A 288,358-nucleotide genomic window follows, 5' to 3' on the forward strand; every position below is an offset into this window, starting at 1 on the left:
CGACCTCGTCCAGCTGGGACTTAGAAACCTCAAGGGATGGAGAATCCACCACCTCTCTAGGCAATGCATTCCAGTGCTTCACCATCCGCCTGGTGAAGTAGTTTTTCCTAATATCTAACTTACACCTTTCCCTCTTCAACTTCTGACCATTACTCCTTGTTCTGCCATCTGACACCACTGAGAACAATTTCTCACCCTCCTTTTTAGAGCTCCCCTTCAGGAAGTTGAAGGCTGCTATTAAATCACCTCTAAGTCTTCTCTTCTGTAAACTAAACAAGCCCAAATCCCTCACCTATCCTCATAGGTCTTGTGCTCCAGACCCTTAATCATTTTTGTTGCCCTTCGCTGAACCTGCTCCAGCAAGTCCACATCCTTTTTATACTGGGGGGCCCAAAACTGGACACAATATTCCAGATGTGGCCTCACCAGTGCCGAATAAAGAGGAATAACTACTTATCTAGATCTGCTTGAAATGCTCCTCCTAATGCACCCCAGTATGCCGTTAGTTTTCTTGGCTACAAGGGCACATTGTTTACTCATATCCAGCCTTTCATCCACCATAACCCCTAGGTCCCTTTCCATTGTACTGCTGCTGAGCCATTCGGTCCCCAGCCTGTAACAATGTTTGGGATTCTTCCGCCCCAGGTGCAGGACTCTACACTTCTCCTTGTTGAACCACATCAGATTTCTTTTGGCCCAGTCCTCCAATTTATCCAGGTCCCTCTGGATTCTCTCTCTATCCTCCAACGTATCTACCTCTCCCCTAGTTTTGTGTCATCTGCAAACTTGCTGAGGGTGCAACCCAGTCCCTCATCCAGGTCAGTAATAAAGATGTTGAATAACACCGGCCCCAGAACCGAGCTTTGTGGCACTCCGCTTGAAACAGACCGCCATCCAGATATTGAGCCATTGACCACTACCCGTTGGGCCCGACCATCAAGCCAGGTTTCTATCCATTTTATAATCCAAGGATCCAATCCATATTTCCTTAACTTATCAACAAGAAAGTTGTGGGAGACCGTATCAAAAGCCTTGCTGAAGTCAAGGTATATCACATCCACTGACTTCCCCAAGTCCACAGAGCTTGTTACCTCGTCATAGAAGCTAATCAGATTGGTCAGGCAAGACTTGCCCCTGGTGAATCCATGTTGGCTACTTTTGATCACTTTCCCCTCTTCCAAGTGCTTCAAAACAGACTCTGAGCAACCCTGTCTGCTGTGCTTCTGGTAGCTGTTTTGTCAAGACAGCAGCCAGGCAGTTGATCCACTTTAGTGTATGGCCACGCTCTGTTGACAGACTTTTTGTCAGAAAATCTGTTCTGACAGAAACATCTGTTGACAGATGCTTCTCATGTAGCTATAGTCTGTCTGTACAGATGTGCTATTTCAAAATAAGCTATTCTGGAAAATCTCTTCTGAAATAATGCAGCTGTGTAGACATAGCCTCAGGGGAAGAGGCAGGGTGGTTGTGGAGTCCTGTGGCTAGGAGCCAGGACTTGTCCCCACACCCAGAGCTTGAGTGCCTCCAGACCCTCTGGGAGAGCAGGGGAGGAATTGCTGGGCACAGAGCTCAACAATTCCCAAGGAACACCCACTAGGATGTTGGACCACAAATGTTGCCAGACTACAGAAGTACAGATCACAGAGGTCCAACCTATAGCAATTTAATGTCCAACACATAGATCTGGTTTGAAGATGGGTTTGAAGATTGCATCCATTGAAAATTTTAATGGAAAAACTGAAAACTTTTGGTTGAAAATCCTGTTTCTGATGAGAAAATCTAAACAGAATATTTTATTTTAAGTCAGGTGGACCTGAATCAAAAAGTTTCATTTTGGGTCAACTCACCTTTAAACAACATCTGAGTTGTAGTTTGGCCCAGAGCCTGAGCCAAAGGTCAATAGTGGGGCATGCTTCAACCAAACTACATGTACCATCATGCCTCTCCTCTTCTGAGCTGCTACAGTGTATCATGGGAGTTGCATGGCCAGAGTGCATCCTGGAAGATATAAACCAGACGGAGAGCCTGGGTTGGCAGTATTACATGTTCCAAGTTAAATCTAAATACGTTACTCTGAATATTGCAGTCACATTAATTTTTCCAGCTAAAGGTAATCAATAAGTTTTTAATGGTGATCTCAATATAATTAAAATTGATATAAATTTTAAAAGGTAAATATATGAATTTCAAGGGTTTTGTTTCCCTTGACAGTCTTCCAATGGATTCCCACAGCTTCCAGATCCCAGAAGCAGCTTTGATTTGACTTTGCCAAACACATTAATGCCTATTGCATTGCAACATTTCCTGTACCTGGTTAGATCCTGCCTTCTGGTCTCTTAAATTAACAGCTGGGAGATCTGTAATTTACAGTAAGACATGAGGTGTGTGACTGTCTCGGGGACAGGTCAAGAATTACTGCTGCAAGTCTCTGAAAATGAAGAGGTGTAACTCAATGGATTTGTCCCTTTCACTTCATTTTCTGTACTGCATTGAAATAACCATGGGTGTACCCTGATTAACCGGCTCGTGCATATGTGCACCGCTGCCCTAATATGCAGGGGAATCACTGGAAGGTTCCTCTATAGCTCAAGCAGTTGGGGAATGCTGCAGCTGTCGAAAAGGGAAACTTCATGTTTTCCCCTTGCTTTCCCCATGAAGTTGCTGGTTGGCTCTAGATTTCCCTTTTTCCTTTTTCTTTACAGTGCAGCCCCAACTACTGCTAGACTTTTTCTTTCTGAAACTGGGACCATTTCCCTTTGAAGAGTTCCTCCAGAACCCCCAGTTTATAGAATCTCCCATTCCTCAGAACAAGAGAGTATACTGGGAAAGAGTAACTGATGTTACAATGCGTTATCCTTTGCAAAGCTGCTCTACAACTAGAACGAACTTGTATTTTTCCATTGCCAAATATCCTGTTTCTGTATCCTGGGGCAGCTGTGGGCCCTGCAAAATTGGGTCAGAAACATAAAAGCTGTTTTCTTCAAGCTTTATTAATTTTCAAGTCATTTCCTGTTTTCCCATTACAGCCAAACCCACCCCTTTGGCAGGTAATGAATGATGAAAACCCCTGATTCACATCTGCGGCCGCTGAGTAAATGGCCTACTGGTTGTAAGAAGAAGAGACCCAAACTGACAGCTACGAAGTTTCATTATTCTGCTTCAAAATGGCAATTTTGCGTCAGTGTGAACAATTCTCTCAGGAAATCAAACCCACTCTACAAATGTGCCTGTCTGACTTCTTGAATCATTTCTGACACGGAACCTCTGCTCTAAATAGGGTGACCACATATGTCAATTTGTCTTCTGTGGGACTATTACCCAATTTTTCACACTTGCTCTCTAGTCACATTATCTTCAGCACCCTAGAAAACTTTTTGAAAGCTGAGAGGTTTCTTCCCTTGTGCTGAAGGCAGCATTTTTTGACAGTGGAAATAAAACCTGCATTCTATTCTTGGGGCTTGTATTTATTTACAGCATCTTCAGCATGTCTCACAACTTGCATCTCCTGGTGCTAGCAGAAGCACCTGTAATGAAGGTAAAAGTCATCCAGAGAGAAGGGAAGAGAGTGGTTCTGCTCTTAACAGCTCCTGAGATTTCTGCATAAAGAAACTGAAGCTACAACTGGAGCTCCATAGCAGCCGCCCCTTGAAGCTACTCAAGGAGGATCCTAAAGCAGCGTGTCTCATATATTCCTTTGCCAGGCCTTTTCTTGTGCTGGTAGGCCCTGCATCCCTGGTAGTGGAGATTATCATGGTTGGCATGCAGCAGAATCCTGTTCTTATGATAGATTTTGTGCCACTGGGGCCTGAATTCTTACAGCGGCTACAAATCGAGCCATTACTATCCAGCAAGGGATGATTTCATTCACCAGAGAAATACAGCCATCCCAGGGGTGATATGTGCCAGTTGTAACAGCACAAAAGCAGCCAATTAAACTTACAGGAGAATTTGCATACAAAGAAGGTACAGCAGGGCCAAATCATCTGTAGCAAGCCCCGTTAACATAGCCACAGATTCACTGGCCACACTCCTCCATGGCTGGGCGCAGGCAGCTCCCATGCCTCTGTGCTTCATGGATGACAGCCAGATTCCAGCTGCCTGAGCTGGCCCTCGTTACCATGCTCATCCCTTCCTGCACAGCAGACTCACACTGATTCATCGGGGGTCAAGCCCTTCCCCATCTGCCGAGCTGGAAGCACCTCACTGAAAAATATCATCGGATGCTCAGATTTTAACCCCTTTGAATCTTTCCTTTGGCTTCAGGGGTCTTTGGAGCAGGTCCATCTTGCAAACCCCCCCACAATTCAGAACTTTAAAAACAAATGATCCCAGTTCTCCTAATGCTTTTGTTGCTGAGACATTAAACTTTGCTGGATGATCTTCCTCCACCTCTCGCGTGGCTCACCCTCATCTCTCACTAAATCAGAGAGACAGCAGGCCCTCCCAGGCAGCTGTGTAAATGAGTGATGGGGTCAGAAGGAAAGAAGAGATAATTAAATGAAAACAAAAGCATTGCTTGTGTTCAAGGCCCTGTCTCCCTCCTCCCCTTAAGCAAGCTTCACAGAACATCTCTGTGCCAAACTAGGCAGTTTTAAAGGGTCATCCACCCACTTTCATTCCAGTCTGAAGACCCTAGCTGGTGAGACTGTAGATAAATCTTCTTAATAAGACTGATAGATGCAGGAAAACCTTGGCTTTGCAGAGATCCATTGCAATTCAGTGAGTTTATGCACTTGCCTAGGTTCACCCCGTTCAGCAAAGCACTGACCCACATGCTCACCTTTAACAATGTGCTTAGATCCTCTGAAATCAAGGAACATTAAATGGCTTGCTGAATGAGGTTGAACAGTTGGATCAGGACCAGAGTTCCTGCTAATATTTTCTGTCCATGGGTGGAATAAATTTTGCTGTTTGCACCCAGACATAGGCAGATGTGCACCACCATATAAACACATGCTCTCGGCTGTGGGTGGCAGTGGGCACTCTGTAAACCAGCTAGGCAGAAGCTGAACCTCTCCCATGCAGCTGCTCTAGTGCTCAGCTTAACAGGGAATGCTGATTAGGATATCATTAAATGGATAGGCACGGTTGCGGGGGGTGCTCTATCCTGATTGGGGTGAAGCAGCCTCTCCACCGTGGATAGAAGCTGCTCAAGCTGGGTTGGGAGAGCCCCTGCCCAGTGTTCCCAGGGCCGCCACAGATGGGGGCTGCTCAAACTTGGCTGGTGCGCCCCCCTTTTCACTGCCTGCTCCAGCCCCTACCAGTTAACCATAAGTGGTAAGTCTTATACCTGTAGGATGAAGCTTACCAGTTAACCATTCATATTCCTACCACTAACAAACATTATTTCTCTCCATTTTTAGAAACTACATTGACTAAGTTCATAGAACAACAATACGGGGGTGAAATATGTTTTCACAAAGAGCTCTGACTTTAGTGGAGTTATACCAGGGAGGAACTTAGCCACTTAGCTAGTATCAGACTGCTTATCCCTTCCCAGATGAAAGCCCATGCATAAGGAAATTCCCTTTTCACAGACTATTTTTAAAAACTGTGATTTGAATTGCAATGTTGGAGTTATTTGTTTTTTGCATCCCCAGGGTCCTAAAATGGCCCCAGAACCTAAATTCCTCAATTTGCATATTTCTTAGGCACCTCTCCTTTCATTATCTCCCTTGGATATGTACAGACAGTTTTCATAAACTTATGCAGGAGGGCCATGTGCAGACATCAAAGGAAAGAAAGTCTAGAGAAATAATTTAAACCCTAGCTAATGGCTGATTAGGTCTCACTAGCTGAAATGCAACCTGCATACTCCACCAATTAGCAGACAGATTTTAGTATTAAGAGATCTGGGTTCTAGTCCTCATTGTGCCACTGACTTGTTGCATTTTCTTAGGCATGTTCCTTTCCTTCTTTGGCTAAGGTTACACTACAGTGTTCTGTCGACAGAAATCACTGTCGGAAGAGATTTCCTGAAAAAAATTCTGTTGACGGAGTGTGGCCACACACAAAAGCTCATTGGGAGAGCGCTCCTCTCTGTCAACAGAGCAGCTGCTCCCCTTGACAAAACAGGCACCCAGAAGCACAGCAGACAGGGCTGCCCATTTTTCTGGATGCTCTGTCTGTCAAGAGACGGCCCCTCAGAACCTCCACACAGTTTTTTTGTCAACAGAATCTGTTGACAGCAGTGTTATACCTCATGGCTGAGAGGGTAGAACACTGCTGGTGAAAGTGCCAGGTTTTGTTGAGGTACTGTCAACAAAACCCATTGTGTGTGGACGCTCCATGAGTTTTGTCAACAAAACCAGGGTTTTGCCGCCAAAACTCACTAGTGTAACCATAGCCTCTCTGTTTGGAGGCTGTCTTCTTAAAAAGTCTTGATAGACAGGTAGATAGAATCCTCTAAAGCCTTTTTTCTGAAGAGGAATTGGCTGCAACTGAGTTAATGGTCAGAAGACATTGTTATATATCATAATAGGCTTAGAAAAATATGTTCAAAAGTAATCACTGATCTTTGGTAACTTTTATTTCTTGAAAGCCCAAGCAGAGACATTTTCTGATCTATCACATACCCAGTTAAATGAACTTTAAAGAAGGAAGTTATTTAATCCAGCAAACCACACACTCCTTCAAAAAGATTATCATTCTGAAGCCAACAGGAAACATGCACATCCATACATAGGAGGACAAATTTGACTCTAATGCAGAGTTCCCTGATCAAGGGGTGAAATGGAATTAATGTGCTGGAAAGCCCCTCTCAGTTTTCCTCATCACAATTTTGAAGGCCCAGAGTAGACAAAGCATCTTTGTAGAAATGGTCAAAATCCAGAATTTCTGTTCCGTAAAATAGACACATTTATATTTTGTTTGTTTTAAAACAGAACCAAACAAAAATATTTCAAAATCTTCTAGGTAACAAAATATTTTTGTCAGTCAATCAAAATATCTTGTTCTGATTTGGACTTTTTGAATAGTATATGATATTATATTTTGTACAATAATATAAAATAAAGGCCTAGACTATAAGTCATTTTGGAACAAAATAATCTAGCCGTTCTGTTCTGATATGGTCAAAATATATTGACTGTGTTTTTAAACCTGAAATTTCACCAGAACTGACACATTCTTATGGAAAGTTTCAATTCTTTTAGGAACTTTTTGACCCGCTCAGCCTCTGAAGAATCCCACTCCAGGTTTTATAGGAGACTCGGGACATGCTGAAACACAGTACATGGATATATTTGTTTACTTAATTCTAAGAAGACAATAATCCAGGCATTCTATCGCTAAGAAAAACAGTTAACTCTTAGACTACATTTTGCATTTGGAGAGAAAGATGATGTCTATACATCTGTCAACAGAAGTCACTGTCGGAAGAGATTTCCCAACAAAACTTCTGTTCACAGAGTATGGCCAAACAGAAAAGCCGATCGGAAGAGCGCTCAGCTCTGTCAAGCTCTCTAGAAAAACAGTCACCCAGCAGCACAGCTGATAGGGTTGCCCATTGTTCTGCATGCCCTGTAAGTCCACAGAAATCCCCTGAGGGTGTTTACACAGCTGTTTGATTGACAAATATCTGTTCATGAAAGCATTACGCTTCATGGCTTTCAGGCATAAGGCTGTCGGCGAATGTGCTGGTTTTGTAAATGCACTGGGAGTTTTGTTGACAAAATGAGGGTTTTGCTGGCAAGACATGCTAGTTTGACCATAGCCTCAAATTAACATTGAGCCTTAGGCTATGTCTACACTACAGAGCTATTTTGGGATACCAAAGTATCCCTAAATAGTCACTCCATGCCCATGTCTATGAAACACACTTGTTATTTCAAAATATTTTTCAAAATAATGAGTGGACTCTTTTGGCATCCCTGTATACTTTGTTGCAAGAGGAGTAAGGGATGCCTCCAAATAGTGCAGTATTTCAACATTTGCTGCTACGTAGACAGCACCAACTCCCAAAATAGCCTATTTTGAAATTAATTTGAAATAGGATATGCAATTTGCATAGCATAAATTGCATATCTTATTTTGAATTTAGGGCACAGTGTAAATGTAGCCTTAGTATTTAATTCTAATCTCCTAGTGATTTGAGCTTCAACAAGGAGTATGTGAACATAGACATCCAAGGGCATGTTTACACAGCACCCTTATTTCAAAATAAGCTATACCAGACCAGCTTATTTTGAAATAACACTGCACTTAGCTATTTCAAAATACAGCCACTGTACACACTATGGGTACATCTACATTAACATTCCTCTTTTGAAAGAGGCACGCAAATGAAAGAAAACAAAAATGCAAATGAAATGCATATTTACATATCTCGCACCTCATTTGTATGTTCTTCTTTCAAAAGAAGAAAAGCAGTGTAGGCACAGCTCTTTCTAAAATAATCCCATCTTGAAAGAACCTTTCTTCCTTTTTCTTTTTTGGAAGAAGTGTTCTTTTGAAGATGGGGATTACTTTTGAAAGAGCCATGTCTACACTGCTTTTCTTCTTTCGAAAAAAGTTCTTTTGAATGAATATGCAAATAAGGTGCCAGATATGTAAATATGTGCCTCATTTGCATTTCTGATTTTCTTCATTTGCATGCCTCTTTCGAGAGAGGAATGCTAATGTAGACATAGCCTATGGCTTATTTCAAAATAGGCTCTATTCCACACAGAAACAATTTTACCAATTCTGAAATGAGCCAAGAGCTATTTCAAAATTATTTCAAAGCAGCGGTTGCATTGTGTAGCTGCTAGGATAGTTATTTTGAAATAATGACTTATTTCTAAATAACTTTGCTGTATAGCCCTACCCTAATTACTGGTATAGCTAAACCTTTGGCACCGAATACAGAATTGCTGGAAAAAGATGTGTCATTTAAGGAAAAACCCAGTTATGAGTTCTGAGATATCAGGCCAAATTCATCTCTGGAACAAGAGGATCATCTCATTGAAGTCACTTGTGCCAATAATGAATCCAGCCTCTCACGTCTAGAAGTCTTGTCCTTTGGAAACAAATCCTAGGTAGCTTGTTACAGCCTGTTAGATCAATAACCAATAAGAGGGGAACCTTTCTGTTGATGGCCTCTAGTTAAAGATAGCCATCATGTTCTCCAAAACCAAATTAGTGCATGCAATGAATGAATGGCATGGAAATCAAGATATCAGTAATTTTTATGGATGGTATCAGACAACATTGTATATAATTTTCTGTAGAGTAAATGATTGGCAATACATTGTGCAGATCAACAACATTGATTAAGATGCCTGATGAGGGGGATGGAGAATATGTAAATCCATAAAATAGCACATAGGGACATTTCAATTAAATTGTAATCAAAATCTTTTAAGTAAAGAAGCTAAAAATTAAATAAGATCTGAGTGTACCAAAATATCATTAGATAAAAAAAACAGCTTCATTGTAAATCCAGTTTCCAGCTGAGATTTTTGTTCCCCTAGCAGGGGGAGCATCTCCCAGTGTCCTGTCCAAGACTGGCTGAAACTTCTGTGAAGCACATGGCCCTGGCCAACCAACCCACCAGCAACCCACAAAGGCAGTGTATTTGCTTGCAAAAACACCCAGAGAAATTCTGTTTATAGCACCTTTCATTTGCAGATCTTTTTATACATGTTCAAATTTAGTTTCAGTTTATGCATCTGTCCCTATTACTTATGGGGGTTGTGAGCCTTCGTTAACTCCTGTGTGTGCATGTGTAGTCTGTGGACTTCAAGAGTGCTGCTTCCAAATCCCCTGGGAAATACATGACCATTGGTATTGCCTAAGTCCACAGATTTATTGGGTAAGGGGATTTTGGCCCTGCCACTGAGACCCTGACCCCAGCGTCTGCATATCCCCAGCTTGCAATTAATCCTGCTCCCTCAGCAGTTCAGAACAATCAGTTCTGTCCCCTCTTCCCCCTCTTCCAGCCTTGGCTTCTGCTTCTCCTGGAGTTCTTCACACCACCAGGGGTGATTGGGAAGTGCTGGGAGGCCTGCAGAAGAATGTTGTTCTCCCACTTCAAGACTACAGGGAGTTGCTGCAAGGACTTGTCATTCCCCCACCCCCTTGATCTTTTTGCAGGCTGGGTATTCCAGCAAGGGTGAGAGAGTAGCCATCTCACAGGAGGACAGCGTGAAGCACAGAAACCATTAAAGGCTGGGGTCTTTCTGCTCCCCTCTCATTGGAATGGCATTGGGTTGCTGAAGGGAAGGGGAAAGAAAGATCTGTCCCTCCCAGCAGGGCTGAAATTCGCTTGGGGGCCAAAACACTTCACGTCATAGCCAGGCAGGCTCCAAAATTCTGTGGCACATGGAGGTAAAAAAAAGTCACAAGAGCCAGCCATGGCGTATCAGTAGAGCTGCAAAGCAGCAATGCCCGAGGCCCCCCGGACACTGCAAGCCAGGGCTCAGTCCTGATTGGGTTGCTGCCTTGCTGTCAGCTGCCCACACACAAATTCCAACCCCACTGTCCCCGTCCAGACTATGGTTTTCCTGCCAAACTTTCAGTTGTTGTTACAAGACTGGTTGGGGCACCTCTTGCATGTTCCCATCTCCTTCTTTCTGTTGACCCCTTTTCTTATCAGAGGAACGAATAGCCATTGATGGTTCTATGGAGTTTGCTTTACCGTCCCCAATTATGGGATATCCTAGTGGTCCTAGACTGTTAGGCCTTTGTACAGCCAGCCCGCAGGTCAAGGCATCAGTTTGTAGGAGTGCAGGGCACATTACACCTAGAGCAGGTGAGAGGAGCACAGATGGACTCCACTATCTTGAAGGATCAGGGTGCCCCAAGAATGGCCAGCTGGCCTCTCTGACTTAAGTATGCTTCACAGCACCCTTACGAAGGAGGTAAGCTGAGGCTTAAATTACACTACTTGTCCAAGATCTGAGAGCGGAGTGCTCTCAGTGCTTGCTAGTACATGGACATACCAACGCATAAATGCAAGTTGACATGAGGCTGTCACTTCATCACACACACACACACACACAAAAAACACAAAAAAAAAGACAGTTGACTAGGGCATTAAACCCTCCACTCCACAATTATTTCAGTATCCCTGTGTGCATGTGCGCGCACACACACACAGGATTACTGCAAAGTGAAGACAACATCAGTTTACTGCTGGAGAAACCCAGGAAAAATTATTGCTTTACCCTGGATCCTTAAATATTTTTGAAAGAGGAGTTTACAGAAAGGCGGGAACTCCCTGCTTTCTCCCTCCTCTCCTGGAATTCCCCTCCCCCCTCACTAAATATAACTGTCTCATGCATTTTCTAAAAATCCCATGCAGATCCTGTAACTTTAAACCTGAGCTGAGTTCATAATTTTAGTGCTGGCCAAACAGAGTGCAGAGGGCGGGCCTGGCTTTTTTTTTTTTTTTTTAAAGACCACCTTAGATAGCCTCCCAGCCCTGAGTTAAAAAAATGCTGACTCCATTCTCAGTTACTTTTCTTTAGCTGTATAGTTATCACTCTGGCAAAAGCTACCCTGCTAGCTACTGCAGTCAAAGGAATATTGGGCACCCCCAAGTTTTTCCATAGTGATTTCTGCTTGGGATTTCAAATTCCCCCACCTCCCATCCTGTCTGTAAAATAATTAGAATTTGGAATAGTTTGAGCCCAGGGCTGGAAACCTATTTTTTTTAAAACAGAACTATCAAAGATGTTTATTCAAATTCAACTCTTCATCTTCCTGATAGGCAGCCTGTCCACCAGGGCATTTGCTGAAGAAGGTAAGAAGAATGCTATGACAAAAATTATTTATCAATTGCTGTAATTAATGCAGTTTGTAGTGTTCTTATTCATTTGCAGCGGGACTGGTCCGTGCTGTTGAGTAACGTGTCCCATTTGAATTCTTAATGCCACTATTGAGTGTTTATGTTTTATATCAGGAGAGAGACGTGCCACAGTTTTCAAACCAGTGCAGTTTACTGAGTGTTCAAAACCAGTCTTTGTGCACGTTGCCATGTATTCAGGAATGCAAGGAAGTGGGAAATATTATAAGCATTTAATGAAATTATTACCTCAACAGACCTTGGAAATGTCTCGTTTTACCATGTTCTATGTGCAAGTGGATACCATAAGCAATAATTTAGTGTAACTGAAATTAAACAGTGGAATCTTTAATACCAAAGTCATTTTTATGCAAAGAACAAATTCTTAGTATGCAGATTACTTTTATAGTTCAGTGAACCGTAACAACAGAGGGTTTTTGCACTACTTTACATTCCAAGGACATTTGCTAAAGCTGTTTCACTAGAAGTATGTCTGTCTGTATTTCCACATCGATAAGCATTGTGACAGTTCGAGGACATTTATAAAATGGCAACAATTAAAACGGGTTCTAAGCAAATGTAACTAGACTCTGAAATGTGTTCTGTGCCTGCAAAATGTATTCCCCTGAGCAAACTATGTATCTTTTGAATGTTAGGTATTATAAGTATGAAATACTCTGCATTCTTAGGGTTCTTTAACTTTTTTTATCCAGCAAAAATGCATACAGGTACTACTACTGATTCACTTACAGTAAATAATACTTCTAATCCCTTTTGAGTCACGTTGAAACTGATGAAACCATTCATTGAGTAATGTGGTAGTCAATATAAATTAAGATAACCAGAATCTGGCCAATAGGTAATTAATAACAATTGGATTGCAGTAGTGTAATAAAGCAGGCTTTTGCCAAAAAATTTCTGCATATCACAGGATATTTTAATAAAAATGTGTAAATCAATGCCCCAAATTTTCAAAAGCAGAAAATTATTTTGCAAGCTTTTGCTTTTGAGAAGCGACTTAACACCTTGGACCAGGACCTCAAGCTAAATCAGCCCAGTTCTGATGGATTCTCTGGAGCTTTGTTAGTTTTCAATAAGTGAAGGACTTAGCTCAATGTCTGCCACTGGAACTGCAGGTGCTCAGCACCTCAGGTTTCATGTGTCTGAATTTTTCGGCTTCCAAATTTTACAGCATGCTAAAGTCAGTGAACATCTTTGCCTATTCCATTTCAGGTTCACCAATGTTAGCACATCTGGCTCAAATTTCTCTTACCCTGTACTACCTTCTGTAATCATTTACATCACTGCAAAGTGTCAAACAGTATTTTTCTGATTCGGCATCCATCACTTTACATTGGTTTGGTAAAAACAACAAGTCCTGTGGCACCTTATAGACTAACAAATATTTTGGAGCATAAGCTTTCGTGGGCAAAGACCCACTTGGTCAGATGCATTGTTGAGGCACTCACTGGGAACTGTGGCCGTGTTAGTCTGACGAAATGGGTTTTTGCTCACAAGAACTTATGCTCCAAAATAGCTGTGAGTGAGTCTATAAGGTGCCACAGGACTTCGTTGTTTTTTTGGAGATACAGACTAACATGGCTACCCCTCCGATATTGGTTTGGTACTTACTTTTCAGTGCTATCAATGACTAGACAAGCTGCAGATAAATGGTGAGTTTCCCCAAGGCTGCTATGCAATTTTAAATGAACGAGAATTTCCAGCTGTGAAAGATGAGGCAGGAGGATATGGAAGTCACATGTGTAATTATCGTGACCAGTTTTTTTTAAATGTCAGAACTGCTGCCAAAAGAGGTCTTTTTCAGCTGTTTAAAAATAAAACCACCCTACTTTCTCTGAACGGTGAAGTAAGGAGTGTGGTTATGATCGAGTGGGTGCTGCGCCCCTCTCCACCACAACAGTCACAAAATTACATCTCAAATGGGATTCACCTGAAACTTGTTTAAACACAACTTTTGCTGGCAAAGTGCCAAGACAGTTTTCCTGGGCAGCACAGCACTAGACCTGAGCTCTAGTGACTGCTGTTAGAAGCTGGTTTGTAGAATGGTGCTATAAACTGGGGATCACTTTAGACTAATCCGGCTATTTTGGATTAATGATTTTCCAGACAATTCCCAGTGGGTTCTGCAACAGTGTTAGGGCTGTAGTGCAAACAACAGTCACATGGGCATTTGTACCACTGTGTCATTTGACTTTGGCTTTCCCTACCATGCTTCATACTCGGAATGGATTGCCAACTCCTCCCAACATATGATTTAAAGATAGCAGCCTGTACAGACCAAGCAATGGGGAGTATTAACAAAGATATACTAGCATTGTGGGGAAAATCTGTGAATCTTATGTGAACAGACAATAATACAGAAAACTTCTCCATCCATGGACACTTAAGCAAGCCACAGACACTACAGCAATGAATACGGGTTGTGCAACCAGAACACATGGTGCATTTTAGCTGCACAGTGGCTTTGCTGCTTTCATTGTTTTTAGACTGAACCCCGGCAATGATTGCGGGATGAACCCTGACGGTTGCCAACGGCCGAGATGGATTTTTGCGGACAGCATTGAAAAAAGTTACAGACCACCGAACTTTTTCATCTTTCCTAGGATGAAAATGGCTCAAAAGGACAAAAGTGAATGATAGTTAATGTTGTTATTCAGACATTACAACAGCAGTGTTCCAAAGCCAGTTTAAAGTTTAACCTACTTACAAGCCACATCAGTATCCTCCCAGTCCTCCACTGTGTCTTTTGCCGGAGTAATGTGTCCAGGCCCATTTTTGGCAGTCAATGAGAAAAGGAGTGGACAGTTTATTATTTTTTTAAGTGACCACCTGGCTGTCACTTAGTGGCAGGCTGCTGTGCCTGGCTTGCTCTATCCCACGTGGGTCCCCAAAGGGTAGAGAGCCCAGCAGTGGTGCTTATGCCCCACCCCCCTGCAAAAGTCACTGCCATGCTGTTGCTAATGATGCCAAAGGAGAGTTCAAAGCTGGAGGCGGTGAAGAGCTGCCCCTGCCAGCCAGCAGCCAGTTGCAGGAAGCCCCCCCAGAAGAATTCCCCTCTCTGCCCCTGCCCCAGGAAACAAACTCCCTGGAGCTTCCCCATGATAAAGCTCATCGCAGGCCAAGCGGGAGGGACTCCTCAGCTCCATGGCAATGATTGGGGGGTTTTACCAGTAGCTAAACGTTTTTACAGATTTCACAGACAGGTCCAATATTAGCTCATTTTTACAGACTGTTTGTGAATTTACTGATGGTTGGCAACCCGGCAGGAGGCTGCTGTGCCCAGGTATCCCTTGCATCCCAGATCCAGGATGCAGCTAGACAGCATCTATAAGGCCCTCTGATGATGCTGTCTCACACACCTTCCCGCTCACACTGATTAAGGCACAAGCAGAGCTGACAGCTGTTTGGTGCCCAGCGTTTCTCACCAAGATGAAGGGTTGGGAAGAAAGCAGCTCGGGGAAGGGGGATGGAAAGGTCTCAACAAATGGAAACAAATGAGAAACCCAGTTACAAACGTTTACGCTTTATTTTGAACACGACTCCTCAGATGTCTGGCCAAGGGGCCTCAGAAGGTACAGCAGCAATGAAACCACACTCCTGCTTGTACTGATTTACACAGCCTTATGCTGTTTCATCTCACAAAAACCCAGAGAGCCTGCCTGTTGTGAGCAACCAGCGGAAATTACATCTGAAAGACTTTGATAGACAGAAGAGCCTATCCACCACTTCAGTCCCTCTTACATCCCCATAGGGCAATGCCAAACACGTCAGCCTTGTGCTAGCCCTCTGCAGGAGGTGTCCTTCATGCTGAATGCTTCACAGAAAAGGCTTTCCAGGGAGTGTGTGTGAGACTGAGCATACATGGATGTGTCTTGCTGACCACTTGGAAAGGAACGTAATGAACGGTAATAAATCTTTGTGAAAACCAAATTCAACTCCTGCTTTGAGCGTCCAGTGTCGCGCTTCTATTCTGAGAAACCAATAGAGAAGGACGTTTTGTTGCTGATACAGCAAAGCCCTTACTCCTGTGTTTAAAGTTAATCCCGTGTGTTTTTAAGGACTTTACTGAATCAGATACTTGGGAAAGAAGCAGTTCCAGGAAAGGGGTCTTTTATTGCAACGCCAATGTGTCTTTTCAGCCATTGTTTCCTGTTTATTCTGCTTGACATGTACATAGATTCGGTCTACCTTCTGCTCCAAGATGAGCAGTGTGCTGCATGCACTGTAAAGGAGACTGACCCACTGCCCGGATTGGTACTGTTTGCTCAGATACTTGTCAAAATCCAATGCCTGGGAATGCTTTAGCGCTGAACCCCTGCAGCACAGGGCTAAGCAGTGTGTTATTGTACTGAAGCTTCAGATGCCAGCTCCATATCCTTAATCATAGAACACTAGAATTATGAGGGACCTCGAGAGGTCATGGAATCCAGTCCCCTGCCCTCACAGCAGGACCAAGCACCGTCTAGAAGATCATCCCCAATAGACGTCTGTCTAACCTGCTCTTAAAAATCTCCAGTGATGGAGATTCCACAACTTCCCTAGGCAATTTATTCCAGTGTTTAGGAAAAACTTCCTAACTGTCAGGGTGGCTAATGTCTAATGTAAGCCTCCCTGGCTGCAGTTTAAGCCCTTTGCTCCTTGTCCTATCCTCAGAGGCCAAGGAGAACAATTTTTCTCCCTCTTCAAGGTACTTAAAAACTGCTATCATGTCCCCTCTAAGTCTTCTCTTGTCTAAACTAAACAAGCCCAGTTCTTCCAGTCTTCCCTTACAGACCATGTTCTCTAGACCTTTAATCATTGTTTAAGAGGCTGGATCCCGATATCTGCAGTCTTTGGGAACTGCTCAAGAGCCAGAGAGTGAGGATTCCTGGCTCCTCTGGAGGCTGAGCTATTCAAAGGAAAATAATACTTTGCCTCTAGAATCAACTAGGCTGATAGACGGGGCAGCTATTTGCAATCCTGGGACAGCAACAGTAGTAGCTTAGCTAAACGCAACTGCTGTGGGCATTGGTAGCTGCTAAGTCAGATGCTGCATTCATGGGAAGGAAGTACTGAAGATAGAGGCTTAGTGGACATATGTGGCAAACTCAGGAAACAGCGTGACTGAAGGCATAAAGCCCAGATGACACGAGAAGTCTTTTTCTATCTCTGACTCTGGGGCTACGTCTACACTAACATACTACTTCGAAGTAGCCTATTTAGAGGTAAGGACATCGAAATAGGCTACTTCGACGCATATTGCTGATATGTCCTCTGGGGCTGGTGCCATCAACGTTCAACGTCAAAGTAGCAATGGGGAACATCGAAAGGAGCTGCCCCGGAAGGAAATGCGGAGCGTCCACACACACAAGCACTCTCCATCGAAATAAGGGGCCAGCAAAGCCTGCAGATGGGGTCACAGGCTGGACTAGGCCTTCTAGGGCAAGAGCAAGCCGCTCCCTTAAAGGGCCCCTCCCAGACACACACAGCCTGCACAGCACAAGGTCCACAGAGCCAACAACCAGTTGAAGACCCTGTGCACACAGCATGGACCCCCAGCTGCAGCAGCAGCAGCAGCTAGAAGCCCTGGTCTAAGGGCTGCTGCACGTGGCCACCACAGAGCTCTGCAGGGGCTGGACAGAGCGTCTCTCAACCCCTCAGCTGATGGCTGCCATGGAGGACCCCGCTATTTCGATGTAGCGGGATGCGGATTGTCTACACACACCCTACTTCGATGTTGAACGTCGAAGGAGGGTGCTAGTTCCATCTCCGTATAGGAATAGCAATTTTGACGTCTCACCGCCTAACATTGATTTCAACATCGAAATAGCACATGGCATGTGTAGACATGACGCGTGCTATTTTGACGTCATGCCAGCTACTTTGAAATAGCTGGCTAGTGTAGACACACCCTGGAAGGAATATATCGTGAAGACCTCGCCTGCAATAGCAGATGATGGACTAGTCAATAATACCAGTCTTTCTCCTCGCATCTTTGGGTCTCTGGCTGGTTTGCGGCTACAAAATAAAAAAAGAAAAGCAGCAGAATGTACTTTCTGAATAGTAAGGAGTCACTCCCCACCCCCTACTGCTTCGCTTCCTATTTACGCTTACTGGACATTTATATGATATGGGTTGGACCTCCCTGGTCTGTCACTGTTGGGACCACACCAGTCCTGAATGAGAGAATTTGGCAGACCAAGGGAGGTCCCCTACTGCCAATCACTTGGACTGCCTGGCTCCAACTCTGGCTGGCCAGCACCCAGCCACTGGCCCCAGCCAGCCCTGGCCCCCAAGCCCTACTGTGGGCTACCACAGCCTCGGCCTCTCAGCCCTTCTGTGGCTGCTGCAGCCCTGGCTCCCACAGCAGAGGTGGGTTGCTGCTCCCCAGCCACAGGTCCCCATCTGGTTCTGGGCTTCTTTTCCTTGTTCTGAGCAGCTGTTCACTGACCAATGTGGGACTGCCTGTCCCCAGTCCCAGTGGTAGATCTCCCGTCACTCCCCAGCCCCACTGACAGCTCCTCTGCCACTGCTGGGCTGCTACTCCCCAGTCCAATGGTGATTCCCAAGCCCCAGCTGTGGATCTCTGGTCACGGCCAGACTGCCACTGCTAGCTGGCAGCAAATACTGGATTTCCAAGGTGCAACCAGTAGGACTTCTGCAGAACTCTGGTAATTTCCCTTGCATCTGCCCCAGTTAGAACATTGCTTAATTTTGCAGGTATCCTTTATGAGAGAAAGTTCAGTATTTCATTTCAGTATTTTAAAGCTCAGAGTACATGTGATTTATTTAGAAGCAGCTGTTTCTTTGCTAGCTGACCCTGAGATGACTGAAAGATGGAAAAGTGCTGGCCTGGTTCCTCTGTCTGGACTAGTCAAGGCAAGAGACACCATCTGCATCAGGATGCGGTGGCCCAACACACTAGAAACTTTTCTGATAGTTCAGCAAAATGTCACAGAGAATCAGTGGTGCTGTAGCAATTTTTAGGGCTGGGAGGTGCTGAGTTCTGCATCCTTCCCTCAACTTTACCCTGTCCACAACCCTCACTGCCCCAGGCTGGGACCACAGCTGGGGGCTTTCTGCAGACCCCTGGTATGGTTACACAGGCAGAGCCCCAGGGCTAGCAGCAGCAGAGCCCTGAGTGGCTGGGGCCCCAGGGCCAATAGCAGAGACTATGGGGCTGGTGGCTGGGACCCCCAGACACAGCAGGGCTGGTGGTTGGCCTGGGACCCCCTGGACCTACTGGTTGGGACTCCAGGCAACAACAGGGCTGTAGTTGGGACCCTGCTCAGGATGCAAAACCTGGGGGTGCTGTAGCACCCCTCAAATCCCTAATTCCCATACCTATATGCAGGGGTGAACCACACAGAGTGCCTGGGTGACAAAGCAAGTTGCAACATAAATCAGGCTCCAAGTGGATCCCACACTGTGCGTTAGGAGCTTGCTTTGAACAGGAAGGTGCTTTCTCAGGTTTAGCATATTGCTCCATTCACCTGTCTTCAGCGCCAAAAAAAAGTTCATTTGTCAGTACATGTATTGGGCACCAGCATCAGGCACCCCAGGGTTTAATCAACACAGACTGCATCTTCCTAAATAACGAAAGCAAAAATCACAGCAGTCCTTTTCACTGCCCGTTCACATGTCGCACCATGATTTGAGGTCGCAAAATACGAGTGATACTCCAAACACAGACAGGCACTGGCTCCAAATAGCCCACTAATGTATTTTATTGTGCATTTCATGATGTTTTCTTATTTTTATTAAAGCCTGAGCTGCTGTAGTCATTATGTAAGTTTCAGTTATATTTTTTAAAGTTATTTGCTAGCTGCAGAGAAAAAAAATGAAAATGTGTCCCCCCCAGCAGCTTAAAATACAGATGATAAGAAAGTCTCCAAGCGTATAATTTTTCAAAAGACCTGACTTTCAGGCTAATCTGCTAAGTATTCTGAGGCTTGGCCCATGTTTTTTCAGTGCTTGTGATTTGTAATAGCATGGAACCAGTCCAGTGGGGAGCATATTCTTAATACGTAAACGCTTAAGCCACTGTCATAATAGAAGAAACTAACACCCTACATATGTAGAGCAAGGTGAGAGGAGGTGGTGGGGTTTGGATCTTGCTCTGGATTAGGTTTAAACAGAGGCTGAAACCAAAGCATGGACAGAGACTTAATCTGATATTTAGAGAGCTGCTGCTGACATTTTGTTCTCAAATGTCAGAAACCTCATGAGATCAGATGCTTTTCTGAGATTTCCACCACTTTGAACTTAAGTCTCTCCAGAAGCATCCATATCGGAACAAGGCCCAGAAGATAGGCTCCTTGTAGAATCAGAATTCAAATAGCAGAGGGCAAAGGTGGGACTGTCTCCAGGGATTTGCATCTTAGATTCATAGGGGTTAGATCTGTGATAAGTACAGGACATATAGGGATCACTTTTCCTAATGCCAAATGGCAAAATCTCTGGAGTAGAATGAGTGAGCTGCATATTACACATTAACGCTATGCACACAAAAGTTTATGGCAAGAAGGGGAAAAACGTTGCCTCTAAAGGGGAATTTCAGCATGGAAAGTGTAGCTATTTGAAGCAGAATTTGGCTTGGACACTTGGGTTAATACATTCATTCCCACAAACCATGCCATGGGATCTTAAACAGCCACAGGTACTCTGATGATAGGGTTTTTACATCTCATCCAGTAAGCTCTCAATGACTGTTTACACTAGAGCAATCTGTCGATTGATGTTTCTGTCAGAAGAGATCTTCAGACAAAACTTCTGTTGATAGATTACAGCCAGACTGCCAAGTGGATTGAAAGAGCAATCCACTTTGTCAGAGAGTGGCCATACTGCCTGGCTGCTCTCTTGACAAAACAGACAACTGGAAGCATAGAAGACAGGGCTGCCCAGTGTCCTGGAAGCCTTGTCTGATGACAGAGGGCCCCCTGGAAGGTCAAGACTGGCTTTCTGTTGACAGAATCTATTGACAGAGGCATTCTGCCTCATGGAGGAGCGGCAGAATGCTATCAACAGAAGTGCTGTGCTCTGTCGAGTTACTGTTGACAGAGCACCTTGGGAATGTGGACACGCAATGGGTTTTGTTGACAAAACTCTAGTGTAGACACATGCTGAGGGTACTGCTTCAGTCAGTGCATTAAACAAAGGGAAGACTAAACAGTCAAAAATTGCACTTACTACAGTTTCTTGTTGCTCCTGAGACATCTCCCATCCATACTTACCTAACACTTCTTCTGAGGTTTGGATACGGTTAGTCAAATGCAACATTCAATTTTTTTGACATGAACTAAATCTGTGGTAGCATTCATAGACTGCAATGTCTGCAAAGTAGGCTACCACATTATATTTAATTATAACATGACATAATGGGGAATGGTTGCTTTGGCTCCAGTTAAAACACAAGTGTTCAGTCAGCCTATAATAGTGGGTATGGTATTTCCTGAGCTCTCTCAGTGGCCTATATGAAGATTCCACCAAGACGCCATTGGGGTATTAGACAAAAATAGATTTTCCTTGGTCTAACTTTCTGATCTCACATCACTGGTGGTGGCTTCTCTCAAACATCCATCTTTCATGCCTTCCAGACTTAGTTCTCTGGTAAAGGACATTTTAAGTAAGAAGGGACTTTGATCCTTAAATGTGAAAAGGAACCCCCTTTCAGCATCAAAATTGTCTGCTGGCATAATAGAGATAATTAAGCCATCAGAGAATCTGGCCCACTGGAACATGGCCAGCAATAAGTATATTGTGGAACAAATGCTGCTCTAGATTTTAAGTACACTCCAGTTCTTAAACAACTCTGTTAAGTGGAAAGGTGTTTCCTCTTCCTTAATACCATAGTTTTGATTCCACACAATGACACAGGCTAAGCTAAAACGAACATGTACATTCATGAAATTTAATACATCCTGTAATAACCATTTTAAAGCAGGAAGTGACAGGCCAGCTCTGCTCCTTTAAATTAATTCATAAAGCACTAAATTGAGTAGCAAGGCCTAACTCTGACCTTAGTTGTTATGTACGTACAAACAGCAGAAGGTGGCTCCAGACCTCTGGGCGTGCTATGCAAGCAACATTTTGGAGCACTGCATGGCAATTATGCTACTTCCCATCTTGGAATCATGAACAGGTTTCTTTGCTGCTATATTTGGCTGTCAACACCACATTCTGTAAGATTTTTTCAGAAGAAACTTTGTAGCCCACGAGGTCTTTCCTTTCAGGAGTAAAAACCAGGGTACATTAGTTTCAGCAACATATGACTCAACAACTAATGGGATAATCTGCCAGTTTTGCCACTTCCACTGCCTTCATAAATAGGATTTTTAGGATCTTAAAAGTCACAGTCTTTTGACTATGAATAAGAACTTTACATGCTGGGTGAAATTTGAGACCTTGGAAGTTGTGGGGCAGGTGGCCAGTTGGCATTCAGAGCTAAAGCTAGGGGTTGTGAAGAGCCACCTAAAGCAAAAATCAAAGAATCTGGAGAGTTTTGCACATCTTTAGTTTAAAATAATGTTCTTCAAAAGCTCCTACTTTCTCCTTGCTTGTTCCTAATCAATCTTTTACTAGTTTTGAATTACTTTAGCAGTGGAAAGAAGCCAGGTTCCCTCCAAGCTCAGGGTAACCTGTGTAGCTGGCATACTTTGGCTTTCATGAAAATCTGCATAGACTGTTAGACGCTGTCTGAGGTGCATATCTCCCTGTTTCCTGATGTGACATCAAAAAAAAAAAAGCAGTCACGTAGCTCTTTAAAGACTAACAAAATAATTCATTAGGTGATGGGCTTTCATGGGAAAGACCACCTAAAGCCCATGACCTAATAAATTATTTTATTAGTCTTTCTTAGAATCATAGAATGCTAGGAGTGGAAGGGACCTTGAGAGGTCATCGAGTCAAGCCCCCTGCCCTCATGGCAGGACCAAATACTGTCTAGACCATCCCTGCTAGACATTCATCTAACCTGTTCTTAAATATCTCCAGACATGGAGATTACACAACCTCCCTAGTTAATTTACTCCAGTGTTTGACCACCCTGACAGTTAGGAACTTTTTCCTAATGTCCAACCCAAACCTCCCTTGCTGTAGTTTAAGCCCATTGCTTCTTGTTCTTTCATCAGAGGCCAAGAACAACAACTTTTCTCCCTCCTCCTTTAAAATGCTACATGACTGCTTTATAGTTTTGATAGAATGCAGACTAAGGCTGTGTCTACATGTGCCCCAAACTTCGAAATGGCCATGCAAATGGCCATTTCGAAGTTTACTAATGAAGCGCTGAAATGCATATTCAGCGCTTCATTAGCATGCGGGCGGCAGCGGCGCTTCGAAATTGACGAGCCTTGCCGCCGCGCGGCGCGTCCAGACCGGGCTCCTTTTCGAAAGGGCCCCGCCTACTTCAAAGTCCCCTTATTCCAATGAGCTCATGGGAATAAGGGGATTTCGAAGAAGGTGGCGTCCTTTCGAAAAGGAGCCCCGTCTGGACGCGCCGCGCGGTGGCAAGGCTCGTCAATTTTGAAGCGCCGCTGCTGCCCGCATGCTAATGAAGCGCTGAATATGCATTTCAGCGCTTCATTAGTAAACTTCGAAATGGCCATTTGCATGGCCATTTCGAAGTTTGGGGCACGTGTAGACACAGCCTAACAGGGCTACCTCTCTGTTACTGATGTGACCTACTGTAGCTTGATAGGATGTTATGGTGGATGCATATTACTTTGAATTACAAATTAGAAGAGAGATAGAAATTATTCTTACACAGTCGATCAGTTCTCAGATACTAGATGAGGAAGAAGATTCCCACCAACAGAAATATTTAATAGGGTTTCCATAATTTATATCAATGCTTTAACTTCACAGACATAGATTTGGGACATCGCTCAAAATGGAGTGCATTAAAGGTCCTATAGATAGAAGTAATGTTGTCCTGATATGATACCTACCTCCCGTCTACTACCACTGTAATGGGAAAGGCTAGGCATGCTGTATATGAGACATCCCTAAGAATACACAGCTATGATCAGCGTCTAATTGAAGCATGGTAATTTGGTAACATCTTATAGCTGCTGCAATATCAATAGAAATTGTGTGTGGAAGTTGGTAAAATACTTCTGTAGTTATTTGTTGGTATCATGCTATTTATTCTGGTGGATAGAATAGCAAGTACATAATAAGACAAATATGTGCTTCTCGTATCTCCTACCAAAACTGAGTGAGATTCTGATCTGAAAAACAGCATTCATGGAAACACAAGTATTGGCCTTAGTCTGAAATTTCACAGTTCTGTGTGCATGTTAGCTACAGGTCCATATACAGACTCCATACAAGCTGGTGCAACTTGTATGGAAACCAAAGGAGTGGTACCTATTTCTGCTAGGTTTGAATTTGTCCCCAAGACTTTGAAACAATCCCCATTATCTGGGAGAATCCGTGTTAGCATTGGAGGCATGCTCACTAGTTCAATGACCAGAGGTGCGAAAAGCATCCAGAAAAGTTACTGAGTAAACGTACAGCTGCTTTGCAAAAAAATGTAATTAAGTAAAAGTCAAAAGTATCCTTCTGGAAACTTGGGTAAAAGTACAAAGGTTCCACATATTAAATTGTATTCAAGTATGCAGAAGTAAAAAGTATCGATTCTATGTAAATCTATGGTCAAGCATCTGAATTATCATAGGGCACCATTATTTTTCATATATAATGAAATATCATGCGGTAGCCTACTTTGCAGACACTGTAGTCTAATGTGTACAAAACGTTTATATATATATATATATGCCTATATACTTGTGTGTGAATGTATCATGTATGCGAAATCTTCAGACAGGCCAACAAAATAGCTCAGAAAGCATCACGCCCACTATTATGGGCTGACTGAACTCTTTTTGTTTTAATTGGAGCCAAAGCAACGTTTCCCCATTATGTCATGTTATAATTAAATATCATGTGGGAGCGCACTTTGCAGACACTGCAGTCTATTGTGCACATAATGCATATATACTTATGTTTGTGAATGCGTGTGTGTATTATATACAACTATGCATTTATATTTCAAATCTGGAATTTAATTGTAGTCATAGCCTTCATTTATAAAGCTAATGAGAGACCAAATTAAATACAGGAGTCAAATTACAGAAAAGACAAAAAGCTTAAAACATATTACACAAAGATACAAAAAAAATAAAGTGCGTTCCACCAAACCTTTTTATAAGCCAGAACAGCAGGGGTGAAACATTGCAGAGGGGATGGGGCAGAACCTATATTGCCACTGAGTTCCTCTGAGTTTAAGTGACTCATTGAAACTGCAAGTCACAACAATCGCATCTAATCCTCAGATTCTCACACCAGGAACCTCAGTGACTTCCAGAGCATGCAAAAGGTTTGCTGGTTAAGATGGGAGCAACAAAAAAATTCTTTATTTTTAATCTTGATGTAAGAGCAACACTGTGCTCAAAAATTTCTTAGGTCAGGGAGCTTTAACAAGGCATATTTCAGCATAGTGAGAACATAAACAAAACCTGAGGGCGTAGCTAGACCATGATGAATTGAATGAAAGGTAAATTTGCTGTCCAGCCAGACATCCTCCACAGTAAGTCATTTCCCTAGGAGACTCATGGGAGAGCTGATTTCAGCAACAGTTATCTCCTCTACACACACCCACCTGCCTCACCTTGTGGAAGCAGCAGCCACCTCCCCCCGCCACCCCACACACACAAAAAAAAAAGTGAGCAAAACTTCTAAGCCAGACAGAGAAGCAGGAAGACAGGACCAACTGCTGATAGGGGAAGGGCATGAGTGAAAGGTTTCCAGCTCAGCGACTCAAGCATCCATTCCCCATGCCCCAGATTGTAGCCTAGCCCTGTTCCTCCTCAGTTCCTGTGTGGGGCTCTTAAGAGGAAAGGGGGATGGGGTGGATCTACACCTGCTCGACACTAACACACACCTGCTCCGGATCTCAGCCAGCACACAAAAGGAAGCCACACATACACGCGTCCTCCAAACCCCAACCTGCCAGAAAACACACTCACTTCTTCAATCTCCACCAAACTCAGCTGCCCACCCTGACTCGGACTCTGTTCCGGCACAAACTGCCCCAGCCCCTTGCCATAGGGTTTCTACAGGGGCCCTGTGCCCCAGGGAGAATGGGGAGCCCCTGCACTGGGTACCCACCTTGCTGCTGCTCCCATCAGAGCAGAGGAGTTGCCCGAGAGAGTCGGGGTGACTGTCCTCCCTACCCTTGGCTGAGATGGTGGGCTGCCCCTCCTACCTAGCAAGCCGGCCGGAGGTGAAGTCACATGAGACCATCCATATGCCCCTGCCCTTAGTACATCACCCTAGGCAGCAGCCCTGGTCCACCAGTTCTGGGGCTGTACTGCCTGCATAGATACTGTTTTTGACTGAAAAGGTGTCAGTGCAGCTATTAAAAAGCTATTTTTGACTGAAAAGGTGTTGATGCAGCTATTAAAGGGTTCTTCTATGACAGGGTCATTGTGCTTTTTTTTTTTTTTTTTTTAAGTTGTCACTGCATGATGGTTAGACAATTGCACATGCAGCTGTGCTTTAGCAAATTGGAATACTGGCTTGCACAACTGTTAATGGGGTGATGAAAGTAGTGAGTAACTAAGCGCTTTTGGAAATGGTTGGTGAGTAAAAAGTACAATGTTTTCTGTAAAAATACTTGAGTAAAAGTACAAGTTTCATGGACAATAAGTTACTTGAGTAGAGTACAAATCCTGACAAAATGTACCTGGATCGTGTAACATACTGTTTCTACTTAGTTACTTTCCAACTCTGTCAATAACATTTACAATTCAAGTTACTGTGATCCTGACAAATGCTCAGGTATTTTCAAATCCAGTTTGTTAGTAAGTACTGATTATTCACATTCATTACTTGAAATTGACAAAGTAACTTGAACTCTAAGGTGCAGTGACTGTTCTGAGCAATCCAGGTAAATTGTTTCAAGGGAGTGTATTCTTTTAGAGATAGCTGGTCATATGCAGTCTTACATTCTATTACTTCAGCACATGATGGGTGTCTCTACACAGGAGCCCACCACTGAAAGAACAAAATCGAAATTCAAAAGAACATGACCACACAGCAAAGGTGGATCGTAGTTCCGACCCACTCTTTCGAAGATCCACTCCCATTATTTCGAAAGAGAGTGTCCACATGTGTATGAGTGCTCTTTCAAAAGAGGGGAGGCAGAGATGCCACGGACAGGATCGCATGGCCGCTAAGCCCTTCTGGGGCCCCCAGCCAGCTGCCGCCTTAAAGGGCCCCCCTTCATCTCCCCAGCCCTGCACTAGCTGAGGCCTGCCGAGCTGCCAGGAGCAACGCAGGACCCCAGCACAGCAGCACCATGGCCAACGCCACCCTGCTCCTCCCACTGGATGCAGACATCATGGGCACTGTTGCCCACATTGTCTGCATGGTCACCACAGTCTCCCCCTCCTCCTTGGGAGACAGAACAGCCCCCCTGAGGACATGGCGCATGCCCAGCCTGCCTCATGCCCCCTTGCACCCTGGCACCTGTGGAGCCACCCCAGCAGCACAGACTGGTGGGAGCGACTGGTTCTGGGGCAATGGGAGGATGTCACCTGGCTCCAGAACTTTTGCATGAGCCGGGACACCTTCCAGGAGCCGTGTCACTGGCTGGCACCTGCACTGAGGCATCAGGACACCACCATGAGGCCTGCGCTCCCCCTCGAGAAGCGAGTCACCATTGAGGTGTGGAAACTGGCCACCCCGGACTCCTACCGCTCAGTGGGTCACCAGTTTGGGGTGGGCAAGGCCACTGTCAGAGCAGTGCTCATGGAGGTAAGCTGGGCCCGGGGCACACTCCCACCATGGGGAGGGGGCCCATGGACACAGGGACACCTTGGGGGTCACCAGCCAGGGAGGGCTGAGAGGAGAGGTTGCTGGCTGGGGGGGCAGGAGAGGGTCGCCAGCTAGGAACACCCTGCCACACCCTCACAAGAGTGCACGGCCTCGTTCCCTGCAGGTTGTCCACATCCTGACCGCCATGCTTCTGCACCGGGTCGTCTGCGTCGGGCATCTGGAATCCATTGTCAAGGGTTTCTCTTCCCTGGGGCTCCTGGACTGCTTTGGTGCCCTGGACGGGATGCACATCCCCATCTGTGCCTCACCACACAGTGCCGGCTGCTATATCAACTGGAAGGGCTACCATTTGGTGGTCCTCCAGGCGCTGGTGGACCACAAAGGGCGGTTCATGGACATTTACGTGGGCTGGTCAGGGTGAACCCACGATGCCAGGGTCTTCTGCAATTCTGGCCTGTGCCAGCGTATGGAGGCCAGCACCTTCATCCCACAGTGGAAGATGCTAGTTGGGGACACCATCATGCCACTATGCATAGTTGCGGATGCAGCATGCCCCCTACTGCCGTGGCTGATGCGGCCCTACACTGGCCACCTCAACCCCAGCACGGAGGCCTTCAATGCCCACCTCAACCAGGCCCAGCACGGGGTCGAGAGGGCCTTTGGGCACCTCAAGGGGCGGTGGGGGTGCCTTCTTGCCTGCCTCAAGATGGGGATACGCAATGTCCCACAAGTGGTGGGCGCCTGCTGTGTCCTCCACAATGTTGTGGAGGCCAAGGGGGATGCCTACATCCAGGGGTGGGCAGTGAGGCCACCATAGGGTTCAAGCAGCCAGCTGCTGTCACCAGCCGCCAGGCGAACCACAATGGTGTCTGAATCTGGGAGGCCCTTCATGCAAGTCTTGCCCCAGGGCCACAGTGAGCACCTCCCCCCAATACATCCACCCCCCACCACATGCACTGCCACCACCACCACCACGTCATGCTTCCCTCCCATGGGACCACAGGACATGGGTAGTGGTGCACAACAAACCGTTATCAATAATAAACTGTAAAAAACTGGTGTAAAAGTTCAACAACTATGTACAATGTGTGTGGGGGGGGGTATAGGGCAGGGGCTAGAACTGGGAGAGGGGGCAGGGGGCCTGAACTCGGAAGGGGGTGGGGAGGGGTCTAGACTTGGGAGGGTCACTCGGGCAAGGGGGTTGTGGGCTGAGAGCCACGCTGGCCCCGAGAGCCCCTTCCCCACAGGAGCGGGGAGCACTGGAAGGTAAGGGCATGGTAGGACAGCAAGGGGGGCATCTGTGTGAGGTGGGATGGAGGACCCTGGGTGGGGGTGTGAGGTGGGCAGGGGACCGGGCAGCTGCGGGGGGGTGCAGAGGGCCAGGAGCCAGGCCACATTGCCCATGCACTTCTGTAAAGTCCAATAAATGGCGTCCAGGCAGGACATGAGCCTGTCCCAGGCCTCCCTCCGCCACACCAGGTCGGACTCCTCCAGCCAGAGCCAGCGCTCCATAAGCTCTGCCTGGCGGAGGTAGGTGGGGTCATCTACCGGGCGATGCTGTGACCTCCAGTTGCACACCCAGTATAACGCTGCTGCTGGGTGTGCCCAGCCTCTCTCCGATGCCTCCAGGGGGCTCTTGGGGACCACTGATGCTGATGGACTGCATGGGCCCTCACTTGCTGCACCTGCAAGGGGTGATGGGTAGCATGTCAGTCTCCAAGCAGGACCTTGTCCCCATTCCCCCTCCAAGCAGGACCCTGTCCCCCTGGGGCCCCCCCTCCCCCAACCCTCCCAGGGCCTGGCCATGATGGACATGGCACCCCTGTGGTGTCAAGTGCACACAGGTTTCTTCCCCGGGTGGAACCCTCCCCAGGTGTGGGCTGGCCCGCGGGCATCCCACTGGGCAACTAGGTGCCTGGAACTGTCCATGGGTCTGGGTGCTGCGTGGCGCTGGCAGGTGCAGAGGGTGTGTGGCCCTGGGCCTCCGGGCTTGTACCCAGGCCACTGTCAGGGGTGCCACCCTGCCCTGCCCACAGGTGTGCTGGCCCCACTGTGCACTTACTGGGGTGGGGGGGGACCTCAAGGATCTCTGGCTCCCTGGGGCCCAGCTGGACGACTGCAAGGTGACATCGATGACAAGGTTGCCCTACTTGCTGGACCAGTCCTGGGTGGTGTCTGCCCCCTGGCTTGGGCTGGTTGGTTCCGGCTCCTGCAGCTATTGCAGCTCAGGCTGGTCTGGTGAGCTGTCCAGAGCTGCTTTTGGTGGGGAGCTGTCCCAGAGCGCGAGGATGCTATGGAGCTCCCTATAGTAGGGACAGGTGGAGGGCCCTGCTCCTGAGTGCCTGGCCTTTTCCCGGACCTGGGCATAGCTCTGCTGGAGCTCTTTAACTTTGCTCCAGGGTCTGCTCTGAGTGGCCTTGGCTGGTCAGTCCCCGGGCAAGGTGGGCGAAGGCAGCGGCATTCCTCTGCTTTATACCCATCTCCCAGAGGCCCAGGTTGTCTCTCAGTTCACGGTCCGCCCAGGAGGGGGTTCTCTTCTTCTTTCTGGGGACAGAACCCTGGGAGCCCTGTGGGGGGACCCTGGGGGAGTGCCAGCCCTGTGCCTGTCGCTGTGGTTGGGTGCGGCTGAGAGGGTGTGCTGCCTGGAGCTCGTGCTTTCACAGCTTGCCCGCTCTCAGCTTCCTGCCGTGGGGTTTTTGGGTCCATGAGGCTTTAGAGCGGCTGGATGCGCGGGTCACAGAGCTCCGCTTGGTGGGGCAGGGTGTCTCTTTCAAAAAAGAGTGGGCCGTGGCGCGTCTACACATGCCTTCTTTCAATGTTGTGCCACCCATTGAAAAACTTTTCCCATGCGGGATCAGGGTCCAGCTTTCGATGTCTGGGCTGCGTTCCTTCGATTTCTCATTGAAAGAGTGCATGGTACGTGTAGATGCTCACTTCACTCTTTCGAAAGAGGGCCGGTCTTTTCGAAATACTGTGCACGTGTAGACATACCCAACGTGAATAAGTCCTTGTGAGACACACCCACCCACCCTCTCTGCCTTTACATTACACAATGTCTTTTTAGACTTTAAAATTCTATACTTTGACAAAGCAGAAAAAAGTGGGAAAGTCTTCCTTTTTTTTAAAAAAACAAAAGAAAACTGGATTCATTATTAAGTTTTATCTAAATATTCCCATTACTCACACAGAATGAAACTCACACTATGAAGGGCAGCCCAAAAAATCTAGTCATGATTTATATCCTATTTAAAACTTATTTTGAGGGCTGAGGTGGACATAGGCTGTGTACTGGATTTGCACTCAGATCTCCTCCACTTAAGCTGTAGGGAAGGTCAAAAGGGGGTTTTAGTATCTTCTGTCTTCAAAAGTTTCTTTGTTGTTCTTGGAGTTACCTGAGACACATGCTAACTGTCAGAGTCATGCAACTCTAGCTCATTCTGTTGACTGACACAAACAGGCCTACTTTGAAAGTAACCCATTAGAAGCTTTTCTTTTGGTTGTCATAAACAGTGAGCTCATCTTTTCATAAATAGGCCATGGGATGTCTAAGCATTCCAAGTATTTTCATAGCAATATTAGTTTTCAAAGACATTATGTCTTGTCTTGGTGCGAAGTTGCAACCTGATAGCAGCTGGGGTAAAGCGGTGAACTGGAGTGCGCCCAGTTAGAATTTGGCAATGCAAAATGAACAGATTAATCCATATCTGCATGAATCTACAACTGGAAAAACAATGACAAGAGATGGGACAATGGTGGGAGGGAGTCATGGTTCCAAAGGGGAATGCTTATGTTTGCAAACTGCTCAGATGGAAACATATTGAACTGAACTGCTGCTTTCTGCAGTGGTTTCCCTAAAATTTGTATTAGCTTGGATGAAGTTTACATCTGTACCCATGGGCAGTAATGCACCAACATCCCTGCTACACTTAAGTCCCTTTTAAAGCATGAAGTGATGCATGGGCTTTATGCTGAACACATGCATGAAATGAATTTCACTTACTGAGTAAAAGAATTATTCACATGACATTTTAAAATATGGAAAGCTTGAAGGCACAAGTTGGATTCCTTCTCCAAATACATTTTTCCTCTTGTGTTCCTCTTGCAATCAAAAGCTTGTTAGTGTCAGTCACATTTTGGTTTATTACTCTAAGAGCAGTTGGAAGCACAGGACTTCAACACTGCTTTTACTACTCATAAATACTGGACTGCACCAGTTATGTAAGTTTTCTCCAGTATGAATCTTGCAGTGAAATCCTAGCCCATTGAAGGCAATCTTGTTGACTTGAGTGGGGCTGGGATTCCAGTCTCTTTATACATCTCATAGAACTGGAAGGGACCTTGAAAGGTCATAATCTAGTTCTCTGCCCTCACAGGAAGGCCTATTGCTATTCTTGACAGATTTTTTTTTTTTTTTTAAAAGCTAACCTGCCCCAGACCCTTCAAGGCCCCCATCCAGGATTAAACTCACAATCTGGGGTTTACAAAGTCAATGTGCTAACTACTGAACTATCCTTCCCCTGACTCAGCTGCAGTACGTCCCTTGAGTACAATACTATGTATGCGAGAAATGCATTTAATTATATTGGTCACTGCATACTGAGAAGAAAGGTTGACTGTATGAAGTTTTGCTGTTTTTTGGAGGTCAGAGAACTAGTGAGAGTTTACAAGCCTATATTGCTTGTAACTGAAGTCCAAAAAACAAACAGATTTTAAGGCCAAAACAAGCCATTAGATCCAGTCTGATTCCTTTAAAACATAGGCCAGAGGATTTCACTCCATTTCTACTGAGCTCAGAGTTTGTCAGAAAATGCATCTATCCTTGATTTGAAGGCATAAGAATCCACCACCTCCCTTGGTAGCTTGTTTTTATGGCTAATAACACTCAATGTTATAAAATTATTCTTTTTCTCTAATTTAAATTAATCTGGCTTTGGAATTTGGGAGTTAGGTCTTTTCTTGTTCATATGCACTTTTTAGTGTAAAGAGTCTTTTAACCCATATCTTCTCTCTGTGAAGGTGCTTGTGCACCATGATTAAGTCACCTCTTTGTTTTTTAACTAACCAGTGGAAACAAAGATTTTCTCCACTACCTTTGGCATGTAAATTCAGATTATTTCCACTGCCCCACATGTCTTTTTGTTCAGGCTCATATAATGCTCTATTGTTTTGTGGCATTCTTTCCTTTAGGTGCCCATACTATCAAGTAATTCTCCAAGGCTGAAAGCCAGGCATTGCCATGGTGTAATTAGTTTCCGCTAATGGGGTTCTTGTTATGCATATGGTGAACTTCTTTCACTTTCGGTGTGGGGTTTTCCTCCATTCAGTGGTTGCTTCTTTATCTGTGCTGATTCTGTGACTAGTGAATCCAGGATGTTTTTTCAGTTGGGAATGGGATTATTTTAACTGATCCACACAATTTGTTTTGTTGAACTCTCAAGCAGATGTTTCTTGGTTTACACAAAGCATCATAATCTAAATATTGTAATTTAAAGGCATTACTTTGTAAAGCCAGAGAGAGCCAAACCACCTATAGTATTTTGTTCTGTAACTGCATTTAGACTGTGTTCAGTAACAATTGTTCTTTTTAAATATTTTATATACGTGGGAGACATTTCAGATCTGGAGATGCTTTTATTAAATATTTTATGGGTTAGAACTGCTCCAGGAAAGCTGTGTCAGTATTTGCTCTTTTATAACTTCAATAATGAAGAGACAATAAATCAACCACTTAATTTTTTTTAAATGATTTAGATATAAAAAGGATTTCACAGCCTTTTCTTGCACAAGACTTATTATAAAGTCCTTGGAGCAACTCTGTTATGTTAATGTAGTGCCTACTTCAATTGGGCCCTAATCTTGATTGGTGGAGCTGCTGTCACACTATGGCTACGTCTACACGTGCACACTACATCGAAAGAGCTTATTTCGATATAGCGACATCGAAATAGTCTATTTCGATGAATAACGTCTACACATCCTCCAGGGCTGGCAACGTCGATGTTCAACTTCGACGTTGGGCAGCACCACATCGAAATAGGCGCTGCGAGGGAATGTCTACACGCCAAAGTAGCACATGTCGAAATAAGGGTGCCAGGAACAGCTGCAGACAGGGTCACAGGGCAGACTCAACAGCAAGCCGCTCCCTTAAAGGGCCCCTCCCAGACACAGTTGCACTAAACAACACAAGATCCACAGAGCCGACAACTGGTTGCAGACCCTTTGCATGCAGCATGGATCCCCAGCTGCCGCAGCAGCAGCCAGAAGCCCTGGGCTAAGGGCTGCTGCACATGGTGACCACAGAGCCCCGCAGGGGCTGGAGAGAGAGCGTCTCTCAATCCCTCAGCTGATGGCTGCCATGGCAGACCCCGCTCTTTTGATGTTGCGGGACGCGGATCGTCTACATGTGCCCTACTTCAACGTTGAACGTCGAAGTAGGGCGCTATTCCCATCCCCTCATGGGGTTAGCGGCTTCGATGTCTCACCGCCTAACATCGATTTCAACTTCGAAATAGCGCTCGCCATGTGTAGCCGTGACGGGCACTATTTCGAAGTTAGTGCCGCTACTTCGAAGTAGCGTGCACGTGTAGACACGGCTTATAATATACTATGCTTCCTGATTTTTCTGGTGAGCTAAGTATGAAGCAGTCTTTCATTCATTCACAGCACAGACCTATGGAGGTAAACAATTCCTCCATTTAGAACAAAGGGGAAAGGATAATTTGGGGCAGATGGTGGGCTCTACAACCTCTTATTTACTATCCAAGTTCACATTCACTCTTATGACTGAAAACTGTTACCTTGATGGCTGACTGGGGTCCCTGAAATTACTTCAGTGATCAAGCCTCTTGCCAGTGGACGGCAATCCTCATAATGAGAAGCGACCCCAATTCATGCACTCATTAACTGTCTCAGCAGCATCAACACTGAAGTGTTCTTTCAGGTTCAGTTTCTCAGAAGTGGCTGGTGATTTTAATTGCCTCAGATTTTAGGGGTGCAAAATGAAACCTCAGAAAGGGGCCTGATTTTCAGTAGATGGGTACTCAGAACTTTCTGAAAAGCAGGGCCTTTAAATTGTCTCCCTGGCAGAAGTTTGCAATGGCTACTTCCCTGCTGTATAAATGCCTGAAGTAAGTACAGAAATTTAGGTCAAATCATTCAAAACTAGAATAGCTAATGGTAGGGTCCTAAATCCACATTCAGGAACCTAAATAGAATCTATGGATCTATAGTTGTTTCTGTTTAGATGCCTAACTATGTGCTTATATTTGGATTTAGAACCCTAACTTTAGATTCTCAAATTTCAGAAGCTTGGAATATATCCTTATGGTTGTCAACATACAGAATGAACCTCTCTGGGCCTCAGCCTGCCAGACCACAGATGTTGCTAGATGAGAGAGCCCCAAAGGTTGCCAGTGGCTGGGAGCTCATCGCATCTGGTGGCAGGGCATGAACACTGGCTAGGAGCAGAGCTCCCACTAGCCCTGGATGGAGAGCTCCAGTGGCTATGGTGCAGAACCACTGTGGGCTCAGGAGTCCCCCTGGCCAGGGGTACAGAGCCACCACTGACCGTTGGTGGAGAGACTTGGCAGCTGGAAAGCCCTGATGGAAAGGAGCTGCCATTGGCCTAAGGTGTGTAGCTGCAGTGTGCAAGAAGCCCATTGGCTTGAGCAGGGCAACCAGAGTGGTCTGACCTGCCCTGGTGTGGCAGACTCTCTCTCATCTGATGGCTCATGTCAGGAGGGTGCTGGACCAGGGAGGTCCGACTTGTACAAAGTAGTATTTACATTTAAATCAACTCTTAACCATTTCAAGGGACAGAGAAAGAAAGAAGCAATAACCCTGTAATGTCAGGCACACAAGAGATGAGGACACTACTAGATAATCCAGTCAGTGCAAATCAAAGTGTGTTCAATATTTAATAACTTAGCCTGCTTGTTTTACATTTTCTTTCCCTTAAATAAAATATTAAAACTATGTGGTAAGCCCTGCTTGCTAGTAGGGCCCTGAGAATGCTACCCTCCTTGTTCAGACACATTCACTGCACTGCACCATCGATGTATCACTTGTCACTGACTTCCAGGAACATGAAAGGTGCAGAATAAAACAATTATATTCAATATTTCAGGAATAGTGGAGAACAGAAGCTAGGCAATGAGGGAAGCAAAAAAACCCCAAAGACACAGGTTGAATCTCTTATCTGGAGCTCTCATCTGGCAACATCCGTAATCTGGCATGATTTTAATTAGTGGAACAGCCACTTATCATGGGTGGGTCCGAGTTTCCTGTTGTCCTGTGAAGTTTTAGAGCCACCAGTCCTGGCTCTCAGTGTTCTGTGCTGTTACTTAGCTGTAATTTACTCTAAATGTCTTCTAACAACCCAATAAGCAGTGGAGTGTTGGTAATGCGCTAAAAATACTGACTTCCTGTCATCTGGCAAATTCTCTTGTCTAGCACTAGTCAGGTCCTGAGGGTGCTGGATGAGGGAGGTTCAACCTGTATTAAGAACCCAGGGCAAGAGCTCAAATATTCTTTATTTACAAAGTTTGAAGTCTAGAGTTTTGGCCAGAGGTGCTGAGTCCATCAGGTATTGTGAGCCAAAGTTGTGGTGTGTACCTTTAAATTAGCAGCAGTATCTCTCTTTTTGGAGAAGTCCTGTATGCTAAAAAATACTCACTTTTCATAGCCTTATCAGCTGCTCATTATTACTTTAAGTCAGTGTGTACACTTCAGGGGTTTTTGGCATTACTAATTTTGATGTTTATAGCCTAAATAATGTTGGAAAAGTGCATTCACACAGCCACAGCACTGGGAAACAGAATACTTGTTTACAGCCACAGTCACAGCACTGCAAAAAGGAGCTTTCAGATGAGCCAATAGCCACACTTTGTTCATACTTTTTTTTTTTAAATCTGGAAAGGCAGAGGTTGGGGAGTAATTATTTCAAGGGGAAAAGCCATCTTATCTTGAATTATCCTGCTTGGCTGAGTGAACACTTTGAGGTTTTCTTCAATGAGAAAAAAGTGGGTTTTGCAACCCCCTGCCACTATCTCTGCCTGTCTAGACAAGCCCTTACTAAGATACTTAAGAATTTGCCAGACCATGGGAGATCAGTATTTTCTAGCACATTTATTGATACTTCCAGTGCTTTCTGGGTTCTTAGAAGACATTTAGTGGTAAATGACAGCTAAACAGCACAGAACACTATAAGCCAGGATCGGTGGCAGTAAAGCTTTGTCACACCCCTCATAAATGATCATCTAGCTAACTAAAATCATGCTGGATTATGGAGTTTGCCAGATGAGAGAGTTCTGGATTTGAGAGGTTGAACCTGTACATAGGAGCTAGTCTAAAGGTTAAACCAAAAAGTTTATTGCTAATATATAAATAGATATGTGCCAATATGTAGTTAGGCCAAAGGCCGTAAACTAGCTCATGTTGAATGTTCAGGCATAATAAGTGAGCATCAACTGAATCTAACTCATTTTCTGTCTGTGTTTTTTTTTTTTTTTTTTTTTTTAAAGCAAGCACAGTTCCACTGGAGGATGAGACATTATCAACTGATTTGAAAGACAGGAATAACTCAGAGTTTGAAGAGAGGCCAACTCTGGTGGGTGTCTTAGAATCAGGCTCTTTAGATCTCGCTGACATTGGTATTTCTTATGTGGTCTTCTTGCTTTTTCTTTTGAGAAAAATTCAAACTTGTTGCTTTAACCATCAAGTTATATGGTAATAAATGATGATCTGTTCCAAAAATAAAGGGTGGCTAAATACCAGTTTTGGGTGGAGAGAGATGAAGCTGAGAACAATTATAACAATTGTTGAATTGCACAGAATATTCAGGGCCTGCCATATGCTGGCTCACACCAGTTCTACTTTGGGATAAGAGGGAAGATCCTTTCATGGATTCAGAATTGGTAAAAAGACAGGAAACAAAGGGTAGGAACAAATGGTAAATTTTCAGAATGGAGAGGGGTAAATAGTAGCACTTCCCAAGAGTTGGTCCTAGGAACAATCTTATTCAATTTATTCATAAGTGATCTGGAGAAAAAAAAAGAGTAAACTCTGAGGTGGCAAAGTTTTCAGATGTTATTAGACTGCTCAAGATAGTTAAGACCAAAAACAAACTTGAGATCCTTCTGAAGTCCTTCACAAACTGAAGGATTGGGCAACAAAGTGGCAAATGAAGTTGAATATGGATAAAGTAAAGCACATTGGAAAAAAATAACCTCAACTATGCATACAATATGATGGGAGCTAATTAAGCTACAACTAATCAGGAAAGATCTTGAAGTCATTGTGGGTAGTTTTCTGAAAGCATCCACCCACTGTGCAGCAGCACTCAAAAAAGCAAACAGAATGTTAGGAATCATTAAAAAAGGGTAGAGAATAAGACTGAGAATCTCATATTGCCCTTAGATAAAATCATGGTATGCCCACATCTTGAGTACAGATGTGATCACTTCATCTCAAAAGAGATTAGCATTAGAAAAGGTTCTGAAAAGGCCAACTAAAATTATTAGGAGTTTGGAACAGGTCCCATATGAAGAGAGGTTAAAGAGACTAGGATTTTTCAGCCTAGAAAAGAGGAAACTAAGGGAGAATGATAAAGTTATATAAAATTATGAATGATGTGAAGAAAGTGAACATAGAAAATGTATTTATTGGTTCCCATAATGTAAGAACTAGGGACACCAAATGAAATTAACGGGCAGCAGCTTTAAAATAACTAGAAGTAAATTCTTCATACAGCACACTGTCAAACTATGGAACTCCTTGACAGACAAACATAGGGTTTGAGTCTCAGCTGATCCTAGAGGAAAAAAGGGACCTGATTGTGTCTTCCTAATCACACAGCTGCTTCTGCCCTAGTCCTGGGGTAGCTTAGAGCAGCCAAAGGATTGCAGGACTGCAGCATGGTCCCACTGCATCCTTGTATCAGAGTAGCAGTGTTTGTATCTGTAAAAAAACAGTAAGAAGTCTTGTGGTACCTTACAGACTAACCCATCTTGACAAACTCTGTCCTTGTCAAGCCCAATACACTGGAGAATCTGCAGCCAGTAGCAGAAGAGACTGCTATGCTTTGTGTGCCCTTAGGAGGCTCCTCCAAACTAGGGCTGTTCCTACTCTGAGAGGAGGTGGCTAGGCACCTTTTCACTACCTCTGTGCTGCAGCAGTAGAGCAAAAAAGCAGAGCTGGCCTCAGTCTGTATACTGGGCTTTATGAAGTAAAGGAAACTAAAGTTCTGCCTTTATATATAAATTCTAAGGATAAGGGCTCTTATTCTCTCTTTTGTGGGCAAAGACCTACATTGTAAGATGCTCCAATAAATCTGTTAGTCTACACAGTGCCACAGGACTTCATTGTTTGAGGATACAAACTAAGATGGCAACCCCTCAGATACTTATTCTTTGTCCCTTTTAACATTTATTCCTCCCAGTTGCCTACAAGACTGCACAATGTAACAGACCTGTTTCCCACAGAAGAGCTAATGACCACAGACAGTGCTAACGTGGCTAATGAAGACAGCGAAAACTCTACTGATCCAGATGTGGATAATTCTGAAGGTACAAGACTTTACTTGCAATTTTCAGTTTTAATAGACTAATTTACATCTGACTCTGATGTTGCCAGCATGTGCCAATGACACCCCCTTGCAAATCTGCCTACCCTGCTTGAACTGCTCTGAGTTGAGATTTCTAGGAGATTCACTATGCTTTAAAGCAGGGGGTCAGCAGATCCCAGCATGGATGCCAAGAGTGGCACATGAGCTGATTTTCATTAGCATGTGAGGCAGTATCTCAGCCCTGCCTCTCCTCCCCCATGCAGCTGGGCTCTTGTTAATCCGCAAGCTACCAGCTATGCTACCAACCACCTAAATGGTGAAGCTCTACATTGTAATTTACTAATTAATGAGGCTGTTGTAAATAGGACTATTAGTGAATTTAAAAATCACCTGCACTCGGACCATACATAGAGGTCAAATTTCAGCACTCTGCCTGGAAAGATTGCTGACCCTTGCTTTAAAGAGTAATTTAACATCCTAACTAAGTAATAAACTGTGTGCACTGACAGTGAGAAGTCCTGTAGCACCTGTGCAATTACATCTGACCAAGTGGGTCTTTGCCCACAAAAGCATGTGCTCCAAAATATGTCAGTCTATAAGGGGTCACAGGACTTCATTGTTTTTGCAGATTCAGAGGGGTAGCCATATTAGTCTGTTACTTGTGTGCACTGAGATGAGGAGCTTACCAGTAGATCACCCACCATACCATTATGTTACCAGTTTAAATCCAGCCCAGTCCAAGGGACAAAGACAGCCTCACTTTTCAAATGGTCTGTGTAAAATGAGCTTGGTAATCTACAGTCAGTTCCTAGTAGACAGCTGTACAGTTACCTAGTGGCCAGATTCTCCTCTGGTTTAACACAAGCATGTCATTCTTGATTTTTGTGGAATTACTTCCGATTTACTGCAGTGTAAGTGAAAGATGGATTAGACATATGCAGCAACATGTTCATGCAGCATCAGATGAAAGCTTAGTGGAATACACTATTGTTTGTGCAGCAGTACACAGCAATGGTGAACAAGCACCTCATCCTCCACTAGGGCATCTGAATTTAATACATATGATTTAGTTATTGTCAGAAGAGAAGCTAAATACCACTTTATGGGTTTCCACATTTACCTTGTCTCAATGGCTATTGGAGGTGCTTTGAAAAGCACAAAACCCAAAATGGTTAAGAACATAAGAACGGCCATACTGGGTCAGACCAAAGGTCCATCCAGCCCAGCATCCCATCTGCCGACGGTGGTCAATGCCAGGTGCCCCAGAGAAGGAGAACAGAAGACAGTGATCAAGTGATTTATCTCCTGCCATCCATCTCCTGCCCTTGTTCAGAAGGCTAGGGCACCATACTTTATCCCTGGCTAATAGCCATTTATGAACCTAACCTGCAAAAATTTATCAAGCTCTTTTTTAAACCCTAATAGAGTCCTGGCCTTCACAGCCTCCTCGGGCAAGGAGTTCCACAGGTTGACTGTGCGCTGTGTGAAGAAAAATTTCCTTTTATTAGTTTTGAACCTACTACCCATCAATTTCATTTGGTGTCCCCTAGTTCTTGTATTATGGGAAAAGGTAAATAATTTTTCTATATTCACTTTCTCCACACCATTCATGATTTTATATACCTCTATCATATCGCCCCTCAATCGCCTCTCTTCCAAACTGAAAAGTCCCAGTCTCTCTAGCCTCTCCCCATATGGGACCCGTTCCAAGCCCCTAATCATCTTAGTCGCCCTTTTCTGAACCTTTTCTAATGCCAATATATCTTTTTTGAGGTGAGGAGACCACATCTGCACGCAGTACTCAAGATGTGGGCGTACCATAGTTTTATATAGGGGAAGTATGATATCTTTTGTCTTATTATCGATCCCTTTTTTAATAATTCCTAACATCCTATTTGCCTTACTAACTGCTGCTGCACACTGCGTGGATATCTTCAGAGAACTATCCACTATAACTCCAAGATCCCTTTCCTGATCTGTCGTAGCTAAATTTGACCCCATCATGTAGTACGTGTAATTTGGGTTATTTTTTCCAACATGCATTACCTTACACTTACCCACATTAAATTTCATTTGCCATTTTGCTGCCCAATCACTCAGTTTGCTGAGATCTTTTTGTAGTTCTTCACAATCCCTTTTGGTTTTGACTGTTTTGGTTTTGGTTGTTCTGCATATGGAACTAGATGCCTGAATAGCTGATCTGTGTTCTCTGCTTTATGCAACACGGGCAGTCACCTACCAAAGACTCTGGAAGATGTTGGTATTGGGGTTGGTTAAAGCGCACAAGGCAGAGAAGAGAACTGTCATGTTCTCCATTTACACTGGATCTGCAAATGCCAATGTTAACAAGATCAGATGTAAGTTAGTTCCAGGAGTTGATGTAACCTAGAGACAGAGGTGGAATATTTAAGCCTACATCTCAGCTACACTCTTGGGGGGTGAGGGTGGGGATTATTTGCCTGCTTGTGTACACGTACTCACTCTAGTTCTCATCAGGCTAACATGATTAATAGCTATAGCCACAAAAGCACAGTCCATCAGTGGCTATTTGTCAGATGGGTAGGAATGGTTTCCCTAGCCTCTATTTGTCAGAAGCTGGGAGTCTGTGGCAGGGAATAGAGCAGCTGATCATTACTTTGTTCTGTTCATACTTTCTGGGGCATGTCATTGACCACTGTTGGGTGGCAGGACACTGAGCCAGATGGACCAGTGGTCTGACCCAGTATGGCTGTTCCTATGTTTTTAGTGGAGGCCCAGCTGAGCCATGCCAGGGTACATATCCACCAATTTCAGAAAGGTTTATGCAACACAGCTCAGCCATGCCTCCGCTGTCACAACTCACGTAAACCTCATGGCTATGTATGCATGTACATGAGCCAGGAAATCAGCCCTGAGCTCATAGTTTGACTAAGAATGTGTAGAGGAAAAACAGTGAATCCAACAATAAATTCAGCTGTTCAGCCATCCAAACCACCACTCTTCTGGACATAGATATTGCTAACTAGTCTTGTGACATGTTTGTCACAACACCTAAAATGGTGCAACACCTGACACTCCCCTGCTTTCAGGTTTCATTACACACACAACTCAGGCTCATGAACCTGAGAGCACTTTCAATAATTTGAATGACCTATCAGAGGCTTTGCATTGAAATACCACCAATTCCAGTGGCTGGGACCAAGTTGTTTTGGCCAAGGAGGAAATGGAAAAAAAATCAAAGCTGAACTGGGGTGGGATAGGTTTAGGCTCAGTATGATAGTTCTGCAGGACCCCCTGCGAAACTAATTTCATACAGGTGTCTGGAACAGCCTAGCCTTGGGCTCTGTTTTCCTAAGTACTTGTGTAACCACCCACAGGTTGACTCAAGCCAGGGACTTCTGGAACTTAATGCAAATGCTGGTTCAGTTTGAGCTAAAAGCCAGTTGGCTCTCAGCTAAAACTGAACAGGAGACATTTATCTGTGTAAGTGGTCTAGGTGCCACTCCATGGAACAGTGAGCCATGCCTCTAGGTGTGTGGGTTACACGTGCAACCCTCCACCTCCCAACCTCCTAGTACTCGTGTAAGCAGCTACGGGAGATGTCACTGCCCTGGGCCACTCCCTATTTTATCTGAATATTGAAAGTGTGTCTCTTGCTAAGTAAGGCATTTCATTAGAGTCTTCAAAATTTCTTTTGTTGCTGGTTTCTCCCTCTGCTTTTCTATGCTGCTGCAGTTCCATATCCCTGGATAGAAGATCAAACATGTTTGTTGAAAAAATGCTTATTCTTCTCTCTCCTTACCCGAGGGCTTCATCTCTGTTCCTAGTCTGAGCATCTCCTTACTTTGTTCATTATTAAACAGAAGCAGCAATAATCAACACTGAATTTTACAGAGGGAGTTTCAGACTCACTTTGTGAAGTATGTGAGAGAGTGATTTCAGACCAATTTTCTCTAGGAAAGAAAACAGCAGCTATGTTTCATCTAACTCTGGTTGCTACTCAAGTAAGGGTCAACAATATTGGTCAGAGAAAGACATTATACAGCCTCTGCACAAACTTCTCACCCAAAAGCTCTGGCAAGATATAGCTGTTCCAACCTGCAACACTTATTAGACCAGAATTGGTTTGTTATTAAGGCTGTCTACACCAGCCCAAGTCTTTGAAATGGCCATTTTGAAGATTAGTAATGAGGCGCTGAAATACATATTCAGCACCTCATTAGTATGCCAGGGCTGCAGCACTTCAAAATTGCCACAGCTCGCTGCTGCACGGCTCATCCAGACGGGGCTCCCTTTTGAAAGGGCCCCACCAGCTTTGAAATCCCCTTATTCCTATCTGCTGATTGTATCTGCTGATAGGAATAAGGGATTTCTAAGTTGCTGGGGTCCTTTCGAAAGGGAGCCCCTTCTGGGTGAATCACATGGCAGCGAGCTGCAGCAATTTTGAAGCACTGCAGCTGCTAGCATTCTAATGAGGCACTGAATACGTATTTCAGCACCTCATGAGTAGTCTTCGAAATGGCCATTTTGAATATTTGGGCTAGTGTAGACACAGCCTAAGTAGTATTAAACACTCATGCTAAATTGTAGCAGATTATGGGATGGATGCTGGAATTTGTATGTGGCAACCAGATTATCTGACCCCAGATTTATGAAGTTCCAAAGCAGATGCATTAGTTAAGCTACTGCAACAAATTCCTACATTTATACACAAAAGCACTTAATGAACAAGGAAAAAATTGGCAGACAAGTAACAGGAAAGTCTGCTAGTAAGGGCAAAGTACAAAACAGACTTTGTGCAGCCATGGAAGTGCACTATCATTTATGTCAGAACACCTTTTGTATCAAGAAATTTTCTAGTCTTCAAAAAAATTCTCTAATAGGCAACTGTACAGTGCACAGCAGTGCTCACTAAATACATGTATTTGAGGATTTAGCACTTAACATTAATGAAAACACAACACCCTATTGCAAGGTGGGTAGCATTAGTCCCATTAGATTGGCATAGAAACTGAGGCATTAAGAACTGTGACTTGCTCAGTGTCATGCAGGATATCAGGGGCAGAACCAGGAAAACAACCTACATCTCCTGAGTCCTCCAACCAATGCCTTGACCACAAACCATTCTTCCTCATAACAGCTGCAAGCTGTTTGCAGACAGAAGTCACATAAAAGTAGTATTCCTTAAATTAGAATTTTAGTATCCAAGAAACTTTTGTCAGATGCAGCCTGAGACAATTAACTTCAGCACCATGCCCTGATACAGCATTGTAACATTGTGTCAGCATTCCAAAATGCAGCATCTCAGACTCCATTTGATGGAGACACAGCCTCTTCACTTTCCCCTTTTTTCTTGTCTATTGAGAGATGGAGGGCAGTACATCTCCCATCTTAGCAGCTGAGAGAGACTGTGGGGCTGGGGTCTCTCTCCAAGCTGCTGGATGGAAGAGATTGTTTCTCTGCTTTTCCATACCACCCCTTTCTTAGCTCTGCTTGGAGGGGAGTGGGGTGGTTACATCCAGAAGTAAAAGTAAGCAGATACAACCTGGTGCACAGCTCTGTTAAGAGTTGGCTGACCCGGCAAAACCCAGCAGGGAGCTATTTAGAGAGCTAGCAGGAACCTGGCTTACAGCAGGACAGTACCCATCACTGTCATCCCTGGGTACATCCCATGGGGAAATGTAATTCCTGGCTGCACTCACACTGCCAGTGAGTTTGATCACTATTCCCCCACAGGGAGTTTACACATTTATAGTCAATGCACAAAAGGCTCCATGAAGATGGCATTGAACACTCACCAATGGGTTATCCCTGCTTCATGCTATTTTTATTGACACTTATGTAAGGGTAAGAGGAATGATAAAATGCTCAGGCATTAGAGAAGGAAAAGCTCATCCAGCAGTGTAAGAACTAGACAATATGATGGGCGTACTGAGCTGTCTTTGTCATCAGTGCCCAGTCTGGGCCAAAGAGCAAAGATACCTTCCCAGTTTCTTCCTTTCTGTCAAAAGGCAAAGGAAGCCATCCTTAAAACATTGACTTTGGTCCCAAAAGCCTCCTACTGCTGCATTGTCAAATTGCAAGCCATAACATGCTGTGCAGTACAAACACAAGGGAGGGTCTTGGCCCCATGGAGCACAGATACTGTAACAGTTACGTTCAGGTCAGACAAGCTCTTGGCATCTAAAACCAACTTGCCTTCATGGCTGGCTAGGCATAAATCTAAAACAAATAACAATTAATGTCTGTGGGTTCAAGGCTCAAATCAGTTTAAGTTGAGCTACCCCTCTTAGGGATTCAGTGTAGGAAACAAAATGACACAAGGATTAATATCTGGAACACTGATCACTTCCTTGCCCATTGTCCTGACTTTAACCCAGGTGGGTATCACTCTGCAGTTAGCTTATCTGAGACATGTATATTATTTATTATGCTAACAATTGCTAAGAGAACATTAAGGTTGCAAAGTCAAGCCTTCAAAAGTTAGGAAATGCCAGATTTAAGATTACCTGAAATCTAGTTTCTAGTGGTTTTACAGCAGTGTAGCTCAATTGACTTCAATGATATTGATTCTAATTCACACCAGTGAAAGATCAGGATTCACCCTTTACATCTCAGTTAGTCTTTGGGCTGGCCTAGGTTGAAAAGTTAAATTGATCCAGGGTGGAAAAAATCCACAGCTGAGATAAATTAAACTGACTTAATCCTGGTGTAGACTTAGAAGATTTCTGTCAGCATAATTACTGCCTCTGGCAGGAGGTGGATTAACTACAGCAATATGAGAACCCCCTTTGGTCACCGTGGGGAGTATTTACATTGAAGTGTTACAGCTGCAGCTGTGCTACTGTGGCATTTAAGTGTAGACATAAGCCTTTATTTCAACCTCAGACCTGTCACAACTGGTTTTATTCTACCTTCTCTATTTACACTCACTCCCCATTTAACACCCTATTAAACTACATGCACCTGTAATGGTTTCATTCTCAGACCATTGTGCTGTAGTTTTTATAACCTCTCCTATAGAGTGACATCATGGTAGGAAGCTATAACAGTCACCCTATTTAAAAAAAACAAACAAACAAACTTATTTTGATTCTCTCTTTCCAGATGAAGTGGGTGGTGAGCCAGAAACTACAGAGGAGAATGGTAAGTAAAGTTGGTTGTAAAAAGAAGTGGATGCACTTAAATCCCAGATGATACACAGCTGTGAGCTTTAAAAAAAGCTCAAAGCACATTGATGTAAATAGACACTCTGACTCCAGCAGGCCTACAGAAAATGAGCAAGAAAATTGCTAAACCTAAATATTTTCAGATTGTTTGTAGTATTGTTGTAGCTGTTAGTCCAAAGATAGTAGAGACAAGTTGGATGAGGTAAAAATCTTTTATGGGACCAACATCCATTGTTGAAAGAGACACGCTTTTGATCTATGAAGATCTGAAGAACTCTGTTGAAGCTCAAAAGTGTTTCTTTCACCAATTGGGGATTAATTTGTACTGTACCAGGTTTCAGGGCTCAAATAGTTGTTTTCATTTTCATAACTGATGGGCAAGCTGGGAGGTGCCAGGGCTCTGAACTACCAGGCCCAGAGATGCCAGGGCTCTGAACTGGCATAAATTAAACACTGTCACAAAAAAAGATACTGGACCTCTCATGCCTTTCTAAAAGATTCAGGGAAAATTTCCAAGGAATGAAATGTGGCAAAAATAATTCCATTTCATTACAGAGTGTCAGGGCCTGTCACTACCCAGCTCTATAGTGATACATGGATTAGGTTGGAAACCTGCTAACTACCCATAAATTTCCCTACTCAGATGGCCTGGCAACAGTTGCCCTGGTTGGAATAATTGTTGGAACCATAATAGCAGTGGGAATCATTGCTGGAATCATCATTGCTGTTGTGAGGAAAATGTCGGGCAGGTACTCGTAAGTAAATTGCTTGGCAGGTTTATGGTTAGTGGCTGTATATATCTGTTCTGACAAAGTCCCAGGGAATCTCTCATGGGGCCTGCACTTTGTGGTAGTAAAAGAAATGTCTCAGACTCACTGGGTCCCTTTTGCTCTGCTTCCTGCTTTCCCAGTGGCAGGGCCCAGCCTATCAAGCCAGTCTCATCACCGAGACAGTCAAAATGGGGGAAGACCCCCACATGGGTGTTGGGTCTCCTGCTGCTCCTTCTAAGTTGTCCTGGGGGGTGTGGAGCAGTTTGGGAAGAAGCTGGTCCCCTCCCACTTGTTCCAGGTTCAGGAACAGGAACCCTATGTAACTGCTGCTACAGGGGCTGTCTCCCTCAGCCCTAAATGCAGCCACTCCTTCCCCAGGCCACTTACCCCAGTACCTTCTCCAAGTAGCAGCAACAAGCCTTTTCCTTTGCAGGCCTTTCTTCCTTGCTGGTTCATTCCCTTTCAGCTATCCCCTTCCTTGCCTGAGGGAAGTCTAAGGCTTTAATCAGCTGCAGGTGCTGAATTAGCAACAGGTGCTGGATTAGCCTGCTGCTGCAGGCTGACCCCTGATAAGCCTCAGTCTCAAGGGAACATAAACACAGCTCCAACTGCCTGTATATTTGACCTCCATGAGGCTATTGCAGTCTGCTGTGGTCTAGCACACTGTATATAGCCTTATGCTTTCTCTCCAATCTCAGTGATGGACAAACTTTGTAAGGGGTTTGATTCAACATCTAGTGCAGACTTTCCATTGATTTTAAAGGGTGTGGGGGGAAAAAGGTTTGACCACTAGAGACATTCCAGATAAACTACATGAATGTTTGGCTGCTTACAACGTACCCCCAGAGACTGGAAATTTCACAGAAATGCTAATATTTCTTCTCCTCCCACTTATGGACACAGCCAAACATGGCTTGGGACTTTATCATGGCCTTTGGTGCTTCTCACTCCTGACTGGAAAACAGAAGTGAAGGGAAGAGAGGGGAGAAAAATAACTCAAGCTTTTTAAAAAAAAGTTTGAAAAGCATCCACTTCCAATTATTAAATCCTAGAATCATAGGGTTAGTAGGGATCAGGAGGATCTAGTCTAACTCCCTCCCAAGATGGAGGATTTGTTGTAGCTAAACAATCCAAGATGGATAGCTGTCCAGCTTCCTTTTGCAAACCACCAGCAAGGGAGTCTCCACCATCTCCCCAGGCATCTGTTCCATTTCCCTACAGTTCTCACGTCTACACGTGAAGCCTACATCGAAGTAGCTTATTTCGATGTAGCGACATCGAAATAGGCTATTTCGATGAATAACGTCTACACGTCCTCCAGGGCTGGCAACGTCGACGTTCAACATCGACGTTGCGCAGCACCACATCGAAATAGGCGCTGTGAGGGAACATCTACACGCCAAAGTAGCACACATCGAAATAAGGGTGCCAGGCACAGCTGCAGACAGGGTCACAGGGCGGACTCAACAGCAAGCCACTCCCTTAAAGGGCCCCTCCCAGACACAGTTGCACTAAACAACACAAGATCCACAGAGCCGACAACTGGTTGCAGACTCTGTGCATGCAGCATGGATCCCCAGCTGCAGCAGCAGCAGCCAGAAGCCCTGGGCTAAGGGCTGCAGCACACAGTGACCATAGAGCCCCGCAGGGGCTGGAGAGAGCGTCTCTCAACCCCTCAGCTGATCGCCACCATGGCGGACCCCGCTATTTCGATGTTGCGGGACGCGGATCGTCTACACGTGCCCTACTTCGACGTTCAACTTCGAAGTAGGGCGCTATTCCCATCCCCTCATGGGGTTAGCGGCTTTGACGTCTCGCCGCCTAATGTTGATGTTAACATCGAAATAGCGCCCAACACGTGTAGCCGTGACGGGCGCTATTTCGAAATTAGTGCCGCTACTTCGAAGTAGCGTGCACGTGTAGACACGGCTACTGTGAGGAAGTTTTTCTTGAGATTTAATTAAAAACTGCTATGCTGTAGTTTGAATAATTGATAGTTCTGAGGGAGGGTGTGTTAGTTTCTTTCATCCATTCCTCCAACTGGGTCATCTATAATCCTGAATAATTTATTTAATAGTGACACAGTTAGGCTGTGGGGGAACAAAGACATTCAGTCTCCTTCATTGACCTGCTTCTTGTGACATCTCAGTCCCAGGCCAAGGACCCTTGGGGAATGGTAAACTGATGCAGCCACAGCTGGAGGACCAGACACATGAGAGTTAAAATCAGATGGAGGCTTTCTTCTCTAAACTTCTGTTTAATATCGGTTCTGTGCAGGTTTCACTCAGTGCATCAACATGTGGCAGTCATCTGTCTCATGCTAGTATACACGCTGGAGCAGATTCTAGGCTGGGGTCAGTTGGCATAGCTCCAATTCATAGCAACTGAGGAGCTAGTTCTTTCTCTCCACTTCAATGTTTATGAGACCATCAGCATAAATCAAAGAAGACAGACCCAAAAGGCTGTCTCTATGTAGTCTATTTTTTTCAGTTTCATTACATTATGAGCTAAATTGAAGACCAATTTAAACTAATTTTAAAGGTATGCCTACTGCAAGAATTAGTGCTAAATCTAGTAGATTCTTGGCCAGTGAGCTGATGCATGGAATTATTATGGCTGCATATCCTAACCATGCAGGTGTTTGCACCTGCACCTATTTTGACGCACATGCTGACTAAGGCAATGGCATGTGTCATTGAAGCACATAGATGCACATAAACCCTTTGAAAACCTGGCTCTCATTTAAAAAAAAACCCAAACCAGCTTATTTTTGGTTTTGATTTTATGTGCCCTGTTATATGTGTGGAAAGCTTCCGAGTCCAGAAAATAATGGGATCATTCCTCTAACCTTCCCATATTTTGCTTGAGATTTTGATTCAAGTAAACCCAAAAGTCCAAGTAAACTTCAGCTAAACCCCACTAGTATTTACAAGGTTTTCATCCAAAGCCACAAACTGACCCAGACCTGTTGACAAGCAAGTCAAGGCTCATTGCAAGATTCAGGAAGCCAGTCTGAGAATTTTTTGTTCACTGGAAACCTGGCAAACTTAAATTTTAAGTATCAGATGAAGCATTTTAAGCATCTGATGAAGTGAGTCTTTGCTCATGAAAGCTCATGCTCAAAACTTTTCTGTTAGTCTATAAGGTGCCACAGGACCCTTTGTTGCTGTTACAGATTTTAAGTGTGATTCCAAAATGTTGATACAATATCAGTTTCTACCTTCACTGGAAGACTGTAAGTCTGTATGCTTTAAATTATAAAAGGCAGCACCATCCAACAGTTTGTGTAGCAGACTGAAAACAAGGATTGTAAGTCTGGCTCTGCCAATGATTCATTTTGTGTTCTGAGGTGCGCCACTTCCCCTCTAGGTGTATTACTAACTACACCTATTGCACTTAATCAACTGAAGGCAAATTTCCCTGTACAGGGTTGATTTTCTGGGGTTTGATTTTGCATGCCTAGTGGGGATGCGCAAAATCGGACTATCAGGGGTTGACAGTTGACCTTTGTCCCCCTCAATCTCACAAGGAGTAAGGGAGATCAACAGGAGAATTTCTCCTGTCGACTTCCCGCAGCGAGGACAGCCAGATAAGTCGATCATACATACATCAATTCCAGCTGCACAATTGCTGTAGCTGGAATTGCGTATTTAGGATTGACTTTAAAGTCTAGTGTAGACCTGTCATCATTGTGCTAAGCCTAAGAAAACAGGCTTGGCTTTGTCTGACCTTGTGGAGTTATGAAGCATTCTGCTGTGCACTGCATGGGGGGATTTTCACCTTAGAATATTAGGATGACTGATTCTGAAGCAGAGATACTGAGGAATACCACAAAGGCTGCCATCTGTATACTTCTGACATTCTTCAAATATATTCTAGTATTGACAAGATATACGAGCAGCAAGACCAGTGCATGAGTGCTTTGCAAAACTGCAGGAGATAAGAATGTATTGAACATTATATTTGGAGAATACACTTCACCTTGCTCTAGTAAATGGGCAGCAGAAGCAAGCTGTATTGGTGTTAGACAGGCACTGCAGAGAGGAAAATAGTAATTATGAAGGGGAGGAAAGAGGCAGTGGGAAAAGCAGGGAGGAAGTGGTGAGAGGCAACAAGAGCAAAGACAGACAATGAATATTTTTCTGACACCAGGAGTCAAACGAGTATAATGTCATCCCCATTTTTCCGTTTGTGTTTACAGGCCCTAAAAATAAATGAAGAAAGAAATCATGTCGTTGTAAACCAGAAAATAGAAGTGCTTCATATTATACAACTGCTAGAGACTTGGTCCTTATACAGCTGTGAGAAGATGATCCATGGAAGTCATGAATGCAGAATTCCACATCCATGGGGATCCCACACAGATTTTGAGAGGGATGTTTATCCGACTTGTCAGAATGCAACAGTTCATAGGACTTTGCTAATCAAAAATATTTCAGAGGAATTAAAAAAAAAACTGCTATAGAAAAGAAAAGCCATGTGCACCTGAAAGGTGCTTTTCTAGATAGTATAAACACAATTGTAGATAGGTATTAAACCATGCCAGGAAAAAGTAGTCATCTCACATTGCATCCTAGTCATTCTGAAAAGTTAAATCCAGACGTATTTCTGTTATACGTCCCCTAGGAAGTCAGAAAGCCTGGAGTTGTGGTTCAGTGCTATAGATGTTTTAAACCACAAGTCTTTGTAGGATGATGACCTACTGAATCTGTATTGTTGAACAAGGTAAGAAAGTAATTTCACCCAAACAATCAAGAATTGACTTCCAAGGGAGACAATTGTATTTAAATTATGCAGGCAAATTACATTCATGGTGTGGTATTTAAATCATTCTGGTAAGAATGCTACATTTCTATACAGCAAAGCCTGGTGGGCCCAGCTGGAACTGACCTACCAACTCATCTCACTGGCTGCTGTGCCAAGACCTCTTGTCTTTTCTGTTGCAAAGACGTGCAGGATTTGAGATACAGGCCCTAACTTAAGGGGCACTAGGGAATCCACTTTTGATGGGTCAGAACCTTACCCTACTATGCAACAAAAATTGGATATGATGCATAGATGATGTCTGAATCAGTAAACAGAATTCTGTTCCATCCCTTATCATTTTATTAACTGCAATGGCAGGCTGAGTTTGGCCATGCACTGTGCAAAATCCGATCAGTGTACACACTGACAAGGCGTGCCACTTCTCTGGAGACAGTATAGTTTTTACTATGGCATACATTACTCAACAGGACATGATGTGACTGAGAGTTTGAAGTAAAAGGCTGTAAGTGCCAAATGGCTGCAAAATACCATGTTTTGTGAGTGTCCATTCTCAAATGTTTAGAGGATATTTACTGGAATCCACTTCAGAGTGGACTAAACATGCCAGCTGGTCCAGATTTGCTCTTCCATTTCCTTTATCTGCCACGATCCATCATATAGAGCTGAACCTTGGAAATAAAAATAATGGTGCATCTTATGTCAGAATTTGCAACAGTTGGTCTTTATTTTCTTTTAGAGTATATACAAAATCACTTAAATTCTTACCTACCTGATTTTTATTTCCTTCTGTTACTGCCTCTGTCCTGGATTCTGTTAGTGTTTTACAGACTTTGGCATATTTCTTAAATTAAAAAATCAAGAATATTTAAAAATGTCTATGTTTCACACTTGTGAGGGGAAAAAAACAATTTAGAAACAATTTTGCTGTGCAAGGCTCGAATTTGTAAATCAGTGAATCTGGGTCTCTGGTGACTATTATGACACTAAGTATAGAGAGGCTATGAGATGAAAGGAATTTTAGAGATCAGCACATATTTTAATTTAGTGGACTTCAAGTTTAGGGCATTTTATTATGCAGCACCATGGTCTGCCCTTGGTTTCATCAACCTGAACTTATGCAAACTTTTCTTTGTGGAGAAGGGCTCAAATTGTGGGTAAGAAAATCAAATCTAGATCTGAAGATTGGGAAGTTTTGATACAGGCTTGTCCCCTGGCTCATTTATAAAATGGGAAGTCCAATTTGCAGACCTGGGATTTTAAAAAAACCTCAGAATTCAGCCATGCTTGGCTACAAGAGCCTTAGTTTGGCCTCACGTCTTTAAATCTGTTTGCTTCCATGGCCACTGACAGGACATCTGTAATGTCAATTTCCTCTTTATCACAAACTGATTATAGAGGATGAACTTCACACCTATACGGCAGGTCAGCTCATGGCTTACTGACGACCAGTTTCACTTAAGGCCTACCCTGAGGACTTAAATAGGACTTAAGTGATGCCTAGTGTTCATGCTGGCCCTCTTCACAGTGGGGCTGGGAGGTATTCCCTTCAAAACAGCTAATGTTATCAGAATATTGTTAATGTTTGAGGAACCTGCCTTAGAATTAAATGAAAACATGACTTCCTGGGTTGATTTTGGGCAACTACTTTCATAAAAATAAAATCTAGAGCTGTACATTTAAAGTAAGAGGTTTCTGTGATGGACAAGATAGTAGGTACAGTTGCCTGCCGAGGATGATGATAAGCAAAAAATTGAATTATTGCTGTTCATTTGCTTTTCATTAAGTTCTTGTGGTATGTAATATAACTCAAATATCAGCGTGTTAACAATTGCTATGTAAAAAGGTAATTTTTATAGCTATGGAATGCACACCAGTTTAACTAAAATAATTCCATTATAGTGAAGTTGGTCTGTAGACCAGGTCTCCTTTACACAGATACTCGTGCACTGGTCAGGCAGTGAGACTGAGGGTATGTCCTCAGTATGCAAAGGATCAACTCAGTGAGGGTCGATCTTCTGGGTTTCAATTTTATGTGCCTAGTAGGAACACACAAAATCGAGCTATCTGGGGTCAACTGTTGACCCCTGTACTCCTCAATATTGCAAAGAATAAGGGAGGTCAATGGGAGAGTTTCTCTGGTAGACCTCCCTCTGTGAGGACGGCCAGGTAAGTTGACTGTAGATAAGTCAATTCTAGCTATGCAATTGCGTAGCTAGAATTACATGTCTATAATTGACTTTAATGTCTACTGTAGACCTGGCCTAAGAGATTCAGCAATTCTTTTGAACAGTTCTGACAACTTAGCCTTTAATTTCTTTTTAAATATTAAGAGCCATTTATTCTTCTGAGTGAACACATTGGGAAACATGCAGTGGGATAAGTGAAAGTCACCCATGTGCATTGAAAAGAAAATATGTTGCAAGATAAGCATCTCTATAGAATTCCTGTTCCATGTTGCTCAGCTCAGATACAGGTTACTTTCTTAATAATTTAGACATAAGCTGTTTGTTTTTCATCATTTCCCATTAATATCCTTTGTTTTGTTTATTTCTCTGCATAGTTATATGTTGGACTTTTGAGCAAAGTAGCTTACTGTCAATAGCTTGAGGAGGGGGATCCATATTTATCACTGGCATTTTTAAAAGAAGATTATGTACCCATCTGTGACTCTCACATACATGAATTTTCTATTTGATACTGACCTATGTGACCCATGTGAAGTTCATGAAAATATGCATGAATCCCTGTGAAAGCAGCAAAGATATTGATTTTTCTTACTGTGGCATCATACAATTGCAAGAAGAGTAAATTATGTTACACTCTGAAAAATGTCTTATGTCTGTACTAGAAACCCCTGCCTGGTACACTTGATCTGTGACCAAATGGATGCCATCTGGAGTTATGAATTATTCAGCCATTACAAGGACTAGTACAGATTCCACCAGTTTCCTCTGCACCAGATCAATTTGCTGCTGCTGACTTGTACTCGCTAAAAATAATATAAATCCTTTCCCAGGCCTACTGCTCAACCTGAATTTAGATGGTGGTTAAGCCAGAAGTAAGAGTACATGCTCTCCAAAGACAGCATGGTAGGAGGTCAGGCAACTTTTATGGATTTTTCCCAGCGTTTTCCTCAATCATTGACAACATACCTACTCAATTATAAGAATTACCATCCTTCTAAATGTTCTGTTGTGTTCTGTTTGTTTGTTTTTCCAATAATTCAGAGATTCTCACCAAGGGCTATAAAATAACCTTATTCCATGCATGAAACTGACATAGGTATTGCCAACATAGGTGGGAATTCTTGACTTTGCCCATAGGACTGTTTGTTATTTGTCCATTATTGCACAGCAAGAAAGTCTTCAATTGTGAAAGGGTGGATTTTACTCTAAGCAGATGGCCAGCTCGAGGCCTGTGCACCATCAAAGTTCTGTTTTGAAGGTGTGAGAGTTGTATAAGCTTTATACTGGCTCTCTGGTCAGAAAGTTCACTATATAAAACATTGGATTCCTCTTTGTCAAGGTGTATCATTTACTGAGAGGCTTTAATTCAGTCTTGAGTGCCAGTAGTACAGCAGGCTGGATTCTGTTTTGTTTTAAGCACTGTGCTCACCCAAGTAACCAGCTACACTTTAATCAACAGGATCTCTATCAATGGCGTAGGTGTGAGCAGCTGAAAGACACTTTGTAGTAGAATTCAGTGAAAATTGTTAGATGAAATATAGATTCAGTGACACTGAAACATTTCATTAATTCATGGCGGTTTCTCTGAAATGTTTTGGTTAACAAACATTGAAACAATTTGAATTATTTCATTTCAACATTTTCTAAACAAACTGTTTTGATTCTTCAGCTGGAACCAACTTCTCATTTCAAAAGTTCCTTTAATTTTTAAAAAATCTGAACAATGACCAAATTCAAAGTGATTGTCAGAACTAAACTTTTCATGCAACAGGAAATTAATTTTTGTTTTACTTTTCAATTTGCTGATTTTAAAAACAATACGTTATTTGTTTCACCTGGAACTATTTATTTTCTATTTTCAGTTAAGTGAAATTCTCATTATTCACACAACTCTAGTTAATAGTCATTCACAGGATGTCTTTGACATCAGGTATGAGAAAAATCATTTTTAAACTTATGGTTTGCTCTGGAAATGAAATTTTGGAGCTTCTGTTATAGTTTTAGAGTTTTAGAGCCACATACTGCTATAAGGGCACTTTTCAGGTTCAAACTGTACTTTAAGGGGTCTGCTTCAAAACCTATTGAAGTAAATATAAAGGCTGTTATTGACTTCAGAGGAACTGGAACAGACCCTGTGTAAAGAAACTCATCTATAGAGAGGAGCTTGTATATACAAAGGTGGCTAGTGTCAGATGGTCAGATTAAATCTGCTACTACTATCAGATTCCAGATCTCATCTCCAATCCCATGCTCAAACCCTGAAGACAGGCTGGCTAGGGCTGCACTACAGCAGTCCTTCATAAGAAATTCTTTCAAAAGAGCTCTTCTGAAAACACTTCTTTTGAAAGATCACAACCACAAACAAAAAAAGGTCAAAAAATCAATTTGCTCTTTTGACAGAGAGCAGACACATGCAAGCCACTCTTATGAAAGAATGGGCCAGGAAACACTGCACATCGAAAAGTCCACTGCCATGGATGACTGCTCCTGTGAAAAAAAGGGCCCCAGGAGCATCTACACACATTTTTTTCTGAAAGTATCTTTTGGGAAAAGGTGCTTTTTCCTCTTCCGGGAGAAGAAGAGGGCTACCAGAAAACATGCCATGTGCTTCTAATTTAATATTGAAAGAATGTATTTTGTGTGTAGACATTCCAGGGGATATTTTGAAAGAGCTCAGCTTTTTTGAAAAAAACTCGCTAGTGTAGATGCAGCTGCTGAGATGAGGGAGAAAACAGCAGTGTTGTGTATGTTTGCTTGCGAATCTGAACTTACAGGGCCTGATGGTTCTTGCTCACACCAGTTTTACACCCATAGCAAGTTGTTCTCCTCACTTTGATTTTTCACATACTGATGTAACTCAATTGACACCAGTTGAATTGCTCCTGATTTACACCACAGTGAGATAGAATGAGGCCAGAGTACAGACCTACTCTGCAAGGTGTGAAATCCACACCATGACTGAGCACCACTTACATGGCACTTCAGGACTGATAAAATACGTAAGTTTTTGCCATGGCTCTCTGAAAGGAGGGCAAATTTCACTGCCGGGCTACGTTCACATTAAAGTGATCTAGTGACAGAAGTGACTGTCGGACAATATCTTCTAACAAAACCTCTGTTGACAGAGTGTGGCCAGACTGCAAACAGATCAAAAAAGCGGTCTGCTGTGTCAACAGAGAACGGCCAGACTGCCAGGCTGCTCTCTCAAAAGAATGGCCCCTAGAATTCTGTCAGACAGGATAATATGGCCAGCAATCTCCTCCAGCAACTCTGATGAGGTGCACACTGAAAGGGCCCCACCCCCAATGTACATTCCCTGCCCATGCTGAAGCTTGCCTACCTCACCAAGGGACACCACAGCTGTTACAGCAGGGCTCACACACTTTCTGAGCGAGACACAGTGCTTTCCAGATAGCCAGGGTGCCAGAGCAGCCCCCAGATTTGCACTTGCCCCACCCAGAGGTACTTCAGCTTCTACTGAACCTCCTCATGGCCATCATCCTCCTTCTCCCCAGGGAGGATGACTCAAACACCACTTTCGAGGGGCAAGCCCTTCCTGCTGCACAGGCCCACCTGCACTTGCCCCCTGCCTGGGTTGTTAGGCAGATCTGGAGGCAAAGTATCAGTTCTGACTTGTGTTACTGGCTCCTCATGGGGCAGTGGGACAACCAGTAGTGTATCCAGAACTTCCACATGCAGAAGGACACCTTTCTGGAGCTGTGCACCTGGCTCACCCCCGCCCTCTGGAGACAAGACAACTACCTGTGGCTTTGAAAAAGTGGGTCGCCATCATCATCTGGAGCCTCACCACTCCTGACAGCTACAACTGTCGGGAACCAGTTCGGTGGGGGCAAGTTCATTGTGAGGGACGTCTTCATGCAGGTAAGGTACTCTCCGGATGCAGGCCCTCCACAGTGGAAGGAGCGGTGTCCTGCCCAAAGGGGACCCTTGAGGAGCAGGGTTGGGAGTGTGAGCGGTGGGGTGGGGGAAGCCCTATTACCAGGGTATCGGCTGTCCCACCATCACGTAACTCTGCTTCCAGAGTGATAGCCTCACAGGGGAGTGTCCAGAAAGTTTGGGGATGAGAGGATGTGAAGGGGAAGGGTGGGCCCCCCGGGGCCCAGGGGCTTCCTCCCTCAGTCCCTGATGTGTGTTTGGTCCTGTTCCCTTTGAGGTCATGACAGCCACCAGCACGCTCTTGCTGCAGTCATCTATCTGGTAGATGTGGATGTGGTCTTGGCCAGATTCACTGCCCTGGGGTTCCCCAACTGCTTCGGGGCTATTGATGGGACCCACCTCCCCATCCATGCCCTGGAGCACAGTGCAGTCAAGTATATAAACTGGAAGGGATGCTTCTCCATGATGCTTAAGGCCCTGGTCAACCACCATGGACAGTTCCTTGATGTGTACCTTGGGTGACTGAGCCAGGCACACGACACACAGGTGTTCCACAACTCCAGCCTGTGCTGGAGGATGGAGGTGGGCACCTTCATTCCCTGCTGTGGTCGGGGATATGCACATGCCACTGTGAATTATGGGGGATGCTGCCTACCCCCTCATGCTTTGGTTTCTGAAGCCCTACACCGGGCAGCTGGAGCCAAGCCAAGAACTGTTTAACATCCCCAAAGTTGTGGCCACATGTTGTACCCTTCTCAACATTTTGGAGGGGAAGGGAGAGGCCTTCTTCCTGGGGTGGGGGGGTGGACTCTGGCCACAGCAATGAGTGCCAGGCGCAGCTCCCATCCTACAAGCCCACAGAGACCGGATGCAGATCCATGATGCCCTAAGGGAGAGCGTCTCCTGTAGACCCCAGGACCCTCCCCAGGGCATGCCCCAGTGGGGGCCTTGGGCCTTCAGACCCATCCCATCCCCACCATGACCCCTCCTGTTGCCTCCTCACCCCTCCCCAGTAAAGAGAGATGTGGGGAAGATGAGCAAACAACCTTTTTACTTGAACCGAGAGAAATGATTTGAAAATATACGTAAGCAAAAACTATTTACAAGGCACAAGAACAGTGAACTATATACTGGTGGGGAGAGGGCTTGGGGGGCATCAATCCACTGAAGAGGTGGGGTGGCCCCTAGTTCTTATGTTACGGAAGCAAGTAAATAACTTTTCCTTATTCCCTTTTTCCACACCAGTCATGATTTTATAGATTTTTATCACATCCTACCTTAGTCTCTTTTTTTCTAAGATTAAAAGTCCCAGTCTTTTTCATCTCTCTTCATGGGGCACCCATTCCAAACCCCTACTCAATTTTGTTGCCAATTTGTGAACCTTTTCCAATGCCAATATATCTCTTTTTTGAGATGAGGTGACCACATTTGTACACAGTATTCAACATATAGGCAAACCATGGATTTATATAGGGGCAGTAAGATATTCTCTGTCTTATTCTCCATCCCTTTTTAAATGATTGCTAACATCCTGTTTGCCTTTTTGACTGTTGCTGTACATTGAGTGGATGTTTTTAGAGAACTATCCACAATGACTTCAAGATCTCTCTCTTGAGTAGTTATAGCTAAATTATTCCCCATAATTTTGTATGTATTTTATCCACTGTGCATTACTTTACATTTGTAAGGAATGTGGCAGCAGGAGCTCCATCCTGCTGAAGGAATTTGAGGAATGTGTTCTTTAAAGATCATTTACATGGAAATGGGAAGCATTGTAGGGTGTGTATATGTAAATAATTGCTTTCTTTCGCAAGACCTGCTGGATAGCAGGTGGAACAGTGTTTGTTCACCTGTTGTAAACAACTTGCTTCTGTAAAGTCACAAATTAAGCTATCATCTAGTGTAGGAATTGTGGAATATCATCAATGTTTGAAATTATTGTTGGGGGAACAGGGCTGTCATCATCGCTGTGTAAGATGTGGATCACACAGGACTCTTCTCAGCAGAACACTGTAGAGTAGACGGGGTGGGGAAAGGAGGGAGGGGATGCTGGTTGAACCAGCTGCCTGGGGCCCTTTTGGTCATACAGAGGTAAGTCTGGTTTGACTAGTTCTTCCCATTACTGTTAATAGAACAAAAGCCCAGACCAATGCTGGAGTCTGTAGTTATTCTGTGAGAATCCTCCGGTGGATGGTGAGATTCTTGTGGCTAGGACCAGAACTGAAGCCACTGAGAGCTGAAACCACTGGTAGCTGAAGCCCCAGAGAGCCAAAATCACTGGGTTTTGCCTACAGCCAAACCCACAAAGCAGCAGACAAGCAGCCAGCGGAGCACAGCAGACAATGGGCTGGCAGGGGCAGCTAGTGGAGCACAGCAGGCAAGTGGCCAGCAGGTGATCCTGCTCTGTGCGGCATCAGACTCCATGCTGATGTACCTGTGAACTCTGGGTTCAGACCATGCTGAGTGGAGAGTTCAAGTGGAGGTACAGTCTATAAGTGGTGTGTGTGTGTGGATAAAGAGCTCTAAGCAAGAGACTTGGCTCCACAGACTCTGGAGACTGTTTTGCTTAATGGGGTTTTCCTTTCCTTTGTTTAGGAATACTGCATGTGTCGCTGTGTAAATTTATGTTAGTCTACTGTTATTAAACAAGCTGTTTCTACCTCAGACTCTTTGCTTGCAAGAGGGGAAGAATGGCCTTTACAGACACCTAGCAGGTAGGGTGAGACTGTCCCAGGTTACCAGGCGGGGACTTAAGCCAATTTGGTTGCATTATTGATGGAATGCCTTAGGAACTGAACCTGGCCCTTCTGGTGGTCACCTTCCATTAACAGAAAAGTTCAATATTTATCAACATTACATTTAATTTGCCACTTTGTTGCCCAATCACTTAGTTTTGTGAGGTCTTGTTGGAGCTCTTCACAGTTTGTTTTGTTCCTAACTATACTGAGTGCTGTAGTATCATCCAGAAATTTTGCCACCCCACTTTTTATCTTTTTTTCACATCATTTATAAATAGGTTGAATAGGATTTGTTCCTGTAGGACCTTTAGGGGACACCACTAGTTATCACTCTCCATGCTGAAAACTTACTATTTATTCCTACCCTTGATTCCTATCTTTTAACCACTTATCAGTGTACGAGTGGACCTTCCCTCTTATCCCATGCCAACTTACTTAAGGGCCTTGAGAGAGGGACCTTGTCAAAGACTTTCTAGAAATCTAATTATACTATGGCCTTGTCTATACTAGCTCCCTACTTCGAAGGGAGCATGGTAAGTAGGGTGTTGGGAGTTTATTAATGAAGTGCTGCAGTGCATATGCAGCACTTCATTAAGCAAATTCCCCCCCTGTGGCAACTTGGAAGTGTTAAACTTCTATTTTCCTCACTGGGATTTAACTTGCACTATTTAAATGATGCCTTTTTATCTCTCACTGCTTCTTTTACCTGGTTGTTAAGCCACGGTAGCTGAAGATTCCTCCAATGTGGGAATACCTAGCTGAGTTAAAGGCAGTGCAATATTTACCGAGTAGTCATTGAGAAAGGGGCGTACTCTGTCCACAATCTTCCTCTTGTTTCTAATGTATTTGTAGAATGTTTTCTCATCTCTTTCTCTCTAGATTGAGCTCATTTTGTGTCTTTGCCTTTCTAATGTTGTCCCTACATTCTTGTGTTGTTCATACTCATTGTTTGTTATTTGAATCAGTTTCCACTTTTTGAAGGACTTTTTCATTTTTATGTTATTCAAGATCTCCTGGTTAAGACAGAGTGGTCTCTTACCATACTGCTTATTTTTCCTATACAGTGGAATAGAAATGGGTTGGGATTATAAAAGCTATGTAAAAGAGATGGAGGAGCTTGTTTTGTGGATTAAAAAAGATGAAGAGGAGTATTCTTGATTTATAAAAAATCAGAATAAATTAGAAATTGAAGTCCCACTTTTAGTTATAATAATCTTTGCAACAAAGTAAACGCATTTGAAAGAGGAAAAATTCTTCAGTTTGTTGTTTCCAGCATTTACAGGGAACGCACTGGAAAAGGTAGTAGTAGTAAAGTTGGAACAAAATGATTGCAAACTTTTTACTACCATTCACGTACCGCACTGTACTGCCCATAGCATAAGAGTGTTTCCAAATGAATCACAGAAATTCCATCTGTGTAGGACTGTGCTTTATGTACAATGTACTTCCATTTCTCTTTCTCGTTTACCCTTTGTTTTTTGTGTTAAATTCTAAGCCAGACAAACATACAACCTTTTTCTGCACGTTTAGACTCCGGTGTGTGTGTGTGTGTGTGTGTGTGTGTGTGTGTGTGTGTGTAAGCAACGAGGGGTCCTGTGGCACCTTATAGACTAACAGAAATGTATGAGCATAAGCTTTTGTGGGCAAAGACCCACTTATTCAGATGCAGGTCATGTGTATGTGTGTGTGTGTGTCTGTATACACACAGAGATCTCATATGTGCTACATGTGTATAGTATTGGTAGAAATGGAACGTGTTTATTAGGTTCCCTAATCCATCCTCCTTCCAGGCATACTTAGTAAAATATTGGAGGGGTAGCCGTGTTAGTCTGGATCTGTAACAGCAATGAAGGGTCCTGTGGCACCTTATAGACTAACAGAAAAGTTTTGAGCATGAGCTTTCATGAGCACAGACTCACTTCATCAGATGCTGGTCTTAGAAATCTGCAGGGCCAGGTATAAATAAGCCAGAGCAAGGGTGGGGATAACAAGGTTAGCTCAGTCAGCAAGGGTGAGGCTTACTACCAGCAGTTGATCTGGAGGTGTGAACACCAAGGGAGGGGAAGCTGCTTCTGTATTTAGCCAGCCATTCGCAGTCTTTGTTTAAGCCAGAGCTGAGGGCGTCGAATTTGCAGATGAATTGTAGCTCAGAAATTTCTCTTTGGAGTCTGGTCCTGAAATTTCTTTGCTGTAGGATAGCTACTTTTAAGTCTGCTACTGTGTGGCCTGGGAGATTGAAGTGCTCTCCTACGGGTTTTGCATATTGCCATTTCTGATATCTGATTTGTGTGCGTTTATTCTTTTACGTAGAGACTGTCCAGTTTGTCCGATGTATATACCAGAGGGGCATTGCTGGCACATGATGGCATAAATTATATTGGTAGATGTGCAGCTGAATGAACCCACGATGGTGTGACTGATCTGGTTAGGTCCTGTAATGGTGTTGCTGGTGTAGATATGTGGGCAGAGCTGGCAACGAGGTTTGTTGCATGGATGGGTCCCTGAGTTAGAGTGACTGTGGTCCGGTGTATAGTTGCTGGTTAGGATTTGCTTCAGGTTGGCAGGTTGTCTGTGGGCAAGGACTGGTCTGCCTCCCAAGGCCTGTGAAAGTGGGGGATCATTGTCCAGGATGGGTTGTAAATCCCTGATGAGGCGCTGTAGAGGTTTTAGCTGAGGACTGTAGGTGATGGCCAGTGGTGTTCTGTTGGTTTCTCTCTTGGGCTTGTCCTGTAGTAAGAGGCTTTGTGGCACACATCTGGCTCTGTTGATCTGTTTTTTCACTTCCTCAGGTGGGTATTGCAGTTTCAAGAATGCTTGGTAGAGATCCTGTAGGTGTTTGTCTCTGTTGGAGGGGTTGGAGCAAATGGTAAAATAAGCAGCCTACTTTTAATCGTTCCATAAGCAGTTGTTAGTCAGTTCCTGGTTCATGGCACCAATTTGTGTTTACCCCAGTGGTGGTTGTGAACTGATTATAATGTAATAACTTGAAGTGTTTTTTTCCGATTGTTTATTCAGTGGATATTCTCCAAAACAAATATTTAATGTTAACAAAATGGGCTGTTCTGGAAAAGAATGCCTTCTCAAACCTTTAGTTCAAGGGATAAAACAAAAGTGACATCCCTCATCACCAAGGCCTTCAAGGATCTTCTAACATTACTTCTTGGTGGAAATTTGGAAGGAGATGTAAAATTAAAGCCTCTTCTCTCCATTTGGAAAATCTAAAGGTGCTTAAATGCTTAAACAAGGCATCATTACCTGTGATTTTCCCAGTCACCCAATCAATGTTGAAGACTATGGTGATAACATTCAAGTGTTGTTTTTTTTTTGACCCCAAATACCACTTCCATCCTTCAAATAATGGATCAAGGTGTCATTGCTACATTTAAAGCTTACTATCTGCAACTGGTGATGATGTATCTCGTAACTGCATCAGGTGGAGAAGACAAACCAACAATTAAGCAGTTGTGGAAGAACTACAACATTAAGATGGCTGTAGAAAATATCACAACTGCAAAGAATAAAATCACTTAAAGTATTCTGAATGCTTTTGGAAAAAGCTATTGCTGAAATATGTTCATGATTTCCATGGTTTTGAGGGTGAAGTGAAAGAAATTCAAATTCTATCATGCAACGGGTAACTCGAGCAGGATTCAATGAGGTGGACACAGATGATGTTCAATACTTGTTATTGTCACACAATGAAGAATTGACTAATGAAGAATTAATTCAGCTGAATGTAGAAAGTTTATCTGAAAAGGAGGAGGAAGAATTGGATGAACCACAAAAAACTCTGGACACTAAAACACTTTGGCTGCGTCTACACTACAAAATTACTTTGAAGTAGCCTGCAGAGCATCTACACACACTTTTCCTTACTTCAAAGTTAACTTTGAAGTACGGGAAGCTAACTTCTAAGTCACTACTCCATTCCCAGGAATGGAATAGTGCCCTACTTCAAAGTTTAACTTCTAAGTGGGGTGTGTGCAGATGCTCAACTTCGAAGTTGTTTACTTTGAAGTCGTGCTTCTAAGTAAGCAACTTCAAAGTTATTTTTATCGCGTAGATGCCTTTCAAAATTCTTTGGTGCATTGGAGGCAGCTACACAAATTCTCAATGACAATGACACAAACTTAGAACAGAGTTCAGCATGCAAGCAACAAATGCATGAAGCCGTTTGATGCTATCAGGAGTTGTAAGACAGGAGAAAAGGGCTGTAGTACAAACTTCAGTTCTGTCATTTTTTAAACCCTCAACCTCATCACCTTCTCCTAAATCCTTATCACAGTCAGCTGATCCTCAACCCTCAACCTGAAAAGCTGAAGCTAAAACCACAGTTAAGAAGGCTGAAGTCACTACAGAGCTGTTCCAATGATAATGCAGATGATCCCATGGAGCTCGCATGAATACCACCTTCTTCACCACTATCTAAGAACTGACTAGTGGTAATAAATGTCATAAAAAAGCAATAGAGTAGCACTGTTCTTACTTTTATGATTGTATAGTATTGTAACGTATGTGGGAAAAATATTGGGTGATTTTCTTGGGAGTCAGGAACTAGTCAGAATCTTTTACATTGAAATGAGTGGGAATTTCATTTTCCATTTTTAAATTTTCACCTTACAGACTGTTTTCAGGGAACAAATTATGTTCACAAGTCAAGGGATTGGTATAAGTACAACACTGGAGATTTAAATTTCCACCCATCCTACAGGAAGGGGATGGGTTTTTCATAAGAACTCATTGATTTTCAATGGCCTTCACAGTGCCTGAAATAATGCCCTTTAGGATGGGAGAAATATTAAGGTTCCAGGATGCACAAGTTGGTGGGTTAGTGCTTTGTTGGAGACAGCTGTTTGTCTTTTCTTGGGGATTGAATTCTGCTTTGTGCTTTAAGCTTCCCGGATTCTGAGCTGCTCCCACAGCCATTCGCCCACCATGAATTACAACATAAATTAGCAGCAGAAGTTATCTGAGCCTATGATGTTCCTGCACTACAGATGTTCTCGTGGAAGCTGTTATGACTTTTTCATATGTCCATGTTATGGTGCAGAGAGACCTTGAATCTGGCCTTAACAATGCCTCTATAAATAGGGCTGTCCCTGGCTAATCAAAATTCAGAATCTTGGTGACACTCCAGTTGGAAGTATAAATTGATGATGTCCTGTGGCACCTTAAAGACTAAGAAATTTTTTGGAGCATAAGTAGTCTACATGCATCTGATGAAGTGGGTTTTGCCACAAAAGCTTATGCTCCAAAATATCTGTTAGTCTATAAAGTGCCACAGGATTTCTCGTTGTTTCTGAAGATACAGACTAACACAGGTACCCCTCTGAGAAAATGATGACAGAGTCTGGTATTTTCTTTGACTCAATCTTGTTTGCTTACAAGGAAAGTACAAAGTCCTGCTTCTCTGAATGCAGGAGGAACCTGAAACGGGGGTAGCTTCTTTGCCTACAGCCCCATCTTTTTTCACCCAGCACCTCTGACTCAGGATCTTCCACTAGGCTTTTCCCAAAGTCATGCTGTGCTTATAGGCTGCTGCTTTTTCACTTTCTTTGAATCTCTTTCTAATATGATCCATTCCCAACCCCTACTAGACTTTTTATAAACACCAATATCCAATGAAACACACCACCCATGTGCCAGTTTCTGGTCACACTCCCTTATGCCTTGTTTTAAGAAGGACCCTTTAGTGGTCTTTTGCTGAAAGATTAAAGATGTGTCCACACTAGCCCCTTGCTTTCAGAAGAGGCAGAGTAATGAGCAAGGTTGAAAGATGCTAATGAGGCGCTGCCATGAATATGCAGCATCTCATTAGCATAATGGCAGCCATGGTGATTCAAAAGTGTTGCTTTTGAATCACGCACCGCCCGTGTAGACAGGTGCCTTTCAAAAGGAACCCCAGTCTTCGAAAGCCCCGTCTTCCTAATCGAAAGCCCCTTCTTCCTAACAGCAGATAGGAAGAAGGGGCTTTCAAAGACTGCGGGGTTCTTTCAAAAGGCCCCCATCTACATGGGTGGCATGCTATTCGAAAGTGGCACTTTTGAATCGCCATGGCCATCGTTATGCTAACGAGGCACTACATATTCATGGAAGTGCCTCATTAGCATCTCCTGACCTCACTCATTACCATGCCCCTTTCGAAAGGAAGGGGCTAGTGTAGACACAGCTTAAGTGAAGGGTCCAGTCACACATCAGTTTCAATGAAGTTCTAACTCAAAGGCTGTGTCTACACTAGCTCCCAACTTCAAAGGGAGCGTGGTAAGTAAGGTGTTGAGAGATTATTAATGAAGTGCTGCAGTGCATATACAGCACTTCATTTAGCTAATTCTCCCATGTGGCAACTTCGAAGCGTTAAACTTTGAAGTGACGGCTTGAGTGTATTTTGAAATTTTGAGGAGTAAAAGGACTTCAGAGTAGCTTGGGCACTTCGAAGTACCCGTGGGTTAGCCACGGCTAAACGCAAGCCGGCACTTTGAAGTTTAGTGCTTTGAAGTTGCTGCAGCGGAGAATTAGCTTAATGAAGTGCTGCATATGCACCGCAGCACTTCATTAATAATCTAACACCTTACTTACCATGCTCCCTTCAAAGTTGGGAGCTAGTGTAGACACAGACAAACTGTAACTGTAACTCAGCTCATAAGAATTTTATAAATATCTATTATTATTTTAGAGTTATTAGTATTACTGTCTCGCCTACTGAAGGCCAAATCCTGCCCTGCAATGCATGGACATATAAGATTAATGTAAAGAATAATGGCAGAGTGAGCTTCTTTCTAACGTGCATGGAACCAGTGGGAGTCCTTGCCTAAGACTCAGAAATGCACTAGGAGTTATGGTCCATACATTATGAGGCAAACCACTTCTCTATTCTGGGCTGATTAGGAGATATGTCAGCTAGTTCATGTTGAACCTTCATCCAATGCCCAGTGACTACAATGGGCGTTGTACTGGAATGATTCATTCATCAACAGCAAGCAGATGGGGACGCACACTGCTTTTTGTCTGGGGAGAATAGCACATTGTCCTGGGCCGGTCTATGAAATCCTGACCTGATCCCAAACCCAGCAAACTGGATGAGTTCAGCATGTGCAAAATTGTTTACAAGATTAGAGCCCAGTTCAGCTGGATTCCTGTAGCCAAGAATGCACCGGGGGATGACTGCTCCCCCATCATGATTTGTTGGCCACATCAGGATTTCACAAAGAATAACATTTAACGTTTCAACACATACTATTGTCAGGCCAATATGTCCAATTTCTCATTAAGTTCACATCTGTAATCCTCCCTTTGCAACTTGGCTCTGGGTCATGCGTATGAATCTCACTAACAATGGACAGACAGAGATCAGATTTCCTGTGAGAAAACCAGATGTCCCTGGACCTCCACAAAATATGTCACCTCTGTTTATTGGTGTATGGGAGGAAGACCGTGCAATGGACAATAAAGGCAACTGTTACTGCACATATGCTGCAGAAGTAGCAGCATAATACGATCTACAAATTTCTACCAGCCGCCATATTTTTACAGTCATAACTCAAAACAAATGCTGAGGATATGCTGAGACATCAAAACAAGTTAACAAAAAAAAAAAGCCCACAAATAAATAACCTTTGGGCTGTGTCTACATTACCACCTTCCTTCAAAGGAAGGATGGTAATGAGGCTGTTCAGAGTTTAGTAATGAAGTGCTGCCGTGAATAGGCAGCACTTCATTAAGCAAATTCCCCCCCGTGGCAACTCCAAAGTTTTAAACTTTGAAGTACTGGCGGGTGAGCCACGGCTAGATGTGTCCCAGTACTTCGAAGTTTAAAACTTCAGAGTTGCCGCAGGGGGGAATTTGCTTAATGAAGTGCTGCCTATGCACGGCAGCACTTCATTAGTAAACTCTGAACAGCCTCATTACCATCCTTCCTTCGAAGGAAGGTGGTAATGTAGACACAGCCATACGGTAGTCATCATAAAAACTCATTTGGCTCTCTCACTCTAATTTTTAAAAGTGTGCAAATCTTGTACACTACTGAATTAAGTCAAAACAAGAATTCAGTATTTGCCATTTAAACATTACTATTTGAAACTTAGGGTATGTCTGCACAATGCAACCATTATTTTGAAATAATTTCCAGATAGCAGTTGGGTTATTTTGAAATAGATAAACTTCATTCTATGGGGAATAGCACCTAATGGCTATTTCAAAATAGGTGCTGTTTAGACAGGGATTGTGGCCACACTAACCCCCTCCTTTCGGAAGGGGCTTGGTAATGAGGGATTTCGGAAGATGCTAATGAGTTTCTTCCATGAATATGCAGTGCCTCATTAGCATAATGGCAGCTGGGCGCAATTTGAAAGTGATGCTATGGAAACACACGCTGCCTGTGTAGCCATTTGGTTTTGGGAAAAAGGGGCATTGGAAGTCAGGGGGTCCTTTCAAAAGGCCCCTGGCTACATAGGCAGTGTGTGTTTCGAAAGTGGCACTTTTGAATCACGCATGGCTGTCATTATGCTAATGAGGCACTGAATATTCATGGTTGTGCCTCATTAGCATATTTCAAAATCCCTCATTACCATGCCCCTTCTGAAAGAAGGGGGCTAGTGTTGCCACAGCCAGGGAATAGAGACTGTTTTGCATACAGTGGCTTTATTTTGAAATAGGCTATATTGCATGTAGACACTGTATATCTAAATGCATTTTGTGTGTAGCTGCACTATTTTGAAAAACACTCTGGAACAGCTCTTCTGGCGTAGCTTATTCAGGAATAACGCTGCTGTGTAGACATAGCTGAGCAGTCCTTGGCTACGTCTACACGTGAACGCTACATCGAAATAGGCTATGTCGATGAATAACATCTACACGTCCTCCAGGGCTGGTGCCGTCGACGTTCAACGTCGACGTTGGGCAGCACCACATCGAAATAGGCGCTGCGAGGGAACGTCTACATGCCAAAGTAGCACACATCGAAATAAGGGTGCCAGGAACAGCTGCAGACAGGGTCACAGGGCGGACTAGCGCTTCTGGGGCAACAGCTAGCCGCTCCCTTAAAGGGCCCCTCCCAGACACACTCAGCCTGCACAGCACGCGGTCTGCAGAGCCATAGGCACGCACACCTCGAGCGACGCAGTCATGGACCCCCAGCAGCAGCAGCAGCAGCAGCAGCAGCAGAAGCAGCAGCCAGAGGTCCACACAGCCGCCCCTGTAGGAGCAGTGCTCGCCCTGCTCCATGCCATGCAGGAGGCAGCTGAGCACATCCTTGCCACAGAGGAGGAGCTGCCCACAGGGGAGGAGGATGCAACCCCCAACCCTGCAGCACCCCGCCCCCCCACCCCGCCTCATACGCCCCCGGCTGTGGAGCTACCCCACCAGCACCGACTAGTGGGAGCGGCTGGTGCTCGGAGAGTGGGACGACGACTGCTGGCTCCAGAACTTTCGGATGAGCCGGCAGACATTTCTGGAGCTATGCCAGTGGCTCACCCCCACACTGAGGCACCAGGACACCTTCATGCGGCGTGCCCTCAGTGTGGAGAAACGGGTCGGCATCGCTGTCTGGAAGCTGGCCACTCCAGACAGCTACCAATCCGTGGGCCAGCAGTTTGGCGTCGGCAAGGCCACCGTCGGGGCTGTCCTCATGGAGGTAAGAGGACCCACAGAGGGAGGGGGAGGCAGCCGTGGCAGGGGAGGGGGGCCCTGGCAGGGGAGGGACACACACACCCTGCACACCCCTCATTGGTGCTCTCCCATGTGCTTCCCCTGCAGGTTGTCTGCGCCATCAACGCCCTGGTCCTCCACAGGCTCGTGAGGCTTGGGGACCCGGATGCCGCCATCGTGGGCTTTGCCACCCTGGGCTTCCCCAATTGCTTCGGGGCTCTGGAGGGGACCCACATCCCCATCTGCGCCCCGGAGCACGGTAGAGGATGCTACCTAAACAGGAAGGGCTACCATTCTGTGGTCCTCCAGGCCTTGGTGGACAGCCGGGGCCGTTTCCTGGACATTTATGTGGGCTGGCCTGGCAGCACCCACAACGCCCGGGTATTCCGGAACTCGGGCCTGTGCCGCCGGCTGGAGGCAGGGACCTACATCCCCCAGCGGGAGATCCCTGTGGGGGACACCACCATGCCCCTCTGCGTCATCGCAGATGCGGCATACCCCCTCTGGCCCTGGCTCATGCACCCTTACATGGGCCATCTGTCAGCCAGCCAGGAACGCTTCAACATGCGCCTGAACCACGCACGCCAGGTGGTGGAGCGCACAATTGGGCACCTCAAAGGGCGCTGGAGGTGTCTCCTCACCCGCCTTGATGCGGGCCCCACCAACATCCCCCAGACTGTGGGCGCATGCAGCGCCCTCCACAACCTGGTCGAGAGCAAGGGGGAGGCCTTCTTTCAGGGCTGGGCTGTAGAGGCTGGCAGGGCCGATGTGCAGCCACCTGCTGCCACCAGTCACCAGGTGGACCCTGAAGGGACCCGGGTCTGGGAGGCCCTGCGGGCCCATTTCAATGAGGCCGCGGGGTGACGCTGGCAGGCCCCCCACTGCACCCCCCCATCCTCCACAACACTCCCTGCCCCTACGCCCACACCACAGAGCACCCAAGAGCACCCCCCCCCACACTTTTCTTGTAAATAAAAGCAGACATTTGTTCGTCAAACCAGATATATGTTGAACTCTCATTATTATTATCCTAACTAACTATTTACAGGCCAAATAAATATTACATATATTATAAGTCAGATAAGATGAAAGAAAAAAAGGGTAAGACAAGGAAGGGGAGAACTATGTACATGGGGAGGCAGGTATCAGCATAACAACATCATAACAACAGGGGTCTAATAGAAACTATTTACAAAAGAAGATAAAACTGAAGGGGATATATACAAGGGGGAGGAGGGGCCATGTCCTGGGCCCCACACCCCCTAATATCCAGCACTGGGGGTGGGCGGCCGCGACCCATGCCTCGGCCTCAGCCCTGGCCGGGGCTGGCTGGGGGCCGGGCGGACCGGGAGATAAGGCCGGTGGGTGTCAGCTGGCCCCAGGTCCCCCTCGGCGGAAGGGCCCTCGGTGGCGGGTGGTGGTGCGACGGCGGATGGAGCAGCGGGTGGAGTGGCGGGTGGAGCAGGCAGGGCGGGCAGAGCGGCGGCCGGCGTGGCATGGGGGGCCAGGTAGTCCGCGATACGCTCGAATGTCCGCATAAAGGCCCCCCCATGCCTCCTGGCGCTAGGCCAGCGCCCACTCCTGAAGTTGAAGACGCCGCTCCTCCACCCGCAGGCACTGCTCGGCGACCTCCAGCTGCCGATGGTTGATCGCCAGCAGCTGGAGGTCCGTCGCCGTCCAGGAGTGGGGCTGGATCCGCCGTTGTCCCCGCTGTGGGCCTGGTCGGTGCTCCACCGAGGGGCTGGCCTGGAGTGATGGTCCCGGTGGGCTCTCCGGGACCGCTGACACCTCGCCGGCGCTCTCTGGTCCTTCAGATGGTGCCACTGTGGAACACAGTGGGGGAAGAAGAGTGGAGACAGCCGTTAGTGTGGGCCCTGAGCCGTGGCCCTTGTCCCCCCACCCCTCTGCTGCAGGTTCCCTATCCCTGTCCCCGGGAGATGCTGCTGCTGCTGCTGATGGCTGTCCCACCCCCTCCCCCCGGGGCACCCTAGGTTCCGCTCCCCCAGCCCCAGGGATGGGGCATGGCACTGTTGTGCTGGGGGGGCAGGGGCTGATGCACTCCTGTGAGGGACATGCCACTGCTGTCCTTGGGGCCATGGTCATCTGGGCATGTGGAGGGCCCTGGTCATGTCTCTTATCCCCACCCCTCAACCCCGGGGGTGCGCACCGGGGGGGTACATACCTGATGGTCTGCTCCCATGGTCGGGGGACACCCGGTGGGCAGACGCCCTGCTGGAGCTCCCTGATGGCAGGATGATGTGCAGCCCCCCGTTGCTGGAGGAGGACTCCCCCTCCTCCTCCTCCTCCGGCGTCCCAGGGATGGGCTCCTGGGGGGGCCCCCAGGGTGCAGGGCTTACCTCCGGGGCGGACTCCGCCTCTGGGGCCTGCTGGGGCTCGTCGGCCAAGGTATCAAGAGTGGCCGGAGGGGAGGAGGTGTGCTGGGGGCCCAGGATGGCCCTGAGCTCCCTGTAAAAGGGGCAAGTGACGGGGGCGGCCCCAGATTGGCCAGGCGCATCCCGGGCCCAGGCGTAACCCTGCTGCAGCTCCTTCACTTTACTGCGGACATGATCTGGAGTGCGGGCAGGGTGACCCTGGGCGGCCAGGCCCTCGGCCAGCCGAGCGAACGCATCCGCGTTCCGCCTCTTGCTCCCCATTACCCGGAGCACCTCCTCCTCAGTCCAGAGCCCCAGCAGGTCCCGAAGCTCGGCCTCCGTCCAGGAGGGGCCCCACTGCCGCTTCCCAGCCTGGCTGCCAGTCTGGGAGCCCTGGCTTCCCTTGGGGGGGTGCCCTGGGAGTGCTTAGGGGGCTGGCGGGTGGCCATCACAGCGCTGGGGGGTTGATGTGGCTGCTCAGAGACGTGCAGGCTGGCTGCGTGGCTGGGCTGCCGCCTGCACGCACTCTCAGCTTCCTGCACAGGAAGGCAGGGGGCGGGGAGCTTTAAGGGGCCACTGCACACGGTGACCATCGAGCTCAGGGGCTGGAGAGAGCATCTCTCAACCCCTCAGCTGATGGCCGCCATGGCGGACCCTGCTATTTCGATGTTGCGGGACGCACAACAACTACACATTCCCTACTTCGACGCTGAACGTCGAAGTAGGGCGCTATTCCCATCTCCTGATGGGGATAGTGACTTTGATGTCTCGCTGCCTTACGTCGATGTCAACTTCGAAATAGCGCCCGCCACGTGTAGCCATGACGGGTGCTATTTCGAAGTTGGCGCCGCTACTTCGAAGTAGCCGGCACGTGTAGACGTGGCCCTTAAGAGTCAAACCAGTAACAGCTAGGCCACTTTACTTCACAGATGATATAATGACTTTCCATTACATATTTTTTACATGTAACACAGCACTTTTATGCCATTTAATGGGGTGCATATACATGCAACTAATGACACAGGAAACAGGGTAACCTGACTATGACAAATATCCTGAAGTGAGCAATGTGCACAGCATGGAAACCCACATTAATGTTAACTCAGTAGACAGCTAGTCAACATCTAAACTGATTCATCTTAGATCATTCAAAATATTGCATTGAAAACAACAGCAACCCCACTACGAGTAACTCAGTAATTATCACAGTAGGTCCCCAGTATCGGTCCTGATTAGACTGGCATAACTATTCAGTCTCTTCCAATTAACTAGATTAAATATTAGATTCTCCATCAGCTTCAGTGCCTCGTCACTGATTGCTTCTTAATCACACTGAAGTCTGTAGCATCTAGTGTTGTCAGTGGTCACCCATAGTTATTAACAGGATGCAGAAAGCAGTGGTGGGTGTGTAACTTGACACTACATGCCGTAATAAGAAATTTGAATTACTGCTTTGTATATTTTTTGCAGCTGTAGCATGGAGCCATTTATGTATAAATAAACCCAGCATCACACTAGCCATGTGTCTCTTTGTCTGGGCCTTGTGGATTTAGGCGTCAGACCAAATCCACAGTCCCCTGCTCAGCAACAAACAGTTGGGTTAGGACACAAAGATCCCCATTCAATCAAGTAGCTTATTGGACTTCTCTAGGCCAAAGAGGGTAGATTTTCAGAGTTCTGCAAATGCTCAATTGGCAAGTGTCTTAACAGGCAAGGAGCCATGCAGATTCCATTCATTTTCAAAGGTATGTATTCTGTTTCCAGAAAGCAGTTGGCAAGAATGATTAATTACAGAGAGTGTCAACAGAAACAGGAGAATTCAACAACAACAATGAGCAAGAACCACTTATCTTCCTGCAGCATAAGAACTGGAGATGTTCTTAAAAAAAAAAGTGTGGGGTGGGGCACAATATAGGAGAAAAATGAAAATTGAAATTTCTCTTTAGGGTTGAAATTCTATTTTCGTCATTTTCAAAGAGCTCTAAGGGAGCCAACGGGCCATGCTGCGTGCTCTTTTAACAGTAGTTATGAAGTCTTTTGCATTGATGCGTAATTCTTTCATCCTGAGAGATTCCAAAGCTCTGTATGGACTGCAGCCTGACTTCTCAGACATGGGTACCTAAATTCAAACTCTTCACTTCCAGAGCCAAGTGCTCACATCAGCAAGTAGGCAGCAAAGGTGCTGAGCTCCTGCAGTTCCTGTTGACCTCATGCATTTCTGTGTGTAGCAGTGTTATTGTAAATTAGCTATTTTGGAATAAGGCTGCTGTGTAGACATACCCATGGAGTGCTCAGCACCTTGGAAAGTCACACATGAAGTGCCAATTATAAAAAACAAAGTCATAGCCAGAAGGTATCACAGGCCGGGGAGGTGGAGTCTCCCCAAAGTCAGACATGGCCCTGTCCACACTCCATCCTGAGTGTCCCTCCTACTTCCCATTTTCACCCGTGCTCCAGGATGGGGCTAGGGGTGGGCCTGGGCTCGGCTGGAGCCTGTACTCACACCAGATGGTGCTCTGGGACGAGGGGTACTGTGGTGGCTTGGGGCTGTAGTTGGTGCTCCAGAAGAGGTGAGGCCTTGAGCAGAAAGGGCAGGACTCGGTGCTAGCCCTCCCAAACAAATGGGTCATATGCTGCCAATGCTCATAAGGCAAAACGGGTGCCCCAGAGTTAGGTAGTCAGCTTTGAAAACTAAACTGTTTGCAACAACCACTTCACCACTCTCTGGCTCTGTTGAGATTGCCGAGAACTGTCAGCAAAAGATATGCAAATTGCACAATGCATTTGCTTATTTTTTGCCAACAGTTCTGCCAGGAGAGACTTTTCTGACATTTGGCCCATCCACACAGGGCCAAATGTCAGGAAAAACACCCTCCATCGAGAAATCCTTTCTTCCTCTTGGAGCGAGGTGTACAGGAAAGTTGACAGAACGCTCCCAACTGGCAGATCTCTTCTGAAAGATCTGCAGTCTTGATGTGTGATCTGTCAACAAAACTTGTGTCGACAGAAGTTTTATTGAAAGAAGCCTGCAGTCTAAACGTAGCCTCTGAAATATAGACGCTGCACAGTAGAACATAGGGCCCAGTTAGAGCCTGCTTGGGAACAGGAAGTGAGACCTAACTCCTCCATTTGGAACCACAGGAGGAATTCCAGCAGGCAAAAGGATAAGATGTACACACCCCAATGGGCACAAAAGGGTGCCATTTCATTTCCCTGCCTGGGCAAGCTGCCCCTCTGGGGAAGGGTAACTAAATATGTTCATTTTCCAGGTGACCTGAACTGGCTCCCAATTAGCCTGACTCCCTCCCTTTTGAGGGTGGACCCACAGTCTGCAGATTCCCTAGTGTCACAATTCACTCTTGCTGGAGCCCAAACTCGGGGCTGCATCAGCAGAATGAATCAATCCCATGTTGTTTAAATATTAAATAGCAACAGGTTTTGGAAAGCAATAGTTTGCATTGTCTAAACTTTAAGCTTTTACTGTAAGGAATATTAGACGATTCTGAGCAGATTAATAGTTGGCAGGAGTTTGATAATTTACCAGGACACAGTAGTGGGTTATTTAAGAATGACACACTGAGACCATCAAATGTCCCATAATTCCTAAGTGTATAGCAAATACACTCATCCCTTGCTATACGAGCACAACTGGTTCCCAAATTTCTGCTCGTAGCAAAAACTCATAAGAGCAACACTTAATTCCCATTAAAAAACATGTAAAAGTCTGCAATTCATTCCAAGGGCTTGTAACTTGACATAAACCAGTTGAGTTTAGGTACTTTTCTGACATATTTGAATAGTTTGGCAACAGAAATAGAATGTAGTATATGTATGTAAAGCAAGGATTTCCAACCTATGGGTGGGGACCCAAACACGGGTCCCATTAGATTTGTTAAAGGTTGCCAGTTGGGCAGTTCCCAGCCGCATGCGGCTGTTGAAGAAGCCATTTGTAGTTTCTTAAGACTGCTGCCTCTGGCAGATATCTATCAATAGCAATAAATGCTGGAGATGGCAGCTATCTCTATCACTAGGGATGGCAATTACCTTATGCCTAGGTGCTGAAACCTTAACACTGGAGTTAATTGCTGGGGGCAGGAGGGCTGGGGGGAGCCACCCAGCCTAGCAGCCCTGGTGAAGAGGCTGTAGGAGGAAGAGGAGTGTCTAAGCCTGGGGCTGTTGAGGGATGCGGGGCAGGGGTCTAAGACTGGGGAAAGTTTGGGGCTACAGGGAGAGTCTAATGCTGGGGGAGGTTTGGGGTTGCTGGGGGGTGTAAAGCTGGGGGCAGTTTGGAGCTGCTGGGGGCGGGGTGTAAGCCTTGGGACAATTTGTGGCTGTTGGGGTGAGGCTCTAAGGCTGGAAGAGTTTTGGGGCTGCTGGGTGGGTTTAAGGTTGGAAGCAGTTTGGGACTGTGGGGGGCAGTTAAAACCTGGCCGAGGGTGAGGTCTGTCAGGCGGGCGGGCAGCAGTTCTAATAGAGTAAACCCTGGAGTTACCCCAGGGTTGTTCCTGCAACCCCTGCATAACTTGAATTTTCTCGCAAAAGGAGTGGAGCCAGGAACCACCAGGGCTGGTCAGTTTCCTGAGCTCCTGCCACTCTGGGAGCCAGAACCAGGGGCAGGCTGGTTCCACTCTCCCCATGGCTTGTGGGGCCGGGAAACTGATCAGCTCATGGCTGGTCAGGTTCACGTTCCTGCCATTGCAGGGGAGGGAACCAGGCTAAGAGCCTTCTCCCTCTCTTCCCCCAGCCAAAGGGCTGTCAGACAGCTGCATGTCTGAGGGAAGGGAGGGAGAAAACTCCAGCTGTGGGTCTTCCTGCCCCCAGCCAGGGACCCCATGGCTGGAGCTGAGCCAGCTGCAGGGCTGCAGGTCTCCCCGACCCCCAGCCAGCGACACTGCTCATATAATTGGGGGAAGTTCACTTATATAGCAAATAAAGGTAGGGAGGGATGGCTCATTCAGTGGTTTGTGCATTAGCCTGCTAAACTTGGGGTGGTGAGCTCAAGCCTTGAGGAGGCCATTTAGAGATTGGGGCAAATAGATGTTAGAGGTGGTGCTTGGTCCTGCCAAGAGGGCAGGGGACTGGACTAGATGACCTCCCAAGGTCCCTTCCAGTTCTAGGAGATGTGCATCTTCAATTATTTTTTTCATTTTTATATGTTCCTCATATTAGCAAGTACTCATAAGTAAAGTACCTATTAAATGACAGATGAGTGTACTGATCAACAAGAGACCTCTTTTCAGCCCATAGCCAAACTACATACTTCTCTCATAAAGCCAAGTTTCAGATGTGGATTCATTTGTAGGCTACAGGACCTTCCAGATAGACTTTTTGTCTCTGCTAGATTTCTACTGATATCATTTTGTGTGTATTCACAGCACACATTTATAAACTGCATCCCTAAAAGCTAAAATAGAAATGTCTCAAGACAGCAAAAGCTGCAAGAGGAGTTGAGAGGTAAAAGTAACAGCACTTTATATGCCAAGATTTCCTAGTGCCTTTTCTGTTTTCCTTTATTAATCAAAGTCAGGTTATTATTAGCCTGCTTTTGTTCTGCTGAGCTGTGTCTGTCAATCAGAATAGGTAGATGGAGCATAAAAGGGTCCTCCTGTAATGTGACAGATCTATAGTATACAAACAAATAAGCCCGCATGTGCTTCTTTGTAGCATTTCTTAATATTCACAGAAAAAAAGTTTTAGATATATCTGACAACACCAAGTGAATAGATGCCGGAACTAGAGCTGAGTGAGTGGAATGTTCAGCTCTTCTTCCTTTCCTGTTCTTTGTCACAAGCCTTTATTATTTTTGCTGTCTCCAATGGCTAATAAATCTTTATCAGAGTCATTCTGAGGGGGTGAATGTCATCACCTTTGGCTTTTGCATCATTATCGTCATCAAATTCATATTCTATCCTCAGAGGTGCTGCAGCTCATGCTAGTTCTACAGCAGCTTTTCGAGTGGCCAGCTTGCAAGGTGTTAGCTTACAAGAATCCAGAAGTGGCATCCAGGGAGTATGAAGCAGATTATTGCTATTTGTCTCCTAGGTATGCTGTCACTGACTGTGATGGCAAAAGGCTAGAGTAAGAGACCCATGAATGGCAGTTCTGCCCGGTAATCTTTTCAGCACTTATCTGAATATTCGTGGGTACGCTTGCTTTGTTTTTCTTGCAAGTGTATTTGAAACCTGCAAATATTTGTAATCTGAATATATGAGCTAGATGTTGAATTCATTCACTGATATGTTGTTCCTGGTATTTTTCAGTGTTCTTTGGACTGTGGGGTGGTTTTTGTTTTTTTAAATTCACTGTCAGAAACAGGTGCAGCACAGAGATAAAATGACAGTGAAAATACATAATGCAGCTGGCTCAGTCAACCATTAGGCAGCAAAATTCATCAAATTATTTTTTGCAAATTATTCACTCAGCAGTACAGTTCAACATACAAATATGTATGTGTGTTTTGAGAGGGGGAAATAATTATCTGAATACATTTTTCAACAACTATTATTCAGCCATCTCTTATGGAAAGGGAGGTAGGTCCACAACAATACAGCTTGAGAACTATAGACTCTGTCTACACTAGAGCACAAAGTCAATTTTAAGGCACTTAACTTGATTTTACAATGTGGCTGTCTTCACTGCAAATACCATTAGGTCAACTTTCTTGTGCTGCTCCTCCCAAGTGGAGTAACGCCAAGTTCAAATTTACAAGGTCGGATTAATGCTAGAGTGGAAACAGAGTTACTTTGAAACAATTTTATCGGCCTCCAGAGGTACCCCACAGTGCCCCAAATGCATCCAATCTGGATGCTTTCACCTCTGCTGCTCTCCAGGTATGCAGGAAGTAGGAAACAGGAAGCTTATCCATTTGAATTCATTTTCTTTCTGGTCAGCGTGGCAATTGCATCTAGCCATAATTTCTCAAGGTCACAAAAGAGCCACAGCATGGAGCCATCCGGAGATCCAAGATCTCATTTCTGTGTGGGTGGATGAATACATGCTGGGTAAACACTAGGGATGCTCTGCAGTGCAAGGTGAAAATCAGGCTCCCCCCCACACCCACATGGCTGCCAGGCTATATGGACCATGCCTGCAGACAGTAGAGTGCTCTGTCCTGTGTTGGGTGAAGGCTTTTTCCCTGCACAGGATTTAGCAGGAGAGGCCAAGAAACTTGTTTAATGTGTTCTGAGAGCACCCAGGTGCCTGAACCATTTCCACAGGTTGTTCAACTTGTTTCCTCTGCTTCACATTTTACGGGGCTGCCCTCCAGTCCTCCAAGCTGCCACACACGAGTTACATTTTTAAGCAGTCACTGCTGGGACTGTTCTTCATTCTGTCCCTTTTTAAAGAATAACAACTTTAAAAAATAACCTTGGTACTAAATATATTTCACCACCTTTGGTCAGTTCTGGGAGTGCTTTCCTGTTGCTGTACAGCCAGTCATACAGCCTGGCTCAAGAATCACTGGGACAGCAACAGAATGTGATTGAGGGCCGGGTGGGAGGGGAGACATAGGTGTGCCTCAGGGGAGGATTTCATAGGAAGGAATGTAACTTGCTTTTTAAAGAAGAACAATAACCTTGCTGCCATATGAGTTACTCAACTTGTTTTGTGCACTTCACATTTGTACGGGGCAGCCCCCGATCCCAAGGTGCCAAGCGACTGGTGGGCTAGCCCCACCACACCACACCACACCACATAACGTTGCTAGCCCCCCACCACCACATCATGTGGTGGCTGGACAATGTGGGCCATTCCTGTAGAGAGTGGCATGTCCTGTCCTGCATGGGGTTACAGCTTTTTCCCTGCGAGAAACTTGTTTTCTCTGTTTCACATTTTATGGGGCTGGCCCCCACAAGGCACCATGCACCTGGCAGGCTAGCCCCCTCCCCACCACCTCGTGGCTAACCCCTGTGCCACCACACCACATGGCAGTTGGGCAGTGTGGACCATATCCACAGATAGTGCCACGTTCTGTCTTGCACGGGGCTTCACTGCTTGAGAGGGCTTTCCCTCATTGGTACGGCAGCAGAATGGGACTGGGGGACATATGGAGTACTCTCCCTTCCCCAATTGTGTGGCTTCGGGGGAGGATTTCCTATGATGGAATGCAGCTTGTGGGCTCTCTTTCTTCCTTTCCTCTCACACATAAGCAGTTGCTAAGGCTTCTTTACCAGAAAAGGCAAGGGAATCCCTTCATTCTTTCCTCAACTTTTCTATCTTCTAATGCTTCCTTAACTCTTCCACAAAAACGAGAAGTCCTGTGGCACCTATAGACTAACAGATATATTGGATGTATATTTAATGGGCAAAGACCCCCTTCGTCAGATGCATCTATAAGGTGCCACAGGACTTCTCGTTGTTTTTGTGGATACAGACTAACATGACTGACCCTCTGATACTTAACTTTTCCTTCTCTTCTGGTGCCACCACTACTTCTGGCGGGGTAGTGGCTCCTTCCAGCACCCACTAGACATGAACACTCTCTGGGATTCTTTCTGTCTTCGTTTTGGGGATGCATAACGAGCCTGGAGCTAATACTTCTAAGAGTCTCCTCACCTCATGTTGGAGATGTTAGTACAATGGCCTCCCTTGAGCATTCTTCACTTCTATGCAGTGATGACTCACAGATTTCTCTTTCTCTCTTTCTCCTTCACACCTGGCTCCTCCTTACACGACCACTGCACTACCACTTTTTCATTGTATGTTATTTCCTTTCAAATAATATAAAGTCTTTCCCTAGTCATATGGATCCTGTCTGGTGTATTTTCACTGGGGGAAGAGATGCTCACCACTAGAAACCAATGCCCTCTGTCTTTCTTTCTCTTCTTCTTTGATGTAAAGCTAACCACTAGACACCAATGACCTCTGGGAGTCCATACTTTTCCTTCTTTCCTTGAGAATAATAAGAAGGCTTTCACTTTGTTGCATTTGGGTATCATGGGCTTCAGCTTCTCAAGCCCATCTGTTTGGTGTATTTTCACCTGGGGGTGGGGGGAAGAGACTTCTGAAAAATAGCGGTTCTTCACTTCTGTGTGGTGATGGCTCACAAATTTCTCTCTATCTCTAATTCAAAGATGGTTCCTTCAGCCTCTCTTTCTTTTCACTTGTATTTAATACCAATTTGAAGTCTCTTCAGAAAACTCTTTTGTAAAAGCTGCCTCTTTCTGTAAAGATGATTTTAAAAAAAAGCCACCTCTTTCTGTAATGCATATGACTCAAACAATTTCTCTCATCAGGGCAAGAGATTTCTGAAAAATGCCCATATGTTTTCAACAATCAAACGTTGGTGAATTAGTGGGGATGCACTAAGCTGACTTTGTGAGCAAGTGTGGACACTCCATTTCAAGTTTATAAAATCCAGTGTTACAAAGTTAACTTTAATAAATTGGACTTTATTTCATAGTATAGATGTGGCCTTAGCTATAATTGTTATATAGGGTATTTCAAAGACTGAGGGTATGTCTATACTTACTGGGGCTTGATGCTGCAGTGATCAATGCCTCATAGATTGATTTAGCAGGTCCAGCGAAGACCTGCTAAATCAGCAGCATATTACTTGGTCAATTACTTGGTCAACTCTGATACTCCACCAGAATGAGAAGCATAAACTATGCCAACAGCAGTTCTTCTTCCATCAACCTAGCATGGTGTAGAAATGACAATAAATTGGCCTAAGCTATGTTGACTCCAAGTCCTCTATTGACACAGCTGGAGCTGCATAACAGACTGACTTTGTCCCACAGTGCATACCAGCCTAAAAATGTATACTTTAGTTTAATGCAGCTTCATAGCATAGACCAGGCTTTGGAGTTGTGCTGGAAAAGCTTTGGGAGTAGTCAGAACTTTTCTGCCCAACCGAGTTCATGTAGTTGAGTTTATATCCTAATTAAAGTCATTATTTTTCTAACTCCCCTCTGGAGTTTTAAATACAGTTACCTCAAACATACCAATCTATATATACACTGGAGCTTTTCAGTTCTGCAAAAAAACACACATAGCTCGTGGACACTTCAACTGCAATAAACAAACACCGATAATCTTGTCTGGGTAGAATTAGTGGGCTTGTGATTCAGTTTCCACTCCAAAGACATAATTTTAGAATAAGGCCTAAGCATCCATTCAGCCATAGACAACCCATTAATGGAGCAGAATAAATATTTGATTGTATCAACACCACCCCCAAAATAGCATGTTCCAGCCAGTAAATGTGAAACAACTTGCAATGGATGCTAATTTTCTTTAACACAGTTTTTCGAAGGTTTGGTGTATTTGCCCAGAGCGAGCCTCAGGAGCTGAGAAAAGCCACTGAAGTCCTCAGTTCTCACACCTGCCACTATGGCCCACTGCATTGCTACTGTGCAAAATATACAGTATCAGCAGATCATGGGAACAGCGAACGATGATGTGCTCTAGCGCCAAGAAGGGTATAATATAAAAATGTCTCACAGTTTGTTAAATCAAAATACGGCTGCTGATAGCAGTAGAAAATTCAGGCATGCCACCAATCAGACCAGATTTGTCATTTTTGGAAGGGTATCTCAGCTACAATTAAGGGGAAAGTGCAAAAAGCTTAGAAACATCTTGATGAGAATAGATCAGGGTTAGGATTTTTAACAACAGAAAGAAAACTTTAAAACACAGATTTAGTACCTCCCTATAAATCAATAACATATGGGTGACATGGCAAAGGCGTGTACATCCTGGTCTTTTACCTATGGTCAAAGCTTATTTCGTTCACCAGGGAAACTAAGTTTTGGTGCAGCTACACCTCACAGATCTACCATCTGATATAAGCATAATGTTTGTGCTTGCTGACTAGGGTTCTGGTATCACAGAAGGCGTTTCAGGCCAAGGATGAGATATGATGGCAGAACTTTTCCCCTCCTTCACTAAATTCACTCACATGAAGACCCTAATTCAGCCACGAATACCTCTGGGCTTGCTCATTGTATAAGGTCATGTAAGGACACAGAAGCCATGGACATTTAATCGTTAGTGGCTTTTGCAGCCTCACAAGATCTTCCACAGTGCAGACAACAGACAAGCTTATTTTTATATTGAATCAGGCACCTTTAGATGATCAAACAGTGAGCCTCAATTTTCACTGAGAAGCTCAGTCATGTAGAAAGAGCTGCCTTTTTTTCCTTTAAAATATTTTGCAAGGCGCACCTTCTTCAAATGAGGAAGAAGGATATATTGTGACAGGTGAAACTCCTGCAAACTCTTGCTCAGATTTGCACGTTAAAAGACATTTATGAAATTTCAGTTGAAGAACTAATCAGCTGGCAAAAGAAATCACCGATTCTTAAGAAGTTGACTGTTATATCATCTTCCCCCTTAAGGCCAAAGTGGTACATTTGTACATCCACAAAGATTCATAGATATTTAGGCTGCAAGGAACCATTACGACCATCTAGTCTAACCTCCAGTTTAACTCATTGCAGGGATTTTTACACAGGGATTCCAGCATCAAGACCATAATTCAAGTGTTTAGAACAGTGGTTTTCAATCAGTGTGCCTTGGCAGACTGGTGTGCCAAGAGAACTGTCTAAGTGTGCCGTGAAATTTCATCAATTTCTCCTTACTGTGACTCTTTGCAGAGCCTCCAAGAGGGGAAATGCTCATGCCAGGAGGCAGCTGAAATGCTGCTTCCCAGCCTGAACGATATCGCTAGGAGCCTGCCCCCATTCCCTGCTGTGGAAGGGGGGAGGGAGGGAGGGCTCCTGCTGGCACTGGGACATGATTTAAATGCCACAACCTGGCTCCAACAGGCTGGTGGGGAGGGCAGCCTGCTTTCAGTGGTTACTTGTTTACTCAACATCCCTAGCACGGCTTTGAGCAGATTTTGAAAATATGTCTGTGCTCCCTAAGACATGTATTCTGTGGTGGATTTGAAACATGAATGCATTTGATCCTTGGTTAGCTTGTTGTATGCACTGCTATGTTGCAAACCTCTCTAATAAGACTGTAACCATAGTAAATGTAAGCAAATGTGATGTTTAGGAGCAATTGGTTCAGCTGAAAAAAGTAGGTGTGCCATGGAACTGTTTGTCTCAACCAAGTGTACCATGTTACTGGAACCACTAGTATAAAAAGAAATCTTATTTTAAAGATTTTAAGTTACAGATGTCACCATGTGAGCGGTGAGCAACCTGTGGCCCCGCAGGATTCTATGCATGGTCTATGGGACATTTTGCAATACGCAGGGTTGCCAGATTCTGCTGGTTTCTGTCTGCATAGTTTTTTCCTATCAGTATCACTAAAGCAACACGTATGTAAAGCAAAGGCATGTGAAGTGAGGTACATGCTGATTGCACATAACACTGACTGTACCACTCCCCTCTCCCTACATCCAGTGAAAGTCCTGCTATGGTTCAGTCACCACACCTGCAAATTCTAGAGATGCAAGTGTCATTAGCAAAATTACCTTATCCCAAGAGACTGTCTTGTGGCCCACTGAAACTCACTAGCCTAGATTACCTATCACTGTACCATATCCTTGATAAGTTGGACCAGTGGTTAAGTACCCTCACTGTTTGACTCTTCCTAGTTTGTTGCCAGCTATTGGCTCTTATTATGTCTTTTTTTTCTCTTAGATGAAAGAGCTCTCCACTGTCAGAAATCTTTCTCCATGTATAGGCATAGAATGGGTTTGATTCACTGCTGTAGCACCTCCTGCTGGTTACACCCTGAATGAGCTCAGCTTCTCAGCAGGGTACCATCTTCTGGATGGCGTCTCACTCATCATCACTCTGTTCCACTGTTTCTACCCTTTGGTTCTGGATCTGTGTTGCTCCCTGGACTGCAGTGTCCTCTTTGAGATGCTGCCCTCCAGCAGTGCCCACCATTTGGGGGTATCAGCAGTCCTCAGTGCTCACACCTGCCACCATGGCCAACCGCAGCCCCAAAGTTTAGTCTCATGCCTTAGGGGCAAGCCGTAGTCTGTGAAGGCCATGCAGTGTATGGGTAAGGTGTGTGTGGGGTGGAGAGAGGCAGCAGGCCCATTCACTACTCTAAGTCCCAACCTACTAACGCTTTAGGGGCAGTTTTGTCCTGTCCTCCTTCACTCCCCCTTTACTGCTGATGTTCCGTGGGCTACTTGCCCCTTCTTGGTCCTTGTGTCATGGTGTCCAGCCTGGCACGTATCAGGCCAGAGCCTCCCTCTTTAGCTTCCTTTATCTGCCCAGCCCTGCTCCACCCACAGTGTTTCTCCCAGGGAACAAGTCCTGCATCCTCCCTGCTCAGAACCCAATTGCCCAATGCTTTGCTGAGAAGCTCCTTAGAAATAGGGCCACCTCAGCAAACCACCCATTGATTGGCTCTTTGTAAGCCCTTTCCTGATTAGCTGGGACTCTGCACATGTTCCCTCCAGCTTGCTGTATTCCCTTCTTGCTGGAATGGGGCAGTCATCCTACTACAAGGAACCTACAGACCATAATCAAATCACTACTTCATCTTATTTTTGATAAGCTAAATAGATTCCTCTTTCTTGCCAAGTGCAAACAGATGAACATCATACCCAATGGACTGAAAGTGAAAAATCCATTACAATCAACATACTATGCAAACTTCAGTGAGAGATTGTGCCACACACTTTCAAAGATAATTTGTTATTCTAAGGTGTCACAGGACTGCTTATTGTTTTTGAAGTTACCAACTAACACGGCTGCTCTTTTGAGACTTAAATAGATTGTGTCTCTCACTGTAAGGCAAATTTTTCAGATCTCAGAGGATTCTAATGGTTCTTTCTGAACCCATTCCAACATCCTTTTAAAAGTGTAGGTAAAAAAATTAGACACATCTTTTCAGTAAAGGTTTCACCCATGCTCTATGCAGTGTTGTACATAATGTTGTTTATCTCTCTGTTCTTACTTAATATTAACACACATGCATAAAGTGCAGTTCTTTTTAAACGATTATGTGAAAATGCTACCTTTTATCTAAGAGGTCTGCTCTCTCTACATATATTCAAAGTTTGAATTTATAGAAAATAATTTATGTTACCTGTTGACCCTGCAGAGCCAACACAGCTGTTGGTCCATTCCCTCTTGGACATGTGGCATTGTCTGCTGTTGGAAGACAGGATAGTGGGCTGGATGGACCTTTGGTCTGACCCAGTATGGCCATTCTTATGTTCTTAGATAAGAGAGCGAGACGGATTCTTTTATGGCTCAAACATCATCAAACTATAGCTGTTAGGAAAACAGCAGAACACCACTGGCCATCACATACAGCCCCCACCTAAGGCCTCTCCAACGCATCATCAGTGATCTACAACCCATCCTGGACAATGATCCCTCACTCTCACAGACCTTGGGAGGCAGGCCTGTCCTCGTGTACAGACAGCCTGCCAACCTTAAACAAATTCTCACCAGCAACTATAGCCACACCACAGCAACTCTGAACCTGGACCCAATCCCTGCAACAAACCTTGCTGCCAACTCTGCTCAGATATCTACACCAGCGATATCATCACAGGACCTAACATCAACCATACCATCAGGGGCTCTTTCACCTGCACGTCTACCAGTATAAAATATGCCATCATGTACCAGCAATGCCCCACTGAACTATGCATTGGCCAAGCTGGACAGTCTCTATGTAAAAGAATAAATGGACACAAATCAGACATCAGGAATGGTAACATACAAAAACCTGCAGGAGAACACTTCAGTCTCCCTGGACACTCAGTAACAAATTTAAAAGTAGCAGTTCTACAATAAAAAAAACGTCAAAATCAGACTCCAAAGAGAAACTGCAGAGCTGCAATTCATTTGTAAATTTGACACCATCAACTAAGGATTGAACAGAGACTTGGAGTGGCTGGCCAATTACAAAAGCAGTTTCTCCTCTCTTGATGTTCAAACCTCCACATTAGCTACTGATAATGGGCCACATCTTCTGTAACTGAACTGACCTTGTAAACTCTGGCCCTCCTCTTGACTGGGACTCCCTCCTTTTCATAAGCCCTCCTCTGTAACCGCCACTCATGCATCTGACAAAGCAGGTCTTTGTCCATGAAATCTTGGGCTCCAAAATGTCTGTTAGTCTATAGGTGCCACAGGACTTCTCATTGTTTTTGTTATACAAAAGAAACTCAGGTCTGCCACATCCCAAGTCTATAAAATCATGAATGGTGTGGAGCAGGGGTCAGCAACCTCTCTGAGGCAGAGTGCCAAAATTTGACCTTTTGACCTCTAGGTATGGTCTGAGTGCCAGTGATACTTTTTAAAGTCACTAATAGTCATATTTACAACAGTTTCATTAATGAATAAATTAAGATGCAGAGCTTTACCATTTAAGCAGTGATTGGTAACATTGGCTGATCTTTTGTTAATCTATAGGCAGCATGGCTTTGAGCAAGCTCCTGGCTGCACGGGGAGCGGGGGCGGGACTGAGCTCCTGCCCCGCACGCCAATGAATATTGGCTTGTGTGCCACTCTTGGTACCCATGCCAGGTGGTGCGGAGAAAGCCAATAGGGAATCATTATCTTCCCCTTCATATAACATAAGAACCAGAGGTCACGCAATGAAATTGATAGACAGCCAGTTTAAAACAAACGAGGAAGGATTTCTTCATACAACATACAGTCAACCAGGGAAATTCATTAACAGGGTATGTTGTGAAGGCCAAAACCCTAACTGGATTCAAAACAGAGTTAGATAAGTTCTTGGATGAGGATCAGTCCATCAATGACTATCAGACAAAATAGTCAAAGATGCAAGTCCATGATTTGGATGTTCCTAACCCTCTGATTGCCAGATGCTGGGAGTGAATGACAAAGAATAGATCATTTGATTACTTGTTCTGTTCTTTGGCTTTGAAGCATTTGGCAGTAGCCAGGTAGAAGACAGGGCACTGGGCTAGATGGACCAGTTATCTGATCCTGTGTGGCCATTCTCACATTAATTACAACTGGGTGGGTTTTTGTTGTGTGATTATGCCCCAACAGCTGGCATACTCTCAAGCATGGAGAAACCTGCCAAAGAGGATGCAGGGGGAGAAAGCAGTGGCAACCTTATCTGCACCAGGAAAATGCATGTGATTAGGAAAGCCACTGCAGCCTTGAAGCTGGTGGAAATAGAAGCTACTTCTACTTTTGGAAGAAGTGCCACGGAAGGACTAGTATAGGGACAAAAACCTTCTGATGCTAGCAAGTGAGTCTGGCCCATAACTGTTTATTTTAATATGTGGTTTTCCTCCCTGCCCTTCCCCACACCTTTTTTCCCTTCCTAAGTAGAACTTGATGTTCACTTAATTTTAAAGGAACTGGACACCTGCCCACCAGGCGGCAGACTCCACCCAATTCATTGCTCATAGGACACTGATGAACCATCTGGTAGGTGACTAGCAATGGATTTAAACCATCAGCCTAAAAGTAAATGGCTCTAAGGGCACATCTACTGATTTGGGCTCACTGAGCTGGCACTGCAGAGCTAATAATAGCAGTGAAGATGCTCCAGATGAGATTGGAAACCAGGGTCTGTAGCCCAGCATAGGGAGTGGGTCTCAGATGAGCTGAAACATCTATCTAAACTGTTAACTTTAGCTCCACAGCCCAAACCAGTTGACCCCAGCTCTGACACTCAGTGCTGTGTGTTTTTCTTGACAACACAGACATTCCCATTGCCAATCCCCAGAACTATCCAGTCCCTATTCTAGATATTTTCTAATGTATTGATGCATATATTTTAATCCTGGGAAACCTTCCTCCACTTATGCTTCACTCAAACTAGGAAACAACTGAGTTTCCTGCTATTTGCACTTGTGCTGTTCTTAAATGCCACTGTCTCTTTGTGAATGCCGAAGAATATTTTCACATTCCTGCCTCAAAGCAGACAGTTGTACAGGAAATGAGAAGCACTGGCCAGCCTGCCAGGTACACTCGTGGGAGAAAAAGATGGAACTGTGAGGTCCTCCTTGTTTCCTGGCTGCTGTTCTGTACTGAGTACGCCTGGAGACAGGAATGTAAGAAGGTTCCAAAGGCATTCTAAATATGTACTCTGGGCATAACACAACAGTTCAGACTAGCTTTCTTCCTGGAAGAATGTGCTACCCTCCTTCGCATCACAGTTCTCATTCATATCAAAGGGTCACTGTGATCCTCTGGTCTAGACTCCCAGAACTGTGACCCATTGTGTTACCCCTCTGCCTTAGCAAGTGTCAGAGCTTTGCTGCTGCTAAACTACGTGTCTGCTTCCTGACACACTAGCCTGTTTGCCTTGCCAGAATATTCTTCAAGACTCTGCCAGTGAGAACCTTATATGTAACAGTCAGCGAACCCCTGAGATCTCTGCAGTCCCTCTTACTGGACACTCACACAAGTTAAGTTCACAGACTCCAAAGAGACAAAGCACACACCAGCCTGTCAGGTGAGCTGAAGACTCACACTTCAATTTACTACATAGCAGCGCTCAGAAAAAATTATTTATGTTTCATCAGAAAACTATTGACAACGAATGGAGTTTTAAGTGCTACTAAGCAAAAGAAAAAGAGGTTTGGTTACAAACAAAACAAAATAAAACAAGTTTTCTAATGACTAAAACTAAATCTTAGCATGGTACAATCTTTGCCAAAGCAGTTTTCTTTCTAGCATCAGATTACCAGCACCCAAAGCCTTCCAGAAGAGCGGATCCAACTTTTATAGGCTAAGAGGGTGTTCTATCAGTCAGCAATGCCAAAAATGGCTTTTTGCTTCTAGTTACATTTTCCCAAGCTCATTGTTTTATCCTCAGAGACAGGATATTAATCATCAGCATGTCCCTGGCTTTTATAAAAGACCTTGCTTGATATACTTTTATAATAAGTAATATTGCATATGGTTGACTCAACTGCTTATTCTTGGAGTTCAGGACCCTGTCTTCCCCAGGGGTGTCTGAACCCAACTCATCTAAGTCACAGCCCAAGGCAGTATATGGATTTTTGGAAAATCTCATTTTGAGTCTTTCCTTAGCCGTAATGCACACTGCAATGATTCTGTGGGGACCTGGGCTAATGAGTTTCTGGTTTGCAGCCAGTGATGCATAAGCACTAGGATGAACTCTTCATACAAATGTTTAAAGACACCATCAGCAAGTTAACAGTACTGTGTGAATTAAGGCATTCTTCTACATCTTGGCCATAGTTGGGGGTTAATAACAAAGTCACTATAGCCAAACCCTCTGATCCAAGTGGAACTTTGGACTAGAGGTTTCCCAGGCACAAAGTGCAGGAAATGAAGGAGGAAAAGGGGCACAAAGTGTTTTTTTTTTGTGAATCCCAGAGACAGATGTTCAAGGAAGCTCCTTTTTGAGACAGAGCCTAAGGTTACCTGGGGATTTGTTGCCACCCTTCCTGGACATTTGTAAATTCTGTAAATAAACAACTTACATGAAGAAAATATCTGACTCTGTCACCAATTTCTGCTCCAAATGGAAAATTAACTCATGAGGCTTTGAAATCAACAACTCCAGCTTGGTGAAGGAGCTGCAACGCATTACCTGAACAAGCCTTCACAGTACTTAACAGAATAGAATTCAAGACCTGTTGTCCCCAAAATACATGGCCCTGACAGTCAGAAAAAGGAGATTCTCCTCTCTTTTTCATACAAACATGCGTGTACTCACACACCAGACATTACATCCAGCAGAGGCCAGTGGTGTAACCCACACACCTACGTGTGGTTCACTGTCCCATGTAGTGGCCCCTAGTCAACTTCACAGAGAAAAAATGAGAAATGAGAGAGAATAAGTGCCTTTTACAACCTAAACTGAAAAGCAGCTGGCTTTTAGCTTAGCCTGTAGAGGTACCTGCACTAAGCTCCAAAGGTCCCAGTTTTGAGTCTACCTGGGGGCAGTTACAGTGGCACACATGCATACTTTGAGTAGAAATTGTGACTGGGCCCTGGGCAGGTGCACAAGAGTGGAGGGCTGAGGACACAAGAGCTATTTCACATGTACTAAAATGTCTACAAGCTTTGCAATCTCTTTAGGACAGAGTCAAAGCCAATGTGTTGTAACACACATTTCCATAGGATTCTGCAGGCTCTCTTACCCGATTTCAAAAATGTTACGTGTTGTTTGATCTGAAGGGCATCTACCATTGTAGACAAGGCGCATGAAAACTGCTGCTGAAAAACCACAATTATCACTTTTATAACCCCTGGAACACTGGGGATAGCCTTGTTATGGAAATTTCAGTGCAACTTTAATCACAGTGTTGTCAAGGTGTGGTTAGTAAAATTATCTGAATCAGGGACATTATGTTCTGTGATATTGTGCGAGAAAATGAGGTTTGAGTCTCAGGCTGTATTGCTACGGGTTCTTCGATTTTACCTCTTCTTTAAGTTGTCAGAGGCTGGAGATTGTTTGATCATTACCTGTTCCGTCCAGTCCCTCTGGGGCACCGGGCATTGGCTACTGTCGGCAGACAGGATACTGAGCTAGGTGGAGCTTTGGTCTGACCCGGTATGGCCATTCTTACGTTCTTATGGTTATCTAGATTAACAAAAGAGGTTGGTATTAGTCTGAGGTTAGAGCAGTGGTTCCCAACCTTTTCAGTAACACAGCATAGTTCAATGAGACAAACAATTCCACGGCACACCCACTTTTTTCAGCTAATTGATTGCTCATAAACCTCACATTTGCTTACATTTACTATGGTTACAGTGTCATTAGAGAGGTTTGCAATATAGTAGTGCATACAACAAGCTAAATGAGGATCAAACGCTTTCATGTTTCAAATCCACCATAGAACACATGTCTTAGGGAGCTCAGACACATATTCAAAATCTGCTCTATGCCATGCTGGGGATGTGAGTAAATGAGTAACCACTGAAAGCAGGCTGCCCTCTCCACCAGCTTGTTGGAGCCAGGATGGTGCATTTAAAGCATATCCCAACTCCAACAGAAGCCCTCTCTGTCTCTCCCTTCCTGCAGCTAGGAGTGGGGGCAGGCTCCCTGCCATCTCATTTTGGGCTGGGAAGCAGCATTTCATTTCAGCTGCCTCCGGGAATGAACGGGGTCCTTCAGGGTCAGCATCTCTCCTCCTGGAGGCTCTGCAAAGAGCCTAGTAGGCATCCTTCAGTCTGCATAGACTATGGATCGCGCCCTTTAAAGTTTCAGTTGAGGACTTCATTTACAGCGTCTATTGTGACTATGAAGACCTACACGAGAGTGACAGTCCTTGCTGCATCTCTTGCAGATGTGGTGGGTGTCTGGCAAGTACTTATTGTGCTTTCTGTGCGCTCGCTTTTCCTCTGCTAGCTGTCTGATCTTCATCTCGCCCTTCTGAAGGCCCTTGTGTAACCCCTGACTCCATCTGCTGCGGTCATCCGCTAGTTCTTCCCAGTTGTCCGCTGCAAAGGGAAACTGATGAAATTTTATGGTGCACTTAGACAGTTCTCATGGCACATCAGTGTGCCCAGGCACACTGTTTGAAACCACTGGGTTAGAAAATATAACTGTTTCCTTAATATATGTGGATGCAGGGTTGCCTTGATATAACTTAACCCCTAATTTTGGTCTCCTTTCCTAGCCTGAACAAACCCTTACAACTTACGGGGATATTTGGGGTATTTTGATTGAGAAACATTTTTTTTTAAATAAATAAATAAACCTCTACAATACAGATTTTTGTCATTCCATAACACGTTTCACTAGCAAAAAGCACTTAGATAAGGCAGCAGCACAAGGCTCTATAACTGGACCAAAGCTAGATTCACCCCATGGGAACTATCCTAGGCACAAGAACATGGCTGTTTGTAGGACCTAAAATGTTAATGAGATCATGAAAACATTCATAGCTATTAACTGTGATGCATGGAGAGATTAAAAATACCATCTGTTCATTGGGACATAGATGTGTTGGCTGGGGGAAATATTTAACCCACTAAATGCAGTTTAGTCTTTCAAAAACTGCTTTTCAGGGTGGATTCTTCTAGTTAATGATGTAACAATTAACAAAATAACCTTGCGTCCTTAGGTCCAGTGAATATCTTGGAAGCAACTCAGTAGAAAGCAATAATAGAATGTATGTGTAAGAGACTGGGGAGGAGGCAACACTTTGTGAAAATAACAGCACGTGTAAACTGCTTGAAATATGAGGAGACCAGGTGTGCCACATGACAGGAACAGGGTAGAACCCACAAAAATGCCTTAAATACCAATATATCAGACCAGGGAGAGTAACTAGAAGTTACACACAAGCAGAATATTAAGAGGGAATAATTCCCTATTGCAGGCCAATAATGTAGATGTTTCATTATAATTGCATGCTTCGTAAATTGTGTCCTAGCACCAGCTAGTGGCAAGACTTAATGGAGACATAATTATTTACAAGAAAAATAGGGAATATGTTTGTCACAGAAAACTTCCTATCCTGTATCTCTAGACTGGCTTCAGCCCTTTCTTTATTAAACCTAAAGGACATTTTTAAATAAAAATCAAAACTATGAAGAAATACAGTAGAACATTTTGAAACCATAAGTGTCCATAGGTGCAGCCCAATATGTAGTAACAGTGGAAGTTGCTGTAATATACATAGGGCTCCTGTGGTCTTTCCCCATCTATTGTGCTAGTTAATCTGCTCAGATCCAGGCCTCCTGTTGTCCAACCAGGGTATTTAATTAGCTCACACAAAGAGTTTAAGACTCTGGCATGTTGCTTTAATATGTTTATAATGTTCTCCCTTCCTTTGAGAGAGGATGATGAGAATGGCCAAGTCAATTGTGGGTTGTGGATTCAGATGCTCATTTGCATTATTAGCGATTAACCCAGTGGCTGATTTCATAGTCCTCTAGTGCCTGACCCAACCCCCACAATGCCTGGTTGGTTTTAGGAGAAGGCAGCCACAAAGCTCTGATAGGGTCACCACCTGGTATCACTCAGTGGAAAGACTTTGCACCTGCTGCCATTGCTGCACTTTTTGGCTGCTGATGGTTTAGCTTAGCTTAGCCTTTCACCATGACTGGTCAACTGAGTGCATCATCTAAGAGCACAGGATCTACTGCAGATCCTAGTGCCAATTTATTTGTATTAGAGCAGCACTTGGAGGCCACAGATGAATTTAGGGCCCCACTGTTCAAACTACCATACATATACTAAGAGTGCCTCCCTGCCCGAAAGAATTTACATATAAAGAATCTTAATATAACCCTCAGCTGCTACTGACCCTGCCTGCACATGTTGCCTCCATACCCCGCTGGGTGGCACTGCTTACGTAACCTACACACCCATGTGTGGTTAACTGTCTCATGTAGCGGTACTTAGACCACTTCACAGAGAAAGAATAAGTGTCCTCTACAGCCTAAGCTGAGAGCCAGCTGGCTTTTAGCTCAAGCTGTAGAGGCACCTCCACTAAGATCCAGAGGTCCCAGATTTGAGTCTGCCTGGCTACGTCTACACGTGCCTCAAACTTCGAAATGGCCATGCAAATGGCCATTTCGAAGTTTACTAATGAAGCGCTGACATGCATATTCAGCGCTTCATTAGCATGCGGGCGGCAGCGGCGCTTCGAAATTGACGAGCCTTGCCGCCGCGCGTCGCGTCCAGACGGGGCTCCTTTTCGAAAGGACGCCACCTTCTTCGAAGTCCCCTTATTCCCATGAGCTCACGGGAATAAGGGGACTTCGAAGTAGGTGGCGTGCTTTCGAAAAGGAGCCCCGTCTGGACGCGCCGCGCGGCGGCAAGGCTCGTCAATTTCGAAGTGCCGCTGCCGCCCGCATGCTAATGAGGTGCTGAATATGCATGTCAGCGCTTCATTAGTAAACTTCGAAATGGCCATTTGCATGGCCATTTCGAAGTTTGGGGCACGTGTAGACACAGCCCCTGTGAGCAGTTACACTTACATCCCTGTAGCCCCTTTGCAGGCACCAGCTGCTACTGCATTGCCTGATAAGTTTGTCTATATATGTCACAATTGTGTGTGTGCCTGATACCACACCTGAAAGCTGTCACAAGTGGTGGCCATAGTATAGCCAATCAATGGAAGTTTCAAAAGCTTGACAGTTTAAGATGGGAGTAGATTTCACAAGCCAACATGCAAATAATTGGAGGGACTTGAAAATCTGAGCAAAACAAATAGGTGCAAATTTCTACTCCCACACTAGTACCAATTTCTCCTAGCCGTAATTTTATCTCCATATCACAGATGGTATACATGTTATGCAGGGATATGAACAGGCTTGACTAGAGTCTCTGAATGGGGCAATGACAGAGCCAGAAGTAGAATCTTGTGTTCAAGCTCTCCAATCTCTAGTTAACTCACTAGACAAGCTCACTCCCCCATCACCCACAGAAAAGGTTATCACCCTACATCACATTTCCTTCCACTCATTTATACAATGCAATTATGTATCTCCATGGGGACATTTACTAAAATGGACAAATCAAAAGGCAGGAAATAAATAAAATAAATTGAAAGAAAGAAAAATGCTTAAAATAATTCCATAGGAGTTAGTTGCTTCTTCCAGTGCATACATTTATTTAAATTATGTCCTTGTTACTGTTCCATGGAAAATGTGGAGAGAACTAGAGTGTAATTTTAATGTGAGATTAAGTGCATCATAGTCTCATTTTCCTCCAGTAAAGAAAATGTAGGAACTGCCAGGTAAAAAAATGCTTAAATCCCATTCTACTTGGATTTTTCTGGCTGAATAAAAGACCCATTTCATTGATAAGGTTTGGTTCAGTCCATATCCACTTTGCCATTAAATGCAGAATCACGTTTCTGCCACCTGGATGTTACACTAAGGCTTGGTCTACACTCGGGTCAAAGTTGACCCCAGATGTTCAATTCTAGCCATGCTTGACGTACCAGGATTGACTTTGTTCCTTGGTGTAGATTGGGGGTTTTTGGGCTCGTGCTTATGTCCCTTACTCCACACAGCAGCGTGGAGTACCAGGGTCGACGGCCGAGCCCAGAGAGATCGATTCTGCCACGTTTTCATTGATGTGGCAAACCTGATCTCTGGAACATTGATCACGGTGCGTCAAACCCCACATAAGTACAGACATAACATTAATAGAGTCTGCTGAAACCTTTGTTCAAAGCTTGTCTGCTCAGATCAGCTGTGTGCTAACAGACATGGGGCTGGGTCTCAGCTGCTCTGTTGTGCAGCAGGCTCCGGACTCCCAGCTGCTGTCCAGCTCTACACAACAGGATAAGGCTGCAGTCCGTGCTGCTGCATGGGCCTGTAGGTCTGGATCTGGGGTCACAGCAAGGCCCAGGGTCAGGGTTCCTGCCATCTGCTCCACACCCTGTGTTCTGCTCCTGACCTTCTGCAGGAAGGGCTCTGTGGGCGGAGGGCACTAGCCATAGGAGTTTGGGATGAGGGCACTGGAGGGTATTAGGTGAGAGACACTAGTTCTCAGACTGCAGGCCGGATAACACTTTATGGCTACGTCTACACGTGAAGCCTACATCGAAGTAGCCTATTTCGATGTGGCAACATCGAAATAGGCTATTTCAATGAATAACGTCTACACGTCCTCCAGGGCTGGCAACGTCGATGTTCAACATCAACGTTGCGCAGCACCACATCGAAATAGGCGCTGCGAGGGAACGTCTACACGCCACAGTAGCACACATCGAAATAAGGGTGCCAGGCACAGCTGCAGACAGGGTCACAGGGCGGACTCAACAGCAAGCCGCTCCCTTAAAGGGCCCCTCCCAGACACACTTGCACTAAACAGCACAAGATCCACAGAGCCGACAATGAGTTGCAGATCCTGTGCCTGCAGCATGAATCCCCCGCTGCAGTAGCAGCAGCCAGAAGCCCTGGGCTAAAGGCTGCTGCACACGGTGACCATAGAGCCCCGCACGGGCTGGAGAGACAGCGTCTCTCAACCCCCCAGCTGATGGCCGCCATGGAGGACCCGGCAATTTCGACGTTGCGGGATGCGGATCGTCTACACGGTCCCTACTTCGACGTTGAACGTCGAAGTAGGGCGCTATTCCTATCTCCTCATGAGGTTAGCGACTTCGACGTCTCGCCGCCTAACGTCGAAGTTAACTTCGAAATAGCGCCCGACGCGTGTAGACGTGATGGGCGCTATTTCGAAGTTGGTGCCGCTACTTCGAAGTACTGTGCACGTGTAGACGCAGCCTATGGGATGCATATGCAGTCCACGATGGTAAACTGGTTGAGAACCACTGCTACGGACAATATCCTTCGGGTTGTCCAGACTTTCTGACTGCTCTTCAGAACTCAGTGTTTCCCTTGATGAACCCTTGGAAAGGAAGTTTAATATGCAGGCTCTTTTGATATAGATGATGCTCCCAGCCTGGCTGGTGCATGGGACCTTGAAGGATGGCTGAATTAAAAAGAACCTTTCTCAGAAATCAGTAAAGACAGGATGGGTGTGGCTTCTCCAGCTCTCTTGTGAGTGATGTAGTTTTACTTTCAACAGCAGTTGTAACCAAGTCAGCTGGGTACAATCCAGAGCATTTCTGCTAGACACTCGCAATCTAATCAGTTCAGAAAATTCTTTCATCTCACCATCATTCAGAAAAGTTCTATCTGAAAAGCAAACTGTGTATAATTCAGGCCTAGTTTGAAGAATGGCTCTCCCAGTGCTTTTTGCCAAACAAGCAGTTAACATGTCTTTATTGCTATTGCCCTGAGAAACTGCCATAATATGCCATTAGCCATAATAGCCACACTTAGCACATTGTTTCCTACATTTACCAAAACAAGCTGGGGTGGCAGAAAGAAATCCGATAGTACGGACCTTGTTTTAATTAGCAAAATAAAATCTTACACATACCAGCATAACTCAGATCAAGTTATTTTCAAGTCTCCTTCAGACCACAGTCTCCTAGCTTCCTTCCTAGTGATCCATATTTCATTTGCCTCCAGTTTTATTAGTCATGGATCATATTAAGTTTCTGTAATGCATAGTAGGAACGAGGAATCATTAAAGTGTGGTTAGGGTCAGAAAAGTGATAAGGTAAGCAAGTCACCTGTTCAGTCATTACATGTTCTCTCAGTACTTATTTAGCATGGTTACGTTTACACTACAGTGACCTGTTGACAGATATCGACTCATTGTGTCCACGCACAAAAATGGATTGAAAAAGTGACCCGCCCTGTTGACAGAAAGTGCCCAACGTCCTGATCGCTTTCTCGACATAACTGGCCCTGAAACCTCAGAAGATGGAGTTGCATGGACAGGAAGCCCTTTTGGGAGCCCTGGCCAGGTTTAAAGGGGCGCCTCCCACCCACGTTCCCTGTCCATGCTGAGGCTTGCCTACCTCCTTGCAGGACAGCAAAGCTACCGCAGGGCTCACACACTGGACCCACTTCCACATGCTCGAGTTGCTGATTGCCCTGATCATGGCTGCCCTCCACCTCCCCTGCTGGAACAGACCTGCCACCGGGATTGAGGTGTGGGCCCTCGGTGCCCCAGAACCCCACCAGTGCTCGTCCCCCGCGAGTGACCAGGTGGATCTGGAGGTACACTGCCAGCGCTGACAGGTGGAACCACGTGGTCATGGGGCGGTGGGATGACCAGCAGTGGCTCCAGAACTTCCACATGAGGAAGGACACCTTCCTGGAGTTCTGTACCTGGCTCATCCCCACTCTCTGCAGACAGGACACTCAGATGCAGCCCACCACGCCCCTGGAGAAGTGGGTCACCATTGCCCTAGGGAAGCCTGACACCCCGACAGCTACCACTCAATGGGCAACCAGTTTGGCATGGGGAAGTCCACCATCAGGGCTATCCTCATGAAGGTAAGGCACTCTTGAACTGCAGGCCCTGCATGGGGATAGGGGAGCAGAGGGAGGACAAAGAGGGTGGAGAGGAGGGGTCCTGCCTAAAGGGGACTCTTGAGGAGTGGGGGTGGGGTGTGAGGAGTCAGGCTGGGGAGGGGGAGAAGCCCTGTCCCTGGGGGCCTGTACCAGCCCACCTTCACACAGACCTGCTGCTGGGGTGGGACCGCTGCATGGGGGGAGTGCCCAGAGAGCCCGGGGAGAAGGGGAACGAGAGGGGGCAGTGGAGCCCACCAGAGCCCAGGAACACCCACCTCACCCTCTCACCTGTGTGTTCGGTCTCTGCCCTGCGCAGGTAGTGACAGCCATCACCATGATCCTGCTCCAGAGGGTTGTCTGCCTCGCAGACCTGGACACAGTCGTGGCTGGCTTTGCCGACTTAGGGTTCCCCGACTGTTTTGGAGCATGGCCCGGTACATAAGCTAAGAGGGATAGTACTCTATGGTGCTGCAGGCCCTTGTCAACCACTGGGGAACAGGGGCTAGGAGGACAGGGAGGGCAGGAGGGGCTAGGATGGGGGAGGACCTGGGGGGCATAGGAAGTGACTGTGGCTATCAGCCAGTGGGTAAAGTCCATGACGCCCAGAGCAGGGGCAGGGGGAGCAGGTGCCTGGGCCAACAGGTCCTGCAAGATGCCCATGATGGCAGCCAGGTGGGACAGCAGTTCATCTCACGCTGCATCCACCTTGCCCGGTCTGCCTGCAGCCACTGCTCCAAGCCATTCTGCCTCCTGAGGGCAGCCGTGCGGGGCCACAGGGCATCATCCTGTTGGTGGCAAGAGGCCCTCAGGCTGCTGACCCACCCTGGCAGTGGTGGTGCACTGGCCCTCCCTAGTGCCACACCTGGACTGCCTGGCTCTGGTCCCTGAACAGGGCTGGCCCCAGAGGCATGGTGGGGTTGGCCTGGCCCTCAGATGGTGCAACGGTAATGGGGGAGAGAAGGTGAGTCATTCCCACAGCACAGTACCTAAATCCCTACCTCCAACCCCCGTGCACAGCAGCCCTTGCCCTGAGCCGATGTATTTTCCTGTGTCCCCTCTGACAGTCCTAGAGCAGCAACAGGCATGCAATGTACCGATCTTCAGAAAAGTGACTGCTCTGATCACAATTCTGAATTTCACTACCCAGCATTCACAGATACCCAAAGCCTGTTTCCTCTTTTAAAATCTTCATTTGGAATTGCCTTTTTCTGGACGCCCACGTTGCAAGCAACCAAACAAGCTAGCTCAGTGGAGAGATAACAGCCATGTTTCATTTACTTTTCCTTTCCCAAGCAAAATGTGCAAAGGTTGACAAGTGGAAAAAACCACTATGGTCTTGTTCACTGGCAAATTACTGAGCTAAGCACTAGAGTAGACAACAATGTTCCCTCTAATTTTTTTATCCATGGGTGGAATACATTTTGTTATGTACAGATGTGGGTGCTCTGGCAACCAGCCAAATCCCTCCCAGGTGGCCACCCATGTGCTCAGCTTACAAGGAACACAGGTGGACAGTGCTATAGCACTGGAGGCCATGTTCCCAGTGCAGTTAGCTACTATGCTCATGACGGTAGTTTATATAGAGCACTGGGAGAACTCTTGCCCAGTGGTCCTCCCGTAGCCACACTACCACCTTAAAACACAGCTGTGACTGGGCTATAAATAAGTGTAGACAAACCCTAAGAGTATAATTTAAACAAAGAAACCTATTTATGTGTCTCTTTGGATTAAACAGTAGTATTGCTAATTCTCACAGTTTTATTATTTGTTTTTTTTTCTTAACACCCAAGCTCTGAAAGACAGGTTATTACAGGAGAATCTCAGCTTTTATTTAAATTAAAAAAATAACTGTCTAGCCCTCACAGTTGTAGACTGGGTACCAGGACTCTCAGGGCTCAAAGACCAAAAGGAAAATAAAACGAACCCAAGATTTATTATTTTGTAAAATACCATGACTTTGGGGGCCTGACTCATGAGCTGGGAAAGCCTGGGGTTGACAATCATGAAATCACAAAACAGATGAACATGGCTTGTCTGTTTGACATCTCTCTGTGTATGTAATCAGGTACACGTCTGGAGACTTTCTGACTTTCTAAAGCCGTGTCTACACGTGCACGCTACTTCGAAGTAGCGGCACTAACTTCGAAATAGCGCCCGTCACGGCTACACGTGTTGGGCGTTATTTCGATGTTAACATCGCCGTTAGGCGGCGAGACGTCGAAGCCGCTAACCCCATGAGGGGATGGGAATAGCGCCCTACTTTGAAGTTGAACGTTGAAGTAGGGCATGTGCAGACGATCTGTGTCCCGCAACATCGAAATAGCGGGGTCCGCCATGGTGGCCATCAGCTGAGGGGTTGAGAGATGCTCTCTCCAGCCCCTGCGGGGCTCTATGGTCACCGTGTGCAGCAGCCCTTAGCCCAGGGCTTCTGGCTGCTGCTGCTGCAGCTGGGGATCCATGCTACATGCACAGGGTCTGCAACCAGTTGTCGGCTCTGTGGATCTTGTGTTGTTTAGTGCAACTGTGTCTGGGAGGGACCCTTTAAGGGAGCGGCTTGCTGTTGAGTCCGCCCTGTGACCCTGTCTGCAGCTGTGCCTGGCACCCTTATTTCAATGTGTGCTACTTTGGTGTGTAGACATTCCCTCGCAGCGCCTATTTCAATGTGGTGCTGCGCAACGTCGACGTTGAACGTCGACATTGCCAGCCCTAGAGGACGTGTAGACGTTATTCTTCGAAATAGCCTATTTTGATGTTGCTACATCGAAATAAGCTATTCGATGTACGCTTCATGTGTAGACGTAGCTTAAGTGAAATAAAATGAAAAATGAATTGTACGTCCACAGAATAGCCAGCAGATGGTGCCTATTTTCATACACCATAAATGCAGGGAGAAAGAAGAAAGCATTTCTTCTGTGTGAGTAGCCAGATTCCTGTAAATGATTTCAACTGGAAGCAAACTTGTGGCTATCCCAAGAAAACCAAACAATGAAGCAAACAGGCTGGGAGACAGCAACGTCTAATGGCAAGTCTACACTAAGGGGATAAATCGATCTAAGCCACACAATTTAAGTTATGCCAGCTGTCCAGGACCTTCCTCAATCTCCACAATTTTTCAAAGATAATAGCTAAAGGCTCTGTAATGACATTTGCCAATTCCCTCAGTAATCTTGGATGCATTAAATCTGGACCCATGGCTTTGTGTATGTCTAGCTCTTCACCTGTGCTTTACCCACTGAGAGCTGCCCACCTTCTTCCCATACTACACTGCCTAGTGCAGTCATCTGGCAGCTGACCTTGTCCATGAAGACAGAGGCAAAAAAAGCATTGAGTACTTCAGCTTTTACCACATCATCTGCCACAAGTTTACCTCCCTCATCCAGTAAGGGCCCCAGCCCCTCCCTGATCACCCTCTTATTGTTAAGATGCCTGTAAAAACCTTTCTTTTTACGCTTCACATTCCTTGATAGCTGCAGTTCCCATTCCCTGTGTCTACACAAGCCCCTTCTTTTTGGAAGGGGCATGTTAATGAGCGGGTTCGAAAGATGCTAATGAGGTGCTTCCATGAATATGCAGCATCTCATTAGCATAACGGCAGTTGCGGCAATTCGAAAGTGCGGCTTTTGAATCGTGCACCACCCATGGAGACACGAACCTTTCGAAAGGACCCCCCAGTTTTTGAAAGCCCCTTCTTCCTAACACCAGATAGGAGGAGTATAAATGTATTGCTCAAAAATGAACAGAAGTAATCAGAATGGCCAACACACAATAGCTGGGTCTACACAAGCCCCTTCCTTTCGAATGGGGCATGTTACTGAGCAGGTTCGAAAGATGCTAATGAGATGCTGCCATGAATATGGTGGCCGCCATTATGCTAATGATGTGCTGCTTTTTCATGGCAGCGCCTCATTCGCATCTTTCGAACCCGCTCATTAACATGCCCCTTCCAAAAGGAAGGGGCTTGTGTAGATCCAGCTATTGTGTTTTGGCCTTTCTGATTACTTCTGTTCATTCTTGAGCAATATATTTATACTCCTCCTTAGTCATCTGTTCAAGTTTCCACTTCTTATATACATCCTTTTTGAATTTAAGCTTGCCAAGGATTTCCCTGGCAAGCCAAGCTTGTTGCCTACCAAATTTGCTTTTCTTACTGTCCATTAAGATGGCTCCTGCCTGTGCCTTCAATAAAGCTTCTTTAAAATACTGCCAGTTCTCCTGGACTGTTTTCCCTTTCATATTAGCTTCGCAGGGGATCCTGCCTATCAGTTCTCTGAGGGAGTCAAAGTCTGGTCTTCTGAAATCAAGGGTCTGTATTTTACTGCTCACCTTTCTTCCTTTTGTCAGGATCATGAAATTTACTATCTTATGGTCACTGCAGTCCAGATTGCCACTCACTTCTATTTCTCCTACTAGTTTTTCCCTGTTTGTGAGCAGCAAGTCAAGCTACACCTGGCTCCTAGTCAGTTCCTTCATTGCTTGTACCAGGAAGTTATCCCCAACGTTATCCAAAAACTCCCTGGATTGTCTGTGTGCTGCTGTATTGGTCTCCCAACAGATGTCAGGGTGACTAGAGACCCCCCGTAAGAACCAGGGCCTCTGATCTGGAAGCTTCTCTTAGTTGTCTGAAGAAAGCCTCGTCTACCTCATCCACCTGATCTGGAGGTCTATAGCAGAGACCAACCCAGCATCACCTCTGTTGCTTTCACCTCTGTTGCCTGCTAACCTCTAAGCTTAACCCAAAGACTCTCAACTCATTTTTCTCCTTCAATATACTGGAGCTCTGAGCAATCATGCTGCTCTCTTACATGCAGAACTCCTCCTCCTCTTCTCCCCTGCCTGTCTTTCCTGAACAGTTTATACCCATACAAGACCTTGTTCCAGTTACGTCAGTCATCTCACTAAGTCTCCGTTATTCCAATCACCTCACACTTCTTTGACAATGCCAGCGCTTCTAATTCTTCCTGTTTGTTTCCCAGTCTTCTTGCATTCTTGTACACCTTAGATAATTAGCTGATTGGCCTACTTTCTCCTTTGAATCAGGGGCCCTCCTTTGTTGTTCCTTCCTCCTTGTGTTTATTCCTGATAGTCCACTTTCCCACTTACCTCAGGGTTTACGTCACTGTCCCCTGATGAACCTAGTATAAATCTCTCCATGGTAGGTTTGCAAGCCTGCCCATAAAAAGGATCTTTCCTCTCTTCCTAAGGTGGATCCAATCTCTTCCTAACACTCCTTGGCTACGTCTACACGTGAAGCCTACTTCAAAGTAGCCTATTTCGATGTGGCGACATCGAAATAGGCTATTTCGATGAATAACGTCTACACGTCCTCCAGGGCTGGCAACGTCGATGTTCAACATCGACGTTGCGCAGCACCACATCGAAATAGGCGCAGCGAGGGAACGTCTACACGCCACAGTAGCACACATCGAAATAAGGGTGCCAGGCACAGCTGCAGACAGGGTCACAGGGCGGACTCAACAGCCAGCCGCTCCCTTAAAGGGCCCCTCCCAGACACACTTGCACTAAACAGCACAAGATACACAGAGCCGACAACGAGTTGCAGACCCTGTGCATGCAGCATGAATCCCCCGCTGCAGCAGCAGCAGCCAGAAGCCCTGGGCTAAGGGCTGCTGCACACGGTGACCATAGAGCCCCGCATGGGCTGGAGAGACAGCGTCTCTCAACCCCCCAGCTGATGGCTGCCATGGAGGACCCCACAATTTCGACGTTGCGGGACGCGGATCGTCTACACGGTCCCGACTTCGACGTTGAACGTCGAAGTAGGGCGCTATTCCGATCCCCTCATGAGGTTAGCGACTTCGACGTCTCGCCGCCTAACGTCGAAGGTAACTTCGAAATAGCGCCCGACGCGTGTAGCCGTGACGGGTGCTATTTCGATGTTAGTGCCGCTACTTCGAAGTCGCATGCACGTGTAGACACAGCTTTAGTGCCCAAAACACAATCACCTGGTCAAAGAAACCAAAACCCTCTCTCTGACACCGCCTGCACAACCATGCATTTACTTCCATGATTCGACGATCCCTACCTGGGCCCCTTCTTTCAACAGGGAGGCTGGATGAGAACACCACTTGTGCTCCATATCCTTTGATCTTCCTTCCCAGTGCTACAGAATCTACAGTGATCTGTTCAAGGATATTCTTTGCTGTATCATTAGTTCCTAGATGGAGAAGTAGGAAGGCGTAATAATCCAATGGAATGATGAGTTTTGGAAGACTCTCTGTCACATCCTGGATTCTAGCTCCCAGCAAGCAGAAAACTTCCTGAGATTCCAGGTCTGGAAGGCAGATGGACGACTTCATCCCTCTTAGGAGTGAGTCCCAGACCACCACCAACCGTCTTCTTCTCTTAGGGGTGGTGGTCATAGAACCCCCATCCCTAGAACTACACATCCCATGCCTTCGACTCAGTGCAGTCTTCTTCTGATCCCTTCCCTGAGGTCTCTGCCACAATATTCTCCACCATAGTGCCTGTGCAGACAGCCTGAAAGCAGTTGCTTACCTCCACCAGAACTGGAGATACCTGAATTGTCTTTCTTCTCTGGAAGATTACATACGTCCAGTTTTCTTCCTTGGGCTGTACTACCCTCACTGGTTCTTCAGCCTGCTGTGCTTGCAGTAATAAATGCTCACTTCTATCGAGGAAGTCTTCATGTTCCCTTATGGACCTGAGGGTTGATATTTGGGCCTCAAGTCCTCTCATTTTTTCTTCCAAGTTGGTGATCAGCTTGCACTTGGTACAGATGAAATCCCTTCTATTTTCCAGGAGAAAGACAAATATGGTACCTGCTGTGCAGGTCACAACAGCTGACCTGTCAATATTTATTTTTCCCTTTCTTCAGAGAGTTCCCTCAGATGATTTTTATTGACCCCTTGAGGGGCAGAAAAGAAACAAAGTAGAAGAAAAAGAGCAAACAGTATGGAGCTTTCCCCCCAGTGAACTCCCAGGTCAACTCCCCTTTTGGCTGCTCACAGTTTTCACTGTGGCTGCCCTTTCATAAGGCTGCTGGCTAAGCCAGGCTCAAAGCCTTGCCTGCAATCCAATCAGCCCTTGAAGGCCAACCTGGAACAAAGCACTCCCAGTTCATACTTTTCAAACTGCCAGACACACTTTCAAACTGCCACTCTTTTCAAATTTCCAAATACACAAACAAATGTTCCCAGACAGACACTTGGATATTCACCCCACCAGTGCACAACGCGCTCCCCCAAAAGCCACACTTACCTGAGCTCCTCTTGGATGTTTCCCAGGCAAATTCCTCTGTTGGCTGCTGCCCTGTTGTTACTGGAAGCTCTTCTCTTTTGAGCTATAATGACAGAGTTAATAAGGTGTCACGTTCACCATCTCTTTTTGGTTTGTAGTTGTTTTTTACCTGAATGCTGCGGACTTATCGACTTTTACACATTCAGGACAAGGCTCGCTCAGTCCTGGGTGAGCCTGAAGTCTTTTTTTTTAAATCCTCATTCTTGGTAAGGAGAATTTCATGATTTGTTTTGACAGGACATTTATTATCTCGTATTGCTCATTTATATGATTGCTGATTGAGGACCCTGATCATTCATGATGCAATTGTGCCCTTTACTTATACATATTTGAAACAATTGTTTCAGATAAAAAGAAGCACCTGGCTGGTGATATTAAATTGGTGTGCATCAGACAGAAGTATGGCCTCTACTATTTTTTATCGTCTGCAAGTAAACCTGTAATATCACTTCTGAATTGCAGGGGCCTTGGCTCACAGCAGGAACTCCATTTACCCAGTTACAATACCTTTGTTATTACACTGATGAAATGAACTTCAGTTATTTCCAAGACAAATGTGGCTTTTGAATTCTGAGGTAGGGTCTCTCATGTTGGAAATGAAGACTTTGAAGTCCAGAGTTCCCAGAAGCCCCCTTTTGTATGCTAATAAGAGTTTAACAGCAAGAGGAGCCTCATGGAAGTTTTGTTTTTTTTTTTGCCAGTGGTGATACTTCTTTCCCTTCAAAGAAAACACACGCTCCAGAGCTAGTATCTGAGAAAAGTACCAGCTATTGCAACTGCATTGGACCTTCAGTTGTCAGGAGGACACATAGCAGACTATCATGTATCTTATAAGATCATTATAATCACTTAAACCAGAGAAGACAAAGTCAAAAATATGCCATGTACTTGGAGTGGAAAGTCCTGAAGTCTGATGATCCTTAATTCTTGTGGGAGTTCAGTCATAGTTGGGTTGGCCTTCTACATTGTATTTCTCATGTGGCTTGTTGTGGTTTCACATGTCGTTCCCCAAATCAAAACAAGTGCCTCCCTTTAAAACACGGCCTTCCTAGAAGCATGGAGGTAAATTCCACTCAGTGAGAGAGAACAAAATATTTATTAAAATTCAGTCATATAGAGTATTCAGCAATGACACAAGATCTGTGAGGAGGTTATTTTTATCTCCTTTGTTTTTAGTACTGGGATGGAATGTCCCCCTTCTGTTACTTGGCTAAGCATAAAGTAAGGTTGCACCCAATTCAGTCCATCCAGATGTTGACCACCTGATTCAGAGCACAATTCCTGCTTTCCCAGTATTCCTTGATGTGAGCAAATGGACTGTGAGGCAGCATCTACACTACAGAGATCTTTCTAATGAAGGCCTTCTGGAAGTTCTCTTCTCTTGAACTAGTCCCCCCACACCCAAGTATCTTAGCTGCCTGTGGAGACTTCCCCACGGCGGCACTGAGCCTGCGAAATTCTTTCCCATCCTCGGAGCCCTAAACATGTGCAAGCTAGGACATGGTGCTGCCTGGCAGCATGGCCAGCACCGAATGGCAGGCACATCCTTTTATTGGGTTGGGGCTACCCCATTATGTGGCTGAGCGCAGGAAAGACCCCCACCGCGTGGCGCCTGTGGGGGAGGGAAGGGCGTTCACACACAAATGTAAACTGCTGAGAAGAAGTTTCATCTTAAGCGCATCTCTGGTTTCAACAAGTAAGTTACTATTTGGCTACAAACAGCATTAGTAATGTTTAAATCACGTTCTTTTCTTTGCTATAGTTTAGAAACTGCACAGATTGTGTTTTACTACATTTCATTTTGATCCCCATATTCACTATAAGTAAAGATTTTAGCTTAAAAGTGATATGCTTAATGCTCTCTCTCTCTGAAAAGACTCTGAAGGCTTTTCAAATGAACAGTTGAAAACATTAGGTTTAGATGAGATTATATGCCCACTTGTCAAAGAACAGATGGACTGCAGACAAAAAGCCTAGTGGTACATTAGCGTGTCTACTGTCACACAGATCACACAACACTAACCTCTTAGTAATGTTTAATTGTAAGAGTAAGACTATATCAGTCATCCCATTGTTAACATGATGGAGGTATTAATTACCTAAAAGGCTGATGAAGTTACAGCTTCTGTTGAAGAGAGTTTTATATTGAAAGATCCTGTTTTCTTTCCCTTGAACATGTGCATATCACCTTTATTAATAATTATTGCAGTTCTATATATATTGAAATGTCAATGGTATCTAGTATTTTACACCTTCAAAGTACTTTACAAACGTGAACTAATTTATCTTCAAAACAAACTTGGGAGGTAGCACAAGTGACAGCCTCTAACTGTACACAGGGAAACAAGCAGAGAGGTTCAACAATTTTCCCAGGCCATAAAAAGGATTATAGTTGGTAGTTTCTGGATCCCAATTCCTTGCTGAAAACACTAACTTCATACCTTTATCTATTTTCCTGATAGCTATTGAAATCCTATCAACTAACCACCTTAAGAGCTCTGGAATGAATTATTTGAGGGTTTTGCTGTTTGTGTAATCCCTGTTGCCTGCTTTATTGTTCAATTCTTGTTTCTTAAACTAGCATAAGAAACACTTCTTTTTTGTGAAGATGAGCACTTTTCCATCGTTCACGTGGTGTTAAAACACAGTTGTATTTTCTTCTTCAGAAGCAATGCTAAAAGTGATTTGGAATTCAGATATACATATCTTAACAGAGCTCTATAGCACTTTTAATACCTATATGAGTAAAAAAGAAAAATGACTGGAGGTCATTGCCTTATATGCAAGTATAAAGCCAATTCCATTTTTTTAAAAAAAAGCAAAAAGTATCCCAAACTGTACCGGAATGTAAAAAACTACCAAATTGCTTCTCTGGCACATGACTACATGCTATTTAAAAGAGTGCACAGGGCTGTCCTGTTCTTTCATAGGGGGTGCATCTACACTAGCCAGCTATTTCGAAGTAGCCAGCACAACGTTGAAATAGCATGTGTCGTGTCTACATGCGCCGTGTGCTATTTCGACGTTGAAATCGACGTTAGGCAGTGAGACGCTGAAATCACTATTCCTATCCGAAGATGGGAATAGTGCCCTACTTCAACGTTCAACGTTGAATTAGGGCATGTATAGATGATCCGCGTCCAGCTATTTCGAAATAGCGGGGTCCTCCATGGCGGCCATCAGCTGAGGGGTTGAGAGACGCTCTGTCCAGCCCCTGCGGGGCTCTATGGTCACTGCGTGCAGCAGCCCTTAGCCCAGGGCTTCTGGCTGCTGCTGCTGCAGCTGGGGGTCCATGCTGCACGCACAGGGTCTGCAACTGGTTGTTGGCTCTGTGGATCTCGTGCTGTGGAGGGCAAGTGTGTCTGGGAGGGGCCCTTTAAGGGAGTAGCTAGGGGCTTTGCTGGCCCCTTATTTCGATGGGGAGCGCTTGTGTGTGTGGATGCTCCACATTTCCTTCCAGGGAGGCTCCTTTTGATGTTCCCCGTCGCTACTTCGATGTGGAACGTTGACGGCACCAGCCCTGGAGGACGTGTAGACAATACGTGTCGAAGTAGCCAATTTCAATGTTCTTACTTCGAAATAGGCTACTTCGATGTAGTGTGCTAGGGTAGACATAGCCAGGGAGACTATTTCCAGAATTCCCACTCACCTGTTTCTTTAAGCCAATATCCCAAACTTTAACTTTCAGTTTAAAATTACATTTCCCATGATGACCTTCAGTCAAGCATCCTCCAGTCAGCTACAAGCTGGGTTTTTAAATTGGGCTGCTAAGGTGGTTCACCACCCTTATAAAGGAAGGAACGTTGAATCATTTCCTGTAAATGACAAAAGTTTTTTCTTCTCATCCTACAAACAGGTAAGTAGAAACAGATCCACAAGCAATAAGCATTATAAAAATCTTAACGGGGTTTGAAGCCTTATGAAAAATGATTATTTGCATTTATTACTTTACAGTCCTTTTCAGGTGAATAAATAGTCAAGATCCCCTATCCCATTAAATTCATAATCTAAATTAGACCAGATTATAAAATGCCAGCATCAGGAATATAAGGGCTACATATACACTTAGAGAAAACTTTAAAATAGCCAAGCTAATGGCCATTTTGAAGAATACTAACGAGGCGCTGAACTGCGTATTCAGCACCTCATTAGCATGCCACCGGCCATGGCACTTCAAAATTGCCACTTTTCATGCCCACGTGACTGATCCAGAAGGGGGTCCTTTTAAAAAGGACCCCCCCAACTTTGAAATCCCCTTATTCCTCTCTGTTTGTAGCTGACTGGAGGATGCTTGACTGAAGGTCATCATGGGAAATGTAGTTTTAAACTGAAAGCTAAAGGTTGGCATACTGGCTTAAAGAAACGGGTGAGTAGGAATTCTGGGAAATTGTCTCCCTATGAAAGAACAAGAGAGCCCTATGCACTTTTTTTAAATAACATGTACTCAAGTGCCAGAGAAGCAATCAGGTTTTGTTGGGTAGTTTGTTACATTCCGGAACAGTTTTTTGTGCTTTCCCTCCCCCCACCCAAATGGAATTGGCTTTATATTTGCATATCTGCTGATAGGAATAAGGGGATTTGGAAGTTGGCGGGGTCCTTTCAAAAAGGACGCCTGTCTGAACCAGCCATGTGGGAGTGAAAAGTGGCAATTTCAAAGTGCCACGGCTGGTGGCATGCTAATGAGGCACTGAATATGCATTTCAGTGCCTCATTAGTATTCTTCGAAATGGTCATTAGCATCGGTATTTCAAAGTTTTCTGTATGTGTAGATATGGCCAAGGAGTGAAAAATTTAGTGGGTAATTCTGCTGTTAAAACAGCATATATTTTTAAGCATGAATTACAAGCTACTTTTATATAGGTAAATTTTATCTATAAAGTTAATATAGTGTATTTTGCATGAGGATAATTAGGAATTGCTTCAAGAAACCTTACTTCTGAAATAACTTTTTGTAGGCCAGAGGGTTTGTCTGTGCTAGCCATGTTTCCTCCCTTCCCCATTTGACTTCATTCCTTCTAACAAAACAAATCTCAAGTTTCTCATTAAATCAGAGGCTTGGTTTTTATTAGAAACCTTGATTTGGTGGAATTAAATTGATTTAGTAACATCAGTGCAAAGCCTTAATACAGATACATGTCAAGGTTTTTAATTGATGCTTAAACTGCTTTAATTTATTATAGTAGGTTACAACATTTTAAGCATGTCCTTGTTAGTGGTTTGCTGCTGGTGTAACTAGACAGGTTTTAAATAGGTTTTGTTACCTGAGTGCACATGTTCTAACTTCTAATGTAGACAAATCTTGAGTATACCAGATGAGAGAAATCTCTAATCAACCTTCTAAATGTGACAAAAGGAACAAGTGTATTAATGCATTTGTACAGAGTTCCTTTCTTTCCAAAATACTTCATGCTAAGCACATATAAATCTATGGAAATGCATCCACCCTGGGTAGTAGAACAACAAGAAGCCCTGTGGCACCTTATAGACTAACAGATATTTTGGAGCAGAAGCTTTTGTGGGCAAAGACCTGCTTCGTCAGATGCATCAGTAGTGGGAAAGTTCCAGAGGGGTATGTAAAGAGTGGGGTCCCAATAAAAGGGAGGTCCAGAGCTGACCATGTCTATTCAGCAAGGTGGAAATGGCTCATTATCAGTAGTATGTATCAAGAGTATGTATATATCAATACCCCTCTGGAGACCCACCCCCCCACTCATGCATCTGATGAAGTGGGTCTTTGCCCACGAAAGCTTATGTCCAAAATATCTGTAAGCCTATAAGGTGCCCCAGGACTTCTTGTTGTTCTCAAAGATACAGACTAGCATGACTATCTTTCTGATACTTGTCACGCCCTCACAGCCACACCGTAGCTGACAGCTCTGCAGATGGATGAGCAACAGGCACCCTGCAACCCCCCAGGATGCTCCGGGGTAGGACCCGCCAGCTGACCCTGTTACTGGGAGCTGCATGACATACTGGGGTGCACATATCCCCGCTGTGCTGCAGTGTGGACACAGCACTCAAGGCCCTCCCACCACAGCCGGAGCACCATCAGTAGGAGGAGGTGGCCTCCGAGCTCCAACTCCAACCAGAGCTAGAGCCAGACATGGCATTGGAGGACAGCAGCAGCCTCTTCATTGTGCTGGAGTTGGTCCCTACCAGCCAGGCCACCTCTTGTGCTTTGTCTGGCCAAGGGTCCCTCCGGTAAGTACCCTGCAAGTCATATACCCCAGGGCATGGGAGGCGGGCACAGACTAGCCGCCTTGGGCAGTATCTTATGCTGTCATACCAGCATGTGAATCCATGTGCCAGGTAATGCACATGGACCCAGCAGGCAGTCCCTGGGCACAGGTGCTTGCCTGCTGCCAGCCTCAATAGAGGCTGCATAAACCCCAGGCACCAGGAGGGCCCTGTCAGCACCTGCCACTGCTGGAAGCAGGCTGGCTAAAAGGGTGCTGGCCTGACCCCTGACACACTGAGGAGTGTGGCATCCAGCACATGGGCATGCAAGATGAGCTGCAGGTGGAGGTGGGGAAGGATGCCAGGGAGGGCCAGGCTGTTCCGGCTCACCCACCACTCATGGGGGGACCCCTCTCTGGCTGGACCCCCCTGTTGACAGGACATGATGGCCCAGCAGTCTGTGGCAGCTGCCCCTTCTCCCAGCCCCTGCCAGCCGTCCTGCAGGGAGTCCTCGACCTGCTGCAGTGGCTGACAGCCATGCCCACCCCGCCCTGCTCTCCAGGCCCCCTTATGCCTCCTACCCACCCAGATCCCACCACAGCTCCACCACCACTGTACCTCTCGCTGCTCCCAGCTCTGACAGAGGCCCCAACCCCTAGACCGATGCCATTCAGGGTCCTGATCTCCATCAGGTTCATTGCCCCCCCACCCCCTCAATGTTTTGAGGCACCCCCCGCACTCCCTGTTCCAAGTGCCCCCAAAGATTTTTGCATTTTTCTTTATCATAAATAGTTTGTAATTGCACGGGTTCTTTTCAACACATTTTTCTTTGGTGAAGTAAAATAGTTAGCTGTTCACCAGGCCTACATCTCTCTTTACTGGGCAGAAGTCAGGGGATGGTGAGGGGGCCAAGGGAGCAATTGTGATGGGACTGGGTAGAGTTATGGGCCCGAGGCCCCCCGCTGGGGAGGGGCCTGGGGAGGGTTATTGCAGGCCATGGGAAAAGCTCTCCCTCAGGGCCTCAATATCTGCACCCAGTCCTGATGAACTTGGCAGATCAGAGCTACACCCAGCTGCTCATACTAGCAGCTGGTGTCTGCCCCACACCCTGGGAGGAAGACCTCCCACTTTCCCTCCACTATGTTGTACAGGGCACAACATGCTGCCATAACTTAGGGAATGTTGTGCTCCCCCCAGGAGAAGCAATCAAGCCAGGTAGTGAGACATCAGTCAATAGGATGTAGTCTGTTTGGGAAAATTTGGGACACTGGCAAAAAACTTTGAAAGAAAGGCAGCCTGAAGGAATGCAAGAACTGGAGGGGCATCACGTTACTGTCTATTCCGGGAAAAGTGTTCAATCATATTCTTTTGGACAGAATGAAGACAGAGATTGATAGACAGCTCGGGGAAGAACAGGCTAGCTTTCAAAGCAAAATATCTTGCACTGACCAAATAGCAACTCTCAGAATGATCACAGAACAGTCACTTGAGTGGAACTCCCCATTGTACATAACCTTCATAGACTTTGAAAAAGCATTTAGACAGTGCTGATAGAGATACTTTGTGGAAACTGTTGCGACACCATGGCATCCCATCCCTTGACATGCCAAGTTGTTCACAATGATGTCTTGACAGAATCTTTCGGCATATTCCCAGGAGAGCAAAAAGGGTGCCTATTGTCACCTTTCTTGATCTCAGTGGACTGGATTATGAACAGGACAACAGCTAGCATCAATAAGGCATTCAGTGGACACTTTTCAAACACCTAGAGGACACTGATTTTGCTGATGATGTCGCCCTCCTTTCACACCAACGTGAAAGCATGGAAGAAAAGGTCCTAACAATAGACAAAACTGCCGCAATGACTGGACTGAGCATTACCAAGTGAAAGACCAACACAATGAGGATCAACCAGTCCAACAACAATACCATCACACTGGGAGATGATGACATGGAACATGTGGAGTAGCTCTCCTACTTGGGAAGTATGGGCAGAGATGGAGGAACAGATAAGGACATCAATGCCAAGACAGGGAAAGCAACAGCTGCATTCAAGACTCTCTGTCCCATATTGAATTAACAAATAACATCTGTGAAGATAAAACTGCAGATCTTCAACACAAATGTGGAGAGTGTGCTCTTGTATACATGCAATACCTGGCATACTAAAAAGTCTTCAAATCACAAGCTACAGACATTCATAAACAAATGCCTGAGTTACATCCTTCACATCAAATGGCAAGACTTTGTCACAAATGAGCAGCTTTGGAACAGAGCAGGACAAGAATCAATTGACATTGAAATCAAGAAAAGAATGTGGGGGTGTCTAGAACACACTCTCAGAAAACCATCATCCAGCATAGTCCATCAAGCTCTCACATGGAACCTGCAAGGAAAATGCAAAAGAGGAAGCTCTCTGAAAACACTGAAAAGGTCTACTGAGATTGAAGGACGACAACTGGGGTACCCCTGGAGTCAGCTAGAAGTTTTGTCCAGAGACAGAGTGAAGTGGAGGAGACTTGTAGATAACTTATGCTCCACTCAGAGTACAAGGGATAAGTAGTAGTAAGTAGTGTCCCCCACATCCAGCAAATGAGACGGCATGTAAACTGTGCCTTGAGGCAGCCGAAGGTACACTTGGCCAGTATGCTGGCCCAGTTGAGGCAGGCATGGAAGAGTTCCTGGCTGGGGTCCAGCTCGACAGTTTAAGGCTTCATGAGCCATGTCATGAGGAAGTAGGCCATGTCCCCCATAATATACAGTGGCATCTGAACATCCCCATCTGCCAGCTAATGGTGGGGGATAAATGTGCCTGCCTCCATCCTCCAGCACAAGCTGGAGTTGGGGAACACACAGGCATCAGGTGACTGGCCCAACCAGCTGACGCAAATGTCTGTGAACTGGCCACAGTGGTCAACCAGGGCCTGCAGCATTCCAGTTGATATACTTGGACCAGCTATGCACTGGGGAATGGATCAAGATGTGGGTTCCCCAAATAGTCCTGATGCACTTCAGGAACCCCAGGGTGGCGAATCTGGCCATGACTGCGTCCATACTTCCCATACAGATGGCCCTTCACAGCAGGATGGCATTGATGGCCATCACAACCTGCAGAGGAGGGGACCGAACACACATGTCCACATGTTAGAGACTGAAGGAGGGAGTCCCTGTGGCCCGATGGGCGGGGTTCCCTGTCTGCCTCTCATCACCTCCCTGAGCTCTCTGGGACACTTCCCTGTGAAACCGTCCTATGGCAGCAGGGCTGTGTGAGGGTGGGGCTGCATGGTCCCCCAGGGACAGGGCTTCTCTTCCACCCAATCCCCTCATACCTCTGACCCTGCTTCTTGAGGGTCCTCCTTGGGGAGAATGCCCCACCTCATGCAGGGTCTGCAGCCCAAGAGTGCCTTACCTTCATGAGGAGGACTCAACGGTGGAATTCCCCATGCCTAACTAGTTGCTCACCGAGCAGTAGCTGTCGGGGGTGGTGAGCTTCCAGAGGACCACTGCAACCTGCTTCTCCATGGAGATGGTGGGCTGCACCTGGGTGTCCTGTCTCCAGAGGGCGGGGGTGAAACAGGCACAGAGCTCCAAGAACGCATCCATCTGCATGCAAAATTCTGAAGCCACGGCTGGTTATCCCGCTGTCCCATGACCAGCCAGTCCCACCAGTTGGAACTGGTGCAGTGCCTCCAGATCTGCCTGTGCACCCAGAGGGATGGGTGCAGATGTGACCATCTGGCAGCAACAGTGAGGTCCTTGAAGGTGGTGCGAGGTCACCCTCTGTAAGGAAGAGGAGGACTGCTGTCAGGAGGTACAGCAGATGCTGAAGTACTCTGTGTGGAGCCAGCGCAACCACAGGGACTGCTCTGGCACCATGGCTTGCTGGAAAGAGCTGTCTCCCCCAGAAAAAGTCAAAGCCCTGCTCTAGCAGCTGCACTGTCCCTTGTGGAGGTAGTCATGCCTCAGCATGGGCAGGGAAATGGTGTCGGGGGTGGGGCTGTTCCTTTAAGGGTGCATCTGACCAGGGCTCCTGGAAGGAAATGCTGACCTGCGACCTTGTCTGCTGTGGTTCTGGGTAGCCCTTTTGTCGAGGGAGCAGTTGGGCAGTTTGGCCACACTCTGTCGACAGAGCAGATTGAAAGGGCAAATGACTCTGCAATCTGAATTCGATCTGTCAACAGAAGTTTTCTCGGAAGATATCTTCTGGAGAAAACTTCTGTCAACAAATCACTCTAATTTAGACATTGCCCTAGTTATTGGGGAGGAAAAATGGTGTGGTGGGGTTGTTCTACTTGTTCTCCAATTTTGTGTTCTCAGGATTTCCTCCACGAATAACTTCAGTATCTGCTAACTTCAGTTTTGACAAGCAGCTGCAGTGAGAATTTAACATTATCCCTGATTGTTCCACTGCTGACTGCTTGATTCAGATTTCTGAAGAGCAGCTGGGAATCTGACTTTTTCCTTGGTAATTTCACTCCACCGTGTTGCCTGGCAAAACAGTGGAAAAGAGCAGAGGGACAGGAGTTGTCTTGCTTCTGACTCTGCACTGTTTACAGCTGAAAGGTTATCTCTGCAACCCATAAAGTGTTAGAAACTGAATGGGTTATTTTAAATTTAACAAAAATTGATAAATTAGGTAAAGCTTCCAACCCTCCCTGTAGAAAAGTATCCCTTCAGATCAGATATTGTATTCTTTGTATTGATAATGTGCCCATATTTATCAGTAGCTTTGCTCTACCTTTTAATGTACATGCACAATTAATATGAAACTAAATCAAATCAAATAGCAAACAAACAAACAAACAAAAACCCTTCTACATTTTAGATCTCTAAACCATGAGCAGTTTGGTTGTGTGGTTTTCCATACGTCATGAGTGACACATTCTCAGAGGAAAGAAACTCAGACCACTTAATTTTCCTTAGAAGGATTCATCTTATCAAGAGTATTATGTATATAAAACTTCATGTTCAAACCCTTATAGTCAGACTATTCAAAGAGAGACCCTATTAAACTTGATGCATAAATGTCCCAAAAATTAGTCTACTCTGGTTTTTCATTAAATACCTACTCAGAAACTATACTAAGAAGATATTTTTGTTGTTACAGGGCACCACAATTTGTTTGCTTTTTGAAAAAGACACTAAATTTTACATTAGGTTTCAAAAAAATTAGGAATTTCTCCATTCATTCCATTTAGTTTCTGGCAGCCCCCCAACTTCAAACATCTTGAAAAGTAAGAACTCCATTATGGCGCTGACTTAGTGAGGAGAAAGAAACATGAAAGGGCTAAGAAAGGAGAAAAATCTGCCCTTCTGTGGAGGGAGGAGAGGTTTATTATGGAGATGAGCACTGGAAATGGATTTGTCAGGAGGGACTTTGAGACAGAGTGCAGAGTCAGAGTTTGGGAGTCTTGGGAAATGGGTCCTTTTGAAAAGGTCATAAAATTGGAATTATGTTTTTAAAACTGTGAAGAAATTGTCCTTTTATATCACAAAATTCCATTTTTCCCCAGGTCTACTTTGAGGGTACTGGCCCATGGAGGAAAGGGAGAGGTAAAGGTTGAGGTTTGTGGGGTCTTGGGATGTTTGGGAACAGAGAGGGAGACTGGGGGTGAGTCCATGCTAGAGAAATAAGTCAATTTCAGTTACGTAATTCTACCTATGGCATTTCCATAGCTAGAATTGATTTATTTTCCTAGTGAAGACCTAGCCTCTATACTCTTGCATCCACCTCCCTTACTCCATACAATAGTGTGGTGTAGAGGGGTCAACTCTGGAGCCCAGGGAGATGGATTTTGCTGTGTCTTCATCAGATGTGCAAAATCAAACTCTGGAAGATCAACCACCAGTGCGCTGATCTGCCGGTAAGTATAGACAAGCCCTGGCATGGGGTTTGGGGCAGTGAGTAGGGAGGAGGCAGAGACGGAGTGCAGGGGAAGGAGTCTGAGAATGAGTAGGGAGGGGGTAGAGGCTGGTGTGGGGAGGACACCTGGAGGAAGTGGGGAAGAGTTTTAGGGTCTTGGGAACCGTTTGGGGGATGGGAGGAATGGCCATGGGAGAAGGGAGGGGATTTGGCGGAGCGAACAGGGGCTTTGGGGGAGGGGGCATGGGAGTTTGGGGGGGGGAGTAACGGTTTCGGGGGAGTGGGGAAGGGGAGAAGCCGGTATTAAGGGAGAAGTGGGGAGAGCCAATAGGGCGTCCCGGAGGGAGCAGGGAGAGAAGGGGGCTGGGGAGGGGCAGGTCGGGGTGTTTAAGGAGCCGGGGAAGAAGCAGGTACTGGGGTCCGGGGAGGGGGCCAGGCGGGGAGGGGTCTAGGGCCCGGGGCGACCCACAGGGCCTCGCGGCGGTGTCTGGAGCCGGAGAGAGGCGGGCCCAGACTCGGGGTTCCCTGCTGGGGTGGGGGGCCCGTTCCTCAGAGCCCCCCTCCTCTCGACGTCACTTCCGAGGCCGGAGACAAAATGGCGTCCGGCTGGTGCCGGAGCCTGGGGCCGCTCCGGGCTACTTAGAGCCGGGCTGGCCGCGGGGGGCAGGGGGTGTCGGCGCTGCAGGTAAGAGGGACCCGACCGCGCGGCCCTCGCTCACCGCAGCTGCTGGGCGCTTGGGGTCCTGGGCCGCTGGGGGCGGCCCCTAGCGGGGAGCCGGGGGACGGCCCTGCCTGGGCGGGGCGGTAGGTGGGCGCCCGGGAGCAGCGGATGGAGCTGTCGGAGGGACTGTGGATAACACCCCCCCCAGCCGCGCGCCCCACAGGTGCCCCTTGGAGGAGGCGAGCCGGGCTGTGGGGCGCCCGCTGGCGGGGAGGCCGGGGGAAGGCGCGTGGGCTTGGGGGACAGCGGACGGAGGCTCGTGCCAAGGCGGGGCGGGAGGTGGGGTTGGGTTGGGAAAGCGGCTGTGCACCCCTCCCGGCGGGTTTAAACATTGCGCTGCCACATACCGTTCTTGCAGCGGCCGGCGGTGGGATGGGTGGTGGAAATGCCCCACGCTAAGCAGCATCTCACAGGCCGGGAGATTCCCAGTTGGCCGGCCTGAACGTGCCCCCCTGCTTCAAGGATCCCATCCTCTTCTCTTTCCCCTCTCATCAAAAGCCCTGGCAGCTCACCTAGGCTAGGGCCCCCCCAGCAAAGTGACTTCGAGATCACAGCCCTTAGTTAGAGCAAAAGCAAGGAGGGGTCCTGTGGCAGCCCTTAGTTCTAAATCACTTTGCTTGTGTCTTCAGGATGCACACCCCCTTCTGAAATAAATTGGAATCAGGAGAATGTTATTTTGAATTTTGTAAACCTAATTACAGGAAGAGGAATAAGTGCTGTTAAGACATGGATTAGCATTAGCCTGTTTTGCAATAAGCTATGATGGCATCTAGTGGCACTATTTTGAAATAGTAACAGAGAGGAAGCTGTGCTAGCATTGTAGCTGGGTGCTATTTCAAATGCATCCTTGTGCGGGGCTGGGTTATTTGAAATAAGCTATTTCAGAATAACTGTTTGGGAATGGATTATTTTGAAATAACACTTCTGTGTAGAGGTGGTCCTAAAGACCAAGGCTCCAAGCTCTGCTCAACAAGGGAGAAATGAACTCCAGAGTTAAAGGTCTGGTTTGTTTATAAAAATTAAAGTGACCTAGCCAGGCTGAGTCTGGAGTATGAAAGTCTTCATGCACTGTAGGATGTAGTTGCAGTCACCAGACTCAGAGCTGTAGAAGCTGCTGGCCTGGTTGAAGATATCAACCACTATCAATTTAACTACAGCTTTCTGGAGAGTTAAATTACTGTAAGTAGAAGGGTTTTTCCACTGGAGTAGGACACACACATTCTTTGGCACTACAGTGGCACAGCCGCAGCGGTGGGATAGATGTATACAGACTCCTCCCTGAAAATACCCTGTGACAGTCTCTCTAGCGCAAACTAGAGAGCTCTTGTTTGGAGGTGCAGTGGTATCACTGGGGAGAAAGAGCCCTAAGTGAATTGCATTTGAGGCTATGGATCAAAACTCCACTTGCTGAATGAGCAAAAGCCAGTGCAGGACATGACATGCTGGCATGATGTATTCTCTTTGCAAAACATTGTCTAATGAGTGGGTAGTCACATTCAGCACTAACATTTCCAAATGATTGTACTAACGGTAGTGTTTATACAGGACTTGGAGGGGTGAAGAAAATATCAGACCCTTTCATCAGTTGTAGTTGGAAAAAAGCTGCCTTTGTCAGTCACTACCTGAGTATTCAAATGCAGCGGAGAATCTAATAAACTCCATTCTTTTTTTAGTAATAAACAGGAAGACAGGCTCACCCCCTTTTTCCTCCAGTGCAGCTGCTAACATCTCTCCAATTTGTTCTCCCTTCTTACCAACATTCTTTGTTATCTTGAGGTAGCAACTCTCATGCAGCTCCTGTTGTTGGTTAATCATCTCTCTCAGTAGCTGGATCAGAGAAGATGGAGTTGGTAGACCAAGGTATTGCCTACGTCCGAAAGGCTCAATAGGTTATACCAGTCTCTTCATGCACACTGCAAAAGATTCCGAGAAGTCCTGTGGCACCTTATAGACTAATAGATTTTATTTATTTATTTATTTATTTATTTATTTTCTGGAGCATAAGCTTTCATGGGCAAAGACTCACTTCGTCTGACACTCTGCAAAGATTAATGTTTGCACAGCCTTCTCATTAAGAATTTCAACTTGTCACTACTGCTTGGCGTAACCTCACTCATGCAAGCACTAGTATAGACTGGCCTTCAGCAATTTAACTCCTGTGGTCTCTAGACTTGCTCTGGGCAGGTGAGATGACAGTGGTTAAAACACTAGTAGCTAGTCAGAGTTAGCACTTCCATTGTTGCTACTACACATGGAATTGCAGACAGAAGGTTTTTTTTTCTTTGTTTTGTTTTGTTTGCTTTAAAGAAACAAAAGACCTGTCAGACACTCTGAATAATCTGAGGGGTAGCCATGTTAGCCTGTAGCTTCAGAAATAACAAGCAGTCCTGTAGTACCTTAGAGACTAAACACATTCATTGGGTTGTAAGCTTCCGTGGGTGAAACACAAGTGGATTTCACCTACAAGAGCCCATGAATAAATGTGTTAGTCTATAAGGTGCCACAGGACTGTTTAACTGTGAACAGTAGGTATGACAAGATAGGTCAATGCAATGCCCTGCACGAAAGACTTCAGGTTGAATGGTCAGTATCGTTCCCCAGGATCTTTTAAGCTATGTCTACACTAGACATAGAAATTGACCGCAGATAGGCAATTTTAGCGACACCAATTGTGTGGCTAAAATTGATGTATCTATGCTCTGCTAACTTGCCTGTCTTAAAAGGGAAAGGTCGATGGATGAGTTTCTCCCTTCAGCCTTCTTCATGAGGAGTGCCGCGTCGACTTTGACCTCTAAGAGCTTGATTTTTTTTTTTTTTTTTTTTGTGCACGTGCAAAATCAAACTCCTGAAGACTGACCCTGGGTGGGTCTATCTCCTGTGGTAGTGTAGATTAGATCTTGGAATGTTAGGAATAAAGTAGTAGGCATCCTTCGATCCCGAGGCATCATGGGTTTGCGCCCCAGTTGGACTGATTCGAGCAGCATCTTCTGTGGCTGTGCAATCCAATCCAGGAGTGGCAGTCCTTTCTGCACTGTGAGCAGCAGTAGGCACACGTCGCTCTGGTATCATGGGCATGGATCTTCCTGAGGGCTCTCCTGTCTTCCACTTCCTTCACCAAGGTAGTTTCATACAGAACAAGAGCTTCCTTCACTCCCTGTTTCCAGGCATGCCTGTCTGAGGCGAGCGAATGCCAGGTGCTCACACTGATAGAGAGAGCACTGAGGTCATGCTTGCCCGTGTCCTTGTAGCACAATTTAGGTCGCCCTTTTGGCCTATTTCCAGATGCCAGTTCGCCGAATAAAGCAACCCTCTTGCTGACCTCTTGGCAGTTATAGACGTGCCAGATCTTCAGGCTCAGCAATACTGTAGGCAAATTTAAGATGTAACACAATTGACACACTTATGATACCTTCTCTGCAGTCCTCTGCGATGGATGTGTTAGTAGAGAGATGAAGGTTTAAGTCCCTGGAAAGAGGACTGTGGATATATAGCTGCTGCAAGTTTGGGGTTTTGAAAACAAAAAGCCTTTTTCCAGGGAGCCAGGCTTGAAAGGGGCGCTGTTGATGTTGATGACAGGTTTTCAGGTGTTGGTCTGGATGCTCTGTTCTTCCCTTTTCAGGAGTAGGAACTGTTCAGATTGAAAGACCAGGTTGTGTTTTAAAATCTTGAATGTATGAGATTTTATTGTGGAAGTAGGCTATGCAGGTTATGCAGTGTACACGTCACTGGAACAAAAAATACATATGCTCAGTCTCCTTTATCTTTCTGCATCATCCTCTGCCTAAAAATGGAAGCGAATGATACAGCAGTAAATGAAAGTGAATCTAAATTTCTCTGAGTAACTTCCTGGGCTGTTAAAATTTGAATGGTTGATGATGGGTTAGTGCTTTAGTCCCTGCCTGTCTCCTCTGAAGTCAAGCATGCAGTTCACAAATGACAAAGATCTTGTGTCTGACAAGGTGTGTAGTAAGATTGCTCTATACCAGTGGGTCTCAATCAGCACACAGCTACAGCCCATGTACCATCAGGTCCATATGGGTAGTATATATTGTTGTGAATGCTGCCCACATAATACAGAGAGATGCATCTGCAGCCCATAATGGTAAACAGGTTGAGACCTACTCCTCTGTACCCCTTCCAGGGGTATATAAAAATCAGCTGGAAAAAATGCATGGTGCTGAAAACTACACATTAGATCTTTTTCTTAAAATGTAATTCAAATCTGTCTTTGTTTAAACACGGAGTCCTATTGTATTTAATGCTTTTCAGATGTATAATTTTAACACTTGTCTATTGTGCTGTTCTGGATCTCATTTTCACAAACCTTTACTAAAATGTTTAGGGCCCAATAGCATTTTTATTTTTGTTCATCATGTCATTTGAGATATATTTAAGATATGCATGAACATTTAACCTGTCACTGGCTCAGTTCACTACACTTTTATATACCTCATGGAAATATTGGTATATGAGCAAACCATTCTACAGTATTATTAATAGATTTCCCTCTGAAATATTTTTGTATTATGCCTATTATTTCAATGCAGTACCCATTATTTCAGGTGCTCTGTCTTCAGCACAGTTTTTTGATCCTGCCTTGAAATGTGTCTTAGATACACGTTAGAGGACTCTTATGGACCTGCTGCATATTTTGTTCTATTGTTTAAAGGGCAACTATCAACTCATAATCCAATCATTTTAAAAAGTTACTGTACCAATTTCTGGTTCTGAAATCATATTTTAGCTTAAATTTTTTCCTCTCTGTTTATATGAAAGACTTAGAAGCAAAAGGGAAAGGAGAAATGATTAACTGTGTAAAGGGAAGTATGACACTGAATATACATAATGTGCTATAAATAATGTTACATAAATAAAATTACATCAATACTGTGAATAGCTTTAAAAAAAACAGAAAAATGTGTTCCTTAATCATTCAGTTAAGCTTAAATGCCACTCAGTCTTTGCAGTCACATTTTTTCAGGCTGAAGTGTAATTTTTAAGTTAACTGTGTTCCTTTAAATGTTTTTTAAACTGTACGTTTAAAATAAAGATGGGCTTCTTGAAACAAAAGAGTTTTTCTATGGGGGTGCGATATTACATTCTTTAGCAGGGTTTTTTTTTTGTTGTTTTTGTTTTGTGGTATTGAGAAAAACGTGGTTTAGCTGATAGAGTAAGGAGCTGGGATTGCTAAAATTAGTCCCCATTCTATTACTGACAAATCACTGAACTGCTGTGTGCCTGATTTCAACTGTCTGAAATGGTCATAGTTCTTATGTCATTGGCACAGAGCATGAATTGCTGGTTATAAAGTTTTTTTTGAGATCCTCTGATGAAAGACTGGATGAGCCCAAAGTATTAAACATTGTATTTGTAACATGTAAGCGTTAGCTTTTTCTTTTGATTCTTTTCAGTTCTGTTGTTCTCAGTGTTGACTGATATTAAATCTGTCCTTGTTTCTGGATTGCTACACATGTGTTTTGGAAGACTGCAGAATTTTAACACACAATTATTGTGTTTGGGTAGTAATAAAACCTATTTTTAACACAGTTTTAAATGTGTGCAGCTAGTCTATTGTTTTCAGATCCTTGCTTATGTAACTGACCTCTTCCTTAGCATCCTATTACTTAATCTACAGTTGGAAGAAATTAGTTGTAGAGAGCTTAATGTGTGGATGTAGAGACTTACAGTTGTACTTTTTTAAGTTAAAGCCGTTCACTTGGTTTTTTAATATACTGTTGCTAGGTGAGGTCCTGCCTGCTCCCTGGTTAATGATGCAACCGTGCTTACTTAAGATTTTTGTATGATCACCGATTAACTTTTATGCCCCATTTTCACTTTGCTTTTATTTTGGCCATCGGGAATGACTGAAATGTCTTTGTAATTAACTTCCCCACTGACAGAACTAATTGTATTTTTAAAATCATTTGTGTTTAAAAAGCCTTTTAGGGCTAACAAATTAAGGTATACAAGCCTTATTTCACTTAGTGTTAAACATTGTATTATAACTCAAAATATCAGTCTTAATTGTAGGAATAAAGCTGAAAAGGTGACTGTCTTTTTTCATAATGATGATTTTTTATGTGTTACAATTAAAAAAAATAGACATTTTCTGGACACAAATGAAGGGAAGAAAATCACATGGTATCACTTGCGTTCTCTTTCACCTTCCATTGCTGATTTTCAGTATGAGCTGAGGCGAGTCATATAAACTGTCTGCATCTGTTTTTTAATGTCTAAATGGGATTAATCTTTGCTTGTTTTTGCTATTTGTGGGGTAGATGACTTTTTTTTTTAATTAAAGAGTTTTCACGTGTACAGAGTCTTGGAGGTATAGCAGCGTTTAGCCTAACTTTTTTATTCTATTTGGTTTAAACTTAAAAATACTTTAAAATTGATATTAAAAATATTGTCTACAAATATAGTTGTTATGCTGGATGTTTGGTTGTTCACTTTATTTCATCTGTGGTGTGTGGGTTTTTCTCTTAGTAAGATATATCTTTTAATCATAAACTTTGCAAGTAGAATTCAGAACAAGGCCAAAGTATTTTGACTGTAAATTAAGCCAGTGTTCTATTTCAGAGTTGCTGCAGTGCTGCCTCCCTTAAGAATGTCATATATAGTTTCCTCAAAATAAACATAACTTATTGACTAAGACTGAATGTTTCTAAACAGACGTTTCTGAAACTCCGACCAAGGTTAAGAGATGCAGCAAATCTTGTTTAACTCACAACTATTTATTTCCCAGTTCATTTTTGGCACTAGGGAAGGGACCTAGTAATTTTATCAATTTGAACCTTGTGGCAGGTTTTTGGTTTGAACTAGGTGTTATTCAACTATGTTGTCTTTTATTTATTTATTTATTTTTAAATTCAAAGGTTGCTTTAGTGTGGAGTGTGCTCCCTGGAAAATGCTTGACAAACCTTTCCTTCAGGACTGCTTTGTACTGCAGGTGGGCCTTAGGGATATCTTTTATAGACTTGCTTAAAGCTGTTTATAAAAAGCCTGAAGGCTATTTTTAAGCTTGTGCTTCAAGTTCAGAATCTGCTGGTTTTTTTGTTTCGTTCTCTTTTTGGTAAAGAACAATGTAGCAGGGATTCTTGTAGCCAACTTCCTCCTGCTCATGTGGTGAGTGAGAGCTGGAAGCTAGGGCCTCGTACCTAGTGCTGGTAGAGAAGAATTGGGGTGAGGGGAGGAGGGAAGGACTTCCACTCCTTTAGTTCCCCGGGAGTGCCTTAGGAGGACTGAATTGTAGGGCCATAATTTTTCATACTGTAGGTATCCAACTGACATCACCATCTGTTGGCTTTTGGTGTGTTTTGTTTAAAGTGGATTTGACAGTTTGCAGAGGAGCTGAAGTGACTGAAGTTGAAGAAGGGAAAGATCAGAAAGGAAATAGAATAATTGGGGACTGACTTACTGATATCATTTAATTACAGCTAAACTAGCAATATAAGAGCTAAAGCAGAACATAAACAGGGGCTTGTGGAAATAAAGCAAAACAGTAAGGGTGCGTCTACACTAGCCAGCTACTTTGAAGTAGCCAACACAATGTCGAAATAGCACGCGTCATGTCTACACGCGCTGTGTGTTATTTCGACGTTGAAATCGACGTTAGGTGGTAAGACATCGAAATCGCTATTCCCATCTGAAGTTCAACGTCGAAGTAGGGTGTGTGTAGACGATCCATGTCCTGCTACTTCGAAATAGAGGGGTCCTCCATGGCGGCCATCAGCTGAGGGGTTGAGAGATGCTCTGTCCAGCCCCTGCGGGGCTGTGTGGTCACCATGTGCAGCAGCCCTTAGCCCAGGGCTTCGGGCTGCTGCTGCTGCAGCTGGGGGTCCATGCTGTGTGCACAGGGTCTGCAACTGGTTGTCAGCTCTGTGGATCTCGTGCTGTGCAGGGCAAGTGTGTCTGGGAGGGGCCCTTTAAGGGAGTGGCTAGGGGCATTGTTGGCCCCTTATTTCGATGGGGAGTGCTTGTGTGTGTGGATGCTCCACATTTCTTTCCGGGGAACATCGATGGCACCAGCCCTAGAGGACGTGTAGATGATACACGTCGAAGTAGCCTATTTTGATGTCTTTACTTCGAAATAGGCTACTTCGACGTAGAGTGCTAGTGTAGACATAGCCTAATACTTACAAAATAATTGAAAAGATTTAGATCTCTAGAAGAAACATGATAAAAGTAGGTCAGAAAAATGGTACTGAACAAAAAAAAATAAATAAATAAAACCCCAACCTTTTGGGAAGAGACTAAAACACCCAAATGGGAAAAGCGATGAATAAAGTACAATGAACAATGGCAAGGAGTTAATAAATATTTCTGTTAAAAGTGAGATATAACAGATAAAATTACATGAGCTTATGCCTGTGCTAATTATCTTGACTACTTTGCCTGTACATTGTCTTGTTTTTCACCGTCTTATCTTCTGTCTTGTCTTTTTAGACTAGAAACTCTTTGAGCAAATATCATAATGTCATGTTTGAAAAGTGCATTTTTTAGGTGGTTCTACAAAACAGGTAACAATTTTGGTGGTTATGCATTCTCCACTGGGGGGAGAGAGAGAGGAAAAACAGTATTTCTGTAGGAGGAATAGAGGGAAAGAGTCTGAACAGCATTTCAGCAGAGGATACAGAATTTGCAGTGAAACTCTTTCATTTAATGTATCCAGTTCTTCATTCAATATTTATATTTATCCCTTCATTGAAATGGTTAATGGGAGCAGTCAGTAATTTTAAGAGTTGTTTTTTTTTCTCATACTTCTTGATAGTTTGCATTGTATAAAATAAATGCAAATAAAGCAACCCCAAAGCCCAAAACCAAAATCTTACTTGGAACTCTTAATTTGTAGACATATTTAGTTTTGAGGACTTTGTTCTGCTGTGTTTTGCTACAGAAGCATGCAATAACATGAAACATACCTTATTAAAGATTATGCATCTCTTCAGAAGAAAAAGAGCTTGTTTGCTGAACCTGCAAATTTGGAGACTTTCCTTCTGATGTTTAACCATATACGCATACTACTCAGTCTGCTTTCTCTGTGCTGGGAATGCAGTGCTCCTACCAAGGAAAACATGATGGTATTCTACAAAGTTGTCCACATTTTTTTTCTTGTTTTTAAAATTAGCAACAGTGAATAAGCTCTTGGCACAATCACCCGTTCCACTGCTCTTTCAATTAGCGCATTATGGGTGTGGGAAGAAGAGAATATTATACCTAATATGGAATTGATACTAATAAGCTGAAAAATCTGAGGATACGGCAAATTTTGGGTCCGTTATAGCTTCAGAAGTCTGTTTATTCCTCAGCATTTGTAAGGTTTTATTGAAAATACATAACTAGCCTATATTACTCATGTTAAGAATGAACAAACAAGAAAAACTACCAACTTGGAAGTTGTTTCTTTATGAAACAGCTATCTTAGAGTATTGGAAAAGAACTCTAAACATAGCGGCCAATTATAAAAAAAAAACAAACAAAAAACACACACACACACACTCTTGTGTTGGGCTTTTCATCTGAGGCAAATTCAGCTTCCATCTGGAGTTCCTTAATTATTACTTGGTTCAGAAATCCCCTGAATTGTAGAACAAATGCTTGTTGTTAAAGAAACTACTCAGTCATATTATTGCTGTTTCATTTTTACGTGTGTGTAACTTTCTTAGTCTGCAAGACATTGTTCACGCAAGAGAACAGTCTCAGGTTGGTTACTTCCGTGTTATGTGAAATTCTCGCTTTGGAGAAGGAAAGCAAAAAGGCTTTTACTTGGCATTCATGATTCGTCAGTCCTCGGGTTTGGGAAACAAAATACCTTGTTCCTTTTATTAATTCATGCTCTTTATAGGATTTCATTTTTCTTTGGGGTGGGAAATGTGAATAGTGGTTTCAGCAGATTTTTACATTATTTGGTCAGTGCTGTAAATGATGTGATATTCAAAAAATTAGATGTTCACATCCTCTTTAAACACAAACATTTGGCAAAGGGTAGCTGTTAATAGCTCTGTGAGCGGACTGCATGAAAGATAAAGGGAACAGTAAGGGAGGATACAGCGAAGAAGGGAGGCAGGGAGTGGGGGATGAGTAAAAGAAGAGATGGGACCAGGCACAGAATTAAAGAAGCTTGAAAGTTATGACAAATGTTTAAATCCTATGTGGAAGGAGAGAAGATGCTAGTTGTCCTTGAAGTTTCCAAATAGCGGGTCAAATTCTGATCCCAATTACACCAGGGAAAAATCTAGACTAACTCAATCAATTAGTTAATTTATACCAGTGCCTGAGAGCAAAATGTGGCCTCACCATTATCTTTATGGCATTGATGAGCCCATGCTTTTAAAAAGAGAAGGATTGCTTGGACATAGGTTTTTCACTTACTTTCTCGTTCTTTTTTAACAGTTGTCTTTGTTTGTTTGGTTTTCTAAAAGTTCCTTTTGGTATGAAAATCTTGATTTAAAAATGAAAAACTGTATTAAGGTCAGCCAACAAAACATATTAGTACATCTTTCTGTGACCTTCATTTTCCCTTATTCTACATGAATGGGATTATGGCATCTGCAGGTGTGGCTGCTTTCAGTTCCCGTTGGCTGGCATTGGTGATCCACGGCTAATGGAAGCTGCAGGAAGCGCAGACTGGGCCACTAATTCGCACAGTTCCCATTGTCCAGGAATGGCAGTCTGTGGACAATAGGAGCTGCAATCGGGCATACCTGCAGATGTACAGGTAAATAAAGTGCTGGCATCCTGCAAAACGCTAACTTTGGCAAACTGTGACCAGCCTGTGAGTTGCTTATTGCCCACCCCTGGTTTAAATGATGCTTCTGAGAATGGTTAAACAGTGAGCTGAAAAGGGAAAATCTGTATTAAATTGAGTCTTGATGTTTGAGCTGAACTGTATAGTGCGGGGGCTTGGGGGCATTCAATACTGTCCTTAAACCTAGGCTTAACCCAATTTGAAATTTCCCTTTGCAGTTCACCTTTCATGTGACTTTTCAAAATTAAGGGGAGTCACAATTTCTTCCTAGATGTAGCAGAGAGAGCATTTCACTATCATATAGCATAATGGAAAATAGTGATGGATCATAGTTTTTACTGACAGCACAGCAGAAAAAGAAATAGTCAAGGCTTTCGCCCCCCCTGCCCAGTAGCGATGGCTTGACAATGAATATGCTTTTGATGTACTGTCATTGTCTAGTATTTTAACACTGCTCTGATTATTTATCGGAGTGAATTTGGAAGCGATCCTGTGATTAGTTCACTTTGCTCTCCTCAATATTGTTTTATGGTAAGTTGTATGCTCCTCTTGGAAGTGCAGTGGATTTAAAATCTTATGCTGCATTACCTAGGGGTGATTTGCTGAAACCTAGTGTGAGAAGTGAGTGCTGCAGTCTTCAGCAGTCAATTTGTTTTATCATTGTTTCTGGGGAAAAAGAAGAGATAATACCTTAAGCAGAGGGCAGTTGTAATTGCAGTTGCTAACTAATGGGGAAAATTGTTAATTTAAAGATGGATGGCTGGAGAAGGGACCTACAACAATTATAAATGTGTTCACTGATTGTCCGCAATGCTGTTGTTAATATCTTGCATTGTAATGGAGATAATCCCTTGATGCATGTGTGCATGTTAGTAAAGAATTTATTTATTTTTGCCATCTGGTGAATAGAGGCAAATACTTAATATAATAAAGGTCTGTACATTTCACAGTTAATGTCTAGGCATGCTGTTTTGCAGTATTGAAGTCTTTCTCTTTTACTTGTGTTTTTAGTTTTGAAGTCTTAAGCCATGTTGCCTTGTGATTTTTTTCTTGTTAATTTTTATGTAGTGGCAGCACCCTTTCTTTTGATAGGCAATGCGGTGATTTCTTAATGCTACTCACAGAGCATGGACTTCCACATTTAAAGAATTACACGTTAAACAAAGGACAAGTTATAGAATGTCATTTCTGGTTTGAGCAATTTATTACATTGGTATCAGGGTACAACTTTCTTTAAATATATTTAAATTTTATCGGTTTGTCAACAATTTTGATCAGATGTTTTTGGTGAACGACTGAAATCTGTGAAGCAGTTGCTGTAGGTTTATCCTATTATAAATAAAGATTAATCAGTAATGAATACAATTTAACAATGTTTCGTTCTTGTATCTGGCCTGTATAAGGGTCACCTTTCATAATTACAATGTATGTGAACTTTTTTTGATTTGATCAGCCTGGTAGTGTTATCCTATTTGCTGATCAGTAAGATCAAATGGGTAATATGGAGTCTTTAAAACTCGAAAGTGATTCTTAAACCCATTTTGGAAGTTTATAATTTCACTTTTATTAATAAAGACATATTATAAGGATCTGTTTTTTTACACCTTTGCAAGTCATTTAACAATCATCTGGAAAATTAATTGGATGGCCATTAAATGTCCAGCAAGCTCTCTGAGTACGGAACATTGTTGCTTTAATTAGAGCTGTTGATTATAAAGGAATCTGGATTTCCTGCCAAATTCTGATTTGATCAGGTTTCTATATGTTAATGTTTATGTTGTCTAGCATCTAGAAATAGCATTATATTAAATGAATGTTGTGAACATGAATTAGCAAACATAGAATGAGTTAACTAATTGATATGGACACTTTTGAGACTTTGGCTATATTACTGGAAATGACCAATGTCTGAATATTATATCCTTGTCTGGGTTATTGACTCAGCTTACCTGGTGGCTGTAACTGTGTGTCACTGTTCAAGCTAACAGATGAAACCACTGTTAGCTAAAATATATATTTTATCTCTTGTTAATCTGTTACAGCTGATGATGTGAAGTTTTTCTATAGTAATAATGTAGTTGTAATTTATTTATATTTTAAAATATATCCTTTTGGTGGCTTTTGTGCTAATTAGAGCCTGGTATGTCAGGATTCCCATGATCATAAATAAGGATGGTGTAATGTTCTTTATTTTTTGAAAAAATATTTAATGACTTGTGAATTTAGGTAAAAAAAAATCCTATTTGTGATGTAAAAGTCACTTTATTTGGTTGTGTAGTTAGGTCCTGATCCTGTGAACATTTACCTATGTTGAATAAAGATCTGTCTATGCTAGCACTTTTGCTAGTAAAAACAAAATGCTTACCTGACCAACATAAGCTTCTCTTACAAAAGCATTGGTGTGGATTATGTCACATCGATGTAATTCTCCCGCCAACAAAACTACTGCCCCTACAACTGTTTAGTTTTCATTTTATTCAGTTTTGTAATCTTAATGTTTTGGGTGCCGAGCAATGTTCCCTCCTAATCTTTTTCCATCTGTGTGTGGAATAATTTTGTGTGCATGTTTGAATGTGCACTGCCAATCGAAACACAAAACCTAGCTGTGAGCTCTCTGCAAGCCCAAGCACACAGCTTACAGGGAACACTGCTACCTAGTAGAATTTAACATTACATTCTTGCACGTTAAAAAAGGTGTTGTGTCTTGATACAGTTCCTTCTGTAGATGTAAAGCAGCCCAGTGACTATATGGCAGATTATATTTTAATAGTCTTATTATTTTTCATAATATCTAATTGCAAAGTATAGTCAAATGCACAAAGCTGAAGAAGACTGAGGACAAATTTTCAACTCTTTCTATTACAGATGGGGTTTGTACCAAAATTAGTTTAAAAAAAAATTAACCACCACGTTTCAGTACATATCACCATAAAGTCAAAGTATAACTATAATTATGCTTTAAGCCTAATTTTATTTTTCTCTTTTAGTTTTCTTCCTGGAAGGTACCTAGTTCATGACTTTGGTAACTTACAGTAGTTTCAAAAAAAAGCCAATAGCTACTGCATATGATAGGAAGCTGTCCACAAAAATTATACGTAACCGTTTTAAAAAGGGCAGTACGCTGAAGTTCACCGTCTTCCTCTCACGTTGTTAGAAATGTTGTCAAGGGGTGTAGACAACTAGCTATTTAAAAATTTAATTAAACATTTTTATTAATATGCAGTTTTACAAAGTTTTCCTTTAAAAACACAACGGCCAGTTTTATGCGTTGGATTTAAATACTTCTTTACAGTGTTCTCAGTATAACATCACAGCATTAAGTTAGTTTATGAGCTCCAGGGAGAAACTTCTAGCTTCTTTGTCCGGTTAGAATAGGACTTCTCAAGCTGTCAGTCTGTACCCAAATCTAGTGCACAGGCTGGTGTTAGACTTACTGGGCCTCTGGGCCAAAGCCCAGTGGCTTCAGCTCTGGGTGGCAGGGTTCTTGTTTACAGGTGGGCTTGAGTGTCTTGGACTTCATCTTTGTCCTCCCCATACCTGGGGCCATAAGGCTGAGGCTTGGGCTTTGGTCCTTCGCACCAGAGCAGAGTGTCAGATTTTGCTTCCTCCCCAGCCTGGGGAGACAGGGCTCAGGTGGGCTCAGACTTTGGTTCCCACCTTCTGGGGTCATTGGAGGGTGTTTGTAACTTTTGTTGACAAAAGGAGGTCAGGGTGCAGTGAAGTTTGAAAATCCCTGAGAAAGGTAGAACAAAGTTAAGAAATTTTGAAGAGTGAATGAGGTAAAGTGAATTAGATGCTTACAGTTCTTTCATTGTTAATAGTTAGTCTACGATTACCTTATTAACACAGGTAAGGAAACTTTTGTTAGGGAATATTTTTAATCTGTTTTCAGTAAGCGCCTACCTGTCAGTACATACACTTTGTTTGCACATCCTCAGTCCATGTCAAATATCCAACATTTGGGTGAGTGGTAGTGTTATATAAGTGTACACTTTTAGGGAATGGTGTTATTTCTCACTGTGTGCATAAACATGGCAACAATTTCATAGGTAAATCAATTCAAAAGCTGTTCCCTATGCATTCAGTTTTGACTTTATACATATACCTACGGACTGTAGAACCCTGAGATACACACGCTCAAGTTGTGCAAATCTAGGGTTAAAGCGACTCTGAGTGGTGGGGAGCCCGTGCCTGGCTCCAGGCTGCCCACCACTCAGAGGAGCTGGGAACCTGACCGGTACAGCAACACCGGTCAGTTTCCTTGATCTTGTGAGTGGCAGGGAGCTGGTGCCTGGTTCCTGGATGCCCACCAACCACTAGAGCTGGGAATCTGAGCAGTGCTGCTGTGCTGGTCAGTTTCCCCTCTTTGGTGAGCAGCAGGCAGCCCAGAGCCAGGCTCTGGGCTGTCTGCCATGCGCAAGAGACAGGAAACTGACTAGTGCTGCTGCGCTGGCCAGCTTCCTGGCTCCCCTATATTATGCGAAATTTGACTTATGTGGGGTTGCGCAAGAATGCAACCTCTGCGTACGTCGGTGGTCTACTGTATCTTGTAGAACTGGAAGGGACCTTGGAAGGTCATTGAGTCCAGTTCCCTGCACTCTCAGCGGGACCTATCACTACCTCTGGCAGATTTTTTTTAAATCAAACCTGAAAAGCTTCCGTCAAGGATTAAACTCACAACCCAAATCCTTACTGGTATTGTGGCCAGCCTTCTGAAGAACAGTCGTTCCAGTTCAGCAAGACAGGTAATCATTAGCGTTCAGGCTCTTTAGGCTTGTGTCTAGATTGCAGGCTTCTGTCAACAAAAGATATGTAGACAGAAGTTTTGTCAATAGAGTGCATGTCCCGACTGCAGATCTGTCAGTTGGGAGCATTCTGTCAACATCCCTGTATACCTTATTACACAAGGAAGAAGAAATGTCTTAACAGAGGGTGTTTTTCCAACATTTGTCCTTGTGTGGACAGGCCAAATGTCAGAAAAGCCTCTCCCAACAAAATTGTTGGCAAAAGGTATGCAAATATGTTTTGCAATTCACGTATCTACTGACAACTGTCGGCAAAAATCTAGGCACAGCCTGACAAAATGAAAGCGTGCTGTTTTTGTTTTCTTTATATCAGGAATGTCTTTTGGTATTGAAGAAAAATGTTGTGAAAACAAGATATTTACTAAAAATATAAAAAAGTGAGTCTTTCATGCCATATAATGCTCTGAGTCCTGTATAAGTCTATAATATTTCAACTTAGATATGGATCCATAGCCCAATGGGATAGTTACTAAAAGTTCAAGCAGCAGTGTCTTTAAAATACACTCAAACTTCTTTACGATATAGGCTACATCTTAACAGAGAAGTCTATTGTAGTTTGTCTTTTGTGTTTACAGATGATTCCCCTCCACCATGTGACTGGTCATCTTTCCATAGACCACTAATGGTTCCATGGATCCCCAGCAGTGCATAAATCATATTTCTGAGTAAAGCATTTAAGTAAAATTATCTAATGTAAAAGCTACATTATGGGAGAAGAAAGTAAATGTATCCAAACTGAAGGCAGTAGGGAAGGCCTCTGAAGAATGATAAAACATAAGAGCATGAAATTCAGCCAAAAGACTATGAGGCAAAGGGATATATTGGTGTCGCTGCAGAATTTAACAAAATCAAAAGATTGATACCATTTGGAAGTTGCTGAAAATAGAAATGAAAAGCATTGAGTCTTATCTGTTTTTCTAGGGCTACATCTACATTAGAAAGTTTTGTGGAAAAAAAACTGGGGTTTTGTTAACAAAACTTGTGGAGCATCTAAACACAAAATGCATTTTGTCATAAGAACAGCCATATTGGGTCAGACCATAGGCCCATCAAGCCCAGTGTCCTGTGTTCCAACAGTGGCCAATGCCAGGTGCCCTAGAGGGAATGAACAGAACAGGTAATAATCAAGTGATCAATTCCCTGTTGCCCATTTCCAGCCTCTTGAAAACAGAGGCTAGGGACACTATTTATACCCATCCTGGCTAATAGCCATTGATGGACTTATCCCCTATGAATTTATCTAGTTCTTTTTTTAAACTTTACTATAGTCTTGGCCTTCACAACATTCTCCAGCAAGGAATTCCACAGGTTAACTGTGTGTTGTGTGAAAAAATATTTCCTATTGTTGTTTTTATACCTGTTACCTATTAATTTCATTTGGTGACCCCCTAGTTCTTGTGTTGTGAGAAGGAGTAAATAACAATTCCTTATCTATTTTCTCCGCACCAGTCCTGGTTTTTATATATCTCTATCATATCCCCCCTTAATTGTCTTTTTTCCAAACTAAAAAGTCCCAGTCTTATTTATCTCTACTCATATGACAGATGCTCCATACCCCTAATCATTTTTGTTACCCTTTTCTGAACCTTTTCCAATTCCAGTATATCTTTCTTGAGATGGGGTGACCACATCTTTACACAGTATTCCAGATGTGGATGTACCATGGATTTATGTAAAGGTAATATGACATTTCTGTCTTATTATTCATTCCTTTCTTAATGATTCCCAATATTTTGTTAGCTTTTTTGACTGCCGCTGCACACTGAGTGGATGTCTTCAGAGAAATATCCACAATGATGCTAAGATCTTTCTTGAGTGGTAACAGCTAAGTGAGATCCCATCATTTTGTATGTATAATTGGGATTCTATTTTCCAAAGTGCATTATTTTGCATTTTTCCTCATTGAATTTCATCTGCCATTTTGTTGCCCAGTCACCCAATTTATTAAGATCCTTTTGTATCTCTTCACAGTCTTCTTGGGACTTAACTATTTGGAGTAGTTTTGTGTTATCTGCCAATTTTGCCACCTCGCTGTTTATCCCTTTTTCCAGATTATTTAAAATATGTTGAATAGGACTAGTCCCAGCACAGACCCGTGGGGGACACCACTATTTACCTATCTCCATTCTGAAAACTGACCATTTATTTCTACCCTTTGTTTCCAATCTTTTAACCAGTTACCAGTCCAAGAGAGGACCTTCCCTCTTATCCCATGACAGTTAATTTTGCTTAAGAGCCTTTGGTGAGGGACCTTGTCAATGGCTTTCTGAAAATCTGAGTACGCAACATCTACAAGATCTCCCCTGTCCACATGCTTGTTGACCCTTTCAAAAAATTCTGATAGATTGGTGAATCATGACTTCCCTTTACAAAAGCTGTGTTGACTCTTCCCCAACAAATTATGTTCATCACTGTCTGACAATTCTGTTCTTTAATAGAGTTTCAACCAATTTGCCGGTACTGAAGTCAGACTGCCTGGCCTGTAGTTGCCAGGGTGACTTCTGGAGCCCTTTTTAAAGATTGGTGTCACATTAGTTATCCTCCAGTCATCTGGAACAGATGCTGATTTAAATGACAGGTTACAAACTACAGTTAGTAGTTCTGCAATTTCACTTTTGAGTTCCTTCAGAACTCTTGGGTGAATACCATCTGGCCCTGGTGACTTATAACTGTTTAGTTTATCAGTTTGTTCCACTACCCCTTCTAATGACACCTCAATTTTAGACAGTTCATCAGATTTGTTACCTGAAAACAATTGTTCATGTTTGGGAATCCCTTTCTCATCCTCAGCCGTGAAGACTGATGCAAAGAAATCATTTAGTTTTTCTGCAATTACCTTATCATCCTTGAGTTCTCCTTTAACATCTCAGTCATCCAGTGGCCCTACTGGTTGTTTAAAAGCCTTTCTTCTTCTGATATACCTAAATTTTTTTTTGCTATTACTTTTTGACTCTCTGGCTAGCTGTTCCTCAAATTCTTTTTTGGGCTTCCTAATTATATTTTTACACTTCACTTGGCAGGGTTTATGTTCCTTTCTATTTTCCTTGCTAGGATTTAACTTCCATTTTTCAAAGGATGCCTTTTTGTCTCTCCCTGCCTCTTTTTTACTTTATTGTTTAACCGTGGTGGCACTTTTTGGTTCTCTTACCGTTCCTAAATTGGGGTATACATTCAAGTTGAGCCTCTATTATGGTGTCTTTAAAAAGTTTCCATGCAACTTGCAGGGATTTCACTTTAGATACTGTACCTTTTTAATTTCCGTTTAACTAACTTCCTCATTTTTGTGTAATCCCCTTTTCTGAAATTAAATACAACAGTCTTGGGCCTCTGTAGTATTCTCCCAGCCACAGGAATGTTAAATTTTAATTATATTATGGTCACTATTACCAAGTGATCCAGAAATATTCACCTCTTGGACCAGATCCTGTGTTCCACTTTGGACTAAATCCAGAATTGCCTCTCCTCTTGTGGGTTCCAGGACTAGCTGCTCCAAGAAGCAGTCATTTAAGATGTCAAGAAACTTTACTTCAGCTTCCCATCCTGAGGTGACATGTATCCAGTCTATATGGAGATAGTTGAAATCCCCCTATTATTGTTGGGTTTTCTATTTTGATAGCCTCCCTAATGTCTCTGAGCGTTTCACGGCTACTAACACAATCCTGGTCAGGTGATTGGTAATATAGCCCTGCCATTATATTCTTATTATTCAAGGATGGGATTACTATCCAGAGAGATTCTGTGGAACACTTTGGTTCATATATGATTTTTACTTCATTTGATTTTACACTTTCTTTGACATACAGTGCCACCCCCCTCCAGCATGACCTGTTCTGTCCTTCTGATAAATTTTGTACCCTGGTATTACTATTTCCCATTGATTATCCTCATTCCACCAAGTTTCTGTGATACCTGTTGTATCAATACCCTCATTTAATCGGAGGCACTTTGGCTCACCCATCTTATTATTTAGACTTCTAGCATTTGTATATAAGCACTTTAAGAACTTGTCACTGTTTAGCTGCCTGCCATTACATGATGTAATTGAAAAGGGACTCTGTTACACTGGGCTGTTCCTCATCAGCTGCTACCTTTGTTTTATCATGTTTCATCCTGTCCTCCTTATTAGGATATAGAGAATCTCGAATAAGAGGTCCTACCCTAAGTGATGCCACCGTCTGAACCACAAGTATCTCTGCACCTGTTGGCTTTCCCCCAGCCCTGAGTTTAAAAACTGCTCTATGACCTTTTTAAGTGCCAGCAGTCTGGTTCCATTTTGGTTTAGGTGGAGCCATCCTTTCTCTATAGTCTGCCCCTCTCACAAAAGTTTTCCCCAGTTCATTATAAATCTGAACCCTTCCTCCTACACCATCATGTCATCAATGCATTGAGACACTGCAGTTCTGCCTGTCTAACTGGCCCTGCACATAGAACTGGAAGCATTTCAGAGAATGCTACCATGGAGGTCCTGGACTTCAATTTCCTGCCTAGCAGCCTAAATTTGGCTTCCAGGACCTCTCTCCTATCCGTATGTCATTGGTACCAATATGTACCATGACCACAGGCTCCTCCACGGCACTGCCCATAAGCCTATCTAGATGTCTCAAGAGATCCTCAATCCTCACACCAGACAGGCAAGTCACCATGTGGTTCTCCTGGTCATCACAAACCCAGCTATCTATGTTCCTAATGATTGAATCACCCATAAGTAAAACCTCTCTCCTCCTAATAACTGAAATTCCCTCCCCCGGAGAGGTATCCTCAATGTGAGAGGATACTCTGACATTATCTGAAAGGAGGGTCCCATCTATGGGATCATTTCCTTCTGCTCCAGGTAGATGTTCTCCTTCCCTGAGAGGTTCATCCTCCTCAACAGCATCGAGGCTGTCAGACTGGAGGTGGGACCGTTTTACTATGTCCCAAAAAGTCTCGTTTATGTACCTCTCTGTCTCTCTCCAGTTCCACCACCCAGGTTTCCAAAGCATGTACGGGGTCTCTTAGGGCCAGGAGTTCCTTGCACTGGATGCAGACATAGGTCACCTGCCCACAGGACAGGTAATCATACGTGCTGCACTGGGTGCAATAAACTGGATAGCCCCCACCCTTTTGCTGGGCTTCTGCCTGCATTGTCTTATTAGTTGATAGTAACTGTCAACAAAAAGGCTTTGTAGACACTTGGGGGGTGGGGATGGGGGAGTTGTCTACAAAGTGGATTTAAAGATTGATCTGCTTTTATGTGTAGACATGATCTGTTGACAGAAGTTTTGTTGGAACATCCCTTCCGACAGTTACTTCTGTAGACAGATGCTTCTAGTGTAAACGTAGCCTCGGAGTTCATTAGTGCTGCCAATCTAGTAAATCAAATTTGTGGGTTAAGGAAAGATTGTGAGCATATTGGGACTGAAAATTAAATATATTTGAATGAGTTGTGTCTGCTTGAGTGGTGTCCTCAAATCATTTGGAATATCATAGTCATGTTCCAAAAAGATGTATTTTCTTTTAAATGTTCCAGAATTACTCAAAATGTAGCAGCTGATCCTGCATCTGATTCTGTTCAGACCAATGGAGCAAGTTGCCAGATTGAGGCTGGATAGTTTCCCAGCCTTTTGTCAGAGGCTATGTCTATGCTAGGGAGTTTTTAGACAAAACTGGGGTTTTGTAGACAGAACTCATGCAGCATCCACACACAATGCATTTTGTTCACAGAAACTGTCAACAAAAAAAGCTGCGTAGACGCTGTGGGGAGCCCTTTTGTTGACAGATGATTAAAAGATCGATCTGTTTTTATGTGTAGATGTGATCTGTCAACAGAAGTTTTGCCAGGACATCTCTCCCAACAGTAACTTCTGTAGACGGATGCTTCTAGTATAGACAGCCTAAAACAGAAGTGGTTTGTAAACCAAAATGAGCTAGTCAGAGAGGACTAGAATACAGTAAGAGGTTTATCTTTTCAAGGAAGGTATTTTCATTCATTATTGGTACATAAATTACAATACCTGTTATATTATTATAACATATTTAAACAATTGTGTAATTTAGTGACATGAGGAATTGCCAGTAAGTTATTCTGAGTATTTTGATAATATACATTTTAAATAAATTATAATTTTAACATTATTTAGCCCAACCACTTGAAAATACTGGTGTTTAATATATTAGTAATAGTTATCTTTCTGAAGAAAATTGAAGCCAGAAAAGTAACAGGAAAATCTACATTTTCATAAAATACATTAATAGTGTAGATACTACCTAATCTCCAAAGCTATGTCTACACTAGAAGCATCAGTCGACAGAAATTACTGTCCAAAGAGATATTCCTACAAAACTTTTGTTGACATATTGTGTCCACACATAAAAGCAGATCAATCTTTCAATCCGCTCTGTGGACAATAGGACCTCTGGAGTGTCTATATGGCTTTTTTGTTGACAGCTTCTGTTGACAAAATGCGTTTTGTGTGTAGATACTCCATGAGTTTTTTCCACAGAACTCTAGTTTTTTTGACAAAACTGCCTAGTGTAGACATAGTCCCAGAGAAATAATGTGGTGTGGTATATATAATTTAATGCATATTGCTAAATAATATTAGTTTAACAATTACAGTTCAACTTCCAGTAATGCTTCCTTGTACATAAATAAGTATAATCTAAGGTGTAATGGTTTCTTGATCAATATCAACATAAGTTATTAGAACCTGCCCCACCCCTTCAAATTTAACTTTGAGCTGTGTATTATTTATGGAAACATGCTTTTTCAAACCTGGGGCTTTTTTTAAAAAAATGCTAGTATGCAGTGAAAGAATATCTATAGGCATGCTAGTGAAATGTCAGCTGTATTTCAAATAAAAATCTCTTTGTTTTAGATGTAGTAAGCAGAGACTTAGCTGCACAGTTCCCATTACGAACAAAAACTGTTCTTCTAAGTCCTTTCAAAGTGCTTTAAACCTATGGGGGTAAGCATCTTGACTGTGTAGTTTAACTAAGATGAAACACTGAACTAGACTAATTCTTCAGCAATGCTTTGTATTGCAAAAGGCTAACAGAGCTGATTTTTGTTTTTTAAAAATTGATAAGTCAATGTCAGCCATCTGAATGCAGCTTTTATCAGTTTTAAAAGATGCCGCAGAAAGATCACTGATATAAACCTTTCTTTGCATTTTTAGATTGAATTTGAATAAATTATGACAGTTTTTTGTAGACTGAAGCAGATATGGTATAAATTAATAAGTTTCTTTCTGGTAAGCCCCTTTTAAATAGAACTCTGCAGATCTTTGTGTAGTTTCAAATCACTTTAGGTAGGCGTATATTATAATTGTCTGTTTTTCTTTTTAGGGCTCATGTAATCACAGGAGTTTCTTTGTTGTGTGTATCTTTTCAGAACACAACAGGAATTCAAAATGAATCAGGTGAGTTTAAATGTAAGACTTTCAAAGTACCTTACTTAGATGTTAAACCAGTTTATTATTACCAGGAATAGTAATAGTAATACACTAGCAAGCCAAAATGTTAGTCCATTCCTCAAAACCTTCAGTTTCATTAAATCTCCTAGTGCTTTCCCATCCACAGTGTCGGTATATGTGAAGTTAATTTTATTTTATTACTTTTAACTGGCTTTTCTGTGTGGACTCATGTTAATCAGTAAAAAGGTATTCTGGTTGGCACCATTAACTAGAAAACAACTCCAGGTGACCCATGTCAGTTTGTACTTTGCAAAGGTAGCTTACTTGCTTATAAGAATATTTCCCTTCTTTCCTGTTTCAACCCACAATCCTCAGACCTGTTGTGAAGACTGAAACTGGTTCAAGAAGAAACCATCACGCTATTCTAGAGCCTTAAACTCTCTTTATTCTGAAAAATTAAGAACATAAACTGAAATATAAGAATATCTCCTTATACCGTGCCTGGGTTTATGAATATATTCACATGTGGTCTTTGCGTGTCCAGTAATGTGGTGGTCTAAGGAGTGCTATTTATAAATGATTTTATTTATTTCGAACTTTACATATAATCAGTAGGACTGTTTGTTTATATTTATGCTTGTTTGTTGCACGCTCTTGGGTTATTTAAGGACAGAACATTCCTTTTTAAACTCACAAAAGTGGAATTAAGTCTTCTGATTGTGAATGACAGAATAGGCTATGACAGTTAACGGTTCAATGGGGGCAGGTGACTAAAGCCCACAGGTAAGTGGATAACATGGAGACCTGGGAGATGGCTCAGAAATTAAGGGAGCCTTGGCAACAATAGCAGGGATAAAGACGAAACAAAGCAAAACAGGAGACCAAATCAAACTGGTATCTTACTTGTCTGTATACAAGTGCAAGAAGTATGGGGAATAAGCAGGAAGAACTTGAAATGCTAGTCAATAAGTACAACTTTGATGTTGGCATTACAGAGTCTTGGAGGGACAATACAATTAGAATATTATTATAGAGGGGTATAGCTTGCTTAGGAAGGATATGCAGGGAAAAAGGGAGGAGATGTACACTTCAAATGAGGTTGAAATGGACATCAGAGACAGACTTGTTTAGAGTCTCTGGGTAAAGTTAAAAGGGATACAAAAACAGAGGAGATGTCACAGTAGGGATCTATTATAGGCCATCTAATCAGGAAGAAGAGGTGGCTCAGGCTTTTTTAAACATCCAAAGCATAGTCTTTGTGGTAATGGGGGCTTCAACTATCCAGACATCTATTGGGAAAATAACCAAACGGGGCAGGTATCAGAGAGGTAGCCATGTTAGTCTGTAGCTTCAAGAACAACAAGAAGTCTTGTGGCACCTTATAGACTATAGATTCAGATGATGAAGCGGGTCTTTGCCCACAAAAGCTTATGCTCCAAAATATCTGTTAGTCTGTAAAGTGCCACAAGACTTCTTGCTGTTTTCAAACAGGGCAGATTACCCATCAAGTTCTTGAAATGTGTTGGACACAATTTTTTATTTCAAAAGGTGGTGAAAGCTACTAAGCGAAAGGCTGTTAACTTCTTTCTTTTGGTTCTCATCAAAAAGGTTGGGGGTGATTGGATGTCTACTATAATGAATGCTGGAGGAAAGGGCGTAGGTTCAGAAGCTAAAATAGGAAAAGAAAAAGTTAAATGTCTTCTCATCACCAAGGCCTGATGAAAGGCATCCTACACTACTCAAGGATCTGATTGAGGAGTTATTTAAGCCATTAGCTACCATCTTTGAAAAGATATGGAAGATGGGACAGATTCCAGAAGACTGGAAAAGGGCAAATAGAGTGTATAAAAAGGGAAATAAGGGCAACCCATGAAATTATACACTGGTCACCTTAACTTCTGTGCCGTGAAAGATAATGGAGCAAATAATTAAGGAATCCAACTGCAAACATCTGAAAGATAACAAGATGATAGATTACGGTCAGCCTGAATTTGTCAAGAACAAATCATGTTAAACCAACTGATAACTTTCTTTGATAGGATAATGGATAAGGGGCAAGTGGTAGACATGATATTACTAGACTTTAGGAAAGCATTTGGTACAATCCTGCATGACTATCTTATCAGTGTGCTAGGGAGATACAATATAGATGGAAATACTATAAGGTGGGTGTATACCTGGTTCGATACCTACTCTGAGAGTAGTTATCAATGGTTCACAGTCATGCTGGAAGGACATAACAAGTGGGTTCCACAGGGATCAGTTTTGGAACTGGTTCTATTCAGTAACTTCAACAATTTAGATAATGATAGAGAGAGTATGTTTGCATATGATGCGCAGCTGGGAGGGGTTGCATGTGCTTTGGAGGATAGGATTATAATTCAAAATGAAATGGACACACTAGAGAAATGATCTGAGGTAAATAAGGTGAAGTTCAGATAGGACAAATGCGAAGTACTCCACTTAGGAAAGACCAATCAGTCATTTCCCATTTTGTATGTATGAAACTATGTCGGAAGTATTTCAGAAAGGGATCTAGAGGTTATAGTGGACCACAAACTAAATCTGAGTCAACAGTGTGACACTGTTGCCAGAAGAAGCAAATATCATTCTGGGATTCATTAACAGGAGTGCTGTGAGCAAGACAAGAAGTAATTCTTCTGCTCTACTCTGTGCTGATTAGGCCTCAAGTAGAGTATTGTGAACAGATCTGGGCACCACAGTTCAAGAAATAATGTGGAGAAACTGGTGTCAGTCCAGAGAAGAGCAATAAAAATAACTAAAGATCAAGAAAACATGAGTTATGAGGGTATGGCTGAAAGATCTAGGTTTGTTTAAGCTGGGAAAATGAGGACTGAGAGGGGACATAGCTTTAAGATATCTAAAAAATTATTACAAGGAGGTAGGCTTCAACTGCAGCAAGGGTGGTTTTGGTTGAATATTAGGAAAAGTTTCCTAACTGTCAGCGTGGTTTAAGCACCAGAATAAATTGACTAGGGAGGCTGTGGAATCTCCATCATTGGTGGTATTAATGAGTAGGTTATGTAAACATCTGTCAGCAGTGCTCTAGATGATGCTCAGTCCTGCTGTGAGTGAGGGAACTGGACTAAATGATCTCTTGAAGTTCCTTCCAGTTTTTGTAATCTATGATTTTTTTTTTAAGTTTGCTGCGGCGGAAAGACCATAGACAAATAACAAGTTTCTCTGGCCAAAAACAATCTTGATGGCACGATGACATAAAATACTGAGTCACGTATTTTTTTTTTTTTTAAATGTTCATTGGTGCTAATGGCTGGTTTTATCACCTTCCTGCTCCAACCATGTCATCGAGAAATAATATACTTAATTTATCTATATTGACATAGAACAGGAATGCTACTTCACTGAAAGAAACTCGACCACAACCATAAGTGGATTAATTATAACAAGTTAGTGTAGAAATGGCTAGTGGGCTCTCCCTTCTCCTGTTAAGTTGTATGTAAACAAAAATAGATTCACTATATTTATAACAAACAGTAATATCAAAGGATCTCTTTCCAACTTGTAAAATAATATGGTAGTTACTGGTTTGTATTAACACTTTTGCTAATGTCTTTTTTTCAGTCAGTATTGGGGTATTTGGGGGAAGTATCTCCTCACTGTTACATGTATAACTGCATCCAGGCATCTTTACTTGTGCAAGTTTTTTAGATGTAGTATGAGAGAGAAGAACAGGTGGTTTCTGTGATACTGCTTCAGTAATAACTCTGGTTTATTTCTTCTTCTGGTATACTTTCAGAATTGTGAAGATTTTTGTAAGCTCCAGATTCTAGTGTCTGGTAATTGCCGTTGGTGATTCTTCATCTTCTTACATGTTTTTCAACCAAGATCTATTTTTAGAGTTAAATATGGTTTCCATACTGGATGAAAAAAATAATCCTCATGTCATACTGCTGGTATTATTTATGCAGTGCCATGTGTGTGTTTGGTGTTCTTCAGTCAGAGTCCCCTGCCTCAAGGAGTTTTTCCTATAGCTTGAAATCTTCTTTGGCATCTCCCAGTTTCAGATTTCATCTTCAAAGTGTACAGAGCACATATGGCTTTTTATGATTTAGTTGCCAGTCAGATTAAGTATGTATTTTGCATCAACCCTAATTTATGTGTGGTGTGTTGTTTTTTTTTCCTTGCAGCTCCTTTGTGATTTCATTCCTTGTTGAAATGTTGTATAGTCAGGTCTATATAAGAGCTGTCTTTGATTTTTTTGATACCAAACATCTCTCCAGTGTCTATTGTATTTCTTCATTGTTTCTATTTCTGCTTTTGATCTAACTTACACCATCCTCAAGCTAAGAGGGTTTTTTCTCTCACTCTATGCAGAGGGATAGCGTGACACTCCCTGCCCTGTGGATGCTTACCCCTGGGTCGACACTCCATAGGGCAATCTTCTGGGATTAGATGCAGCGCATCTAGCAGGGACATACTAAATCAAATGGTGAGGGGGGATTCCATCGACTTCAGTACTCCTCACAGTCATAAGGAGCAAGTGAGGTCAACAAGAGCATTTCTCTTATCAACCTCCTGCAGGGTTCATCAGCTCCAGCTACACAATTAACATGGCTGGAGATTGATATCTTACTTAGAACTTATCCCCTAGTGTAGACCTGGCCTTAGTGCGAGGAAGATTTGACTGTGCCTGCCATGAGTCAGCTCCCCGAGTCCACCAGCCACAGGCAACATAAGCACTCCGCTGGAGCTTGCAGATCCTTCTATCACCCTATAGGTCAGCAATTGGCACACCCAGTCCTGGAGTCCCTGTTCACTGGACGCTTGCAGTAGTCATAGATTTCCTGCTTTTCCATAGAAACAGTATACCTAAGCTTACTGGTTCAACCTCACCTCACGTTACCACTTTGCTTAACACTTGCACTTGCACAGAGGGTGTCAGTTACCTCTCGCCTGAAAGGAACATCTTTGACTTGTCACCTCCTGGTGATCTACCTTAACTGCGAGACCTAAAGAACATGATTTTCAGTATAGATACACAACTCCTTCCATATTATTTGTGCAAACATTTTGTAACGATTATGACGCTCTGTGGGCTACTGGCTCTTGGTAGAGACCTCACAGGGTGCACTTTATTGGACTATTGCAAAGATATCTGATCTGTGGGCTCCCTGTACAACGTTATGCTTTCCTTTCACTTCTCCCTTACTAGTGCTTCTTTCAGTTGGCACAAAGGGTCCCTGATCAGATATTTTGTTTTTTGGATCGTTCCATAACGTGAAATCATGCTCCATGCCCACCTCAAGAACAAGTACTTGGTGTGTCCTTTATCTGTATTAAGGAAAATTTAGAGAAGATAATTCCTGAAATAGTTGTAATTTTCCCCTCAAGAGAGCAAATGTTTTTGAAAAAGTAGTTGTGAAAAATTGCTTCCTTGAGATACTCAGTCTGCATTTGTAATAACTCCTATGTGTATAATGTTCTAAGGAAGCAGCTTAGGTGAATAACTTGTTCAAAGATCCAGGATTGTTGTTTAGTTAGTATACTCTGCTGTGTGTATTTCAGACTGTATTAACTTTGTGTAGAGAAGAGGTGGAATGCGAACTGGGATATTTGTAAAAGTGGCCACTTTAAAGAGGGTGGCAGTATAATTTGCTTACGTGAGCAAATGACATATATTCTTAAGTCACTCTTTGAAAGTTAAACTCTTTGGAGAACAGCCTCTTCCTCTTGCCCTGCTCAATATTCAGGCCTCCTCCAGCTTCCTCACTGTCACCTTCAAATGGTTGGGTCCACTTCTTCGTTGGTCATGCTCTCAGTGGCCGGTGTGTATGAACAACTTTACATTAATCATTAAGCTTAATTAGTCTTTTTTAGAATTGTTAGTCGCTGCATTATTCAGTGAGTGTTTGCTACCTTGCTTGAAGTTGTCTACAGGTGGACTCTGGAGAACATTAAAACAATACTGTAACCTACTGTTTTAGGATTTATTTTTTTCAGTCTTTCAGACAGGTTTTCTCCAGATATCTGTTATCATTGCTTGTAGCATATTTACTTATATAGTAGCCTCATTATAAATCCCTGAGGGTTTTATAGCAAAAGTTATTTGTATGTGGCTCTTCAAAGTCTGTGACAAGTGACTGAAACCATAGTATTTCTGGATTATGCAACTGCACTCAAGCTGCAAATAAATGGGTTTGCATTGATATAGCTGAGAACAAAATTTGGACCATTGTTTTAAGGTATTGAATAGTATATGTGGTGACCTATTAAGAGTTCTGTTTCAGAGGTGCGTAAATATACTTTGTCGTGAAACAGACCATTGTGTGTGTTCTTGAACAAATGATTTGTGAACACCATTAGTACAGCGGAGGTGGAATTCAAACTGCTATGTTGAATGACTTTTAGATTCTAATCTCTTTGATTTGTATAACTAGAAGTATATTTAGGAACTGACTTGTATTTTAATACATGCAGGTTACGTACGCTATTTCATGATAGGGCTGTTCTGAAGCTTTTGACACTTGAAGGGTAGTGCTAATATTTGGGGAAGAATTTCTGACAGGCCTAAGTGGATCATACAGTAAAATGGCATACAGTTTTGTCCAAACTAGTTGGCTCTTTACTATTTATTTTTAAAAAAAGTTAAGAGAGATTAGGTAATTAGAGATCAACAATTTTACTGAGCAGCTGTGGGAACGTTTCCTGATATGCTAATGTCTTCTGTATGTGATATGTAGTGTGTGTGTGTGTGTGTGTGTGTGTGTGTGTGTGTGTGTGTGTGTGTGTGTGTGTGTGTACATACACACATATATATAGGGAAGTATCAGACCTAGAATTTAAATAATTCTAATTACCATCTTGCAGTTGTTCATATATATTCTAGAAGACTCATGCTAACCAGATACCAATATAAAAAGTAAAACTGGGGGGGGGGGGAACTAAAGAAGTTCAAGTCTAAGACCCTGATGCAGAACCCAACCTCACTTGTCCCAGATACTGGGAAGGGAGAAAGAGCACAGTGACTGGAACTTCAGAACCTGTCAGTTCAGTTGCCTTCTGGTTCTATGTTTGTTTAAGGCTAGTAGATGTCCGAAAGTCATAAAATCTCCCATTATGCCTTCTGAGAGAGGTAAATAGATTTTTCTTTTCTTCAGTGGACCTTTAGCTGCTGGAGGTTAGGAAGTATGGTGTATTCGACCTTTACTTTACTTCTTGGCAGCTGTGGGCAACAGGGACTCCCTGTTGTTCTATATCTTCCATAGGTTCCAATTTTTAGGACATCCTCCTCCGTGAATAGTTCGAGTACATGTGTTTGCATCCATTCCATGCTGAAGCACAATGCAATTGATATGACCACAGCACAGTGAACCCTTGATTTTATGGACCCAGATTTAGCAGACTTGAGGAGCAGCAGACTCCCCCCACCCCACCCCAGTGTTCCTGAAGTCCACTAAGGTCTGTACAATCGTACCCCTCACCCCACTCAAAAAAAAAACAAAAAACTTAGGCTGTGTCTAGACTAGCTCTGAACTTCGAAGGGGGCATGGTAATTAGGGTGTTGGGAGATTACTAATGAAGTATTGCGGTGCATATGCAGCACTTCATTAGTCAAAATCTCCCCCCGGCAACTTCGAAGTGTGGAACTTCAAAGTTCTGTCTTGCATGTAGCTGCGGGTCAGCTGCGGGTAGTTCCAAGTGCCCGTGCTACATCAGAGTCCCTGTACTCCTCAAAACAAAACAAAAAAAACCCTGCCACTCACCAGAGCTGGGACTTTGATGTAGTGCGGGCACTTAGAAGCATCCACGGCTACACTCAAGCTGACACTTCAAATTTTCACTTTGAAGTTGCTGCAGGGGAGATTTTCGCTCATGAGGTGCTGCATATGCACTGCAGCACTTCACTAGTAATCTGCTGACACCCTAATTACCATGCCCCCTTCGAAGTTTGGAGCTAGTCTAGACACAGCCTAAGAGATTTACTGCTACTGCAGCCTGGAGGAGCTGCCGCCTTTACCGCTGAAGCCACCATGTGCTGCTCCCACCAGGGGTTGGGTGTGTACATAGGCAGATTGGTACTCACGTGCATGCCCCACCCATGGTGGGAGGAACGCTTGGTGGCACGGATGGCAGCTCTTCCGGCCATGTGTGCCGGGGCACCTCCAGAATCATACGGCAGGGTCCCAGCCATGTGGTGGGGTCCGGCGGGTCTGGTGAGTGGCAGGGTGTTTTGTTTTGGGGGGCTGGCAGTGGGGGGGAAAGAGGACTGGGCAGTAAACCCTTGCATTTAATGGACTTTCAGGAATAGTGGACGCCCATCCCCCTCATTAGTCTGTTTAAATAGAGGGTTTACTGTATTGTCATATTTGCTGTGCTGCTGTTTGGGACTTCTTTGCTAGGGCAGAGTTAGTGAAACTGTGTTCCTGAACTTAAGAAGCAGCATGAACTCATTTTCACATTTGGCAGATCACAAACATAAAGGGTAGAAAGTCGTATTTTAAAATAAAAGTCTAAAATACGCAAAAATTATTAGTTGTCACTTTTGCACTTACCATGCAAAACTTCTCAAATCGCTTCCGCTGAAAAGGTGAGTGGATTGATGGAATCCTATGCACATTTGTACATACATAGGGGAGGAGAGTGGGACAGTGGAGGAGGCAATGGAAGTTCTTAATGCTGTCAAACAGAGGAAATGTCAAATAGTTGAAGGCATTGCAGGCTTCTACAGACATCAGTGCTTAAAAGAATGAGTAATTCAGTAACCACTATGAGGAAGAAATGCACATTTTCCACTTTTTGCTTATTAATAGATGTAGTCAAGAAGAATGATATGGTTAGTTACTGTTATCCTGACCTGAGAGTTTATGAAGTTGTTTAGCTGCCTGCTAAATTCTGCCAAGGTATGTCTACAATTTTTTAAAGAAATGGCTCTTCAGAGTCCCATTTATAATGAGTACTTGTTTTACCCAGCATTCTTTTAATTAATATTGTAAATATATTACAAGACTGGACATATTAAACTAATTCTGTGTAATTCTTTGAGTAACCTAACCTGCCTGGGGAGGCAATACCCTGGTTTTGTAATCACTGAGTTTCATAGACTTAAAGAACACTAGGACTGGGAGGGACCTCAAGAGGCCATTGAGTCCAGCCCCCTGCCCCAATGGCAGGATCAAGTACTATCTAAACCATCCCTGACAGACATCTATCTAATCTGTTCTTAAATATCTCCAGGGATGGAGATTCCACAACCTCCCTTGGCAATGTATTCCACTGTTTGACTGCCCTGACAGTTAGGAACTTTTTCCTAATGTCCAGCCTAAACCTCCCTTGCTGCAGTTTAAGCCCATTGGCTCTTGTTCTATCCTCAGAGGCCAAGAAGAACAAGTTTTCTCCTTCTTCCTTATTACTCCCTTTTAGATACCTGAAAACCGCTGTCATGTCTCCCCTCAATCTTCTCTTTTCCAAACTAAACAAGCCCAATTCTTTCAACGTTTTTTCATAGGTCACATTCTCTAGACCTTTAATCATTCTTGTCACTCTTCTCTGGACCCTCTCTAGTTTCTCCACATCTTTTTTTTTGAACTGCGGTGCCCAGAACTGGACACAATACTCCAGCTGAGGCCTAACCAGCGCAGAGTAGAGCGGAAGAATGACTTCTCGTGTCTTGTTCACAACACACCTGTTAATGCATCCCAGAATCATGTTTGCTTTTTTTGCAACAGCATCACAGTGTTGACTCATATTTAGCTTGTGGTCCACTATAATCCCTATATCCCTTTCTGCTGTAGTCATTCCTAGACAGTCTGTCCCCAATCTGTATGTGTGAAACTGATTGTTCCTTCCTAAGTGGAGCACTTTGCATTTGTCCTTATTAAACTTCATCCTGTTTACCTCAGACTATTTCTCCAATTTATATAAATCATTTTGATTTATGACCCTATCCCCCAAAGTTTGTGGCTCTGTCAAGAATGTGTCTTTTGAAGAAAAGGAAATAGCTGTATTTTTCTGTAATAGGAGTTCTCTGAAAGTTATCCCCTCTGTACGTCCATATTTGCCCTCCTAGCTCCTCATGAGGGCTAGGATTTTTGTTTTCCTTTGATAATTAGAAAAGCTCTGTTTGAAAAAGGACTGGCAATTAATGGCTGAGAAATCCTATATATATTTAGATATCCATCCCCCTGGGCATGGGGCATGTGCATAGTGCCTCACAGTTGGGGGATGGTATTGGGGAAAGTGAATAAGGACAAGTTATTTCCTTTTCCCATAACACAAGAGCTTAGGGTCACCAAATGAAATGTATGGGTACCAGGTTTAAAACAAACAAAAGTAAGTGTTTCTTCACATAGCACGCAGTCAACCTGCAGAACTTGTTGCCAGAGGATGTTGTGTTGACCAGGAATTTATCAGGGTTCAAAAAAGAACTAGATAAATTCATGGAGGTTAGGTCCATCAATACTTATTAGCTAGGGTGGGTAGAAATGGCGTCACTAGCCTTGATTTGTCGGGGGCTGGAAATGGATGACAAGAGAGGGATCATACGATGATAACGTACTCTGTTCACTCCCTCTGTGGCATTTGGCCAGTGTTGGAAGACAGGATACTGAGTTAGATGGACGTTTTGGTCTGACCCCATTTGGCCCTTCTTATGTTAAACTACACTGTGCTAGCCTGCTACCTTTCAAGGTCAGAAGACCTCCAAAGTACAGATTTATAGTGGAGCCTTCCTTCAGAAAACTGCATTTACAGTTAAGCAGATTTCTCTTTAAAAGTTCAGAGTCTTCATTTCCTTATAGGTTATTACTTTCAAATAAAAATATTGATTTGGCCTTGACCCCCTACCCCTCTTGTAGGTTGAAGAATGTAAAATATGATTAGAACAGCCATGCAGAAAACAGTACAGTTTCACGGTGCATTGCAAAGAAGAGAAAATGAGCCAATGTGCAAGCCTTAAAATATTTACACTTAAATTTCTGCCTTTTTAAATGAATCAGCATCTCAGATGGAGTTTTATTTTAACTGTTCAGAACTCAGACCATTTTAATAATGTGTTAGTAAACATGTCTGATTTCAGCAGATCTTGCTTATGCTCGGAGTGTTTGTGTGTGTGTGTACATGTATGCAGACGCACACACAGGTTCATGATGCAACAAATACAAGATTTTTTAACTTACATTAATAATTAAATGTGCTCAGGTAGAGGATAGGCCTTTCTTTCTGCCTGTTTTTTGTATGCAATTACAAGAGAGTGGTGAAAAGCCAATATATTAAACCACTGGAAAAAATATCTAGTGACTTCTGCTGAGGAGTCAAAATAAGTTTAAAAGAACCAGATGGTGCAGGCCTCTTCTTTGGATACCTTAATGCTTAGTGTTGATTGATAGTAGTGGAAATTATATTTATGACCTTGTAGAGAGAGAACCTGTTGAGATATTCTCTTTAAACTGCTGGTTAGATGTTGAAACTTAACTGTTATTTAGCACTTGACCACAAAAGTTTCAGATGTTTAACTACACAACTATCACCATAAATAGATTAGAGAGAGAACTGGAAAATTGACCCAGTATTGCTTCCTTGTGTAAGTGAAATAAGGCTTTTTTTTCCCCCTCAGCCCTTCCCCACTCCAGGAGCAGCAGCAGTGGGGCTGTCAGGGTTGTTTTTCCCAGCCCTGGGAAGAGCAGCTGGGGGAAATGGGCTGGGGCGGCTTTTCTAGCCCCAAGCATGAGCTTGAGAGCAACAGGGTTGGGGTTCATGTCCACAACATCTTGTGGGTGGGGGGGAGGCTAATTTTGTGTGGGGGCAGCAGGGCTCCGCCTGCACAGTGCTGTTGAGTGCTGGGGGTCTTGGGGTAAAGGGCAAGCTGTTCCCTGCGCTTGCTGCTCCCCAGGGGTTAGTTTGCAGTATGTCGTTCCTTCTGTCTGTGCCCCTCCCTTTCCATGTTCTGGGATTTGAGGCATGATCTGAAGAAGTGGGTCTGTCCCATGAAAGCTCATCACCTAATAAATTATTTTGTTAGTCTTTAAAGTGCTACTGGACTGCTTGTTTGTTTTAAGAAAACAAATTAGTGATGGAAAGAAAACGAATGTTCTCAGGACAGTACCGATGGTTAGTCCTTTCTTGTGACAGTACGTGTTGGTATGGTGTATCATCACCTTTTTACAGAGTGTGCCTGAGCCCCATGACAGAGCGAGGCCAGGAGCTGGAGTGTCCCCCCGTGCCCCGCCCATCTCTCTGGCATCCTCATCTGTGGGAACCAGGCAGAGGCTGGGAGTTGTGGCAAGGATCTGTATTGGCTTCTCACTCTTTTTTTTCCCCTTGGTTATAGGAATAAGGTGATTGAAGTATGTGGGGTCCTTTAGAAAAGGACCCCATGTAGACAAGCTGCGCACAATTGAAAGCGGCACTTTTGAATTGCCTCAGCCGCCATTCTACTAATTAGGTGCTGCATATTCATTGCAGTGCCTCATTAGCATATCCCAAAGTGTCTCATTAGCACCCCCCTTTTGAAAGGGGGCGGGGCTAGTGTAGACATAGCCATGGTGACTGAATTATTATTTTTACTTATTAACTATATGTTGTTATTGATGGATTCTGACTTCAGAACGTTCATTATTCAGAATAAAATACAAATGTTTCTAACATTTTAAACAAACAGCATTTTATTTATTTATTTATTTATTTATTTATTTTGCAGCAAAGTAGATAACTGAGAAGCAAACTTAGCACTTGGATACATTTGTTTTGTCTATTCTGATTTTTGGAGCTACAAGGTATGTTGTAGATAGGAATAGTTCAGTATTCCTCAGATGACACTGTGTGTTCTGGCTTTTGTAAATTTCTTGGCTGAAAGCCTACCTTTCATTATAGTGTCTTGCTGGTCCAAAGCATTGTATTTTGCAGAATACAAAGTGAACCTTCCCAGTGTCTTCTATCAATGTAGTCCACATCATGGTATGAAGTAGCAGGGTAAGGTATATAGAGAAAGAAGCAATGTACAACGCCTGTGAGTTCCATCCTGGAGGGACCATTTAGGGATCTGGGGCAAATAGATTAAAAAGAGGGCAGGGGACTGGACTCGATGACCACCCAAGGTCCCTTCCAGCTCTATGAGGTGTGTGTGTATCTTCTGTTGGAGTGTCTTAAAAATAACAGTTTAAAAAGTCTGAGGGTTTTCTACCAACTACAGTAGAACCTCAGAGATGCAAACATCAGGATTTTGAACTGCCCAATCAGCCACACACCTAGTTTGGAACTGGAAGTACAAAATCAGAGACAGCAGAAACACCCTCCCTCATACAAAACACATACAGTATAGTATTATGTTAAATCTAAGCTACTAAAAGGAGAGGGAGAAGAAAAATTCTGTTCCTGCATTGTAAAGTTTCAAAGCTCTAAAGTCAGTGTTCAGTTTTAAACTTTTTAAAGAATAACCATAATCTTTTGTTCTGAGTTGCAAGCATTTCAGAGTTATGAACAATTCCATTTCTGAGGTGTTTGAAATTCTGAGATTATACTGTATTGTTGCAAAAGAACACCAATCTTTGCTATAAATGAAAGACTTTTTTCCCAATATTTTTCAGTTCAGTCTGTGTACTTCATAGCAGTTTCTTGTAATAAGTTTCACTTTTTCTTGTATAAATGACTTCTTCTTGCTGTTTTTTGCGCAAGAGAAGAGGAACATACAAAATTAAGAAAATATTTGTTGCAAAAATTCACAAGGGCTATGTGTACACTTGCCCCCTTGAAGTAATCAGGGTGATGGGACTTCATTAGGCACATTCTCCCCCCGCAGCAACTTCGAAGTGCCAGCATGCTATGTGTTTGTATATTCTGATATTTTTTTAGAGCTACAGGACATGTTGTAGATAGGAATAGTTCAGTACTCCTGCAGATGGCGCTGTGCTGCATATTCATTACAGCACTTTATTAATAATCTCCCATCACCCTGATTACCAGACATAGCCAAGGAGACTCAGGGTCTGGTGTGATAGCTGAAACTACTTGTAACTTCTTGTTTCAGTTTCAAACTGAATAGATGTCAATGTAATGTCCCTTTTCAAAAATCTAATCTACCATAGTGTGACTTTTATCCTGCTTCAGATTTCTGGATGCTGCTGTATCACAGATAATACATAGCTAAGCTAATCTTCACCCTGATCAGTCTACTAGTACATGATATCTCTTTTCTTGTTTTTCTTCTTATGTTCTGTCATTTACTTTTAAATACATTGGCACTAGGGCAACGTGTGATTGGAAAGCACCTAGCATCATACTGTGTGGCAGCAGCTGCTGCTGCTACTACTACTACTACTACGACTTCGTACTACGAGTGGTGCATAGGTCATCTTCAGGTCTCCTCCACTTCACTCTTTCTCAGGACAAAACTTCTAGCTGACTTCAGGAGTACCCCAGTTGTTGTCCTGCCACCTCAGTAGACTTTCTCCACATTGTCCAAATTCTTCCTCTTTTGTGTTTTCCTTGTGGGTTCTGTGTGAGAGCTTGATGGACTGTGCTGGGTGATGGTTTTCTGAGAGTGTGACCTAGCCAACTCCTCTTTCCTCTCTTGATTTCAGTGTCAATTGCTTTTGTCCTGCTCTGTTCCAAAACTCCTCATTTGTGACAGTCTTGCCATTTGATGTGAAGGATGAACCTCTGGCATCTGTTTATGAATGTCTGTAGCTTGTGATTTGAAGACTTTTTTTTTTAGTATGCTAGCTCTTGCATTCATACAATAGCACACTTCACGTTTGTGTTGAAGAGCTGCAGTTTTGTCTTCACAGATGTTATTTGTGAACTCCACATGAGATGGAGAGTCTTGAATGCAGCTGTTGCTTTCCCTGTCCTAGCACTGATATCCTTATCTGTTCCTCAGTCTCTGCCCATAATACTCCCCAAGTAAGTGAACTGCTCCACGTGTTCCAGTGTGATAGTGTTGTTGGTAGACTGGTTGATCTATACTGTCTTGATCTTTCCTTTGTTTAATGCTGAGTCCAGTCATTGCAGCAGTTTTGTCTAGTGTTGTGGCCTTTTCTTCCATGCTTCCATTGTGTGGCTGCTACCACAATACAAATATTTACTCAGTAGAGATAGCATAGTCCATCCAACTTGTGACTCGTTCTTCAACATATTATCATTACCATCAGTTGGTACCATTTTGACTCCTAAAATCCCAAGCATATGTCTCAGGAATGACAAATTCTTTGTGCTGATATGACAGCTCTTTGTTAATGTTTAAGCAAAAGTAAAATATGCCATATTTATCCTTTGTCATTTATGCTCTCATTCTACAATGAAGATAGATGACTTGGGAGCCAGACATTTGAGGCTGGTCTAACAATCCGAAGTGAAACGATTTTGCTGTTGAAGAAAAATAGTTTTACTAACGTCCTCTGAAACCAGTTCATCATACACCATAACTGAGTAGATGTTTCCCTAATTTCCACAATGCCCCCAGTCCATTGACTTTCTCAAGTTTTATATTGTCTTTAGTGTACCTAACATGTAAAAATAGCTTCTCCGTCAGTTCTAATATAGAACTGTTCTGGCAGGATTACTAATACTATATGACTTAGCGTACAGCAGTTGATCTACTTTCCTAGTTACATATGCTGACTTTATGGTGGTGCACTATCATTTTGCACAAATGAAAACAGTTCTGAAGAGCCCTGAAGAGCTCCCAGTATACCGTGACTCCTATGTTGGCTTTTTTCTTCAAATAGTCAAAGTGGAAAATAAAAATATTGAATTATTCTCAAATAAAGATTTGTATTAAAGCACGCTGTAGCTGAAGGCTAAATCTCAACATGTGTTTGCTTGCTTTGCTCAGTTAGTTCCTTCGGTTAGAGGTCAAATAAAGAGGAAATATACTTCCCTACCAAACCTCATTTCTTTTAAAAATCTGTTTAGTGTCTCTTGTCATGTACTCAGCCAAAGAGAATGGTCCATTAAATCAACATTCCCTGATGTTTATATTCACTGAGATGGGGTGTGAATGGCTTTGCAGGAGCTGGGATGCTGACCATCGCAGCAGGGCTGGTCAGTTTCCTGGCTCCTGCCAGCAGCGGGGAGGTGGGAGCCAGGCTGACCTATTTTACCTGATTTGGTAGCAGAAATACTATATATTATAATTAATATGACTGATATATAAATTTGAACAGTTCTCAAAATGTTAGCCAAAAAGAATGGAAAGCATACTTGGAAAAATTAGTAGATTTATTTCCCCACTTTTTGCCTTTAATATTACTATTAGAGCTATTAATAGCAATCAGAAAAGCACCAGGTATAGGCACTTATGAGATTAAATATTTCAACAGTATAGCTGAGATGGAGATTCTTAATTTTAAATAGAACACAAGGTTGAAGTAAGTGGCAAATGACAGGTAGGATATAAACAAACTTAGGTTACTTCTCCAGTCATCTGAAGAAGTGGATCTTACCCACAAAAACTCATGACCTAATGAATTTATTAGTCCCTAAGGTGCTGCAGGATTGCTTGTTAATTTGCTAAGTTATATTTGCTTGCCAGATATCGACCATAGACAAAACACATGCATCAACTTGTATCAAACATGAGCATAAAATAGCAAAAAAGATTGACAAGGAAACAATTGTGCACATTTCTACTACAGGTAGGAGATCTACAACATGATTTTAGAACTCCTCTGCAAAAGTATAAACAAGCATGGTGGGCGTAGCAAACAACCTGTATTGCCTTTATGTGGAAGATGCTGGCAATGTTGAGTCCCTAGTTGAAATGCCAAATTAAAATTTCACTTTCATTTTATCACCAGTTTTTGTAGCTTGGATTGGTTCATCATCTGTTCTGCTAAAATATTTTTCTTTCATCATGGTCATGGCCCTTGTGTTTTTTGACTTTTGTAGAACACATCCGAATCTACAGGAGCAGCTGAGACCTTGGCTGATGTACCTGAACATGTGCTTAAAGGGCTACCTGAGGAAGTGAGGCTTTTCCCATCTGCTGTTGACAAGACACGGCTTGGTAGGTGCTGTAACTGAGAAAAGGATAATGAAGAAATTAGATAAAAACATGACACACGGGTGGCTATGGAAAGTGATGCATTAAAGTACCAGTTTCTTGCTGGTAGTTCTGTGCAGCCTTCTTATTGTTATTTCCATCTAAACTTCATCTTGCTCTCTAATAATCATCATCACAGGTCTTGGATTTCAGCCTGCAATGGGGGGTTTCACTGGAGACCTGAAAAATACCACACAAGATTGGCTTCCTTGCCCTAAATATTTTCCCTAATATGGCATAAAAATGCAGTCTCCTGGATATTCAGCAGCTGTTAGAGTACTATGGATATGTGCTTTGGGAGAGGATAAATTTGGTAGCAGAAATACTTCACAATATAGTTGTCCTAATGCCTTTCAAAGAGTTGAAGTTTTCATTGAGCTTTGATGGAGCTTATTCTGTGGGATAGGTAATTTTGTGAAGTAAGCGAGTAGGTTGAGATAGAATTTGAAATGTAATTGGAAACTAAAGATTACAATTATATTGTAAGCTGTGTGGATCACGACCAATGCCTTTCAATAGGACCCTGATCCTGATAGAGGCTATGAAGTGCAATGCCAGTATAAATAATAGTTTGGACTGATAAAAAGCCTGTTGATCTGTAAAATACTAGAGGACCTTTAGAATAACCTGCTAATAGAAAAATATTAGAATCAATTGTGAAGACTCTTTGGTTTTCTAATGTGAGACACAGAAATACATTGCTGAACATGTAAATGAGATCTAGCTCCTGTCGACCTTTTTCTGTGTAGATAGCCATTGCAGTTGACCACTGATAAGTCAGTTTTAGCGACACAGTTGGTGTAGCTATAATTGCATTATCAGCGGTCAACTGCTATGTCTAGTTTAGACATAGCCTTAGTCGAATGCTTTAGTGAGAGAGAGCTATGATAACAAGTTGGAGTGGGGAGTCAGTATATCACCACATTTCTTTCATAAGACCAACCCTCTTCCTCTTCGCCACCCCAACAGTTGATTAGTTAGGACATTCTAGCTAGTAGTCTCCAGAGTTGAACTCTGGTGGGGCACAAACTTTGTTCTCATATGTAAGTAAGGAACCTGCCCTGCAATTTGTTTGCTGTTCCTTTTATTCACCAGATCTTCTTTCTTTTGTGTTCTCTGAATATTGTTAATTTAGGGGTGGGGAACCCTTAGCCCATGGTCTGGATCTGGATTGTGTCCTGTTTGGATCTGGAGCCTGAGGCTTGGGGCTGCCTTTCATGGAGTCCAGCCTGGGGAGGAGTAGAGGGTGGGGAGCACTGAGCCTTGCGGGCTGTACCTGGCAAGTCCCATTGTCTGCATCCAGACTGCAGACTCTGCCAGGGCCAGCGGGGAGGAAGTGGCTCTGGGCTCTGCTGCTGTTCTCCCAGCTGGGAGGAACAGCAGCAGTCTGCCTAGAGGCTTCCTACTTTTGCTCTGATTTGGCCATAATTGGCAGAGGGCAGTGCCTGGAGCAGGAGGGAGGGGGTGCAGAGCATGTGCGTCAGGAGGTACAGCAAAAGTAAGTGCACCCTTGTTGTCCAGACTCAACACACCCAGACAGCCCCTGAACCCCTTCCCTCCCAGACCCCTCATCCTCACTCTGACCCTCTCCTTCCCAGACCCCACATCCCATACCCTCCACCCCTACCTACCTAGACCCCACACCCCTGTCTTACACCCCCTTCCAGCCCAGATTCCCCAACCTGACCCCTCTCTTGTGGACCCTGCACCTCATACCCTACTGTATCCCCCTCCCGCCCCAACCTCCACCTACAATCTACTCCTGCCACCACCCTTTCAGACCCCATACTCCATCCCCTCTTGCATCCTCCTCTCACATAGCACCACACCCACTCCAACACAGATCACTCACTCCCAGCCCACTCCTGCACCCTCCCTCCCATCAAGACTCCCAGTTCACAGCCTGCTCCTGCAAGACCCCTAGCCCTCCTACAGTTGGGGACTCCATCAGTGTGATGTGTGGGTTTTTTTGGTTTTGTTTTGTTTTGCTTCCCACTTCTGTGGTCCCCTAATGATTTGTCTATGGATCAGTAGCCCCTGAGCTGAGAGAGGTTCCCCACCTCTGTTACAAATGATCTGTTTAGTTGGCACGTGTTTATAAAATTTTGAAGTGCTTAAGAAACGGATGCCAGAAATAAAGTGGATTAATTACAGTAAGTGATTTAATTCTCCAGGTGTCTGGGCAACAAAGTCAATATTAAAAGGCAAAAAATTTGGACCATTTGTTGGTGACAAGAAAAAAAGATCTCAGGTGAAGAGCAATGTATACATGTGGGAGGTAAGTACTATAGCTGGCCACTTCTTTTACCAGCTAAGTGATTATTCTGTATTTGACACTTATTTTTTTTCAGATGTTTTAGATATTTATGTAGCTATTGATCACTGTGTATAATTATTTAAATCAGAACTATTTTCTTTCTGGAAAATATGTTTATATGAAACTCCAGATCAGAATGAGCAGTTGTTTGGAATTACATACCTAAAACTCTGCTATTGTCTTTGATAAAATATTAAGTACATGCTTTGTAAAGTACATGCTTTTGAAGTATGTTAAACACTGCTACTGTCCCTAGCTTCCTGCAAAATGGTCTGTTGTTGATCAGGCTTGGGGTCCAGTTGGCTTTATCCTGTCAGGTCCCGCACTTCCTGGTGAAAATTGAGTAGCCTCAACTCCTACGTCAGTGGAATTGAAAGGAACCTGGCATCTCTCAGGAGAAGTTTGGCACCTCACGTGATTTCTCTCTGACCATGTACAACACATATGATAAGGCTGCATCTTCAGCTGAGTTTTCCTGATTTTCAGGAAAACTCAACTACTAAAGTACCATCTGTATAGATCCACTGATGGTGGTAGAAGTGTGAGCACTTGAGCAATGTTCCCCATCACCTTATCTAGCTTTGTTCAGAACAGATCTAGATCAGTAAAACCAGTGCTCCCAACATTGCTGTGGTTTTTGGAGACACTGTGGTGGGAGAGCTTTCAGAAATTGCCAGTGTAAACAAGGTCTTGTGACTGCAAAGAAAACCATTTTGACATTTATCAAAGCACTTAATTTGAAATGATAGCCACGCATAAAAATGTGGAAGTATTTGTCTCTGTAAATTAAATAGTATAACTACAAGTGCCTCTTAAAATTTTTGACAAATGAGTATTTTTAAAATGTACATTTTATGTCATATATGTAACACTTTTTTCCAAGTAGCTACAGCATACACAACTAAAAACAGGATACAGCAATGATTTTTTTTTCTGTGCCATTTATACTTATATTTGTAAATATGTAATCTGTTGTTATAGTATTAAAGATCTGGGGTTATTTGGTCAAATATAAATGGTGAAATTAAGCATAGTCTCACCACCTGAAAAAAGATATCACAAAATACTCCAGTCTTGTAAAAATCAGAATACCTGGATTCAATATCAAAACAAAAAGCAGTCAAGTAGCACTTTAAAGACTAGCAAAATAATTTATTAGGTGAGCTTTCGTGGGACAGACCCACTTCTTCAGACCATAGCCATACCAGAACAGACTCAATATTTAAGGCAGAGAACCAAAAACAGTAATCAAGGAGGACAAATCAGAAAATAAGGATCAAGGTGAGCAAATCAGAGAGTGGAGGGATGCAGGGGGGGGAAGGTCAAGAATTTGGTTAAGCCAAGTATGCAGACAAGCCCCTGTAGTGACTCAGAATGTTCCCGTCCCGGTTCAAACCACGTGTTAATGTGCTGAATTTGAATATAAAAGACAGCTCAGCTGTTTCCTTTTGAATAGCGGTGCGAAAATCTTCTTTTTTCAGTAACGTGCATACTCTTAAGTCATTAACAAAATGGCCCATTCCATTAAAATGTTGACTAACTGGTTTGTGGATCTGGAGTGTTTTGATGTCTGTTATGCCCATTAACCGTTTGTCCTAGGGAGTTAGAATTCTGTCCAATATACAAAGCATCTGGGCATTGTTGGCATAGTGGCATATATGATGTTAGTAGAGAAGCATGAGAAAGTGCCCGTGATTCTGTGAATAACCTGGTTAGGTCCAGTGATGGTATTTCCAGAGAAGATATGTGGACAAAGCTGGCAGCGGGCTTTGTTGCGAGGAAAGGTTCCAGGACTGGTATTCCTGGGATATAGACTGGCTGTTTGTGAGGATCCTCATAAGGTTGGGAGGTTGTCTGTAGGAGAGAACAGGCATGTCACCTAGGGCCTTCTGGAGTGTGGCAGCCTGATAAAGGATAGGTTGTAGGTCTTTAATAATTGGTTGCAGTGGTTTGAGTTGGGGGCTGTAGGTGATGACCAGTGGTGTTCTGTACTGGATTCAATATGTTTAAACTGTATCTCTGTTTCTTTGATGATAAATTATATTGGTGTAAAAATGCTGTGTTACGGAAGATAAAAACATCACAGAATGCTTTACAGACATTAGTCTCAGTACCTTTGTGATGGGTCAGGACCCTCTTGGGATGTTACTTGATGTGCTGAGACCCCACTGAGCTTGCTTTCCTGTCAGCATAGGCATCTTTAATCCTGTCTTGTTGAGTCCAGTTTGTGTCAGCACAGGGACAGAGACCCATTCCCAAGGCTGTGGACACGTACTGCAAGCAGTACAGTGTGAGACATTTTCCCAGCATTCAAGCATACGCCCCCTTTGGGAGCTGAACCCTAGATAAAGCCATCGTACACTGTATACAAAGTTATATTGTGTATGAGGGTGAAATTCACCCTATTTCTCAATTTAAAGAGAGAGATGCACAGACTCCATGCCCCCAGGTAACAATTATTTACATTGGATTTATTAATAAACGAGTGATTTTATTAAATATAAAAGACAGGATTTAAGTGGTCAGTAGAGCTAGCACATTGAACAAAGTAGTTTACTAGGCAAAATAAAGCAAAATGCAAGCTTAAGCTTAATACACTAAAGAAACTAGTTACGTGTTGTTCTAATACTCTTTACAGACTAGTTATCCTTCCAGCCTGAGTCCAGTTCCTTCCCCCAGTTTAGGCTTAGTTGTTTCCAGCAGTCAACTTGAGTGGGGAGAACTGACAACGTAGATTACCTCACTCACCATGCTTAAATAGGTTTTGCAAAAGCTGAAAATTGTGTGTGTGCAGTCTAAACTTTTCTGCTGCTTTTGTGGAAAAATACATTATCCAAAATGAATCCCAGCATCAGGTGACATGACCACATGTCTTCGTAAGACCCATGAAGGCACTTCATCCAAAGCTTACAGGAAAAACAAGTCTATTCACAGATCATTGTTTTGAGTACCAAGCCATTAAGTTCCTTGAATATTGCTAATAGTAGACTTCACTTAGCATAACCACATTAATAACACAGGTGTATACTTCCTATTTCTAGCTTAAAATGCAGGGATGACGTGCATATTTATTTATATTTTCCAGTGAAGTTTCACATGAATTATCTAGTATAAAGCATAATCCAGTTATGTCATTCATAAGCATAGTCTCATAAGAATATGTAATGCCCTGTTGCAAGCTATTTTTACAATATAATATGATATAATTGGAGATACAGGTCTGATCAATGGTCCCTTTAGCCCAGTATCCTGCCTTCTAGTAATACCTAATGCCAGCTATTTTAGCGAGACTGAACAGAGCCTGGTAACTGAGTGTTCCATCCCCAGTTGTGCAGTCCTACAGTCTGGCATTCAGAGGCTAAGAGAGATCCAAAGTATGGGGTTATGTGCCTAAGCATCTTGTACCTACCCTCCATCAATTTATCTAGGGATTTCATGTTTTCATTCTGTTAGTTTTGGCCTTCACAATAAGGCAATAATTTTTAAGGTTACACAAAAATGAATTTGACCACTATAATTCGTGTAATTTTAAAGCACAGACCTCAAATGTGTGTGGCTGTCTCCATGTAACGAACCTTCTAGTACTTTCAGGAATATAGTGTGCGCCAAATTTTAAAACATCTTTCATTCTGAAGCAAAATGTAACTGTGTAGAATATTGAGGAAGCATGTTTTTGTGCTTGTTTGCAGCACAGTTTGGGGTAAATCTGAGTATAAGCTATGTTCACTTCAAATCTCTCTGTCTTCATGAAGATGACAATTTAGACACTTGTAATAGACGTATTAGTAGGTAATAGGAAGCATAGGCTCGGACTTCCCCTCTAGGGCAAGACTCCCATTGTCTTGGCCCCAGTCCCTTCCATCTCTTGTCTCAAGCCCCTGTATCTTCCAAACCCCTGCTCTGCCCTGCCTCTGTTCCACCCCTCCCTCAAGCCCCTGCCTTGCCTCTTGCCTTCCTCCTCCCTGGATCCTGACATATGCTGCCTCCTCCCCCTTGCTCCTAGAGTGCCCTGCATACTGCAAAACAGCTGTTATTTGCAGAGGGAGAAGGAGGAACTGGTGAGTGGAGCTGGCAAGAGGTGTTGGAGGGAGGGAGCTGGGGTTGGGTAAGGAGGAAACTGATAACTGGATGGTGCTGAGAAGCCACTAACTTTTCCCCATGTGGGTTCCACTCCTAGGGTATCTATGAGTGAATGCCTGTGGTTGGAAGTAATATGATGAATGAGAAATGTGGGCAGGTTCATGGGAAGCATTAAAAATACACCATGGTGGAGTAAGACTGCTGGATAAACTTGATAGAAGAAACAGCAGTTTAAGCACAATATGCAGCTGTAACCTCTCAGTAGTAATGCCAACATTTTTTTAAACAAGAAACATTAGAAATCCATACTAAAAGCAAATCTAGGCTCTGAAAAGTTGTAGTTTTTGTGTGTTTGTTTTTAGTTTAGTAGTGTTTTTAAATTTATTTTATTTGGTGATGTACAAAGTATTAAAATACCACATGGAAATCTGTAATCTTTCCTGGAACCTCAAGCTAACACGCAAATACGTATCCTTCTTTATGAAACTTAGTGGTGGGAAATTATCAGAGAGGCCCTTCACATTTATTTTACGGGTCACATTAATTTGCTCATTTTTCAAGTGGTTCATAACCATTAAAATCTGAGTTTAATTTTGGTACAAAGTCAGATTTAAGACTGCTGTACAGGGAATGGGAAAGAGACAGTTCATTATACCGCCCGAAAGAATTTATAAATTGTTTAGACTGCAGAACAAGTGGGTGCTAGAAACAGACAATCATGGAGGATTGATGGGTCACAGTGATAGTAACACACTAGACATGCTATAGCAACGAAGGGTCCTGTGGCACCTTATAGGCTAACAGAAGAATTGTGAGCATGAGCTTTCGTGAGCACAGACTCACTTCATCAGGTGCTGGTCTTGGAAATCTGCAGGGCCAGGTATAAATAAGCCAGAGCAAGGGTGGGGATAACAAGGTTAGCTCAGTCAGCAAGGGTGAGGCTTACTACCAGCAGTTGACCTGGAGGTGTGAACACCAAGGGAGGGGAAGCTGCTTCTGTATTTAGCCAGCCATTCGCAGTCTTTGTTTAAGCCAGAGCTGAGGGCGTCGAATTTGCAGATGAATTGTAGCTCAGAAATTTCTCTTTGGAGTCTGGTCCTGAAATTTCTTTGCTGTAGGATAGCTACTTTTAAGTCTGCTACCGTGTGGCCTGGGAGATTGAAGTGCTCTCCTATGGGTTTTTGTATATTGCCATTTCTGATATCTGATTTGTGTGCGTTTATTCTGTTACGTAGAGACTGTCCAGTTTGTCCGATGTATATAGCAGGGGGCATTGCTGGCACATGATGGCATAAATTATATTGGTAGATGTGCAGCTGAATGAACCCACGATGGTGTGGCTGATCTGGTTAGGTCCTGTAATGGTGTTGCTGGTGTAGATATGTGGGCAGAGCTGGCAACGAGGTTTGTTGCATGGATGGGTCCCTGAGTTAGTTTTGGGTTTCAGCTGCCTCAGTGGCCACTCTGCAGTATAGTGGCCCTCCTCTCTGTGCCCTCTTCCTTTCCACATTCTGGAAAACAAACCCATTCCAGGCACTTCCCATTTTCGTGGCACAACCAAACCCTAACCTTGCTTTCAAGTTAGAATAAGAGGAAGCTGCATACCAAATTTAGTGGTCTTAGCTCTTATGGTTGTTGAGGAATTCTTGAACAAATGGATGCATGGATGGATAGACACTTTAAAATACAGAGGGATTCTAGCAACTCAGCTGTTGGCACATTCACTTAGGCTACATGTACACTAGCAAGTTCTTTTCAGAAAATCAGGCCCTTTTTCATAGAATCATAGAATGCTAGGACTGGAAGGGACCTTGAGAGGTCATCGAGTCCAGACCCCTGCCCTCATGGCAGGACCAAGTACTGTCTAGACCATCTCTGATAGACATTTATCTAACCTGTTCTTAAGTATCTCCACTTAAATGTGCTCTTTCGATCTGAAATCAAAAGAATGTGGCTCTTCTTCCAGAAGCTGTTTCTGCTCCTGAATCAGGAAAAGCACCTCCTTTCGAAAGCTTCTTTGATACAAAAAAAAAAAAAAAAGCTTATATAGACATTCCACTGGCCCTGTTTTCAGAAAAGCAGTCCTTCGTGGCACCAGATTTTTTGATCCTGGCCTGTTCTTTCAGAAGTGCAGGGGCTGTATGTACACTCTTTATCAAAGGAGTGTTCTGTGTGTGGACACACTCTTGAAATAAGTTTTTTGGAAGACCTCTTCCTGAAGAACTTTTTTTTGAAAGATTGCTGTAATGTTGATGTGGTCATAGAGAGTTAAGTGCTATATGTGACCATTTACTTGCCAGTGAAAAATGAAGTGGAAGATATGTCAACTCAATCGGTTATTCATTCTGTATCAGAAGTGCCCCAAGCACTGCTACTGGAGGTGAATAAAACAAACAAAGCAGTCCTGTGGCACCTTCAAGACTAACAATCTTATTTATTAGGTGGTGAGCTTTTGTGGACATTTGAGAGGACTTGCAAGTTTATAATGCTTCCTGATCTTTCTTTCTCTAGCCAATAGCTTTGAATGACTTGAGAGTGAATTCCTAGCTTTGAAGTCAATGAAAGGCTTGTATTGATTTTATTGGGGCCAAAATGTCATTCTTTGTGTCTCAGGTTGATGTTGTTTAATAACATTTGAGATCCACCTCCTCTCCCTGTTGCTCAGAAATCAGGTAGATTCTATACATACTGCGGGAAAGTATCTGAAGATTTTTCACAAGCTAAAAGAGATGGGAGGGGGTGCTTATCTTGTTTAACAAATTTCAGTAAAATATTTACTTTGTGCCATTCTCATATGTCTTTATATGCAAGAAATGCTGTTCTGTCTTAAATTATTGAACGTGTTTCTGTGCATTTAAGCATCTGTATTTTAAAGCGAATGCAATTGTCCCTTTACTTGCCATGAGTAACTCACTCTTCTTTATTTCTAAGGTATATTACCCAAACTTGGGGTGGATGTGTGTTGATGCCACTGATCCAAGGAAGGGAAATTGGCTGCGATATGTGAACTGGGCTCTTTCAGGAAAGGAGCAAAATCTTTTCCCTTTGGAGATCAATAGGACCATTTACTACAAAACCTTAAAGGTACTCTATCCATTTGTGACATCTCAGTCATTACTGTCTGGTATCCATCTCTCCCTCTTCATTAAAGAATCTGTTTTTATTTTTGTACTTCTCATCTTGGAAATCATGGGCTTGAACTGTGAGAAAATGTACTTGAAATGTTCTATCAGTCCAAAGTGTCTTTTCTCTGTAAATAAAATTGCAAGCCACTAGTACAAACTGAGATATATATACAAAAACACTGTGTTTTGTATTTGGGCTTGTCAATGGCTTGGTATAACAAAACTGTCAATGTGGAACTATACCAAGTGACTGCTAGTGATAAGCCCACCTTTCTCAGGGGTGAGGGATGCCCAAGGCGCACAACTCATTTCTCAGCATAAGCTGTGAGCCTGAGATGGAGTTTCAGACAGTAACAAGAAATCCATAGCACCTGTTAGTCTTTTTGTCATTTAAAAAGATGTAGTAGGTAGGGTGTTCATGGCTGTTTTTATACAGAATATTTTTGTCAAAAAATTTTTACTCTTTTATTTAATAATGCATAACCTTTGATAATTTTCATATTCCCAGCTTTAAAAACCCAGAACCCTTATGGCTTACATATACTTCAAAGCAGTTGAAAATACTGTAACTACTCTTTCATGAGATGCTTTTTATTTCCCTGATATAAGCGAAAGATTAACCTACGAGTGATAAGCATTAATAGCACTGCTCCAAACAGAGGAAAATTCTGTGGGGCCTGAGCTATTGTACCCTGTCTGTGTGCTATGGTTAGTTTGGAAGTCTGGCTGGAAGATCCACAAGACGAATTACAATGTGTATTGCATTTTCCTAGCTCTAAACTTTTGGATCAACCTTGCCAAATATGGGAGGTTTTTTGGAAAAGAAAACAGCACTTTAACCTGTGACAGTGAAAATAATTAACCATTGGAACAATTTATCAAGGGTCAGGGTGGGTTTTCCATCACCTGATAATTTTTAGATTAAGACTGCTTTATTTTATTTTATTTTTTCTGGTAGAGGTTATCCTCTAGGAATTATTTTTAGGGGGTTCTGTGGTCTGTGTTACACAGATGATCACAACGGTCTTTTCTGGTCTTGGAACCTTTGGATTTGCCCAGATTTGGAAAACTTGTTTTTGTGTTGCATTCTTGCAACTTTGCTGCACAAGAGATGTTCATGGAGGGGAGAAAATATTTTGCAGAAAGATCACTGACAACATGGCAGTTCTCCATCCTCAAAGCAATATTTCAGCAAAGGTGCACTTTATGCAAGTTTTAAATCTTGGTGTATGTTTGCTTTTAGGACAGTCCAATAAATGGAATAGCACAAATTATGATATAGGGTTCAGTTTACTCTGCTCCATCCCCTATCAACAGATAAAAAGTAAACCTACTTTGCCAGCTATGCTGATGTGCAGTTGCATCTGATTGCATTTGTTTCAATAGCTTTTGTTCATCCTGTTCCTATATCCACTTGAGAAGTAGGAGAAGGGACAAACCCCAGTCTTCCTAATCTCAGTTTATACTAGAAGATAAGCAGTTTTAGGAGTGTTATAAATGACAACATTGGGTCAGTTTCCTAGTTTACATTAGAGTTTGGAGAATCACTTAGCACAGATTTCAATGTATTTGAATCCATCTTATGTTTTGTTTAGTAATCTGTACGTTTCTAAAGTCACAGTAAAAGTAAGTAAAAATAGGCAGTGATGAAGCTTGTCTGATCCACAATATTACCGGATCTAGTATTTTATAGAATATTTAGTTACCCAAAATAATTAAGTCAGTGGTAATTAGCTTGCACAATTATAAGAGCCAGATTCCCAAAGATATATTAAAAATATAGTAGCATACAGAAAAGCATTTCAAACCTTTTGGAGCAGTGGCGGGAAGCTTGCGGCCCATTGGAGTTCTATGTGTGGTCCATGAAACATTTTGTTTACTGTTGGCCATGCACACGGTTGCTGGATTCTGCTGGCTTTTGTTTGTGTAGGTTTTTTTCTTACCAGTATTATAAAAGTGACCACACTTAAAGCAAGGGCATGTGAAGTGAGGTGTATGTTGGTGGCACACAACATTGTGAGAGCTGTCCTCTCAGCATCCAGTTGAAGTGCTGCTCTGGTTCAGTTGGCATGCTCTGCAAGGTTTAGTTATGCAAACAGTGAAACAACCCTACCCTGTCCTGGGAAATTGTCTTGATTAAGACACTCTTGCAGCCCAAAGAAATGAAGAAGGATCACTCATGCAGCCCACTCACTAGCCGAGGTTGCCCCTCAGTGTTTTGGATCCTGGGAGACATATATAATGGCATTAAATTATTTAAAATACAGATACAAAATCACCTTTTCTGTTGTATTAGTTATTTCACAGCTCTCTGAGAAATCACACAAAAGCTGTATTATTAAAGTAGAAAGTAACATATTAATTAGAAAAGTAGTTACTCATCTATCTTCTTGAATGCAAAGCTTCTTTTTCACATAGTTCAGTTTAGTGTGCCAGAATTTACGTCCTTCTGCATGTTCCCTGATTACTTTGGCACAGTTCACCCTTATTGTGGTGCTAAACCATTTTTAAAGTAATGTGATAAATGAATAAAATAAGACTTTATACAGCTCCATGTTCCTTAATAAAATGCTCTTTAAAATTAATTCCCATTTCTTTCTGTTTTAAAGTTTACTCCAATGCTCAGATGTCATACTTTGTAACGTGATTTAAACGGCAAGCTCTTTGGAGCGTGGACTTTGTCCTCATGTATAAAGTGGCAGGTACCATTGGATCTGTGGAAAAAACAAAACAATGAGAAGTCCTTAACACTTTAAAGACTAACATTTATTTGGGCATAAGATTTCATGGGCTGCAGTTTACTTGGCGAACTGCATTACAGCATCTTCGTGCATCTGATGAAGTAGTCTCCAGTCCATGAAAGCTTATGCCCAAATAAATTTGTTAGTCTCTTGGTTCTTGTTGAAACGGACTAACATGCCTATCACTCTGAAACGTGATTGTATTAATTTATTCAGAGTGTTGAAATATTCTCAGTGTTAGATGGAGTATTCTTGCAGTTAGCATGGCTTCACGAACGTTTTAAAGTGGTGCTGCACTCTTCTCTTAGAAGTCTTGCACAATGTGCTTTTATGTGTCATGTAGATTTTTGCTAGCCTAGGCACGCAGTTTGTCTCCCTGCCCCTTGTCACAACAATTGGTGATAATAAATCAGATTTTTTAAGTGGGGGGAGAGAAAAAAAACTACCCTACAAAGAAGTGATGGTGTATACATGATTTTTTTTATTTTATCTTATTGGTTGGCATTCAAAATAATACTGCATAACTGGTTAAAATTACTGCTCCCACTTATTTTTTCAAGTTTTTTCCCCCCTTATTTTAGATTGTTCATGTGTGATTCAGAAAACCTAATTTCAAAATACTGGAGCATTGTTGTAATGGGTTGTAAAACATCTAGGCCAAGGTAAGCAGTGTCTTGTCTTTCTGAGCATGTTGGGTAGAGTAGGGCCTCCGAGTTATATGTAGCTCTTTCATTTTCTTCCCATTCTCTGGTATTAGCTAGCAGCAAAATTGCTCATATGGGACTGTCTAATGAGATTTAGGATTGAATATTAAAATGAGAGAGCCAAAATACTTGCCATCCTTTTTATAAGGTGGTGCAAAGCTAAAAGAACCTTTTGTAGGCTCCTTCGTATATATGCATACATGTAGCTGGGGGCAGTTCACCCCAACTATTTAAATGTTAATTGGTTTCTATATCAAAGTACTTAAAAGAAAGGTAGTTTGGTTTAAAATTCACGTTAAAGTTCTTGGAAAAGTGTGTTTATGGTATTTAGGACTTCCTCTTCAAATATTAACTAATAGCATTGAACAGTGAAAACTCAATTTGAAGAAATTCTCTAAATCAGCTTTGTTAAAAAGGTGTGACGAACTTCACATGAAATGAATTTGTTTATGGAAGATCCCAGTCTATCAAGTTCAATTAATTTTACCTATATAGTACAAGACAGTTTGTAAGCTTAAGGACTTTGATTTGTAGTGCTACAAATGAGAACCAAATAACTGAATTTGACTTTCATTTGTAAATACTGTACACAAGTACAAACACCTCCCTCCCAGAAAGGTGCTTCATTATTATTATGGTACCACTCTGCTAGGTACTGTATAAACACAAAGTAAGAGACTATTCTGTCCTTAAGCTAATTAGTTAAGATAAACAAATGCCGGAAAATTACTTCTGTTATTTCTCTCTTTCTTCACATAATGCAATCCAGAACTGTTAAAGAAACACAAAATAAATAAGTACCTTTGGTTTGAAATATATGTACATTTACAATAGATGGATTAAAATTTATACTTATGTATATTATTATTGTTTTCATCTGGTACAGTGGTTTTGACTTTTGTTGCCTGCAACTTCTAGGGTTTGGCAGATTATTTCTGAGATCTCCATGGGGGTCCACATGTCAAATTGAAATCTTTTAGGGGTCTTGAAATGGGGGAAAAAAAAGGTTGAAAACCACTGATTTAGTGCCTTCATCGAAGAGGAGAGAACACCACAGGTTAAGGGGGATATACTACAGTCAGTGCATCCCAGCCTTAACTCTGCCCCACTAGGGATTCCATACTTAAAATTATACCTTTACCAAACTGTTTCCTTCCGACACTACTACACTGAATATCAAGTAGGTAAAGAGAAGTGTTGGTGAAGAAATTGGTGGGGGGGGTGGTGCCCAGAATTCGGGTTGCAATGTGTGATCCTATTGGTTGGTTAACTTTTCATTTCCTTGCTTTTGTCTGTTGGTCAAGTATGTTGTGTTTTAGTCCTTTTACAGCACTTACGGAGACCTTACAAACTACAAAGGTCTCTGTGTGCGTATGTTCTACATATAACTTTCAAACTTTGCATGAATCTGTACTTTAAAATGAGAACTAATACCACCACTACTGTAATGTACATGTGCTTATTAATGAATTATGCATTACTTTTAAGATACAATAATTTTGCCATGAAAAGAATGTATGGTTGTTAGATAAATTTTAGATTATTTTACTGTAAACTGTTACAGATGAAGGTTCTCGGATCCTAGCCTCCTGTTTTCTAAATATAGTTGTATGCTTGGTCTACACCAAAATCAAGTGATCATGGATTTTCTCAAAATAGTGCTCTTGCTCTAGTTAGTATTTCTAATATGGGAAAAATTCTATTGCACCAGTTTGGACTGATGGAAGCCACATGTCATTTTGGAAGGACTGGTTCAGACGACTTTATTTAGACTCTGATTTAGCAATTCAAACACTAAAATGCAGTATTTTATAATGGCAAAACAAGCCAGTCATGGAAATGACAAGTTAAGTGCTATGTTCATTATGCAACACCATTGCTCTTTGTTGTCAACTTCCCTTGTAGTTTTTTAGATTGGAGCAGGTACCATGCCTTCATTCCTGGCTACATAGGACCACTAAACTGACAGTGTGCAAATAATATTTTAACCTACGCTTATTCCACCATTTCTCCAAAATTGCAAATGAAAACCAAAATTTTAGACCATGTTTAATTAAATAATTGTAGCTTTTAATATAAACATTTTAAATCAATTTAAATTTGTAAATTTGTGTAAATGTAGTCGCTTATATTGATTTCAATCTAGCATATATTGATATAGGTTAATCTGGTTTGGTTTTGGCCTTACCTTTGATGTATGTTAAAGTCAAGTATAATGGCCCCTGCAATTTTACATATGTATTCTCTTAAACCTGTTGGCTTTCCTGATTGAGAGAATTTGAAAAAAATGTATGCTTTGGAATTTAGCAGACCTGGAGACAACGGCACTGATAGCTTAAGGAAAACGTATACAAGTTTTTAAAAAAAAGTTATACATATTTTAATGTATTGTGATATTTATCTAATATATACCATATTACTGAGCATTTAAGTAAATATTACTGAAATATCTAATTTATAAAGTGAAAATAATCCCTTAACAAAAACTTGAAACTTTATTAATTGTATGAGTACTCTTTAATTGTTAAGTTTTATGTCAGTAAACTTGCCAGTAACATATGCTAAGCTCTGCATGTCACATCTTGTAATCAAGAGATTTTGTTTATAAGTATTCACCACAAATTTATTCGTTTTTCCACCCCCCACACACAAACTGACAAAAACCGTAAAACAGGCTTTTCTTAAATTAAGATCTTCTGTTTCCTACACTCTCTCTCATTTTACAGCCTACGTTCCTGTTGAATCAGAGCCATCTTTTAACATCTTGCATCTGACAAAGCAGGTCTCTGCCCACGGAAGCTTAGGCTCCAAACAATTCTGTTCGTCTATAAGGTGTCACAGGACGTCTCCTTGTTTTTGCAGCTACAGCCTAACCCGGCTGCCCCTCTGCTACTTTTAAAGTCGCGTTCCAAACTGCAGCATTTTCACCCTCCCTATTAAACTGAGCTGATCCCATCGTCGGGGATTAGCGCTCACTATTTGCTACGTCAGGTGTAACGAAGAGGCTTATGCGCCAAACAAGTTTTCAGCCTGGATGCTCCTCGCCTGTGGCTTCAACCAGGCGCCTGTGACAAGTGCGGTCCTCCTTCCAGCAGAGGGGCCTGCTCTGCGGTGCCGCAGCGCAGCCGGCTCGCCCCGGCCCTGCCGGGAAGGGTTAAAGAGTTCTTCCTGTTTCGTTAGGCAGTCAGTTAGGAAATATGCTCTTAGTGCAAGAGTACAGCTGTTTGTAATCCCCACAGCGCGCTCCACGCCCTCTGGCCCGGAGCCTGCTGCTCTGCCGTGGACCAACAATCCCGCCCCTGATTGGCGTCGCATTTGTCTCTTTGCATTCTTCCAGCCAATTGAGCCGGGCGAAGAGCTGTTAGTGTGGTACAATGGGGAAGACAACCCAGAGATAGCAGCTGCTATTGAGGAAGAGCGAGCCAGCAGCCGGAGCAAGAAGAACTCTCCGAAGGCGAAGAAAGGTAAGAGCTGCCTCGGATTCCTCCCCGCTCTGGGAGAGGAGGAGACCACTGCGGATCCACCTAGAAACGCGTGTCCACGGGGGCTGGAGTGAAACTTACTAACTTTTACCCACCCTGCCCTGCTCGGGCAGTGATCCCTGCCGCACTCTTCAGTAAGGAGTGCCGCCGTAGGAGCAAGTATGTCTGTGTGACCTTTTCCAGACTACACTGCCTGCTCAGCTAAGCAGTGCCGAGTTAAAGGGACATGCCCCCCCTTCGGGCATGCCAGCACTGCATACTTTCTCCTTTTTGAAGTCGCGTCGGAGTTCGTGCCTACTTTGGGTTGCATTTATCGCTGTCTAACGCAGAACCTAGACATATAGAAAACAGGACAGAGAAGTGGAATCGTGGATTGGCCATTACCAGGATCAAGTTTTAACTTGTCCTAATTTTTAAAAAAAAAGCGTGAGAAAAGATTGTGATTTTAAAAATACATTCAAATTTGTATTTTTTACATACAGGTCTTTTTTATGATGTGCAATCTTAATGTGAGGTGGTGTGTTAAATAACAGTATTTTCCATTTGTAGCTTTTGTTCAGTGACATTTTAGAATGGCTTGAGGTAACAGTGTTGCAGGCCTTAGCTAGGTAAATTCAGGCAGCCAATGAGAAAAGCAACATACACTTTTAAGAAGAGCAATAGTTAATTTATAGGCCACAGTTGGAAGCTGAGTTCTTTACGTACCCCTCACGATTTCCGTTGGGGTTTGGGTGATGATACAGTTTTACCAAATATAATTTTAGCATTTGCATTGCCCTCCTATGTCAACATCATCATAGCAGTAGTGTTCGGTTCACAGCACTCAAGACGGGGTCAGTTTGGTGTTTGTGGTTTTTTTTTTTTTTTTTCAAAGTAAGATCTTTTTGCTAGAGTGGGGTTACTGCTAAAATTATCTGCAAGTAGAAAGTTATGCAAAGTGTCCACAGAGCACTATGTTTCTTTTACAAATTACAAAAAGCTGTTCTGTACTGGGAATAAAAATCCAGATGTTGATTCACAAGTTTTCATTTTTAAACAGTAGTGATTTTGTGCCTTATGACTATGTGCAGCCTGGAAATATGAGTTCCTGCTTTTAGCTAATTTTTCGTGAGTTTCGGATCAGAGGAGAATAATTTTGGGAGCACAGAGATTATTTAATTTACAAGTAGCATACGATGGACATACCTATTAATTTTTCTATACAGAATTGAATAAAGATGTTCAAATATGGATTTTATTGTGCCTTTGCCACAGCCAGGTGGATAAGCATGGCTGTAGTTAGCTGCTGTTTGGACATTTTAGATGAAAAATCATACTTTTTAATACCCAATTTAGACAATGATGAAGGCTAAAGACAAAATATCTATAGCGTAGTATGCATATTTACTGCTGCCATTCCTGTCTCAAGAATGTATTTTAAGATTTCTAAATATGTTTTAAATTAATAAATAAAATAAAATGAGCAGATATTTGAAATGTTGTAATATTATCAGTAAATACAAATTTTTGACTCAGTCCTGCTTCTGCTGAAGTTGACTGTAAAAAATCATTTTGAGAGTACGAGTAGGACTTTAGAAAATGACATTTTGTCCTTGATTCAAGTTGATTTTAGGATTGGGGAGAAGCATTCAGTGAAAGTATAACCTAAACAAATTAACAAAAACATAAAATTCAAACCCTGATTTTTCTTTGTATAATATAGTACAATAACTCTTGTATACATCGTTACCAAGAATTGTGTAAGTCCATTAAAGGCAGGTTTATGCCTTTTAATAAATACACATTAGCCTAATAAAATAAAATTTTGGTGTGTATGTTTGTTTACCCAATAGGCAATGTCAACTTCAGAGTTTTTTTTTTTTTTTAATTCCAATATTAAGGAGTGGAACATTTCCAAGATCTTATTTCTGTATAGTGTTAAAATTTATATGTGTGCTAATGTGATTGTGGACATATCTTCACTAAACTAATCTCACGGTTCCTTGCATTTTTGTTACTTGATAATACTAACAGTCTGAAATTTTTAACTGTTCATGTCTGGACAAATGTTTAATTAGAAATAACATAGAGGACGATATCTCTATTTTATATAATTACAAACCTCTTATCCAAATCTCTTTAAATTATCAAAAGCACAATGTATCAAAAAGTCAAAATAAATTAAAAATATACTGTTTTGTATACAGTAGTTTGTTGGGGATTATACTCTTCAGTCAGCTTGCAAAATTAGAGCAGATTCATTGCAAAGAATTGCCAACCATTGTACTTCATAATCCATACTTTAAATCAGGGAGTTGTCAAAGATACGTCTAGAAGACATATGCTCAATATGAGATAGCAGTCAAAAAAGCTAAAAGTGTTAGGAAAGGGAAATAAAACAAAATATGATGCTAGTGTATAAATCCATGGTGTACTCACACCTTGAATGCTGTGTAAAGTTCTGGTTACCTCATCTTAGTGCGGAAAAATATTACAATTAGAAAACAAAGGGCAATGAAAATGACTAAGGGGCATGAAACAGATTCCACATGGAAAGACATTAAAACATTGGGATTGTTCATCTTAAAAAAGAGATGGCTAAGGGGAGTTATGATTGAGGTCCATACAACTGAATGGAATGGAGAAAAAGAAAAAAGTATGTTGTTTATACTCCCTCTCTTCCCCCGACAACTAAGGATCACTTGATGAAATTAATAAGCAGTTTGAAAACAAACAAAAGGAAGTACTTTTTGCAGTCATAGTGCTTAGTCAACCTGAGGAACTCATTGCTATGTGAAGGCAAAGTAGTATAATTATATTTATAAAAAAAAAAAAAAAAGAATTAAATAAATTCATGGACGATAGCTTCCTCAGTGGCTATTAGCCAAAATGGTCAGGCTTATTCCAGCCTCCTGGTGTTTCTAACCCTCAGACAGAAGCTGGGAGTGGACAAGAAATCATGGATCTCTCAAAACTGCCAGCTCTGTTTGTTTGTCCTGAAGCAACTGGCACTGACATTGTCAGAAGGCAGGATACTGGGCTACGTAGACCATTGTTTGTCCCACTGTAATCACTTTTAATGTAGGTGTTCTATACTTTCCATCTTTTGTGTGCTCAGTCAGGTGTTCTAGTCTCTCTCTTGTTAACAGATGTTATTGGAATAATTTTAGAGGAAAATGTGTACAGTATCTGTTACATCAATATTTGTTTTATTGTGTTGCTATTTGTTGGTATTCAACCTAATTTACATGTAAGTAATAGAATATTTTTGCAATTGTTGGGAGCAACAACCGTAGGTAAGATTGGAAGATGGTTTCCAGAATTACTTCCTGCCTTTCTCTCTTACACATGCTTACCTTCCCCACTGGGAAACTATACATCTTGGCTATGGTTACACTATAACACCTCTGTCAGTAGAAGTCACTATCGGAAGAAATTTCCCAACAAAACTTCTTTTGACAGTGTGTGGCCACGCACAAAAGCCAATCGGAAGAGTGCTCTGCTCTGTTGACAGAGCAGCTGGACTGCCTGGGTGCTCTCCTGACAAAACAGGCACACAGAAGCACAGCAGACAGGGCTGCTCGTTATTCTGGGCACCTGTCTGTCAAGGGAAGGCCCCCCAAGAACATCGACACAGCTTTTTTGTCAACATAATCTGTTGACAGCAGCGTTCTGCCTCATGGCAGAGAGGCAGAACGCGCCGGCCAAAGTGCCGAGTTTTGTCAACAAACTGTCAACAAAATGCATTTTGTGTATGGATATTCCACCGGTTTTGTTGGAAGACTCGCACAGGCTAACTATAGCCCATATGTCTGAAATGATCTACCCTTGATCTCAGCCCAGAGGTTGAACTTTATGGAAAATTTTAGGAAGTTGCAATCACACGCTTTGGGAATTTAATGATGAAAAATATGAGTGCTTTTACTTTTGGAAAAAAATTTATCCACAATCATTCATTATATTATTCTATATTACTTCAGTGTAATTGGTAGAAAGGGGAACAAAAATCTCAAATAATTTTATAGGTTAATTCCTACCTTACCAAAGGTTTTCTTTTTTTTAAAACTCAGGAGAGCGTTTGAAATTTGAATTATCATAAGAAAGCGAATCAGGACAGTTTGCTATGCATCACATTCTTTATTCTGAACTGTAGAGTTTGTTCCCTTCATAGGTTATATATAACAGTATAAACAGCTATGGATGGCTTTTATGCTGATAAATTTTTTTTAACAAAAGATATTTTGTCTGTTTAGAATATTAAAAAGAAACCCAGTCTGTTTCATCAGTATCTTATTATTCAGTTTTCTAAATAAAATTATATAACAGATGTTTTCATGTCTGTATTGGGTTTTAACCCATGTATTAGTAAGCAAGAATAATCTTTAATTAGTCATTTGATTTTTGAACCATTTCCAATAAACAGTTGTGTTTGGATTTTATTTAACCAACTAATTATATCAGAAGTGTCCATTGTAATATTTAGCTAAAGAATTAATCTCTTCCAAATTAGCATAGAAATTCTATTTTGATTTTGAAATAAAACCTTCAGTATCCTCTCAGACAAGTCCATTTAATCTAAAAAAAAATTGTGAGGTTTGGAATTAATTTGCTTTACATAGTTTAGGTGGCAGAATTTCACCTTCACTTTGTATACTCTCACAACCTCTTCAATCACTTTTGATTATACTGCCAGGGTTTAGTATCTTTGTCCTTCTTGCAAACCATTCTGGAAATGGATTCTATCAGCTTCTATCTATGCAGTATGTGATTAACTTCTACTCTTAATACTGAAATGCATGATTTACCATTTTTCTTAACATTTCATGCGAGCCTAGAAATTGCTAGGAAAAGTTCCCAAAAAAGACTTCAGAGTCAATTATTCTTTACAGATGCGTGAAAGTTTGCATATAGGAAGACCATGCTGAAGTGGAGTCTGTATTCTAGGTTTAGGGAAAATTTCAGCATAAATAAGCAACAGAAAAATCTCTTCTGAGCTTTCTCAGGTGGCATCTAAGATTCTTTTTGGAGCCTAATGAAACCTCATCATCTTTTGACATATCATCTAGGAGAACATGAGAACCCTAGCTATGAAGGACAGCAGGTGGGGCCCAAATAATTGACAAGAGAAAATTGTTTCAGTGAGGCTGCAGCATAGAATCATAGAATACTAGGACCGGAAGGGACCTCGAGAGGTCATCAAATCCATCCCCCTGCCCTCATGGCAGGACCAAGTACTGTCTACACCATCCCTGGTAGACATTTATCTAATCTGCTCTTAAATATCTCCAGAGATGGAGATTCCACAACCTCCCTAGGCAATTTATTCTAGTGTTTGACCACCCTGACACTTAGGAACTTTTTCCTAATGTCGACCCTAAACCTCCCTTGCTGCTGTTTTAAGCCCACTGCTTCTTATTCTATCCTCAGAGGCCAAGAAGAACAAGTTTTCTCCCTCATCCTTATGATGCTCTTTTAGATACCTGAAAACTGCTACCATGTTCCCCCCACCCCCCCACCCCAATCTTGTCTTTTCCAAAGTAAGCAAGCCAGTTCTTTCAGCCTTCCTTCATAGGTCATGTTCTCTAGCCCTTTGATCATTTCTTGTTGCTCTTTTCTGGGCCCTCTCCAATTTCTCCACATATTTCTTGAAATGCTGTGCCCAAAACTGGATGCAACACTCTGAGGCCTAATGATCGCAGAGTAGAGCGGAAGAATGGCTTCTCATGTCTTGCTCACAACACACCTGTTAATGCATCCCAGAATCATGTTTGCTTTTTTTGCAACAGCATCACACAACATGCACAAAATAATCATCTAAAAAGCATATTTTAGCTGAATTCTGTAAATACCATACCTTCACTAAGAAAAAAAGAACTTTATTTTTCTGTTATAACATAAATCATCACAGTTTTAAGGTGAGGTGTTTTTTTAACTGTCCGTGCCCAGGATTGCAGGAATCCTTCAAGGCGCACACTGGTATTAGTGTAGGCTTCTCTCTTTAGTAATTTTGCGAAGAAAATTAAAAGTTTGCAACTATGTAACGTGAGTAGTATAGCCATCAATTACTTTAGCTTCTCTTTGCCTATTTTCCCCTCTACACAGCATACTCTTGTATCGTTCGTTAATTTAATGATATGAGGTTGGAGCCCTTTACCAAGGTTCAAGGACAGCATCTGCCAATTTGTAGTGCTGGGGGTGGTGATTGGTTTCACAAAAGGGCATTACCTCTTAAAAGAGAGATAGCGTCCTGTATTTTGTATGAGGTTTTGGCTGATATGTGCACGTTTTAATCATCTGGATATGAAGTGTCTGATACGTTGTTCAGTATCTGTGTATAGGAGTGTGGGTAATTGGAGGTGAAGGTGTGTCGGATGCGTTTTAAGGAAAAAAGTCAGTGTTGTAGAAGGAAAAAGTGGGAGGTGGTAAAAAGGAGAGAGAAATATAAATGAGACAGCAGGAAAGTCAATGCAGAGAAAAGGGTGAGAGAAGGAAAAGTGTGAAGAAATGCATCCTGGCTTTTTAAAGAAAAGAAAACTGGCATGTAGCAAAGTTGGGTAAGATACCATACCAAAAGCAAGATGCATTATAAAATAGTGGTAAATAAAAAAGGTAATGGACATTTATTCAATTAAATACTATTTTATTCCTTTAAATTGGAGTGGGAAGGTTTGGAGAGGGCCTATATATTTCATTCTTGCACCAGGCAGTGTTTTTAGGATTCTGGGTAAATTTACCAAGTCCTAGATAAGTCTACAAGATAGATTTCGTGCTTATGCTTTACTAGCATTTAGTATGGGGGATTGTTTCAGTAGTTTAACCGCTTATGGAATATCTACAACCAATGACCTTCTGAATGAAGGGGAGGAAAGATTGGTCCAGTTTAACCAAACACAATTATGATTTCTTATTTGGTGCTTTTATAGTCTTCCCACACTCCCCTCAAGTATAACTTTTCAACTGTTTGTTTTTCTTGTGTGTCTGTCTTAAGCATTGTACTAAATGCAACAGCCTTGTATGCAATGAGTGCTGGTAGAAGTTTCTTTCTAAACTCCAGAAGTTAGTGGTAGTTTTATATGTCCCAAAGAGCGAAGATTGCCACTGAGAATTAAACGTCCAATTTTGCTCCAGTTGAATTCCACGCTTGGTAACAGTGGGACCAGTACCACAGGCCTGATGCCACTGACAACCAGTGTTGAATGCAGCATAAGCCATTGTTGAATGCACCATGTCAGGTAGTCCTGATTTGAGTAAGCTAAGATAATGTTCTTAAATTACAAGGTCTGTCTGCATCTCTCCCTCCAGAGTCTATGTTAACATCCCCACTTTTGATACCACTGGTGGTAGGTAGCAGCAATGGCTTTTCTGCCAGTTGTTTTCCACGTGCTCATTCCCCATGATGCTCATGCATGCTGTATTATTTCAGCTAAGTAACTAAAGAAGATTTATAAGGTCTCACAACAAGCATCCATTATTTGATCACAGGCCAGGCATTACAGGCATTCCCTACAGCCCTTCATGTCATCCTGTCACTGTGTGCTAGGCCTGATCTAGAAGTGGTAACATAGCTGCCATGCCTGTTCACACTTGATATCATTTTTAGTGATTTTTTTTTTATTTAATATAAACAGAGTTATTGACATTAAGTATTAGGATACGAGTTACATCAAGTATGTTTTATAATGTGTATCTTTTTTTAACTTCATTCCCTTTAGTCTAGCTCATCTTACGATGTGAAGCTAATACAGGCAGTAAATTATTCTATTTCTCTTAATTCTCCCAGTCAGTAGTTTGTCTTGTTTTTCCAAATATACCAGTAGTGTTCTAGATTTAAATTAAAAAAAAAATTGCTTAACAGGTTGCTTTTTAATGTACACCATTATGGGTCATGTATTGAAAATAACTAAACACAAATCTCAAATAGCCGTGCAAGATTGGTGATATTTAGTTGGAGCTGACCTGGGCTGGCTTTGAACTGGGGTGTGGAAATGCGGGGGAAAAGTGCTGCATTACAATGCCAGTTTTGAGTTCATCCACTCTTCTTTTAACATTGTCCTTTACTTGTTGGAGGAAGATTTTTCAGTTCTTTGATGGTGAACCATAAAGTGGTGAAGTACATGTTCATTAGCAACTAATAAAAAAAAAAAATTTTGTCCAGGAAAATTTCATTGTATGAAGACCTTCCCATATTTGGTTAGAACATTTCTCTTCAGCACGAGAGAACTATTTTGATGTTTACTGATGAAAGACATTTAAAGATAGGATGCAGCTGATTCAGAAAATAGAGCTTTCAGTTGACATTGAAATGAGATTCAGACACTTGGAGTGGAAGAGCAGCCTGCAAACTTTTGTTTTTGTGGCGTCATTTAATGGAAGCTGCTTTGCCAGTCAGACCAGTGGTTCACCTGATCCATTAATCTGGGGCAAGACAACGTCAGTGACAGGTGCTTCAGAATTAGTTGTACAGTTATGCGATAATATATGTGCAGGGAGTAGTTTCTTTCTAAACTCCAGAAGTTTAGTGGTGATTTTGTATGTCCAAAATCATGAAGATTGTGTTCACCACTAACATTTTATTTTGTGAAATTTCTGTACTAAGTGAAAGATCAACCTGGTCAGGGCCGATCTTCCAGAGTTTGATTTTTGCATGTCTGGTGAACACCCAGCAAAATAATCTCTCTGGGATCAGCAGTCAACCCCTGTATTCCACACTATTGTGTGGAAAAGGGACATTGATGTGAGAGTTTATAGGCTACTAGGGAAATAAGTCGATTCTGATATGCCAATTTTTTTTAGCTATGTAAATGCCATAGCTAGAATTGCATATCTGAAATCGATTTATTTTCCTAGTATAGACTTAGCCTGTCATGAACAAAAATCATTTAGTTACATGTGATAGCTAATCTTTTATTTTATTATCATTAAGATACTTGCCTCTATTGTAGCATTCATGTCTAAGAGTTCATTTTGTTTAAAATAAATTCTCCTATCTGCTTGGTAATTTTATTTGTTGCCTTTTAATTTAATTAGATGCTTCTTCACCCTTTTATTATGAGAGGTGAACAGGAGGGAGGGAGCTCATGATTGGCTTTATATATATTCTTATTTTATTTACCTTCATCATGTCACAGTTTTTTCACTTTCCCTCTAAATCAACTAGTTGTAATCATTTAAAATTCTCCTCATCTGGAATTCTTGTCATGTTTATTTTAAACATTCATCTCTAGCCCTCTTCTATGTATACTGATCTTTTTTTGAAATGATTTGAATGATAATATCCAAAATGAGGGCATATTATCAAATTGAATAATAATGCTGTATTTTCAATAGTATTTTTGTTCCTTAGTATAATCCAACACTTTTCGTACAATCTCTTGTTCACTCAGAATATTTTCATAGAGAGTTGTTGACGTATTTTTAAACATTTCCCTAAGGACTTCTCTGTATGCACAGTAATAATAAATTAATTTTAAACTAGTTGATTAAATCAGTGCAAAGAGCCGTGTGGAGATACATACGCTTGTTTAGGTATAGCTTAAATCTGTAAAGCGCAGGTTTAAATTGATGTAAAATAAGCTGCTCAAACCAAGTGTACATACAGGGGTTTTGTAGCGGCTTAACTAAACCAGTTAAAACTGGTTTGTTTATAATGCAGAATCTGTCAGCGTGTGTAAGCAGTTTGTATTTCTCCTTTCACTTGTCTCTTGGCTTTTACCTTCCTTTGAATTTCATCAGTTGCTGTGTTTTCCCATTCAATAAATTTTAACTGAGCCTTCCTTAAGATACCTCTAATCCTGACTAACCAACATAGTGCTGTCATCAGCAAATTTTTCCACTTAATTGTCTACCCCTTCCTCCAAGTCATTAATAAATACATGAATTACACTGATCCTAATGTGTTTGTGGGGCATCCCACTATTACCTTCCATGTCAAAATGGACCATTTATGGACAATTACACATTTAAAATAAGAATTGTGAAGCAGAAATAGTACAGCTCTTTTCTGAATCATAAGTTTAAACACATGGTTTGAAAAGAAATGCTTAAATGGTGCAGCTTAAATGGTGCAGCAAGTTACAAGTTATATTCATTCATGATGGTTTTAAAAAAGGAATTTTTAAGAGAACTATATAAGTCTGGGCTATAATGCTGAAATTATATTCAGTATTATAGTAGAACTAATGAGCACAGTCGGATTCAGCCACTTAAGAGTAAACAATTGACATTCTAAGTGACTTTGTTCATAATGGTTTATTTCAAGTTTGTAATAAAGTAAAAAGTGCAGTGTTTTAACTCCCATGGGCTCTTGTCAGGAGTTGCAAAAGCAGAGTGGACTTTGTTCTAAAGTTTTTAGTGGCTCCCACATTCTTAACCGTTGAATGTCAGTTTCCACATTCTCTGCTGTTCTAGACATCAGAAGATTTTTTTTTTCTGTTCTTTCTTCCATAAATAAATATTTCTCTCAGTGTATTTCAGTGCAAATCATGTGTTCTTTTCAACGCTGTATTACACACTATACAAAGATAGGTGTATGCAAAACAAGTCTTTATAATGATCAGAGGTTTAAGTGGCTCAAAATAGGTTGGCCACTAAAGTGATTAAGTGTGGAAATAGGCTGTCATTAAACTTGTACCCCAGCTTTTAGAACTGTAACCTTTCTAGTGGAAAAATGGAAAAAAGTGCTTTCTTGATAGCAGTTTTATGTGTTTTAGTGACCTTTTCTTGGCTCAGTAAATAATATATCAGGCTGTTTGTTTTGCTCTTACGGTTTGATGCAAACTCTAACTTGAATAACTTCTGTTGTTTGTTCTGTCAACCAATATACCAACTGTACTCTCCTGCTAGGCAAGAGAGGCAGTGACTGAACAATTGAAGCACTGCAACTATAGTTCTTTGGATCTGCAATTCAATAAGATTTTTGGTCTTAAAGGCCTGAAGTGTGCTACTCCAGGAAAATCCTTTTTGAGGAAGCTCTCGAAATGAATGAAATTCTTGCTTTCATAAAGTTGAGGAAATCTTTGGGAAGCCTGCAGTATTCCTTTATAAACATGCAGGAGAATGTGAATGATTCCTTTTAAAGACCATATTACACTTGAAAATAATGGGCCTGCATAATGCCTAACTTGTTACCCTCTCTTGTGTCTTTGTTACCTAGTGTCTCTCTCAATCAAAGTGTTGTCACTTCAGAGTTGCAAGATGACTGCAAGTTTAACAGACAGGGAAAAAGCAAATTTTCCATGCATGCAAATGCTAAGCCTAAATAATGACTGTTTGTTAAGCAGCAGTTAAAGGTATATTTGAGCATTGTTAATTAGAAAATTGCAGTTTGTGATATTAACAGAGCTTTTTCACCATGGTCTAGGTTTAAGAAAATATTTAAAGAGCCCTACCAAAGATTTTATTCTTTGTCTAGCCGTACTAGTTGGATAGTGGATAATATGATATCACTATTGCCTTGCCAACTGTTACAAATCTGTGTACAGTTTACATTGCACAGTGTGATATATTTGTCTTCCATTATTCTGAGGTTTTATATGTCTTGCTGATGGTTGCTTAATCTCCAGTTTTGCATCTTCTTTATTCAGAGGTTTTTAGAAAATCGTTTTCTTCATGGTAAATACGATTATGAGAACATCACTATACTTTATTTGACGTATACTTCTGTAGAGCTAATATGTTTGTTTCTTCGGTGAGAATATCTTCATTATTTTTTTTATATGCTGTCCGGCTCTTAGATGTAGAATAAAAGGGTAAGTACTGTAACTGGAAGGTAAATAAATAGCCTTTTCTGGCTTGAACAACAAATTGAATCAGCATGTATGGTTAAAGTAGATGTAAGTAATGAATCAAAACTGACACCACAGTATTTTGCAATTTGTAAAATTTGCAGGTATGAGTGAGGCTCAGTGTGGCACCAAAACTATTGCTGATCGTTCCATCCAAATCAATTAATTGAACATCTAAATAGGAATTTAAAGATGGTACACATCTTCCGGGAAATTTTTGGTAGTATTACAGAAATAGATCTCATTGGTAAGCATGCATATCAGAAGGTTTTCTATTATCCCAGTCTTCTATAGAACATCATCACCAGTTTTTGAGAGCGGTTTTAGTTACAAGGGATTGTGTTATCATTCTGCTTACAAACAAGGAGGTGGAGGAGTGGGTTTGGTGGTATGAAACTAGCAATGTATAGTGATAGGTGAAAATGTAAAGAGATGTTCCATTTTGGTTGTGGAGAGAACATTTTTGGCAGTGTTGCCTGGATATTGTAGGGAACATGGGTTAAATTAAAAATTTAATATTGTAAGAAAATGGCTAACAAGGTAAATTGGATAAATGTGAAAACATACAGTTTATTTAACAACTTTGAGTATTTTTCATTTCACACTTGCAGGGCAGTACCTAGGGTTACAATACTTGTAAATAATTTTCTGTTTCCAATGGCTCTGAAGGACTTTCATCTTTCTCTGCCAGTGGTAAACAGCTAGTCCTGTGACAATAGTCCCAGTCCTCCAGCTTGATAGAGTGGCAGCCCTGTTTCCTGGTTATAGCAAGCATTGCACATCTGTGTTCTCCATGTGAAGCCACACTATGCTGGCTACTGCTATAGCAAACTAGCTGCGTTATTCTAAAAATATATTTATTGTTCAAACCAACTAGCCATGCTCAAACAGCCAAAGAGCCACATGTGGCTGGTGGTTAGCAAGTTGGACACCATGGCTTGGGTGTAGGTGCAGGAAGGAGGCTTTTGCAGTGGTAGCAGCATCAGTAGCATTTGCAGGGGTATATTATGGAGGATGTCAGCATTAACAATATTACAGCCTTAACATGTGATGCATTAATGCTGCCAGTACAGTTGAAACTTCTCTAGTTTGACGTAGTATTGTCCAGCAACAGCCATAACCAAGCATGATTTTAGTTAGCCGGATGACCAAGTTTCCTATGGTCCCATAAAGTTTGCTTATAACTACCAGTCCTGGTTCTCAGTGTTCCGTGCTGTTGTTTAGCTGTAATTTGCCCCCAAATGTCTTCTGAGAGCCCAGTAAGCAGTGAAAATATTGATAATGCTGCTAGATAGCATTGACTGCTCATGGGCCAGCAAATTCTCTAGTTCAGCACTGGTCAGGTCCCGAGGGTGCCGGACTAGAGAGGTTCAACCTGTAATGGAATTCAAGATTTTCATAGAAATGGAAAATACCAGTAAAAATTTTTATATGATTTGTGTCCATAGATTAGATAATAAATGTAATAGAACAAGTGAATTTTAGTACAGTTCTTCAGTAATCTTTAAAATATAAAATATTACTCTGTATAAGGCAAACATTTCTTAATGGAATTCCTTTCAAAATCATAGGTAACTAAGGATATTTTGTAATTGAATATTTTGAACAAGTGGCATTTAATGCCCATTCTGTGAGAATTTTGCAGGGTGAGTTCCTGTGGTGCAAATAGTGCCACTTAAAGTGCATACCGCTTCTTATTATATCAAAGCAGTGACTAGTTGTGATGGGGGAAAAAAATACCTACTTTAGAGAGTGGGGAAGAATGGTAAGGTAGAAAAGTATCTGAATCGAAACAATTTGTTCATATTTGTTGTTTTTCAGATTTAGGTTCTAGATCAACACTTCGCCATTTTTGTTGTATATGAGTAATGTGTTCCTAACTATAATTGCACATGAAGAGTGACAGACTGTGTAGGGAGCAGTTATTTTTTAGAAATCTCATTGAGCTATTGCCAAAATCCATTTTTGTTTGGTTGAAGTTTTCTGTTTGTCAGTCAGCTAAAGAAAAAAGCTGTAACCGAAGAGAAAAGTGCACTTCATACGTGGCTGCATAGTATCAGTATAATTAGCTATCAACATACTTTGCTTGTAATATGACAAATTTTACAGTACTAATGAAATCCTGTAATATGAATCATTTACTTTTAAGTTATGCGTGCTGCTCTTTAAATTTCCTAAGTGTAAACATAGGTCTAGGAAGTAATTTTTTAATCTCGTAGACTGTCAGTTATTTTCACACAGTTATTTATACACACACATTATATCTAACATGAGTTACACTGTTATAAAGTATGCTTGGTATGGTTAAAATATCAATACCATGGTATTTGATTTTTTTAAAAATGATCCATGTTTGTGATTTTTGTGCCATTTCCCTTTCTATTTTAAGAAAGTGATGCATGTACAAGCAAACGAAATGGAGAAATTTTTTAAACTGTAGCAGAAATAACTTGATTTCTGTCAATATCCTTACGTTACCTTTTAGTTTCCAAGAAATGTGTTTCAGTAGCTGCCAAAAATTTCAGAAGTGGGACTTTTTCAATGCTGGTAAGTGACTTAGACCCACAAGTAACATTGACGTCAATGGGACATTCTTTTAAAATCTCACCCTCAAGCACCAAATTAAGCTCCTTTTTGAAAATTTTGGCCACATTCCATAGACCAGAGGTCAACAACCTTTCAGGGGCAGAGTGTGGAAACTTGACCTTTGACCTCTGTGTACAGTCCAAGTACTGGTGATACTTTTTAAAATCACTAATAGTCATATTTAAAACCACTTCATTAATAGATGAATAAAGATGCAGAGCTGTACCCTTTGGGTGGTGGTTGGCAGCATTAGCTGGTCTTTTGTTTCTCCACAGGCAGCATGGCTTTGAGCAAGCTCCTGGCTGCAGGGTGGGGCAGGGGCAGAGCTGAGCTGCTTTTTGTGCTGATGAAAATTGGGGGGTTCTGGGGGTTGCTGACCCTTGCTATAGACTCTCTTTCCTGTTGTGTTTGGGATTTTTGGCTTGCCAAGCTTAAATATTACTGTTTTGTGTGTATACCATGTATGTACATACATAAAAAATCCTTCATAGGGAGTTGTAAGGGTGATTCTTGTTTATCGTCGTTTGTCAGAAGCAGTATTCCCCTGTTAGACAAAAACTGTTAATGGTTCATCTATCGTTCTGCCGAGTTGAGAACTGAGACCGTGTCCACTTACCCTGCAGTTGTCAGGTTTCAACTGTTTCCCCTAAAAATCTAAAGGTGGTGTTTGTTACATTGGTGTTAGCACATGGGTGGGCAGTAATTTTCGATGGAGGCCACTCCAAGGATTAGGTAAGTGGTCGAGCGCTGCACTTTTTGTTGGTACTAATGGAGGAAATGTGGGATCTGGAGATGGTGGTTGGGCACAGAAGGGAGCTGGGGGTTGGAGATTGGGGTGCAGGAGAGTGTGTGGGGCCTGCGAGGGAATTAGGTGAAGGAGCGGGTTGTGACATGGGGTAGGGTATTGGAGTGCAGGATCTGGGAGGTTATACGAGTATGGAGGTATGAGAGGAGCCCAACCTGAAGGATGGGGGGTAGGGAGGGGGTTGTGACCTGGGGTAGGGGGTTTGGGGTATTTGGTCTGGGAGGGGGTGTGTGGGGCAGGAACGGGGGAGTGCAGAGGGTTTGGGTTGTGACCTGGGGCAGAGATGCAGGAGGAGGAGAAGAGGTTTTGGGAGGTGGGAGGGGCTGGAGTACCAGAAGCTGGCTCTGGCGAGGAGGTTCTTATGAGCCAGCAGTCCAGCGGAACCCTTGGGCAGGCTGTGTGCTTCTGCTCCCCTCCCCCCACATGCCCCTCAAAGCATCTGGCTGCAGGGGACGTGTTTTCTGAGCACTGCACATCCCAGCAGGATGGGGACAAGTACCTTGAGAACTTCCTGACAGACCAGGCAGCTCTGATCAGACAGCTCTTATTGAAAGGTGTCCAGCCAATCAGAGCTGCAACATTGTTATGATGAGGGCAGTGTACAAAGTCCCTCCTCCTCTAAAGGCTTGCAGTGTACAGAGAACACATGGCCCCCACAGCCAGCTGATTTGAGCTGCATGCGGGGATGTGGAAGGTAGAGATCCTGCCTGAGGCTCCTGCTGGGCTACGAGATGATAGGCCAAACGCAGCAGCTTGGCGATGCACATGTGGCCTGCAGGCCATATTGGCTACATCTACACTTACTGAAAACTTCAAAATGGCCATGCTAATGGCCAAATCGAAGAATACTAAAGAGGGGCTGAAATGCATATTCAGCCCCTTATTAGCATGCTGCCAGACGCGGCAAAGTGCCGTGGTTTGCTCCCGCATGGCTCATCTACACTGGGGTCCTCTATGAAAGGACTCTACCAACATCGAAATCCCTTTGTTACTATGGAATAAGGGGATTTCGATGTTGGTGGGGTACTTTCAAAAAGGACCCCGGTGTAGATGAGCCGCGCGGGAGCGAACCACAGCACTTTTGAAGTGCTGTGGCCGACGGCATGCTAATGTGGGGCTGAATATGCATTTCATCTCCTCATTAGTATTTTTTGATTTGGTCATTAGCGTGGCCATTTCGAAGTTTTTAGTAAGTGTAGAAATGGACATTTTGTCTGCCCCTGTCTGAGGAGGAGGTTCTCTCTGCTGCTTGATGCTTGTGTAGTCCTACAACTCCCACAAATTATTTTTCCTCTCTTTCAGTTCACTAGTTGTATAATACCTTTTTCAATGCAACGTGAGTATTTTTGATTTTAATGGCTTTGCTGTAGCAAGAGCTGCTGCTTCTATTTTTTCACTGTTTCCCAGTATAATCGTGGTAGGCTACGTCTACACTAGCCAAAAACTTTGAAATGGCCATGCAAATGGCCATTTCGAAGTTTACTAACGAAGCGCTGAAATACATATTCAGTGCCTCATTAGCATGTGGGCGGCCGCGGCACTTCAAAATTGACGTGGCTCGCTGCCGCGTGGCTTGTCCAGACGGGACTCCTTTTCTAAGGGACCTTGGCTACTTTGAAGTCCCCTTATTCCTATGAGCAGATGGGAATAAGGGGACTTCGAAGTTGCCGGGGTCCTTTCGAAAAGGAGCCCCACCTGGACGAGCTGTGCAGTGGCGAGCTGCGTCAATTTCGAAGTACCACGGCCGCCCACATGCTAATGAGGCACTGAATATGTATTTCAGCGCTTCGTTAATAAACTTCGAAATGGCCATTTTGAAGTTTTTGGCTAGTGTAGACACAGCCATAGTGTTTCTTGGAACATTCCCATAATTTGTTCTGGTGGGACATTCCACCTACAGTGATGCCCACTTCTGTCTGTCTGAACTTTCTACTCAAAAGTCTTGGAAACTCACAGTTAACACTTATGTGGTTTGATTTCCTCCTTTTATATTCTGAATAAAAGCACTCTGTAGTATTTAAATCATTGTGGATAAATGAGTCCCGTGTGTTTGATAACTACAATAGAATCATAGAACACCAGGACTGGAAGGGACCTCGAGAGGCCATTGAGTCCAGCCCCCTGCCCCAATGGCAGGACCAAGTACTATCTAAACCATCCCTGATAGATGTCTGCCTAACCTGTTCTTAAATATCTCCAGGGATGGAGATTCCACAACCTCCCTTGGCAATTTATTCCACTGTTTGACCGTCCTGACAGTTAGGAACTTTTTCCTAATGTCCAACCTAAACCTCCCTTGCTGCAGTTTGAGCCCATTGGCTCTTGTTCTATCCTCAGAGGCCAAGAAGAACAAGTTTTCTCCTTCCTCCTTATGACTCCCTTTTAGATACCAGAAAACCACTATCATGTCTCCCTTCAATATTTTCTTTTCCAAACTAAACAAGCCTAATTCTTTCAACCTTTTTTTCATAGGTCACATTCTCTAGACCTTTAATCATTCTTGTCGTTCTCTTCTGGACCCTCTCTCATTTCGCCACATCTTTTTTGAAGTGTGGTGCCCAGAACTGGACACAGTACTCCAGCTGAGGCCTAACCAGCGCAGAGTAGAGCGGAAGAATGACTTCTCGTGTCTTGTTCACAACACACCTGTTAATGCATCCCAGAATCATGTTTGTTTTTTTTTTTTTTTTTTTTTTTTTTTTTTTTTTGCAACAGCATCACAGTGTTGACTCGTATTTAGCTTGTGGTCCACTATAATCCCTATATCCCTTTCTGCTGTAGTCATTCCTAGACAGTCTGTCCCCATTCTGTATGTGTGAAACTGATTGTTCCTTCCTAAGTTTGTGTACATTTATATAGATTAGGCAGTAAAGCCAAAGTATGTATTAAATTAACTGAATTTAAACTACTGGCATTGTAAAGAGTATAGCATTTCAAACAGTGCATATTTTGTTTTTAATTCCTCTTCCTGTCATGCGTGGTGATGGTATACAAATAAATAGTGCAGCAAGTGCGTGAGAGAGGACACAGGATGTTCCTGCCTCACTTCTTCCTGATGCTGGTAGACATCTTTCCATCCTTTATAGCGCTTTGTCTTAAAACATTCTGTTTGGAGCACCCAGTGGACATTTTAAGAACAATTTTTCAGGGTTTTTGTACAACTTCACATAATGTTGTTGTTACTTCGTGCTGTTGCAAGTCACTGTCTCATTTTATATCCTCTCATCACATGTATCAAGACTTCATTTGTCCTATATGGGCTATGTCTACACTAGCTCCCCGCTTCGAAAGGGGGATGCTAATGAGACACTTTGGTATACACTAATGAGATGCGGCAGTGAATGTGCAGCACCTCATTAGCATAATTGCTGCCACAGCACTTCGAAAGTGCTGCTTGCAATCACATACGGCTTGTCTACACAGGGTCCTTTCCAAAATGACCCCACACACTTTGAAATCCCCTTTTTCCTATTTGGTTAGTGTAGACATAGCCATGCAGTTGCAGGTATTTGTGGTGAGATGAAATAGCGAAGTATTACTTTCTCAATGGTGCCATTAAAGTGTCCACTGAAGAGGTTTTAAGTAGCTGTAAAAACTAATTTAAACTTCTAGAAGTCATATAATTTCATTATGCTTTCTATGGGATTACAGCTTTTGGAGAGCAAACATTTTATCAATAATTCATTATTGCAATATAAGCTAATTACTCTATGTGCAAGATCTATTTTTAATGACTGGTACTTAACATCTTTTGAGGAATTGTAGATTAAATGTTCTATTATTAGGTATTTTAGCAATTCTGAAATGTGTGTGACATTAGTAAATTAGTGACATTAGACATTAGTAAATGCCTTTTGGAACCCAGGTGCTTTGTTTCTCCTATCCTTCCCATTTTTGATTGTCTTCATTTGTATGTCTTGTATTACAGTTAGAATGTAAGGCCTGTGTAGAGAAGGGTTTCCATTTTTTACTTGTGAGATTTACTGGATACTGTAAATAAGTATTTACAGTTGGTTAATTGAATCTTTTATATGTGTTAGAAACAGAATCTCTGAGAATATCAGAGGGATAGCCATGTTAGTCTGTATCTGCAAAAACATGCATCTGATGAATTGGGTCTTTGCCCACGAAAGTTTATGCTCCAAAAAATCTGTTAGCCTGTAAGGTGCCACAGGACTTCTTGTTGTTTTGTCTGAGAATTTTGTCTTTCCCATCCCATGTGCCAGTACTCATATTTTAGAAATAGTACATAAAAAGTAAAATCGTTTTTGCTCATTTTGTTCTAAATGGTCCAGCCATTGCTTTGTAATAGCAAACAGCCCGTGGGGAATACCTCAGGCAGTGCCATCACATGGGATACGTGTCAAAATAACATGAATTCTGGAATACTCTGGTCCAGATTGAGGGGGGTATAAGAGAGCCTATATTTAGATGTTTTTGGGTGTATCGTCTCAAGGAAAGGCAAAGTTCTCATTGCTGTAAGCTTTAAGTATCGTGGTTGTAATTCTGATGGGCATTCATCGTGTGGTGTTTAAAAAAAGAAGGTGCAAGGGCTTGTGTGTGAAGCAAGTGGTTGGTGTATATGGAATTAAGCTTGCTCAACATGGTCTAGGGAGGAAATAGAGGTCGCAACATAGTTGTTAGCAACAGACTAAGGCTGTGTCACAGGTTATGACAACAAAAATGCACTTTTGCTGGTGGAATTTATGCCAGTTGAGTGAGCCAATGAAGATACTACTATTAAAAGCATCTTTGTGTTGGTATAACTGCATGTACATTAGAGCTTGGGTCCGTATGTACTTCGCAAAAATTTCTAGTGAGACCCCCAAGTCTCAGTGGTTGCTTGTTGTTTGTGATGAGCATTTCTAGAATTTTATCTAGACGCATGTGTAAGTAGAACAGGACTAGCATTTTCCGTGTAATTCCGTAGTAATGGTTTGTCTCCTGTTTTGTTTTATAAACAAACTAATTAATAAACACCAGTCATACCAAAGGTATTTTTTGTTTGTTGTTTGTATAAGGAAGGTTTTTAGGTTTTGTACAACATGTTTTTATTTGTTTTTGTTGGTACAAAATTGGAAGCCATTATATGCTAAATGAAAATTGGATTTAGCAGCTGATAAGCCATAATAGTATGGGAGGCTATCAGTAATGTAGTTGGTTTAGAACGAGTAGAGGTATGAGACAAGGAGATCCGTTATCGCTGAGTATCTTCATCATGCATTTAGAGAGAGCAATGGACAAGATCAGGGAAGAGGCATAAGGGGTATCTGCACAGGATAAGAATTAACAGCTTGAGGTTCGCGAATGATATACCTGTAATTGAGGAAGATGAAGAGAAGCTAGCAAAAATGAGGCAGGTGCTAAATGAGGAAAGAAAGAGGTATGGACTGATTATGAACATCGATAAAAGAAAACCAATGGTATTTGGAAACAAGGAAATAGGAGGGAAGATCGGTGTAGATGGGATTGAACTAGAGAATGTAGAGATTTATGTATCTGGGGAGCAACATAACATATGATCTAGACTGTAAGAAGGAAATAGCAACTAGAATAGTGAAAGCAAGAGCGAGTTTGAAGGCGATGGGTAAGATCTTGAAAAGCAAAGCGGTTACCTTAGGAACGAAGCTAAGCATCAGGTGTGTATTCAGCAGCATGTTGTACAGATGTGAGACATGGGTGATAACAAAAGATTCAAAGAGAAGAATTTTGGCATTCGAGAAGAATTGTTATAGAAAGATTCTGAGTAGGATGGATGCAGAAGGTCACCAACAAGGAATTACATAGGAAGATACAGCCGAAAGAGAGCCTACTGCAGAAGGTTATACAACGCAAGTTACAGCTATTTGGGCATATTTGCAGAATGAACAATGAATGAAAAATCAATACCCAGATATTCAGCATAATGGACGGTTCGAACAGGAGAGGCAGACCCCACAGAGAATGGGTAGGTGATATTGTAGGTTGCTGCAGAGCTAACCTGCAGAAACTAAGCCACTCCACACTGGACGGGGAAAGATGGAAATAGTGAGAGAGGCATCAGACACTAACAGGCGCTGGGCCCATGGTTGTTGATGATGATGATGAATAATGTAGTCTTTTTCCCAGCCAGTGCAAGCAACGTTGGCTGCAATGTATTTGTTAACAAGCATTTGTATTTTTCTTGAGTTCCAAGCTTTTGTTTTGTTATGTGGAAGCTTTCAAGTTCATAAGAGACCCAACTGAGCAGATGAATTTGTGTAGTTTATACACAGACCTCCAAAAATATATTTTTACAAGGGTTTATCTTCTCAAGAAACTTGCCCTGATTTAAATAAAGTACAGTAGCTTGGATGTAAGTAGGTAAAAGTTTTTGTCATGTTGCAGTATTATCTGTACAGCTAAGTGAGCAATATTCAAAATTAATATTAAAATTGTGTTCATATTTTTGGGACAAGGCACACTTTGAGGCTTTTCTTCTGATTTTTTTTTTTTTTTTTCTTCGTAAGTCTAGGACCATTTATTTATTTTTCTTCATTATTTTATTTATATTATCCTTTTCATTATTTTTCCTTGTTTTCCTCTCTTTCCCAACATTTATCATGTAGCGTCTTGTTTTCAGGTGAGTAGATTGGCACCTGGTTTCTAATTGCTGCATGGCAAAATGGTGGGTGGGATTACCTGACCTACGTCAGACCATAGGAAATACCAGACAGCGTCTCAATGCTTTTTTGTTTTACAGAACTGGGGAGTGGGTGCAACATTACGTATTTGATCTTAGATGCTACATTTGTGTGAATTGTTGTGTAACGTATCAAAAATCTTTTCCGGTATATTAGTGTTGATGAATGTATAAATCTTCAGTGATTGACGTATATTGTCTCTTTTAAAAAAATACACCTGCAATTTATGTAAAAATGTTGACTTATTGCTTAAAACTTTACAGCTGCGTCTACACGTGCACGCTACTTCGAAGTAGCGGCACTAACTTCGAAATAGCGCCCGTCATGTCTACACGCGTCGGGCGCTATTTCGAAGTTGAAATCGACGTTAGGCGGCGAGACGTCGAAGTCGCTAACCCCATGAGGGGATGGGAATAGCGCCCTACTTCGACGTTCAACATCGAAGTAGGGACGTGTAGACGATCCGCGTCCCGCAACATCGAAATAGCGGGGTCCTCCATGGCGGCCATCAGCTGGGGGGTTGAGAGATACTCTCTCTCCAGCCCTTGCGGGGCTCTGTGGTCACCGTGGGCAGCAGCCCTTAGCCCAGGGCTTCTGGCTGCTGCTGCTGCAGCTGGGGGTCCGTGCTGCGTATACAGGGTCTGCAACTAGTTGTTGGCTCTGTGTATCTTGCACTGTTTAATGAAAGTGTGTCTGGGAGGGGCCCTTTAAGGGAGCGACTTGCTGTTGAGTCCGCCCCGTGACCCTGTCTGCAGCTGTGCCTGGCTCCCTTATTTCGATGTGTGCTACTTTGGCGTGTAGACGTTCCCTCGCTGTGCCTATTTCGATGTTGGGCTGAGCAACGTCGAAGTTGAACATCGACGTTGCCAGCCCTGGAGGACGTGTAGACGTTATTCATCGAAATAGCCTATTTCGATGTCGCAACATCGAAATAAGCTATTTCGAAGTTGGGTGCACGTGTAGACGTAGCCTACATGTATTAATCTGCAGAATCTTGTGGAAGCAGTAGTTAAGCAGTTCAACATTGCAGTAGTTGAGCCGTTCAACATTTCAGTAGTTGGTACGGTTATACACATATCCACTCGCAGCATGTGGAGAACAATATATACAACATTTCCATCAAGTGTGAAAAATTTTCAGCAGTTTTCCAGTACAGTAAACCCTCGAAATGCATGACTTAAACACAAGCATGACTCAAAATCCCACTCCCCCTCCACCAGGTCTGCATGGCCCTGGTTCACACTGCCCCCGCCCCCCAGCCCTGCTCACCACCTGTGCATAGCTCCAGCTGACCCCTACCCGCATGCCTGGCCCTGGCTCTGGCTCACCACTCTCACGCGCGGCTCCAGCTCAATTCCCCCCGCCCCGGTTTAACCCCCACACCAGCTTGCCACCTTCACGTGGCTCTGGCTCAACCCGCCTCTGGTCAACGTCCCCCGCCAGCATATGGCCCCAGCTCAACAAACACCTCCTCCCCCCGCATGTGACCCCAATTCAAACCCCCTGCCCTGGTTCAACCCCCTCCCCTGCATGTGGCTCCAACTCATTCAAACCTCCCATGGCCTGGCTCACCCCCAAGGAGGGCTCCAGCTCATCACCCCCACGTGTGGCTCTGGCTCAACCCCCTCCCCATCCCAGTTCAGCTGCTCCTCCACCTGCAGCTCTGGCTCAACTCCAGCTCCCCCGGCATCCTCTTGCAGCCCTAACCCACCCGAGGCTCAACCCCTTCCCATGGCCCCAGCCCAATGCCAAGCTTAACCCTCCCCCACAACCCCAGGACTTACTGTTCATAAAGGAGCTGCAGGTGCTTCTGCTGCTTCCCTGGCTGCAGAATGTGCGTTCCAGTGGGAAAAAGGCCCCCCACCAATTTACACAAAATTCAGGTTATGCAAGCGTGTGTGAGAAAGTAACCCTTGCATCAATCAGGTATCTCCTGTATAACTAACTTTAAGCAGCCCTTTTAACATACGGGCTTTGTATTCGTTTATCAGTCAGAAGATGTTTATGATTTGGCTTTAGTATCCCAACAGGTGTTGTGATAGCTTGTAATAGAAGGCTTTGTAAACAGGATTTTTTTTTTATGCTGTGAGATATGGATAGTCTTAAAGACACTTCATATGGGAAATGTTAACAGAATGTGCGTTGATGGAAACGATATTAAAGTGTTCAAATCTCTAACTGCTATTTTGTCATCTTTTGATATCTTCCCCTCCCCCAAACTTTCTTTATTGGAAATAAGTCTGTTTCCTTCCTGCATCTGGCAACATAGCTGCTGTTTAGGTCCTTTCGTATTCAGAGAATTGTACTAGCCAGTTTGCTGCTAGTACCTTTCTGTGTGTAATCATTTTAATTTTTACCCCATTCACTCTATCAGAATTGTTAAACACATTCTAGACAGAGTTATGCTTTGCAACTTTTTCTTACAACTTACATGACAATTTAAAAAGGTATAAGCACTGTAGCTCCAAGATGTAGGAGTGGAAGAAGTTTACTACTTACTGCTGTAGCATGTTATCTCTTGTATTTTATGCTGCTTTAGTATGCCTGGGGAAGGGTGACCAATTCAGAACGAGGTAAATCAGGGGCTGGGGGAGCTGGTTATCCAAGTTACACCAAGTTTGAAGCATAACGCTTTTGAGTAACATGTATTTATATCTAGAATGTACAATAGTTTAAATTGATGTAATTCTGAATTACAGGTTGAACCTCTCTCATCTGGCACCCTTGGGACCTGACTGGTGCCGAACAAGAGAATTTTCCAGACCGCGGGAGGTCAATATTGTCTAGCACATTACAAACTCTTCCACTGCTTACTGGGTTCTTAGGCTACATTTACACTAGAGCAATCTGTCGACAGAAGTTTCTGTTGGAAGATCTCTCCTGACAAAAATTTCTGTCAACAGATTGTGGCCAGACTGCCAAGCGGATCAAAAGAACAATCCACTCTTTTTACACAGAGCAGCCAGGCAGCCTGGCCACTGACTTGACAAAATGGCCAACCAGAAGCACAACAGATGAGGCTGCCTGATGTCCTGGAAGCCCTGTCTGACAACAGAGAGCATCCCGGAATGTCCAGACCGATCTTCTGCCGACAGAGGCATTCTGCCTCATGGGGAAGTGACAGAATGCTGTCGACAGAAGTGCCACATTCTGTCAATTTACAGTCAATAGAATGCCTTGAGAATGTGGACATTCTGTGTAATGTAGACATAGCCTTTGAAAACATTTAGGGATAAATTACAGCTAAATAACAGCATGCAACACTGAGAGCCAGAACTGGCAGCTATAAATAATCTTTGAGACCGTGGGAAACTTGGTCGCACTCATAAGTGGTTGTCCAGCTAACTAATATTATGCCACATTACGGATGTTGCTGGACAAGGGAGTGCCGGATTAGAGAGGTTTGAGCTGTACCTTAAGAACCTAGGCCAAGAAACGTAACTGCAGAATTATATTTAACATGCATCTGTATTCTGAGTATAAGCCCTCTTCTGCCCAGTCTGTCTGTCTCTGTTACCCAGAATAGAAATAGCTCATTGGGAATGGTGTGTAGTGGTCAGGATAATCCAGAGTGTATGTGAACTGAAATGTGAACTGTTGTACTTTGGGCAAAGTCATCATTACTCCTCAAGGTTCCTTTTAAGGTGAAGTAGCTCCCCTGCTTCCTTTTCAGGGAACACAGGATTTTTCAGCAGCCATCTATTGTGTGCTGCAGCTGCACATATGTGTACAGTGTTTTCTGTTGGTGTGTGTTCACACACAGCCAATTGCAAGTGGACTTATTGGTTTCAAATTTTCCCTGGTACTTGGAGTAGAGAAATATGTTGTGCACTTATAAATGAACAGAGCGCTGTTGAGAAGAAAGAACTATGAAATTCACATACTGAATTATGGTGCTCTACATCCCATTGTAAACTTACTATTTACTTGGGTATCCCTTTGAGGCAGTAGCACCTTGGCAAAGGTGGTAGTGTTTATTGATCTTCTGCAGATCCTTAGAAGAAAAGATGGAGTTTGATTTTTCTTCCCCCGCCCCTTTCTGGCATATATATCCCTTCTTCCATATCTTCCATCACCATCAGCAGAGGATGTAATTTACTGTTGCTTCTTGGATAATAGCAAAGACCACATCAGCATAAATGATGTGGATTATTTTGAGGCTTTTCTCTTATTCTGAGCTATAAAATATTGCCAGTTACTTACATTAGGGACAAATTGAGGGTACTGTTTTTGATAAATATTCTTGAAGTTCATCTGACACAGACTGATTTGCAAATTACTAAGGACAGCAGTTAAGGTAAATAAACACAGGTCTATTGAAATCAGTGGAACTACATTAATTTACATCAGCTGAGGATCTGGTCCAAAGTCAGTAATGTTGGATTTCTTGTGTATAGGTCAGTGGCTAGTGCAGTGATAGGGAAGCAGCTAGTGCATATACCCTATTGCCAACAGAATGTGAGATGGCGGACAGGAGCACAAACACACACATTTGATATTAACCAAATGCAGCACTGAAAATTACATGGTAGCCATTCACCTTTGGACTTTTTTCACTGTAGGCAGTGTAACTATTCTCCATCTGTTTCTTGCATTCAGTTTCCTTTTGCATCCTCCTTTCTCAATTCTTTTTATGCATATACATATATATTTAGTTCTGCCTTTCATTTATTCTTTAGTCATTGTTTCCATTTCACTTTCCCTGTGTTTCATTCCTGTATCTTTCTTGTTTAGACCAAGTGGAGGATCCAGCTGGCAGTAGCAGCCATGTAGGACCCTTCAGGAACCTGATGGTAAGTGCACGTGTGTACTTATTCTCAGGCTTCCACCAGGTTCAGTACTGTATCGCCCCACCGTAATCTTCGGGTGGTCTTGAAGTCTTAAACTACAAGAACATTAAGGAACAAAAATCATTGGTATCAGTGTCATAAATGTTGCTTTTACTTGAGAATGTGTTGGATAAAACATGCAGATCTTTGGAAGTCTTGCTGGAATACTTTTTTAAACAGACCAGAACCTGTAAAAAGGCAAGATGCGCTAACTGCTGTATGTGGGGATAAAAAGTTGGAAAGTTAAATAAATATTTCCGTTACTCCTTGGAAATTGATCTGACTGATCTAAAATTATATTTATATTTTGCAAGTCAGCTTTCTGGCTGTTCTGAGTTAAGCACATGTAGTGCCAGATGAATCCTCTCTTCACATGTATTTCTTTAAAGGCCGTGAACTTGGAAAGGCTCTAATTGGATCAGCTAGTTTTTTTGGTGTTTAAAATGGGTGGCTGTGAATAGGCAGCTTAGAAACTATCTTCTTTTCATCCTGGTATTGAGAGGAGTTTTCAGTAGCCCACAAGCAACTAGATGACTAATTTTAGCCCTAAGTAAATAAATTCTGTTTATGAAGACTGTTCTTCTTTTGTTTTCTCTGGTTATTGTGATAGTTTGGGGGTGATATTTGTTGGTGGTGCATTGCGTAAATGGATGAAACTTAGTCTTCATTCTCTTTGTCACTTAAAAATGAAAGAACAATGTTCTTGTGGTTGTTTGTTACATCATCTGTCCAGCAACTTAATTATCCCAGTTCATTTCTACATTCATCAGAAGTGAAGAGCTATTTCTGCTCCCATTCCAAAGGTCTTATTGCGGTCACATTAGAAGAGGCACTATAGCTTTAAAAGAGCCTAGTGCCCTGTTCCTCTTTGTTCTAGAAATAGTTCATCTACTGTGGTACCCTCTGCTACAGCATGTAGGGCATGCAAGTTAGTCCTCAGTCATCACGATGCTTGATGAGAAGGTGAGGTTCCAAGAGTTTTTAGGTCCTGAAAATGTTCCTGTGCAAGAGTGAAGTGCTTCTGTCTGTATGTGAAAGAGGAGATTCTGGATTCGTTAGGGTCAGTCTGCTTGATACTTCTGACTTGTCCCCAGATGCATTTTCCCAGCTCTTGTTAGTGATGCCTGGTAACACAATTCCGAGTAGTTATGATAAGGAAACTCTCTTAGAAACAAAATATTATGGCATTTGGGGATAAAATGAGGTACAGAGCTGCTCACTTGAGAAGAAGCATTGCATGAGGCAAAGATGTCAGAAAAAAATATTTTGATCTGATAAAAATCTGTTAAAGCAGGGCTGGAGCACCTTTTTGGGTCAGGAACCACTGACCCACACACAAGTGAGGAGCAAGGGGAAAAATAAAGAACCTCACTAACCTTGCCCCCAAGTGAGGAGGAGGAAAAAAGCCCTCAATATGTGCCACCCAACTGAGAAGCTGGTAAAAGACACTCTACTCAAGCTCCAGCCCCACGAGGACGTGGGAGTTAAGAGGCACTGGGACTCAGAGCTTGAGACTCAGAGTCAGATGAACTTTTCTGAGGGCCCAAGGCTAAATTTTTTTTTGGACCTCTGAGGTAGGGCCAGAAATGAGGGGTTCTGTGTGTAGGAGGGGGCTGCCGGGGTGCAGGTTGGGGTTAGGGATTATGGTGTCTGGGAAGGAGGTAGGGAGCAGGAGTGGGCTGGTGTGGGACTGTGGCATCTGGATAGGAAGGAGGGTGCAGGAGTAGGGTGGGGGATGCAGGGATCTGTGTGGGAGGGGGTACAGGAACAGAGCTGCGGGTGGGGGTGCAGGGTCTAGGCAAGAAGAGAGGGTGCAGGAGTAGGGTCAGGGTCAGGATGTGGTGTCTAGAAGGGAGGGCCATGCGGGAGTTGGGTGGAGTTATGGGGTCGGGGGGTGAGGGAGCCGGGGATTGGGGTGTCTACCTTGCACAGCTCCCAGCAGAACACAGGTGTCTTCATGCCGGTCTGCACCCTGTACTGCCCCCATTACTCCCATTAGATGTGATTTCTAGCCAGTGTGAGCAATGGGGGTAATGTCTGCATGGAGTGCTTCCCTGCAGCACCCACAGCCACTTCCTGCCTTACCAGGCAGAACCTGTGGGCAGGGTTAGGTCCACCACTTGTCCTGATTGGGCCCATGAGTGTGGAGGCTCTCCCCCACCTCACAAAATGGGGAGATAGCACTCCAGCCTCTGCAACTCCCCTTGTGTGGCTGAAGTGCTAGCACCAGCTCGTCCTGCTGGAGAAGCGAGCTTTGTGGGCCACATCAAGGGAAGCAAGAGGCTGGATCTGAGCTGTAGGTTTCCCACCTCTGTGTTAAGGGTAAAAGAATAGAAAATGACCAGAGTGAAAGACACTGAGAAAACTATTTGGAGAAATTGGGAGCAACTAAGTAAAACAGTTTTGTCTTTAAAAAAAAAAAAAAAAATAGAATAACAAAAAGAAAGTTCATACATCATCGTTGTCCAAATCAAAACTAATAATTCTTGTTTTTCCTAATGTGGAGCTGAACTTTCTTTAATCTTTTAACTTTTCCATAGGAAGATTGGCGTCCTTTGAAATTTTCAGTAGGAATGGAAAGGAAAACCGTTTGGCTGAAGATGTGCGAGTACTTGTAAAAGTAAAGGAATAATCTCAGATTTAAGTTCAAAACAGTTCACGCGAGTCAAGTCCAGGGGGTTGTTAGATAGGGGAGTGTGCTGCTAAGAGAGAGACGTAGATTCCAGAATGTTTCACATCTCTGGCTGGAAGAAGGAAAGCTGATGTTTTGTGTCTTTGGCTACATCTACGCTCCGGCTGGGATCCGTGCTCCAAAATCAATGCACCAGTGGTTGAATTTAGTGGTCTAGAGAAGACCCACCAACTTAATTGCAGGTTGCTTTCCTGTGACCCCCGTACTCTACCACTGATAAGAAGAGTAAGATAAGTCAGTAGGAGAGTTTTTCCTGTTGACCCCCTGCAATCAGTATCATTCATGTAGCTGGAGCTGCATGCTGTAGGTCAACTTACTTTGGTATTGTAGACCTAGTCAGAGAGGCCTGGGAAAGGAGATATTACTTTTCTTGTACAGATTGAACCTTTCTGATCTGACCTCACTCGTCCAGAAACATCATCTGTAATCAGGCATGATTTTAGTTAGGTGGACAGCCTCTTATCATGGGTATGGCCAAGTTTCCCATGATCCCATAAAATTTGTTTACAGCCTCCAGTCCTGGCTCTCAATGTTCTGTGCTGTTATTTCGCTGTGGTTTACCCTTAAATGTCTTTTAAAAGCTCTGTAAGCAGTGGAAGTGTTGGTAAATGTGCTAGAAAATATTGACCACCCAAGTTCCAGAAAATTCTCTCATCTGGCACCAGTCAGGTCCCAAGGGTACTGGAAGAGAGAGGCTCAACCTGTTGTAGAGGTGCCATTCTAGCAGCTGAGAAGGTAGAGGTGCAATTTTTCAGAAGAGATTGCTTGTTTAGAACATGTGTACATTTAGCTCTGAATAATGTCATATGTTGTCAGTCTTACATTGGAGTAAGAGTTCATTGTCGCTGTTACACTTAATCCATTTTTGAATATCTGAATAACGCCATGTGTAGACAAGCCGTTAGCTGCAAGGAAAATATGTAGCCTACACAGGCTACGTCTACACGTGAAGCCTACATCGAAGTAGCCTATTTCGATGTGGCGACATCGAAATAGGCTATTTCGATGAATAACGTCTACACGTCCTCCAGGGCTGGCAACGTCGATGTTCAACATCGACGTGGCGCAGCACCACATCGAAATAGGCGCAGCGAGGGAACGTCTACACGCCACAGTAGCACACATCGAAATAAGGGTGCCAGGCACAGCTGCAGACAGGGTCACACGGCGGACTCAACAGCCAGCTGCTCCCTTAAAGGGCCCCTCCCAGACACACTTGCACTAAACACCACAAGATCCACAGAGCCGACAACGAGTTGCAGACCCTGTGCATGCAGCATGAATCCCCCGCTGCAGCAGCAGCAGCCAGAAGCCCTGGGCTAAGGGCTGCTGCACACTGTGACCATAGAGCCCCGCACGGGCTGGAGAGATAGTGTCTCTCAACCCCCCAGCTGATGGCTGCCATGGAGGACCCCACAATTTCGACGTTGCGGGACGCGGATCGTCTACACGGTCCCTACTTCGACGTTGAACGTCGAAGTAGGGCGCTATTCCGATCCCCTCATGAGGTTAGCGACTTCGACGTCTCGCCGCCTAACGTCGAAGTTAACTTCGAAATAGCGCCCGACGCGTGTAGCCACAACGGGCGCTATTTCAAAGTTAGTGCCGCTACTTCGAAGTAGCATGCACGTGTAGACACAGCTACAGTGTGTCAAAAGTGTGAGATTTTTCAAGGCTGGAAAATTTACCCAGAATGAAGATGTAAGTAAATTTCCAACCTACCTACCCCATTGAAAGTCCCATCCTTACCCTTTGACTATCAAAGGATTGGATGCAGTCAGACCATATATGAAAGCAGAGGGAAAAACTCTGGAGAGTAGATGTTCATACTCAATTTGTAAATGAAGTTTTCTGTGCCTCTCTCTCAAATGATTGAAGTCCTGGGATAATTTCATATTTGGGCCTTCTTTTCCCCAAAAGGCCTCCCTTTGTAGGTAGTACATGCACAAATGGAGAGCAGCTTATTGGCTGTAGTTTCAAAGTTATATGTGACTTATATGTTTTTTCTTGCTCTTGCTTCTTGGACACAGAATTATGTTAGCTATTATCTGGGAGAGAATTCTCTGTCTTCTCATCTGCAGTAAGTGTGTCTGGTTCATAAGATTTTACAATAGGTCTTACTTTTTTAAAGTATTTCCTTTTTTTTCTGGTCTGTTCTCTTAACTCTCTGTCAAATGTATCACTTGCTGCCCAAAAGTTTCATGCAGTATTCCTAAGTGAGGCCTAACCAAAGTCTGATAGTGCAGACTACCTGCTTTGGGTTTTTTTTTTTTTCCAAGTCATAGCTCAAAAGAGATGTAGATTTACAAAATTGTTCTACAGTGAACTATAGAACTCATGTGGAATGTCATTTAACATCACTACTGACACTAAGTATTAATGTTTGCAGTGGTGGTGTAGCCACATTGATCTAAGGAAATTAGAAAGGCAAGGTAGATAAGGTAATATATTTTATTGGACTAACGTCTGTTGGTGAGAGAGACACCTGATAATGAAGAGTTGTATGTGAGCTTGAAAGCTTGTCTCATTAATAGAAGTTGGTCCAATAAAATATATTATTACTGTTTCTGGTGTTCAGCTTGGCTCAAATACCATTAGTGCATAATATCACCTTTTTAGAAGTCTCGTTTGTCTTATACACCCATGAAAATGTCAAGTAACTGTTTCTGATAAGTTAGTCAAACTATCTTTTATGTACACTGAATTTTCCTTTATCCTGTTTGTGCAAAGTGAAAGAAAACTAGTTCAGCTTGTTTTTGTTTGACAAACTCATCTTACCTTCTACTGATCACTTATTTTTCCTCTGAGCAGTTACACGCTTATTGCTTTATCAGTTGTAGTAACAGACCAGATATCAAAATTAAACTTTATGAACTGTTAACTTTTGCAAGTCACCATCTCTTCTTCCTTTGTTCTGTGCTTTTCCCTTCAGCAGTCTTTTTTCATACATTTTCATATACCTTTGAATCTTGCTATGTTTTTGTTTTTCATGAACATCTAGTCGTTATTCAAAAATGTGCAAGTTTTTCTAAGGCTGGGTTTTTAATTTTGTCACTCACAATTTTAAATTGTTGAGCAGCAGTAGAAAAGTTATTGTTTGTATTTTTCAGGGAAGAAAAAGGAGAGTAAAAACAAAGGGAAAAGGCCAATAAATAAAAAACAGAGAGAGACTCACTTGGATTTTATTTCCACAGATATGAGGGACTCTAAAGAAGGTAAGATTATTCAGTTGTCTCATATGAATTTCTTTATCTTGTTAAATTTGAAGACATATATGGCGTTATATTCCAAGAAGAGCGCTATAAAACGCATATATTGCATGCCCAGGTATTTTGTAGTGTTAAATGACTTGAAGTTACTAGTTTTATATTCAGAGGAATACATCATGTTCAGTGTGGAAGAGTTAGCTTTAGAATAAAATTTGGACATAAAATTCAAAATGCTCATTATTTTGCATCTGAGGTCCTTATTTTAATTTTAAGTCTTCTGAAACAACAAGATGTTGCACCTCATGGATCTGAGAATCATGATATAATGATTTTATTTGTAGCCACTGGCTGCCTTATCCCTTTCACCAGCCAATAGGCTTGCTCTGCAACAGAATAAAACAGTGTGTATAATGCAAACATAAGATTTTCAGAGATGGTATTTTATTAACACTCAAAACAATTGATGCAATCTATCTTAAAGGTGACCTGCACAGTATGGTGGTTTTGGTTTTTTTTCCCAAGAATTGGCTTCTGCCTTTATCACTCTTTGGGGTGGGGATGAAGAAGATAAGAGGACTCAAGAAAAGAGATGACAGTATTGTGGAAAATGTACTAAATTGACAATTTCCTTTCTCTTCCTTTTTCTCTTTCTTTCTTAGGCCATAAAGAGGAAGAGGAAAAGCCATCTGTTTCTGCTGTGTTGTCACTGGAACAAACAGCTGTGATTCAGGAGATGGTAAATCAAGATGTTCTTCCAAAACTGATGATACCCAATCTTACCACTGAGCCACAAACAATGCCTGGAGACAAACCAGGAGCAATAATTTGTGGATCAGATGATTTGGGGGAGGAAGAGGAGGTGGCGGAGGAGGAGGAAGAAGAAGAGGAGGAAGAGGATGATGATGAAGAGGAGGTAGATGATGTTAATTTACCTGAAGAAAGTCCTGGAAAAGAGCCTACAGCTATGTGTGAAAAAAAGCTAGAATCTGTGGAGGAAGAAAAAAACACATCAGTACAATCTCCAGAGAACTCCCTGAATATTACGCCGGTTGTAAAAATTCCAAAAGAAAAAGGTGAATCCAATGGTGACCTCCAGGAAACATTTATGTATCCCTGTCAGCATTGTGAGAGGAAGTTTACAACAAAGCAAGGACTTGAACGCCACATGCATATTCATATATCTACTGTCAGTCACGCTTTCAAATGTCGATACTGTGGGAAAGCCTTTGGCACTCAGATTAACCGGCGAAGGCATGAGCGGCGTCATGAAGCAGGGCCAAAAAGGAAACCTTTCTTAACATTAACTTCTGCTCAGCAATCAGATGATGTTTCTGATGGCCAGACATTTGCAGATGATGGTCTTAAAGATGAATTAAATGTCTCCAATCTTGTGCAAGACTTCACGGCCTTGGATTCTGAGAAGGTCTCCCAAGAAATGACAAATTCTACCCTTGCTGAGGAGAACAAGGAACCCAAAGAATTGCATCCTTGCAAATACTGTAAGAAGGTTTTTGGAACTCATACGAACATGCGAAGGCATCAACGTAGGGTTCATGAGCGTCATCTTATTCCCAAAGGCGTCAGGAGAAAAGGATTTGTTCTTGAAGAACCTCAGCATCAAACTGAGCAGGCCCAACCAGCCCAGAGTGTGTATATAGCAAGCACAGAATTGGAAGAGGATGGTGAAACTGATGACATATATATTATGGATATTTCTAGCAATATCTCAGAAAATTTAAATTATTATATTGATGGTAAAATTCAGTCCAACAGTAGCACTAGCAATTGTGATGTGATTGAGATGGAATCCAATTCTGCAGGCCTGTATGGACTAAATTGTTTACTTACTCCAGTTACAGTGGAAATTTCTCAAAATTTAAAGACTGCACAAACACACATGTCTAATCTTCCTAAGGAGCCTTCTAGCAGTGGAAACAATGAATCCAAAAAGAGGAGAACTGCCAGCCCTCCTCTTTTACCTAAAATAAAAACTGAAATAGATCCGGAACCTATAACTCCTTCATGTTCATTAAATCTTCCTCTTAGTATTTCAACAGCTGAGAACTTACCTTTCCATAAAGAAAAAAGTGTTTATTTATCATCCAAGTTAAAACAACTTCTCCAGACGCAAGACAGTACTAAGAGAACTCCATCAGCAACAGCAATTGAAATTCCCAAATTAGGTCCTTCTGCTACATCGTCACCCATTTTGCCTTCAGTATCTAGTAGATTTAAAAGGAGAACCAGCTCTCCTCCCAGTTCTCCACAGCACAGTCCAGCACTTCGAGATTTCATCAAACAAGGTGACAGAAAAACTATGTGGAATGATACCATTCTAGGTTCAAAGATGCCAAAATTAGAAAGCCACAGCAACTCACCAGCATGGAGCTTATGTGGAAGGGAGGAAAGAGAAACTATGAGTCCTCTGTGCTTTGAAGACTATAAAATATCTAAGGAATGGACAGCAACTCCAACTTTTGGTAATGTATGCAACCAGCAGCCATTGGATTTATCTAGTGGTGTAAAACAAAGGTCTGATGTCAAAAGCAAGACTCAGGTTCCTTGGGAATCAGTGTTAGATCTAAGTGTGCATAAGAAGCCATATAGCGATACTGAGGTTAAAGAATACAAAGAAAATAACACATTTCAGCCAACATGTAGTGGACTTAAAAAGAAAAAACCAACCACGTGCATGTTACAAAAGGTTCTGCTGAATGAATATAATGGAACAGATGTAGCTGCAGAAAGCACACCAGATTTGAGTAGAAGCCCAAGTCCACGTACATCAGATGTACCGCAGCCAGAACCTGGTGTTGATCCTGGTCTGTCTGCACCTTCTCTTGAGTCCCCTGCTCTTAGTTCCTCTGCTTCCCCTTTACCTCAAGCATCTATTTCCTCATGTCATCTGCCCCCTCTTCTAACTCCAACAAAACCTTCCTCTCCACCAGCCTGTCCTCCTTTGTTAACACTTGCTACACCTCCCCCTCCACTTCTTCCTACTATTCCTTTACCCACAGATGCCTCCACCAGTGTCACTCCCACTCCTTCATGCCCATCACCACTCTGTAACACTGCAACACAGTCCCCACTTCCAGTCCTTTCACCTACAGTATCTCCATCTCCATCTCCTGTACCTTCAGTTGAACTTTTTACTACTGCTTCACCTGGTCCTCCAGACCTGTCGTCCTCTTCATCATCATCCTCATCTTCCTCTTCTTTTTCCTCCTCTTCCTCCTCCTCCTCTTCCTCTTCCTCCTCCTCCTCATCCTCATCATCATCATCATCATCCCCTTCTCCCCCTCCTCTCTCAGTAGTTTCTTCTGTTGTTTCCCCTGCTGATAATATGGAAAGTGCTCTCCCCATAATAGCTTTTAAACAAGAGGAAATGGAAAGTGAGCACTTGAATCCACAAGAAGATCCAGAGACTTCAAGTGAAGCAGATGTAGTTCAGGAAACGTTCAACAAAAGCTTTGTGTGCAATGTCTGTGAATCCCCTTTTCTTTCTATTAAAGACCTAACTAAGCATTTATCTGTTCATGCTGAAGAATGGCCCTTCAAATGTGAATTCTGTGTACAGCTATTTAGAGAGAGAACTGATCTGTCCGAACATCGCTTTTTGCTTCATGGAGTAGGAAATATCTTTGTATGCTCAGTCTGTAAAAAGGAATTTGCCTTTTTATGCAATTTGCAACAACATCAGCGAGATCTCCATCCAGACAAAGAATGCACACATCATGAGTTTGAAAGTGGGACTCTAAGACCCCAGAATTTTACAGATCCCAGTAAGGCAAATATAGAACATATGCAAAGCCTACCAGAAGATTGCTTAGAAGCCTCAAAAGAAGAGGAAGATGACGATCTAAATGACTCCTCAGAAGAGCTTTATACTACTATAAAAATAATGGCTTCTGGAGTAAAGTCAAAAGATCCAGATGTTCGTTTGGGCCTCAATCAACACTATCCAAGCTTTAAACCACCTCCATTTCAGTATCATCACCGAAATCCTGTGGGCATCGGAGTTACTGCTACAAATTTCACCACCCATAATATTCCACAGACATTTACTACTGCCATACGTTGTACAAAATGTGGGAAAAGTGTTGATAACATGCCTGAATTACATAAACACATTTTGGCATGTGCCTCGGCCAGTGACAAAAAGAGATACACGCCCAAAAAAAACCCAGTACCGCTGAAACAGACTGTGCAGCCTAAAAATGGTGTGGTCATTATAGCTGGGACTGGAAAAAATGCCTTTCGACGAATGGGACAGCCTAAAAGACTCAATTTCAATGTTGAGATTAGCAAAATGTCTTCTAATAAACTAAAACTAAATGTGTTGAAGAAGAAAAATCAGCTTGTCCAGAAAGCCATCTTGCAAAAAAAGAAATCTGCACAGCAGAAGGCAGACTTGAAAAATAGCGTGTCTGAGTCAGACTCTCACATCTGCCCCTATTGTAATAGAGAATTCACTTACATTGGAAGTTTGAACAAACATGCATCTTACAGCTGTCCCAAAAAGCCCATCTCCCCTTCTAAGAGAAATTCATCCAAAAAAAGTGGGAGCTTGTCATCACCTGCAAGTGGCGATAAAGGCAACAATCAGCGCAGACGAACAGCTGATGCAGAGATCAAAATGCAAAGCACACAGGCTCACTTGGGCAAGACGAGAGCACGAACCTCAGGACCTGTGCACATTCAGCTGCCTACTGCATCCTTCAAATCAAAGCAAAATGTAAAATTTGTACCTCCTATTAGATCCAAAAAGCCAAATCCTTCTTCAGTGTTAAGGAACTCCAGCCCTGTAAGAGTGGCCAAAATGACTCGCGTTGAGGGGAAAAAAACTAAAGTGGTAACCAAGAGTAATTCTGGCATCTCAAGCAAAGCATCCCGGAAGCTGCATGTCCGAATACAAAGGAATAAAGCCGTTTTGCCAAGTAAGTCTGCTGTGGCAAACAAGAAAAAGGCAGATAGGTTCAGTGTAAAATCTAGAGAGAGGGTTGGAGGACCTATCACTCGGAGCTTACAGCAGGCAGCTAATGCAGACACAATAGAAAACAAGAGAGAAGAGAGCAGTACAAAACAAGAACTAAAAGACTTCAGGTAAGCTTTTAGTTTCAACTTTGACTAAACCAGCAGCACGTTGCATACGGGCTTTCCAGTTCCCTTTTTAGTATTTTTCTTGACTCTAAGAGAAGGAAGGTTGAATTTTGCAAAACATGCAGCAGGGTCTGTTGCTCAGTCGTTGCTACATGGCACACAAACTTTATTCTCTTTGCATTTAGTCATCACGTCATGAAATATCATCCATAAAGAGATGGAGTCAGCTGAATTGGAAAATCTGGCAAACACATTCTCAGTGCCTTCGAGTAAATTTACTTTATCAAAACATGTATGTCATTTGATAACGTGACCTTGCGCAATATAAAATGAGCAGTCAAACTGTAATAATAGATTTAATATATAATGGTTCTCTGCATTGAGAATGTTGACTAAATTCCTCACCTGTTTACCTAAATATTTTGGTTCTGCTCTTGTTTAAGTGTTGCCTTCATAAAATATAGAATAATACAAGCAATATAATGAAAAATACTGACATAGTAACAATATAAATGTTGGTCAAAATATGTTAACTCTTTACCTTAATATAGAATTGAGGGCAAAGTGATCTCCTTCACTTTTAACTACTAGAGAATCTTGTTGGGACCAAAATTTCTCAGCAGGTTGAGTCTTAGCAGAAGTATTGTCTCCCTTATCCTTCGCAGAACCCAGGGAAGAACCTCTGAGAATATGTTTGGGGAGAATGACTGAATCAGGTTTCCCTATTTCACCCAGCATTTTTTGACAGCAAACTAATTGGAAAATCCTGGGTGAAAATTCTTATGACATCGTTGTCCACACCAAAGGAGTTGTGATATGGGCTGTGTTAGGAACATATGGTCAGCATGTCATCTAATGGACTCCAGTCCTATGGGGTACGTAGGTGCTAGGCATATTGCACAAGGGTCTAGCCCTCTGCATAGGTGCTTCTGAGATATAGCAGTTCCCAGTTGTGTCTTTGGACATCCATAGTTTTGTAGATCTCCAGTCCTTTAATGCTGTGTTCAAACCCTCCCGTGATGGCGGTGTACTTCATAATCTGAACACTACTAAGTTTCCCTTCTCAACCCTTCTTCGGTTCTTTAACAGTGCCACCCTCCTTGATTGATTACAGTAAACATCAGATGTGAGGGACTGATAAAACTGCCTGATCTTGGGGTTTTTTGCCCAAATTAACCGTTCAAAAATTCATATGGGAGAGAGAGCTGTCTCTTTTTCCCCACTTTAGGTTGCAATACAGTGCTTGTCATTAAACAATACAGTCTGCAATGCAGGGCTTTCATTTTTAATGATTCTTTGGATGAAATACTTTGAAAGGTATAGGTTTCAGAACAGGCACTAGCATTCCAGTGGGCTAACGGGGAAATAGACTCCAGTTACTTTGAACTATAAACAAGTGAAATCAATACACAAGAAAGAGAAGCAGAAAAAAGGTTTTGAGTTTTTGTCACCCAGTACTAGGGAAGAAGTGTCTTCAAAGAGCAAGAGAAACCAGCTAGCCCTAATTATCTCACTACATCAATGTCTTCATATTAGTTGTTTTTGTGAAGAGCTGTCTGTAAAACTGCTCTTGGTAACCGAGGATAGAATTTGGAGCAAGATATATATATCTTTGCATCCAGATTAGCTATTTTTTAGTTGACATTGGACCAAAAATAAAGGGATCCTTTGTGAAGTATTGCACACGAGGAAGCTTTCAAAGCGTTCATGGAGCAAATAAAGATTTATGTAGAGACAGCTTTGACCTTCTGTCTCAAATACTGTTCATTTCCCATTGCAGCTTACATTGTTGGCTGGCCTTAAGAATAGTTCAGCTAAAAAGGAAGTGTGCTGCTGTTTTGTTTCAGAAATACTCCATTTAACTCCATAAATCTGGATTTTATTTGCCTGTTTATTGTTGATCTTTATGTCAAGGGTTTCTTGCCCTAGTACATTAACTGGTGCCCTACATACCAGGCATCAGTAGACAAAGTTTTATTCTGTTCCACACACAAACATTTCTATTTTTCCCAAGAAATCTTCAGTATGTTTCAAAATCATCTGCTTCACTAAGCAATTGTTTGTCTTCAGGTCTATTTCTCACACTTTGGTTTGTTTTCTTTGGAAGCATATTCAGTTCATTAACAGTTTATACTATTATTTTGGCATTTATCTTCATTTTTTGTTTCTTATTTTCTAGGAACCTCCTGTAAAAACAAAACAAAAACCCCTAAATGACCAGGTAGAGCTGTTGCATGCTCAACTTAGGATAAGCACTACGGCAATGGATGCGAAATCCACCAAGCTTGCGAAACCAGCTGAAACTGACTCTCAATCATAAAATGCAGCTGATTGCCTGCAGGCTTCTTGCTCTAATATTTAATGTCAGGCCTATGTCTTCGTTTGTGCCTGGTACACACACTGGGGCACAGAATGTTTTGATACAAAGAGAAGGGTACTATTAATAAATAAGTAAATAAGACAAGCAGTATGGGCTAAAGTGAACAGAATCAGCTGCAATTGAACAGATAGCTCTGATTTTTGGGTTTGCCCATAGCTTGATGAATGGCATGCAAAAAGACATTTCACCTGAAACTTTTCAAAGCCGATTTTTATCAATAGCTCACTGTAGAGTCAGGGACAGCAAATGTTGCTGCACTCAAAGTATTTTTGTCATGTATTGAGTACCCTGAAGCTTTTCTTTTAACTAGTAGAGAGGAACATAGTGTGACAATTTTTTTTCTCCTTCTACCCCACTTTTTTTTTTAAAGTAAGTCTTTTAGATGCCCAGAATAGATGTGGGGAAAAACAGATTTGGATATTTTATGAATTCCCCTATCTCCTATTTATACACACAAATAAAACTTTCTTCCGATAGAACTGAAATACTGGCACCCATTTTTGAATTCCGTAAAATTGAATATTATGTACTATTTTATTAATAACTAGGCCAAAACCAAGGCTGTGTAGGTGTATATTTTGAAATATAAATGTATAATAAAATTACTGTAAAAGATCTGAAACCTCATTTTTTAATAACTTAAAAGCAACAAATTGGCCTGCTGCTCATCAAGAGCTTTTCTTGAAAATACCATTTCTCATGCATTATACACCGTGCCGGATTAATGACTCAGTTGATGGAAAGCAGCTAGTTTCATTATGCACCCTACCCCAGATATTATCCCCTCTCCCTTGACTTAACAAGTAATCTACCTCTTAAAATTTGTAGTTTAATACTTGTTTGGTGAATTTGTGCCACTTTCACTTTCACTATCATTCCCATTTTGTTACATTTCTGTTATGGGGACTTTATGTTGAAATATTGTACAAAGCATTTGTAGCAAGTTTAAAAAATAAAATATTTAAAATTATTTAAAATGTTCTGGACACTTCAATTGTATTATATGTGATTTACATTTTACATTAATTCTTTTTTGTTTTTGTTTTGGGTTGTTAATCTGGAGAGTGTGCCTGTATTAAAGTTTGCTGTTAGTTATATTTTCTTTTGTTGGAGAGTGATATAAAGACTTTATTCTAATGAAAACATTAAAAATTACAATTTGACATACAAATGGGGTTGTCCTTGCTTTTAAACATTACAGCTTTGTTGGAGATATTTGACGTGCAGGCAAGCAAACAAGGAGTGGCTTTTTTGTTTTTCCTTCAGCATGAACTAAACCTGGTGAATCTCTCAGATGTATAAGATCTTTTGGCTGTTGCAAGCACTTAATGACCAGCTAGATAGGACTACGGTGGTACATTTTATATAATTGTAACCAATAAAGTAAACTTTTTAAAAACTTGTGAAGAACCTGCTTTTTATATCTAAATGTCAAAAACATGTAGAAGGAATTAAGTAAGCTTGCATCCTTTAGCTAATAACACTGAGACATAGCAAATGATAAATCCATCTGGGGTTTCTTTTGTTGCTTTGGGTAAAAATAACGCATTTGAAATAATGCCACTGCAAACAAAAAGGATAGCATGTCTCATAACCAAGCTAAATATCTTGAAGTAGCGTAATTTGAGACCTACCCATGCTAGCCTGACATTTAACAAGTTTAATTTATCATCGTTCAAACAGTAACTGTATTATGTTAATCTTTATTCATAGACATGTTAGAATATACATCATTTGTGCTTTAGGAACACATTAATATTTTATAGTGCATGAAACGTAAGTCAAGATATCTTATGATATTCTCCCATGTTTCCTTTCGTGGTGTACACAGACTTGCCATTGAATGAAGGGAAATGTCCAAAACTGAATGAAGTCTCTTACATTAATTCAGATATATACCTTTTCTTATTTGAATGAGATTCTCAGACAGCTCTGGTTACTTGCAGTGTGATATTTATTTCAATACTGTGAAGCATTTGTAGGCACTATATTAGTGGGGGAAAAACCCTTTGAAACATTTCACATTTTTAACAAGGTTAAAATATTCACGCTTCTTCTGTTAGCATTACTCAACTTCTAACCATTTTAAAATAGTAATGAAAGCAGGACCCCAAATGTGCTCAAGTTCAGTCCCAGTGGGGCTATGTTTGTGGTGGTTTTGTTCTTGAGCATTGTTTCATGTATAAATTCAATGGTTGAAAACACTTAGATATTTTTATGTGGCATAATGCTGTGTCCTGTAGCTTTATTCCTAGTATGGTCTGGATGCTAGGGGGTATGTCTACACTACAGAGTTACTCCCAAATAGTTTATTCTGAAGTTATTCTGAAATAGGCTATTCTGGAATAATGCAGCTACACTACAGGGAAGCCCCAAAATACGCAAAACTTATTCCAAAATAGTGTTTCTACACATAATTGAGCCAATTTCGGAATAGCGTACCTGCTTCCAGGGGCTCTAATCTGAAATACTATGTCTGCACAGCAGGTTTGTAAGCTGTTATGGAATAGCTTGTTGCAAAATAGTCCCTATTCCCTGTCTGCACAGCCCCTATTGAGAAATATCTATTTTAAAATAAGCTGTATTCCTCATGGAATGAGGTTTACCAAATTTGAAATAAAGCATCTGCTATTTCAAAATTATTTCAAAATCGTGATTCCATTGTGTAGATGCTTGCAAAGTTAATGCAAAATAGTGGCCATTATTTCAAAATAACTTTGCGGTGTGGACACACCCTAGAATGCTGCAGAGGTTCACTGTTAGTGTTGGTTATGTTAGCAATGTTTATCACTATTCTGGACAGTGGCACCACCGTAAAAACTTGAAATAACTGGTGGTTTTGCTATTTTTTACTGACTGAAAACAAGCTATTAATTATACATAGTTACATGGCATACTGTATAAAAATTAAGAAGCGTGAAATAAGCTTAGAAAAGCATCTTCTGTGTAGCATTAGCTATTAAACTGAATTTTTTACAAGTTGCCTGGGGATTGTACATCGGTTTACCTGTTCATTTCCAGTCTTCCTACATTAATGCTAAAACTTGTTACCATCAGATCTGATTTAGTGTGCAGTCTACTTTCCCATTGGTGGGGGTTCATCCCAATTTGGCACTTTGTGGTCATTTTCAGCAGTAACGTCAACAGCTCTCTAGGTTTCAGTGTTGTGGAAGAAGCTTCCATCGCTATTGTATCTTGCAGCTTACCTGTTCTGTGATCATATCCTTTACTCTTCTAGGCTCTCAGTTTGTCACCCTTCACAAATCAACCAAGGATTGAACAGAGACTGGGGCATCCGGCCAATTACAACAGCAGTTTCTCCTCTCTTGGTGTTCACACTTCCACATTAGCTGCTGATGATGGGCAACATCCTCCCTGACTGAATTGGCCCTCTCAACTCTGGCTTTCCTCTTGACTGGGACTCTCCTTTTCATGAGCCTGTATATTTAAACTCTCTTCTGGAATCCCCACTCATGCATCTGATGAAGCAGGTCTTTGCCCACGAAAGCTTATGCTCCAAAATATGTTAGGCTATAAGGTGCCACAGGACTCTTGTTGCTTTCTCAAATGCACCTTCCGCAAACATGCAATTCACATGCAACATTTTACAAGGGGAAAGGTGCTAAACAGTATAAATCTGCATTTCAAAATGGAATCTGGTAATTTTCAAGAGTATTACCATTGCAAAATGAGATGACCGTAAATAGAAATGCTTATCAAAGCTGCTCTTAGCTCAGGGATAAGGAATTTTACATTTACTATTGCATCTCACTTACATAATTGATTATCTTGTGACTTTATATAACCACCACTGTTTGATGTGCAACAATGAAATAAGCTGAAACACCTTGACTCCGACAAAGATAACATTAAACTCTTTTTGTCTTGCTGAGAGAATATACCGGACATGTTGGTAAGATCAAGTGAGAGGTATCCACTTAACATTTAGTGCACGCTTTGTCCTTGTAGTTTACCCTTCTATGGAGCTCACGATCAAATAGATCTCTTCTACTACTTTTACTGCTGTTACCTTCTGGACTAGCAGGAATAGAAATTAATCACCTAGGCTAGGGATGAGTCGCACAGAAACTCTCTAACGCTCTTTTTGTCAATCTCTCAGCCAGCCCATTCAGGAAGCTTTGCAAACTTCTTTAATCAGTGGGAGCACCCTGCAGTGAAACTATTGGCTGACTGGCTTCACAGACAGCCCAGCATGTTTGGATTTACACCTTATGCACCCCAATGCACAGCATTTTCAACACCCCATCCTGCTGACAGCTGATTTCCATGTTGCGTGTGATTTTAGAGAAGTAAGGTGCCCCTGAGCACGTGCCTACTGTTCCTATTTGGAAATCTGGCCCCGCAGGTCAGGTCAGCAATCCCATGCTGGCTGAAGAAGTCCAATATGTCTAATAGGATGTATTAGATGTGTTTGTTCTGAAATCAAGGTGGTGTATATTAATTCCAGTTTCTACTGCTATGTTTTGTATTTCAGGCTTTCCCATTGTGAGCCCTTGCTTTTAAAGCTGGTAGTCTAATTTTATTGTAAATAGTATTTTGTAGAAAAAACATCTTAAACGTTCAGATGAACAGCTGTTGGTTTTAAGTGATTATGGAAAATTTTTAATATGTAATTTTTGTTTTTAACTAAAGTACAAAAAGATACAGGGATTTCCTATTTTTGTTTTGTTCTTTGAATTTTCCTGAAATATTTGGTGGTTGCTCACTTACATATTTTATTGAAATTTGCTATTTTATTCTATTCAGTTCCAGATTACTTTTTCAGAAATGAATTTTTGTTAGATCTGAGATCCAGCCCCTCTGTATTTGATATTCAGATCTCTAGATGTTCTGGTACTACAAAGACAGGAAATCAGATTGTTTGTAACTCTAAAGTGTTCATAATGCAAAAGTTTACAGCTGAATATTGCCTTAATACAGCTCTGAAACTTTACTATGATTTTTTTAAAAAAGGGCATTTTTCAAGTAGATTACGGTTAAGACAATACTATACTATGTTGGAGGCTTTTGGGTTGGGGGGTGGCCTGCAGGGTTTGTCTGTGACACTGTATGATTGTGCATTTCCAGTTCCAAATGAGGCGTGTGATTAAGTGGTCTGTTTGTAACTCTTGAGGTTCCGCTATATGCAAAAATATACATCGAAAATAATAGATTTTGTGTGTCCTTTCACTCTTAGAGGACAATTCATATTTTGCCCCTACTAAATGCAAGAAAATGGTGTATCCTTCAAACTTGGAGTGGGGTCCATATATTTTTAATTTTGTTATTTTCTTTTTTAGTTCATTTAATAGATGTTCCTTTGGGGCACATAAGCTCATTTTGGCAATTTTTTTGCAGATTATAAATATGACCATTTCAAAAGTTGTCCTCCTTCTTTCTTTTTTTAGCCCCATTTTTAATGTATAGAAAGTTCAATTCCAAAGTGCACCAGAGCTCTGTCAGAGCATCCTAAAGATACTCTACAGCAGGCGTTCCCCACTTTTTTCTTTGTCAGGCTACCCACCAGCCCCCCTAGATGCTATTATAATTTCGTGGCCTATTAGTGTCACTACTTTTACAGCGGATTAAAAGCCAGTGACTGTTAGTGAGTAGCAAGCAGAGCTATTGCCCAGGGCCCAACGTCACCAAGAGCCTCGCAAAGATGTATTGCTCAGCATTTGACGACAGCCTCAGGCAGAAGTGCTTAGGATCTGGTTTTCTGTCCTGGGCCCTGGGGAATCTCAGTGCTAGCTTGGCTCTCTGGTTTATTTTGCTGGTCTCCCTACATGAGCTGATGGGAATAAGGGGACTTCACAGTAGCCGGGGTCCTTTTGAAAAGGAGCCCCGTCGGGACGAGCCGCGCGGCGGCGAGGTGCGTCAATTTCAAAGTGCCGCGGCCGACTGCACGCTAATGAAGCGCTGAATATGTATTTCAGCGCTTCATTAGTAAACTTCGAAATGGCCATTTGCGTGGCCATTTCGAAGTTTGGGGCTCATGTAGACACGGCCAATAGGCCAGATTTCGTCGTCCATGATGCTTTTTTCATGGCTTTAAATGTAGGGAAAGCAACAGCTGCATTCAAAACTCTTCTTACCATAGGGAGATCACAAATATTATCTATGAAGACAAAACTACAGCTCTTCAACACGTGTCCTCAGTGGATGTGAGACCTGACATACTAAAACAATCTTCAAATCACAAGCTACAAAAATTCATAAACAGAGGCCTGAGGTACATCCTTCCCATCAAATGGCAAGACTTGGACATCAGTGAGGAGCTTTGGAACTGAGCAGGATAAGAACCACTCGACATTCAAATCAAGAGAAGAAAGTGGGAATGGCTAGGCCACGCTCTTCGAAAACCATTGTCCAGCACAGCTGGTCAAGCTCTGCAATGCAACCCTAAGGAAAATGCAAAAGAGGAAGACCTTGGATAACGTGATGAGCTACTGAGACTGAAAGACAACAACTGGGGTACTCCTCGAGTCAGCTAGAAGTTTTGTCGTAAAACAGAATGCAGTAGAGGAGACTTGTAGATAACCTGTGCTCTGCCCAGCGTACAAGGGTTTAAGTCAAGAGTAAGTTACTTACAGCTGTCCAGGCCTGCTGCAGGGACCCTAATACATAATTGATACCAACAGCATTAAAGAGCTCAAAAAAAGAATTATTTCTAGCTTATTACCCATTATTTTAAAAAACAGTTCCTTTATACCCTTTCTTCATTCTGAGGAGTATTCTTGACCCTCTCCAAAACCATATTCAACAAAAATCTTTGCAGCCGGCCTGGAAAGCCATCTGATTTGGGCTATTTGGCCATGTATACGCTACAGCGATCTTCCAAAAGATGATTTTCTGGAAGGTCTTCTTTCAAAAGAGCACAAGCACACACAAAAAAGCGGATCAAAAGATAGATCTGCTCTTTTCATTAGAGAGTGTCCACAGAGGCCCCACTCTTGACAGAACAGGCCAGGGATCAAAAAATTCAGTGTCATGAGGATCACTCTTTCAAAAAAAATGGTCTGCAGATCATCTACACATGCTTTTTTTTTCTAAAGAAGCTTTCCAGGGAGGTGCTCTGCCTGATTTGGGAGTGAAAGGAGGACTTCCAGAAGAAGAGCTGCATTCTTTCGATTTTTGGATCAAAAGAGCGCATTTTGTGTGTGGATGTTCCATGTGTTCTTTTGAAAAAGGTCCTGATTTTCTGAAGAATTGCTAGCGTAGGTGCTGCCTTGCAGTTGTATATGGCTTGAAATGCCTAAATTAGGGCACCCAGATTTGGAAATATTTGTTGAGGTCAAGTAACTTCTACCAGTTGCTTAAATCTGTAAGGCATTTCACTGCCCCTTAAAGATGTCTGTGGTGGGGGGAAAAGATCTTCTGGACTTCACCAGTCATCTGGACTTGTTAAATATGGAGAAGCAAATTCAGTGCGGCATTACATCAATGAAAAGTTATTTAATTATATCCAGTACATTCTGGGGAAAACCTCTCACTGAGGTCACTTATCAGCTGTTGCACTTATTGACCAGAAATCATCCCATGAGCTGATTGAATGAGAAGCCAGCTGAATATAAGAGATCAGTGGGAAGTTGACAGATATATCATTTCAGAGACTTCCTGGAATAATTGCATGCATTTATTCATAAAACTGTCTAGGGAATAATACACATGATCTGAAATGAAATATGAGGGAATAAATCTTTTTAAAAGGGATACTAGCAATGATAGAAACCAGGTTTCTCTGCATGTGCTAGCAATTATTTAAATAATTGATCATGATGTGAAAAGCAAGTGGGTTTTCACTTCTGGAGTTGGTGGTGCTTTAACTTTGGGGAAAGTTTTAGGGACAGAAAATCAGAGTAGATGGTCATCCTATTCCCTTCTATGAGCTAAAATCTTCTGACCTTCTCTTCCTAGGAGGCTCGTTTTCTTGGCGTGTGGATATGCAAAAGAAATGCTGCTATCTTTGAAACTGCAGAAAAATAACTTGATTTCTGTCAATATCCTTACATTACCTTTTACGTTGCATGTCCTTACATTACTGAAAAATGTTTCGGTAGCTGCCAACATTTTCAAAGGTGGGACTTTTCCAGTGCTGGTAAGCGACTTAGACCCACAAGTAACATTGATGTTGATGGGACGTTTTTGAAAATACCACCCTTAGGCACCTAATTTTAAGCTCCTTTTTGAAAATTTTGGCCACATTCTATAGACCAGAGGTCAGTAACCTTTCCAGGGCAGAATGCCAATATTTGACCTTTGACATCCTATGTACAGTCCAAGTGCTGGTGATACTTTTTAAAGTCACTAAAGCCACGTCTACACATGCTGGCTACTTCGAAGTAGCCGTGCCAACTTCAAAATAGCGCTCTACACGTGTAGACATAGCTTAATAGTCCTAGTTACAACAACTTCATTAATAAATAAAGATACAGAGCTTTACCATTTAGATGGTGGCTGGTAACATTCGCTGGTCTTTTGTTCATCCACAGACAGCACGGCTTTGATCCCAGCTCCTGCCTGCATGGGGGAGGCAGGGGGAGGCTGAGCTCCTGCCTCGCAGGCTGATGAAAATTGGCTCACGTGCCACTTTCGGCAGCTATGCCAGGGGTTGCTGAACCCTGGTCTAACAGTATGGCTTGACTGGTATGAGGGATCGAAAAGCATGGTCTTCAGCTAGGTATTATTCTAATGGCTCCATCATCCCTGTAGATTGTAATTTCATTCAGCATTCAATCATCTGGACCTCTCAAATAACCGGCATTTTAACCATAAGTAAAGTTTAGTTACATTTTCCATAAGTACAGTATAGAGCGAGTAAATACAAATAAATACAGCAGATACAGGAGAAGTTTACAGTTTACAATACTAGTGTTGTTGGAAAAGAAAGTACTCTGCATACATTTTGGTTTGTTTCCTAATATCTAATCTTGGTTTTCTTTAGGGTTATGCATCGCTAGGTATTCCTCTCTATTATCCAGAATGTTTGACTATCCGGCAACCTCCCTGTCCCAGGGCTGCTGCATATGGCAGTTTACTGTAATATGAGTGATTCTCAGACTTTATATTGTGAAACATTTCATTAATATAAATAGGACCATAGGTGCTGTCTTCCTATCTACTCTGGGCATGCTCGACCCCCATCCCATCCCCCCCGCACCTTCTGAGGTATGCAGTGACTGGGGCAAGGGGATTGGAGCAGGGGAAAGTGGATGGTCTCATGGCTAAGACAGGAGACTGCTTCACTGGAGTATTCAGCCCTGTCCCTGCCTTCTACCAGCGAGGTCGATAGTCACCGTGGGCCCCATGTTAAGGGGGGAGGGGGCCTAGGGTAAGTCAGCTTTTAGCACAGTTCAGGCCATGGCAGACCCTCCTCCCCTTACCTCAGAGCCATGCGGAGCAGCACAGCTACACTGCCACAGTGTTTCAATGGGGCCTGGGCCTCCAGCTTTTGGTACTGCCAAAGGAGCAGTGGTGGCAGCTAGAGCTCTGGGCCCCTTTGAAATGCTGATTACCAGGGCAGCTGCCCACTTTGCCTCCCCCATTGGTAGGCCTGCCTTCTGCCACGTAGTTGCTGTGTGGGGCTGGGGAAATCACTTACTCCAGATTTTTCAGAGGTCTTCGTTAATTCTGTATTCTTCATTTTTTGGAGATCCAAAACTGAGACATGGAATCTGATTTCCAGAAGTGTTGAGCGCACTCTGCTGTCAGTTGGAGGGAGTGGTGCCGGAAAACACAAGGTTCTATTATAATGGTATGACATCTTAGGTGTCTCACGTTCGGCACCCAGAATTAATGGCATCTTTTGGCCTTAATTTTTTCTGAACTTCCTTCAGTTCCTCGTCTGTAAATTGGAGCTAATAGCCTCTCACCTCCCAGGGTGGATGAAGATTGATTGATTCATTAACATTTGTGAAGAACTATGGTGGTAAGCTCCATAGAGCAACTCAGCAGGCAGTTTACAAGTGTGTTTCCAGCACAGGGACTGAGTATTATACAGTAAATAAGGCCCAGAGCCACATAGTGAACAATGTGGTTAAAAAGAACATATTGAATAGCAGAGCTGAACTCAGCCCTGTCTGTGTGCTGATGGTGGCAGGGGCCCTATGGCGGGGGGGGTGGGGGGAGTGCGTAACCACATATTTAAAGACTTTCATAAAGCAGATGCACCAGGGAATCAAGTTATTCACCTTAATTCTGGCATTTCCTTCGAGTTCTTGATTTTGTAACTTTAACAGTTCGTGTGTGTGTAATCAGTGTCAAGTCTGGGCAGTGTGACTTGGATGGATCAGAGTTTCTTTGTGCTAGGAACTCTCCCCGTGTGCTGGCAAAATAAGTAGATTATTACATAGAAAAATCAGGGGTGGGAAAATAAAGGTGCAGAGAGCCGATGTGACTTATCCAAGGATGCGCAGCAAGTCCTAGGCAGGCTCAGATCTCCTGATTCCCAGTTTAGTTCTCCATCCACTGGACCATTCTACCTCTCCAAGCCAGGAGATCCCTCATGGGAGTGTCCCCTTTCCCACCTTCCCTGAGGCATCCTTACAGTTCTGTTACATGAAATAGCAATATTAGGATAACAAGAAAGATGAAAATGATAAATATACCATTATGTGATGGAGGTAGCAGCTTGGACATGTACACCCCAACACGATTTCTCTTCAGGGGGTAAATATTTACTTTTATTAGCACTGGTTCTATTCCTTTCCTAGCTTCCTCCAGGTCACCTTGCAGGGTGTATTGACATTCCTTAGTTGGAGTCAAAGATGGACATGAATCGACTATTCAAGTAAATGCACGGATATTTGATTTCTGGGGTTAAATTTAAACATACACATCATCTAGATCGGTGTTTCTCAACCAGGGGTATGTGTACTCTTGGGGATACTCCGACGTCTTCCAGGGTCATCTTCAACTCATCTAGACATTTGCCTAGTTTTACAACAGGCTACATAAAAACACTTGTAAAGTCAGTACAATCTAACAGTTAATTCAGACAATGACTTGTTTCTACTGCTTCATATGCCTTACGCTGAAATATAAGTACAACATTTCTATTCCAGTTCACTTGTTTGATAACAAGATGGTAGAAAGTCAGCAAGTTTTTAGTGGTAGTCCTCTGTGATATTTGTGCACATTTTTGTATGTAAATGGTTTTCAAGTGAGGAGTGATTTGGTGGTAGGCAAAAGAAATCTGCCTCCTGAAAAGGGTACCGTAATCTGGAAAGGTTGAATAGCTCTTACTTGAAGACCTCAGATTACCTTAGGACCATGTTTCTCAACCAGTGGTACCTGAACCCTTCGGGGTACGCAAGAGAAGTCTGGATGTACTTATCTTAAACCTAAAAAGAAAAAAAGTTGAGAAACACGGATCTAGAAAGCAGTAAAGTAGCACTTTGTTTTGATAGTATATAGACTAGCATGGCTTTCTCTCTGTTACTGGTCTAGAAGATTGACAGATATTCTTCAATAGCAGATTGTTCTGCAGATGAGAGTTTGTGAACTGGTGACAGCCCTTTCCCAATAGGCACAGCCCCTTGTGTTGCGTGATCCTTTTCAGTTGCACAAGCCAAGCAGGGCTGGCTGAGTCTCAGCTTGGATCTGAGAACTGCCAAGGAGCGGTTAGAAATGGTGCTGGTTGATTCAGCAGGTGACGCTCCATTTTTCTGAGTCATTCTTGGTTGGGTGCCCAGGCAAAGTGCTAGATGGCATCGTGCCACCTTTCTGATGAGAAGCAGACTTGAGGAGTTGACCTCTTGTCACTTGTATCCTGTGCCGTTTAAGAAGAGTGAGAGCCTTAATCTCAATACCAGAGTTTAATACAAGATAGAACATAGATTCTTCATCAATTCTTCCTGCATTTTTAATTGCATACGCTTCCTTTCTGGTCTTAACCTTTTCTATACCAGCTCTGCACGGTGCTGCGTAGGCATTGTTTTTGTTGTTGCTCTGCAACTGGATGTGACTCACCCACCATGATGCCTCCTGTTGGTCACATGGGAATTAGCTTTTTCAGCCTCTTCAGCTCCCTCTTCGGGCTGGTGTCTCACCTGCTGTTGCCTATTAGTTTATTGACCACTTTATATCAGGACCTGTGTCCCTCCCAGACCATAGTGCCCTTCTCTCAGGCTACTGCTCTACTGCAGTGCCCCACGCTCTGGGGTCTTCTCCTGGGGAACTCCAACCCCCCTATGTCCACCTCGTCTCAGTGCCCCACTGCCAGTCTTCATCCAGCCCAGGAATGGCCAGCCTTTCTTCATTGGGGCCACATGGAAATTTTTTACTGGAGCCAAACACAAAATAACCCCAAACCACCCCCCCACCCTCACTCTTAACCTTTCTCAGCCTTAAACCCACCCCCTCACCCTCAGGTTTAACCCCTCCCCACCCCAAACCCAGGATTAACTTACCTCACACAGGAGATCCACATGCTGCTGCCACCAACTGCTCCTTTTCTGGGCCGCCATCTTCTCAGTGTGGCTCCCCCCAGCCCTCCTACTCCCTCCCCGACCTGCAGCATGTGCAGCTGTCTTTTCTGCTGCACCAAAATAATGGGACTCAGTTTAATTGGTTTAATAGCTACATCCCTCCTGTTGGCTGTTAAATCAATTACTTTGAGTTCTGCTCTTTAAGCACAGAAGGGAGGGGAGCCAGAGGAGGAGTGAGAAGCGGCAGCATCTGGAGCCACAAATGGCTCCTTAAAAGCTGCATGATGCTTGGAGCCACCCAGCCGGTTTTTCAAAATGGCACTGCTGCTGGCTCTGCAGGCCGGATTCTGACCCACAGGCCAAGTGTTGGCCACCTCTCATCTAGCCCCTTACTTCAGAGCAAAGTGAGGTCTGAAATGGCCATTCATCATTGCCATGAGGTAGGACCTGCTGCCTTCTGCTGCCCTGCTACCCTCAGGCCTTGTCTCAGGCCCTACAGCTGGGGCTTGCTGTCATTTCCTGCCATTCCTCAGCACTGCTTTGGCTCTGGTACCCATATCTAGCAGGCAGCTGTATCCTCCTCCCTCCAGGGCTGGAGCAATTGCCTAAGCACCCTGGCCAGCCATCTCCTTTAAACAGCCCTCCTGGTCTCTGATTTGCTGCCCTGAGCCTTACTCCTGATTTGGCTCCTGGGGCAGCTGGCTGTTCTTCATCCCTTCTATACCAGGGCAGGGCAACCATCCTATCACACTCTCCGCTTGGGGGTTCTGCTGGGGAGAAAGCTTTTACTCCTTTTCCAAGACTTCCTCAGGAAGCCCTGCCAGTGACTGCTTCATGCATGAGCTGAATCAACGTCTCTCTCCCAGTTGCCTGGCTAGAACCCATTCATTGGAGGGAAGACTGTATGTAGCAGGCACCCTGTAGATCACCAATGCCCTTTTGGGGCATTCATGCCAGCTGGAGCTGGTGCAGACTCCAGGCAAATCCAGTCTGCTGGGTTTAAGACAGGCCATATTTCCACTACAGCAGCTGTGCCTCTGGAGCACCGTAGTATGGATACCCCCATAGCAAGGGAAGGGCTTTTGCTTCTGATATAGCTAATCCACCTCTCCGAGAGGCAGTAGATAGGCCAACAGAAGAATCCTCTGCCACTCCTCACTTGACATTTAAGTGTAACCCAGGCCTCAGTTGGAGCAGCAGTGAAGCTGCTATTTCAGTATATTGTAGCCAGGGTTCAGACTTTGCCTCAAAGCGAGAACTGATCATTGTGTTCTGCTTGAGCACAAGTTGGTTCGTTGAATTCTTTGAGGTGTGAGGAGTTAGAGAGATGTGAGATGATGAACGCACCATTGTTTCACCAGACCACCTAACTGCTTTTGAGGGTTCAGCTTTTAGATTCCCTGCCACAACTCAATCCACACACAAATGCCTGTTAAATATGTAAGCAGGGGGTGACAGCTGCCGCAGGCCCAACCCCTATGCTCCCAGAAGGGGCCAGATCAGTGGTGGGAGGGGCATGTTTTGGCACTGCCCCCCCCACCGCTACTGTGTGGAGTGGTAGTTCAAAGGGCCCTTGAAACACTGGGCCCCTGTGCAGCTACCCCCAGTGAGCAGGCCTGCGTGTAACCTTTGTTTTTACAGACCCCCATTTAATGGACTTTGGGAACAACGGATGTCTGCCAGACCCCCATTTTTCCTGAAGCCCGTTTTAATCAGGGCTGTAAAATCCTAAATCCTCCCCGCTCCCTGCCACAAAAAAAAAAAAAGGAGAGAGAGTGAAAGGACTTACCCAGCCGCCAGAGCTGCTGCTGCCTGGACAGTCACCGCTGCCGGAGCCGCCATGCGCTCCTCCCTGATGGGGCGCATGTGAGGGCAGATGGCATTCACATACACTCCCACCTCTGGTGGGAAGAGCGTGTGGCAGCTCTGGTGGCAGTGGGCTGTGGAAGATCCTCCACATGGCACTGGGCCCTCTGCAGCCTTGTGGCAGGGCAACAACTCCAGCCGCAAGTGGCACTGGGCTCGGGCTCCTCCAGCAGCAGGTGAGTAGCAGGCATTTTTTTTTTTTTTTTTTTTTTTTTTTTTTTGGAGGTGGGTGTAGGAGTGGGTCTCAGTAAACCCTCTGATTTAACAAACATGCAGGTTTAATGGATACTCCTTCCCCTCCATTAGTCCGTCAAATCACGGGTTTACTGTATGCAGTTTGTTATGTAACCTCTTCTTTGCCTGAACCCAGAGGACACTCGTCTGCAAAGTCTGCCAACTGGGGCATTTAGCCCTTTAGTTCATGATCTCAGCTTTGCTGGCCCTAGCTTCAATCCAGGTGACAGTTCTTACCCTAGCAACCAGACTGGCTTTGCAAATGGTGCAGGCCCCTGTGGCATCGTCAACACATTATCACGGCAAAGCATCTTTTAAATTGGCTGCACCCAAAGTATTTTTTGCTGTGCTGAACCCTCCCTGAACATTGGTTTTGTCTGAAACAAATTAGGTAATGAGTTCTGTGGGACTGAACCAAGACGTTTCAGCTCTGCTAGTCCTCAGCGCTAATGGGCTGTGTTCTCTCTAGTGTCCTTTTATATAGCTCAGCAGGGCTGAGCACGTTCATAGAGAGGGTAAATAAAAATTGTATGAAGTCCTCCTATTTCCAATATGCTTTCTGTTAATGTTAAATGATGAGCTTTATTTGTTCTTCCAACCAAGAGGGCCATTCGGTACACATGGAAGACTTTTATCAAACTGATTAGATTTTATGGCAGCCTAAAAGATCCATTTGGTATTTATTTTTAACTCCTGTGTTCTTCACCTTTTGGATCTCTGAGCTCCATGTACATCTTAAAAAGGGCTGCAAGGGCTGGCTGAAGTGCTCTAGTCCATCACACTGTCCAAGCTTAGATCAAGGTTTCTAAAAGAGATCAGAGGTTTCTGGGATCCCATTTTGAGACACCTCAATGGGGCCTGAAAGTGCAGAGTGTTCACGGTTTGAGTATCCGGAGCTCAGGTGTCTTCTGCTGGCTCCCAGAAATCAGTATAGATTGAACCTTTCTAATCCAGCACTCTCTGGTCCAGCAATATCCATGATCTGGCATGATTTTAGTTAGCCAGATGTCCACTTGGCATGGGTGTGGCCAAGTTTCCCATAGTCCCATAAAGTTTGTTTACAGACACCAGTCCTGGGTCTTAGTGTTCTGTGCTGTTAGTTAGGTCTTATTTACCCCAACTGTATTATTTACCTCTAGCTGTCTTCTAAGAGCCCAGCAAGCAATAGAAGTGTTGCTAATGCTGCTAGACAATATTGACCTCCTGGCGTCCAGCAAATTCTCTTGTTTGCCATTGATCAGGTTCTGAAGGTGTCAGATTAGAGAGATTCAGTCTCTACTAACACGCTAGTTATTTCGTTACCATACTGCTCTGTTCATTATATTTCAGCAGGAGTTCTTCAGCATTTTGGATCTCAGTCTATCCAGCAATCATGACAAATCGCCTCAGGGCTTCCTTCCCACTAGTTGCAGAGCTGATGTTTTTGGGACTTAATTGGGTAACTTGAAGAGCTGACAAACACTTTTTGAGAATGTAAATTGTTCAACTATGGTGGAAGGCAAGGTAATTTGCATGAGAAATGCCAAGTTGAGTGCTTTCCAATCCTTTGTCTACATTTCAGAGCACTGTGGTAGATTCTACTGGTGTAACTCTATAAAATCAACAGCATATCCTTCCAGCAGAATAGAACGGAGGACGTACAAAGGGAGAGCTGTAGGCCTTGTCTACATGAACAAGTTGCACCCAATTTAATTGGAGTGTTTTTCAAACCAGTTTGGTTCATGTGGAGCAACCCCGATTCTCCTCCCTGGGTGGACATTCCTATCTCAATCCGTGGCTAATTACAATCTGTTTTACATCACTTAGGAACTCAGTCAGTTTACCAAAACAGGCCGTAACAAAATAACCCCAGTTATGTTCATATAATAATGTCTATTCTAGGAAGTTGCACAAAGGTTGCCAATTTTGGTTGAAGGAATTCTTGGAGGTTTCAGCAAGACATCTTTAATTAGGTTGATCTTGAATTCCTGGAGACTCCAGGACAATCCTGCAGGATGGGCAGCCCTAGGTTGTACTGAAGTTAACTAAATCATTTATATGTAGCCAATTTTGTTAATCGGTGCAAAAAATCCTGTACAGACAAAGTAATTAGTAACAGAGAGAGAGCCATGCTAGTCTATATGGTATCAAAAAAAAAAAAAAAAAAAAAAAAAAGGCAGTCCAGTAGCATGGGACTGTCCCATGAAAGCTCATCACCTAATAAGTCATTTTGTTAGTCTTTAAAGTGGTACTGGACTGTTGGTTTTTTTGTTTTTTGTTTTTTTGTTTTGACAAGGTAATTTAATGATCCTTCTCTTTTGCTTCTTTGTCTTCCCCTGATACATGGCCCTGTCTTTTCTAAGGTTATCCTGATTTCTGCAGACAGAACGATCTCTTGAACTGTTGTACAAGTGTGGAATTTATATATTACCGTGGCTGAATAATAGCTGGCATCACCACCCCTGGACATTTTTGGTTAATCTCTCCCCTTTTGCTTTGGGTCCCCTTCTAGCCATGGTAGGGTGTCAGAGTTACAAATGTTAGTGCCTGCTTGGTGGGGAAGTAGCAATGATAGGAGAATATCTCCAGTGTCCACGCAGGCTGGTAGAGTGATAATTGGATCCAGAACTAGTGCAGTTGCAGGATTTTAAAATGCTTTAGTCTGCATGCCATGGCTTATTGACAACTTGGCTGTTTTTCTCACCTGCTCACTGATCCACCCCTCCCAAAGCAGAGCTGCAGCTGTAGTAGGAAGCAACATGTGAGCCTCCCAAGAGGCTAATTTAAGGTCACTAGGGACCTGTCTTGTTTTTCTGCAGGATCCAATCATTGAAGCTGTTCCTGGCCATGGAGGGCTCCAGCCTGACCCATTCAAAATGTTTTGTCAACCTAACATGCTCCATAAATTTTGCAAAAACACAAGTGGAGCAGAAAACCCTTAAGTTGCTATGGCAGGCAAGTCTAATGCATCAGGCATCTGCCTCAGATGGGCTTCACATGGAATCCAGGGCATGATTCCGTCCCTCTGTCTGTCATTGAGTTAATTCCTGATCCAGTAAGTTTCAAGGTCTGACATCTCTTGCCTGGCTCCAGTCAATGCCCTGCCTTCTCTCTGTCTGGGAAGGTAATGGCACCACCATGTGGGGGATTGTTCTGTACGTCTCTGAACCGGCAATGAGGAGCACCTCAAGCCACCTGTACGCTAGATCTGAAAATTGACTCTAGCGATGCAATTCCAGCTATGACAATTGCATAGCTGGAATCAATGTATCCAGGATTGACTTACCTGGCTGTCCTCACAGAGGAAGGTGAATGGGAGAAACTCGTTTGTCAACCTCCCTTACTCCTCATGATAATGAGAAATACAGGGGTTTACTGTCAAGCCCTGATAGTTCAATTTCACACATCCCCACTAGGCATGCAAAATCAAAGTCCATAAGATTGACCCAAACTGGGTCCATCTCCCGGTAAGTATAGCCATACCCTTAGAGACTAATGGATTTAGTAGGACCAATGTTCCCTCTAATTTTTTCCAGCCATGTGCAGAATAAATTATGTGCACCACCCATCGAAATGCCTGCTGCTGGATGTTGGCACTCCTCTAATCATTTGGGCAGTAACTCAACCTCTACTGGGCAGCCATCCAAGTTTATGGTTTAGAGGGAACACTGATTAGGACATAAGCTTTCACAAGTAAACTCCACTTCATCGGCTGGACTGGAGTAGAAATACAAAGGCAGGTATATATTTAAGAAAATTACTGAAAAGAAAGAAGTTACCCTAATTTCTTGTCCATTATTTACTTACGTATGTACCTGCCTTTGTATTTCCACACCGGTTCATATGAGGAAGAGGGCTTTAATCATGAAAGCTTTAACCCTAATAAATCCATTAGGTTCTAAGGTGCTACAGGGCTCCTTGTTGCTTTTACAGACATGGACTAACACAGCTATCCCGCTGAGATTTCTCTGAATGGGTTTGTTGCTGCAGAGGATGGTAGCTGACAGCTGCTCCACCAAACAGGCTGCTGTGGAGTGCCAGGAATGAAGTTTAGCATGGAGTGAAAGAGTTAATGATGTGGTGCCTTTGTAAAAAGGCCCCAGGGTTTCCACATTGTTTAAAAACAAAGGGACTAATATGTTTTAACACCTCATGCCTACCACTGCTTTCAAGCTCTGAGGTAATGGTTTAGTGAATTCTTGTCCATCCCTCTCACACAGTAAGGGGTGTCTTCCTTTATTCTTAGCTGTCTGACTTCTCTGAAAATCTCCACTTCAGTTCTGGTGTTACAGCAAAATAATAATTACAACACTACTCAGTGTGTCTCCATTGAAGGTTTCTGTGATCTACGCAATCCATGAACTCTCTCTTTAAACTGCATTGTGTTGCACTGAGTGAACCTTTGCAGGGGCAAAAAGGGGTGGATGGATGGGCCCAGGGCAGACTGACCTCTTTCAGCAGAGATGGACAGCAGGTGCATGTCTAATCTCAAGCTATAGCTCTGAAATGAAGATATCAGCCAGTCTGAAACCAGGACCACCTAGGGTGAAGGGGACCCCCCCCAACCACACACACATTCAAGGCAGTTGTGAATGGGTGAGGTTAGCAAAGAGTTCATTGGTTCCTACCTGCCACACCTCAGTCCTTCCATGGCAGGGACTTAGTATACCATTCCCTCACCATCCCAGGAGGATAGGAGATAAAGGATTAGTTTTTGCAGAAGAGTTCACGGGGTGAAAGGTAGAAGAAAATTTACATAAGCTCGTCTGCTCACATTTTTTTTAAATGTATGAAATTTCAAGAACTATTGTCAAAATTTTTAAAACCAGTTCTAATTTGATACCAGGCTTTATGAAACATTTTTAAATAAAACCTGCAACTGGGAACTAACATTAAAGTCAAAGGTCCATTTTCAAAGATTCCCTTTGAATTCAAAAATATTCTGGAACAAAAAACTAGCTTCTTAAGTATTGTAGTAATATATTTTTGAAAGAGGTCCCTCTGGTAGAAGGTAAATAGATAAGTTGTCATCCTTGATTAGCCTTTCAAAGAATTTGCATGTGCAATATATGTAGAGTAGTTACCTCAGTGTTGTGTGTGCAAACAGGGTACAAATTTGTGTGCATGGCCAGTTCTGTACTAGTGGTCTTCAAGTTTTCAGAAATCATAGCAAGTTTCCTTTGAGCTGGAATGTTTTCCTAGAAAAATAATAGATGCAATTTTTTTTTATCCTTGCCTTTTGGTCTTTTAGCCTTTGATGTGCTCTTTTTTTTCTGGTTTGTCACCTTGAAAGCTAGAAATGTAATTTTTAATTTGAAATGAAAGCCAAGATTCTCATATAGTTACAAGAGCCCAGGACCTGGGGTGGAAGGTGAAAACCTCATATCAAAATTCGTACAGTAAAATTGTAAGTGATTGCAACACTGGTTTTGATCATGTGTGTGTGCAACTATCTGCATGGCGAGGGCTTTTGTGGTGATGGGCTGGGAAGCTTTGGAAAGTAGTCGAGCGTCTAGCGTCTTCACACGCCTGGTCAGTGTATGCTGGTCTCTATGAAATGGAACATTCCTTTTGCATCAACACAGATTCAAAACACAGACAGGACAACATATAGAGCCCTGGAAATCTGCAGAGGCTCACTTGATATCGGAGGGTCTACTCATCCACGGATGTCAATGCAGAAGTCCATGCCTCTTTTTTTGTGGGGATGGAGGCAGATGAGGTTACAAACTTTTTGTCTAGAATCCTGCAGGTTTGCAGGTATCCACGACATATCTATGGATATCTGTAATGGCAGATGTGGGTGCAGCATAGCTCATTTTTACAGAATCAGATAGAAATTTTGTATCCATGCAGGGCTTTAGCAACACAACAAAAGTGACCTGATATTACCAGCTATTCTCCACAGGGGGCCTGCTGCAGTAAGTCACATCACAGCCTCCTTGCCAGTGTGTCCTTCCTGGAAGGTTGTTCGCATCCTGATCTGAGGGTGTTTAGGGAAAAGACACACTCAGTTCTCCTGAGTTCTTTTGCTTTTCACCTAAATTGACTAAGGAGTCTTTGCGGAGCAACACAAAGTATATTCGGGCTGGGGAGATGCAGGGAGTTAGGGTTTATACAGAGTGTGTTGAAGCCAATGGAAGATTCCCCCCGACTTCAGTGAGCTTTGGATCAGACCTGGGAAAGCAATCCAGGCTTTCATAGGATATTGGGCCCCCAGCCTGGCAAGCAGGCTGGGATAAATATGTGAACCAAGATTGTATATGTGGCTTGCCCCTGATGTTATCCAAAATGTAATATGTGTGTGTGTGTGTGTGTGTGTGTGTGTGAGTCTTTCTCTTTGCTTCTTTTATTCAGTTACAGACTCCGCATGGCCTCTAGATGTCCCCCCTCTTCTTCTCAGAACACCAGCACCAGGCAATGCAAGAAATCCAACAGCACTACGGCCCACTTCTGAAAACAGACTCATCTGCACAGCAAACCAAAACAGGTACAGCCAGGCGGTCACCCCTGGGAAATGGCGAACGTGCAGTGCTTCATGATGCTTTGGAGCTCCATAGCCAAAGCACTTTACAAATATTAATTAACTGCCTCTCAGCCACTCCATGAGGCTTAATTATTCTTCTTCTCAGTTATTGGTGGGGAAACTGAGGCACACAGGTTCAATGACTTGCCTAAGGTGACACAGAGAGGTTTAAATAGAAGTCCACATGAGTCCTAGTCCCTTACTTTAGCCAGGCCCATAAGACCATCCTTTCTTCTTGTTCTGAAAAACCTGGATCCACAGGTTCAAGTCCTGGCAGGACTGACTGAACTCCATGCACCTGCGCTAGAACAGAGTTCTGCTCCTGTGCATAACCTGTGCAATTAGCCTTGTGGAAGAGGTCCTAAAGCTCACTGGGTCACTTCTATCTGTGGATCTTCAAGTGCTTAGCAATCCTTGTACATGTCCCAATTCTCCATTCCTCCCCTGATGCTGGGCAGGGACCCGTGTGCTACTTGCTTGCCACCCCACACCTCTGACACGGCTGCATTTCATTTCTGACTTTGGTAGTTTCTAAAACACTTGGAGAGTCTTTGGGATGAGAGGACCAAACGCTTAATATTACAATATTCTTAATATCCCCGTAGGCTGCCTTGGCAATCATAAACTGGAAGGAACCTCGAGAGGTCATCAAGTCCAGTCCCTGGCACTCACGGTAGGGCCGACCACTATCTAGATCACCCCTGACAGTTGTTTGTCTAATCTGCTCTTAAATAGCTCCAGTGATAGAGATTCCATGCCTCCCTAGGCAATTTATTCCAGTGTTTAACCACCCTGACAGTTAGGAAGTTCTTCCTAATGTCCAACCTAAGCCTCCCTTGCTGCAATTTAAGCCCGTTGCTGCTTGTCCTATCCTTCAAGGCTAAAGAGACTTAATTTTAATCTCTCCTCCCTGTAACATGCTTTTAGGTACTTGAAAATTGTAGTGTGCCACTAGCTTAAGAATTAGATCCCATTTGGGTATCAGTTTGCATATACAATAGCCTATTTGCTTCTTCAGTAGGAGACATTTTTAATCCAAAAAATAATGCCATGGCACATTTTAATTATGTTGGGTCAGATCCTCAGCTGGTGTACTCAGCATAGCTTGATGGTAATCAGTGGAGCAACACGCTTTGCTCAGCTAAGGATCTAATCCAGTCCTGCTAGTGCTATGGAACACTGAGTCATTTCAGAATGTCCAACAGGAAGCTCAGACTAATGCAGTTAGTTGAGGAAGTCCAAATCTATAGTAAAGTTTGGTGAAAGCTGCTAAGGTGCTGAACCTGCAAATACAGGGAATAGAGCACTAACCTCCAAAGCTGTATTTTAATCCTGGTTCTGCCTCTTTCCAGCTGAGTGACTTTTTAGGCAAGCCACCTCATCTCTCTGTGCCTCAGTTTCACCACATGCAAAATGGGGGTAATGGACCTGACTGCCTTTGAGACCTACTGAGTAAATGTGTTACATAAGAGCTAAGTACAGGTTGAACCTCTCTAATCTGGAACTCTCTTGTCCATCAATATTCGTAACCCAGCATGTTTTTAGTTAGTTTGGATGACCACTTATTTTGGGTGTGGGCAAATTTTCTATGGTCTCATGAGATTGGTTTACAGCCACCAGTCCTGGCTCTCAGTGTTCTGTGCTGTTATTTAGTTCTAATTTACCCATAAATGTCTTCCGAGAGCCCAGTAAGCAGTGCCGGTGTTGGTGCTGCTGCTACACAATACTGACCTCCCATGGTCTGGCAATTCTCTTATCTGGCTCTCATCAGGTTCTGAGGGTGCCAGATAAGAGAGGTTCACCCTGTATCATGATTAGTCATGTGGGTAAAGTTAAGCACATACAAATGGTTTCAGGATCAAGGCACTGGATGAGTGCAGGGACCTGAGCCCCAAAATAGGTTTATGTCTCATTAACTAAACTGTAGATACAATATGGGAAAAATGTAATATTATGGGGGAAAATTAGGAGGATAAAAATAACCAAACTGCCTCCTCCACTCCTAGGAATGGTGGTGACTAGTAAAAAGTTAACATTGATTGGACAGTTACCTCTCTTATTTCCTGCCATAAGAATAAGGGATTCTGTGACTATTCGTATATCACTTTGGGTAAATGGTGACTTTTCTGTGGAGACCATCACTATTGCAGGTGACACAATACACCGGACAGTGCTGAACTGAAAAGATAAGGCAAGGTAGTCCTTAAATATCATATTCTGTTCTGCTCGTGCCCAGTTGCAATGAGACCAGGAGCTCCCCAGGAGAAAGGGAGGCCAGTGCTTTCCTGTGCCACAAGCAGTGGCACCTTGTTGTTATATTGTCCTTATTTTTGCAGAGAACGAGCCATGAACTTTGGAAGCCGGTGAGAGGATGATTCCATAGCAGCCCCTGCAACGTGAAGTCCACTCGTCCAGAGCCAGTGGAACAGCACAGAAAAATATTCAGAGAGAATTGTATGTTGTTTGACCATATTGAGAGGGCAGATAGATTTGGGCACTTCTCTTGCTGCTGGAACTTCGAGGGGTTGGACATACTATGCAAATACATTTATCAAAAGACAGTTACATAATTTTAGCTTCCAATGTTACTGTACATGCCATAGAACTGCGCGCCGATGGAAAATCTACCCAGTGTTCAGAATTTGCTAAGGAATTCATATTCCACATGAGTGGGTACACCAGCCCATTGAGTTTGTGTCATGCTTTAAGATGTTGGAACATTGCAAAGGTGTGATACCATCCCTTTTAGATGGTGTTAGGACCCATGTCTCCTGGAAACTCACCTGTAAAATGGTCTCTGAAATGCAGTGGTGGTGTCAGTCCAGTTTTCTAATGGGGAAAGCATTCATCTTGTAAAAAACTTTGATTGCATTTGGCACTAACCTGGCATCTTTTGCTGGTGCTATGGTTGAGTTTTACAAACATTCCTAAAGTGTCCATCGCAGTGCATGGTACCAAGCAACATATTCCCCAACACAGGGAGGTTAGTAGTTGTGACCATCCATAAGAGCCTATCTACTTCTGTTAGGCACAGGCCTTGTCTACGCTACTGGCTGAACCAGCACTGTGTCAATAGATGAAGCTGGGTTATTTACCAGGTCTGGTACTAAGTCACCTCTCTCTTTGACTGCTGTACCCCAGCTCCCCGAGAAGAGTAAGGTATATCAGAGAGAAAGCATCTCCCATTGACACAGCATGGTGTAGACACCAAGGTAACTGGATCTAAGCCCTCCCTTTGCTTTCACAGTCTTCACCTTTGTAGTTTACAGTTTTAGGGGTCCTTCTACTTTTCCTCAGTAATTAGGTGGCGTATCTGGGCCCTGCCAGGATAGTGTCAGAATTTGAGATTATCAAAGGAGTCCATAGAGACGTAGGTGCCCAAGTTTCATTGAAGGTCCGTAGGTGTCAGATACTGAACTCTACAGCTGGTGAGGGAATAATTTTCCCCTCTCCCACTAAATTAAAATGAAATAAACTAAAAGTTTTTCCTCCAAATTGTGGGAGTGTTTTGTTAAACATCCAAATTTGGAAACAAACTACAAAAAAAAAATCAGAAGCCACTTCTCTGGCCCCTCTTAAAATGGTCAAGAAAAATGAAATGAATCATATAGAGCCAGGTCCCCTTCGACTGAAGCAGTGCCTGTAGTCCACAGCTGAAGGACCCAAGAGAAGGGCACTGGGTGGAAGCTTTTGCTGTTTCTTTCTCTACCTCTCCCATACCACGGTCTCCGATGCTTGGCCCATTTGACATCTTTTGCTGGCACTAAAATCCCCTGAAAATCATTACAAACTATGACTGAGATTTTCTTCACAGCTGCTTAATAAATTTTGATGTCCAATAGCTTATTAAAATGATTGGGAACTGAGTATCCAAAACCACAGTATGGCTTTGCAAATCTCAGGGCACAGATACAACAATTTACAGGTTGTAGATATGTCTAGGAGCCCGCCCCATACTTAATCTCTGTGTCAAGTCATTTGACTTCATCTAAGGCTCTCCACAATAGACCCTGCTATAATCAATTCACCAAATTCTCTCTTCTTTCATTTACCTGTCCTTGTTTTGTCCTTTCTCTCACAATCTACAATTTGTATAGTAACCCCTGCCCTAGAGTTCGTTAGGAAATGGACTATCTTCCTGGATGTTTTGACAATACCTAACACTGCAGCAACCAACAGGAGAGTAATTCCAACAAATAGTTTGTTTTAAAGCATCATTTGAAGTAGCCCTAATATTTCCAGCACAGTTTTGTTAGATGTTTAATTGAAGAGTATGTTTACTAAATGGTGTATTTTCACTCATCACTCAGGGGCTGTTGCTTAAGAGATGCCTTATGTTGCAGCCTGAGCTATGCTTAAAATAACCCACTCTTCTGAGACCTCCCCTGGTATCTGGGAGCAGGCCATGTTTGTTCAAAACCAGATATTCTGGCTTGTATTCTGTTGGGTTCAGTGCCTTTAAGGCAGACCTATGACTTATTAGAGCTCAATTTTGTGCAGTTTATTTTACTTTGGAATTTAGAGTGATAGTAACAATATTGTTCAAAAGAACCAAGGAGAGAAAAGTGTAAATGCCATGATATGTGAATACTTTCCCAGAGCAGTTTTGGTTTTTCAGGTACACCTGTACATATGTATTTACTATTTTAAAAGCATGACTTTACATCCCTGTTGTAAATGCTCCATTTTTAAAGTTTTATATCTTGTTACTCCACAAAGAGTGCAGCACACAGCTTGATATTGCATCACTTTACACTCATGATCCATTACAGTTTGAACCGTGGTAGAAAAATCGGCGTGCTGTCAATAAGAAACAGCTAATTATTGTCGTAAACGTTTCACTGTTTTCCCCTCAAGCAACAAAAGAAGGTTCTTTGGGTCAGGGAGTGCATCTCTGCACATCAGTTGATTGACACTCTTGGCATTTTGATGTGATCATGGGGCCACTTTCACCTCTGCAAATTCAGAAAAATTCACCATTGTTTTCCAGGGCAGAATTTCAATTTTGCACCAACCCTCCCAACTGCCACCAGGCCTTGTGAAATTTTGTCTCTGGTTCCCCCACTCCTGCAGCAAATGACACATTGGCTGTGGCCACACTTGGCCAAAACTTGGAAATGGCCATGCAAATGGCCATTCTGAAGATTACTAATGAGGCACTGAATTAAATATTCAGCGCCTCATTAGCATTAGGAAGCTTCCAGCTGTGGTGCTTCAAAAGCCTAACCCTTAACCTTTTTGAAAGGACCCCACACATTTCAGCTGAGAGGAATAAGGCGATTTCAAGATGTGCGGGGTCCTTTCGAAAAGGACCCCCGTGTAGCCTTGCTGAGCCGCGTGCGTTCGAAAGCAGCGCTTTCGAAGCGCCATGTCCGGAAGCATCCTAATGCTAATGAGGCGCTGAATATTCAATTTAGTGCCTCATTAGTAATCTTTGAAAGGGCAAGTTGCATGGCCATTTCAATGTTTTGGGCAACTGTGGCCACAGCCATTTTCTTCAAAGTTCAAAGAGGAAGCTCCTCCATCCCCTCAGGTTTTGCATGTAGAAATTTGCAAGGCTGACATTCTGAACCACTCTCATGACACTGGTTTTGAAAATAAAAATATCAGTATAAACAGTGAGAAGAGGTGGTGTTACCCGGTGAGGCTTGACTTCTGAACGTTGCTCTGAAAAACTTGAAGACACTGTTTCCCATGTAAAGGAAAAAACAAAACAAAACAATAAACTAATGTGACATACAGCAGCGTGACTGACTTTCCAGCACTTTCAGTCCACCAGCTTTGACTCATAATCATGCAAAAGAAAGTGTTGAAATGGAGAATCCATTCATTGGTACCTCCTGTAACTTAAAAGAGCCAAAGGAATTTTTTTGTAGAGGGGAGAAAATCATTGTAAAGGAATGAATATTCTCAGTGTCTTGCTAGATGACAATGCCCCCTACCTGCTAATAATTAGGAATAGGAAGGGCTGAGTGCTTCCTTTGTGTCACTGCTTGTCTGCCATCCTTTTGCACAAAGACAAAATATAACCCAAGTCTCCATGTTTTTTTGGGCCCTCTGCCCATGACCCACCAACTTTCTCTGCTCGTGCAGGAGGCAACGATTCCTACCTTCTCAGGGATATGCTGATGCTATATGAGGAGGCAACAGCAGGCCAAGCAGATGGACTGCTGTCCTGGGACTCAGGAGATTGCACCAGCCAGGAGCAAAACTCCAGGGGCAAATGACTTCCCATCTCTGTCCTCCAAACCTTTGATTTATTTAGCTCTTGGGCAGGGGCTGTCTTTTATGATGTGTTTGTGTGGCACCCAGCACAATAATATTGGCTGGGGGTTCTAGGAATCACCACAATAGACATTGTCTCATGCATCTGATAAAGCAGGTCTTTGCCCATGAAAGCTTATGTTCCAAAATATCTATTGGTCTGTAAGGTGCCCCAGGACTTCTTGTTCACAACAGACATGTAACTGCCCACAGGCAGACTCAGACCTGGGATCTCTGGAGCTTAATGCGGGCACCTCTACAGCTAGACCTAAAGGCCAGCTGGTTCTCAGTTTAGGCTGTACAGGACACTTAATCTTTCTCTGTGAAGTGGTCTAGGTATCACTACATGGGACAGTAAACCACACACAGGTGTGTGGGTTACATACACATATAATCCTTTAAAAAGGAGTAAGCTTACCTGAGAAAAATAAGAGGCAGATGAAATGAACTAGAGCTTTTCAAGGGTTTGCTGTCTGGCCACAGACTGACAACAGCTATTGTAATAGAGGTTAGAAAGTTGATTGACAAAGACCAGCTTTTTCTTCCTGTGTGTTGGAGCTTCCCAAGAGTCTCTGGTTCTCACATTCAGAAACAGCTCTCTGACTGAAAGAGAACTCAAGTTACTCGATCTATCCACACCAGTGTTCCTTCTAAGCTAAGCACTTGGGCAGCTGCCCAGGGGAGAGTCAAATACTGCTGAGCAGATTAGTGGAGCGCCCAGAGATGGCAGCGTGTGTTTCTAATAGTAGTGCACATGCCTCAGTCCACGTAACAAAATTTATTCCACATACTGTTGGGAAAAATTAAAGGGAAAACTGATCCAAACCTGCCTTCATCCAACTGTGTGGAATGAGTCACACTTCTCTCCTTTTATTGCTCTCCCTTTTAAGCTGACCTATTCTCCCCATTAGTCCTGGGAAATATCCTTTGCTCAATCTGGGTCTCTGCAATATGTCTGATGTTGGTTTCTTAATCCTTTGTCTCTCTGGGAGTAGTAGAACTAGCAAAGAAATCCAAGGTTATTTGTACAGAACAGTATACATCCTCAGAAATGGAATGGAACTAGAAGTCAGCTGTTCAAATATATCTGTCCATCCCAGCCAGCCAGTCAACCATTTTGCATCACCACCTTGTAGTTACTCCCTTCTGAAATGAGTTGTCCAGTGTAAATGCCTCTAGATTGTTAACTTCGATTATGGTGCTGGAACATATTTAGATGCTTGAACGTGACAAAATGCCTGTGGTGATCCATCCACCTACCCGTGTTTCCACAACGATGTGTTTTCCCTGGCCCACACCTTCCGTAAATCTCATCATCAAGCATAATGCAGCTCATGCACTTGGTACTGGGGAAATATACCTATTTGTAGTGTTGATAAGGTTTTTCAGCTCAGATCAAGGCAAAACTCATGAACAGTCTAAGCCAGGCAAAAGGTGTCTGTTGTGATAATGAACTATTGGTTCTTGTCCAGTTTCTAGTAGAAAGGGGATTGCATTATAGAAGAGATACGATTATAACTGGTACTATGGCTGAACATCACAAAAGAGGTGAAATGAGTAAAGCCCTACCAAATTCTAGCCATGACTGTGAAATCTGGACTTCTGCGTGTTTTCACCCAATACTATACAGAATTCATAGGGGAGATCAGTGGTTCTCAGATTGGAGCTTCTGACCCAAAAGAGGATTGCAGGGGGATCACAAGGTTATTTTATGAAGTCACAGTATTGCTACTCTTACTGCTATGTTGCCTTCAGAGCTGGGCAACTGGAGAGCAGTGATGATCATTTTGACTGAGTGCACAGTTCTTGAAGGCAGCACACTGCCAACAGCAGTGCACAGGTAAGGATGGTAGCAGCATACTCATGTCACCCTTACTTCTGTACTGCTGCTGTCAGTGCTGGCACCTGGAGAGTGGCAGCACTGACCAATGCCTGGCTCTGCAGGCAGTAGTGCAGAAATAAAGGTGGCTACCCCATACCAGGCCATTCTTACTTCTGTGCTGCTGCTGGTGGTAGCTCTACCTTCAGAGTTGAGCTCCCAGCCAGCAGTTGCTGCTCTCCAGCTGTCCAGCTCTAAAGGCAGCGCCGCCACCAGCAGCAGCACAGAAGTAAGGGTAGCAGTGCTGCAATCCCCCCTACAAGAATCTTGTGACCCCCACAGAACTACTAAATGAGTCAGACTCCCTGGAGTGACAACACTGAAATTTTAGTCTTAAATATATGGAATTAGGAAATTTATCATTTTAAAAATCTTATGACTGTAAAATTGGCCAGAATGGACTGTAATGTTAGTAGGGCCCTAGCCATGAGTGAAAGAGCCAAGTGAACGATTAATGTTACTAAGTGGGGGAGTCCCTCCAAGGCTCCGAAGGAGAAGTGAGCCACAGAAGTGTCTGACATAACTTCCCAAGACCACCTGTCATCCAGATAAGTGAGCCTGGGACTGGGACAAACTACTAGAAGGGAGGAGGGATGATGGTAGCATTTTTACTGGAACATTTCCTATCTGAACATGCTTTCTAAGTTTTGCTTTAACACTGGATGAAGGTGAGTAGGGCCTGGAGAAGAATTCCCTGAACCAGCTCATCCATCTGTTATTCAGTATTAAGCAATTTAGTGACTTAAGGAGGAGATTCTCTGCAATTTCTTGTAGTGGGTTGTCTTCATTGCAGCTGGAAGGTTTATTATGGTTTTAAAGTGAGTGGAAAGTGCTCATTATTAGGGAATTCATTTTCAGCAGTATCCTTCATTCTTTATGTTCTTCTTGATTAATGTTGTTGACTTGTTTGAAGCTGCCTACCAAAGTCAGTGGGCTTTCTTTGCCTGTTGCAGCCTGGGTGGCCTTTTAAAAACGTAGTTTCTAGTAGGTGATGGGCAAAATCAGAAGGTTCTGACCATAAATCTGTATGAGAGCAGCTCCTTAGCTGGCTCGTGAGGTGTCATTTGTTGTCCAAGCAGCAGTCTCCCCACTGTGAAAGAAATGAGGACAGGTGAGTACTTCGATGTGTGGAGGAGTAACCCCACAAAGCTAAGGGGAAAGACTCTCCAAATATTACAGTCACACAACAGCTGCACACTCCACAGGGACAAAAGCTGGAGATGATGAAGTACCCAGTGGACAAACGCTTTGGAGAAAAATCTCAGCCACGCCCCTCAGGACAGATGAGAGAGAGAGTCACAGAAGTGGAGAAACCTGGTTAATCTGTTTTAATCTTTGATGCCAAGGCCCAGCTAACATTTCTTGTAGGCTATATGTGGAGAACAGCACATGCAAAGGTTTTCTTTAAGAAAAAAAAATTAAACAAGGAAGATACTTGCAAGTGTCTGAGATCCCATAACAACCTGTCATAAGAACATAAGAACATAAGAATGGCCATACTGGGTCAGACCAAAGGTCCATCAAGCCCAGCATCCCATCTGCCGACGGTGGCCAATGCCAGGTGCCCCAGAGAAGGAGAACAGAAGACAATGATCAAGTGATTTATCTCCTGCCATCCATCTCCTGCCCTTGTTATGAAGGCTAGGGCACCATACTTTATCCCTGGCTAATAGCCATTTATGGACCTAACCTGCAAAAATTTATCAAGCTCTTTTTTAAACCCTAATAGAGTCCTGGCCTTCACAGCCTCCTCGGGCAAGGAGTTCCACAGGTTGACTGTGCGCTGTGTGAAGAAAAATTTCCTTTTATTAGTTTTGAACCTACTACCCATCAATTTCATTTGGTGTCCCCTAGTTCTTGTATTATGGGAAAAGGTAAATAATTTTTCTATATTCACTTTCTCCACACCATTCATGATTTTATATACCTCTATCATATCGCCCCTCAATCGCCTTTTTTCCAAACTGAAAAGTCCCAGTCTCTCTAGCCTCTCCCCATATGGGACCCTTTCCAAGCCCCTAATCATCTTAGTCGCCCTTTTCTGAACCTTTTCTAATGCCAATATATCTTTTTTGAGGTGAGGAGACCACATCTGCACGCAGTACTCAAGATGTGGGCGTACCATAGTTTTATATAGGGGAAGTATGATATCTTTTGTCTTATTATCGATCCCTTTTTTAATAATTCCTAACATCCTATTTGCCTTACTAACTGCCGCTGCACACTGCGCGGATGTCTTCAGAGAACTATCCACTATAACTCCAAGATCCCTTTCCTGATCTGTCGTAGCTAAATTTGACCCCATCATGTAGTACGTGTAATTTGGGTTATTTTTTCCAACATGCATTACCTTACACTTACCCACATTAAATTTCATTTGCCATTTTGCTGCCCAATCACTCAGTTTGCTGAGATCTGTCACTATGTATTAGACATGGGACATGCTACTGAGGGAACTGACTAGAAATTATGTAAGAACCAAATACTAAGTACTGTGATTTTCTTATGAAAAGCAGTCCATAAGCTTTTTGGGGTAAAGGCCAGAGATGGAAATAGAGAAGAAAAAATATTCAAGGGTGTGTGGTGAGAGGGGAGGGTTGCCTGTCACTAGCAGGATCAGTTAATGAAGCAAATTAAGTAGGACCTGATTTCCTTGTTTCAGGGGAAGGGAGCCTTTTGCCCCTAGGTCACTAGTTTAAAACTGGCCTAGATCAGGGAGCTAATGTCTCTCCTAGTTGACAGCTGGGGGCCTAAGTGACACAAGCAGGGGTGCTCTCAGTCCTCAGAGGACAGCAGTGCATGCACAATAACCCGCTACAGCTGGGCCTGTCAGCAGAACAGCCAAGAACCGCATAGCTCCATGAAGACTAACTATGCCCCTCTGCCCTAGTGACAGTCCCTCCCGGTCAGGGCTGAGCTAGCTTGGAAGGGAAGTGTGGCCAGCACAAGTTTGCTGGAGAACAAACCTTCCAGACCTCAAAGGGCCTGTGCTTGGCTGCCTGCAGTGCTCTTGCTTTAGAAGTAGTGGAAAATTCGTTCCCTCAGGCATAAGATTGTTTTGGAAGAACTGTCCTTTGCCTTTGGAGGCTGAAGTGAGTAATCAGGCTCACTCTCCTTCCTGGATACAAGTTTCCTACAGGAATTATTTTGCTGCTCTACTAAGTTGTGAGTCACCTTTACTCTGTTGTATCCTTGTTGTGTGGTCATTAATGAATCTCTTTGGGGGTGAGCCACAAGAAGTCTTTGTGATGCTTAGTGAACGCTCCCTTTGTGGAGGTTTAGAGGTTGGGACACTCTTTAATTTAAAATAAAAGCATGTATTGTGTTGTCAGCTGCTCTTGGTATCTCCTGCAGAAAGTGTTGGGTCCATCAAAGTTAGTTTCACACAAGAATAAGTGATTGCAAAAGGGGAGAAGAAACCCTAGCTGGGCTGCCACTGACTGCAGTACTGGGTGAGTGAGTAGATTTGAGGCTTTGCACACCAAATAGACTGGAATCTTTTAATGAGCATGTAACTCACTAACCCTTTTCCCAAACTAGAAGTGAAGAAATGCACTGCTGAAGGAAGGGTGCTCAGCCAGGAATTACAGGGCAATGAAGTCAGCGCTGGAATATTATCTATAAGGGCCAGATACTCTGTTGCCCTGGACAATGAGTAGTCACTTGTATCTCTCCTGATGTACAAGCAATTCACCCCTACTGTGCCCTTCCATTGTGCAGCTGTAAATGGCCGTGTATAAAGCAGTGCAATGGAGAATCCATCCTAACATCTCTAAACTGTTTCTTATCCTGTGCAGCTGGGTTTCCATCATGCAGAACTTTTAAGCTGGCCGCATGACACAATATTTGGGTCACAAGGCAAATGTCTTACCGCCATGATACATCTGCCAAATTTGCTTGTTCTGTTGCATGCTAATCTGAGACTGGTTCAACAGGTTCTTCTTCCTGCTAGAACAGTGAGCCCACTCTAACTACGAGTATTTACAGGCCAGGCCTTAGGGCAAGGTGAGCGAGTCCCTTGGGCTCCATGCTATCAGGGACCCATGCTCCTATTGACTAGTGCATCCACTGTTCACAAGCTGGGCGCTTCTGGCAGCATGCTATCTTGAGCCCTTCGCACCAGCTGGCCTTCACTGGGCCGGCTCTGGGTGCTTAGCTACTAAACACAAATGGGACAGGGCAATCACAAGGTTTGGAATGGGGAGACCTGGTTTCTGGTCCCTGCTTCACCACGAGCAAGTCCCCGTTATACCTCAGTTCCCTGTCTGTGTAATGGGGATAGTATTTACATAGCTGGTGGGGATATCAACTATACATGTATTAGACTATATCGAAGTTATATAAATAATTTAGTACCTTTTTTCAGAAGATGATAGTGAAACTTCCTCTCAAAGGGTAAGCAAATGACACATAGCAAATTTCCACTCTGGCCGAGTCATGTATGTGGTGTTCACTCTATTAACCTTCTTTTTTACACCATTGCAACCACATCACCATGCGGAAACCAACGCCTGTATTGAGTGGTGGGAGGCAGGTCCCTGTTTTGATCAGCCTTCAGAGGCCTGCCTTATGTGATGAATAAACCTCTGATTTCTCCAGCCGCACACTGACCCTGAAGCTGGTCTCCTGAATGTCAGGAGTGTTCAAATACCAAATGCTACGGCTCAAACCCACCCTGAGTTTTTTCTCATGTCTGTTGCTTCATTTAAAAAATACTGAAGCTATTTTCGTGGAATGTGGCTTACTCTGCTGGCATCAAACTGCTCGTTATTCTACCTGCCAAAACCTAGCCTCCTAATGATGCCTCACTATCTTTTCTCCCTTCCTTTTGTTTCTAAACTGCAAATCATGAGTGACACATCTATTTCCAGTGCACATGAACTGCATCCCAGGAGATAATCTTTAAATGAGCAATAATTCTCCTCATCTGCTTTTGAACTTACTGGGTACTGCATACTGAGGGAACAGCAAAAATGATTTAACACTTCGAGCGTCTGTATTGCTCAATAAAGAGGCAATTGCTCGTTTCCATGACCTGCTGATGAATTTCAGTTAAAATCATGCGTTAATTCCTCTCTGTTCTGTTCACACTCCTCTTTTGTTCTGGCATCTTCTCCCACAGGGGAGCACTGCTAGACAGAGCCGATAGCCAGGGAGAGATTCTTCCAGAGATGCCCTATATACAGGGAAAAGAATGTTATAATAAGATAATCCATTTTCTTGCTTGGACAGCTTCTTGTTTAATGTACCATCCTATTTAGATCTCTATTATCCCCCTCTGCCATATACTTCTGCTCCTCAGGTAACTAAGCATTGGGGGTGTGGGGAAACAGGTACCTAGTGGATTGCCTTTATCAAGGCCTGGTCTTCTGTGAATTGCCTTCATGTCTGATGTTCTCTGCCAATCGTGCAGAAAGGTTCACATCGCTAGACTTCCTGTCAGACACACTAAGCATCAGCACAGGGAAAATAAGTTGCTACAGCTTCATAGAATTAGATTAAGGACCTTGTCAGAAGGGAGGTTAGTCACCCCAGACAGATCGCTACTAAAGGCGAAATAGCTGAATTTTCTTTTGTCAAACCCCCCTGTGCCATATTAATGTGGAAGTGATGTTACCAAACTGCCTGGGATATTGTATCAAGGGAAACATGTCAGAGGACGGATTTGTTGGATGCAGTCCTGGCCTCTTTCTGTAAGAGACCTTGAAAGCCCTAATGCTTCAGACACAGTGCTTGTGGCCTCTCCTCCCAAGAGAGACGTTAGCTGTGTCATCTGTCAGGACTTAAAAGCAGAAGGGACAAAATGCAGACAGATGGGCTGCAGGGACAATGCTGCTTTGACTCTGGTGAGAGAAGTGGTTTCCTCCACCTTCTCTGGGATGCTGCAGCCATAAACTTTCTGTAGGGAATAGAACTTTGCATCACTTTCCTTTATTACCTACTTGCATTGTTTTAAGTGTCAATGACAGCAAGGAGTATGGAATTCCTCCACATGCTTGTACGGAAACTAAGAGCAAAATATCTGCTTGGGAGCTTCATTCTGCATTTGGACAATAGCTGACACGTGACCGTATCATATGTTATAAAACTGGTGCAAATGCAATAGCAACAGTAGCCAGCAATGGGACATACATATTGTTCATTGTTTGAATTAGTGTACCAATTAGAAGCCCCAGAGCAGAGCAGTTCCCAACTACGTTAGGTGCTGTAAGAGCACACATTAACATGGTCCCTGCCCAGGGAGTTAATTTGTTCTGGCTCTCAGTGTTCTGTGCTGTTATTTAGCTCTAATTTATCCCTAAATGTCTTTTAAGAGCACCATAAACAGTGCAAGTGTTGGTAATGTGCAGAGAATATTGACCTCCCATGGTCAGGCAAAGTCTCTCATTTGCCTGTGGTCAGGTCCCAAGGGCCCTGACCGAGAGAAGTTCAACCTGTAGTGGCCATGTTGATAGGCTGGGACTGTGACATTCTTAAGGAGACAGCGGATGTGACCGCAAGGTCACCTCAGATATTCTGCTGGAACTTAGAGGCTGTTCATATTGGTTCTTCAGGCAATTCCTGAATGTGAACACTTGAGCTCTGGGGGAGGGTGGGAGCAATCTAGTTTCCTAGGTATTGTTTTTGGAAGAAGTTTGCAGCATATATCTAAGGCCTGGTCTACACTAGGGATTGAAGTCAATCCCAGATATGCAACTGTAGCCACTTAATTTGCGTGGCTAGAATTGAGGTATCAGGATCAACATTTTTCCCTGCTGTTGATCATGCCTCTTTGGGCTCGTGCTGACATTCCTTACTCCATGCAGTAGCGTGGAATACCAGGGTCGACAGCCAAGTCCAGAGAGATTAATTTGGCTGTGCCTTCACACAAGCGGCAAAATTGATCCCCAGAAGATAGAGCGCAGTGCACCAACCCCCAGGTAAGTATAGACAAACCGTCACACAACATCACTGCTATTATACCTCATTGCACTGAGCCATTGTCTCGCTGCCCTTTTTTGGTTGGAAGTCACAGGGGCATTGAGATGTCAAGGACAGAGTGCACTGTAATGATGGAAACTGACAGTGGCCTGATAGGGGCTGAACATCTGTTGCTCCCAGGGGGCTTGGGAAGGCATCTGCCTTAATATCAGGCATCTGGTATCCTCTTAGGGCTTGCCCCGTCCTTGTCCCCTACCCTTGTGCTTCAAGTCAGGCACTGTGTGGAATGGTGGGGAATCAGGTTTCTATTGTGGCATTGCCTCAGCATCCTGATCGCAGCCCTATGACCCTAGACACAGGGTGATCACACTCTGTTGGCTTAACTCTGCTCCCATGAACATTAACAGTCAAAATCTCACTGACTTGAACAGGGATAGAGTCAATGCCAAGTGGGACTGTGAGCTCCATCAGGCAGGGGCTGTCTACATAGATGAGTGGGTGAAGGAGGTTATAACAGAAAGCCATGGAGGGGTATTTAAAACTAACAGAAAAGTTGATTGACTCTTGTGACAGGGGGAGACCAGTGGAGCAATTTATAAGAGGGAAAGCAGCTCAACACAGTCTTGGCAATCAGGCAGAGTGGGAGCAGCTGGAAAGAGGCTGGCCTAACTCAATTAGGGCCAGCTGGTCCCACTTAAGGCTGCCTTTAAAATCCTTTCCCCAGTAGTGCCTGTGGGACAGTGCAGGAAGAGGTTGGAGATTTACACAAAAGAGGAGGGAGTTAGAGTGTGGTTGAGATGCTGGATATTCACTCCAAAGACAGCAGAGGCAGGGAGTGGCTCTTGCAGGTAACCTGGGCACTCAACCAAAGGCTCTGGGGACTGGGCCTTTTTCTAATCAGGTGGGGTTCTTATTGGCTGCACTCTGGGACTTGGAACTAATGCCTGGACCCCTGCTGGGGCAGTCAGGACCCATGCTATGGGACTGTAGCCTGAGCAGAGGACTGGGACCCAGGAGGAACACTGACTCTGTCACACTCTTATTAGTGTTTTATACGGTGGCCCCGTTCTGTAGTCACTGAGTGCCCTCTGTGTAAAATAGACCCAACTCTGCTGGGTACTTGACTATTAACTAGCTCATGCTTACAGAGAGGGGCAGTGGCTCCTTTCATCAGCTGGCCCCAAGTGGCGTTTGTCAGTCAAACACAAATGGAGTGCTCCCGGGGAGAGTGAGCTGGCTTCTGCCTTTAGCAGCTTAGTAACTTCTAGACTAATCAAAGATCTTGCTATGATTTGCACCTTCCAGTCCAGTCCTGTTTCTAGTCCTGTCCATTCAGGTGCAATAGTCCCAACTTCACACCCCTTACTTAGTTCCCAGTGTGCAAATCACAGGGCACAACTGGCAGTAGAAAAGTGCACACAGGAGCTTTGGCTGCTGGTACTGAGGGGAATCTGCTGCTGTCTGCTCTTTCTTTGCTTCAAGGCAGGATTTCAGTTCCCCCCCATGTCCCAGCAGCAGTTAACAGCAAGGCAAGAGTAGAAAGCCCCACCCAAAGTACCCATGAGACTGAGGATATGATGGGTAGGGGGACCAATGGTATCTGAGTAGGTTTGTGCTGTAGCTTCCAAGGGGAATCCTGTTTGATTTGATCTTGAGATAAGATGAACCCTTTGTTGCGCTGCTCCCAGAGATGAATAGGTGGGAGGAGTCTGTGAAATAACAAAATGTCTCCCATCCCTTGAAGATGCTAGTGCAGGAGAGGGGTTATTCTGGCACAGAGAACAGCTACTAACTTGCATTGAGGATCGTAGAATCCTAGGGCTAGAAGGGACCTCAGGATGTCATCTAGTCCGGCTCCCTGCTTCAAGCAGGATCAACCCCAACTAAATCATCCCAGCCAGGACCTTGTCAAGCCAGGACTTAAAAACCTCTAGGGATGAAGAATCCTTTCCCCCACCCTCCTGCCTCCAAGCAACACATTCCAGTGCTTCGCTACCCTCCTGGTGAAGTAGTTTTTCCTAATATGCAACCTACTCCTCTTCTGTAACTTCAGACCATTGCTCCTTGTTCTGCCATCTGACACCAATGAGAACAATTTCCCTCCATTCTCTTTAGAGCACCCCTTCAGGAAGTTGAAGGCTGTTGTTAAATCACCCCTCAGTCTTCTCTTCTAACTAAATAAGCCTGAATCTCTCAGCCTTGCCTTGTAGGTCATGTGCTCCAGCCCCTCATCATTTTTGTTGCCCTCCTACAAAAGGCCATTAAAATATTGCAATCATGTAATACAAATTCTCCTGAGTCTAGAGGATGTCTCTGATTGATGGGCATTTTAAGTTGAGAGGCTTTCAGGTTCAGGCACTAAACCAGGATTAGAAGGAGCTGGGTTCAGTTCCAGGCTCTATCACTGGGACCTAGGACATGTCAATTGGTTTCTATTGCCCATCTGTTGTGGATCTTGTTTTATATAAATTGCAGTTATGCATCTATGGGGCTGCATTAAGAAAGGCACTTTAGCCCAGGGCCCTGAGTTAAAAGACTCTCCTTCAGCCCGGGCCTCTGGGCTGCAGCCACTAAAGTCCCTGCGTTTCCAGCCAGCTCCCCCTGGGGGAAGTGAGGTGGTTCTGTGCTTGCCATGCCTCACCCCTCCCCCTCCTCCACATGAGCCCAAACACCCCAAGAAGCTGTCTTCCTGTGGCCCTTGCCTGGAGGCTCTGCTCTGCAGCTCCCAATATCTATGAGAGACAGCCAATGAGAGCTAAGGTGTGCAGTGCCTTCAGGTGAGCACAGGATGTAAGGAGCCTTCTGTTCCCCATCACCACCAGGGGAGCTGCTGTTGGACCAGGTAAGCACCCCACAACCCAACTCCTCTCCCAGCCCTGGGCCCCCTAGCTCTATCCAGAACCCACACCTCCACCCCATCCTCCTGATCTGAGCCCTTTGCTGAACCCCAATAGTCATGGCCCCGGCCTGGAGCCCCCTCCATCCTGCACCCCAAATGCCTCAGCACCTGCCCCGCCCTTGAGCTTGCACCACGCTGCAATCAGAGCCCTTATCCACTGCTTCATGCGCTCTCCTGCCTCAACCCACAGCCTCTTCCCACACACCAAACCTCTCCTTTCTGGCTCCAGAGCTCAGGGACCTCACAAAATCTAATACCCCCAGAAATGTTAATCGGACTCAGCCCATCTCTGGTGCAATGGCTACAAAACACTTGCCAATAATTAGGTAGCTGGTGCTCTTCCTTCATTTCTCTCACTATTGCCTTGTGCTCCCCCATCTCTTACTGGCACCATCCTCTAATCTCTGATTTACATTGCAAATCCCTCTGGGGGGCAGTAACCCTAATTTCCCTGGGAGTACAAAGCACATATCAAAATAGGGTGCTGGACCTGGGGTGCCCCATAGCCTTTAGGCATTAGTAGAATACAAATAACAATCCTTCTGTGGTATGTGGGCCCTACTGTAGTGATGGCACATCTCACAATCTCTAATTACCTCATTATTATCCACACAACACCTCTGTGAGAGAGGAAAATATTGCCCCATTTCATAATGGGGGATAGACACAGAGAGGCAAAGGTCCAAATCCTCAAAAGGTATATGGCTACATCTACACTGGACAAAAACTTCGAAATGGCCATGCAAATGACCATGTCGAAGTTTACTAATGAAGCACTGAAATGCATATTCAGCGCTTCATTAGCATGCGGGCGGCCGCAACACTTCGAAATTGACGCAGCTCGCTGCCATGCGGCTCGTCCCAACAGGGCTCCTTTTCAAAAGGACCCCACCTACTTCGAAGTCCCCTTATTCCTATGAGCAGATGGGAATAAGGGGACTTCGAAGTAGGTGGGGTCCTTTCGAAAATGAGCCCCGTCGGGACGAGCCGCTTGGCGGCGAGCCACATCAATTTCGAAGTGCTGCGGCTGCCTGCATGCTAATGAAACGCTGCATATGTATTTCAGCACTTCATTAGTAAACTTCGATATGGTCATTTGCATGGCCATTTCGAAGTTTTTGGCTAGTGTAGACATGGCCTATAAGTGCCTAACTTCCAGTGAAATTAATGAGCTAAGTGCCAACATACCTTTGAGGATCTGGGCCTAAGTGACATGCCTGAGATCCCATGGGAACTCTGTGGCAAAGCAGGGGATTGAACTGAGGTCTGTCATGCTGCACTTAACCACTAGAGCATCCTTCCACTGCCAGGGGATATTCTACAGGTATTTAGTTTGGGGGGAAGGGGGGTATCAGCCTTGATCACATGGAGACCCTCTAAAAAGGAAGCAAGCCAAGCAAGTTTATGGAGAAAAGACTGTCCTGTGGGAAAACAATGTATGCAGTCTTTGTGCTAGGGAATTATTTTTCTGAACAGAGTATAGGATTAGTGACCCTGCACTAGAAATGGTTTGGTCCCCCCTGGGCTATTTGAGTACCTGGATTCCTGTCATAGTTTGCTGCCTGTTGTGCTTTACAATGTCTGGGTTTTCCAAGCATGGTATGAGGATGCACTGTATGCTTTCTACAGCAGCTCTCAGTTACAGGTGATAGTCTATGGCTGTCAGTGTATTTGATTAAGTAGATGAGTAGAATGAGGGTTCCTACATGGATAAGTAAACTGCTGTTTGTGGGGGGAGTGTGCAAAAATAGGTATTTTTAATTCAACTTTTGATTTTTCTGATGCTCCCTGTCTGGGGAGGCAGGACTGAGGTACTACTCATCTAAGCAACCCGCCACCCCTAGAGTCATCTGAAAGGACTGCAGATTTGGCTCTGAGAACTACCAGCCTGGAAGAACAGGAAATTCATTTAGTCCCCAGGTTTCTGAGGGGGTAGCCATGCTAGTCTGTGTACTCAAAGCCAATGAGAAGTCCTGTGGCACCTTATAGACTAACAGATTTATCGGAGCAGAGGGTTTTGTGGGCAAAGACCCAGATGCATCTGACGAATTGAGCCTTTGCCCACATAAGCGTATGCTCCAGTAAATGTAGCCTATAAGGTGCCACAGGACTTCTCATGTTTATGTAGTCCCAGGGGTGAAAGTAACTTAAAATTTCTTACAGGTCCTGTCCTCTTGCAACCCAGGTCCCTGCCAGCTTTTCAAATAGCTCCCTGCTGACTTTTGCTGCAGCTCAGCCAGCTCTTGCAGGAGCTGTGCACCAGGGCACACCCACTGACTTTTACCTCTGGATTGTCCACTCCCACTAGCTATAGTTTATAAGGAATAAATTGCCACAGTATGCACAGAAGAGCTCCGTCACCATTCATGAACACAGTGCAAATGTGCAGTCAATAAAAGCCTAGCAGGGCATGAACAATTTGCTTACCGTACTAAAGAAAAACCTTGGCATTTGCAGATCCGCTTATCTGAATAAAGAGTTAATCAGTTAAAGTTAATTGATCATGGCTGGTTATATCCCTTTAGTCATGCTGTAGAGCTGAACTCTGAAAAACCTTCAAAGTAGCCATTATAAATCTGAGTTCAGGCACCCACTCCTCTCAGATAGCAAAAATAGCTACGTGCAGAAGCAGCAGATTGAATGATACATTAGACTGGCTCAAGTCAGTGAATTCTTATTCTTGAAATGGCCATAAAAGAGGGAGCTTGTCGGTGAGGCAAACATTCAGGTCTACCTCCTCCACCAAATGGATCTTTCTTTCCATTTTCAGCCAGCTGTACTATGAGGTTTGCTTGGAAAGTTGGTTCCCAAGGAATAGGATTTATTTCTTAATCTGCCCCTTTTCATTTTGCCACTGAAAGTGTGTATGCATACATATACCATGCCTCCATTACTGAAAAACCAATGCAGCCAATGTTCCCTGTAAGCTGTGTGCAGGGCGGGGTGGGGGTCACCCAGAGAACAGTCAGCTGCCACCCAAAGCTAGCAGCACATGCCTCATTGTACACAACAAAATTTATTCTGCATGTTTCTGGAAATAAATAAGGGAACATTGAATGCAACTCCCTGCACGCCCCCAATTTTTCACTTTGTCAATTAGAAAATCTAGAAGAGTGATTCACTTTTGGAGGAAAAAAAAAAGACCCCTTTTGTCAAAACTGGAATGAAGATGCATAGCGTTTTTGCAACATAGTTTCCGCACTTCCGTGTATCTGATGCACTACAATTCATTCCCTGCATTTTGTAGAATGACCCCTTTCCGTATGCACCAAAATGTGCTACCTTAATTTTACGTGAGCTTCAAATTAAGGCCTTGCTGCCTGAAATCTTGATTACACTGAGGAGCTGGGATGGATGTTTTACCAGCAGAAATACATAGATGGGTTAATAACTACTAGCATATACCTGCTGCATTTCTGTGATGGACCCTGCTTTGAAACTGGGGAAGCTGAACCAGTGTGAGTCCTTGGTTTACCCTGATTTCCCATATCCACACTAGGGGCTTGCAAAGGGTCAGAGTCCCTTGATGGCAGTGGAACTGCTTGTATGTTTAAAGTGAAGCAAGTGCTAGAACTGGGTAGAATACAGTAAAACTCCCATAGTCTGACATCCAATTGTACAGCACTCCTGACAGTCCAGCATCCTAATGGCAAGAGCCTAGTGAGTGAGCTTCAGCAAACAAAGTAGTCACAAGGCAGCAGTATGTACAATAAAAAGGGTTAAGAACACTTTATAGACTATGTGTGCGTGTGCGTGTGCAACCAGTTTATAGTACCTCCTGATAGTCCAGCATATCCGATAATCCAGCACCACCTAAGTCCCAAAGGTTCTGGATTATTGGAAGTCTACTGTACTTTGTATTAGTAGTTTATTTACCAGAATAATGCAGTGAGGAGTTGACTGAAACAATCTGCAAATTTTTGACTAAATTAGTCTAAGAAATTTGGACAAGAAATAAATGAATTTTGACTCGATTTGAAAGGGGAGTTTGGTGCCATTCATGAAATTGCCAGAGAATATGGAGGAGCCAGTACCCTTCTTTTTCCCACTCCAACCTCTAGCCCCTCAATTTCAGCACTCCCCCTACTACATGAGAGAACTGGAGGTTATCTGTACTGTCCGTGATTCAGAGCAGGACCACAAACTTAGCTCTGGGGTCTAAGCACACCACAGCTATCATCTAGTTCTCTGGTGATTTTGTGATTGATGTGGGTTTTTTTTCCCCCAACATTGTCTTTGCTGTTAACCATAAAATGAAATTGGCCCCAAACAAACTGATTTTTTGAGTTGTCAGTGGGCATTGAAATTAAAACAAAAATTTTTTTGGTGTTAGCATCAACACATCAATGATGTGCCCAGGCGATGCTTGAGTGCTAGCTTTCAGTGGCAGAAATTTGGATGCCTCTCGCTGGGTTAGTTAAGCAAAAAAGACAATCAAAAGCAGGAGGGGAGTGGGAATCCCAGACCATTCAGAAATAGAAAAGCCTGCCCGAGTTATTTCTGAAGGATCTCAGACTTGTTTGTAAACATTTTAAAAGGTTTGTTACCCTTGGAGCAACTGGTTGAGTAATTCTTTTCAAAAGACAGTTTTCTAGATTCAAGGATGTCAGCACTATGTATTGGGGATAGGTATACCCCAAAACTGTGGCTCACTCAAATGTATGCAGTGTACATATACAGCATGCAAAATTTGGGTATAGATGTGACTATACATAATCATGCTATATTAAAAATCAAGGTTATAAAGACAGGGTTAGGAAAAAATGGAATTTGGGTCTGTGCACCTTTAATACACAAAATACCCCCCATCGCCCCATACTTTGTGTTAGGAGGGTCTTTAACTACATGATTGTAACTGGCATCTGCTGAATGGTTGTTGTGTGCTGCTAGGCAAATCACTTGACACTTTTCAGAAGGGGTCACTAATTGTGTACTCATGTTTTCTGAGTGTCCAGGGTGAGATCCTGGGGCTTGGTTTGCAGAAGTGCTGACAAAGTTGCTGGATACTTCTGACTTAACTCTTCTGAGCTTCATTTCCGCTGCAGCACCTTGGGATCATAACCGGCCTTTATTTTGCAGGGGTGTTGTAAAAATACATTGATTCCCATCCTGAATGAAGTGGCATCCCAGGGACAGAGAAGGATTTGATCCCATAGCTAAAGACTATCGTTTAATGGCTATACGCAAAGGGGATGAGTTAAAATTACACTGGGCAGACAAAAGGCACTTACCTGCCATAAAACCCACTCTCCTGCCAAATCCAAAGGCCCTGATCCCTGCATAATAGCACTAAAGCTAATTAGAGAAAAGGTCACCAGCATATATATATATATATATACACACACACACACATATATATTTTAAACACTGGGCAAATCAATGTATGTTTTCCTGAACTTTGGCTGCAAACAGCTGGACTCTCTGATTTGCTCACCTTGATTATCTTTTTTCTGATTTGTCCTCCTTGCTTAATGTTTTTGGTTCTCTGTGCCTTAACTATTGAGTCTGTTCTGGTCTGGCTGTGGTCTGAAGAAGTGGGTCTGTCCCACAAAAGCTCACCTAATAAACCATTTTGCTAGTCTTGAAAGTGCTACTTGACTGCTTTTTGTTTTGATAGTGTACAGACTAGCACGGCTTCCTCTCTGTTACTACTTAATGACTCCCTGTTTTGTTCACTCCCTCTGGGGCACCTGGCATTGGCCACTGTTGAAGACAGATACTGGGCTAGATGGACCTTTGTTCTAACTCAGTGTGGCCGTTCTTATGTATGTGTAAGGAATGTGGCAGGAGGGGCTCAAACGTGCTGAAGGAATGTGAGGAATATGTTCTTTACAGATCATTTACATGGAAATGGGAAGAGTTGCAGGGCTGCATTAGGAGGTACATTGCCAGCAGATGGAGGGGAGTGATTATTCCCCTCTATTTAGCATTGGTGAGGCCCCATATGGAGTATTGTGTCTACAGAAAGGCTGAGGATACATTGGAGAAAGTCCAGCAGAGGGCAACAAAAAAGATTAGGAGATTGGGTCCCATGACTAATGAGGAGAGGCTGAGGGAACTGGGCTTGTTTAGTCTGCAGAGGAGAAGAGGAGGGGAATTTTGTAGCAGCTTTCAAGTACCTGAAGGGGAGTTCCAAAGAGGATGGAACCAGGCTATTCTCAGTGATGGCAGGTCACAGGACAAGTGGCAATGGTCTCCAGTAGCAGTGGGGAAGATCTCTGTTGATTAATAACAAAAACTACTCCACTGAGGGGGGAAGCACTGGAATGTGTTGCCTAGAGAGGTGGTGGATTCTCCATCCCTCAAGGTTTGGGATAATTTAGTTGGGGTTGATCCTGCTTTGGCCAGGGGCTGGACTAGATGACCTCCTGTGGTCCTTTCCAGCCCTAGGATTCTAAGACAAAACAGCACTAGACATTTCCCTCTTCCAGCAGCAGCTTCTTGTACAAGGATGTTTGGCTCATGACTCCTCACCCATGCCAAAGTCCCCAAAACTTGGAGTGTTAATGTCACTGGGTGGACAGGGCCTTTTATGGGCGAAGGCATCCAGCCAAACTTTTGCCTTATTAACAGCCCATAACTATAAAGAGTGAAAGGGAAACAGGAAGAGTAAGACGTACCAGAAGAGAGGTCAGTCAACCTGTGGAACTTGGGGCTAGGGGATGTAGTGAAGGGTCAAAGTATAAGGGGGTCCAAAAAAGAGCTAGGTAAATTCACGAAGGATAGATCTATCTGTGGCTATTAGCCAAGATGGTCAGGGATGAAACATAAGAATGGCCAGACTGGGTCACACCAGAAGTCCACCTAGCCCAGTATCCTGTCTTCTGACAGTAGCCAATGCCAGGTGCTCCAGAAGGAATGAACAGAATAGGTAATTTATCAGGGCCGTGTCTACACTAGCCAAAAACTTCAAAATGGCCATGCAAATGGCCATTTCGAAGTTTACTAATGAAGCGCTGAAATACATATTCAATGCCTCATTAGCATGCGGGCGGCCGTGGCACTTTGAAAATTGATGTGGTTTGCCACCACGTGGCTCATTCAGACGGGGCTCCTTTTCGAAAGGACCCCAGCTACTTCGAAGTTCCCTTATTCCCATCTGCTCATAGGAATAAGCGGACTTCGAAGTAGGTGGGGTCCTTTCGAAAAGGAGCCCGATCTGGGTGAGCCACGTCAATTTCAAAGTGCCGCGGCCACGTGCATGCTAATGAGGTGCTGAATATGTATTTCAGCACTTCATTAGTAAACTTCAAAATGACCATGCAAATGGCCATTTTGAAGTTTTTGGCTAGTGTAGACATAGCCCAGGTGATTCCTCCCCTGTCACCCATTCCTAGCATCTGACCAACAGAAGCTAGGGAAACCTTTCCTGCCCATCTTGGCTAATAGCCAATGGTGGACCTATCCTCCATGAAATAGATGTATTCTCCATTAATCCCAGGTTCTCGATGTTCCTAACTCCCGACTGCCAGAATCTGGGAATGGATGATGGGATGCGACATCCAATAACTGCACATTCTGTTCATTGCCTCTGAAGCAGGGCACTGGGTTAGATGGGCCGTTGGTCTGACCTAGGACGGATGTTGTTATGAAAAGCTCTAGAGAGCAGAAGACTGCAGGACAATTCTGCACTGAGTATTGTTGGCTCCCGCAGGGAAAGAAGGGACTGAACCCAGCTCCAGGAAGGCAGGCTGGGAACTTGGTCTGATTCAAGGAGAAAAACCTTGGGAGTGAGGTTGGGATTTAGAAAATCAATGTAGGGACTAAATCAGCTGGACCCCAGCAAGGGAACATTTTAATAACTGTTATGCTGTGATGTGGAGGTTTTGCAGAGTCCCAGAAGGGTAACTGAGGCAGGGTGCCTGCACAGTGACCTCAGTCCACGAGGATGTGCTGCGGCTGTGTTGGCATTTGAAGACAAGGTTTTTCTTCAAACTCTTTCCTCTTTCACCCTATAACCTCCTTGGCCAGGAGGTTCATTCTAAGCCAAGCGGCCATTAATGTCTTCACAGCCCATCTTCAACAGAACATAGACTCTTGCAAACCACCTTGAGTCTATCTCTAGTATAGGTTGGAACTCAGGGGATGTGAACAGGCACGTAGATGACTGACTCCAGGACAGTCTCCTGTCCCATTGCTAATTTTTCGCATAATCCAGCTCAGACGCTGCTGTCCTCCCCTACCCCAGGACACCCGTAGCTAAGGGCCCCTTATCCCTCCTCAGGTCTCTACCTGCTTCCAGGTCCACTGCAGCCCTTCCTGTATCTGTAAAGTGGGCATAAATGCTTTCATATGAGGGTAAATGCTTTAAAGACTGTCCATGAGATGCTCAGAGACACTAGGAGGGGCCAATCAGGGCTATTTTTCTGGCAGAACGCACTGGAATGGAGTTTTGGCACCTTTTGTCTCTCTGACCAGGGATCCTGTGGCTAGCTCTGCCAGCAGGTTCTGCACCCCCGCTGGCTCCCAGCGGCAAGGCTGTGGGGTCCCTCCAGTCCCCCCCCCCACAGCTAAGGATCCCACAGCTGAGGCTGCTAGCAGGGTTCTGTTTCCCAGCCATGAGGATGTGGGGTCCCCACGGCTGTGGATCCCACAGCTGGCTCTGCTGGCGGGGCTTGAGCTCCAACAGCTTTCTTCTCCTAAGGGAAAAAAGCACCGGGGCCAACTAAGTGCATTAGATGACAAGTTCACCAGCCCTTGTGCTTTTCTCAAACAGCACATGGGAACCAGCCAGCCATTAACTTTATGGCGCTTTTGCATAACTTAGCTGCACTGCCCACCCTGACCCTGGGACTTCTATTGCCCTTGTGTTATGTGTGACTGTTGCCTAGTCCTGCTTACGTTGCGGGGTGTGTTTTCTTCCTGACTTGTCGGTTCTTCTTCCCGGCAGAATTCTCAAAGACGGTGCCTGTGACTCTCTAAAGATCAAACCATGCCGAGCTCTCTGAAGTGAGACGCCGTTGCCTCACCAGATGTAATTTTTAAAATAAAGATGCCTCAGCTGTTGCAGATGCTGCTGGGAGTTAACGCTGGGTCCCCTTTCCATGGAAATGGCCCTCCTTGCTCTTTTGAGTTGAAATAATTATGAGGCAGCAGCTGGTACTGTCCTGATTTGTGATACACCAGCCGGTGTACACACCAGCTTTCCTCCTTTCTTGTGGGCTTCTTGGATCCTTGACAATTGCAAATGAGCCTGAGAGGGTTAAAGCAACCCGCTTTCTCCTGCCTGGCTGAGTTAGCAAATCCCTGTGCTTCCAGAATGACTCCAAGGAGCAGCCTTTTCATAGCAGAACAGAGGAGGGAAACGCTGCAGCAGGTCAGAGGAAATGTTATTTAACGATGGCTCCAATCTCCTCCCCCTTGCCTGTTTGGTTGGGGAAAAGCAAGAGACCAAGCTGTAGTGGAGGAATTAACCAGGGACTAACGCCAAGAGCCAATACAGTCCGTGACAGCAGAGGCTGCCTACTGCAGTCTGTTATTGGATTCAGGGAAGGAGGCAGAGAGAGAAATTCAGTCAGACCACCTGGAGAGGAAGAGGACTGTCTTCGGTAGCCTGCTGCAGGTGGAAGGTTCCCTGAGGCTCTGTGCTGTCACCAACTTGGTCAGCTGAAAAGGATATTTCAGCCTGTGCTTGCCTGCTGTGAAACCCGGACTTAGAAGCTGGACAGAGTGACAGAGCTTCCTGGTACCAAACAAGACAGGATTTTGCAGCCGGCAGTGTAGGAATCTTTGCATGTTCATCCAGCACAGGGAAATGTTGAGGCTTAATGCCTCAAGCAGGACAAGGTACTAAACCCTTGGGATAACTCCCTCCCTGGTCCTTGCCTGGAACTGTGCCAAAGCTCCTGGACAAGCAAATCAGACATTTAGACACTGAAGGCGCATGAGGAGGAGACACGACTGCTTTGGGGAGAAACGTGCACATTTCCTACAGCTACTGCCCTTCCCCTGAGGAGAGGGGGGTTAATGGATATCTATCTTCTTTAACCATCGGGTTTGTGGCTGGAGCCCTGGGAACGGGCTCAGACATGCCCAGCAGCTCCGGATGAGAGGATGCCGTGTTCATTCCAAATACGAATGACACCCCAGTGAAAACAGCAGGCAGCATCGGCACTTTCTGTCCAAAACGGGAAGATCCTTGGGCAGTGAGAACAAATTACCTACCTGGGGGTGTGCTTCATTGCTGATCCAGCCAACTTCTGGATCTGGGACCGTGCAGGAGGGGGACATTTCTACAAGGGTTCTAGATTGTGCCACATGACTAACACAAAGGACCCTAAGAGAGCCATGGATGCTTCACCAGTGACCTCCAACACTGCTGCGGGCCCCGTTACTTTCTCGCAGGTCTTTGGACAGCAATGCCAGCTTATGGAGGCAGGTAAGAGGGGTGTATAGTTAAGGTTCTAACTTGTAGCCCACTAAGTGGCAAATTATCCTCTCCCCAGAACTAGTACTTTCCAAAGGCTGGGATTGTTCAAAGGTGCTTATGGGATTCCAGCACCCAATTCCTTATCTTCTTTTGAAAATTCCACCATAAGACTCCTAAATCTAAAAGTCGCCTATCTGAAAACACCATGGGGGATGGACATTTTACTGTTGGTATTGGCATGGTTTAAAATCGGGTGCTCTTGAACTCATGGTCCAAGAGAAGTTGCTGCTGTTTTCTGAACAGTAAATAGTATGTATAACACATCAAGTTACTAAGAGTCACAAAAACAAATAAGGCTGAAATAGTCAAGCCAGGGCATGCATGGAAACTCCTCTCCTTCCTCTCTTTTGCTGCATGTAACTTTTGTAGGAAATAAGTTGTTTCTAACTGGTGAATAGGTGGCCAGGGAACATGGATTTGCACTGTGTCGGGGAGTAACTGTTTGCAGCTAGATCCGCTGACAGAGGAGGAGCAAGGGGGCAGTTGTCCTGGGGCCTGGAAGTTCAAGAGTCCAAGGTTCCTGGCTACCACAGCAGAGGTTAGAGCCCTGGGAACTTTAAATTGTTGCCAGCACCCCACGAGCCATAGCACAAGTCTGGGTGGTGCTAAGGGTTAGCTGCTCCATCCCTTCCACTTAAAGCCCTGCCCCTTCCAGGAGCACTGACCCAGCCCCTCCCACCTTGCCTAGGGGCCTGACCAGGCTTTCAGCCCTCCGTCCCCCCGATTGTACCATGATGCATCTCTGGTTCATGAGGTGGACCTTTAGAACCCAGTGACTATTATAGTAGTGCCTGGAATCCTGGTCACAGATCAGGACCTCCTTGTGGTAGGTGCTATACCCACACGGCACCAAAAGACAGTCTTTGCTCCAAAGGCTTTTCTGAGTTGCAGCTCCCCTAGAGTGGGTTTGATCCTCTGATGCCCTTCCCCTTGTGGAGTCACGTACACAGCTGCACCAGAACTCGCCCTGTCTGGCCTCTCATTGTTGATTGATCTGTGCACTCTTTCTGCACAGATGCAAATGGCTACTCAAAGTGCCAGACCAGGAAGAACTAGGTCCACTGCTGTTAGCTACCTTAATGTATGGTAATAGTGACTGTTGTTATAGTATCAGAACACCTCTGGGGTTAATAAACTGCCATGGCAAACAAGGACGGAGTGAAATTCATGAGTCTTCAGTTCTTCTTGTGGGCTCAGTAAACAGAAGCTCTCTCCACAAAGGTGAGCGCGAGAGAACTGGTAGTTGCAAAGGTCATGATAATGACTTTACAGTTAATTTTCTTAATCCCATATTGCATTGACCTGATAGTATGGTGTGTCTATGTTGCCAGCACCCATTGGCAATTTCACAGTAGTGTTTATGACTACAGAATGGGACTCCTTCTCTGGTGAATTTCTGGAAGTGAAACTAGAACATAGATGCATAGCTGTCTCCCCTAGAAGATCACTTGCATATGTCCCCCCAGATCCTATCACCAGTTACACTTGAACTGTATTGTTACTATTTAAAAGGTGAATTCTGAACAAATTATACTGCTCTATTCCTGCATAATTTCCACTGAGATCTGTGGATGATAACTGCATAAAATTAAGACACATGGTGAGCTTCATTTTCTAGGTTGTGACTATTGCTGTGCTCTCAAAGCAAATGTCAGGGAATTAATCCAAGGCACCTTTACTTTTCTTCTTTGCATATTTTAGATCATATTATCAATGATCCAAGATCATAGCCCCACTGAGTTACGTGTTATAAATTTGAGGTTTAGTATTCCAAATGGACAGGAGAGACAAAGGATGTGGGAAAGCAAGTAATGCTGGTTGAACTAATTGGGCAAACTCTGTACCTGACCCATGCTGGCTTGGAGAATTTACTGGACCACAGGAAGTCATGTCGTCAGCAGCATAACCAGCACTTCCACTGCTTATGGGGCTCTTAGAAGACATTTAAGAGTAAATTAGAGTTAAATAATTGCATGGAACACTGAGAGCCACCAGTGGTACCTGTAAACAAACTTTATGGGACTGCTGGAAACTTGGCCACACCCATGATAAGTGGTCATCCAGCTAACTAAAATCATGCCAGATTACACGTGTTGCTAGACCAGAGAGTTCTGGATTAGAGACGTTCAATCTGTAGTAGCTTAACTTCTAAAAAAGGAGACCTGAAACACACAGATGAAGAAATTTGCCCAGGGTCACGTATAACATTTGTGGAAGAGCCAATGTTTGATATCAGGGCTTTTGAAATCCAGCTCAGTACCTTGACCACCAACTCATGTTTCCTTTCAATAGCTAGGACTAGATGTACCTGAGGACTGGTTTGCATCTGACAAAGCAGGTCTTTGCCCACAAAAGCGTATGCTCCAAAATGTTAGTCTGTAAGGTGTCACAGGCTTTCTCATTGTTTTTGCGGATACAGATTAACGTGGCTTCCCCTCTGAAACTTGAGGACTGGGTGTAAATGTTCTTTCAATGGTTGTCCTAGATGTAACTGAGGACAGAATATAGCTGAGTGAAAGGAGTGAAAGTTTTTGGCCATTTTTTATTACATGTGTGAAAAATGCAGCTTCAGTGACATCGAAATATTTCATGAATTTGTCAGTTTTACTGAAGTGTTTTTTGGAGAAGGGAGAAACAAATTCTGGAAAAAAAAACCCTAAATATTTTGACTTTCAGATTGAAACTACTTTTAGTTTAACAACGTCCTGGAGAATTATTTTTTTAAAAAATCAGAAACTTTTAAGAGAATTAAAATGAAACACTGATTTTTTGACAGTATGAAATGGGTGGTTTGACTCCAAATGGAACATGGTTAAATTTTTTTTAACTTACCAATGAATGAAAATTAAAAAAAAAAAAGTTAGTCACACTGAAGATAGACAGGAAGGTAATAATGAATACAGTTGTGGCAATGAATACAATGTCAAAGCATGGATTTGGCTGTGAATGTAATAATGCAGCTGTGTCAGCTGTCTCCTCCTTAGGCTGCTTAGAATGAGACAGTATCTTCGTGTGTTTCCAGTGCTCTTTTCAGCCATCGCATGTGGACAGGCCCAACGACAGGGTGGAGCAAGGCCCTGGCATTCAAAAGCTTATGGGGAACACCAATGTGACCCTGGGAGCCTATATTTAAACAGCAAAACTTGTAGACCTCCTGTATTATGTCACTGTGGTTAATGACATTTTGTTTTTTCATAACAATCGGATGTGCTGAAATGAAGAAACATCCAGACCTAATGTGAAATGTCAAACAGTGCACCTGTTGAAACACCAAACTCTGCTTAAATCACAGACTTGGCTGTACAGCTCCATTCACCTTTTTCAAGTAGTCTGCAAGTGGTAACATTTTCTAGGGCCTTTCCTTTCTTGGCAAGCACCAGGCTCACAAAGCTCAAACAGAGTTTAAAGGTTCTGCTTTTTAGAGCGTCCCACCAGTACCCTCCAAGACCCATTGTTTGAAGACGATGGGATCTCTTCCCCTGCCTCCAGTGGGCTTGGGATCGGGGGTCGGGGGGGAGTTTGTTTTCCCCCTAACTGTCTTCAAGGACACCAGGTTCAGGAGATGAACTAAGGTCCCATGCAGGAAACCAGCCCTTGATGGGCAGAGTTCCCACTGTAGCCAAGATCTCCCTTGGTGGAAGTTTTGCACAGGACTCCTGGGGCCCACAAAACTCAGATTAAAACTTTGTTGAGGCTTTTGCTGTTAATGTTTATAGCCAGAGAAACTAAACTTTCTCTGCCTTGTGTAAGTTTGGAAGCCAATTCTGTCCTTGCTTACAAGAAGGCTTGTCCCACGGTAAACCAAAGAAGAATCAGGCCCTGCAGACACATCTTTCTGGCTGTCTTAAAGCTGTGCAAAGCAGCAGATACACTTGACAGAGCACACAGCAGGTCCTGGAGATCCTCTTGCGAGCCAGCAGACCATGTCTGCTTACAGCTCTGAACTGGCAGAGAGAACAGCAGCCACACCAATACCCTGGGCAATTTTAAGGGCTGGTGTGGGGATGTCTGGCTCATGTCCTAGAGCACCTCTACATCTGGCGTGTAGTTATTCTCCCAATATCTTAAGTCAGGGCTCATATTCCCATTTGATAGAGTGGCACACAGAAACTAAGTGAATTTCTCAAGGCCACACCTGGAGTCAGTGGCAGAGCTGAGCCCTGAACTCACTGAATCAGTTCAGCACCACACCCTCCTTCTTCTGCTTCGCCTCATCCTTTTCTCTTTCCCTCTGCTCTGATATTGCTGTGCAGTATCTTTTATACACACTCTACATTTAATCAGAAAATAATTAACTCCTCAGCACCCAGATGCACATCATATTGCTCGATAGGAGACTTTAAAAATAATATTAAAAAAAGTTTCTGGTTTTGCATAATTATTTATGCACACTTTTGTACATTTGCATAATTTCTTCATATGAACCATGGTAATGACACAATTAGTCTAAATAGTTAGTTGTCACAAGGGAACAACAACCCAAACCTTGTAGGTCCATTGCATAAATGCTTGCTCTTTTTAAACCTCTGAAATGTGGTTTGCTTGTAAATGTACTGGGGGAATTAATTTTTAAGAGAGCATTTTCTCTTTTCAGCATATTTAACAGTACACCTATCGCTTACCTTACATTGTCCCAGTAGACCTGTTTGCTTAGATGTTTTCCTTGAGGTGACCTGTTCCATCTGTATTTAGCATTGGCAAATATTCCAGAGGATTTCTGGGGTGGGGGGTGGGGGAAGAGGAGGAAGTTGCACTTCTATAGCAGAGCCTGTTTAACTCTCAGTTCAATCTGAAAAAGCTCCAGCTTCCCCAAGCAATAGCTTATCCTTGTAGCATGTGTTCAGCATACCTGATGCAGGAGAGATGGTTGTGTCTGTTGGAGAGCTGATAAGATAAACTCTAATTTCAAAAAGCAGGCATTAATTTCTGAGTTGTCCCAGGGATCTGTAAGGGATGAGCAGGGCCAGTGTTAAGAGTTTGGGTTTCCCACTCGCACATGCTGTAACTCCTTCCATCTCCTGCGTTCACCTGTCCTCTCCCTCCTTTGGCTGAACGGCCCATTCTGCTCCCCACCCTTTGCCGTGCTCAGCACTGGGTGCAGGGTGGAGTCCGTCTCTTTGCTCTATTTGGTGACGGATTAGTGTTGTAATTGTAACTGCCCACAAGGAACAGAACCCCAAGGCAGGAGAGTGGCGGAAGAGTTGAAGGGAAGGGTGGGAAATAATGAAATTATGAGACTCGACTCTGAACTACATTTAGGGGTGGATAATCCTGAACTCAGCCACTTCATGACAGTGGCACCGTGTTGGACACCGTGAAAGGAAAAATCACATCAGAGAACCTATCCCATTTTCTAGGCCAAATAGGGATGGATACATCTATTTAGAAGTTTGCCCATCATTGGGCCACATATAAGAAACCAGCCTGACTTGGTACCTAGCTCTTACCCCATGGTTTTCATCATTTGACTCCCAGGGAACACGGTGTCGTTACCCCCATTCTACAGGTAGGTAAACTGAGGCATAGGGCACTGAAGTGACTTGCTCAAGCTCACCCAGCAAGCCAGGAACAGAACCCAGCATGGTGTTCCATCCTCTAAATCCAACTGCCTCCCCATAAGCAGTGGTTATTTTAGTGACAGCCTTATTAAAAAAATGTTTTCTCTTCTCTTCTGAATGCAGTAACATTTGCAGTGCTTTTGGGGATTGGTGTGCCAGTGTGTGTGTGGTTTAAGGATGAGGCGCTGAGGGCTCTCACCTCCAATTTTCCCTTAAATATTTTCTGTCTATGGGTGGACTAAATTTTGTTATGTGCACTGATGCATGTGCTGATGTGAGCCACCAATACAAACACACACTGCTGGCTGTGGACACTCTGCTAATCAGCTGGGTGGCACCTGAATCTCTCCTGGGTAGCCTGCCCCCCAAGTGCTCCGCTTACAAGGAATACTGTTCACCTCCCCTCGATCTCAGTTGGCGTTAACAGATCTCAGCAGTTTGCAGAACTGGGCCCCAGAAAAGCCGCTACTGTTTTGTGCAAAATTAATTCCAAGTGGTTTGTCATTCTCTGCGGTATACTTCCCAAGGCTGGTTGCTGTACATTACTCCATGACTCACCATTCCATAAATACATCCTGCATTAGGTTAATTGTCATTTCCCTTAATTCGTCTTTGACTCACTGCTTTCTTACTTGCCGTATTTTTACTTTGCCAACACATTTTCCTCTGTCCGTTAGAGAGTGAGTTAATCGAATCTCTCTGTGACTTGAATGGACAAGGAGGGCCAGGTAGTTGCAAGAAGCCACTGAGCCTGCTTATCCACCCACCACATAGACTTGTGTTCAGTGAGCGTGCTATGCAATCAGACTGAGAGCCACCAGAGGCCCTGGGGTGATGTGGGACAGGGCCCAGGTCTGTGATCCCAGAAGGGGGTGGGACAAAAGGCAGTCAGCCATTAGTCATTCCCTGCTTCCCCTGGCATAGCTGCATAGAGCTCAGGACTACAGAGCTTCAAAGGGGCTCAGAGTCAACTGTCGCCTTTGTCCTCCTTTTTCGGTGGGCCTGCAGGCAGCCCACTCTCATGGCTGGTCCGCAGAGGAAATGAGCCTGTGAAAAGTGGCAGTTAGGGGATAAAGGGTCTGATGCAGAATGCCTGGGAGTGTTTTGATGGATTCCAGTGGGTTGTGCCTCACACCTTAGAAGAAGATTCTGAAGGTATTTAGGCACCTAACACCCATTGAAATCTTTGGAAATGTTCTGAGGCAGGACTGGCCCAAAGGGTTTTGGTACCTTAGGTGAACTATGACTTCACTGCCTCTTACCCATCGAACAGAGAGAAAAATGAGAAGTCTAGAATGAACTTTTACCTTTATTTACTTGGCGATGGAAACGAGCACCACAAAAGTAAAAATCATCAGCTTACGAATACTTGAGTCTCCTTTTACGATGTTCTTGAAACTTCTTACCAGACTGTTCAAGTCCAATGCAATCCCAATTCTTTGCGGGCACAGCATCTTTGTGATCCTGGCTCATAACACGACAGAGCAGCTGTTGCAAGTCGCTAACAAGCCTTTGATAAGCGGTGAGCAACAGCATCTCTACTCTGGCTGGAAATGGGTTTCTGAGAACGACTGAATTTCCAGACGCTGCCAGTGTTCTCTCTAATTTTTTCCATCCATGGGCAGAATCAATTTTGTTACATGCACCAAAGCGTGTTCAGAAGTGCACCACCAATAGAAACATGTGCTGCTAGGTGCTCTGTTTATCAGCTGGGTGACGCCTATGCACTCAGCTTACCAGGGAACACTGGATCCCAGCTCAGGCAGCAAGCCCAAGCTGCATTCTTTTGAGGCTATACTGTGATGTATGTTAACTGTATTTACGTACACAGCCATGCTTCACAATAAGAAATAAATAATAGAACTCGACTTCTGATGCTGCAATGATGCATTAAGAACAGTATTTGCTACTTTTGTGCGTATGAGATAATGTTAATAAATTTTTAAATAGAGAAAACATTCACTTCTGTCTGATTTAGTGCCCTTTAAAGCCTGGTACCTTGGCAACTGCTTAGTTTGCCTAGACGGTCAGGCTCGCCATGTTCTTAGGTTCCTAACCCACTTAGTCTCGGCTAATGACATGTTATACTCTGAGAGCTGAGTGTCTAGGAATGCACCCTCTGCATTCTCTTGGCTGGCAGCCCAAACAGCTACCACGGGCCTGGGAACAAGATGGGAGAGGGGCCCAGCTCTGCACCCCAGAAGAGGCGGGGCCAGGGCAGAAGGGGTGGGACTTAAGGCTCTCAGCCCTGGGCTCCCCATGCACCCTCAGAGCTGGATGTAGGGTAACGGCACAGTGCTCTGCAGTGTTTCAAAGGGGTCTGGAGCAGCTGCCACTGCTACTTCAACAGCCATGGCTGGATTTCTGGGCCCCTTGAAAGGCTGGGCCTAGGAGTGACTGTGCTCTTTGCCTTTCCTGTCAGTGGGCCTGCTTCTGGCTGCCCAGAGCGTGATTTGAACCACGCAGCTCTCCATACTTCAGAGCTGCTGTGACGTTACTGACTTTTAAAATTAAATATAAAAACCATTTCCAGTAACCACCGTACGACGTTTGCACCACATCTTGTGCCAAGTGGGCCAAATGAGGTGCTAATGAAAGCTGGTGATTCATAGAATCTGTTTATACTACCCCAGTTTGTATGTAAAGTTATAGATATTGGCTCTATATTTGTGGTAGAAATGTTTTAGAGCTAAGGATTACAATGGAAGGTGTGGTCACTTCCCAGTCAGGTGACAGGGCTGAACAAAGGAACAGAGACTAAGTCCTTGAATCCACACCTTATGAAACGAAGGGTCCTGTGGCACCTTATAGACAAACAAACAAAAGTTTTGAGCGTGAGCTTTCGTGAGCAAAGACTCACTTCATCAGATGCTCATGCGTCTGGCGAAGCTGGTCTTTACCCATGAAAGTTTATGCTCCAAAATATCTGTTAGTCTACAAGGTGCACAGGACTTCTTGTTGTTCTCGAAGATACAGACTAACATGGCTACCTCTCTGATACTTAACTGATGTATGTAATTTAACCACTTGAACAATTTTTCTCTCTTACTCTATTCTTTCTTTATTAATAAACCTTTGGATTTTAGACTTTAAAGGATTGCCACAGCGTGCTGTTTTGGGTAAGATCTAAGTATATATTGACCTAGGAATGTGGCTGATCCCTTTTAGGGTCTGGAAGACTCTGTGGATTTGGTGAAACAGGTTTTCATAACCGCTCATCTGAGTAAGGAGGTTTACACGTTTGCACAGTGTTACTGCTGGAGAATCAGTGGGATTTGCTTGTGTAACTTCGAGATGGCCAGAGGAGCTGGCAGAAGTACTTTTGTGGCTGGCTTAATGTGCCTTATTGAGAAGGAAACTCTAGTCTGGGCTGTAAATGGCCTCGTTTTAAAAAAATTGCCAGCGGTAGGTTTTCTCAGCTGTGCCCAGAAACCCTCTTAATATTACAGCTGCATTCAGTGTTCCCTCTAAATTTTTCAATCCATGGGTGGAATAAACTTCATGTGCACCAAGGGATGTGCGAATGTGCACCACCAATAGAAAGCCATGTAGCCCACTATGTGTGGCGGTAGGTACTCTTCTAGTTATCTGGGCAGCACCTTAATCTCTTCAGGGCGGCCACTTGAGAGCTAAGTTTACAGGGAACACTGGCTGCGTTTCCTTATGGAGCCACTCCCTCCTTTCCAGTGGCAGAATCCATGCAACACAGGGCTGTGCAATTCACCTCCAGGCATGTATTGCTGTCTTCCTCTCTGTCTGCTTGCAAGTACCAGTCCAGACAAAATCACTTAGTATGAGCACAAATCACTCAGCCCAGCAACAGCAGAATGGACACAACGATGCTAAATATATTCGGGGCTTTTATATACACAGAAAGTCTGGAGGCTGAATTCACTGAGGAAGGAAATTCTTTTAAAGATGGGCGAGGGGGAGGGAATTGTCCTTTCCTTCTCTGCATCAGAAGAATGCTTGTGGCAAAAATGTTTTCAGCAATAAGCGGAAAACTTAGTAGGGAACTACACACTGAAGTGTCCCTGGTAGGGATTGTTTGTAGCTCTCCGTGTGGGTGGTTCTGTATTGCCATAATTCAGCTCTCGAAGGTGCAGCTGTTCTTCTCTGTATGGTCTTGTCACTGTTACAAAAGGCAACAGAGTCCTGTAGCATCAAATATCAAGAAAATGCTGTTATTTGTTATGGGGGATAACCAAGAGTTTGTTTAAAAAAAAAGTGTGAATTCAGTGTGAAAGGTACCGAACTTACAGCCCTGCTGATCCCTTTTTATCTAGAGAACACAAATAGCGCGGCAAGGCCACTCTTACCCTTAGGCAGAATATGCAGCTGTGTAGGGCAACTGAACATGTGGGGCACCATTGGATCTTAACGTCTACCCACCTGCTTCTTCCTATCCTTGGTCTGTGGTTCTGCTTCCTCCAAGGAGGATCTAGTTATTTTAAAATGGGAGAAGCCTGCCAGAGCTATTAGTAGAACATGAGGCCCCTGACAGAGCTACTCAGGTGGCAATGAAGCCATTTAACGGGGATTTGCCAACTCCAGGGATATACTGTCGGTTTCTGAATTTATTGCATTAGTCACCAGGACTTGAATTTAGTATTTGTTTTAAAAGTGTTTCATTAGCATGTTCTGAAGATTCACAAAATCACATCTCTAAAAAAATCTTAATCCTCTTCCCCCTTGGCTGCCATCGGGCATAGGGGCACCAGTTTAACAGTACTGTGTATGGCCCCATACATCCTTGGGGAGCTGCAGAGCGAGCATCTGCTATGCCGTTCTGTTCCCACAGGTCAGCCTTGCTCTGAAGTGACCACCACTAAGGCTGAGAAGGTGGTCCAGCTCCATGGCCCATTCAGTCACAGGTGATCTGGCAGCGGGGGTGTGGGCATATTGTTGACTTGGCTGAAAACAACTAATTGTTTTGGAGCCCTGGGGTTTGTTCATGAACGTTTCCAGGTTTCTTCCTAACAGTTTCTTGATCCGCTTCTTTATGGTCCGCTGTTGATCAGGTCCCTCGGTGAAGTCAGTAGCACGACTTCTGCAAGTCAGGCCTCCCAGTTCAGGGTGGGAGCTTCGGAATCTTACTGTAAGAGAGCAAGAGAAAAAAGGAAATAGTTTAATAACGGAACAGAACCACTGCTGAGCTGAGCAGGGTGATTTTTTTTCTTAATGCTGTTTGTTTCTGCTGTTCCCTTTTAAGCAGAACCACAAATCAATGCTTATCTGCAGCTCAATACGCTTCCATGCAGGATGTTTGCTCCTTCTAATAAACTTCTTATAACCAAGCACTGGGTTAGGAGGACTTTACTGGTGGCAGCTGTGGTCTAGGGAATGCATCACGTATACGCTGAAGAACTGACCAAGCAGCCTCTCCATTTAACAGGGCGCTGAAGGAAACTGGTGAGATTTCAGAACAGTGCTCGTGATGGAGACAATGGAGCTTGGCTCACAGTATCCTTCCTCTGTTTTATTTTTTAGTTCCTTCTGCCAGGGCTGTCCCACAGGTTATGGTGCTCTATGTGGAGGGGCTGAGAGAATGGAGGTGCCACCGCTCCACCATGTGGGGACTGCACTCAGGGCTGTGAGGATGGCAGCAGGAGCAAGGCAAGAAGTCATAGGCATGGAAACTGGTTGGGTACTGGAGTAACCCCCCCCATTTTATGTTGGGTCCCTGCTGCCACTAGCCCTGTGCTTGGGGTTCCACATATGCAGCTGCCTAGAGCACCACTAAATTAGGGGCACCTTGTGCCTTGTCAGCTGAGCTCTTGGGCAGCAACCCAGGAGAGATTCAGGTGCCACCCGACTGATTAGCAGAGCAGCCAGACCCACCCACAGTGGGCAGCATGTGTTTCTAATGGTGGTGCACATTGGCACATGCCTTGGTGCACATAACAAATTTTAACCTGCCCTTATGTGGAAAAATTAGAGGGAACACTGCTGGTGCCCAAATTTAGCAGTGCTCTATGCAGCTGCATATTCTGCATGTGCCTAAAGATGGCCCTGTCTTCTGTGTTCCTCCAGGGTTTAATTATCCACTGCAGAGTGAATTTCTACCCCTTTAACTCAAAGCTGCAGTGGGACGCATATATAAAGTTCACCCTTCTGCATTTAGATGAAGACTAATGGTGATCATCACTGTTGTTCAGTGAGGGCTGCACTCTCGGGCGTAAAAATAGCATAAAAGACAGAGATGTGATGGGTTTGCATCAAAGCTGCATTATTCACTTCTGGGTACAATTGATCTCTACTCCTCAGTGAGGGTTGGATTTCTGAGTACAGTTCAGCACTCAGAGGACCACGCCTGTTTTCAAATCTTGCCCTAGCTGAGCAAAGTGGCCTGCAAGGAGAGCCAACTGAAGTCTGTTCTGGCTTTTCTGGAATAGATCTCTTCATACTGTAGTGCTGGGTATGATAGAGCGCCTGTCCTCTGCTCCCACCATTCATTACACAAGGAAAGAGTTCATAGTCATGCAGAATTAAGATTTCAGGTGGTATTTCTGCTTTTTCATAATTACAATGTAAGGGCAGCTAATGACATTTGGGTTTTCAAAACCAATCCCTCACAGCCCTTATTTCCTGCCACTATTATTATTTCTATTGCAGCGGTGATGAGTGGGTCCAACAGCTACTGGGTGTCTCATTCAATGTGCAAAACAGACCCATAGTAAAAAACACTCTGTCCCCTTTGGACCTGACCGTCTTCAATAGCCAAACCAAAGGGCAGCGAATGGGCATGCAAAGGTACAGTGGAGAAATGTCCTAACTAAGTGCACAGTGTAGGGCAGTGAAAGAGCTGGGGTGAGAAGCCAGCTGCCCCTGAAAGACAGTCACAGTCAGCAAGTTGCACCCTTTGATTTTCTCATTTCCATTAACATGAGCAAACAAGCTCTGAAATCTTTGTGTTTTCACTGTGCATCCACTTTTGCTAAAAATCCATCCATTTATGAGTGAGAGAAAAAATGTGCAATTTGGTGAATAATTCACAAATACACTGTGGGGAAAGATTCTCTGCTCCTCCCTCATACGTGGTGCTTTTGTTTTTAAATGGCAAAACTCAGTTGAAATGTTTTGGCTGGAAAACGTGCCTCTTACAACAATTTACAGGCCACAGCTATTGTGGGTTTCCATTGTAGACCAGCTGGCTGTGCGTAAAATGTGGAATTCATATTCATTAGGACTCTACACCATTGGAACCCCATTAAACCCCTATGTTGAGTGGGAAGTAAATGGTGCATTGATACTAAGCATCCTTCCTGCACAGTAGTGAATATCATCAAATGTGAGAGCTGCTGATCATTTTGTCTCCCTATGCACAACATTAATAACAAGCAGCCCTGTGGCACCTTAGAGACCAAGCAAATGTATTAGGTCACGAGCTTTCACGAGTAAAACCCACTTCAGCAGAAGGAAATGGAGTGGAAAAACAGAATCCAGGGTTTATATAGCAAGGAGTGGGGGCAGAGGGCAGGGAAGTAAAAAAAGGAAGTTGCTGGTCACTAGCAGGAAGGAAGCAAATTAAGTTGGCTGTGTCTCATTCCTGTGAATATCAAAGGTTGGGGGAATTGCCCTTCTAATGCATAAGCCAACTATCATCTCTATTCAGGCCAAAATTAACTGTGCCAAATTTGTAAGCCAGTTCCAATTCAGATGTCTCCCACTGTAATCGTGGCATAAAATCCTTTTGTAGAAGAATGGCTACTTCTAACTCCATTGTTGAATGTCCAGGGAGGTTAAAATGATCACTTACAGGTTTGCGAGTGTAACTGTTCCTGATGTCAGGTTATGTCGATTTAGGTACAGCATTGTTAATACTGGCTCAAGTTTAATTTGCAAGAGCACTGGTGCAAACATTTTGTGTCAGCTCCTTTCACGAAAAAAAATGTAGTAAAATGAAAAAAAAATTTCTTGGATTGCTTTGGGAACAATCAGAGCAGAGTAGGGGTCAGCAACTTTTCCAAGGCAGAGTGCTGAATTTTGACTTTTTGACCTCTATGTACATTATGAATACCAGTGATACTTATTTAAAGTCACTAGTAACCCTACTTACAACAGCTTCATTAATAAATCAATTAAGATGCAGAGCTGTTCTGTTTAGGTGGGGGTTTGAAGCATTACCTGGTGTTTTGTTTATCTACAGGCACGTGGCTTTGAGCAAGCTTCTGGCTTTATGCGGGAGGAACAGTGGGGCTGAGCTGCTGTCTCGTGTGCCAGTGAAAATCTGCTCACGTGGCATTCGTGCTGAGCTTTGTTGACCCCTGCAGCACAGTGTGCCTGAAAAGATACTCCATGGTACTGAATGCACTGGTTTTCCTATTTTCATTATTCAATTAGTAATCTTTCATGGTAGCTACTTATGTCATCTGATCTCAAGGAAAACAAGAAGCATGAGTGTATGTATGATTTCAAAAGCTGGTTGCAGCAGTCTTGCTAATTTGCTAACGGCCCCTAAATCTACATTCATCCACAAGCAGGCTTGTTCATTTCATGAAAATTTGAAGTTTGGCTACAAGTTTGCAGAGATGCACTCAGTGGTTTATGAGATTTTGATCCCTCCAGGCATCAGGTTGGTGCTCAGTGTGTGTTTTGGGAAGTTGTTGAGCTGCTGGCTAGCTACTTAGGAAACCAGGAGAGTAAATTGTTCATTACAGCCACACAGAATTAGGGCCTCAGTCTTATCTCTTTGAAATTTAATAGCAGGTTTTTATTAAGTTTCATTGCTCTTTTAAGATGCATATTTCTGGGGGATGTGAGTTTATGTTCTGGTGGTGCATCCACCCTCAGAAATTCAGAAAGAATTGGAATTAAGCTCTGATGAGCTCCTGAGTACATAGTACTGGATGCAGCATAAATATCTTAATGTATCCAGGGGATCACAGCAGGAGGGTACGATGCTGCATCATGGGGTGGTAGTCAGAGACAGGTGCAATTTTTACCAAAGTGAAAAGCATTTTTGACATGGGAATAAATGCAAATCCTTCGATAGAAATGGCACCAACTGTTGTTCAGAGGATACATTTCGGGTGGAGGGAGGGATGTTCCAGTTGTATCCGGTACCAGCCCTAGACTAGCAGAGCACAAAGTGACCTCTTTCCATGATGGGAATAAATAAAAAATGGGCCTGACAGGTAACATGTTCCTGGGTGCCCCGAGCAAAAGGAAGGGAGGAAAAAAATGCCTCCATCCTCAGGATGACTGAATAGATTAAGGGTGGGAGGAAAAAAAATAACAGCACTAGTCTTTGTCTAAACCACAATATGAATTAAATAATTTATTAAGGTTAAAAAAAACATATTTTCCCTTTATTTTTTTGGGCTCTGCTTTCTCAGCCAGATCAAAACCAATGAGCCCTCTACTGGATGGAATTAAAACTGTTCATGTGGCATCATCCACACACACTACCTAGTAACAGAGAGAAAGCCGTGCTAGTCTATATACTATCAAAACAAAAAAGCAGTAACGTAGCACTTTGAAGATGAACAAAATAATTTATTAGGTGAGCTTTCGTGGGACAGACCCACTTCTTCAGACCACAGCCATGCCAGAACAGAGTCTCCACAACTCAAAAAAGATATTTTGGCATTGGAAAAAGTTCGGAAAAGGGCAACAAAAATGATGAGGGGTTTGGAATGGCTGCCATATGAGGAGTGACTCAAAGGACTGGGAATTTTCAGCTTAGAAAAGAGGAGACTAAGGGGGATATGATAGACATTTATGAAATTATGACTGGTGTGGAAGAAAGCGAGTAAAGAAAAGTTATTTGCTTGTTCCTGTAACACAAGAACAAGGGGCCACCAAATGAAATTAATGGGCAGCAGTTTTAAAACCATTGAAAGGAAGTATTTATTCCCACAACACAGTCAACCTGTGGAACTCCTTGCCAGAGGATGTGGCGAAGACCAGGACTTTAACAAGGTTAAAAAAAGAACTAGATAAATTCATGGGGGACAGGTCCATCAATGGCTATTACCCAGGATGGATAGGGATTATGTCCCTAGCCTCTTTTTGCCAGAAGCTGGGAAGGGGAAACAGGGGATGGATCACGTGGTGGTTACCTGTTCTGTTCATTCCTTCTGGGGTACCCAACATTAGTCACTGTCAGAAGATGGAACACTTGGCTGCCCTTACAATTTGGCCTTTGTACCACAAATTGACCACAGTAGGGCCCATATCTGGCCAAATAATAATTAAAAAGGATGTCTATATTGATCTGCACATAGATAATACAATGCCACTAGATGGCATTCAAGCATGCAGAGCATAGTTGCTGGATTGCTTAGGACCAATAATATGTCTTGTGCATGGCAAATGGCTCCTTCTTTGTGCAACAAACATCAGCTGTAAATGGTACCTTTGCAACCATGCATTTTTAGTTGGATACATTTCTTCTGATGGGGTCCAGCACAAAGGGATGTGACCTCGTCGATGTCAGTCACACCCCACACATCATTCAGATCCCGAGGGAATGTGAAAGTGTCTTCCAAACGACATCCAACAAGTACCCATCCTTTCTCCCAACACAACTCAGAATTAAGATTTTTTAGGAAACCAGGCACTTGATTTTTGGGTTTGTCCTTTGCAGCACTAGTTGGGTGAGCTGTAGCTGTAGGCACTCTTTCTCTACTGCTCGTCCATGTACAGAGACCATCCGTCTTATTAATGTCTCCACTTTGCAGCCTGGAAGGTTGCAGCAATAAATCAGCACTTTGTCTCCTTTTATGTTGCCGATGACTTTGATAAATCCACAGTCAGTGATACCCAGAGGTTGCTAGCCGAGTCCGAGCTTTGTTTGCTATCAAAAAGCTCTGCTGTGATTTTTCAGCATGCGGCTGCCTACAGCTAGGTGAAAAGTTCTTCCTCACCCCAACCCCCAAAACTGGAGGGAAATATTCATTTCATTTGAAATAGGAGTAGGGTATTTCCTCTGCTGGGAGACTCAGCAGAGAAGGTGCAGTTCAAGAGTCTCACCGCCTTTGCACTGCCCAAACTCTGGCAGTTTGCGAGAGACTGATGGGGTCGTAGAATCATAGAATCCTAGGGCTGGAAGGGATCTCAGGAGGGCATCAAGTCCAGCCCCCTGCCTAAAGCAGGATCAACCCCAACTAAGTCACCCCAGCCAGGGCTTTGTCAGGGCGTAAAAACGTCTAGGGGTGGAGATTCTACCACCTCTCTAGGCAACACATTCCAGTGCTTCACCACCCTCCTGGGGAAACAGTTTTTCCTAATATCCAACCTGTACTTCCCCACCTGTAACTTAAGACCATTTCTCCTTGTTCTGCCATCCCTCACTACTGAAAACAGCCTCTCCGTCCTTTTTAGAGCCCCTCTTCAGGAAGTTGAAGGCTGCTATCAAATCACCCCTCAGTCTTCTCTTCTGCAAACTAAATAAGCCCAAGTCCCTCAGTCTCTCCGCACAGGTCATGTGCTCCAGCCCCCTCATCATTTTCATTGCTGTCTAATGGACCTGCTCCAATGCATCCACATCCTTTCTATACTGGGGGGACCCAGAACTGGACACAATACTCCAGATGTGGCCTGACCAGTGCCGAATAGAGGGGCATAATAACTTCTCTAGATCTGCTGGAAATGCTTCTCCTAATGTACCCCAATATGCCATTAGCCTTGTTGTCTAAAAGGGCACACTGTTGCCTCATATCCAGCCTCTCATCCACTGTAATGCTCAGGTCCTTTTCTGCTGCACTGCTACTTAGCCACTTGGCACCCAGCCTGTAACGAAGCTTGGGATTCTTCATCCCAACTGCAAGACTCTGCACTTGTCCTTGTTGAACCTCATCAGATTACTTATGGCCCAATCCTCCAATTTATCTAGGTCCCTCTGGACCCTATCTCTACCTTCCAATGTATCTATCTGTCCTCCTAGCTTAGTGTCATGCACACATGTGTTGAGGGTGTGATCCATCCCTTCTTCCAGGTCATTGATAAAGATGTTGAACAATATCAGCCCCAGAACTGAGCCTTGGGGCACTCCACTTGAAACTGATGGCCTCGCTATAGGCTGTGCGCTGGCCCAGATTCCTGGAACCACAGAACACTCATCATACCTATTCCCATCTCTGCCTTGTGCTGGCACCTGAGAGCTGGAACAGTGCAGGGTTATTCACATCAGTCTTCCACTCTTTTGCGCTCGTGGAATTCTCCTCCTTGGCGCTCATATGCACTGGCAGCTATTGTGCAGGGTTCAAGGCTGAGCTCAGAGATGCCCCTCAAGTCTCCCCATCGTCTCAAAAACCAATTTAGCACTTAGGAGAATGCTGCCTAGCTGAAGATGGCCAGTCACAGCCCTAACCCAGAAATGTTATCCTCTGTCAGGCTCCGATATAACTCGGCCATTGACATTCTATTGACCTAAATCTGCCCTTCTCATTTCAAATGGCTCTGCTGTTTTTCCCTTCCTATGCGCAACGTCTGCCTGGTGTTTCTGGGGCTGGTACCAGCGCCTGGAGGACTGACAAGACAGCAATTCCTTGGGCATGCCTCCTTTAAAAACAGACTACCATACGCCTGGTGTGATGTGGCTGTCCCGTTTGACCCTGGAGGTGCCTGATTTTCAGCACTGTTCCTATCTCACAGAGATGTGGTTTGTAAACTGCGTTAGGATAAAAGGCTTGATAGCATTTCCTGCCATTTTATTTTTAACCCGTGCGCTCCTCTGCTTTTGATCTGCATAATGGCTTCCTCAAGATCTGATAAGTCATGGCAGGTGGGCACTCCAAAAGAAAGCTTTGGATGTTTTCATGCATGCGGATTAAATAGTATAAAATGTTCTCAGTGGTCTAGCTGGGAAGACACCATTGTGGCAATGTCTGCACAAACTACTAATTGGTTTGCTCCTGCCTGGCTAATGGGAATCACTTATCCCCCTTCCTGATGGAATGATTTAATTTTGCCAGCGAATATTAATGAACATCAAAGTCTATGTGAATGATGCTGCCTTGAAATTGAAAGCAGGCACTGCATTTTTACAACACTATAGTAATGAACAGAGTACATGGTTATGATTAGCTTGATAAACTATAAACACGAATTAGCCATTAGCCATTCTCTGTTTTAGCATAGCTCTGTGCTTCCTGAAGCATTTTAATTACATCACATTGCTGTGGCAGTAGAAACTCTAAGGAATGTGACACTGAGATGGGGACTTGGTTTGGGTCCTTGCTGTGCTTTTGCCCTATTTCTCTGGAAAGCTCTGCTTTCGGGTGATGCTGCACCATCATTCCAAACTCAGATCACCTTCCATGTAGAGGGAAAAGGCATTAGAGGAACGGCTGAGTACTTTTGAGAAGGAAGTCAAATGGCTGCATCCAGAAGGGTCATTGGATTTGGACAAGCAATGTAGTGGCAGTTTGAGCAGAAAGTGATTGCAGAATGATCACCCCACAATAAGAGGTGACACAAAAAGTCGACACACAATAATAGGCGACACCTATTACCCTGGGACCCAGCAGAGCGTAGGGGACTCGATGACCTCTCAAAGTCCCTTGCAGTTTTGTGCAGGGTGACCATATTCCTGTAGGCTAAATACAGGACACCTGGGGGGGTGAGGGGGTGGCCTGACCAAACTGGAACAGACGGTCACCCTGAGTCAGGCAGTGGCTGCCCTATGGGTCTGCCGCCCTGTGGGGTCTGCCACCCTGCTGGGTGGTGGGGTGCTTCTTGGCTGTGGGCTGTGTCCCTGGCTCCCATGAGTGGCGAGGGGAGCCTGGAGTTGGGAGCACAATCGTCCAGCTGCCACCTGGTTCCTTTCTCCCTGCCACTCGCCAGTCTGTTTCCTGGTTCCTCCAAGTTGCGGGAAGCTGGGAACCAGGCCACAGCCAGGCCTTTGCACTCCCAGCAGCCATGCAAATACCAGGCAGTTAGCCCCTTTGTTAAAATAAAATGGGATGTCAGGAAGGCGTCCCAAATATGGGGATCTCCCGCTCAAAAGGGGACAGATGGTCACCGTAGTTCTTTGATCTATCTATCTGTCTGCCTGTCTCCTGGCCTACTGACAGCCCCCCATTCTGAAGCAAATGCTCACCAGCAGCCCCACATCACAGAACCACTCAGGCCTGCTGACAGGAGGGGTGTAAGCTACAGCTGCTAGAGGCTGCGGCTAGAGCTCTGGGCTCCTCTGAAACACGATGGCAGCACTGCTCATTTATTTCTGGGTTGTATTGTGCGTGTTGGTGCCAACCTATACATTTCTGTGTGGTCTGGCACTGGCCAGCCTAAGAGACAGACTTAAGTACTTCCCATTGTCGTGGTGACAAGCTCTGTGGGAAAGTGAGGGAGCTCTTTCCTGGTTATTATGTAGGAGCCAAGTGCAGGTTAAAAATTAAGACACTCCCCCAACTAGTCTGAATTCGGTGACCTTCAGAGAATGTCAGAACTATTCACCTAGTATTTTGCAGCTGGGGGCGTGAGAGGGAGTTGTTTGTGTGCCCATAAAGGGAAAGGCTGTTTTGTTGGGCTTTACTTTTATAGTGGTTGCTAATGTTTGGCTTGGAGCTGTGTGGCAGCTGTTGTTTTTACTGCTGTTGATGGGTTTGATACCTTGGCTTAGGGTAGGTGCTTTTTCTCTTGCTATATATTATAAGAGCAAAATAAATAATGGAGGAAGCAATTTCCACCCACCCTTTGGCTTGGAGATTCCTGGGTAAGTGATTGCTTTTAATACAAACTGAGTAGAAAGCCAAACCTCTGCCAGGCTGGGATGTCAGTGCTGTTGTCTTGGTGTTGGTCCCCAGATATTAGAGAGACAAGGTGGGTGAGGTCATATCTTTTACTGGACCAGCTTCTGTTGGCGAGAGAGTCAAGTTTTGAGCTCACACAGAGCTCTTGACCTGTGTGAGCTCAAAAATGGTTTCTCTCACCAAAAGAAGCTGGTGTAACAAGAGATATTACCTCACTCACATTGTCTTTCAAGGGCTTTGATACCATCGCTTGGCCTTTTCCTAAGCATGGAGCGTCTGGCCTCTTCAATCCTCTGCTTCTCTTTTGCTCACTGTGCAGGAGATGACACATCCTCACACGGAGGGCTGTCACTAGCAGAGTGCAACCCCCAGATAGTGTCGTGGTGCAGAGCCCAAAGCACCCCCGGCCTCCGCTCCGCCCCTTCCCACACACTCTGCTCCTGCTGTGCTCTGCCTCTTCTCACCCTCTCCCCTGAGCAACGCAAGCCGGGGGGATTACAGGGGCCTGGCATGGTGCAGCAGCACGCTTCATCCCTCCCCTTCCTCCCACACTCGCTGCAACAGGGAGATCTGGAGCAACCCAGCAGCCTGCTCTGCTCTGCTCCGCCCTGCTTCTCTCCGATGCGGGGAAATGGAGCATTCTGGGGCCTGGGCACTCTGCTTCCCGCTACCACGGAGAAGTGAAGTGCAGTGGGCTGGGACAGAGAAGAGCAGGGCAGAGTGGAGTAGGCTGCTGGACCGCGCTGGATCCCACCACTGTGGTGAGGGGAGGGGAACCTGCTACTGCCCCACGCCAGGCCACTCCCCCAGGCCCAGACCACTTGGCCCCATCCATAGGACTGTTGACGCAGATGTACTAGGGCTCCCCAGTGCTCAGGGCTTGGGGTGGCCGCCCCGAACCATCCTATGGACAGGACGGCTCTGCTCACAGCTAACATTTCAGGACAACCTTTGAAATGTGTTTCACTTAGGCCCCGATCGATATGGGCACAGGGATCTGCCATTGTGAGACACAGTGGAGGATCAGAGCCAACAATAACCACAAAGAATAAGAAATTCCTTTGGGATGTTGCAATGTTTCATCCATAGATTCTGGGAAATGCAAGTGAAAAGCCAGATCTCATCTCCAAGAGCAAACACTCCAAATGGACACTACGCTCGGGTTGGCCTGATTTGACAGAAATGCTGCTCATCAGCTGGGAGCAGCGGTTTCCTGCACAGCAACTCCTGATTTACAGAATGGCCTGGAAGATGCCAGGAGAGGGAGGCAGAGTACACTGTAAAGCAAAGGGCTGATTTGTGGTTTGCAAACCTTGTGCACTGAACCAGCTGATGGATTATCATGTAGTTTATAGTTATCACAGGAATACACAGATCCCAGGCAGGTATTTTGAACCCAGTGGGTCAAACACTGAGATATTCTCTGCCTCAGAGCCCCAGGTCTCGACCCTGTAGTCGGCTCCATGGCCAGCATCAAGGACTTAAATGTGGTTCAAAAAAGACTTAATTTGTGTCTAACTCCAGGCAGCAAAGTCAGCTGCAAAGGTATTGAAAACCAGGAAGCATTAAAAAACAAATATAATAACATAAATAAACAAAAACCCGATGGCTCATTTGTTTTTTTTTCCTGAGATGCTGAGCACCCACAAATGCCACTGAAGTTAATAGGAGCCTCTTTGATGTGAAAGAAAGAGAGCAATTAACCTTCAAAATTGCAGCTGAAGGCAAAATCTGCGATTTATAACTACTAACAGGTGATGAAGCCCAACTGGCAGAGAACCTGGCTCAGAAATATCATAGAACACTGGAACTGGAAGGGACCTCAAGATGTCATCAAGTCCAGTCCCTGTCCTTACAGTTGGACCAAGCTCCATCTAGATCATCCCTGATAGATGCCTATCCAACCTGATCTTAAATATCTCCAATGGAAAGTCAGTATCTAGGAATGGTCAATAAAAGTTGCAGGTCACAGAGCTTCAGGATAGATGGGATCACCAGCTCATCTAATCTGACCTCCTGTATATCACAGGCTAGCCCTACCACCTAGCCAGCGCATGCTAAACCCAGCAACTGAAATTAGACCAAAATGTTATGGCCCACAGCAGTTCAGTATGTTTGAAAATCAGGCCCCATGTCTTCCTGCTGTTCCAAGGGCAGCTCTTATTTAAAAGCAAATAAATTGTCATGCCCTAGACAACATCTATAGGGACATCTCAGCATATTGTGTCCTTTGCATGCTGTGTTGTGGAGCCTCTTAAGAATCTTCTGTGAACATGGTTGTTAGTTGTAAGAGAGTTTGGGATCAGCACCGGATCAGGTATTGATTTTCCCCTAATTTGCACTGACAATTATTGCAGGGAATTACCAAAGGGAGTCATTTGAAATGTCACCCCATCTGCTGCAGCCTTCTGATACATTGCAGATTATGGGGAATAGTCCAGTCCTCCAGCTTTCACTGATATTTATTGCATAGCTAAAGGACAAAGCTAGGCTCTCATTCACCAGTAACTTGGGCCCCAATCCTTACAACAACTGCAACAACAATACATATGCACATGCATAGCTTTAAGAATGTGTGGAGTCCCATTGAAATCAGTCGGGCTACTCTCAATGCATAAAATTAAGTATGCATCCAAGCCTGCACAGGACTTGGGCCTAAGGCTCTGATCCCATGAAGTACTATGCCTAAATTTCATCTACAATGGCTGATGTGTGGCTATGCACAAGTTGCACCTCTCTAATCTGGAAGGGTCTCGTCCAGCAACATCTACACTC

At 43.4% G+C, this 288,358-nt stretch overlaps 2 protein-coding genes across 9 annotated transcripts; both read left to right on the forward strand.

The window, feature by feature from the left end:
- Positions 1-11,420: 11,420 nt before the first annotated feature.
- Positions 11,421-55,341, forward strand: PDPN (podoplanin). Of its 3 annotated transcripts, none has more exons than XM_074975663.1 (6): positions 11,421-11,725; positions 37,129-37,214; positions 39,045-39,171; positions 46,257-46,295; positions 46,962-47,073; positions 51,290-55,341. In XM_074975663.1, exons 1-6 carry the CDS (start codon positions 11,656-11,658, stop codon positions 51,294-51,296), a joined length of 441 nt encoding a protein of 146 aa, XP_074831764.1. In that variant the 5' UTR covers positions 11,421-11,655; the 3' UTR covers positions 51,297-55,341. The 3 variants fall into 3 exon arrangements, with proteins under 3 accessions (XP_074831764.1, XP_074831766.1, XP_074831765.1); XM_074975665.1 differs by having other exon boundaries at positions 46,962-47,067; XM_074975664.1 differs by lacking the exon at positions 51,290-55,341 and having other exon boundaries at positions 46,962-47,077.
- A 64,010-nt stretch (positions 55,342-119,351) lies between these two features.
- On the forward strand, positions 119,352-242,021 carry PRDM2 (PR/SET domain 2). Of its 6 annotated transcripts, XM_074975545.1 has the most exons (10): positions 119,352-119,425; positions 142,340-142,413; positions 159,271-159,388; positions 161,599-161,702; positions 168,753-168,905; positions 175,729-175,855; positions 208,320-208,424; positions 209,078-213,355; positions 236,763-236,895; positions 239,268-242,021. In XM_074975545.1, exons 2-10 carry the CDS (start codon positions 142,405-142,407, stop codon positions 239,296-239,298), a joined length of 5,058 nt encoding a protein of 1,685 aa, XP_074831646.1. In that variant the 5' UTR covers positions 119,352-119,425; positions 142,340-142,404; the 3' UTR covers positions 239,299-242,021. The 6 variants fall into 6 exon arrangements, with proteins under 6 accessions (XP_074831646.1, XP_074831645.1, XP_074831647.1 ...); XM_074975544.1 differs by lacking the exons at positions 236,763-236,895; positions 239,268-242,021 and adding an exon at positions 215,698-217,257 and having other exon boundaries at positions 209,078-213,521; XM_074975546.1 differs by lacking the exons at positions 236,763-236,895; positions 239,268-242,021 and adding an exon at positions 215,698-217,257.
- Positions 242,022-288,358: the final 46,337 nt, after the last annotated feature.

This window comes from Carettochelys insculpta, chromosome 23 (genome assembly GCF_033958435.1).
Source record: "Carettochelys insculpta isolate YL-2023 chromosome 23, ASM3395843v1, whole genome shotgun sequence".
NCBI classification, from domain to species: Eukaryota; Metazoa; Chordata; order Testudines; family Carettochelyidae; genus Carettochelys; species Carettochelys insculpta.

Coding starts and splice junctions, on each gene's coding strand:
- PDPN (XM_074975663.1), top strand. CDS start 11,656: ATGTTTATTCAAATTCAACTCTTCATCTTCCTGATAGGCAGCCTGTCC. Junction 37,215..39,044: donor TTGAAGAGAGGCCAACTCTG/GTGGGTGTCTTA, acceptor TATTCCTCCCAG/TTGCCTACAAGACTGCACAA. Junction 46,296..46,961: donor AGAAACTACAGAGGAGAATG/GTAAGTAAAGTT, acceptor TTCCCTACTCAG/ATGGCCTGGCAACAGTTGCC.
- PRDM2 (XM_074975544.1), top strand. Junction 159,389..161,598: donor TGTTGACAAGACACGGCTTG/GTAGGTGCTGTA, acceptor TTAATTCTCCAG/GTGTCTGGGCAACAAAGTCA. Junction 168,906..175,728: donor TTTACTACAAAACCTTAAAG/GTACTCTATCCA, acceptor GCATTCTTCCAG/CCAATTGAGCCGGGCGAAGA.